Source organism: Podarcis melisellensis, assembly GCF_964234715.1.
Source record: "Podarcis melisellensis genome assembly, chromosome: 13".
Lineage (NCBI taxonomy): Eukaryota > Metazoa > Chordata > Lepidosauria > Squamata > Lacertidae > Podarcis > Podarcis melisellensis.
This window is the reverse complement of record NC_138545.1, coordinates 12,182-222,289: the sequence shown is the minus strand read 5'-3', so window position 1 is coordinate 222,289 and position 210,108 is coordinate 12,182. Positions and strand designations below refer to the sequence as shown.

General features: G+C 50.5%; 11 protein-coding genes and 1 long non-coding RNA gene across 21 annotated transcripts; 6 read left to right on the top strand and 6 right to left on the bottom strand.

Annotated features, from left to right (window-relative positions):
* Nucleotides 1–5,380: 5,380 nt before the first annotated feature.
* LOC309354634 (transmembrane protein 176B-like) lies at nt 5,381–14,557 on the top strand. 2 transcript variants are annotated; one of them, XM_081884886.1, is made up of 7 exons: nt 5,487–5,630; nt 7,147–7,427; nt 10,691–10,798; nt 11,755–11,808; nt 12,160–12,375; nt 12,528–12,638; nt 14,270–14,557. In XM_081884886.1, the coding sequence occupies exons 2-7, from the start codon at nt 7,188–7,190 to the stop codon at nt 14,354–14,356; spliced, it is 816 nt and encodes a 271-aa protein (XP_081741012.1). In that variant the 5' UTR covers nt 5,487–5,630; nt 7,147–7,187; the 3' UTR covers nt 14,357–14,557. The 2 variants fall into 2 exon arrangements, with proteins under 2 accessions (XP_081741013.1, XP_081741012.1); XM_081884887.1 differs by lacking the exon at nt 10,691–10,798 and having other exon boundaries at nt 5,381–5,630.
* A 3,006-nt stretch (nt 14,558–17,563) lies between these two features.
* LOC309355655 (ceramide-1-phosphate transfer protein-like) lies at nt 17,564–21,761 on the top strand. Of its 2 annotated transcripts, none has more exons than XM_081886625.1 (4): nt 17,564–17,838; nt 18,188–18,276; nt 19,518–19,708; nt 21,098–21,761. In XM_081886625.1, exons 1-4 carry the CDS (start codon nt 17,739–17,741, stop codon nt 21,627–21,629), a joined length of 912 nt encoding a protein of 303 aa, XP_081742751.1. In that variant the 5' UTR covers nt 17,564–17,738; the 3' UTR covers nt 21,630–21,761. The 2 variants fall into 2 exon arrangements, with proteins under 2 accessions (XP_081742751.1, XP_081742750.1); XM_081886624.1 differs by having other exon boundaries at nt 18,185–18,276.
* Nucleotides 21,762–40,802: 19,041 nt separating this feature from the next.
* On the bottom strand, nt 40,803–75,766 carry LOC309354614 (uncharacterized protein). 3 transcript variants are annotated; one of them, XM_081884847.1, is made up of 6 exons: nt 75,489–75,766; nt 72,829–73,253; nt 46,914–46,995; nt 46,633–46,709; nt 43,854–43,980; nt 40,803–43,150 (listed from the first exon to the last, which is right to left on the bottom strand). In XM_081884847.1, the coding sequence occupies exons 1-6, from the start codon at nt 75,679–75,681 to the stop codon at nt 41,820–41,822; spliced, it is 2,235 nt and encodes a 744-aa protein (XP_081740973.1). In that variant the 5' UTR covers nt 75,682–75,766; the 3' UTR covers nt 40,803–41,819. The 3 variants fall into 3 exon arrangements, with proteins under 3 accessions (XP_081740973.1, XP_081740974.1, XP_081740972.1); XM_081884848.1 differs by lacking the exons at nt 72,829–73,253; nt 75,489–75,766 and adding exons at nt 47,136–47,556; nt 49,167–49,312; XM_081884846.1 differs by lacking the exons at nt 40,803–43,150; nt 43,854–43,980; nt 46,633–46,709; ... (1 more) ...; nt 72,829–73,253; nt 75,489–75,766 and adding exons at nt 54,154–56,654; nt 58,860–58,986; nt 60,183–60,259; ... (1 more) ...; nt 60,700–61,124; nt 62,881–63,383.
* LOC309354626 (uncharacterized protein) lies at nt 66,218–72,453 on the bottom strand. The gene is made up of 3 exons (XM_081884866.1): nt 72,325–72,453; nt 70,309–70,435; nt 66,218–68,303 (listed from the first exon to the last, which is right to left on the bottom strand). Exons 1-3 carry the CDS (start codon nt 72,436–72,438, stop codon nt 66,898–66,900), a joined length of 1,647 nt encoding a protein of 548 aa, XP_081740992.1. The 5' UTR covers nt 72,439–72,453; the 3' UTR covers nt 66,218–66,897.
* Nucleotides 75,767–80,885: 5,119 nt separating the features above from the next.
* On the bottom strand, nt 80,886–88,529 carry LOC309354636 (uncharacterized protein). The gene is made up of 3 exons (XM_081884889.1): nt 88,105–88,529; nt 84,658–84,784; nt 80,886–82,914 (listed from the first exon to the last, which is right to left on the bottom strand). Exons 2-3 carry the CDS (start codon nt 84,689–84,691, stop codon nt 82,322–82,324), a joined length of 627 nt encoding a protein of 208 aa, XP_081741015.1. The 5' UTR covers nt 84,692–84,784; nt 88,105–88,529; the 3' UTR covers nt 80,886–82,321.
* A 7,052-nt stretch (nt 88,530–95,581) lies between these two features.
* Nucleotides 95,582–106,482, bottom strand: LOC309354612 (uncharacterized protein). 2 transcript variants are annotated; one of them, XM_081884844.1, is made up of 6 exons: nt 105,972–106,482; nt 101,697–102,209; nt 101,424–101,499; nt 101,089–101,171; nt 99,419–99,545; nt 95,582–97,991 (listed from the first exon to the last, which is right to left on the bottom strand). In XM_081884844.1, the coding sequence occupies exons 2-6, from the start codon at nt 102,168–102,170 to the stop codon at nt 95,824–95,826; spliced, it is 2,928 nt and encodes a 975-aa protein (XP_081740970.1). In that variant the 5' UTR covers nt 102,171–102,209; nt 105,972–106,482; the 3' UTR covers nt 95,582–95,823. The 2 variants fall into 2 exon arrangements, with proteins under 2 accessions (XP_081740970.1, XP_081740969.1); XM_081884843.1 differs by lacking the exon at nt 105,972–106,482 and adding an exon at nt 104,115–104,201.
* Nucleotides 106,483–107,951: 1,469 nt separating this feature from the next.
* Nucleotides 107,952–119,100, bottom strand: TRAPPC14 (trafficking protein particle complex subunit 14). Its single transcript, XM_081886112.1, has 11 exons — nt 118,476–119,100; nt 118,274–118,369; nt 118,032–118,161; nt 117,784–117,870; nt 116,830–116,950; nt 115,713–115,863; nt 113,737–113,819; nt 111,217–111,380; nt 110,476–110,630; nt 109,345–109,538; nt 107,952–109,019 (listed from the first exon to the last, which is right to left on the bottom strand). Exons 1-11 carry the CDS (start codon nt 118,890–118,892, stop codon nt 108,866–108,868), a joined length of 1,752 nt encoding a protein of 583 aa, XP_081742238.1. The 5' UTR covers nt 118,893–119,100; the 3' UTR covers nt 107,952–108,865.
* A 2,507-nt stretch (nt 119,101–121,607) lies between these two features.
* On the bottom strand, nt 121,608–130,523 carry GAL3ST4 (galactose-3-O-sulfotransferase 4). The gene is made up of 4 exons (XM_081885726.1): nt 130,268–130,523; nt 127,579–127,741; nt 127,066–127,387; nt 121,608–124,492 (listed from the first exon to the last, which is right to left on the bottom strand). Exons 2-4 carry the CDS (start codon nt 127,689–127,691, stop codon nt 123,674–123,676), a joined length of 1,254 nt encoding a protein of 417 aa, XP_081741852.1. The 5' UTR covers nt 127,692–127,741; nt 130,268–130,523; the 3' UTR covers nt 121,608–123,673.
* A 13,340-nt stretch (nt 130,524–143,863) lies between these two features.
* Nucleotides 143,864–156,642, top strand: LOC309355163 (glypican-6-like). 3 transcript variants are annotated; one of them, XM_081885723.1, is made up of 10 exons: nt 143,864–145,407; nt 147,511–147,669; nt 148,207–148,517; nt 149,787–149,867; nt 150,963–151,128; nt 151,601–151,731; nt 152,621–152,761; nt 153,282–153,418; nt 153,948–154,123; nt 156,057–156,642. In XM_081885723.1, exons 1-10 carry the CDS (start codon nt 145,191–145,193, stop codon nt 156,338–156,340), a joined length of 1,803 nt encoding a protein of 600 aa, XP_081741849.1. In that variant the 5' UTR covers nt 143,864–145,190; the 3' UTR covers nt 156,341–156,642. The 3 variants fall into 3 exon arrangements, with proteins under 3 accessions (XP_081741849.1, XP_081741850.1, XP_081741851.1); XM_081885724.1 differs by lacking the exon at nt 143,864–145,407 and adding an exon at nt 145,607–145,797 and having other exon boundaries at nt 156,057–156,641; XM_081885725.1 differs by lacking the exon at nt 143,864–145,407 and adding an exon at nt 146,230–146,481.
* Nucleotides 156,643–157,241: 599 nt separating this feature from the next.
* On the top strand, nt 157,242–182,821 carry LOC309354920 (NXPE family member 3-like). 3 transcript variants are annotated; one of them, XM_081885209.1, is made up of 6 exons: nt 157,242–157,383; nt 173,496–173,654; nt 177,097–177,824; nt 178,990–179,063; nt 179,298–179,510; nt 180,366–182,821. In XM_081885209.1, exons 2-6 carry the CDS (start codon nt 173,574–173,576, stop codon nt 180,893–180,895), a joined length of 1,626 nt encoding a protein of 541 aa, XP_081741335.1. In that variant the 5' UTR covers nt 157,242–157,383; nt 173,496–173,573; the 3' UTR covers nt 180,896–182,821. The 3 variants fall into 3 exon arrangements, with proteins under 3 accessions (XP_081741335.1, XP_081741334.1, XP_081741336.1); XM_081885208.1 differs by lacking the exon at nt 157,242–157,383 and adding an exon at nt 172,949–173,367; XM_081885210.1 differs by lacking the exons at nt 157,242–157,383; nt 178,990–179,063 and adding an exon at nt 172,949–173,367 and having other exon boundaries at nt 180,366–180,639.
* A 7,339-nt stretch (nt 182,822–190,160) lies between these two features.
* On the top strand, nt 190,161–197,793 carry LOC309355196 (uncharacterized protein). The gene is made up of 6 exons (XM_081885782.1): nt 190,161–190,240; nt 190,889–191,394; nt 191,592–191,673; nt 191,866–191,939; nt 194,849–194,975; nt 195,777–197,793. The coding sequence occupies exons 2-6, from the start codon at nt 190,924–190,926 to the stop codon at nt 196,847–196,849; spliced, it is 1,827 nt and encodes a 608-aa protein (XP_081741908.1). The 5' UTR covers nt 190,161–190,240; nt 190,889–190,923; the 3' UTR covers nt 196,850–197,793.
* A 6,158-nt stretch (nt 197,794–203,951) lies between these two features.
* Nucleotides 203,952–205,330, top strand: LOC309355399. Its single transcript, XR_014162532.1, has 2 exons — nt 203,952–204,075; nt 204,909–205,330. It is a non-coding gene; the product is annotated as an uncharacterized lncRNA (long non-coding RNA).
* The last annotated feature ends 4,778 nt before the right edge of the window (nt 205,331–210,108 follow it).

Here is a 210,108-nt window from a genome sequence, read left to right as displayed (position 1 = left end):
AGGGCCAGCCCATTTCCCCTAGGAGGAGAGGGCCTTTGGTGGCTGCTGGCCAGGACGGCTCTGCTCTGCCTCCCCAGGCAGAAGCTGCAGCGCTTCACAAGCAGCCACGGGAGGGGAGAGCGTTGCTCTTGTGCTCGGATCCTGCTTGCAGGCTTCCCATAAGGGGCCTCTGGTTGGCCACCGTGAGAACACGATGCTGGACTGATCCTGCAGAGCTCTTCTCATGTCCTGGCCGGGCCTCACCCAGCAGGCTGTTCTGATGTTCTTACGCTCCCACGTTCTCCTGTCCTCTCCCCTTTATAAAGATCTGAGGAATGAGCTCATCACCCCACTCTTACTTACCATCCCAGGCCGCCCATCTGCGGCCACATTCTTCTTTCTTTTATCAGATCAAAATGATCAGACAGCAGCAAAGGTTGCAGGGTTGATCGAGGGTGCAATGAGATTAAGGGCCACTATCTGAAGGATAATCTTGGTCATTTGACTGCCCTTTTCACCCATTGCTGCCTTTTTACTTGTATGTATTGCTTGTTTTATGTTGCCAGGGTCATTGGCTAATGCGAATAAAGTTTTATCTATCTTATGCTCTTCCCACTTTTCATCCAATCCTTGCAACAACAGCCCTGCAAGGGAGGGGAAGTTAATCGATTGCAACTGGTTGAGCGGAGATTTGTCCCAGCACGGTAGGCTACCCACCCTGGCTCTTAGCTGAGCTGGATTGGGACCATGCCACGAAAGAAGTGCCCTGAAATCGAACTCTTCACCCTGAAAGCTTTGTCTCACCTCCCAAACCAATGTATTCACCGTTACCCAGCATGGAGGTGAAGGGGGAAGACTTCGAAGGGCAGGATCCCTTGGCGAGAGAGACACAGCCACGCCCCTTCCAATGTTATGCAACCGTCTAAGATTACCCAGTAATCTTATAATTGCACAGAAATAATAGTCAGGGACGCGCTGCAATGTTCAGCACAGATCTCGGCTAGATCTGTTGTTTTCCGTGCACATAAAACAGGCAAACGATCCAAACGGAAACCCACAGCCCTCTATGTGTGTGTTATGTTCGGGTGCGTGTTATAGAGCGAAAAATACGGTAGTAAGTCTGATCTTTATCAAACTCTTGCAGGAGGGTGCTCACAGCCACACGCAGGAGGGACCCCAAACAATGGTGTGCAAGCTCTTATATAGACTTTTGAGATTGCCTCCCCTGTAGCTCAAGACCACCCCCCAAAACATCACCCATACATCCCAGAAAGAGGTGGTCCCCAGCAGAAATTGGAGCGTGTTGCTTCTCTCCTGTCTGCCAGGATACCTGATCAGGCCTTATCAATTGCCTTTTCTGGGTAGCCTGGCCACCTCAGCTGCTGAAATCCCCCAGCCCTTTATTTCCTCTGGGCTCCCTGAGTAAACCGCCTGCATCTTTCCCCTTATCAAGGGATAATCCCTTAGGCTGCCTGGCGGCATTTATTGGCTCACTTCCTCCCTCTTATCCCAGCCCAGTGGGGAAGGCCCTCGCTGGTCTCTTTCCGCCTTTATTCCGGATGAGGTGATGCCCGGGCAGAGGGACCGTGGGGAAAAGGAGGAGGCGGCTGCTGGCTGCAGCTGATAGGCCAGCCCACCTTCCACGAGAACAGAAGATGAGGCCAGTCTACTCCAACCTCCTGTTCTCACAGTGGCCAAGTAACCCTAAGAACCTAGGAGGATAGACTGCCTCAGGCCCTGGAGGTTCCATAAGAACAGAGGAAGAGCCTGGCTGCTGGATCAGACCAAAGTGGCTCATCTAGTCCGCCATCCTGTTCTCACAGTGGCCTCAAAGGGAAAGCAGCAAGCAGGATCTGAGCGCAGGAGGAACTCTCCACTCCTTGGTTTCTGGCAACTGGGATTCAGAAGCATTTCCTGCCTCCGACTGGGGAGGGCAGAACAGAGCCATCCTGGCTGGTAGCCATTGATACCCTCCTCCTCCTCCACGAATTTGTCTATTCCTTCTTAAAAAGCCAGGCAGGTCCTGTGGGAGGGAGTTCCACAGTTTAACTACAAAGCACTTTCTTTCATCTGTCCTGAATCTTCCAACCTTCAGCTTCATGGGCTGTTCATAAGTTCTGGTGTTATGAGAGAGTGAGGAAAACTTTTTGCTAACCACTTTCCCATATCTATCTATCTATCATCTATCTATCACTATCTATCATCTATCTGTTTTACAATTTACAATACTCATTTAAACATCCTTAAAATATATTTAAGAATAAAAAATCACACACACACACACACACACACACACACACACACATATGTATATGGGATGTGGGTGGCGCTGTGGTCTAAACCACAGAGCCTTGGGCTTACCGATCAGAAGAGAAGGTCGGCGGTTTGAATCCCCGCGACAGGGTGAGCTCCCGTTGTTCGGTCCCTGCTCCTGCCAACCTAGCAGTTCGAAAGCACGTCAAAGTGCAAGTAGATAAATAGGTACCATTGTGGCAGGAAGGTAAACAGCGTTTCTGTGCGCTGCTCTGGTTTTGCCAGAAGCAGCTTAATCTTGCTGGCCACATGACCCGGAAGCTGTCTGCGGACAAACACCGGATCCCTTGGCCAATAAAGCGAGATGATCACTGCAACCCCAGAGTCAACCGCGACTGGACTTAACAGTCAGGGGTCCCTTTACCTTTACCTTTAAAATATCAAAGTCTTCCCTTCCTCTCTTTCCATGGTTCATTTTGCATATCTTAAATCCCTGCATATTTTAGGTAAACTAAACCGTTCCGCATTCCATCATTACATCCATCAAAACTTCTTTACACTGATGAATTTATCTTAATGCTGCCAACGTTTTCAAGTGCACACAATTTCCCCCCATATATTCAATAAACATTTTCCAATCTTCTCTAAACATAGGTTCTTCTTGTTCTCTAATTCTATATGTCAAGTCCGCAGGCTGCGCATATTCGCCAACCACTTTCGTCCTGCCAGGCATCATGTCACACACTTCTATCCTGGCGCCTCTCACTCGCTTTCCCCAAACTCTGCGACTGTTCCTGACAGAAGTCGCTCCACCTCCTGGGTCATTTTGGTGGCCCTTTTCTGAACCTTTCCCAGCTATACAAGTGTCCTATACAAGTGAGGTGACCAGAGATGTCCACAGCACCCCAAGTACAGTCACACCACAGATTTGTATCCCGGCAGTTTGATTTCCCCAAGGATCCTTTATAATGGGAAGCGCCTTTCTCGCCCCCTCCCCCAAACCTTGGCTCCTCCCGTTCAGACACCAGGAGTCTGTATGCAAAACTTGCAGGTTTTTAAGGCGGCCTTTTTGCTTGTCTCATGTTCCCTCTCATTGTTTTCTCATAACGTGAAGCTCTCTGCGCTGGAGTCGTCTGCCTAACAGCCTCTTCCCGTCTCTTCCAGGGCTGGAGTCGCAGGGCAGGGCAGTCGCAATTCTTGCTGCAACCCAGCGTCTCTGCACTGCCTGCCCCCGGCGTCTGGGCCGGCTGGGTCCTGGGTCTTTTGTGAATCCTGCTTTGTGACTCCCCCGGCACCTATCCTGACCACGAAGAGGACGGCAACTGGGGATGGATGGAAACCCGAGACCCTGGACTTTAAAACACACACCTCCCAATGGCCTCCCCTTAGGCAGCCAGACAAAAGACTCATGCCCGCAAAAAGTCAAATTCATGGAGGAGAAAGCTGTGAGCGCTGCTCTGCACAGCTGGATCCCAGTTCCTGGAATCTGCAGGAAGGGAGAGCTGTTCTTGTGCTCAGTTGCAGCTTGCTGGTTTCCCATGCAGGGCATCTGGTTGGCCACTGCGAGGCCAGGAGGCGGGACTAGGTGGGCCACTGGCCTGGTCCATCAGGGTCTTCTTATGGAACCTCCCTGGGGCAAACCAGTCTACCTCTACTCCTGTGGAGTGCCCTACCATAAGACAGAGAGATAACTACAGTGGTACCTCGGGTTAAGTACAGTACTTACTTCGTTCCAGAGGTCCTTTCTCAAGCTGAAACTGATCTTAACCTGAAGCACCACTTTAGCTAATGGGGCCTCCTGCTGCTGCTGTGCCGCCGCTGCACGATTTCTGTTCTCATCCTGAAGCAAAGTTTTTAACCCGAGGTATTATTTCTGGGTTAGCAGAGTCTGTAACCTGAAGGGTATGTAACCTGAAGGGTATGTAACCCGAGGTACCACTGTATCTGACTTTAGGAAGACATCTGAAGGCAGCCCTGTACAGGGGAGTTTCTAATGGTTGATGATTATTGTGTTTTTAATATTTCGTTGGGAGGGGCTGGGGAAACCCAGTCAGGTGGGCCGCATATAAATAATAAAATCGTCATCATTATTAGGGTTGTTTGGCCCCTGTGGGAACAGGATGCTGGGCCAGGTGAGCCCTGGCCTGATCCTGCAGGTTCTCCTTAGGTCCTTAGTTGTGGAGCCACAGCCTCAGGTTTGTTTCCTACGCTGCTTTTGCCTTCTGCCTGCTTCCCCTTTTATTCCCAATCAAACTCCTTAATTTGACTGCTGAAGTGTGTTGGGTTGCCAGTCTCTGGGTTTTAGGGTCCACACATGCCCAGACACTTGGCATTTGGGCTCCTGGGAGTTTAGGATCAGAGGTGTAAGTGACCAGTACACCTTTCTGAGGTATTGGGGGTGGGAGAGGGGGGGTTCAGGTGGAGCTGAGCAGCGCTGGGGCTCAGGAGCTTTCAAAACAAAACATCCCCCTCAATGCCTCCTTGATCCCAGGGAAGCTCCCTGCTGGCCAATCGGATCCCCCTGGCGGGAACTTTCCAAGGCCTCTTTCTGGATAGCTGCTTTGCTCACAGGTAGAAAACCTCTGGACATGGAGGCTCAGCTCTGCTCTCCGGGATTCTGCTAGTGGACAGAGCTCTTCTCTGCCACATTTTCCAAACTCTGTCTGCTGCTGGAGAGCCCAAGGGTGGCAAGCCTACTGAGCAAGGAGACAAACTGGAAACGCAGTAAGTCAGAGGAACGACTCCATGATCCTGCGGAGGAAGCCCACCTGGTGCTCTGTGGACACCGCTGGACCGCGGCTCCTGCAGATACAGTGACCGGGGATGGTGGGAGCGGCAGCCCAACGAGGTCTTGAGGGACTGTTTAGGAACCATAAGAAGCTAATCAGAGCTCTGCAGCAGCTGGATCAAGCCAAACAGTCCAGCATCTTCTCCTTCTGGTGCCCCAATGGGAGAGAGCCCACAAGCAGGACCCAGGTGCAGGAGCACCGCCTCTCCCACCTGTGACCACCAGCAGCTGGTATACCGACTCTTGCCGTCACAAATGCCCTTCTCCATTTCAATGTCCAGAGTAGCAGCTTGTTGACATCCTCCCAGGGTTGCGAGGACAGATCTGGCTTGTTCTCTTGGCCAGCTGCATCGCGGGTTCAGCAGGAGGGCAAAATCTTTCCTCGCACGCTCGGCTCCAGCGCTTTCAAGGCTGGAAATCCCCTCTGAGGCAATTGTTACAGGAAGAGGCTTATTTATTGCTTTTGCTGGCTGCTTCCTGCCACAGCATCTGCGCAGAAGAGGAGCGCCTCGGAGCAGCGCAGCCTCAGCCGCTGGCATCGCCAACACCCAGGAGCCTCTCTGGGCCCCGCCAGCAGCCAGCCCAGCGCGTGTCCGCATTTCTGCCAAGGGTGAGTGTCCCCGGGGTTTGGTTCTCTGAGAATCCCACCAGAATGGCTGTGGATCCAAACAGGAAATCTGGCTCATCGTGCCTCAGGCATCACAACGGTGCCCACAGAATGCCATGGAGGCAGAGCCCTGCCTAAGGGCCAGATGGCTCTTGGGGTTCCTTGCAAGTCCACAATTCTTGGCTTCCACAATTATAATCCTCTTGATCCTACCTATAAGGCAGAGCCACCCCATACATATTGGGCTGATAAGAAGCGGCGGCTTCTTCAGGGCATTTTTTTAAAAGCTGAGGTTTTAGTTTGTGTTTGCCATTGTGAGCACTGAGCCAGCAAGCAAATCCCTCGTCTGCGATGGAGAGCAAGACCGTTTAGGCAGTGCCAGCCTGATGTATCTTGCAGGGAATCAATCATTCGGCTGAATTGGGGTGACTTCTCCTGAGCTCACTTCCCAGAGCCAGTGGGCTGCAGTGGTTAAAGCTTTGGTATAGGACCCAGGTGAGACTTTGGTTCGAATTCTCACTCAGCCGCGAAGCTCACTGGGTGTAATCCTAGGCCAGCTATTGCCCACCAGCCTAACATACCTCACCACAAGTTTCAAATGTTTGTGGAAACAGTCTTAAAATAGTGTTATGCGTTTGGGACAGAAGTAGGCTGTTTGTGAGCTCCTTCTAACCTTTGGATCCAGCAAGTGTTGAAATATAAGGCCCCTCCCTCAACTCAGAAGGTAGTAAGAAGGATCGATCAGGGTTGAAGGTGGAAGTGATGTGACCTAGAGGTGAAGCAGCAAGCAAGAATTGAGAGAAATGTTGGATTTCTGTTTGAATCCACAGCTGTGGCTTTGGAGGAAAAGACCTTTTTTAAAAGGGGGGATTCTATGAGCCCCTCCATCATAGGCTCAGGTTGTTTGTTGTTGACATCTGTCTGTCTCAAGAGACAACAGAGTGCACCTCTGGGGGCGAAATACAACCAGTGCATTAGCAGCCCTGAAGGGACCTCCCCGGGGCGCAAGTCTAGACCGTGTGTCTGGAGGTCCTGGGCTGCCCAGATGTCAAGACCCCCCTCTCAGCCTCACCGATGGGCTCCAAAGGAAAGCAGAGCAGTTTGTTTGGCACCAGCTGGGCTGCAGGAGTTGCCAGAAGGAGGCGTTCGAAGCGCTATCTTAGGGACTCCATCGGGATTTGTGGGGGATTTACTCCTTAGCCTTGTCTTCTCCCAGAGATATCCCTCAAGGCAGCAGAGGTTTAAGATCAGTTTTCCTTCTCCCAGATGGCACACCTAACCAGGTGGTTAAGCCCCATCTGCCCCTTCAGGTTGCATATATGTGTAAGTAAACCATATATCATAAAGACACCACAGTCTCTGCTGCGTGCGCCTCATTTCCAAAGGAATCATGAACCCTGGGTAAGCACCAGAACCCATGGAGTCTCACAGCACACGGAGATTGGAGTGGCGGGTGACCAGAGTTACCAATAAAAGTTGCAATATACAAAGTAACACTTTGCTCTGCATGTCCCTCCAGGTGCATCTTGCTGTCACCTGTACTCACTGGAAGAGGCCAAGATGTCGACTGGCTTTCTCACGCTGAACGAGCAAAAGGTCCCTGCGGAGATCTCAGACAAGAATGTCATCAACATCACCATCAACCAGGAGTCTTCTCTCTCTTACCTGTTCAAGGCTGTGGGGCAGTGCTGGGCAAGGCAGCAGGAGCCCACACAGAAGACCCAGCAGGCACCAGCCTCTGCCCCCACAACAGCCCGCCATTTCTCGCTCCATTGCAATGGGGAGCAGAAAGTTTTGGGGGTAAGTGTGTGTGTGTGTGTGTGTGTGTGTGTGTGTGTGCGTGCGCGCGCGTGCGTGCGCGTACTAACTGGCTGCATAATCTGATGGACACTCACTAGGGAGCAGGGCCATTAAATGAAGGGGCTCACTTCCAAGGAAACATGTGCAGGATTGGGTCACATGCCCTGAAGGCCAATCCCACAAGAATAGAATTCAGGACAAGCAATTGTGTTTGCAGAATGTAAAGGTTGGAGAAAGTTTAAAGGGTTTGCCTTAAGCGGAGTTCCCTGAAGGTGCGCCAATAGACACAGGCTTCAAGGGAAGAATTAGGCTTTTAAGGAACGTGGGTGGCGCTGTGGGTTAAACCACAGAGCCTAGGACTTGCCAATCAGAAGGTCGGCGGTTCGAATCCCTGCGACGGGGTGAGCTCCCGTTGTTCGGTCCCTGCTCCTGCCAACCTAGCAGTTCGAAAGTACATCACAGTGCAAGTAGATAAATAGGTACTGCTCTGGCAGGAAGGTAAGCGGCGTTTCGGTGTGCTGCTCTGGTTTGCCAGAAGCGACTTAGTCATGCTGACCACATGACCCGGAAGCTGTACGCCGGCTCCCTCGGCCAATAAAGCGAGATGAGCGCCGCAACCCCAGAGTCGGCCACGAATGGACCTAATGGTCAGAGGTCCCTTTCCCTTTACCTATGTAGGATAACCTTCCCAGAATATCAGAGAGGCTACCTTTGATGATGCCCGTCCAACTACACAGTCAATGAAGACCTGACCGGACAATTGCATCAATGTTTTCCCATCGCAGCTGCACAGTTACAACATGTTGTCATTCTTAAACCACTCAGAGACCCTTTGTTTCTTCTGACTGGCCCACCCCAACCTCCTCTTTGTAATAACATCTACAAATACACAGCCATCTTTGAGTGTCTTTCCTCATTGTCTTCTGAGCGATTGCTCCTCATATTAGTGGTCTGCCAATGTTTGCTTTCAGTTCTCTCTGTCGATACTTTTCTTCCCTTCTTGACCTGAGACTTGGTGCAGTCACAATGCTTGGCCGATTGCCTAGTGCTTCATTCTCCACCTCCACGTCTACTTGCATTTCATTCCTTTTCATTGCTCTAAGAGCTAAAAGAGAGCAAGGCTTGCACACACTTCTGCCTCTTCTATCCAGAAAGTGCATACACAGATTTCAGACTGCAAAGCTCTAACTGTGCAAAATGGATTCAGAGATGGAATGAAATGGGGAGATTCTCCTACATAAATGGGTTTGCAGGAGGAGGTGGGAGCGAAAAGATGCACCAATGATGTCTGAGCACTGCAGTTTCCCCCCTTTTCCTTCATCTCAGGTGTGCTGAGATAAGGATGGAGCCATGGGTCTGTGTGGTGGATTTCTTCCATCAACACGACATTGTGATGTTTGAGACAGCTTTACTTTTTCCAACAGCAGTAGTCGGTCGCTGAGGAACCCACAAAAGTGGAGTCCCCAGGCCTATAAAATTATACAGGCTCACGAAGAGCAAGAGGTGACATGACAGAAGTCTCTTCTTTCAGAACATGCAGAATATAGTTCAACTTTTTTGAGTCCACACCTCCCTTGAGCAAGTACATTCTTTCTGCCGCACCCCGGTGGGGCTCAGGGGTTGTGTCCCCCCTTGCCTTGCCTCTCACCCTTTTTTGAACACCCTGCCTTGTGGAGTGTTTCCTCAGCCTCCTCTCACGTCTCCTTGGGAGTCCTTCTGGCAGCCTCTGCTGCAGCAAACAGCTGTGCAAGCTTTTGGGAGGCAGAGACATCAGAGGAAAGGGAGGAGGCCAGAGGCCAGTGTTGCCCGCGGCACTCCGGACCATCCTTCAAGGCACCCCAGGGTGCCATGGCACACTGATTGAAAACCACTGAGTTAAACAATGGATCTCCTCTCTCTCTCTCTCTCTCTCTCTCTCTCTCTCTCTCTCTCTCTCTCTCACACACACACACACACACACGGAAAACCAAACTAAAGACTGGCAAATGCTCCTGGGGGGCATGGCAGACCCCCAGTACCTCCCAGCATCTCCTAGTGGGCTCGTCTCTGGAATGTCCCTTCACTCCCGAGTGCCCCTCTGCAACACTTCTCATACGAAAAGTGCGCACCAGTCTTCTGGCATCACGCAGCAAGAAGATAGAGACATCCGTAGCGCTAAACTACGTTTTATTCACCATATATACAGAGAATCCATAATCACGTCTGCCCTCCAAACTCTGGCAGAAAACAGAAAGTATACAGCAAAAGTGAAAGTATAGTCTAATAACACTCTCAGACTGAAGAGATAGAACAGTCTTCCGTTCCCACACTCTTCTCAGACATCTCATGTGATTTATACTAACCACACTAGCCACTCTGGGCGGCTTCCAACAAGGATTAAAAATACACCAAAATGTCAGACATTAAAAACTTCCCTAAACAGGGCTGCCTTCAAATGTCTTCTAAATGTCAGATAGTTGTTTATCTCTTTGATATCTGCTGGGAGGGTGTTCCACAGGGCAGGTGCCACCACCAAGAAGGCCCTCTGCCTGGTTCCCTGTAACTTGGCTTCTTGCAGGGAGGGAACCACCAGAAGGCCCTCGGAGCTGGACCTCAGTGGGGGTGGAGATGCTCCTTCAGGTATACAGGACCGAGACCGTTTAGGGCTTTCAAGGTCAACACCAACACTTTGAATTGTGCTCAGAAACTTACTGGGAGCCAATGCAGATCTCTCTGGACCGGTGTTATGTGGTCCCGGCAGCCAGTCCCAGTCCCCAGTCTAGCTGCTGCATTCTGGATTAATTGCAGTTTCCGGGTCACCTTCAAAGGTAGCCCCACATAGAGCGCATGGCAGTAGTCCAAGTCGACAGAGCCACTTACTGTGTCTTGTATGTGTCACTGAGAGATGACACGATGGCCATCTCCGGATATCTCAAGGGCTGTCACATGGAGGATGGAACAAGGTTGTTTTCTGCTGCTCGGGGGGCGGGGGGGGGGGGGGACTCAACCCAACGGCTTCAGGTTGCAAAAAAAGAGATTCTGACTAAACATCAGAAAGTCCTTTCTGACAGTAAGAGCTGGAGGATGTGAGCTCTCTTTCATTGGAGGTTTCTAAGCAGAGGTTAGGTGGCTATTTGTCATGGATGCTTGAGATTCCAGCATTGCAGGGGTGGACTAGATGACCCCTGGGAGTCCCTTCCAACTCTGCAATGCCGCAGTTCTATGAAACATGCATCTTGCTTCCTTTGTGAGAAAACCTTAACCTTGGTGGATTTGCCTTTCAGGGGGCCCAGATCCTGCTGGGAATTGTGGTCATCAGTCTTGGGGTGGTGAATGACTATGGACATTTATTCTACATACGGTCAGGAGCGCCTTACTGGATGGGAGGCCTGGTGAGTCCTGGGCAGCTGCCATGCTTGGAAGTGAATTTCAGTTTATGAAGCACTTCATACATGTTCAGGGGTACTTTGCACACTTGAGGGATTCATCAGGTCAGGATTCTTCTTCCTGTCCTGCAGCTGGGGCAACAAGGCTCCCTGAGGATTGTGGCTGATGAGAACCAACACCTTGCCATGAGCAAGCAGGGCAACAAACAGGCAGGTCCCTGCCCCAAGGAGATTACAGTCTAAAACATCCAATAGTGAAAACAGCAGTAAGGCGGGGGGGGGGGGTGAGAAAGAGAAATTGACAGGAAGGAGGGAGGGAGAAATGACCGCTCTGGGCACATGCAGTTATGCCTCCCATGACGACACGAGGTCGCCATCTACCGTGAAGCTCAGAAGAGCAAGGGCCATTATGATATGGCAGGTGGTGGGTGGGCAGGAGCAGAAATAGGCCTGGATTCTTGACCACTGGGCATGCTGGCTGCTGCGAGGAAGGAGTCCAGTGGCGCCTGCAGCAGCCCTAGACATCTCCCAGTCCTCCACTAGGCAGGCAGCTGGTCCTCCATGTGGCCTTTATTTCCTATCCCAGACCTACTTCCAGGTTTACAGAGACCCAAGAGACCGCTGGCTGGTTTCTGGTAGCAAGAGCTGTTAGACAGGACTCCCTTGGGAGGTGGTGGACTCTCCTTCCTTGGAGCTTCTTGAGCAGATGTGGGGTGGCTGTCCTTCAAGGATGCTTTAGCTGAGATTCCTGCATTGCAGGAGGTGGAGCTAGATGATCCTTGAGGTCCCTTCCAGCTCTACAGTTCTGTGATTCAGTGCCCTGGCCACTCAAGCAGCTGAGGAAGATCCACTCAGAAGTGGTGCAGGCCACTTCTGGTGGTTCCAGGAGCAGCAGGAGTTGGCATCTCCCTACCCTCTGCCCCACACAGCCTTCATTCACTCTGACCTTTTCTCCTTCACAGGTTATGCTCTCTGGTGCCTTGTCCATCATGGGTGAGAGACGTGCTGGCTTCTGGGTAAGTGTGGCAGGTTCCAGGAAAAACCTGTGTTGCCTGCTTTAGGTCTCACAGATCCCTGGGTCAGGTATTCTTTAGCTGCGTGATTCCTGCATTTCAGGGGGTTGGACTAGATGACCCTTGGAACCCCTTCCAACTCTACAGTTCTGTGATTGTATGAGGTTTCAGCTTACGTGTAAGGGAAAAAGGGAAGTGACTGGTAGACCTATGCTGAGAAATGGAGGCTCAGCCTCTCCCCCACCTCCAATCCCCCAAAAGCTGAAAGCCTGAGCAGCTTTGCCCCCTGCCCCAGCCCTACCCAAGGTTGTCTGCTGGACTCCAGGCAGCTCACCTGACATTTTCTGGAACCAGGTCCATGTGGCCACCATCTTCAATTTGGCCAGTGTTGTGGCCGGAATTGTGGCTCTGACAAAAGGCATCGCTTGGATCCCAAACCTTGACCAGAACTTCAACTGGAGAAAGGATGTGTGCCAGACCAGATGGGGACCTTCTCCAATCGGGCCCAGCCCAGACTATGACTATGACTGGAGACAGAGAAACTGCGAGCGAATCTTATGGGATCTCATGGTGAGCAGAGTCCCATTGTGGATCAGGCGCTTGCCCTGTTACAAGATTGGGGGGCCAGAGCAGCAGCCTCCCCCAAACCTGCTGCGCCCTCCCACAGTTTGGAGCATCAGCCTGAATGTGGTCTTCTCCTCTGCTTCTCCTTTCCTCCCCAGGGCGTCGCCTTTGCTGTGAGGGTCTTGCTGCTCATTTTCTCCGTTGCTGCCCTGGCGATTGCTCTCTGCTGCCTTGCATTCAGCCTCCGCATCCTCTGCTGCGCCCGGAAGGTAGCTGGAAGGGACTGGGGGGCTGGAGGTGTCCCCCACCCCGAGGGAGTCCATTCCCCTGTTGAACAGCTCTTACTGTTGTGGGAATGTTCAAGGATGCAGGAGAGGATATGTTGTCTGATTATAGCCTTTCCAACTATCTCATAAAAAGACAGTCCCTTTGTCCTCCAACCAAGAGAGCATCTTTGGCTAAGCAGATGTTGCTTCTTCGATGCATGTAGTCAAAAGAGAGATGGCTGCCCTGCCCTGTGCTTTTGTCATTACCTGCACAGGTGAGGCCACGCCCACCTCTAGTCACATGCAGAGGAAGTCTTCCCAGCCCAGAAGGAAACAGGAAGTTTACCTGCTGGCTGGACAAACATTCCTCCCCATGTGTAAACATGTTCACTCTAGGAATGTTGTACTTGACTGCTCTTGTGTTTCACATCCCACAACTGTCACAAAGTTCTTCCTGATGTTTAACTGGAATCTCCTTTCTTGTAATTTCAATCCACTGACTGAGGTCCAAACCTCTGGGAGCAGCCAAAAACAGTCTTGCTCCATCTTCCACGGAAGAGCCCTTCAGATATCTGAAGAAGACTCTCATGTCTCCTCCTTCGAGCAAACGAAGTCCCAGACCCTGAGTTCTGAATCCATCTCTCTCCCTACTCCATAACAAGGGCAAAAATGGGTGCTAGCAAAGACCAGATTTGATGCAGGAAAGGGGGCGGAATAGGAACAGAGGCTGGGAGATGCCAGTAGCATGGCTACCTTTTAAAAAGAAGCAGAACAGTTTGCACTCTCAGAAACCTAAATGAAATAGTCTTTAAAAAGCATCTCACACTTCCTTCCAGAATTTAGCATCACCTGTGATGTTCAGTCGAGCTAGAGAATAACCTTGCCTATTGTTGTTTTATAACCTTGGGGAATCGGGGGGGGGGGGTGAGAAGAGAGCTGAAATGGGCGGAGCAGCAGCAGGCCAAGCGCAGTCTCAGATTGCTTTGAGAAAGCCCTGGAGAGGAAGGAACGGGGGGGGGGGCTGTGGGGAGCTGGGAGCGTTCATTCTCAGCCACTGATTCTTGGGGCAAGACCCACCAGGGCCGAGCTGCTGCACCCATTAGGCATGCCGCTCAGCCAAGTCTCTGAAGATCATGGCTTTGCTAATGAAGAGTGAGCTCCAACTTTGACTGCTTGGTCGAAAGAGCCGTCGCGTGAGAGATGGGGCAGGCTTGTTTTCTGCCCAACAGATTCAAATGGCAAAGAAGGAGATTCTGCCAAAGCATCGGGAAGAACTTTCTGACGGGAAGAGCTGCTCAACACTTGAATGGATTCCCTCAGACTACATGACCCCTGGCGGTCCCTTCTGGGATTCTCTGGCCTGGGCCTGGGCCCACCTTTGATACCTGGGATGTGACTCATGGGCAAAGACGCCTCTGGGGATTTGGGCTCCTGGCACCTTCCAATGCCCCAGGAAAACGAAAGGAGAAGGGGGGGACAAACCCGTTAGGGGGGGCAGCCTTCCTGCTTGTGGTGCCTCACCTGTTGCTATGGAATGGAGGAGAGAGGTGGATTTGGAGAGTTGGGAGTTTCATTCTCTCCTCCCCCCAAACTGCCCCCTCACACTTCTTTCTCCTCTCCCCCTTGCTTTGCAGGCAAGCAGTGCAGACTCTGGTGCAGTCGGGGACCCGGATGTGGCCCCTCTGGATCAGGATGAGGCCATTCTTGAGAACATAGCCTGAGTGGGGTGGTGCTGGCCCTTCAGGGCAAAGGAGCTGTGCTGCAGCCTTCATGGGGAATGTCACACTATGCTTGCCTTCTGCTTCACCCAACTTAGCCCAGCGGATTGTGACCCAAGTGCTCGCCAAGACCTTTCTCCTGGGGGGGGGGCGGTCGGTCAAAAGCTCCTCCTGCATCTCAACCTATTAAAGCAGCTATGTTGTGATTCTGTTTGAGGGTGGTTGGTTTTCTCCATCGACATCCTGTTGGAATGTTCAGGGTGGCAGGAGAGGAAATCTTGTTTATTAATATGCTTCCTAACTTCCGCTAGCAAACTCTTAGCAGAGTTTTACATTCCCCTTTTAAATGCACAGCGGATAGCTGGTTGCAGGCTTGTTTAAGCCTCTCATTAGTAGGTTCCTGGTAAGTTCCCTTATATTCCTATTAAAAGAACAAACACACCACAATCTTGTATAAAGTGTATAAAAGTAGTTTACTCACTCATTCAGTTCACAGTTAGATCCCTGAAGGCAGACTTAGTTACAAAGTATATACCTGTAGATCTATCCCATATGGAGATAGTTCCAGTGTCCTCTGTTGGCTGAAAGTCTGCCATTTCTAGCTAAAAGCTGCTCCAATGGCGAAGGAAGCCAAAAGGGGGCGGGGCTTCATGCCCTGTCCCTTTTGTTGTCTGCACAGGTAAGGTCACGCCCACCTCTAGTCACATGCAAAAGGAAATATGCCCCAGCCAGGAGGAAGCAGGAAGTTTTTGAGTGGCCGAATCAAACCTTCCCTTGCATGTCCACTCTAGGAAAACAAGGAGTGTTGTACTTGACTGCTACTTATGTATCACATCCCACACTTCCTGGGGACATGGAAAACCTGGGTCCTCATGGTCACGGTGAGGAAGAGGCTTGGCCACCTTTCCCAATTGCTAACAGGATAAGGAAGTGCAATTTCAGTGCGGTGGGGAGGGAAGGGGAGAGGCTGCCCCCCCCCCACAGCACCCTCCCTACATGCCACAGTCTCCAACACAGCCAGGAAAGGCACAGACCACGTGGCCTCATAAGAAACAGAGTAAAAAAAAAGTGTGGAAATCCTCAAGCAAGGCATGGTCTCCTATACTGAGTGTCACCTGATGAAATAAAAGGACTTATAGGCCCACCAAATCAAGGGAAAGCATCTGGCCCAGATGCGATAGGTTCCAAAGAACTCAAATTAAACCCTCTCTGGTGGACCCTTTTGCTGGCTAATCAGCAAAGGGTTGGATAAGATGGGATCCATGCCAGATACATGGACAACAAGGGCAACTATAGTCCCAATAAATAATAATAATAATAATAATAATAATAATAATAATAATAATAATAATAATAATAATAATTTATTCCCCAGCCACTCTGGGCAGCTTCCAGCAAAATATTAAAATACAGTGGGCTGTTAAACATTAAAAGCTTCCCTGAACAGGGCTGCCTTCAGATGTCTTCTAAAAGTCTGGTAGTTGTTTTTCTCTTTGACATCTGATGGGAGGGCGTTCCACAGGGCAGGTGCTGCTACCGAGAAGGCCCCCTGCCTGGTTCCCTGTAACTTGGCTTCTCTCAGGGAGGAAACCACCAGATGGCCCTCAGAGCTGGACCTCAGTGTCCAAGCAGAACGATGGGGGTGGAGACGCTCCTTCAGGTCTACTGGGCCTTTGAGGCAATTTAGGGCTTTCAAGGTCAGCACCAACACTTTGAATTGTGCTCAGAAAGGTACTGGGAGCCAGTGTAGGTCTTTCAAGACCGGTCTTATGTGGTCTCGGCAGCCCCTCCCAGTCCCCAGTCTAGCTGCCGCATTCGGGATTAGTTGTAGTTTCCGGGTCACCTTCAAAGGTAGCCCCACATAGAGCGCATTGCAGTAGTCCAAGCGGAAGATAACCAGAGCATGCACCACTCTGGTGAGACAGTCTGCGGGCAGGAAGGGTCTCATCCTGCATACCAGATGGAGCTGGTAGACCGCTGTCCTGGACACAGAATTGACCTGCGCCTCCATGGAGAGCTGCAAGTCCAAAATGACTCCTGCACACCTGGTCCTTCAAGGGGGCACAGTTGCCCCATTCAGGGAGAGCATACTCGGTCCGGGACCTGTTTGCTTTCCGCTGGAGCAAAGGTCTCCCAGCACGTCAATCATTAACCCCAACCCCACAGGCTGCCTGTTTGCAAGGTAAAACCCCAAAGGGATCGAGGCGCACCTGTGTTTTGCTCCTCCAGGTTGGGGGTGGAGGGAGGGAGGCACACGGCAAATTGATTTCATGTCGCTTCATTTCCAATATTTATATGCCACCTAATGGCAAAGATTGTGTGGGTGTCTAACGAGTAAAAATCAAATACACGCGACGGGAAATGGAAAGCGAGAGCACAGAATGAAGCCAGCCGCTGGGAGTGACGTCAGGGACTGACACAAATCTTGCATCTTCTTCCACTAACCCTGAAAAAGGCAGAAGCTGGTGGCTATTGCTCAGTGTGGAAGGAAAAGCACTCCGGACATGCTCAGGAGCAGCAGCAGCAACAACAACAACAACAACAATAATACTTTATTATTTGTACTCTGCCCATTGACTGCGTTGCCCCAACCATTCTAAGCGGCTTCCAGCATATATAAAAACATAGCAAAATATTAAACCTTTCCAATTATTGCTGCCTGAATCCTTTTTTTCGGTGGTGGCGGCGCGTGTGCAAAGACTTCCTTTTGTAACCTATATAAAACAGAGAGAACAGAGAAAGCAACAGATCTAAAGGCGAGAAACGAAAACTTTGAAACAAGTCCCGCAGGATGAGCCCGGCTGCACGTGGGCGAAAAGTCCAAGAAAGGATATCAGCGGGATCTGATGACGATCGGGTCTCGTTCAAGGTTCGCCAGGCTGGCCCTGAAAACGATGCTTCTTCCGCTGTATTCAGGGACGCCGGATCGTACCCAAAGTGCCTGAAGGTTCTCGCCCCTTTCGCCCAACTCTCCACTGCTGCTCGGGTCTTTCCCGCCTGGCAAAAGCTGTCAACGTTTATTAAGGGAAATTCCCTTAGTTGACAGCTCTGCCTCCTGGCTCCATTCCGGGGGCGGCTGCCACGTGTCTCCCGAGACGGATCCGCGCCACATCCTGAGCTGGGCAGGTCCGGTCCCATCCCGGCGGAGATGTCAAAGCGCCCTTGCCAAAGCTCAGAGTCAGGCCCAAGCAGGGTGCTGCCGGGTGTCCCTGGAGACGGGGGCCGGGCAGAGGTCGCCGCCCGCTCCCCACCCGCGGCCTCCACCCTCCTCTCGTCCCGACTGATAAGGCAGTCTTATCTCCCCACCTGAGCAGACAGCCCCGGTCAGGGTGCAAAGGGAGGCGGGGAAGGACGCGGCCGCGGCAGGAGCGCCAGGGTGCCGGGCATGGGGGCCGCGGGGTGGACTCGCACCCGTCTCTGCCGCCTGGCCTGCCCCGTGGGGGTCTTCTTCCTCCTCCTCCTCTGCTTCTCCAGCCTCCGCCTCCGTAAGTCGAGGGTTGGGGTCGGGGGGCGGGCGTGCTTTGGCCTTTCGCTTCTCCTGGGATCTCCTTTTCCAATTCTCAGATTCATTTTGCAGCCATTTGCAATTGTTATTTAAGGGGGGGGCGCTACTAAAACTGGGGCTCTTCCAGGCTGCCAGGGGTGCGGGAGGTCAATATTGCAAACGGGCCTCTGGGGAGCCCCCCACCCCAACAGGGGTCTCATTTCCGACCTTCCGCTGTCCACCTGCAATTGCTTTGTTCTGGCTTTGAGTCTTCGCCTAACAATTCCGTGTGTTTTCTCTGCCTCCCTGCCCTTCTGGGTCTCCATTGCCTGCTCTCGGTGCCGCAGCAGAGCTGCCGAACTCCACCTGCGTTTGGGGGGTCCGTCCGTGCCGCTGGTTTGGGGGGACGCCGCCCAGCAAGGAGGATGCAGAGAGGAAGGTGAGAACCCGGGAGGCCCCCAACTCAGCTGCTCCCAGTTTTGGAATGGAGTTCAGTGGGAATTTGCTCATGTTTTAAAATCCAAAAATGCTGAGAGTTTTGCAGTCCTTGGATTTCCACTAGGTGTGCGATGTAAACTACTGGAGCAGCCAAGTACAAGATTACCTGTTGTGCTAGAGTGGACATGCAGGGGATGTTGGTCCAGCCAGTGGAACTTCCTGCCACTCCTGGCTGGAGCATCCTTCCTTTGCACGTGACTAGTAGGTGGGCGTGCTCTGGTCCATGGGGTCATGAAGAGTCGGACATGACTCAATAACTAAACAACAGCCAAGCAGGTGGGCCAGACCTTTCCAGACCTGGTAAAAGGTCAGCTCACTGAGCCACCTCCCCTCTTTTCCATCCTGCCTGCTTTCTGATTCACCTGGACTGCACTGCTGGCTCTCAGCCAGCAGTCCCTGGGTTATCTCCCATATGGGGTAAACCTATTTGTACATGTTTGTAACTTTAACCCTAAGGCCTGCCTTCAGGGATCACACTGTGCTCTCCCTGATTGTGAGCAAAACTACTTTTTGTTACTTATGAATAGGACTGTGTTGTCTTTATTCTTTTAGGAGGGATTCAAGAGGTCTTATCAGGAATAATAGAACATGTCTCAATCTGGGCAAGTCAGATTGAATTGCTTGTTGTCTTAAGAGATTCTATGGAGTCTGCAACCAGCTTCCTGCTGTGTGATAGGGGAATGCACTCTGCTAAGTGAAGAAACTTGCTAAGGCGAGTTCAGCAGGATAATATTAATCCATATATCCTCTGCTGTTACCCACAACATTCCCACACCAGGATCCCAGTTGGAGAGAATCCTAGAACTGTAGATGGCAGAGTTGTAATGCAGGGATCTTAACGGAAGCAATTAAGCCTCCCTGCCTGCTATCGGAGGTTTTTAAGCAAGCACTGGGTGGCCACCAGTGAGCGATGCTTTGGCTGCAATCCCTGCATTGCATGGGGTAGGACTAGATGGCCCCTGTGGGTCCCTTTCTAGATTCCAAGTTGCCAGAGGCTGAATTATGCAGCTGTGTCCCCCCCAAAAAGTGAACACTTCTTTGTTACATTTGGAGTGATGATTTGGGGGTGGGGTGGGGTGGGGGGAGCACGAGGGTCGGAGGGTTGCCTTTTCTGCCCCTAAGGCACCCCAGTCCCACCAGCCCACCCACCCCAGTGACTCTGCCCTTCTGCTCTGCTCACAGCCCCCTCCTTCCGCCTCGCCCCCTTCTGCCACCACCGGGGCCGCCCTCCTTCTGCACACCCCATCCGAGCCCCAGGACCTGGGTGAGGGCTTCCGAATCGTGCGTCTGCAGAGGGCCTTCGCTGCCAGCCTCACGCCCAGCGAGCAAATCCTCATCCGGGAATACCTCGGTGGCTGGAAAGAGCTGATCAAGTGAGTAAGAGCTGCGCTCCCCCCCAAAAAAAGCCAAGGGGGGCTCTGTAGAAGCAGGAGCCACATTTCCCAGGTGAGAGATTCTGGCCCAGATACTAAGTTCCTGGGACAGGCTTGGCAAAGGCAGCAAGGAGGTTTCCAGGTCCCACAGGAAACAGAAACCGATGAAGCAGCAGCGCAGAATCCTGGAGCTGGAAGGGAGTCAGGAATCGAGGAATCCAGATAGACTGGGCCTGGGCCTGGAGGTTCCATAAGAGAATCAGAAGAGCTTGGCTGCTGGATGAGGCCAAAAGGGGCCTGTCTAGCCCAGCATCCTCTTCTCCTAGGGGCCAGCCAGGTGTTTCAAATGGGAAACCCACAAGCAGGACTTGAACAAAAGAGCAGCCCTCTCCCCTCCTGTGGTTTCCATCAAATAATATTCAGAAGCACTGCTGTCTCCAACTGCACAGGGCAGAGCGCAGCCATTGTGGCTAGGAGCTACCTGTTTGTTACGTGCCTAGAAAGTATGGGTTGAAGTAGTTTCCCCCTTGCCCCGCTCCTTCCCAGGGAAAAACTGCTCTTTAGTGCTAAATCAGAACAAACAGCAATCCACAGGAAAAAAATTGCTGTTTGCACCTATTGAGTTTTCCCTCTCTCAGTGTGCAGAGCCCTCAGTAATAAACAGAGCATTTTCCCAGGAAAAGCAGCAGGACAAACACACAAGCCAACCCCTATTGGACCCCTGACTAGAAATCATGGGGGAAAGGGAAGCGTGAGGGAGTATTTCCTTGTTTTTTCTCTCTAAACTAAAAAGTCCCAAGCTTCATAGAGGAGTCGCTCCAACCCCTTGAGCATTTCAGTTGCTCTTTTCCGAACCTGTTTTATTCTCAGTCCCTTTCCTGTTTTCTTTTTTTGCCAATTTTTTAAAATTAGTTTTCCTTTTTAACCACTGAGTGGTTAAAACCCAGTTCCTTTCCTAAGGCCCCCTGGCACCCTAGATTGGTATGAAGGCCTTATGGCATTGGCAGGCAGGCGAACCCTCCACAAATCCGAAGCGGAGTCCCTGAGGCAGTTGGGTGGCGCCTCGTCCGCCTCCTTCCCGCAACTCCTGCAGCCCAGCTGGTGCCCAACATCTTACTCTGTTTTCCACTTGAGAGAGGCGGAGGAGAGGGCAGCCCGGGACCTCCAAACACTGCCCAGACTTGCGCCCCTGGGAGGTCACTTTGGTGCTGCAAATGCAGCAAGAACAATGCCAGAGGCAGCAGCATCTCCACAGCAGGCGCTGCGAGACCCCCCCCCCCCCCAGGCTCCGTCCTCCGCTGTCTCCCGAGACAAGCGGGTGGGTGGGAGCGCACAATTTCCGGCGCTTCTTTCCTGTTAGACTCCGGCCCGCTCTCTCCTTCCCCGCAGGCTCATGGACTCGCTGGGCGCCGCCTTCGGCCTGATCTCCGGCGAGACGCGCACCAAGATCGCCATCCTGCAGGAGAACCAGCGCGGCCCCCACGGCGCCCACTACCGCACCCTCCAGTCCATGGTGCGCTTCGAGCTGGCCCGGGGGCTGGTGGGCTTCCAGTCCCTGCCGGCCGGCCGGCCCCCCTCCGGCTGCCGGACCTTCCTGCGCCTCCACCGGGCCTTGAAGTGGCTGGAGCTCTTTCTGCGCAAGCTGGGGACCAGCCCGGAGGACGCGGACCCTTCCCGCATGTGCGCCGACGCCTACCAGGAAGCCCTGGCGCCCTACCACAGCTGGTGGGTGCGCCAGGCGGCCGCCCTGGCTTTCCTGGCCATGCCCTCCCGCCGCGAACTCTACCGCATCCTGAGCGCCGGAGGGGGCGAGGAGGGCAGGGGCCCCCGCAGGCTCCTGGACACCGTCCGCAGCATCGCCCGCGTGTACAACGCCACCCAGGAGCTGTATGCCGCGCACGGGATGCTGGCGCTGCCCTGAGGCCTCGGCTGACGGCGCCGCCAGAGGAGGGGTCCCAAGGGGGGGGGCAGCAGCGGGTCCCTTCCCTGGCAGCGCCTCTGCACCCAGTCCCAGGGGCACCAAGGCTGGTAGCGCCAGGCGAGGCGACGCGGCATTGCCAGGCTGACCCCGGGGATGCCTTCCGGCTCCAGGGTTCCTTGGGGGGCCACCTGCCAGGAATGCTTCAGCTGCGATGCCTGCATTGCAGGAGTGGGATTAGATGGCCCCTGGGGGTCCCTCCCGACTCTGCAGTGCCAGGATTATTCGGTGGACAGCTGGGGGAGGGGGTTTGGCGGGAAGCGCCAGCATCGCAGCCCCTGCTCAGTCCCCTAATGCAGCTCTTGACCAGGGAGCAGAATGAAGCCAAAATGTTTTTGGGAAGGGGGCGATCTTGGAGGGGGAATTAGGTGCTCGTGGCTCCCTCTGCTGGCTGCTCGGAGCCCTGCACCTGCAAGCTCCGCTTCCGCCGCCTAGAAGCCCAGGTTTTAGGGGCAAATACGGAAGACTGACAAAAAATAAAAGTATTCCTCACCTGTGGGCTCCATCGTTGCTGAATTTAAAGGTGCAAAAAAGGACCCCTGACAGTGAAGTCCAGTCGCAAAGACTCTGGGGTTGCAGCGCTCATCTCACTTTACTGGCCGAGGGAGCTGGCCTTTGTCCGCAGTTAGTTTTTCCAGATCATGTGGCCAGAATGACTGAGCCACTTCTGGTGAAACCAGAGCAGCGCACGGAAACACCGTTTACCTTTCCGCCAGAGCGGTACCTATTTATCTACTTGCACTTTGGCGTGCTTCGAACTGCTAGGTTGGCAGGAGCTGGGACTGAGCAACAGGAGCTCACCCCGTCGTGGGGATTCGAACCGCCGACCATCCGATCGGCAAGCCCTAGGCTTAGTAGTTTACACCACAGCACCACCCGCGTCCCTTCATAAAGGTGCTAAATAGGCTTAAATGAGCCAGACATACTCTGTGTGTGCACGTGCGCGCGCGCACACACACACACACACACAGTGAGACTGGTGGCACTGTGTGACTCTGCTTTGATATTTGCATAAGAAATAAAATCATGCTATATATATTGCTAGATAGATATATGTCATTCAAGCTCTGCCCTTTATATATATTTAATTTATGGGATATCTTTTCAAGAATTTCCCAAACCCTTGGATATCATAGAGTCGGATTGGACTCCCCCAGGGTCATCTAGTCCACCCCCTGCAATGCAGGAATCTTTTGCCCAACGTGAGGCTCAAACCCACAACCCTTAGATTAAGAGTCTCATGCAGTGCCAGATTTACTTATAAGCTAAACAAGCTATAGCTTAGGGCCCCACTCTCTTGGGGGGGGGGGGAATTAAAGGAAAAAAACCTGGATGTACATTTCCAAAATATAAGATAAACTTCTTCTTAATTGTATTTCAGTTCCACAATTACTTTGATAAAATACATATTATGTTATGTGCAAATGGCTTTAGATACCTACTAAGTCCATCAATTACATATACAGTAGCATATAGTCAACACAAAAAACAACAACAATTTGTTGTGGACAAAGGACAGCTGGACATATAAAGGGCCCCATGGCCTTCAGTAGCTTAGGGCCTCTTCAAACCTCAATCCAGCCCTGGTCTCATGCTGTACCAACTGAGTTACCAACAATCCAGATTGTTAAGATTAAGGGTCTTCTGGGATTTTGGACTCAGTATGGATTACTTTGGGAAGCCCTGCCCCATGAAGAGAAGAAGAGGAGGAGTAGTTTGGATTTGATATCCCGCTTTATCACTACCCGAAGGAGTCTCAAAGCGGCTAACATTCTCCTTTCCCTCCCCCACCCACAACAAACACTCTCATAGGCGCCGACTCCATGGGGCTTGAGGGGGCCCGAGCCCCCTCAAAAATTCGTTTGGGGGGGCTCCGCCCCCCCAATAATCTCCGGCGCCCCTCCAGCAGAGCGCCATCGCCGCCCCTCCCCCAGCCCAAAATGCACAGGGAGGGGCGGGCTGCATGCCTCCTGCCCTCCCTCCCGAGCAAAAGCTCCACCCAATTTCCTTTGGAGCTGATTAATAGGCGCAGCACGCTCTCCCCTATTCGCTCACGAGGAGGCGGCGCCACTTTATTTGCATATTCATGAGCTTATTTATTATTCATGAGCTTTCCCGGGCCCCCCCAATATTTTTTATAAGTCCGCGTCCCTGAACACTCTGTGAGGTGAGTGGGGCTGAGAGACTTCAGAGAAGTGTGACTAGCCCAAGGTCACCCAGCAGCTGCAGGTGGAGAGCCAAGAAAAGGAGCAAGTGTGGTGTAGTGGTTAAGAGCGGTAGTCACATAATCTGGGGAACCGGGTTCGCTTCCTTGCTCCTCCACCTGCAGCTGCTGGGTGACCTTGAGCTAGTCACACTTCCTTGAAGTCTCTCAGCCCCACTCACCTCGCAGAGTGTTTGTTGTGGGGGAGGAAGGGAAAGGAGAATGTGAGCCCCTTTGAGATTCCTTAAAGGGAGTGAAAGGCGGGATATCAAATCCAAACTCTTCTTCTTTTTCTTCTTCTTCTTCTTCTTCTTCTTCTTCTTCTTCTTCTTCTTCTTCTTCTTCTTCTTCTTCTTCTCTGGGAATGAACTGCTTTCCCCCAGCAGGTGCCCTCTGGGTATTTTGGTAGTGTACAAGACTCTTAATCTCAGGGTCCTGGGTTTGAGCCCCACATTGGACAAAGAGCTTCCTGCTTTGCAGGGGGTCAGGCTAGATGGTCCTTGTGGTCCCTCCCAAATCTACGGTTCTATGACTGCCAGCCTCACCAGCTCCAGCTAATATGGCCAGATGGTGCTTGGGGGGCTGGGAGGAGTTGTGGTCCAAAACATCTGGAAGGGTATGTTAAACCCCAAAAAGAGGAGAATGAGAGAAGAAAAGGCCATCTCCAAATATCTCAAGGGCTGCCACATGGAGGGTGGAGAAAGGTTGTTTTCTCCTGCTCCAGAGGGTAGGACTCGGACCAAGGTCTTCAAATGACAAGAAATGAGGTTCTGACTAAACATCAGGAAGAAGATTCTGAGAGTAGGAGTTGTTTGGCAAAGGAAATGGCTCCCATGAAAGGTTGTGGACTCTCCATCCTTGGGGGTTTTAAAGCAGAGGTTGGGCGGCCATCTATCATGGATGCTTGAGTTGAGAGCAATGCGTTGCAGGGGGTTGGCCTGACATTCCAACAGAAGTTGGCTATTGAACAAAACTGAAATGCATGTTAAAAAAGAGGGGCAGTTATTGGCTCAGGGATCTTCACGTGGTCAGCCTCTGTACTGCCAGTGATGATCCATTCTTGCTTCGTTTCAACTTGGGAGTCAGGAAGTTTGGCCTTTGAATTCATGTCCAGAAACAAGAGGCAGGGTGAAAAGAATCCCAGCATGCTTCACTGCTCAGGGCAACCCCCAAACAAGATAGGATCCAAATGAGAGGTTGCAGAGAGCTGCTGGGCTCATGGCAGGGGACAGGCACACACAGGCAAAGAAAGCAGTCCTTCTTTTTTACATACTTTGGCTCGGCAAAAAGTCACAATTGCAAGCGTTCTGCAAAAAAGTCCCGTAGGATTCAAAAGCCCCACAAGGGTGGGTGGGTGTGGAATATATTTATTTCCACTGAGTAAAATGCCACTTGATGGTAACAAAACATCTAAGCCGTTTACTAGAAATGTTAATATGGTCAATTAAAAACAGCAGCAAACCATTTAAAACATCACAATCAAGCAGCAAAATCAAAAATTAAACAGTAAAGAGATTGAAAGAATAACAGCATAAGATTAAAGCACATCAATATCTCTGCATCTGGAAAGGCTCACCTGAAAAAACGTATTTCAAGCAGGCACCAAAAAGAATGAAGCCAAGGGGCCTGTCTCAAGTCACGAGGCGGAGAGGGATATCGGTTCAGACATGGTCCTATCCTGACAAGAAGGGGAACTCTGGGATCAGGGCTCAGCCAGTGTCTCTGGAGACCTCATCCTTGGGAGGATGCTTGGGAGAGGTGGGGTGGCTGGACAGCTTCCCACCTTAATACACAGAACCTTCAATGGATTTTGCAATATGTTTTAATGTTAATATAGAGACATTTGTAGTCAGTAATAGCTGAGGGGAAGGGCTGCAGGATACACATAATCAAGTGTCACACGCTGGATGAAATGGTTTCCAAATCTTGAAAAGAAGAGCAAGACTTATTGAGGACGTGATACCTGACAACCTGCAGGGTGCAAGGCCTCGTGTGAAGAGGGTTGCAAGGCCTGGGCTGCAGACATGGGCACCCAGCGCGGTTTCAAAAATCCCTCATCCAGCAGAGTCTCACACTGGGGAGGAAGGAGAGCAGGGTCACCTGCTTGAGGAATATATGCGAGGCACTGACAAAAATGTCCCACTGGTCAAGATCTGTCCACCTGGTGTGGAAAAGAGTGTCAGATGCTGCCCTGGGGTGAGCTGTGTTGTTTGGAGTCTCAGCTCAATCTAAGCCTTCTTCCATGTTTTGGATGTCTGACAATGAGAACTGGAGTTGGCTGAAGCAGACAAACTGTGCTGGGTCAGGATCCCAACCAACTTTGAGGTAGGATGAGCAGAGAACCCTCGTCTTCCTCGTGGATACCGTTCTTTTTCTGGAATGTGCTTGTGATCGAGGGAGGAAAGAAGCCAGGGACTCCTCCGCGTCACCTTCTCCCAGAGGAAGGACAGAAACTTGTGGCTTTTCTGGCAGATGTCCAGTGTGCGCGCACTATCCTGAGAATGGCAGTAGCGTTCAGGAGCACCACAGATTTGCAGCTTCGATGCACTTGAAGTGGAAGTATGTGACAAGCTTGTCAACATCTTCAAAAGAAAGCTCAGCATTGATGGCAAGGTCCTCAGTGTTGCCCAAATCCGTGTTAACTCTCCCCAGATGTGAGGTGAGGAAGGTAATTCAACACCTTGGCCAATGACTTGCATCTCCAGATGTGGGCATGTGGTTTAAATAAATACTGGGCAATGAGGGTGCACTCCACGGATGTGAGAGAAAATGGTTATGGTTTCTCCCCTGTATGGATTTTTTGATGGGAAGTGAGATTGTCCTTTCGACTGAAGCTCTTTCCACACTCCAAACACTGATATGGTTTCTCCCCTGTATGAATTCTTTGATGGAAAGTGAGACTTGAGCTCCAACTGAATTTCTTTCCACATTCCAAACACTGCTATGGCTTCTCCCCTGTATGTATTCTTCGATGGGAAGTGAGATTTGACTTCCATCTGAAGCTCTTTCCACACTCTTGACAGTGAAATGGTTTCTCCAGTGTATGAATTCTCTGATGGGCAGTGAGACTTTCCTTCCGGGTGAAACACTTTCCACATTCCAAACACTGATATTACACTGATATTAGTTCACCTGTATTAAGCAAAATGCGAGGGAGATAGTGAAAGATACAGGAAATTGAATGCAGATTTCAAAAAAATAGCAAGGAGAGACAAGAAGGCCTTCTTAAAAGAGCAATGCAAAGAAATAGAGGAAAACAATAGAATGGGAAAAACCAGAGATTTGTTCAAGAAAATTGGAGGTATGAAGGGAACATTTCATACAAAGATTACCATAATAAAAGACAAAAGTGGAAAGGACCTAACAAAAGCAGAAGACATCAAGAGGAGGTGGCAAGAATACACAGAGGAATTATACCAGAAAGATATGGATGTCTCGTACACCCCAGGTAGTGTGGTTGCTGACCTTGAGCCAGACATCCTGGAGAGTGAAGTCAAATGGGCCTTAGAAAGCACTGCAAATAACAAGGCCAGTGGAAGTGATGGTATTCCAGCTGAGCTATTTAAAATTTTAAACGATGATGCTGTGAAGGTGCCACACTCAATATGCCAGCAAATTTGGAAAACTCAGCAGTGGCCAGAGGATTGGAGAAGACCAGTCTACACCCCAATCCCAAAGAAGGGCAGTGCCAAAGAATGCTCCAACTACCGCACAATTGCACTCATTTCACACGCTAGCAAGGTTATGCTTAAAATTCTACAAGGCAGGCTTAAGCAGTATGTGGACCAAGAACTCCCAGAAGTGCAAGCTGGATTTCGAAGGGACAGAGGAACCAGAGACCAAATTGCAAACATGCGCTGGATTATGGAGAAAGCTAGAGAGTTCCAGAAAGACATCTACTTCTGCTTCATTGACTATGCAAAAGCCTTTGACTGTGCCGACCACAGCAAACTATGGCAAGTTCTTAAAGAAATGGGAGTGCCTGATCACCTCATCTGTCTCCTGAGAAATCTCTATGTGGGACAAGAAGCTACAGTTAGAACTGGATATGGAACAACTGATTGGTTCAAAATTGGGAAAGGAGTACGGCAAGGCTGTATATTGTCTCCCTGCTTATTTAACTTATATGCAGAATTCATCATGCGAAAGGCTGGGCTGGATGAATCCCTAGCCGGAATTAAGATTGCCGGAAGAAATATCAACAACCTCAGATATGCAGATGACACAACCTTGATGGCAGAAAGTGAGGAGGAATTAAAGAAGCTTTTAATGAGGGTGAAAGAGGAGAGCGCAAAATATGGTCTGAAGCTCAACATCAAAAAAACGAAGATCATGGCCACTGGTCCCATCACCTCCTGGCAAATAGAAGGGGAAGAATTGGAGGCAGAGAGAGATTTTACTTTCTTGGGCTCCATGTTCACTGCAGATGGTGATAGCAGTCATGAAATTAAAAGACGCCTGCTCCTTGGGAGAAAGGCGATGGCAAACCAAGACAGCATATTAAAAACCAGAGACATCACTTTGCCAACAAAGGTCCGTATAGTTAAAGCCATGGTTTTCCCGGTAGTAATGTATGGAAGTGAGAGCTGGACCATAAAGAAGGCTGATCGCCGAAGAATTGATGCTTTTGAATTATGGTGCTGGAGGAGACTCTTGAGAGTCCCATGGACTGCAAGAAGATCAAACCTATCCATTCTTAAGGAAATCAGCCCTGAGTGGTCACTGGAAGGACAGATCGTGAAGCTGAGGCTCCAAGACTTTGGCCACCTCATGAGAAGAGAAGACTCCCTGGAAAAGACTGATGTTGGGAAAGATGGAGGGCACAAGGAGAAGGGGACGACAGAGGGCGAGATGGTTGGACAGTGTTCTTGAAGTGACAAACATGAGTCTGACCAAGCTGCAGGAGGCAGTGGAAGACAGGGGTGCCTGGCGTGCTCTGGTCCATGGGGTCACGAAGAGTCGGACACGACTAAATGACTAAACAACATTACACCATTGCCATAAACCCGTACGTTCAATAGATCACATACACGCTCAATATATGAACCCTGTGTTTTATGAATGGACTCTGTATTTTGTGAATTACCAAAGATCGACACGTGGGGAGCTCTGAAATTCACAGCTAGCCAATCGGGTACATTATTACCAAACAGCGGCCTCTATTGTGCGAAGTAAGTAAGTAGCAGGGAGCGCTGCAAACCCTTAAGCCCCGCAGACCAGCCTTTGCAGGATTGACTGAGCACCCCCTGCTTTGCAGACAATGGAGAAAGCTGGTCAAATGTATCCCTTCTGGTTCCGATTGCCAAAACTTCTTACATTGTTGTAAGAAAATGTCAAATTGTATCCCTTTGTATTTAACAGTGCTGACGGAGTACTCACCTTTGAAAAAACATATAAAATCAATGCATTAACCAATTCTCCCCAGTTCAATGACATTTTGCTCCAAAAGGTAAGGCGGACTTGCACAGCACCCCCCTCCATAATCCCTCTGATATGCAGTCACATACAAGGAACCCCTCCCTCACGGGGAACAATGGACATCTGTTGAAGGGTTTGATGAGGCCAGGTGAACACTCAGCCCCAGGAAGGCCAGAGGGCAAGGATATGCATAGACAGTTGGATTGTTCTTTAGGTGGTGGGTACTTAAGGTGTCTGGAACTTAATCTGATAAAATAAATTTTAAAAATTAAAAAAATGTCCAGTAGCACCTTAGAGACCAATTCAGTTTGTTCTGGGTACAAGGGGTACCTTGGGTTACAGACGCTTCAGGTTACAGACTCCACTAGCCCAGAAATATTATCTTGGGTTAAGAACTTTGCTTCAGGGTGAGAACAGAAATCGTGCTCCGGCGGCACAGGGGCAGCAGGAGGCCCCTTAGCTGAAGTGGTGTTTCAGGTTAAGAACAGTTTCAGGTTAAGAACGGGCCTCCAGAATGAATTAAGTACTTAACCCGAGGTACCACTGTATAAGCTTTCATGTGCATGCACACTTCTTCAGATACGAAAGCTTAAACCCAGAACAAAACTTAGTTGGTCTCTAAGGTGCTACCGGACAATTTTTTAATTTTTAAATTTATTTCGAGTCTGCCAGACCAATACGGCTACGTATCTGAATCTTTAATCTGATAAGCGGAGGAACTTGACAAACTTGGGTAACCTCATGACCCCCCCCTCTCTGTGACATGTGGATGATGTATCAGTAATGTATCCATAATGCTGCTGGAAATGTATTCTGGGTAGCGTGTAACCTATGTTCAGGGTTCTTACTCCTTGTGGGGAGCTCTTGCGCAACAATGAAGCTTGTGGTCTACTGATCACTGTTTTGCTCCATTCCTTGGCTGGAACTTCCTTCTTTTACTGACAGCAGAGACCTGCAGGGGACTTGCACCCCAACGACCTGGGCTGTTGAGTATCCTGACTATCCAATATGGAATCAAATAATTACCAAAATTCAACGGTTTATCCCATTTCCTTGGTTCCAATGGCAAATGACTCCTCTGGAAGAGGAGGATTCAGGGATCCCCCTGACTGCATAAGGCATCGAGTCACTTACACCTCCCACCTCCCAAGGGAAAAGATAACAATGGACCAGACAGATTTCCCTTGAGGTATTGACAAAGCCCATCTTCAGGAAAGCCCAGAGGGCAAGGATAGGTGTCAGGGTTTCAGGGAGAGAAGAGCAGATGGGGGAGGAGACAGAGAGCGAGGGGGAAGAATCCCAGAGAGATGAGGAGGAGGATGACGATGCCCAAAGGTCGTCCATGAGTCTGACCAGTGAGTCAGAGGACTCCCAAAAGGGGGCCCCCCTGGTCAGACCAAAGGGGGGACAAGGGGGAAGCAGTGAGGAGCAGGGGAGCGAAGGGAGAAGCCCCAGTGGGAGTTGGAGACAGGAGCCGGCTTCTCAGCCGGAACGGAGTGAAGGGGGTGGAGTTACCAGTGTGTCAGAGGGAGCAGAGCAAGAAAGAGACAGGGGAAGGAGATCGGAGCAGGGCGCTCAGCCGGAAGGGGTGGAGAGCAGCACCGGGAGCAGTGTAGCGGTCGAGAGAAAGGTCAGAAGCAACGTACGCGCGCCAAGTTCAAATGTAGAGGCGCGCGGAAGTGAGGAGAGCCCTGGGGAGGAGCCCGGCCCCAAAGCGAGAAGGAGGGGGGCAGAGGCGTCAGAGGATTCAGCCTCGGGCGAGTCCCGGTGAGGGGGAACCCAGGGGGGCAGAAAGACCCTGCGGAAAAGGAAGGAGAGGAAGAGGTGGTCCAGGACTAGCCTCTTAAATTGGTGCCTCGGCGGGACAGATTCAGAGGGGACTTCAGCGGTCTAACGTTACAGACGTAGAGTCACAAAGATGGAATGTAAACGCAACCATGATCTTCAATAAAGACTTTCTGTAAATAAACCGGATCGGAGTTGGGTCTCTTGTGAGCTGGGACCAAACGGGTGGCTCTGACAGTAAGTCCCCTCACAAGAACGCAAAAAAATTTTTTTTGCAAAGCTCACCAACGGGAGCAGCCATGAGCGCGGAGGAACAGCTGCTTACGCTGAGGAATCAAGTTACCGAACTCACAGCTGCAGTCATTGCATCGCAGAAGAAGAATGACGAACTGGACAAGGCTTGCCAGGACCTGCGAACAAGGTGGGAGCAGGCAGGCAGGGCAGGGGTCCCGGGTTCCAGATCGGAGGGCGTTGCACTTGGACGGCGGGGGGGGGGGCGCCCTAGTTACGCACTTTAATGGCAACCTGCAAGACTACCCTAACTTCAGGGCAGACGTCGTGTATGCACTGCATTTACTCCGTCATGATTTTAAAGATGAGGAGGAGAGAGTGGGGTTCATAATTTCGCATCTGCATGGGGAGGCCAGAGCTTGGCTGCGCAATTTGTGGCGCGAAGATGGCCCTGCCCGCCGCAATTCTGATGAATTTATTAAAGCGATGGATGCTTGTTTCCAGTCCTCTGTGGATGTGGATATTGCGCGTAGACAGATGCACGGACTGCGGCAAGGCAAAGCCACTGTACATCAATATCATTCCAAGTTCTTTGCATTACTAACTGCGTTGGGCTGGGAGAAGGATAGTAAACCAGTCAGAGATCTTTTCTGGGAAGGTCTTAGCCCCCCCGTCAAGGATGAGATCGCCAGGGGGGATAGACCCCAGACCCTAGAAGACGTAGTGCAACGGGCTTTGGCTATAGGAATCCGACATGAGGGACGCCCGTGGCACGAGGGGGAGGGACCCCAGGCGCGTGCACCAGCGAGAACCCCCCCTTTTGTCCCCAGGGACTTCAGCCAGACGCACCCCTCGCCCTTGGGGAGGCAAGGAGAAGAGCCGATGGAAATCGGTGGTGCTAGGGCTCAGACACCATCCAGAGCCCCTGTTTCCGGTGCAGTGAAGGCGAAGCCGCCTAGAGGGACCAGGAAATGTTACATCTGTGACAGTGCACACCATATGGCGAAAGAGTGCCCCCAGAGGCTCCAAAAACACACTGCAGCTCTAGCAACAGTGGCAGCGGAAGTGGTGCAAAGAGAGCAGCCTCAGGGAAACGACAGTGCCTGGCTGGAAGCGGAGCTACTGGGGCTCAGCCAGGCGGATCTGTAGAACAGTCCCCAGCACCCTTGCAACGCACAGACCCTTTACCACCCAAGCCAGCAGTGCAACTCACTGCAACCCTTCAGCTGCCAAATGGACAATCCCTGGAAGTTCCCATCACGATTGATTCAGGAAGCAATGCGGATTTTGTGGGAATACAATTTGTCAAGCAGCATAGCATAGCGCTCCTGCCTGCAACGACGCCTCTGAACGTGGTCACAGTGGACGGCAGGAAATTGCTGGGAGGGCAAGTTGTGCAGCAGACGCCTCCCATGGTGATGCAGATTGGAAATCATCGAGAACTCATTAGCTTCAATGTCACCCACCTGTCAGACACGCCCATTGTGTTAGGCATGAGTTGGCTGGAGAGGCATAGTCCCGCTGTAGCGTGGTACCAGCGGCAGATCACCTTCTGCTCATCGTATTGTGCTCAGCATTGCATCCAAACCAATCAGGAGGAAGGAGCTGAGCAGCAACTGCACCTGGGCATGGTGCAGGCAGTGCCTCACAAGTACGAGGGATTCTTGGAGGTTTTCTGCGAGAAAGAAGCTGACAAGTTGCCGCCTCACAGGCCTTACTACTGTGCGATCGACCTGGTGCCAGGGGCGCAGCTGCCAAGTGCAAAGCTGTATTCCATGTCTGAGGACGAGATGCAAGAGCTCAGAGAGTTCATAGAGCATAATCTGAAGCGCGGGTTCATCCGGGAATCCAAAGCAGTGGGAGGCAGTCCTGTTTTCTTTGTGAAGAAGAAAGACACGCCCCAAAAAAGACTCATTGTGGACTATAGATTCATAAACAGACTGACTAAGCCCAAGGCCTTTCCCATGCCCAAGATTGACGACCTCCTAGCGACCGTTAGGAAGGGTAAGATCTTCACCAAGTTGGATTTGCGTGGAGCGTACAACCTCATCCGCATCCGGAAGGGCGATGAGTGGAAGACTGCCATGTTCACGCCTCTAGGCACGTATGAATACAGAGTTATGCCGTTTGGTCTCCAAAATGGCAGCCACGTTTTCCAAGCATTTATGCATCACGTGCTGGCGGGACTCCTCTACAAGAAGTGTGTATGTTTTCTCGACGACATCCTGATTTTCTCGGAATCGCCGGAAGCTCACGAGAAGGATGTAAAGGAAGTCCTACAGAGGTTGAAGGAGCACAGGCTGTACGCCAAGTTGGAGAAGTGCCAGTTTGATGTGACGGAGGTGGATTTCCTTGGCTACAAGCTGTCCGACGAGGGGCTGGCCATGGACAGAGTCAAGGTCCAAGCGGTGTTGGACTGGAAGAGCCCACGCAATCGGAAGGAGGTCCAGAGATTCATCGGATTTGCCAATTTTTATCGCAAATTCATCAAAGGTTTTGCAAATGAGACGGCAGCAATCACGGACACCCTCAGTTCCAAGAAGAAGAAGTTCGCTTGGACGGAACAGGCAGAGCGCTCTTTTCGGAAGCTTAAAAGCCTCTTCGCCTCCGAGGAGCAGCTGCTGCACGTGAATCCCGGCAGGCCCATGCGGGTGGAAACCGACGCGTCAGACAGAGCGGTTGGAGCCGTCCTTCTGCAGGAGGATCCGCAAGGCAATTGGAGGCTGGGTGCCTTCTACTCCCGGAAGCTCAGCAAGACGGAGCGGAACTACACCATATGGGACAGGGAGCTGTTGGCCATTCATGCAGCTTTCAAAGCGTGGCGACACTTCCTCATAGGAGCCAAGCACACAGTGCAGGTCCGCACGGATCACAAGAACTTAGAGTATTGGCGAACGGCAAGGCTGCAGACCCAAAGACACATGCGCTGGGCAGAATTCTTTGCGGATTTCGACTTCAAAATAGAATACATCCCGGGAGACTCCAATGTTATAGCAGACGCGCTCTCCAGGAAACCGCAATACCTGGAGGAGACGACACCAATTGCAGCGAAGCACATTTTCGCACCACAGGCGTGGGCGTGCGCTGCCATCGCAGTCGACCTGGACGCGGTGCGACGCGCGTTGCAAGCGGATCAATTTGCACAGTCCAAGATGGAGGAGCTCCGCAGCGGGTCGCAAAGAGACGATGAGTTCCAGTTGCGGGACGGACTATTAACTCGCAAGGGTGCCCTCTACGTGCCTAACGACGAACTTCGCGCAAAGGTTCTGCAGCAATTGCACGACGCCCCCAGTGCGGGCCACTTCGGCAAGGAGAAGACAATAGAATTAGTGGCCAGGGACTTTTGGTGGCCCCAGATGCGGGGAGAGGTGGCGGATTACGTTGCCAGGTGTGACACCTGTCAGAGGTCCAAACCAGTACACCAGAAGCCGGCGGGATTGTTGGAACCGCTGGAAACGCCGCAGCAACCGTGGGAGAGGGTAGCACTGGACTTTGTTACTGACCTGCCCAGCTCCAGGGGCAAGACGGCGGTGCTGGTGGTTGTGGACTTGTTCACCAAGATGGCGCACTTCATTCCTTGTGCCAAGGTGGCGACGGCAGAACAGACCGCCAAACTCTTCATCGACCACGTGTTCAGAGTGCATGGACTACCGCAGTCCGTCCTGTCCGACAGGGGGCGCCAATTTGTTTCCAACTTCTGGCAGAAGCTTCTGGGTATCCTGCACGTCAAGATCGACCTAGCGTCGGCGAGACACCCACAGACCAACGGCCAAGCAGAGAGGGTCAACGCGATCATGCAGCAGTACCTGAGGTGTTACGCCAATCAGCGACCAGCAGCGTGGGTGGACTACCTGCCGATGGCTGAGTTTGCCTACAACAACACGAAGCACGCATCGACCGGGGTGACGCCGTTCTTCGCGAACAATGGCCGTCATCCCAGAACCTTTCCGAGACTTATAACGCCAGGAGAGGGGGTGCCTCAAGAGGCCGACCAGTTCGCAGCAGAGTTGCAAGAGGTGCACGAGGAGCTGCGGAGACATTTGGAGCTGGCCAAGCAGGCCTATAAGGTGCAGGCGGACAAGCACAGAAGGGCGGGAGAGGACATCCAGGTGGGGGACTGGGTATGGTTAGCGGCCCAAGCGATGCCAGCCAAGTCGTTAGCCAAGAAGAAGCTAGGACACAGGCAGCTAGGACCATACCAAGTTGAGGCTAGGATCAATCCGGTAGCATTTCGCCTGGCCCTTCCAGAAGGCTCCAGAGTGCACCCGGTCTTTCATAGGTCGGTGCTCACTCCCTACAAGGCCCCGCACAGGTTTCAAGAGTCAGAAACAGTACCAGACCCACGCAAAGGGGCACCCAAGAGGGGGGGGTCGCCTAGGGCCGAACCCCTTAACGAGGTCACAGAGATACTGGACTCGAGATGGGGGGAGGAGGGGGTTGAATACTTTCTCGCCAGGGAGGGCACCCCAGCCACTGCCAATAGTTGGGTGCCGGGCTACGCGTTAGACGAACCCCTTTTGAAAGAAGAGTTCCATGCACTTTTCCCACATAGACCCATGCCAGCTGAGTACTTTGATGACTGGCTTTTCACACCCACATTGTCAGATGCCACGTTCAGGGGTTTCTCTTCCCCCGAGGGAAGAACACCAGAATCAAGCCCGCCCAGGGGATCGTGCTCGGGGGTGGACACGGAAACCCCTTATTGGTGGGAGGAGCAACCAGAGGAGGAATGGCGTAAGAGGTGGATGATGGGTCCTTGGCGGGCAGCACCAGAGGAAGTAGCAATGGAAGAAGAGACTGAGAAGCCTTTGGGTGAAGAACCCGAGTTCGAACACACATACACAGAACTGCCAGCAGAGAACATTGACGTAGACGACCTGTATCCTGAGCCTACCCCCGAAGAGCCGCAGTTTCCACAACCGGCCCCCGCCGAGCGGGAGGGGGGAAGGGGGGGCTTCGAGGGGGGGATGGATGTCAGGGTTTCAGGGAGAGAAGAGCAGATGGGGGAGGAGACAGAGAGCGAGGGGGAAGAATCCCAGAGAGATGAGGAGGAGGATGACGATGCCCAAAGGTCGTCCATGAGTCTGACCAGTGAGTCAGAGGACTCCCAAAAGGGGGCCCCCCTGGTCAGACCAAAGGGGGGACAAGGGGGAAGCAGTGAGGAGCAGGGGAGCGAAGGGAGAAGCCCCAGTGGGAGTTGGAGACAGGAGCCGGCTTCTCAGCCGGAACGGAGTGAAGGGGGTGGAGTTACCAGTGTGTCAGAGGGAGCAGAGCAAGAAAGAGACAGGGGAAGGAGATCGGAGCAGGGCGCTCAGCCGGAAGGGGTGGAGAGCAGCACCGGGAGCAGTGTAGCGGTCGAGAGAAAGGTCAGAAGCAACGTACGCGCGCCAAGTTCAAATGTAGAGGCGCGCGGAAGTGAGGAGAGCCCTGGGGAGGAGCCCGGCCCCAAAGCGAGAAGGAGGGGGGCAGAGGCGTCAGAGGATTCAGCCTCGGGCGAGTCCCGGCGAGGGGGAACCCAGGGGGGCAGAAAGACCCTGCGGAAAAGGAAGGAGAGGAAGAGGTGGTCCAGGACTAGCCTCTTAAATTGGTGCCTCGGCGGGACAGATTCAGAGGGGACTTAAGCGGTCTAACGTTACAGACGTAGAGTCACAAAGATGGAATGTAAACGCAACCATGATCTTCAATAAAGACTTTCTGTAAATAAACCGGATCGGAGTTGGGTCTCTTGTGAGCTGGGACCAAACGGGTGGCTCTGACAATAGGTGTAAATAGTTTTATTGTTCTCTTGGTGGTGGGTACTTAGGTGTCTGGAACTGAATATTAAAAATTTCCTTCCAGTAGCTCCTTAGAGACCAACTCAGTTAGTTAATGGTATGAGCTTTGTGTGCATGCACACTTCTTCAGATACAAAAGCTCATACCAATAGCTAACTGAGTGGTCTCTAAGATGCTACCGGAAGGAATTTTTTAATTTTGTTTCGACGACGGCAGACCAACACGGCTACCTACCTGTAACTGGAACTGAATAAAACAGGGATGAATGATGGACTCATATTACTGTGCAAGTTCCCCTCCTTATTGGTGACCCATTGGTGATGTATCTGGAAATGTAGCATGGGGACGGGGTGTGTGTGTGTCTTTAAAGTCCATGTAACGCCATGCTCATGGTTCCTACTCCGTTTGTATTTGAACCTTGTTGCAACAATAAAGATCAGCTCTACTGACTGCTGATTTGCTTCTTTACTTGGCTGGAGATTCCTTTTTTTGCTGACCAGGAGAGACCCACAGGGAGTGGCAATCCAAGGAGCTGGGCAATGAAGTAAACCAGCACCCAGAATGCTTCTGTAACAGCTTCCCACAGGCATCTGTTCGGTCCCTGTGAGAAGACGATGCTGGACTAGATGGACCTTTGGCCAGATCCAGCAGCCAAGCTCTTGCATGAGTGGAAGAGAAGAGAATTAAAGCGAAGAGACATATATAAAATGACTGATGCATGAAATAGCTAAAGCAGAAGGTGATAGGAGAGAAGCAATGAATTTTATGGTCAAAACATAATCTTCTGTGAGCTGCAAGGAGATCTACTCTAGCAAGAGATCATTGTAGCAGCTCCACTCTGGCCAAGGAGGGTCTACAGAACTCATGGCCGTATCAGGCCAGACCCTTGACCTCTACCCTACGGGAGGGACCTGCTGCCACAGGGAGAGTTCCAACCTCCAGACTCCTGGGTCCTAAGGGAACTAGGACTGACTGACCGTCCACCTGCCCCCCGATATTCCCACAGACAGCCCACCCAGCACATCCACAATTTCACCTGGTGAGCCTCCCTCAGGTGGGCAGGTAGAAAGAAGGCAGATCCCCTAGCAGGACAGGTACTGGACCTCCTGCCTTTCCTGAAGGATGCCCTGGATCAAAGGCTCCCCTGCAACACCCTCCACACACCTGGGGCAGCCTTGGGCTCAGGTGAGCAGGAGTCCCTCTGGGTTCCCTCTGCCTGGTCCAACGCTTCTTCCAAGGAGGCAGCACAACTAAAACCACCCGCAGGGCACAGGTTTCCCTCCACACAGTACTGAAGGTGCCCACAGGTCCCCCCTTGGAGCCCCTGCAGAAGGTCCCCCTGAAGCCTCTGAGCTGGAAGGCTCTTTCATGGGTGACCATTAACCTGCAAGGAGTTGGGTATCATTCAGAGGGATCCTGTCATGCTGTGATGAGACCCCCCCTTCACCCTGAAGGCTAATTTCATCTTCCACAGGGCTCAGGAGGTGGTCCTTCCTCCTTTTCTCAAAGCCAAAGTCAGAGATGGAGGAAGAACGGCACTCTCTAGAGGGGTGCACACCCTCAGGATCAGAATTCAAGATGACCTTAACAGATCCGAGAACTGGACCCAAACTAACCAAACGAATTGCAGTAGGGACAAATGTGAGGTTCTGCACTTAGGCAGGAAGAACCAAATGCATCAGTATGAGATGGGGGACACCTTGCTTATTAGTAGCACATGTGAAAAGGATCTAGGGGTCTTTAGTAGACCAAAACCTTAATATTAGTCAACAGTGTGATGCAGCAGCAGCAGCAGCAGCAGCAGCAGCAAAAAAAGCAAGCTAATGCTATTCTAGGCTTAATCAACAAAGTGTAGGGTCCAGGTACACAGACGTGTAGTGTCTATTCTGCCTTCATCAGACCACACCTCAAGTTCTGTCTTCATTGATGGGCACCACAATTTAAGGACGATACTGAGAATCTGAAGGTTGTGCAGAGGAGGGCGACCAAAGGTCTTGAATTATTGTATTTTAATTATTGTATTATAATATTTTGTTGGAAGCCGCCCAGAGTGGCTGGGAAACCCAGCCAGATGGGATGTTTATCATGGAAAAGGAGACTAAGAGGAGATATGAGAGCCTTCTTCTTCTTTTTTAAAATCATTTTTATTTATTTTCCAATAGAAAACATCCAAATAAACATCTGATCATAATACTTCAATTAAAAACTAAAAAACTAAAATAAAGAAGATCAAATTATAGTCCAAATTGTATTTATTAATTTCTTGGGGCTCCCCATGGTCTGGATCTCTGGAGCAGATCTAGCAGATCTCTGCATCTTAGTCCTGCTTCTCCTTGTTGTTTCCATATTTCCCACATCTCAATATTAACGCTTGGTATTTTTTTGTTCCTGGGCCCAGGACTCTCATTCATGTCAAACACCATATACAGTGGTACCTCGGGTTAAGACCTTTGCTTCAGGATGAGAACAGAAATCGTGTTCGGGTGGCGCGGCAGCAGTGGGAGGCCGCATTAGCTAAAGTGGTGCTTCAGGTTAAGAACAGTTTCAGGTTAAGAACGGACCTCCGGAATGAATTAAGTACTTAACCCGAGGACCACTGTACTTTCATTGTCCAAATATAACTTTGTTAATATAAAATTTTTCCAGCTGCCTTTTTCTCAGCTCAGCTTCGTCTGATTCCGTTCCAATTCCAGGATGTTGTCCAAGTCTGTTATCTTTGATGGGGCAGCAACTCCTTAATTGTACAACCTTCCTTTTGAACTTTGTTAAACCAGTACCTTCCAAATTAAGTTATTAGGCAAAACTGTTTGCAATATTAAACTGTGTTCCATGGTATCAGTCATTTGGCGATCGATCGGCCTTTGGAAACCGAACTCTCTCCCCTCTGAGCCCGGGGGGGGGGGTGCTAGACATCCCTTAGCTTTTTCTTTCACTCATAGTGAATATAAAAAGCTTCTGCAAACAGCTGCACTGTATATTGTTCCAAGTTGTTTTCTTGATTCATCACAAAGTCAGTCAGCACACAGCTCCTCTTGTCTCAAAGAAAGGAAGAGGTATAAAATTTCATGCTGTGTCACTAGTAGAAACTAGTGGAAACCACCTCGTCTCTTCCTGCATCTCCGTCAGATCTCTCAAATCCGAAATGAAACCTAGCGGTTAAACACCTAATTATGAATAAAAGTCCATCTGTACTCTTTTTTTAAAAGTTTAAATTCTTAATGAGGCTTGACATAAAAGACCAATTATAATTGTTGAGTATAGAGAGAGAGAAAACATAGCGAACGTAATCCAAACACCATGATGAGACTCTCTTTAAAGTCCGAACTTAACCCCCAGGAACTGTACACTTCTGCAGGTTTTCCCTCACGCTCCTTCAATCCAGCCGTGTCTCTTTATCGTCCAAATCTATTAATATTCCCAAACAGATGCTCCTGGCTATGAGAATGACATCGAAGGAGTGCCAGTTATCCCGTGCTCGTTGACCCAGTGTCCTGCCGGCTGCACCTTAGTGCACGCCGGCAATCTCGGACAATCCGCGGGTCTTTGAGACAGTCCTCCCCTGCCCTGCGGAGGCTGCCAGGGCTAATTACCCCCCTATCAGCCCTGACTTATTGGAAGGGCTGGGGTCCAATCTTGTGGGAGTCCGCCATTTCCCACTGCCAGAAACAGGAAGCCTTGAAAGGCATCTTCTAATAACTAAAGGGCTGTGTCATGGAAGATGGAGCAAGATGGTTTTCTCCTGCCACAGAGGTTAGGACTGAGGCCATTGACTTCAAGTTACAGGAAAGGAGATTCCAGCTAAATAGCAGGCATAACATTCTAACAGAAAGAGTGATATCACTGTAGAACAGACTTCAGCAGAAGGTGCTGGACTGTTCTTGATTGGAGAGGCTGAATGATGATCTGTCACAGACAGTGCTATTTTTCTAGAAAAAGAGGTGCCAGAACACACCATGAACTTCTCCGTTGTTTTCCTAGAATGGCAATGGCACACACCTGAGAGGAGCCAGAGCAGAGCTCTGGTGAGCTCCAGCTGAAAAATATCAGCCCTGGTCATGGATACTTTAGCTGAGCTTCCTACAATGCATGGGGTTAGGTTAGATGACCCTCAGAGTCCCTTCCAACACTGTTTTGGTTGTTTAGTGGTGTCCACCTCTTTGTAACCCCATGGAACAGAGCACGCCAGGCACCCCTGTCTTCCACTGCCTCCCGCAGTTTGGTCAAACTCATGCTGGTAGCTTTGAGAACACTTTCCCACCATCTCGTCCTCTGTCGTCCCCTTCTCCTTGGGCCCTCCATCTTTCCCAACATCAGGGTCTTTTCCAGGGAGGCTTCTCTTCTCATGAGGTGGCCAAAGTCTTGGAGCCTCAGCTTCACGATCTGTCCTTCCAGGGAGCACTCAGGGCTGATTTCCTTAAGAATGGATACGTTTGATCTTCTTGCAGTCCATGGGACTCTCAAGAGTCTCCTCTAGCACCATAATTGAAAAGCATCCATTCTTCGGCGATCAGCCTTCTTTATGGTCCAGTTTTCACATCCATACTTCACTACTGGGAAAACCATAGCTTTAACTTTACGGACCTTTGTTGGCAAGGTGATGTCTCTGCTTTTTAAGATGCTGTCTCTGTCTTCCAACTCTATGATCCTACAATTCAACTATTCTCCCTGCTGAGAGTTCTTGGATGGAAAGTGAGGTTGGCCCTCTGAAGCTCTTTCCACATTCTAAGCGCTGTTATGGTTTCTCCCCATATGGATTCTTTGATGGGAAATGAGATTGTCCTTCCGACTGAAGCACTTTCCGCATTCCAGACACTTATAGGGTTTCTCCCCTGCATGGATTCTTTGATGGGAGGTGAGATTGGAGCTATGATTGAAGTTCTTTCCACATTCCAAACATTGGTATGGTTTCTCCCCTGTATGAATTCTTTGATGGGAATTGAGACTTTCCTTCCAACTGAAGCTCTTTCCACACTCTTGACATTGAAATGGTTTCTCCAGTGTATGAATTCTCTGATGGGCAGTGAGACTTTGCTTCTGGGTGAAGCTCTTTCCACATTCCAAGCACTGATATGATTTCTCCCCTGTATGAGTTATTTGATGGTTGGTGAGAGTGGAGCTCCGATCGAATCTTTTCCCACATTTTAAGCACAGATATGGCTTTTGCCCTGTATGAATTCTTTGATGTAAACTGAGAGAGCCACTGTGACTGAAGATCTTTCCACATTCCAGACACTGATAGGGTTTCTCCCCTGTATGGATTCTTTGATGGGAAGTGAGACTGACCTTATGAATGAAGCTCTTTCCACATTCAAAGCATTGATAGGGTTTCTCCCCTGTATGAATTCTTTGATGGATAGTCAGATGATTCTTTGTACCGAAGCTCTTTCCACATTCCAAGCACTCATATGGTTTCTGCCCTGAATGAATTCTTAGATGGACCGTGAGATGGATGCTTTTTCTGAAGCTATTTCCACATTCAAAGCATTGATAAGGTTTCTCCCCTGTATGAATTCTTTGATGGGAAGTGAGAATGGCCATGTGACTAAAGCTCTTTCCACATTCGAAGCACTGATAGGGTTTCTCCCCTGTATGAATTCTTTGATGGGAAGTGAGACTGGAGCTTTGACTGAAGCTCTTTCCACATTCCGAACACTGATAGGGTTTCTCCCCGGTATGAATTCTTTGATGGGAAGTGAGACCAGAGCTATGACTGAATCTCTTTCCACATTCCAAACATTGATAGGGTTTGTCCCCGGTATGAATTCTTTGGTGGGAAGTGAGATTGGAGCTCTGACTGAATCTCTTTCCACATTCCAAGCACTGATATGGTTTCTCCCCGGTATGAATTCTTTGGTGGGAAGTGAGATTGGAGCTCTGACTGAATTTCTTTCCACATTCCAAACACTGATATGGTTTTATCCCAATAGGATTTATTTGATAGGGAGTGGAAAGGGAGATGGAGTTCTTTCCACACTCCAAATATTCATATGGTTTCTCCACTGTGTGAATTTTGTCATGGTCTCCCTTGTTCTTCATTTCCAATTCAACACCACCTGCGATGAAGAGAGAAATGGATTAGAACCTCAGAAATAAATGCAGCCCCAAATGATTGGACAATGAAAATTAACTCTTGTGATAGTGGAAGAAGGGAGGAGGGTTAGGCATGAGGTCTTACTACAGGGTTCACTGCCTTTGCTGACTGGTATTCATGGACGGATTTGTGGGAACCTGAGATGTGCAAAGCCTGGCTCTTTTCTTGGATGGATTTTGTTTGGCCCAATCATGGAATTTTCTGCATCTCTATTGTCAGTCACCTGTTTGTTGCTCCATTTCCAAGGTCCATAGTCTTTTTGGTCAACCAAAAACAGACAGAAGCAAAAAGAAAAACTCACATCCTGACAGAATCTACTTTCACTTGCCTAAAAATTATGAAAACTACATTTATGAAGGCCTGGGCACTTCAGAGCAGGCTGATCAGGATTTTTTAAAGTCGTAACTGGAGGAGGAATTTTCACAGATGAAACAATCCATACCCCTCCAGTTATGGTGACCTGTGAAGTGTTACCAGGTGCTGTAGGTGGTGCTGTTGAGCTCCAAAAATAATCTGGCAGGTTTCTCATTTTGAGATAGATAGATTATAGATATAGATATAGATAAGATGATAGATAGATAGATATAAATAGATATCATAGATTGTATCATAGATTGATCTATGGAATTTCAAAGCACATATCATCATCCAACTGGGAGCCTTACCAAGGGAGGCCATGATCCCACGATTCTCCTCCATGACTTCCTTATGCAAAGCTTTCTGGTCAGGATCCAACAACGCCCACTCCTCCTCCGTGAAATGCACAGCTACATCTTCAAAGCACAGAGGACCCTGAAAGGAAAAAGACAAGGGTCTTCCTCTAAGGCAGTCTAAAGATTATCTACTACACTTTGCGGTGGTGTTTCCTGCCTGTTCATTGCTGTGTTGTGTTAATTGCAATGAGAAGACTCAAAAATGCTCAGCAAAGGTCCACTAGGCTGTACCACTTGGTCCCTGCAGGGATGGCGCTCTGAGGGTTGGACACCTCTAAGTGTTTTTGGACCATAAACTGGTAGACAAGTCTGAAATCTTGGACCAGCCAAAAAGGATCTGGGGTAGAATGCAAGGCTTGTGAATAGGTATTACTGACATGGCTTGCAGTTTTTGGGACAGAAAGTATCGGTCTAATATGCGGAGATCTTTCCTATTCTATTGATTCAAGAAGGTTCTGGAAACTTGTCTGGGTCTCACAAGCTACAAGCTGCTACAAGCTGCAAGCGTCTAGTCTCTAGATGATCAGCATTTTTCCCCATTCTGGCTGGAAATGAGCAGAAGGTTCCTGATGTTTGGGTTATTCCTTCAGAGAAGCTGAGTACAGCTGTTTGAAGCCGGCCCTGTTAATTTTCTATCCCAAAGCCATGCTGCCTATAAACAGAGGCCAGAATTCCTTTGTCGTGGATGTGAATCCAATTATGGCTTCCTTTGGAAGAGGATACTGTTTGGTACAAGGAAATGGCAGGTCTTTGCTGTATTTTAATTTGACTGCTGTGGCAGATTCAAGAGTTGCACAGGGTTAGATTCCAGCCCCCACAACCAAGGGGGTATCTCGTTCTTCAGGTCAAGGGGGAGGCCTCTAAACTCTCTTTCCTGCTTAGCCTCCTGCACTATCCCTTCAAACTTAAGCATTTAATAATTATGGGCTAATGCTTGCCTGGATCTGCCTGGGGTCTCCTTTGACTTCTCTCATCTAAGGTGTTGAACTCTGATTTGGCTATTGAAAATAACTTGCTAATGCTTTCCCCATCATAACCAATATGCGGGTGTCAGAGGCTCAGGAGGAGAGGCACAGGGGAGAGAGGGAATGGAGAGCGAAGGGGAAGAATCTGAGGGAAGGGTAGGGGAGTATGACAGTGACCCGAGAGATTCCATGAGTTTCTCCAGCGAATCAGAAGATTCCCAGAGGGGGGCGCCCATGGCCAGGGCAAGGGGAGTCCCAGGGGGACGCACCAGAAACAAGAGGCCAGCGGGGATTCCCAAAGCAGCAGCTGGAGATCAGGACCAGCTTCCCCACCAGAGCGTAGTGGGGGGGAAGGGTCCCATGGATCAGGGCCAGCGTCTCCCCCAGCAGGAAGAGAAGATGAGTCAGAGCTGGCCACGCCTCCATCGCAGAGTGAGGGAACGGAGGGGAAGTCAGGTTCAGCTAGCCTCCCCGAAGGGGGAAGCAGTGACAGGAGCAGGGTAACGGTCAGGAGGAAGGTTGCCGGCTGGGCGCGCGTGCCAAGTTCGAATGTGCAGGCGCGCGGCACAGCAGGAAACCCGGATTGGGAACCAGGTCCTAAAGCCCGCCGGAGGCAGGGGGAAGACTCAGGGGACTCAGCGTCAGAAGAGTCTAGAAAGGGCAAGACCCCAGCGGACAGGCGGAACCAGAGGAGGAAAGAGCAAAGGAAGAGGTGGAGCAAGGCTAGAGTCTTAAACTGGTGTCTGGGGGAGGAGATTCAGACGGAGCTTCAGCGGTCTAGAGTTTGAGACGTAGGGCTGCGCGCCACGGCTTTGAAATCGAAACTGAACTGCAATAAAGATCTCTGTAAATAGTAACGAACTGGCGTTGGTCCTTTGTGAGCTGGGACCTCGGGCAGCTCTGACAGCGGGTTTAGGGCATTCCTGATGTCAAACATGGATTTGTCCTTAAAGAACCCATTTACAACTCCCTTCATGTTGGGAAGTTTTCCAGGTAAATCCCTGCCTATGTTTTATGGCGGCTACCAGACGGACGTAGTATTCAGATGGATGTTCATCTGTGTAGCCCTTTAAGACGGTTTACGACATTACACTGTTTGCTGACTGGCAGGTTTGATGGCATCTAGGATGGTTTTCTTAAAAATCTTCAGGCACTAGGATCCATGATCAGTGTCATAGCCCCGGGTGGGCTTGTTGGCTATGGGGTTCCCCATTGACAAAATGGAGGTAAGTCAAGGTCTCTGTCTCCGAAATGGCACTGGGACCCTGTTTTGCCCTGGTTTAAAGGTGGGGAAAGGCTGGGGATGAGGATCCACTCTGTACTTTCCCCATGCTCTGTTTTGGGGTGGGGGAACCTCACAATGACCAAAAGTCAACTTCACGGGTCATATGGAGGCAAAAATGAAAGGACGTCCTCACTCTTCACCCCATGGTCTGTTTTTTGGGGGGGAGGTGGTGTTGGGGAATCTTGGTCACTGTTTCTATGATATGTCAACTGCTTAGAAGCCCATCGAAGCACTCGATCATAAATATATAAATAAAACTAAAAGTATTGATAAATAATACTAGCAACATGCAGAAGGCTAGTTAAGGTGGGGAAGCTGTTCCTGATTTTCAGCAGATAGACCTCCTTGAATGGCACTTTCAGCCTTTGTTTGGAACAGCTTTGACGAAACCAAAGAGGGAGAGAGGGATTTCTTCATTCCCAGAGGAACCCTGGCTGCCCCACTCCTGAGCCTCTTTCCCCACAAGGCTCCTTCCTCCTACCTGATCTGCTTCTACAGCTGCTGCTTCCTCTCCACCAGCAGGAAAAGACGGGTGAGGAGGTCTTGTTCTTCTTTCACCTGAGAGACAAAGGTTAGTTGGAAGCCAGGAGTGCATGCTTCTCTGAAATGTACATTTTGGTGGTCATACCAATTTCATAGCTTTGTTGTGCTCTTCTGGGCCCTTGGTCCCAAATGTCTCCCCCCCCCCAATTGAAAGAACTCAGAGATGACTTTCAAAAGCAACAGAAAGACCAAACAGAGAAGAAACTCCTTCCTCCTTACCTAGTGAACTCTCTCTGGTGTCCAACGGAGTCCTCTCTGCCTCTGAGTAATTGGAGCCCATTTCTGCAACCAGATCCTTTTCCTGAAAGAGCAACAAAAATGGTAGAGGCAAAATGCCTTGGATACTTCCTAAAAAAGGATGATCAATTCATACAGTATTTTAGGATCTTCTCCCTCCTGTTCAGAGCTCCTTGGGAGCATCCAGAGGAAAGTCTCTCTCACCTGCTTCCTCTCCTCTGCCTGACTCAGGAGGAAACCTTCGGCCAGGGCCACCACCTGGGAACTGGTCTCTGCTCCGCATTCCCTCACCCAGCTCTCCATCTCCGCTGGAAGGACAGCCAGGAACTGCTCCAAGATCACCAGGTCCAGCATCTCAGCTTTCGTGTGTCTTTCTGGCTTCAGCCACTGGTAGCAAAGGTGGTAGAGTCGGCTGCAAACCTCTCGGGGTCCTTTGGCCTCCTGGGAGCAGAACTGCCTCAACTGCTGGCTCTGCGCCTCTGAGCGAATGGTGTCCTCCTCTCCCAGGAGCTTCTGCACTGAGTTTTCCCATAATCTCCCACTGCTCCCAGTTTCCATGGCTTGGCCTCTTCCTCCTTCAGGGCCAGTTGAGTCTCTCTCTCATCCATCTGACCTCTCAGGAAGCCTGCAAGAGATCAGAAGGAAACTTTTTACAAAAGAAATCCAAAAATCCAAATTAACACCTAACATTCAAAAGCAATTAAAAATAAATCCTCCCCCAAATAAAACAGCACCCACCGGAGTTAAAACTCGATCACTGCTACAAAAATAACTGGAATTTCTAGGCACCTATTCATTGTATAAAGCAACGTATAAGTGGACTAAAACCATGTGCATTTACAAAATACACATTCAGGGGCCAAACAGTTCAGCCAGATGCCTGAATCAGGAGTAATCATAATCATAATAACAATAATATTATCATTTCCCATTACAAACATTTTCCCACCAGAGAAAAACGCACACTTTCTACATTCAGCTACCTTCCAAAATCCTGCTCCTGCGTCAGAAACTCGGCTATGATCTTTTCATCAGGTCAGTGCCTAGAATCCATCCAGTTAATCCATTTCGAGAAGCCCCCCCCATTAACCCAGCACTGCTGCTGCCAACGTCCAGGCCAAGCTGCGCTTGATTTAGGGAGCAGGTAGAGGAAAGAAAGTCGGCTCCGTGGAGGGAGGGGTTGCCCAGGTGGATCAGCTGAACACGGCGCCCTCCGGGGGGGGGCTCAGCTCCCCGGCTCTGGACCCGAGGGGATCCTTGCAATGCCCTCTCTGTGAAGAAGCCCTGGAAGAGGGGCTGGAAACGGGCCCACCACCCCGCGGCCATATTATGGGCTGGGATCCCCTCTTGAGTCATGGCATAGTTATACTCCCCTTTATTTCTCCAATGAGCTCAAGGGGGCATCCATGGGTCTGTAGCTGCACACCTCCTGGGAACGAGCCCCCGCCCTGGCTTTGCAGAGATGGAGGGGGAGGACCCTGGGCTCCCTGATTTGGGGGTGGGCAGGGAACCCCTCTTCTCCCCAACGCCCCCTCCGGGGTAGCAGAGAGGAGACTCACCAGAGCGCAGAAGGCGCCGCCGAGGCAGCATTTGCAAAGGAGACGACAGCCCCCTCCTCTTGCAGGAAGGGGGGAGGAAAGCGAGGACCTGCCCCCCGCCACACTTTTATATCCTGTCCTCTCTAGGAATCCAGCTCAACTCTTTTTAACCCTTGGCAAGCCGTGCGCACCCAGCTCACCCTTCTCTCCCTCTCTGCGTTTTCGCCTCCAGAGCAGGAGACCAGCAGAAGCCATGTGTGCTGCGCAGTCAGAGAAGGTTTTTTTTGGGGGGGCGGCGGTTCTAATCTGCTCCCTCCCTTGTGTTACGGAAATGAAAGCGGGGCGCATCTTACTGGACGATGAGTCCTGCCACCTTCCTTCATAGTCGCAGAAGCACTGCATTAACCAGGGCTGTAAACCAGCACGTTCAATCGATCAAATAGAAGCTCAATATTGTCGGAATGTTCAGGGAGGCAGGAGAGGATATATTGTTTAATAATATCCTTCCTAATTTGCCTAAGCAAGTTCAATGACTTAGCAGACTTTAAACACTCCCCCTTTAAACGCACAGCGGTTAACTTGTTGCCAGCTCGTTTGAGCTTCTAAGTATAGGATTTCTGGTAATTCCCTTTTGTCCCTCTTAGAAAGAATAGACACGACAATCTTATTTAAAGTCAGTAAAAACAAGTTTACTCACAGTATCATTAGTTCACAATTGCATCTCTGAAGGCAGACTTAGGTTACAAAATATATACAAGTGGCACTATCCCATACTGGGTGCTCTGTTGGCTGGAAGGAAACAGGGCATTTCTAGCTGAAGAGCTGTTGCTTCTTCCATAAAAGCAAGATAATAATATTATTATTTTTTTATTTATACCCCGCCCTCCCCAGCCAAGGCCGGGCTCAGAGTGGCTTACAAGCAATAATAAAAACAAGATGAATGATTACAACTTAAAAACAAAAATAAAATACAACATTAAAATAATGGAACATTAAAATATTAAAATGTAGCCTCATCGCAGGAGGAGAAGGAAAAGAAGGGGAAAAAAAGAGGGAGGGAGGGAATCAAATTGGCTCCAAGCCAAAGGCCAGGCGGAACAACTCTGTCTTACAGGCCCTGCGGAAAGAAATCAGATCCTGCAGGGCCCTGGTCTCATGAGGCAGAGCGTTCCACCAGGCCGGAGCCAGAGTTGAAAAGGCCCTGGCTCTGGTTGAAGCCAATCTAACTTCCTTAGGGCCCGGGACCACTAGGGTGTTGTTATTTATGGACCTTGAGGCTCTCCGTGGGGCATACCAGGAGAGGCGGTCCCGTAGGTACGAGGGTCCTAGGCCGTGAAGGGCTTTAAAGGTCAAAAGCAGCACCTTAAATCTGACCCTGTACTCCACCAGGAGCCAGTGCAGCTTGAAAAGCACTGGGTGAATATGCTCCCATGGCAGAGACCCCGTGAGGAGCCTCGCTGCAGCATTCTGCACCCGCTGGAGTTTCTGGGACAGCTTCAAGGGCAGCCCTGCATAGAGCGAATTACAGTAGTCAAGCCTGGAGATGACCGTTGCATGGATCACTGTGGCCAGGTCGGGACGGGAAAGGTAAGGTACCAACTGCTTGATGCGGCAAAGATGGAAAAATGTCGCCTTGGCTGTTGCTGTAACTTGCGCCTCCATGGAAAGGGAGGCATCAAGGATTACACCCAAACTCTTAACGGAAGGCAATGGCACTAATTGGGCCCCCGCAAGAGAAGGGAGTTGGTCCCTCATCCCCATGCCATCCCGACCTAGCCATAGGACCTCTGTCTTCGAAGGATTTAGTTTCAATCGGCTCCCACGAAACCATCCAGCCACAGCTTCCAAGCATCTGGTCAGTGTGTTCAGGGCCGAGTCGGTGTGGCCATCCATCAGCAGATAGAGCTGAGTGTCATCAGCATATTGGTGACAGCCCAGCCCAAAGCTCCGGATAATCTGGGCAATGGGGCGCATAAAGATGTTAAAAAGCATCGGGGAGAGAATTGCTCCCTGCGGCACTCCACACACCAAGGAGTGGCGCGATGACATTTCCCTCCCTAGTGCCACCCTCTGTCCCCGACCAGAGATAAAAGAGCACAACCAGTTACGGGCTATGCCCTGTATCCCCACGTCTGCGAGGCGGTGGTTCAGAAGATCATGATCGACCATGTCAAAGGCTGCTGACAAATCTAAAAGGATCAGCAGTCCTGACCCGCCTCGATCCAGTTGTCTACGGAGATCATCTGTTAGGGCAACCAGAGCCGTCTCCGTCTGTCAGAGCTGCCCCTCGGTCCCAGCTCACAGAGGACCAACGCCAGGCTGTGTTTATGTACAAAGGTCTTTATTGAAGTTCAGTTTCCATTTCAAAGCCGCAGCGCGCAGCTCTACGTCCTAAACCCCAGACCGGCGAAGTCCCGTCTGAGTCTCCTCCCCTCTGACACCAGTTTAATATCCTAGCCCTGCTCCACCTTTTCCGCTGCTCTCTCCTTCTCTGGGTCCTTCTGCCCGTTGGTGCATTCCCCTTTCTAGACTCCTCTGACGCTGAGTCGCTTAGCTCCTCCCCCTGCCTCCGGTGAGCTTTGGGACCCGGCTCCCAGTCCTCATCCTCTGCGGTCCCGCGCTCCTGTACATTTGAACTTGCTTCTCGCGCCAATCCAGTGACCTTCCTCCTGACCGTTACACTACTCCTGTCACTGCTTCCCTCTTCCGGAATACTGGCCGGATCTGACCTCCCCTCCGTTGTCCGACTCTCCGATGGAGGCGTGGTCAGCCCTGCCTTGTCTTCTCTCCCTGGTGGGGAATCCACTGGCCCTGATACTTGGGACTTTTCCCCCTCACTATGCTCTGGTGGGGAAGCTGGTCCTGATTTCCAACTGCTGCTCTGGGAGTCCCTGCTCCCCCCTTGCTCCTGGGGTGTTCCCCTTGGGAACCCTCTACCCCTGGCCACTGGCGCCCCCTTCTGCAAGTCTTCCGATTCGCTGGAGAGACTCATGGAATCCCTTGGGCCACTGTCATATCCTCCTATGCTCCCCTCGGATTCTTCCCCTTCGCTCTCCATCTCCTCTCTTCCCTGTGCCTCTCCTCCTGAGCCTCTGACACCGTCCCCAAACCAGGACGGAAACCGGACTGAAATGGATCTAATGCCGATGTTTCCTCCAGAAACCTACCAAGCTGTTCAGCAACCGCTCTTTCAATTACCTTACCCAGGTATGGAAGATTTGAAACTGGGCGGTAATTGGATAGGTCTAAGGGATCTAATGAAGTTTTTTTTAAGAGTGGACACACCACTGCTTCCTTCAATTCCCCTGGGAATGTCCCTGTGTCAAGGGACAAATTGATAATTTCAACCAGGGGGTCCGCACAACATCTGGACACTCCCTAATCAGCCAAGACGGGCACGGATCAAGGTGGTGGGCCTACCAACTTGGAGGAATCTTATCCACATCAGTAGGGAGTATCCGGTCGAAATGGTCCAACACTGGACCTAAAGTCAGTCGAGGGGCCTCCAGTTCAGTCACTGTATCTAAATTGGCAGGGAGGTCACGGCAGAGCAACAGGACTTTCTCTGCAAAAAAAACTTGCGAATGCCTCACAGCTGTGGGTCGAATTTGTGCTTAAATTTGGTTGGCCTCCTAAGGACGTTATTGACCTAATTATTTTTAAAAGTTGTGCCGGGTGAGAGCTAGCGGATGCAATGGAAGCTGCAAAGTAAGATTTCTTAGCAGCTTTCATAGCCATCTCATAGGCTTTCATAAGCGTCCTATAAGATGTTCTTGAGGCTCCGTCACGAGTCTGTTGCCATACTCACTCTAGCCGTCTGAGATCCCGCTTCATTTTCCGGAGCTCCTCAGTAAACCAAGGGGCCCGGTTTCAACGGGGTCGCAGAGGGCGCTTAGGCGCGATCTCATCAATGGCTGCCAAGAGCCGGTTATTCCAGTCCTCAACAAGGTCATCTAATGAGTCGCCAGGAGGAGCAGGGTTCCGCAAGGCTTGTCGGAATCTGTCAGGATCCATCAGTTTTCGCGGACGAGCCCAAATAGGTTCGCTACCCGAGCCGGGGAGGAGCGGGAAGTGTATCTTGGCTTTCAGAGCGTAGTGATCAGACCATGGCACTTCCACAGCATGGAGCATGATCACATCTATGCCAGCCCCTCCATAGATGGAGAAGACAGTCCAAGAGAGGAAGTGTGCTCCCTGCCTAGCCCTTTTGTTACCTGGGCAGGTAAGGCCACGCCCACCTCTAGTCACATGCAGAGGAAGTTTGTACAAAACATCCCCTTGCATGTCCACTCTAGGAATGTTGTGCATGACGGCTATGTCTTTCACATCCCAAAAATATATAACACTGAACTTATGTTACTGCTTGATGAATGAACCCTGTGTTTTATGAATGGAGTCTGTATTTTGAGAATTACCAAAGATCGACCAGCGGGGAGCTCTGAAATCCGACAACTAACCAATCGGGTATTACCAAACAGCGCCCCTATTGTGCGAAGTAGGTAACTACCAGGGAGCGGTGCAAAGCCTTCAGCCCGGCAGCTCAGCCTTTGCACGGTGGACTGAGCACCAGCTTCTGGGTAGATAATGGCGAAAGCTGGTAAATTGTATCTCTTCTGGTTTCGATTGCCGGAACCTCTTACACTGTTGCAAGAAAGCGTCAAATTGTATTCCTTTGCCTTTGACAGTGCTGATGGAGTACTAACCTTTGAAAAAGCATATAAAATCAATGCCTTAATCAATTCTTCCCATTTCAATGACATTTTGCTTCAAAAGGGAAGGCAGACTTGGACACCACCCTCCTCCATACTCCCTGAGACATGAAGTCATGTACACAGCACCCCTCCCTTGAGAGAAACAATGGACATCTGCTGATGGGTTTGCTCAGGCCAGGTGTTCCCAAAGCCCATCCTCCCATCTTTGAGAAGGCCAGAAGACAAGGATATGCATTGATAGATTTATTGTTCTTTAGGTGGCGGCTACTTAAGGTGTCAGTAGGGACGCATGTGGCGCTGTGGGTTAAACCACAGAGCCTAGGACTAGCCGATCAGAAGGTCAGCGGTTTGAATCCCTGCGACGGGGTGAGCTCCCATTGCTCGGTCCCAGCTCCTGCCAACCTAGCAGTTTGAAAGCAGTCAAAGTGCAAGTAGATGAATAGGTACCGCTCCGGCGGGGAGGTAAACAGCGTTTCCATGCGCTGCTCTGGTTCGCCAGAAGCAGCTTAGTCATGCTGGCCAAATGACCCGGGAGCTGGACGCCGACTCCCTCCGCCAATAAAGTGAGAAGAGTGCCGCAACCCCAGAGTCGGTCACAACTGGACCTAATGGTCAGGGGTCCCTTTACCTTTACTTAAGGTGTCTGGAACTTAATCTGATAAGCGGGGCAACTTGACGAACTTGGGTATCCTCACAACTCTCCTCCCTCCTTGTATACCAGTATACCCGAAGGATACCTGAAGGAGCCCAGTATACCTGAAGGAGCGTCTCCACCCCCATCGTTCAGACCGGACACTGAGGTCCAGCTCCAAGGGCCTTCTGGTGGTTCCCTCCCTGCGAGAAGTGAGGTTACAGAGAACCAGGCAGAGGGCCTTCTCGGTAGTGGCACCCGCCCTGTGGAACGCTCTCCCATCAGATGTTAAAGAAATAAACAACCATCTGACCTTTAGAAGACATATAGAGGCAGCCCTGTTTAGGGAAGTTTTTAATGATGATGTTTTAATGTATTTTTAACCTTTTGTTGGAAGCTGCCCAGAGTGGCTGGGGAAAACCAGCCAGATGGGTGGGGTATAAATAAATTATGATGATGATGATGATGATGTTGTATCAGTGATGTATGAATGATGCTTCTGGAAATGCATTCTGGGTAGTGTGTAACCTGTGTTCAGGGTTCTTACTCCTTGCAGGGACCTATTGCGCAACAATAAAGGTCGTGGTCTACGGACTGCTGTTTTGCTTTGTTACTTGGTTAGAACTTCCTTCTTCTACTGACCACAGAGACCTGCAGGAGACTTGCACCCCAACAAGCTGGTCTGCTGAGTATCCTCTCACCCCGGAATTTCCCCTAACATTTGAAAACAGAAACAGGAGGAGCAGCTTGTAGGAGAAATTGGAGCATGGAAAATGGAGCAAGCTGGTTTTCTCCTGCTGCAGAAGTTAGGACTGAGGCCATTGATTCAAGTAACAGGAAAGGAGATTCCAGCTAAACAGTAGGCATAACTTTCTATCAGTAAGAGCTAATTCACTACAGAACAGACTTCACCAGAAGTTGCTGGCCTGTTCTTGATTGGAGGTTTTTCAGCAGAGGCTGAATGGCCATCTGTCACAGACAGTGCTATTTTTCTAGAAAAATGGTGCCAGAACACACCACAAACTTCTCCCTTGTTCTTTGAGAATGGCAATGGCACCCACCTGAGAAGTGCCAGAGCAAAGCTCTGGTGAACTCCAGTTGAAAAAACCCAAACACCTTTAGTTGAGCTTCCTGCATTGCAGGGAGTTAATCTAGATGACCCTCAGAGTCCCTTCCAACACTATGATTCTGCAATTCAACTATTCTCCCTGCTGTGAGTTCTGGGATGGAAAGTGGGCTTGGTCCTCTGAAGCTCTTTCCACATTCCAAGCGCTGTTATGGTTTCTCCCCTGTATGAATTCTTTGATGGGAAGTGAGATGGTCCTTTCTGCTGAAGCTCTTTCCACAATCCAAGCACTGATACAATTTCTCCCCTGTATGGATTCTTTGATGGGAAGTGAGATTATCCTTTCTACTGTTCCACAATCCAAGCAGTGATATGGTTTTTCCCCTGTATGAATTCTTTTATGGGAAGTCAGATGGACACTTTTTCTGAAGTTCTTTCCACATTCAAAGCATTGATATGGTTTCTCCCCTGTATGAATTCTTTGATGGGAAGTGAGACTAGCCTTGTGAATGAAGCTCTTTCCACATTTGAAGCACTGAAAACGTTTCTCCCCTGTATGAATTCTTTGATGGGATGTGAGACCGGAGCTCTGATTGAAGCTGTTTCCACATTCCAAGCACTGATATGGTTTCTCCCCTGTATGAAGTCTTTGATGGGAAGTGAGATAGGATCTCCGACCGAATCGCTTTCCACATTCTAGGCACTGATACGGCTTGTGCCCTGTATGAATACTTTGATGGGAATTCAGACTTTGCTTGTGGGTGAAGCTCTTTCCACATTCCAAACATTGATAGGGTTTCTCACCTGTATGGATTCTTTGATGGAACATGAGATTGCCCCTTTGACTGAAGCTCTTTCCACATTCCAAACATTGATAGGGTTTCTCCCCTGTATGAATTATTAGATGGAAAATGAGACTTTCCTTGCGGGAGAAGTTCTTTCCACATTCCAAGCACTGATGTGGTTTCTCCCCTGTATGTATTCTTTGATGGGAAGTGAGATTTGTCTTCCAACTGAAGCTCTTTCCACACTCTTGACATTGAAATGGTTTCTCCAGTGTATGAATTCTCTGATGGGCAGTGAGACTTCCCTTCCGGTTGAAGCTCTTTTCACATTTCAAGCACTGATATGGTTTCTCTCCTGTATGGATTCTTTGATGGGAAGTGAGATGGCCCCTCTGAGTGAAGCTCTTTCCACATTTCAAGCACTGATGTGGTTTCTCCCCTGTATGAATTCTTTGATGGGCTCTAAGTGTATCCTTTTCACTAAACCTCCTTCCACATTCCAAACACTGATAAGGTTTCTCCCCTGTATGTATTCTTTGATGGGAAGTGAGACTTTCCTTCCAACTGAAACTCTTTCCACACTCTTGACATTGAAATGGTTTCTCCCCTGTGTGAATACTCTGATGGGTTGTGAGGCTTTCCTTCTGGGTGAACCTCTTTCCACATTCCAAGCACTGATATCGTTTCTCCCCGGTATGAATTCTTTGGTGGGAAGTGAGGCTATACTTCCTGTTGAAGCACTTTCCACATTCCAAGCATTGATAGGGTTTCTCTAATGTATGAATTCTCTGATGGACAGTGAGACTTTCCTTCCGGGTGAATCTCTTTCTACATTCTAAACACTGATATGGTTTCATCCCAGTAAGATTTATTTGATAGGAAGTGGAAAGGGAGATGGAGCTCTCTCCATACTCCAAATTTTTATATGATTTCTCCACTGTGTGGATTTTGTTGTGGTCTCCCCAGTTCTTCATTTCCAATTGATCACCACCTGCGATGAAGGGAGAAATGGGTTAGAACCTCTGAAATAAATGGAACCCCAAATGATTGGACAATGCTAATTTACTCTTGTGATAGTGGAAGAATGGGAGGGTGTTAGACATGAAGTGTTACTACAGGGTTCACTGCCTCTGTTGACTGGTATTCATGGACGTAGTTGTGGGAACCTGAGATGTGCAAAACGTGGCTCTTTTCTTGAATGGATTTCGTAGGGCCCAGTCATGGAATTTTCGTCAACCAAAAACAGACGGAAGCAAAAACAAAAACTCAAATCCTGGCAGAATCTACTTTCACTTCCCTAAAAATCATGAAAACTACAGTGGTACCTTGGATTAAGTACTTAATTCATTCCAGAGGTCCGTTCTTAACCTGAAACTGTTCTTAACCTGCAGCACCACTTTAGCTAATGGGGCCTCCCGCTGCTGCCGTGCTGCTGGAGAACGATTTCTGTTCTCATCCTGAAGGAAAGTTCTTAACCCGATATACTATTTCTGGGTTAGCGGAGTCTGTAACCTGAAGCGTATGTCACCTGAAGCATCTGTAACCCAAGGTACATTTATAATAGCCTGGGCAGTTGGTTTTAAAGCAGCATGATCATGTTTTTAAAAAGCATAACTGGAAGAGGAATTTTCACAGATGAAACAATCCATACCCTTCCATTTGAGGTGACCTGTGCTCTGCTAGGATAATAATAATAATAATAATAATAATAATAATAATAATAATAATAATAATTTATTATTTATACCCCGCCCATCTGGCTGGGCCTCCCCAGCCACTCTGGGCGGCTTCCATAAAAACCAAAAATACAGTAAAATCACACGTTAAAAACTTCCCTGAACAGGGCTGCCATAAGATGTCTTCTGAATGTCAGGTAGTTGTTTATCGCTTTGACATCTGCTGGAAGGGCGTTCCACAGGGTGGGCGCCACTACCGAGAAGGCCCTCTGCCTGGTTCCCTGTAGCTTTGCTTCTCGCAATGAGGGAACCGTCAGAAGGCCCTCGGCGCTGGACCTCAGCGTCCGGGCAGAATGATGGGGGTGGAGACGCTCCTTCAGGTATACTGGACCGAGGCCATTTAGGGCTTTAAAGGTCAGCACCAACACTTTGAATTGTGCTCGGAAACATACTGGGAGCCAATGTAGGTCTTTCAAGACCGGTGTTATATGGTCTCGGCGGCCGCTCCCAGTCACCAGTCTAGCTGCCGCATTCTGGATTAGTTGTAGTTTCCGAGTCACCTTCAAAGGTAGCCCCACGTAGAGTGCATTGCAGTAGTCCAAGCGGGAGATAACCAGAGCATGCACCACTCTGGCGAGACAGTCCGCAGGCAGATAAGGTCTCACCCTACGTACCAGATGGAGCTGGTAAACAGCTGCCCTGGACACAGATTTGACCTGTGCCTCCATGGACAGCTGTGAGTCCAAAATGACTCCCAGGCTGCGCACCTGGTCCTTCAGGGGCACAGTTACCCCATTCAGGACCAGGGAATCCTCCACACCTGCCCGCCTCCTGTCCCCCAGAAACAGTACTTCTGTCTTGTCAGGATTCAACCTCAATCTGTTAGCCGCCATCCATCCTCCAACCGCCTCCAGACACTCACACAGGACCTTCACTGCCCTCACTGGTTCTGATTTAAAAGAGAGGTAGAGCTGGGTATCATCTGCATACTGATGAACACCCAGCCCAAACCTCCTGATGATCTCTCCCAGCGGCTGCATGTAGATGTTGAAAAGCATGGGGGAGAGGACAGAACCCTGAGGCACCCCACAAGTGAGAGCCCAGGGGTCTGAACACTCATCCCCCACCACCACTTTCTGAACACGGCCCAGGAGGAAGGAGCGGAACCACTGTAGGACAGTGCCCCCAGCTCCCAGTCCCTCCAGACGGTCCAGAAGGATGTTATGGTCGATGGTATCAAACGCCGCTGAGAGATCCAGCAGAACTAGGAAACAGCTCTCACCTTTGTCCCTAGCCCGCCGGAGATCATCAACCAGTGCGACCAAGGCAGTTTCAGTCCCATGATGAGGCCTGAATCCTGACTGGAAGGGATCCAAATGGTCCACTTCTTCCAGGCGTGCCTGGAGTGCAGTAGGTGGTTCTGTTGAGCTTCATCCAAATCTGGCAGGCTTTTCAGTTTCCTATCTCTCTCTCTCTCTGGAATTTCAAAGCAGATATTATAATCCAACTGGGAGCCTTACCGAGGGAGGCCATGATCCCACGATTCTCCTCCATGACTTCCTTATGCAAAGCTCTCTGGTCAGGATCCAACAACGCCCACTCCTCCTCCGTGAAATGCACAGCTACATCTTCAAAGCACAGAAGACCCTGAAAGGAAAAAGACAAGGGTCCTCCTCTAAGGCAGTCTAAAGATTATCTACTACACTTTGCGGTGTGGTTTCCTGCCTGTTCATTGCTGTGTTGTGTTAATTGCAATGGGGATACTCAACAATGCTGAGCAAAGGTCCACTAGGCTGTACCACTTGGTCCCTGCAGGGATGGCGCTCTGAAGGTTGGACACCACTAAGTGTTTTTGGACCACAAACTGGTACAGAAGTCTGAAATCTTGGACCAGCCAAAAAGGATCTGGGGTAGAATGCAAGGCTTGTGGATAGGTAAGAGGGAGGTGGTATTACTGACATGGCTTGCAATTTTTGTTATAGAAAGTATTGCTCTAATATGCGGAGATCTTTCCTGTTCTATTGATTCAAGAAGGTTCTGGAAACTTGTCTGGGTCTCACAGCGTAGAAGCTACTACAAGCTGCAAGCGGCAAGTGACTAGCTGGTCAGCAATTTTTCCATTCTGCCTGGAAACAAGCAGAAGGTTCCTGATGTTTGGGTTAATCCTTCAGAGAAGCTGAGTACAGCTGGTTGAAGCCGGCCCTGTTATTTTTCTATCCCAAGGCCATGCTGCCTATAAACAGAGGCCATAATTCCTCCGTCATGGATGTGAGTTTTATATATATATATTGCAAGTGGATTGTTTAGTACTATGTAAATCCCAAAGAGGTGAATTCGTGAATAGTTATGCTCATTTTCCTTTAGTAAATAATACTGGATTAAGCTCCGACGCCTGGTCTATTCTTGCGGATCCTGCATTGTGTTTAATTTGCCAACAATTGGTTGAAGTCTGGTCTGGATCGGTATGGAAGGGTCACAAAGGGAAGGATCTCCTCGCTCCGCACCCCGTCTGCTTTTTTTTGGAGGGGGGTGCATTGGGGAATCTTGGGCACTGTTTTTATGATATGTAAATTGCTTAGAAGCCCATTGTTGCACTCAATTATAAATATATAAATAAAACTGCAAATACTGATAAATAATAAAGGCAACATTCAGAAGATTACTTAAGGTGAGGTGGCTGTTCTTTATTTTCAGCAGATAGACCTTCTTGAATGGCACTTTCAGCCTTTGTTTGGAACAGCTTTGACGAAAGCAAAGAGGGAGAGAGGGATTTCTTCATTCCCAGAGGAACCCTGGCTGCCCCACTGCTGAGCCTCTTTCCCCACAAGGCTCCTTCCTCCTACCTGATCTGCTTCTACAGCTGCTGCTTCCTCTCCACCAGCAGGAAAAGACGGGTGAGGAGGTCTTGTTCTTCTTTCACCTGAGAGACAAAGGTTAGTTGGAAGCCAGGAGTGCATGCTTCTCTGAAATGTACATTTTGGTGGTCATACCAATTTCATAGTTTTGTTGTGCTCTTCTGGGCCGTTGGTCCCAAATGTCTCCCCCCCCCCCCAATTGAAAGAACTCAGAGATGACTTTCAAAAGCAACAGAAAGACCAAACGGGGAAGAAACTCCTTCCTCCTTACCTAGTGAACTCTCTCTGGTGTCCAACGGAGTCCTCTCTGCCTCTGAGTAATTGGAGCCCATTTCCGCAACCAGATCCTTTTCCTGAAAGAGCAACAAAAATGGTAGAGGCAAATATTTTATGGGTCCTGCCTTGGATGCTTCCTAAAAAGGATGAGCAATTAGTACAGTATTTTAGGATCTTCTCCCTCCTCTTCAGAGCTCCTTGGGAGAATTAAGAGGAAAGTCTCTCTCACCTGCTTCTCCGCCTGCTTCCTCTCCTCTGCCTGACTCAGGAGGAAACCTTCGGCCAGGGCCACTGCCTGGGAAATGGTCTCTGCTCCGCATTCCCTCACCCAGCTCTCCATCTCCGCTGGAAGGACAGCCAGGAACTGCTCCAAGATCACCAGGTCCAACATCTTAGCTTTCGTGTGCCTTTCTGGCTTCAGCCACTGACGGTCAAGGTGGTAGAACCAGCTGCAAACCTCTCGGGGTCCTTTGGCCTCCTGGTAGCAGAACTGTCTCAAAAGCTGGCTCTGCACATCTGAGCGAAGAGTGTCCACCTCACCCAACTGCACTGAGTTTTCCCAGAATCCCCTATGGCTTCCACTTTCCATGGCATGGCCTCTTCCTGCTTCAGGGCCAGTTGAGTCTTGCTCATCCATCTTTGCTCTCAGGAGGCCTGCAAGAGATCAGAAGACAACTTCTACAGCTCAGGAGCAAGGGGTCTACTCATGAGTATGCAGTCCTTGAAACTCCTCTGATGACGACGACTAAGGCTAGTTTGTGGTCTGAGAGGCCATAATGTATGAGATTATATGGAAATAGCACAGCTTTCTGGCTCCATGTTCCTGATATTACTCCCCCCGTCTTGCTGTCTTGTACTTAGCGTGAACCCCCAGTGGAATTACGCTTGCATTATTTTCTGACCTTGCTTTCAGTCAAAGATGGGATCCAGATTGCCGGTGCTTGACCTGGTTGTGGAGTTTTGTTTTGTTTTTGGACTCTGCTGCAAAGGCAACTCTGCTTGCACAGGTGGGAAGCTGAGATGCCCCAAAATGCCCACGGAAGCAGGCGGAGGGCCTTCTTGGTAGTGGCACCCTGCCTGGGGAACTTCCTTCCCAGCAGATGTCAAGGAGATAAAGAACTACACAACTTTTAGAAGATATCTGAAGGCAGCCCTGTATCGGGAAGTTTTCAATGGCTGCTGTTTTATTGTGTTTATAATATTGTGTTGGGAGAAACCCAGACTGGTTGGGGCAACTCAGTCAGATGGGTGCGGTACAAATATTATAACCACCACAACCACATTGTTTTATTAATATACTGAGTGCATATGTGCATATATCCTGGGTTTCTGATGAAAATATATTTCCCCTTATTTAAGCATAATTAATAATGTAATTTAAAACAAAGTAACATTTATTTGTGGCATCTGATGTCTGGCAGACTATTTCTATATACGGAGGAGGGTCCATACCACACATTTGTGATCTCCTTGTTCCAATCTTTCACCAGTTTTTCTTTTTTTTATTCATTTCATTTAGAAATATTTCTATTCAAAACAAACAAAAAAAATTCCTTCCAGTAGCACCTTAAAGACCAACTAAGTTAGTTCTTGGTATGAGCTTTTGTGTGCATGCACACTTCTCCAGATACCAGTGTGCATGCACACGAAAGCTCATACCAAGAACTAACTTAGTTGGTCTTTAAGGTGCTACTGGAAGGAATTTTTTTATTTTGTTTTGACTATGGCAGACCAACACGGCTACCTATCTGTAACTGGAAATATTTCTATTGTTATTATTATTTATTATATCTGTATACCACCCTACACCTGTAGGTCTTAGGGCAGTTCACAACACACAGTTACAATATAAAAGGCACAAAATACAGATTAAAAATAATTTTAAAAAACTAATGTATACAAACTGGGGGGAAAATACACTCCCCAACAAAAGCCACAAATAGAAACGAAATCTAAGATTCCAAATTAACACCCAACATTCAAAAACAATTGAAAACAAACCCACCCCAAATAAAACAGATCCCTCCCAAGTTAAAACATTCATCACCGCTATAACAACAACTTGAATTTCTATACCTATATTCATTATGTAAAGCAACCAAGGAGTGGACTACAACCATGTGTAGTCACAAGCAACACACTCAGGGGCCAAACAGTTCAGCCAGATGCCTGGATCAGGAGTAGGAGTAGTTTGTTTAGTCGTTTAGTGGTGTCCGACTCTTCGTGACCCCCTGGACCAGAGCACGCCAGGCACCTCTGTCCTCCACTGCCTCCCGCAGTTTGGTCAAACTCATGCTGGGAACCTCGAAAACCTCGAAGGAGTAGTAGCAGCAGCAATAATAACATTTTCCTTTCTTATTACAAACATTTTCCCACAAGAGAAAAACGCACACTTTCTACATTCAGCTACCTTCCAAAATCCTGCTCCTGCGTCAGAAACTCGGCTATGATCTTTTCATCAGGTCAGTGCCTAGAATCCATCCAGTTAATCCATTTCGAGAAGCCCCCCCCCCATTAACCCAGCACTGCTGCTGCCAACGTCCAGGCCAAGCTGCGCTTGATTTAGGGAGCAGGTAGAGGAAAGAAAGTCGGCTCCGTGGAGGGAGGGGTTGCCCAGGTGGATCAGCTGAACACGGCGCCCTCCGGGGGGGGGCTCAGCTCCCCGGCTCTGGACCCGAGGGGATCCTTGCAATGCCCTCTCTGTGAAGAAGCCCTGGAAGAGGGGCTGGAAACGGGCCCACCACCCCGCGGCCATATTATGGGCTGGGATCCCCTCTTGAGTCATGGCATAGTTATACTCCCCTTTATTTCTCCAATGAGCTCAAGGGGGCATCCATGGGTCTGTAGCTGCACACCTCCTGGGAACGAGCCCCCGCCCTGGCTTTGCAGAGATGGAGGGAGAGGACCCTGGGCTCCCTGATTTGGGGGTGGGCAGGGAACCCCTCTTCTCCCCAACGCCCCCTCCGGGGTAGCAGAGAGGAGACTCACCAGAGCGCAGAAGGCGCCGCCGAGGCAGCATTTGCAAAGGAGACGACAGCCCCCTCCTCTTGCAGGAAGGGGGGAGGAAAGCGAGGACCTGCCCCCCCACACTTTTATATCCTGTCCTCTCTAGGAATCCAGCTCAACTCTTTTTAACCCTTGGCAAGCCGTGTGCACCCAGCTCACACTTCTCTTCAGAGCAGGAGCCCAGCAGGAGGCACGTGCGTTGCGCACAGTCAGAGTTGTTTTATTGGCGGGGGGGGGGCTCTTGGCTGACGTGCTAAGCTGCTCCCTCCCTTGTGTTACGGAAATGAAGGGGGGCACATCTTAGATATCAGTTTTCCGCCTCCCTTCCAAACCCCTGGACGATGAGCCCAGCCACCTTTGTCCATAGTCGCAGAAGCACTACATTACACCTTGGCCATAAACCCGTACGTTCAATCGATCAAATATACGCTCAATATATAATATTGAAATTATGTTACTGCTTTATGAATGAACCCTGTGTTATATGAATGAACTGCATATTTGTGAATTACCGAAGATCAATCAATCAGGAGCTCTAAAATATGAAAGCTAGCCAATCGGGTATTCCCAAACAGTCACCCCTAGGGTGGAAAGTAGGTCAGCAGCAGGGAACGCGGCAAAACCTTCAGCTAAACAGCTCGGCCTTTGCACGGTCTTCTTTGTAGATAATGGAGAAAGCTGGTAAATTGTATCTCTTCCGGTTTCGATTGCCAAAACCTCTTACATTGTTGCTAGAAAGTATCAAATTGTAACCCTTTGTATTTAACAGTGCTTTGAAAAAGCATATAAAATCCATGCCTTAACCAATTCTCCCCATTTCAATTACATTTTGCTCCAAAAGGGCAGGCGGACTTCGCCATCACCTTCCTCCACAATCCTCTAAGCGAGAGGTCACATACACAACTCAGTAATGCTGCTGGAAATGTCTTCTGGGTAGGGAGGAAAGGTCTTATAAGAGCGTGTAACCTATGTTCCGGGTTCTTACTCCTTGTGGGGACCTGTTGAGCAACAGTAAAGGCCGTGGTCTACTGATCGCTGTTTTGCTCCATTCCTTGGCTGGAACCTCCTTCTTCTACTGACCGCAGAGACCTGGGGGGGGGGGGACTTGCACCCCGACAAGCTGGGCTGCTGAGTATCCTCACACCCCGTTTGGAAACAGAAACAGGAGGAGCAGCTTGCAGGGGAAAAGGTGGCTCAGACCAGTGACTCAGACCCGCCAAAATTAATCCCATGATGATAATTTCACTATTTATACCCCGCACATCTAACTGGGTTGCCCCTGCCACTATGGGCTGCCTACAACATAATAAAATATTAAACATAAAAAACCACTTCCCTATGCCGTCTGATTGTGTGAGGGTGCTGATAAGCTAGAAAAGCAACACTCTGGGCTTCGCCCCATCTCTTCACAAGATTTATTGTTCAGCTTCAAAGCCGTTTACGAGAGATCAAACACATACATCCATACTCAGCTATCCAGATGAGTCATCTGACTTTCGTCTGTGACGCTGCCAACAAGCCCATTCCCGGAAATGACGCTTCCTTTTCGTTTTGCCCTGTGAATGGCTGGGTCCTGCTTTAGGCTGCCCCCTGCCAGTCTCCCCCTCTGACGAGGAAGAGACGCTGCTGAATGCCGGCTTGGGCTCTCTCTATATTTGTCTCCCTCCCTCGTGGTTCCCCCTGCAGCCTCCAATTCCCTGACAGATTGCCTTCACGTGGCTCGGGGGTAGGATAACTCCATACCCTCCAACATTTCTCCAATGAAAATAGGGACACCCTAAGGGAAAGCGGGATATTCCAGAATCAAATCAGAAACCACGATGGCTTCTCTAAATCAGGGACGTCCCTGGAAAAGAGGGGCACTTGGAGGGTCTGGTGACTTCCTTGCAAGCTTTGTGCAAACTAATCCAGAAAAATACTCTACACGCAATCCTCAGCCTCCTCAGTTGAAGGCAGTGATGCTTCTGAATACGAGTTTATGGAAGCTGTGGGAGAAGAGAGGACTCTTGCGCTTGGGTCCTCCTAGTGTTCTTCCCCATAGGCATGAGTGGAAGAGAAGAGAATGAAAGCAAAGAGACACATATATGAAACGATTAATGCATGAAATAGAAGGAGACAGGAGAAAAGCAATGAACTCTATGGGCGAAGCATAATCTGGGAACTGCAAGGAGATTCACTCTGGGGAGAGATCATTGTAGCAGCTCCACTCTGGCCAAGGAGGGTCTGCAGAACTCATGGCCCTATCTGGGGCAGACCCTCAACCTCTGCCCTACAGGAGGGACCTGTTGCCACAGGGAGAGTTCCAACCTCCAGACTCCTGGGTCCTAAGGGAATTAGGACTGACTGACCATCCACCTGCCCCCCGATATTCCCACAGACAGCCCACCCAGAGCACCCACAAATTCACCTGGTGAGCCTCCCTCAGGTGGGCAGGTAGAAAGAAGGCAGATCCCCTAGCAGGACAGGTACTGGACCTCCTGCCCTTCCTGAAGGATGCCCTGGATCAAAGGCTCCCCTGCAACACCCTCCACACACCTGGGGCAGCCTTGGGCTCAGGTGAGCAGGAGTCCCTCTGGATTCTCTCTGCCTGGTCCAATGCTTCTTGCAAGAAGGTAGTGCAGCTACAACCTGCCATTGAAATGCTAAACATTAGTGATCCAGAGTAGATTCCAATGTATAGGTAGCAGAGAAAAACTTAAATGTTGCAAAATTCAAAAAAAAATGACCAGAGGCAATTAATATTTCATTCAACAGAGCTTTACTGCTACTGAAGGCAAATGAGCATAATGGTCACAAATCCAATGCATTCAGAAATCCAGTTACAGCACACTTAACTTAAACTTCAATAAAACAAGAAGACTATACTTTAACACAACATACAGAACACCACACCAGAAGGGAGAGAAAGAGAAAGTGAAACTCAGGCTCCTTCTGGCCTTCCTTTTTTAGTCAGCATGACCTTGACAGAAAGAGATAAGAGAAATGGTTTAAACCAGCTGTACTCAGCTTCTCAGAAGGTATATCTCGAACATCATGAACCTTCTAGAAGCTTCCAGAACCCTCTAAAATTAAGTAGCATAGGAAAGAAAAGGAGAGATCTGTACACATCAGATCAATACTTTCTGCACTAAAAAATGCAAGCTGACACACCCACCCACAGGGCACAGGCTCCCCCCCCATACAGTACTGAAGGCACTCACAAGTCCCCCCCCCCCGGAGGGGGAAGGTCTGGCTGGATCGCTGTCAGTAGTGTCTGGGATTGGCATGTGTGTGTGTCCTTCTGCAACCACATACATGTGAATGTACCCTCTAAGTCCCTTCCAACACTATGATTCTACAATTCAACTATTCTCCCTGCTGTGAGTTCTTGGATGGAAAGTGAGCTTGCCCATCTGAAGCTCTTTCCACATTTGAAGCACGGTTATGGTTTCTCCCCTGTATGGATTCTTTGATGGGAAGTGAGATGGTCCTTTCTACTGAAGCTCTTTCCACAATCCATGCACTGATAGGATTTTTGCCCTGTATGAATTCTTTCATGGAAAATGAGATGGTCCTTTCTAATGAAGCTCTTTCCACATTCCAAGCATTGATATGGTTTCTCCGTTGTATGAATTTTTTGATGGCAAGTGAGATGGTCCTTTCTACTGAAGCTCTTTCCACATTCCAAGCACTGATATGGTTTCTGTCCTGTATGAATTCTTTGATGGAAAGTGAGATGAATGCTTTTTCTGAAGCTCTTTCCACATTCAAGACATTGATAGGGTTTCTCCCCTGTATGAATTCTTTGATGGGAAGTGAGATGGTTGCTGTGACTGAAGCTCTTTCCACATTCCAAGCACTGATACAATTTCTCCCCTGTATGGATTCTTCGATGGGAAGTGAGATTGTCCTTTCGACTGAAACTCTTTCCACATTCCAAGCACTGATATGGTTTCTCCGCTGCATGGATTCTTTGATGGGAAGTGAGTTGGGAGCTCTGACTGAAGCTCTTTCCACATTCCAAACATTGATATGGTTTCTCCCCTGTATGAATTCTTTGATGGGAAGCAAGATGGGAGCTATGACTGAAGTTCTTTCCGCATTCCAAACATTGATATGGTTTCTCCCCTGTATGAATTCTTTCATGGGCAGTGAGACTTGCCTTCCAACTGAAGTTCCTTCCACACTCTTTACATTGAAATGGTTTCTCCAGTGTATGAATTCTCTGGTGGGCAGTGAGACTTTCCTTCTGGGTGAAGCTCTTTCCACATTTCAAGCACTGATAGGGTTTCTCCCCTGTATGAGTTATTTGATGGTTGGCGAGTGTGGAGCTCCGACCGAATCTCTTTCCACATTTTAAGCACTGATATGGCTTCTGCCCTGTATGAATTCTTCGATGTAAATTGAGAGAGGCGCTGTGACTAAAGCTATTTCCACATTCCAAACACTGATAGGGTTTCTCCCCTGTATGTACTCTTAGATGGGAAATGAGAATTTTCTTGTGGGTAAAGCTCTTTCTACAATCCAAACACTGAAATGGTTTCTCCCCCATATGAATTCTTTGATGGGAAGTGAGATTTGACTTCCATCTGAAGCTCTTTCCACACTCTTGACAGTGAAATGGTTTCTCCAGTGTATGAATTCTCTGGTGGGCAGTGAGACTTTCCTTCCGGGTGAAACACTTTCCACATTCCAAACACTGATATGGTTTCATCCCAATAGGATTTATTTGATAGGAAGTGGAAAGGGAGATGGAGCTCTCTGCACACTCCAAATATTCATATGGTTTCTCTACTGTGTGGATTTTGTCATGGTCTCCCTTGTTCTTCATTGCCAATTCAACCTCACCTGCAATGGGGAGAGAAATGGATTAGAACCTCAGAAATAAATGGAGCCCCAAATGATTGGACAATGCAAATTAACTTTTGTGATAGTGGAAGAAGGGAGGAGGGTTAGGCATGAGGTCTTACTACAGGGTTCACTGCCTTTGCTGACTGGTATTCATGGACGGATTTGTGGGAACCTGAGATGTGCAAAGCCTGGCTCTTTTCTTGAATGGATTTTTTTGGCCCAATCATGGAATTATCTGCATCTCTATTGTCAGTCACCTGTTTGTTGCTCCATTTCCAAGGTCTATAGTCTCTTTGGTCAACCAAAACAGACAGAAGCAAAAACAAACATACAAATCCTGACAGAATCTACTTTCACCTCCCTAAGAACTCTGAAAACTACATTTATGAAGGCCTGGGCAATTCAGAGCAGCCTGATCATGGTTTTAAAAATAACTGGAGGAGGAATTTTCAATTCAAAACAAACAATCCATACCCCTCCAGTTATGGTGCCCTGTGTCCTGTTAGAATCCCAGGTGCTGTAGGTGGTTCTATTGAGCTCCATCCATGTATCATTTCCTTTTCAACTCTGGCTCTGGCCTGGTGGAACGCTCTGCCTCATGAGACCAGGGCCCTGCAGGATCTGATTTCTTTCCGCAGGGCCTGTAAGACAGAGTTGTTCCGCCTGGCCTTTGGCTTGGAGCCAATTTGATTCCCTCCTTCCCTCTCTTTCTTTTTTCTTTTCCTTCTCCTCTGCGATGAGGCTATATTTTAATGTTCCATTATTTTAATGTTGAATTTTATTTTTGTTTTTAAGTTGAAATCATTCATCTTGTTTTTATTATTGTTTGTAAGCCACTATGAGCCTGGCCTTGGCTGGGGAGGGTGGGGTATAAATAAAATTACCGTATTTTTCGCTCTATTACACGCATCTGACCATAACACGCATGTAGTTTTTAGAGGAGGAAAACAAGAAAAAAATATTCTGAACGAAACAGTGGGTGCATGATTTTTATGGTTCATGCTGTGGCCACAGACATGTGATCTGATGGTGAGTTTGGGGTAGCCCAATGCAAAAATCCTGAGGATCCATGTGGATCCTTGCTTTGTAACCACGTTTAAAGTGGGGAGGGAAGGAAAAGCACTCAAGGGAGCACGCGTGGAGAAGGAGCTTTTCGGTGAGCTGAGCGGGAGGAGGGAGGGAAAGAGCACTGTTGCTTTAAAGGTATACTTAAGGTACTTGCCCTGTGCCTGGGGTTTTTTCCATTTAACAGTTTGCAGCCTTTTCCTTCCACTCCTTGTTTTGAGGCACAATAGATTTGAGCAAGTGAGGAGGACTTGGATTGCAGGGGATTCACCATTAGCTGTGTAAAAGTGCTCCTCCTTGCAGCCTGAGTGATAAGCAGCCACCAGCAGCAACAGAATGGAGCACAAAAAAGTGGTAGGGGCACTAGGACCCAGACAATGCTCGAATCTATCCTGCCTGAAAAAAAGCTGCTCCCTCCCAGTTTTCCCCTCTCCCTCATCCCCAGCCTTTTTTCTTTAACTTCCTGGTTTTCACTGCGTGGCTCAGAGCTCGAGGTTGGTTTTATTTTGCTGCTGGTTGCTTAAATTTTATCTTTCCTGCTGTCCCTCTGCACCCTCATTGCTCTGTTTAGAGAGCTCACGGACCTTTGCTAGCGTCTGTCCCTCCTCCCGTGTAAGCGGCTGCTGCCCGCTTTGCTGCCATGGCTCTTCTTCCCTCCCTCCTCCCCGGCTCCAGGTCGCTTTAAAGCAAGCAAAGCGAGAGCCTCGTAGAGTGTGTAAGCAGCTCCCGCTTTGCTTGACTGACGGCAGCCATGGCTCCGATCCGTGCATTCGCTCCTTAACACGCACAGGCATTTCCCCTTACTTTCTAGGAGCAAAAAACTGCGTGTTATGGTCCGAAAAGTACGGTATTATTATTATTATTATTATTATTATTATTATTATTATTATTCTATGGAATTTCAAAGCAGATATTAGCATCCAACTTGCAGCCTTACCGAGGGAGGCCATGATCCCACAATTCTCCTCCATTACTTCCTTATGCAAAGCTCTCTGGTCAGGATCCAACAACGCCCACTCCTCCTCCGTGAAATGCACAGCTACATCTTCAAAGCACAGAGGACCCTGAAAGGAAAAAGACAAGGGTCCTCCTCTAAGGCAGTCTAAAGATTATCTACTACACTTTGCGGTGGTGTTTCCTGCCTGTTCATTGCTGTGTTGTGTTAATTGCAATGAGAAGACTCAACAATGCTGAGAAAAGGTCCACTAGGCTGTACCACTTGGTCCCTGCAGGGATAGCGCTCTGAGGGTTGGACACCTCTAAGTGTTTTTGGACCATAAACTGGTAGACAAGTCTGAAATCTTGGACCAGCCAAAAAGGATCTGGGGTAGAATTCAAGGCTTGTGGATAGGTAAGAGGGAGGTGGTATCACTGACACGGCTTGCAATTTTTGGTATAGAAAGTATTTGTCTAATATGCAAAGATCTTTCCTATTCTATTGATTCAAGAAGGTTCTGGAAACTTGTTTGGGTCTCATGAGCTAGAAGCTACTACACGCTGCAAGTGGCAAGTGACTAGCTGGTCAGCAATTTTTCCATTCTGCCTGGAAATGAGCAGAATGTTCTTGATGTTTGGGTTATTCCTTCAGAGAAGCTGAGTACAGCTGGTTGAAGCTGGCCCTGTTATTTTTCTATCCCAAGGCCATGCTGCCTATAAACAGAGGCCAGAGGAAACCTGGGCTTCATCTTTCTCTCTCTCTCTATTTCTGGTGGGGTGATCGGTACCTAGTATGTCTAATTGTTTAGTTCTTAGTCTTAAGTTTTTTGTTTTTTGTTTTTTTTTGCTGTAACTGGATTCTTAAGAACTATGCCAGTCCTGAAGAGTGTCTGGCTTCAGGAAATCGGCTTCCTCCCCCCTTTGGCAGTAGATAAGCAGAATACATGGAAAGGAGACTTCCTACCTGTTAGAACAAAGAATCCATTTCCTAGGAATGAAGGTGCTCCCAATTAAGGGCTCCGCCCACTTCCGCCCTAGTCACCCACGTCACTACCCCATCTTCTAACCTGATCTCCTAACAACTGTGCTCCCAGTGCTGCCACTTTATCTGCTCTTCTTGACCTTCGGCTGAGTAGATGAACACTTTCCAGTGACGGTGAGTCTGTTAACTCTCTCTCTCTCTCCAAGTCCTTCTTCTCCTAGCTGTTCCCCATCCAGTATTTCCCAATTTCTGCCTTCTGAACTATGTCCCTCTGCAAACCACTTTTCCAAATCTACCATACTTTTTGCTCTATGACTCACTTTTTGCCTCCTAAAAAGTAAGGGGAAATGTGTGTGCGTCTTATGGAGCAAATGCAGGCTGTGCAGCTATCCCAGAAGCCAGAACAGCAAGAGGGATTACTGCTTTCACTGCGCAGTGATCCCTCTTGCTGTTCTGGCTTCTGAGATTCAGAATATTTTTTTCGTTTTCCTCCTCCAAAAACTAGGTGCTTCTTGTGATTTGGTGCGTCTTATAGAGCAAAAAATACAGGTATGTTGTCCCACTGCTCCTGGGAAGATTCCTGATCAGGAGCAAGGAGAGGGGGAGGCTCCCACCATTCCTCCTCAGTGCAGCCCATCTCAGCACGGTCCCTGACAGAGAGTTGGATTCATGAACTGTTATGCTCATTGGCCTTCAGCAAATAATACTGGATGATATGCTGCGCCTGCTTCATTTTTTGGGATGCTGCATTGTATTAGGTCAACTGCTTAGAAGCCCAGCAGAGCACTCAATCATAAATTTATTAATATAACTGCAAATGCTGATAAATAACACTACGGACATACAGAAGGCTAGTAAAGGTGAGGAGGCTGTTCCTGGTTTTCAGCAGATAGACCTCCTTAAATGGCACTTTCAGCCTTTGTTTGGAACAGCTTTGACGAAAGCAAAGAGGAAGAGAGGGATTTCTTCATCCCCAGAGGAACCCTGGCTGCCCCACTCCTGAGCCTCTTTCCCCACAAGGCTCCTTCCTCCTACCTGATCTGCTTCTACAGCTGCTGCTTCCTCTCCACCACCAGGAAAAGACGGGTGAGGAGGTCTTGTTCTTCTTTCACCTGAGAGACAAAGGTTAGTTGGAAGCCAGGAGTGCATGCTTTTTCCAAAATGTACATTTTGGTGGTCATACCAATTTCATAGCTTTGTTGTGCTCTTCTGGGCCCTTGGTCCCAAATGTCTCCCCCCCCCCATTGAAAGAACTCAGAGATTACTTTCAAAAGCAACAGAAAGACCAAACGGGGAAGAAACTCCTTCCTCCTTACCTAGTGAACTCTCTCTGGTGTCCAACGGAGTCCTCTCTGCCTCTGAGTAATTGGAGCCCATTTCCGCAACCAGATCCTTTTCCTGAGAGAGCAACAAAAATGGTAGAGGCAAATATTTTATGGGTCCTGCCTTGGATGCTTCCTAAAAAGGATGAGCAATTAGTACAGTATTTTAGGATCTTCTCCCTCCTGTTGGGAGAATTAAGAGGAAAGTCTCTCTCACCTGCTTCTCCGCCTGCTTCCTCTCCTCCGCCTGACTCAGGAGGAAACCTTCGGTCAGGGCCACTGCCTGGGAACTGGTCTCTGCTCCGCATTCCCTCACCCAGCTCTCCATCTCCGCTGGAAGGACAGCCAGGAACTGCTCCAAGATCACCAGGTCCAACATCTTAGCTTTTGTGTGCCTTTCTGGCTTCAGCCACTGACGGTCAAGGTGGTAGAACCAGCTGCAAACCTCTCGGGGTCCTTTGGCCTCCTGGTAGCAAAACTGTCTCAACTGCTGGCTCTGCACATCTGAGCGAAGAGTGTCCACCTCACCCAACTTCACTGAGTTTTCCCAGAATCCCCCATGGCTTCCAGTTTCCATGGCCTGGCCTCTTCCTGCTTCAGGGCCAGTTGAGTCTTGCTCTTCCATCTGTGCTCTCAGGAATCCTGCAAGAGATCGGAAATAACCTTTTTTTCTGCCATTTTCTGTAGGTTTGAATTAGAGGTGCTAGCAAATCCTACAAAGCAAACACACTTTATTGCTATAAAATTGACACATTGTAAGGAGAAGCGAAATGTTCTCTGAGCAAGTGTGGATAAGTCTTGCTAGGAACCAGGGCTGGACTGTACCACAGCCCAAGCTGTCAGCACCACAATCTCCAGGTCCCAGAATGACAACATAGCCCTTGGCTTCAGGCTCCAGAGTCCTTCAGCAGATCAGGAGCAAAGGGTCTACTCATGAGTATGCAGTCCTTGAAACTCCTCTGATGACGACGACTAAGGCTAGTTTGTGGTCTGGGAGGCCATAATGTATGAGATTATATGGAAATAGCACAGCTTTCTGGCTCCATGTTCCTGATATTACTCCCCCCGTCTTGCTGTCTTGTACTTAGCGTGAACCCCCAGTGGAATTACGCTTGCATTATTTTCTGACCTTGCTTTCAGTCAGGATGGGATCCAGATTGCCGGTGCTTGACCTGGTTGTGGAGTTTTGTTTTGTTTTTGGACTCTGCTGCAAAGGCAACTCTGCTTGCACAGGTGGGAAGCTGAGATGCCCCAAAATGCCCACGGAAGCAGGCGGAGGGCCTTCTTGGTAGTGGAGATAAAGAACTACACAACTTTTAGAAGATATCTGAAGGCAGCCCTGTATCGGGAAGTTTTCAATTGCTGCTGTTTTATTGTGTTTATAATATTGTGTTGGGAGAAACCCAGACTGGTTGGGGCAACTCAGTCATATGGGTGCGGTACAAATATTATAACCACCACAACCACATTGTTTTATTAATATACTGAGTGCATATGTGCATATATCCTGGGTTTATGATGAAAATATATTTTCCCTTATTTAAGCATAATTTAATAATGCTTAAATAAGGGAAAATATATTTTCATTTTATGATGAAAATATATTTTCCCTTATTTAAGCATAATTTAATAATGTAATTTAAAACAAAGTAATTTAATAATGTAATTTAAAACAAAGTAACACTGTGGCATCTGATGTCTGGTAGACTATTTCTATATACGGAGGAGGGTCCATACCACACATTTGTGATCTCCTTGTTCCAATCTTTCACCAGTTTTTCTTTTTTCTTTTATTCATTTCATTTAGAAATATTTTTATTGTTATTATTATTTATTATATCTGTATACCACCCTACACTATGGTCACCAGATTTTTTCAATGAATCCAGGGACCTTTTTTTCCCCCTTTTTGAAGCAGAGTAGCAACAGGGAGTCAGTAGTGGGGATGGCAGGGCAAATGACCCTGGGCCTATAACAATAACTTGAATTTCTAGACCTCTATTCCTTATATAAAGCAACCTATGAGTGGACTAAAACCATGTGTATTTACAAGCAGCACATTCAGGGACCAAACAGTTCAGGAAAAACGCACACTTTCTACATTCAGCTACCTTCCAAAATTCTGTTCCTGCGTCAGAAACTCTGCTATGATCTTTTGATCAGGTCAGTGCCTAGAATCCATTCAGTGTGTTAGTCCATTTCGGGATGCCCCCCCCCCAATAAACCAGCACTGCTGCTGCCAACGTCCAGGCCAAGCTGCGTTTGATTTAAAGAGCAGGTGGAGGAAAGAAAGTCGGCTCCGTGGAGGGAGGGGGATGCCCAGATGGATCAGCTGAACACGGCGCCCTCCCGGGGGGGGGTGCTCAGCTCCCCGGCTCTGCTTCTCCACCGATGGGATCCTTGCAATGCCGTCTCTGTGGAGATGCCCTGGAAGACGGTCTGGAAACGGGCCCACAATCACGCGGCCCATTATGGGCTGGGATCCCTTTATGCCATAGTTATACTCCCCTTTATTTCTCCAATGAGCTCAAGGGGGCATCCATGGGTCTGTAGCTGCACACCTCCTGGGAACGAGCCCCCGCCCTGGCTTTGCAGAGATGGAGGGGGAGGACCCTGGGCTCCCTGATTTGGGGGTGGGCAGGGAACCCCTCTTCTCCCCAACGCCCCCTCCGGGGTAGCAGAGAGGAGACTCACCAGAGCGCAGAAGGCGCCGCCGAGGCAGCATTTGCAAAGGAGACGACAGCCCCCTCTCCCTCTTGCAGGAAGGGGGGAGGAAAGCGAGGACCTGCCCCCCCGCCACACTTTTATATCCTGTCCTCTCTAGGAATCCAGCTCAAGTCTTTTTAACCCTTGGCAAGCCGTGCGCACCCAGCTCACCCTTCTCTCCCTCTCTGCGTTTTCGCCTCCAGAGCAGGCGCCCAGCAGAAGCCGCGTGCGTTGCGCAGTCCGAGAAGTTATCTTGGGCGGCGGGTGGGGACCCTCTTGGCTGGCGCGCCAAGCTGCTCCTTCCATTGGAAACAGAAGGAGGAGCAGCTTGCAGGGGGAAAGGTTCATCAGACCAGTGACTCATACTCTCCAAAATTTCTCCGATAAATTTTACTATTTATAACCTATACATCTTACTGAGTTGTCCCAACTGCTCTGGGTTGCTTCCAACATATATTAATACATTAAACATTAAAAAATACTTCCTTGTGCCATCTGATTGCCTTCAGACGGCTCGGGCGTCGGATAACTCCATACCCAACAACATTTCTCCAATGAAAATAGGGACATTCTAAGGAAAAGCATGGACTGCAAGAAGTCCGTGACTCCCAACTTGGGGTGTGTGTGTGAGAGACAAGGAAATTCCGCACCCGGGTACCACATGGCCTTGCTACCCCTCTGAGTAAGGGAACTCCTAGCTATTTTAAATGAATTCAAATCTCCAGGCCTGAGGAGCTGCATCCAAGGGTAGTAAAGGAGCTTGCTTATGTAACTTCAGAGTTTCTGTCTATGATCTTTGAGAAATCTTGGAGAACAGGCGACGTCCTGCAGACCAGCGTTCTCAAGGGGGGGGGGGAATAAGACCCAGATATGTACCAACTGGTGAGCTTGACATTGATACCAGGGAAGGTCCTAGAACAGGCAATTCAACAGTCGGTCTGTGAGGAGTTAGAAAAGGATGCTGAGACTACTAACACCTAGCATGGGTTTCTGAAGAACAAGTCATGGCAGACGAATCTCATTTCATGGTCATTTGAGGCTCAGGTGGCCTCAGTGGCTAGGAGTGCCCATTTCCAGCTCAGGTAGTTTGCCAGTCAGTCTGTCAGGCTTCAGGGAATCAGACCCCCCTCCCTCACAGCAGGCTGCCAGTAATGGAAAAACAAGAAGCTCTTACCAAAGTCTTTTATTCAATGCTCACAGAGAGAGATGCAGGATGCCGTTTCTTGGATAATGGCGTTGCTCTGCGTAATCTCCTCCCTCCCCCACTTTCCTCTCAGTCGTCAGCAGCTCCACCCTTTCACAGTGGCTGCATAAGGCCCCTTGCCTATTCGCTTTCTGCTCTCCCACTTTCACTGCTCCCTGGGTCCTGGGGGAAGGGAGGTCTGGAATGCTTCCTAATGATGTCAGCCAGCTGCTCCGGCTCTGCTGCTCCCCCCCTTCTCCCATTATCTCCCAGCTTTGTCCCTCTTCTGTCTTAGAGTCATGACCTTCTGCAAACCACTGTTGTCCATCTATACTATCCTCCTCTTCTAGGAAAGGTTCAGGAGAAGGGGGAGGACAACCACCACTATTCCTCCTCTGATGTCCAGTCCCTGACACAGTCCACTTGGGACAGAGAGTACTTGACCATGGTATTCCATGCTCTGGATCGGATGGGATCATTGCAATGCCCTCTACATGGAGCTGCCCTTGAAGACAACTCAGAAACTGTCCCAAAATGCAGCAGCCAGATCATGGGTTGGGTTCCCTCTCTTGATTCACGGTATTTCTATCTCCCCCTTTTCTCCAAGGAGCTCCAGGTGGCATCCATGTGTCTCTCCCTCCTCACTGAATTCCCCAAACCCTTGAGAACATATCTAATTCCTGTCTTAAAACAGCTGCCACAGATGTCCATTCATTTCTGGGCCCAATTCAAGGGGCTCACAGGAGGGGTCCACTTAGGCCTCCCGATATCTGAACAACTGCCTCCTTCCCCACAGACCCTCTTGGGGGTCAAGGTTGGCAGAAGGGGCGCTCTTGGCAGTTTGGGGGTGGCCCTAGAGCGGCTATCCTGGGGCCAGTACTTCGGTTGGGGCATTCCCTCCCCACAGAGGGCCACCTGGCCCCTTCCCCTCTTGTCCAAGGCCTCCGACTCTTGCCTTTTCAGGACCGACCTTCCTATGGCTGTCCTTCGTTCTAGCTCCTTTTAATATGGAATGTTAAAGTGCTTGTAACCACATAAAATGCAAAACAAAAGCAAAACAAAGCAATAACCCCCCTTCCCACAGACACATCTAAAAGGCCATTTGCTGTGGATCAGGCAAACGTTGCCTGAAGATTTGTAAGAAAGGCGCCAGGTGGGCCTCCCTGGGGAGAGCATTCCATAAAGGGTATCAGTAATAAGAGTTACAGATAGGTAGCCGTGTTGGTCTGCCATAGTCAAAACAAAAAAAATCCTTCCAGTAGCACCTTAAAGACCAACTAAGTTAGTTCTTGGTATGAGCTTTCGTGTGCATGCACACTTATCTTATGGTATCTGAAGAAGTGTGCATGCACACGAAAGCTCATACCAAGAACTAACTTAGTTGGTCTTTAAGGTGCTACTGGAAGGAATTTTTTTTGTAGTAATAAGAGTACAGTAATAAGGATAACAACCAGAACAACAACAACATAAAGCCTCAAGCCTGAGGGTGGAAAATTAAGCCTCAAAATACACATGGAGCCTCAAGGAAGCCGAGCATCTTCACAGCAGGATCAGACCACTTTAAAGAGCCATGGCTTCCTCCAAAGAATCCAGGGAACTGGGAAAGCTTGACTTCTAACTGAAGGGCAGCAGAGGACTTGCATCTGGAGGAGCTCAGCATCAGAGCAGGAGAGGAGCCCTGCAGGATCAGGCCATTGGGCCCCTCTGGAGTATCCCCACCCCCGTTCCCACTGGGACCTGAATGGGAAGCCCCCCAGCCGGACTGGGGCGCAAGAGCCCCTCTCCCCCCCTGTGCTTCCTTCCAGCAACTGGGATTCAGCAGCATCGCTGGGGAGACAAGAGCTCAGCCCTCGAGGATGAAGCCAAGCGGAGCCCCTCCTCCTCCCTGCCCTGGTCCCAGCCTGGCCTCCTGGGGCAGGGAGTTCCGCAGGCTTGACTCTGCATCGCACCAAAAAGCGCTTTCTTTTCTCTGCCCTCCATCTTCCAATGGACTTTATTCACTAAATGTATAGGTCAGGTTTTCCTTTTTGCTTCTTGCGTTTATTTTAAGTCCAAATGTTTCTGTTGGGCTACAGCCCCTGTTAATAAATGGGACTTATTAATCTGAATTGAGTTTATTTGCATTACTGATGTATCTACTGAGAGAGAGAAACTTTGTATCAATGTAACATTTTTATATGCAACAGCGTCTTTTTGAAATGTGTATTTGTTTACATTGTTGTTGCTGCCATTTCCTGTGCACCGTTTATATTTATAATATATTAAGTGGTATAGAAAATTAATACTATACCAATACTGTACATAATCCCCCCTCTAAGCCAAAGACCCCTCCCCAAAGTGTCAAGCAGCGAATGGATCCAAGTGAAGTTGCAGATCTCCTGCGCAGGCAAAGGGCGGGGATTTCAGCTGCCTGACCTGGGGGTCCCTGCATGCACCTCGCCCCCCACCCCCGCGCATGCCGCCTTGGGACGCCCTGCCTTCTCCCCAATGCACCCTGCGCTATCGGAGAAAGGAGACTCACCGGATTCCAGGAGGCGCCACCAAGGCGGCTGGTGCAGCGAAGAGAGAAGAGAGACGAAAGCGCCCCCCCCCCTTCCCTTTGCAGGAAGGAGCTTCGGAGGAAGGACTCCCCCTCCCCTGGCATGCCTCTCTAGGAGTGCAGCTCGGTTCCCTTTCACCTTTGCAGGGCGCGCCCCCGGCTCAAGGTGCGTCTCCCTTGGCTTTCCTCTCAGCTAGAAGGAGGCAACCGCTGCAGCCTTTCTTCATAGGGAAGTCTACCCCCCGAGGCGAGGGGACCAGAACTGGACACCGGATTCCCGGTGTGGTCGCCCCCTAGATCCGTATATGGGCATTCTGGTACTGGAAATGTAATGTTACGGGCAAAGCGGAGAGGGGCGCATCCGCCTGACCGGCAGCGGGCAAACGCCGAGGCGAAGAGGCTGCCCAGCGCAGAACAAGACTTGCACAGGAACCACTTTGGGGAGCAGGAGGGAAAGACGCCTTTTCTTTATCTGACCGACCAGGAGCCGTCCTGTTGAACAGCTGACCAATCACAGCCTGCAGAACAGACCTTTGAACCTTAATCCCACTTGCGAATCAGCAGCCCCAGGCCCAAGCAAAGGCTGAATGCCTCTCTCAAAGTCTGCAAAGAGCCGCCAAGGATCCCCTCGCTCGCCCTCCAAGGGCAGGAGGTCCCCAAGGGAGCGCCAGCCTTTCTCCTCTATATTTTGAGTGGAAGAAACACAGAAACTCATTAGAAATAGCCGAATAAATGTTTTTCCTTGGTTCCAAGGCAGAGGGGGGCTGAGTCATGAGGTGAACTGGGCAGGTGGGCCCCAATCCTGGGAGCGTGGCCCCAGGATCACACCTTACCAAGGGCTAGACAGGAGCCCGGCAGACGAAAAAGTGCAGGAAAACCCACCTCAGGGCGGAGATTCACGAGGTGCAGCAAACCTGGGTGTGCCAAGCGATACAAAATAACGAAAGGAAGTGTAAATACTTTCTCTGCTAGGTGAAATATGTCTAATCCCTGCCTTGAGGGACAGGGGGGTGTCGGGGCTCCCGTTTGTCACCACACCTTACGGCTTTCATGATGCTTTTGCAGATGTAAGCTGGGAAACTCTGGGTATTTTTAAAAAAGGAGGTATCCTTTGATCTTGGTTCTTCTTTGCTTTGCTTAAAGTTAGAAACTTTGTGGCAACAAAATAAACGATTTGGCGTGGCTGCCGCTGCTTTTCTTGGCTGTGGTCCCTTGCCTGAACATGACTGATTTGGGACCCACAGAGCCAGACCTATTGAAGTTGGGAAACCCCTCTCGCTGGGGCTCACAAGTTTTGTTGCTTCTTTTCCCCTTTAACACAAACAATCCCTAACACTAACATAATACCTTAAAATGTATGTATTATGTCCTGATACCTAAGCACTTATATAGAAAACCCAAAAACTGATGTTGCAGCAATGGAGCATTTTTTTTTACGTCAACAACTTCAAAGTAAATTCAAGTATGGGGTGTGGGGGGAGGGGAAGAAAGGTGCTTTAAATGTATGGAGGACAAAGCCTCATTCCTCAGGACTTCCCCGGCCTCAGATTTCTTGAGCTAAAGAACTGGAATGCCCATCTCTAAGCAGGATAGGATTTCTGTGACCGGTTGTTTCATTGCGGTCTCGAAGCTGAGTGTCTTAGTTCAGGTTCAGGGACTCCTCTCTGGAAGCAGGAGAACCCGGCCCCCTCGCCTCTGTCTTTGGAGCAATGCTCCATCCTTGCAGGAACTTCTGAAACATTTCATTTTGATTTCATGTGGTTGTTTTGAAGACTGTGCTCTAGTTTGGGTCTTGCATTCAAATACAACCGTGGCCATTGCAAAAAGGTATCCTTGCGACTGTTAGTTTTGCGGCATAAACCATCATTTGTATTGATGCATTTATTTTAAAGATTTTGTGATTATGGGTCATATTAAGCAGAGAGGGAGCTGGGGGGGGGGAGAGTGTGTGACCACTCAGCCACAAAGCTCATGTGCGACCTTGGAGCAGAAAGTCCCTGTTTCTCAGTCTAAAGTACCTCACAGGATTGCTTGTTTGTATGTTAATATTTATGGACAGCTGCATCAGAATGCCAGTGGTTTACAGCAATATAAAAACATAAAACCAAACAAAAACATCATTAAAACTTAACAACAGGTTAAAAGCAAAAGGAAATATCTAAAACACAAGCATCAATAGACTCTTGTGAGGGATGTTCTCTTCATGGCCTGCAGGTGTTTAAAAGCCGGCACAGAAGGCGCCCCCTGAATCTCTAGTGGCAGGGGGTTCCACAGGACTGGTCCATGACACCCAAGGCTTGGGATCAACACTGGTAAAAGGAGACCCATGAATACCTCTTTGAGCAACTTTAAGGAGAAGTGGAATAGGTATAACTGCAATGCAGCTAAAGAACCATAAAAATATAAGAAATGTGTCTCCAGCCCACATCCCTGATTTTGAAGTGTGTGTGTGTGTGGCCAAGAATGGACTCATGAAAAGCCCTCCCTAAAAACCAAGCAAAAAAGAACCTGGACACACCCGGGATATTCAGGGCTACAGACTTGGGACCTGGGAGAGGTCTGCCTGCCCATTCTCCATGGCAACTCCCTTTCCTCTGCTCCAGACTTAGAGCAAAGTCACAGCCACCTTTCCAGCTCAAGGCAGCATACATAGCTCAATGCCCCTTCCAAAACACCCCCACTTTGAAATCACAATTTAAGAAAGCAATAATTATGAAACCCTAAAACTGGTTCAGCCAGTGCCGGCTGTGTGTGTGTCCAATACAGATGTCAATAAGCAACACAATTCAGAGTGGAATTTTTGTGTGCAACTTGCAGACAACAGAGTCTATGATTCGAACCCATCTCCACTCTCCATCCCTTCTCTCAACTTCCTGCAATACTGGAGAAATGCTGCTGGTCCACCTTATAGGGATACTGTGAGAATGTCTTTATGAATAGCTTTGAATGCTTCAGAATGCCCTATGCAGAGGTCCAGTTTGTCTCCCAATGTTCTCCACCACTGCCTTCTCTGAGAGGTGCTCTGGCACCACCTTCCCACTGTATTCAAGAGGCACAGAGAAAGAAAGGAAATTCAAAGATCAGGCAGAACTTTCTGGTGGTACGAGCTGTTCAGCCGTGGGATGGACTCCATCAGAAGATGGTGGGACTTTGCTTCACTGGAGGTTTTAAGCAGAGGTTGGATAGTCATCTGTCATGAATGCTTTAGCTAAGATTCCTGCACTGCACAGGGTTCAGCTAGATGCCCCTCAGTGCCCCTTTCAACTCTACAACTTTATGCTTCTATGGTTTCTCCCCTGTATGAATTCTTTGATGGGAAGTGAGATGGGCGCTCCATCTGAAGCTCTTTCCACATTCCAAGCACTGAAAGGGTTTTTCCCCTCTATGAATTCTTTGATGATATGTGAGACTTTTTTTCCAACTGAAGTTTTTTCCACATTCGAGGCACTGATATGGTTTATCCCCTGTATGAATTATTTGATGGGAAATGAGACTGGCCCTCTGACTGAAGTTCTTTCCACATTCCAAGCACTGATAGGGTTTCTCCCCTGTGTGAATTCTTTGGTGGGAAGTGAGGTTGGCACTGTGACGGAAGCTCTTCCCACATTCCAAGCACAGATATGGTTTCTCCCCTGTATGAATTCTTTGGTGGGAAGTGAGATGGATGCTCTGTCTAAAGCTCTTGCCACATTCCAGGCACTTATATGGTTTATCCTCTGTATGAATTCTTTGATGGGCCCTGAGATGGGCTCTCTCACTGAAGCTCTTGCCACATTCAAGGCACTGATATGGTTTATCCCCTGTATGAATTGATATGGCTTCTCCAATGTGTGGATTTTGTTGTGGTCTCCCTTGTTCTTCTAATTCATCACCACCTGAAACAAAGACAGAAGCAGATTAGCGCCTCAGGAAGAAATGGACCACCAATTATTGAACAATGCTAAAGACCACTTGTGATAGAGGATGAACTAAGGGGAGTTAAATGTGAGCACTTACTACCTTCACAGACATATTTGTGGGAACATGAGATCCAAAAAACCTGGCTCTTTTCTGGGATGAATATTGTTTGGGGCAATCATAGTACAGTGGTGCCTCGCAAGACGAAATTAATTCGTTCCGCAAGTCTCTTCGTCTTGCGAGTTTTTCGTCTTGCGATGCACGGTTTTCCATAGGAATGCATTGAAAATCAATTAATGCGTTCCTATGGAAACCGCCTTCCCCCGACCTCTTCTGGCGGGCGGCATTTTAAAATCGCCCGGGACAGCGGAGGACTTCTCCGCTGTCCGGGGCGATTTAAAAGCCCCTGGGAAGGCAGGCAGGGGGGACAAAGACTTTTGCCCCCCCCCCCGCCTGCCTTCAGAAAAGGTCCAGAACAGGCGCGGACCTCTCCGCAAGCAGCGCGCTCCTTGCGGAGAGTTGCAAGCGCGCCCAGGCTTTCCCACCCCGCCGCCGGGCTTCGGGACATGGTTCCGATGCCAGGCGGCGGGGGGAGGCTTTCTCGCCCCGCCGCCCGGCATCGGGACATGGTTCCGATGCCAGGCGGCGGGGGGAGGCTTTCCCGCCCCGCCGCCCGGCTTCGGGACATGGTTCCGATGCCAGGCGGCGGGGGGAGGCTTTCCCGCCCCGCCGCCCGGCTTCGGGACATGGTTCCGATGCCGGGCGGCGGGGGGAGGCTTTCCCGCCCCGCCGCCCGGCTTCGGGACATGGTTCCGATGCCGGGCGGCAGGGGGAGGCTTTCTCGCCCCGCCGCCCGGCATCGGGACGATGCCCCGAAGCCGGGCGGTGGGGGGAGGCGTTCCTGCCCCGCCGCCCGGCATCGGGACGATGCCCCGATGCCGGGCGGCGGGGGGAGGCTTCAAAAGCCGTCCGGGGGCTTTTAAATCGCCCCGGACTGTCCCGGGGCAATTTAAAAGCCCCCGGTTAGGCAGGCAGGGGGGCCCCGCCCGCCTTGGGAAGAGGTCCTGGACCTCTTCCCAAGGCGGGCGGGGGGGCAAAAGTCTTTGCCCCCCCCTGCCTGCCTTCAAAAGCCGTCCGGGATAGCGGGAAGCGCTTCCCTGCTATCCCGGACCGCTTTTAAAATGCTGGCGGTGGGGAGCAAAGCCTTTCGCCCCCGCCGGCCTTCCTGGACCTCTTCTGAAGTCCGGAGGGGGGGAAAAGGCTTTGCTCCCCACCGCCAGCATTTAAAAAAAGGTCCCCGAGATTTCCCTATGGGCTTTCGTCTTGCGATGCAAGCCCATAGGGAAAATCGTCTAGCGAAGCGTCGCAAAACCCGAAAAACCCTTTCGTCTTGCGGGTTTTTCGTCTTGCGAGGCATTCGTCTTGCGGGGCACCACTGTATCTGCTCCACCTTGGTCAGTCACCACCTTGGTCAACCAAAAACAGACAGAAGCAGAAACAAAAACACAAAACCTGACAGAATCTACATCCACTTCCCTAACAACTCTGAAGACTACATTTAAAAAGGCCTGGGAACCTCAAGGTGAGCTTTAGGGGTGTTAGAATCCTAGGTGCTCTAGGTGGCGCTGTTGAGCGCCATCCAAACCTGGGACATTTGTCACATAGAGATACAGTATTATGGAATTTCAATACGTATATTATGATCCCACAGGGAGCCTTACCGAGAGAGGCCACGATCCCATGATTCTCCTCCATGACGTCCTTATGCAGAGCTCTCTGGTCAGGATCCAGCAACACTCACTCCTCAGCCATGAAACGCACAGCTACAGCTTCAAAGCACACTTTACCCTGAAAGAAAATGGGAAAGGTCCTCTTAGATAATATTACTGAAAACACATTGTTCTTTTCTTTTCTACCTATTAATTGCTGTGTCCCTTTAATGGGTTGTTTTGCTGGACATTTTAATTATGGATGCTTAACATCTTAATGGAATTCTTTTACTGTGTATTTTAATGAAGCCTATTTTAGTCTTCAACAATAAACATAGAAATAAAAATGCAATGACTGATTTAAAGAATCATAGAATTGAAGAGTAGGAAGGGGCCCTGAGTGTCATCTGGCCCAAGTCTCATCTGCGGCAGATGGCCATCCAGCCTCTGCTTAAGAACCACCAATGAAGGAAGTCCACCACATTCTGAGGGAGTCCCTTCCACTGTCAATCAGCTCTTAGCATCAGAAGAATCTCCAAGGTTCAGACTCTCCCTTCTTGCAACCAAGAACTTGAAGCCATTAGTTCGGATCCTCTCACTGAAAGCAAGAGAAAACAAGCCTGCTTCGTCCTCCATGTGTAAGCGCTTCAGACAGAGGCTCTTGGCTACAGCTGGGTTCCTCCTCCTGGGTCTTCAAGAGCTGCTCTCCTGCCAACCCAACTTCAGGGCACGTTTGTCTCATTTTCAAGCACTTAGAATCTCCAGCGCTCTCAATCCATGCCCCTGAGGTGGGCCACTTTTTATTTGTTCTGAGGGCCAGATCCTGATCCCAACCCCCCTCCCCAGCTGTAGGGCCAAGTGGGAGGGGCCAAAGTTCATGTGGGTAGGCTCAAAAGACAGCTATCAAAAGTAAGTAGGATTGTTAGTTTTTAAAAGATGTTTTTAATGTTGTGTTTTTATGTCATCTGTCCTGGGAACTTAGGGTGAAGGCAGGTAAATAACAATAACAATAGCAATAATAATGTGACATTGTTTAACCCTCACACAGCCATATCTGCTTGCAGCTAGTCCTATGGGATTATTGCAATGCCCTCTATGTGGAGCTACCCTTGAATTTGACTTAGAAAGTGGGGCAAAATGCAACAGCCAGATTATGGGCTGGATTCCCTCTCTTTACTTATGGCATTTCTATCCCCCCCCCCCTTTTCTCCAGGAATCTCAAGGTGGCATCCGTGGGTCTACCCCTCCTCACTGAATCCCCACAACGACCCTTGAGAACAAATTTAATTCCTGTTTCAAAACAGCTGCATTGGTTGTCCCTTCATTTCCGGGCCCAGTTCAAGGAGGTCTTCACTTAGGTCCCCCAACAAAAGAACCTGAGGAAAGCTGGGGGGGGGGGCTGTTGAAGAAAAGAAGCCCCCAGAACACAAACACCAGCATTTGGCTCAGTCTGGGTGATCTAAATTTAAATTCACACATGAATTACTTTGTTCACTTTGAAGCTGACTCCCACGGTCATCAACAGACCAATACTTTATATGGTTTCATAGGTGACACAAGAGGAAAATTAACTATTGCACAACCACAAGGGCTGCTGACTTGGCTCTGCAGTGTTGGCTGTTCTCTGTTTACTCTGCTCTATCCTGCTCCCCCTTTTTCTCTTTAAACTAATTAATGAACCAAAAACCTACCGCATACACTGACCACTAAAAATGAACCACACAATGTAGATGTTCCTGAAAAATTGTTGTGATATTATTCTGATATACAAAGGACATGAGAAGACTCCATCTATTTCTTTGTATCATATACCACTCCTATGATCCTTGTTTATTGAATTCTGTAAAAATTTATTCTAAAAACAAACAAAAAAGGCAGCACATGCACCCAGGCCCTGTCCGCCCTGTCCAGAACATTTTAAAGAGCCACGGCTTCGTCCACGTGATAGTGGGAACAGTAGTTTGTTAAGGATTCTGAGATTTGCTAGGACACACACACACACACACAGAGAGAGAGAGAGAGAGAGAGAGAGAGAGTGTTTAACAATCCTCCCTTCTTGCCAGGGAACTAGGACAGGGGCATAGGCTGTGCGGAGAGCGTCTCCCAGCAACTCTAACCACTGGGGTGTGTGTGACTTTTTCACCCCCTCCCACAGCACAGATTTGCTTCCTTTTCACCAAGGCCTCTGCTGCCTCGGATGGGAAGACCTGCAGTGCTTTTCCTCAGGGCTTCCTCTTCAGTCTCCAAAGATCCTCTGAAGGCAGCGTAGGCAAACTAAGGCCAGGGCCCAAATCTGGCCCAATCACCTTCTAAATCTGGCCTGCAGACATTCCAGAAATCATTGCGCTTTTACATGAGTAGAATATGTCCTTTTATTTAAAATGCATCTCTGGGTTATTTGTGGGGCATAGGAATTCGTTCATTCCTCCCCCCCCAAAAAAAAATATAGTCTGGCCCCCCACAAGGTCTGAGGGACTGTGGACCGGCCCTCTGCTGAAAAGGTTTGCTGACCCCTGTCTGAAGGCTTGCATGCCTGAATTGGAGCAGGTTTATCAGCCAGGAGTCTGAATAGCAACCTTGTCCGATTCATATGGGGGGGGGGGAGCTTTACTTCCAAGTGAAAGACAACTGAGGAGTCTGTTGCATCTGGAGGAGCTCAGCAGCAGAGCAGGATAAGAGCCCTGCAGGATCAGGCCAGTGGGGCCTCCTCTGGAGTCTCTCCCCCCTCTCACAGGGGCATCAATGGGAAGCCCCCCAGCAGGACTGGAGCGCAAGAGCCCCTCTCTGCACCTGCACTTACCAGAAGATGGGAAACAAGTTAAATATGTATACAGCACCGTCCTTCATGGGAAGATGAAACCAGCACTTTGAATTGGGCCTGGAAGGTAATTGGCAGCCGGTGAAGTCAGGCCAGGATTGGTGTTAAATGCTTAAACCGTCTTACTCCTCCAACGTTCCAGGATCCACGCATCACCCTCTCCTCCTCTGTGCTTTGGCCTCATTCTCCCGTCTTCCTTGCCTTCTGCGGGAGGGAGTTCCGGAGTTTTCTCTCTGCACTGCAGGAAGAAGCACGTTCTTTTCTCTGCCCCCCTCTTTCAACGCACTCTGTGCATTTACTGCCTAAGCCAGGGTTTCGTTTTTATTTTAGGTCCAATTGCTTTGTACGGCTACAATCTCTGTTAATAAATGGGACTCGTTCCTCAGTCTGAATGGGGTTCATTGGCATTCCTCTTTTTTTTTCTCCCGAAAGGGAGAGTCCAAAAGAGGACACAATTGCAGACCACCCACGAACTACCACTTACGTGGCTTAGCAGAGAGGAAGGGGGCAGGTCCCTTTGCTCCCTCACTTGGGGGTCGCCCCCATGCACGAGCTGAGCAGGACCCCCCTGCATCCTCCCATGCAGCCCCGGGACCCCCCTTCTCCCCAGCGCGCCCTAAGACTGAAGAGACGAGACTCACCGCATCCCAGAATGCAGCCTCTCTCCTCTGGCAGGAAGGGGCGCAGGGGGGAGCTTTGGTTCTGGAGGACCTGATTCCCCCCCCCCCCGCTCTTTTATTGCCTGTCCTCTCTAGGAACCCAGCTCTGTTCCGTTTAACCCTTGGCAAGCCGATTGCACCCAACTCACGCCTCTCTCCCTTTCCAAACAGGAGCCCGGCAGGAGCCGTGTGCATTGCGCACCCCCAGAGAGGGTTTAATGGGGGGGGGCTCTTGGCAGACGTGCTGAGCTTCTCCCTCCCTTGGAAACAGAAACAGAAGGAGCAGCTGGGCGGGGGGGTTGAAGGCTCTGCAGAAAGCAGGAAAGCCCATCGCAGAATACGAGAATCCTCCGCGATTTGCGAGCATACCCAGAGCGCGCCTGCACCCGCGCCCATCCTCCTCTTAGTCCAGAGGATCGCGAGGAGAGGAGGAGGAAGGCAGGCAGGCAGGCAGCCCACCCCTCCCCCGCCTCCTTTCCCAGCCCCTCGCGCGCGCACCCGCCACTCACCCTCCCGACGAGCCCCGGCAATAGCCCCAGGCACGCGCTTTTGAGCACAATGGCTTAAGGTACTCTGGTATGGAAGTTATTCGACACTATTGCTGTATTGTACCGGGGAAGCATGGCCGGAGATTTCCGTGGAAGCCGAAGAGCAGCCCAACAGGTTAATCCGGAGTGGGACTGTATCACGGGACTCCGTTAAATGCAAACGAAGTATCCAGAGGCACCTACCTATTTACAGAGGATGCTTTCACTTAGCTCCGTTACCCCGATGAAAACACCTTCTTGGTGAAATATCACTTTAACCAGTAACACCTGCACGGAACAAGTCCTTTCCAAGTCCTTTGTATTCGTTTTGTAGCCCCCCCCCCATGAGTAACTGGTCCTCAAACAGGTCCTAGGAATCCTCTCAAGGCCCAACATAGTCCCTTTCACTCTGTCGTCATATTGTGGGGGTTTCCAGTGAAAATCCCATATATGACAGCACTCCCTAAAATTGATTTCATGCAATGGAAGCCCCAAAAAGCACAGGAAGTCCTCTGGGCTTTTAAAATATGGAATCTGTGGAAATAAAGCTTCCACCCTCCCACCCGTCTATTCTGTTTTCATTCACTCATCGCACATCTACACTTCTGGAATTTGTGGAGGTCAGTTTTTGCTGTGCTGCCAAATGTTTCGAAAACAGGGTTTGTGCTACAAAGCACCTCATAATAATTGCAAAAATTGCAAAACTGAAATTGAAACTGTAAAAGATAAAATTATTACTACAGTCAAACCCGATTGTTGGCAGCTCCATTCTGTCAGCTCCACGCCTGATCTCCAGCTTCAGAATCAGAATTTTATTATTACGGTCACAGACCAGTTACGGGGTCCAGTTTCAGACATTCTGATATATTGGAATACCATGAGGTTTAGCTGCTGATACATCACAATGCTGAAAACCAGCTATCACTCAGCCCAGTCTGTTTTTTAGTACAGTCACACCTCGGCTCCCGAACACCTTGGGAATCGTACATTTTGGCTCCCAAACAACCAAAAACTGGAAGTGAGTGTTCTGGTTTTCGAACGTTCTTTTGGAAGCTGAACGTCTGGTCCTCTCCAGGAATCCAGCTCATCTCCTTTTAAACCTTGGCAACCCTTGGCAAAATATGGTCTGAAGCTCAACATAAAAAAAAAATTAAAATAATGGCCACTGGTCCCATCACCTCCTGGCAAATAGAAGGGGAAGAAATGGAGGCAGTGACAGATTTTACCTTCTTGGGCTCCATGATCACGGCAGATGGTGACAGCAGTCACGAAATTAAAAGACTGCCCCAGACAGACCTCAATATCTCGCCCCCCCCCCCCAGGGAGTGGCGGCCAGGAGAGAGACAGGCAGGCGGAGCGGCACCCGCCCCAGGTTGCCACTGCCGAGTGCATGCGCGAAGCGGGAGCTGGCGCTCTCCAAAGAGGAGAGGCGAAGTGCAGGCACCCAGGGAGCCCCCGGGAGCAGGAGGCGGCGGCGACGGCGGGGGCAGGTTGTGGGCTTCTTCATCGCTCCAAGCCCCGCCACACAGTCCACGGGGGGCGTAGGGCCACGAGTGTCCTGAGCTAATATTCCCCAGGCTCTCCACAACGCGTGTGCTTCTGAGCGCACGCAGAGCGCACCTGCATCCACACACATCCTCCCCCCCTCCTCCCCGGGCCAGAAGATGGCAGGGAGGCAGCCGGCCCACCCAACCACGGCCCGACACTCAGCGCCCGAAGAGTTCTGGCAGAAACCTCAGGCACGTGCTGATAAGTAGAACTGCATTGAATGGGCGATGCCATTGTTAATAGAATATGGAAAAGGAGAGAAGCATTGTATCTGTGTTCTTATACTGTATCACTGTATTCCTGTATCTTTTATTACATTCCTGTATCTTTTACTTTATACTGTGTCCAAAGTGCTTATATCTTTACATTGTACCCATGTATCTGCAAGTATGTACTGTATCACTTTAACTACTATATTTTACCTGCTAGTGTATGCAGGCTCCCTCGGCCAGTAAAGTGAGATGAGCTCCGCAACCCCAGAGTCGTCCACGACTGGACCTTTACCTTTAAGCCACGTGTCCCCATCCTTTTTTGTGCATCTGGTTCTTCCTGCCTAAGTGCAGAAACTGACATTTTTCCTATTGAAATTCATTTTGTTAGCTTGCACCCAGTTCTCCAATCTGTTAAGGTCATCTTGAATCCTGATTCAGTCTTCTGTGGCATTTGCAGTCACCTGCAAATTTGATGAGCATCCCCTCAATTCCTTCATCCAAGTACTTTATAAAGTTATTGAGCAATGGGCCCAGAAGCGAACCCTGCAGCTCCCCACTTGTTACTTTCCCCCAGGATGACGAGGAACCATTGAGGAGTCCTCTCTGGGCTCGGTGAGGCAACCAGCTACAAATCCACCTGACGGTTACCTCATTCAAATCAAATTTACCAGCTTCCTTGCAAGAATATCATGAGGGGCTTGGTCAAAACTCTTACAGGAATCAAGATACACTGTGTCCACAGCATTCCCACTCCACCAAGCAAGTAATTCCTTCCAGAATAAGAAATGAGATCCTTCTGGCATGGCTTGTTTTTAAGAAACCCATGCAGGCTCTTATTCATCACAGCATCTTTTCCCGAGTGCTCACAGACTGACTGCCAAATTATCTGTTCTAGGAACAGTGCTTTTTTCCAGGGAAAAAGGTGCAGGAACCTTTTCCCCACAGTGGGGAGCTGTGTGCCTCAGCTGCTCCTCCATTTCACTGTATGGCACAGCAGCTCTCAGCACTTCGCCCCCTCCCTTTGCACGAGGCAAACCTCCTGATGCCAGGAAGGTGGCCACCCTGCGCCCCAAATGCCTTCAGAAGAGGGACAAAAAGTAAAAGGGTGCCTTGCACTGCACTTTGCCCCTTCCTTGACGTATCAGTTGCTGTGCCTTTTGGGTAGCACTGCCAAACATGGGGCTTTTGCTGCACTAAAGGACAAAAAAATGGGCACAGGTTGGGAGTGAATCAGACGACGCTGGGTTTCTGGGGGGGATACCTATGACCCCCAGTTTGAAGCTATTATCAGGTATCCCTGGTCCTGAACGGGGTAACAGTGCCCTTGAAGGACCAGGTGTGTGTGTGGCCTGGGAGTCATTTTGGACTCACAGCTGTCCCTCATTGCCAAACATGAGGTTACCGGGAACCAGAGGCCTTCTTGCTAGTCATGCCCATCCTGTGGAACACCCTCCTATCAGATGCCAAAGAGATTGTATACGCAAGGTTCAACAAATGAGCAAGAAATAGAGGAATTCATCAGAAAATATGGACTTTCAAAAATCTCAGAACAGAATAAGATGACCTTAAATGGGAGAATAACAGAACAAGAAATAGAGGGCGCCATTCAGAATATGAAATTGGGGAAATCTCCAGGACCGGACGGTTTAACCGCAGGATATTACAAAATGTTAAAAGAATGGTTGATTCAACCATTGAAAGAAGTATGCAACCAAATTTTGGAGGGGAAAAAGGCTCCCGAATCGTGGAAAGAGGCATTCATCTCACTTATACCAAAGACAGAGACTGGCAAAAGCCAAGTAAAAAACTATAGGCCTATATCACTGTTGAATGTGGATTACAAAATTTTTGCAGACATTTTGGCAAAAAGATTTAAAAGAGTGTTAGTAGGGGAGATTAATAAGGACCAAACAGGCTTTCTCCCAGGGAGATATATGTCAAGTAATGTAAGAAATATCTTAGATATCTTGGAACTGTTGGAAACAGACATTAACAGAAAGGCAGTTTTGATCTTTGTGGACGCGGAGAAAGCCTTTGACAATATAAATTGGAACTTTATGAAAAAGAATCTCCAGGGAATGGGGGTAGGCCAAAGATTTCAAAACGGTATAGGTGCGATATATGCAGAACAAAAAGCAAAATTAATCGTGAATGGTATGGTGATGGATGAAATATCAATAGAAAAGGGAACACGACAGGGATGCCCTATGTCTCCCCTCCTGTTTATATCTGTCCTGGAGGTTTTGTTAAATATGATTAGAATGGATCCGCTGGTTAAAGGTATTCAGGTCGGAGCGAAACACTATAAATTAAGGGCATTTGCAGACGACTTAGTTTTAACATTACAACAGCCAGAGGAGAGCATGAAAAGAGTGTTGGGCCTAATTGAAATATTTGGTCAAGTGGCAGGATTCAGATTGAACAGATAAAAAACTAAAGTGTTGGGGGAAAATTTGACATCAGAAGAAAAAGATAGATTTCAAAATGTCACGGGTTTGGAAATTGTTAAAAAAGTTAAATATCTGGGGGTAAACTTAACATCAAAAAATGTTAACTTATTTAAGGATAATTATGAGAAATGTTGGACAGAAGTGAAAAGAGATCTAGATATATGGTCTAGACTGAAACTTTCCTTGTTAGGCCGTATAGCTGTTATCAAAATGAATGTATTGCCGAGAGTGTTATTCCTGTTTCAGACTTTACAAATTCTGGACAAGATGGAGTGTTTCAAGAGGTGGCAAAAAGATATATCTAAATTTGTCTGGCAGGGCAAAAAGCCCAGAATTAAGTTTAAGATCTTAACAGATGTAAAAGATAGAGGGGGGTTTGCCCTGCCGGACTTGAGGCTTTATTATGAGGCAGCAGCTTTCTGCTGGCTAAAACAATGGCTACTGCTTGAGGACACAGACATCTTAGATCTAGAAGGTTATGATAATAACTTCGGCTGGCATGCGTATCTTTGGTATGACAAGGTGAAAGTGCATAAAAGTTTTAAAAACCATATAGTAAGGAAGGCTTTGTATAATGTTTGGATGAGGTACAAAGATTTAATGGAAAACAAAACCCCTAGATGGTTATCACCAATGGAAGCAAAAGCAGTCAAAAAACTTAACATGGACTCAAACTGGTTAAAATATGATGAAATTTTAGAAAATGATGGAGAAAAGTTTAAATTAAAGAGTTATGAAAAATTAAAACACAGAGTTAGGGATTGGTTACATTACCACCAAATAAATGAAGTGTTTAAGCTGGACAGGAAAGTAGGATTCCAGAGTGAAAAGTCTAAGCTAGAAACGGAACTGTTAGAATCCAATACAAAAAATTTATCTAGAATGTATAATCTGCTGCTGAAATGGAATGTACAGGATGAAACGGTAAAATCAGCAATGATCAAATGGGCACAAGATGTAGGTCATGACATTATGTTTGCTGACTGGGAACAGTTATGGACCACCGGTATGAAATTTACGGCATGTACTGCTTTGAAAGAAAACATTATGAAAATGATTTACAGGTGGTACATGACCCCAGTCAAGCTTGCTAAGATTTATCATTTGCCTGATAATAAGTGTTGGAAATGCAAGGAAGCTGAAGGAACTTTCTACCATCTTTGGTGGACCTGCCCAAAAATTAAGGCCTACTGGGAAATGATCTATAATGAAATTAAGAAAGTCCTTAAATGGACGTTTTTAAAGAAACCAGAGGCTTTTCTTTTGGGCATGGTGGGCCAACTGGTACCGAAGAAAGATAAGACATTCTTTATGTATGCAACTACGGCAGCAAGAATTCTTTTAGCAAAGTATTGGAAGATGCAAGAACTACCCACTCTGGAGGAATGGCAGACGAAGGTGATCGAATATATGGGACTGGCAGAGATGACCGGCAGAATCCGAGACCAGAGGAAGGAGGCGGTGGAGGAAGATTGGAGAAAATTTAAAGTATATCTTAAGAACTACTGTAAAATATTGGACGGTTAAGATGTTGAGAGGCTAGAAACAAAGAATTATAGCTGTAAATCGTAAATTAAAGGGGAAAACTTAATGAGAATATATAAAGAAATGGACTGAAGGGTTGCTGACACATTATAAAAGAACAATGCAGAGAAGGGGAGGTATGGGGAAGTCATGTTTTATGTATTCGTTTGTGATGTGTTTGTTTTTCCTTTTTCCTTTACCCTTGTTCCCTGTTTTTTCTGTTTTGTAAAAATAATAAAAAAATCATTATAAAAAAAAAAGAGATAAATAATTGCTGTATACCATCTTTTGTAGACATCTGAAGGCAATCCTGTATCGGGACACTTTTCATGTGTGATGTTCTGTTCTGTTGTTGTGTTTGTATATATTATGTTGGAAGCTGCCCAGAGTAACTAGGGTAACCCAGTCATATGGGTAGGGTACAAAACAGTAAGTATAATTAACTAATTAATTAACCAATCAATTAAAATGTTTACATTAAATATAATTATTATATCTGTTGCCTGGAATCACAGGTGGCGGGGGGAGTGTTGTTGCTCTCAGGTGTTTCTGGGCTTCCTCAATGGGCATCTGGATCCAAAGACAGGGTGACGTTCTAGGTGGGCCTTTGGCCTGATCCAGCTGCAGAACTCTTCTCATGTTCTAAACAACAATGGGGCATTTTTCCATGGGGGGGGGGGAGATTCCCCCTGGGAGGTTCAAGTAGAGAAGCTCACACCAGATTCTCCATCAGCCAGACTTTATTGAAAAATGTGAGAGCATTTCCACTGGGGCTTTTAATGTTTAATAGGTTATTGTATTTTAGTGTTCTGTTGGAAGCCGCCCAGAGTGGCTGGGGAAACCCAGCCAGATGGGCGAGGTATAAATATATTATTATTATTATTATTATTATTATTATTATTATTATTATTATTATTATTATTATTATTATCATCAAATGGATGTCTTATTAGCTATTCATCCTCCACCCAAGCACCTTCTGGCAAAACAACCCTTCCCCAGCCCTTATTTAACCACAGTCCATGATAAACAGCTTATGCTGTATGTCTCAGAACCCTCCTTAGTGCTTTTCACTGGGCAATTCACCACGAGGTTCCTCTTCAACTGGTTCTTGCCAGTCTTGTGGTCAGGTTTTATTCTTGCATATGTGACAATTGGCTTCACTAAGAATGGTTCTAACATTAATTCCACCTCACAATGAATGGAGAATAGTGGCCAGAGACCACTGTTTATTTGTTTGTTTGCAGCTGCAACAGGTAGAACTCAAACCAGTGGCTACAAGTTTTAAGAAACAAGATTTTGGGAGATTTTGACAAAACGCCAGGAATAACTTTCTGATGATAAGAGTTGTTTGAAAGCAGCATGAACTGATAAAGACATTTAAAGCAGAGGTTGGATGGCCATCTGTCATAGGTCCATTCCAACACTATGATTCCGTGACTATGGTTTCTCCCCACTGTCAGTGCTTTGATGGGAATTGAAATGGGAACTCTGTCTGAAGTCCTTTCCAAATTCCAAGCACAGATATGGTTTCTCTCTTGTGTGAATTCTTTGATGGGAAGTGAGACTTCCCTTTTGACTGAAGTTCTTTCCACATTCCAAGCACCGATATGGTTTCTCCCCTTTATGAATTCTTTGATGGGAAGTGAGAGATCCATTCTGACTGAAGCTCTTTCCACATTCCAAGCACTGATATGGTTTCTCCCCTGTATGAATTCTTTGATGAGTAGTAAGATTACTCTTCTTACTGAAGTTCTTTCCACATTCAAAGCACTGAAATGCTTTTTCTCCTGTATGAATTGTTTGATGAGAGATGAGAATGGCACTCTCGTTAAAGCTCTTTCCACATTCCAAGCACGGATATGGTTTCTCCCCTGTATGAATTCTGTGATGGGAAGTGAGAGCGCGACTGTCCCTAAAGCTCTTCCCACATTCCGTACACTGATATGGTTTCTCCCCTGTATGAATTCTTTGATGGAAAGTGAGATGGCCCCTCTGAGTGAAGCTCTTCCCACATTCCGTACACTGATATGGTTTCTCCCCTGTATGAATTCTGTGATGTGACGTGAGAGTGGCACTGTGACTGAAGCTCTTCCCACATTCTAAGCATTGGTAGGGTTTTTCTCCTGTATGAACTCTTTGATGGGAAGTGAGACTGTTCCTCTGACTGAAGCTCTTCCCACATTTCAAGCACTGATAGAGTTTTCCGCCTCCATGAATTCTTTGATGATAAATAAGACTGTTCCTCTGACTGAAACTCTTCCCACATTCTAAACACTGATATGGTTTCTCCCCTGTATGAATTATTTCATGGAAGGTAAGATTGACCTTCTGTGTGAAGCTTTTCCCACATTCCAGGCACTGATATGGTTTCTCCCCTGTATGAATTATTTGATGGGAAATGAGATTTTCCTTCCGAATGAAGCTCTTCCCACATTCCAAGCATTGGTGGAGTTTCTCTCCTGTATGAATTCTTTGATGGAAAGTGAGATTTCCTTTCTGACTGAAGCTCTTTCCACATTCCAAGCACTGATAGGGTTTCTCCCCTGTATGACTTCTTTGATGGGAATCAAGAAGGCCACTCTGACTGAAACTCTTTCCACATTCCGTACACTGATACGGTTTCTCCCCTGTATGGATTCTTTGATGGAAAGTGAGATTTCCTTTCTGACTGAAGCTCTTTCCACATTCCAAGCATTGATAGGGCTTCTCCCCTGTATGAATTCTTTGATGGGAAGTCAGAAGACCACTCTGACTAAAGCTCTTTCCACATTCCGTACACTGATACGGTTTCTCCCCTGTATGAATTCTATGATGGGAAGTGAGATTGACTTTTTGACTGAATCTCTTTCCACATTCTAAGCATTTATAAGGTTTCTCCCCAGTATGAACCCTTCGATGAGAAGTCAGAAGACCACTCTGACTGAATCTCTTTCCACATTCTGTACACTGATATGGTTTCTCCCCTGTATGAATTCTTTGATGGAAAGTGAGTGTTTCCTTCCGAATGAAGCTCTTTCCACATTCCAAGCACTGATGTATTTTCTCGCCTGTATGAGTTTTTTGATGGAGATTGAGACTGCCCTTTTGACTGAAGCTCTTCCCACATTCCAAGCACTGATATGGTTTCTCCCTTGTATGAATTCTTTGATGGGTAGTGAGATTAACCCTGTGCCTGAAGCTCTTCCCACATTCCAAGCATTGATAGGGTTTCTCCCCTGTATGAATTCTTTGATGGGAAATGAGATCAGTTCTCTGACGGAAGCTGTTTCCACATTCCAAGCATTGATAGGGTTTATCCCCTGTATGGATTCTTTGATGGGATGTGAGATTGCCTTTTTGATTGAAGCTCTTTCCACATTCTAAGCATTGATAGGGTTTCTCCATTGCATGAATTCTCTGATGGGAAGTGAGATTGCCCTTTTGATTGAAGCTCTTCCCACATTCCAAGCACTGATAAGGTTTCTTCTTTGTGAGAATTCCTTGATAAGAAGTGAGATTGCTGCTCTGATTGAAGCTCTCACCACACTCCAAATATTTCTGTGGTTTCTCCACTCTGTGGATTTTGTTGTGGTCTCCCTTGTTCTTCATTTCCAATTCACCACCACCTGCAATGAAAAGAGAAACAGATTAGAGCATCGGGAAGAAATGTAGCTCCAAATTATTGAACAATGTTGATTAATGCTTGTGACAGAGGAAAAACTAAAAGATCTTATATGGGAGATCCTACTACAGGATTCATATCCTTTGTTTATGTGCATTCATGGATGTATTTATGGGAACCTGAGATTTGAAGAGCCTGGCTTTCCTCTGGAATGGATTTTGTTTTGCCCAGTCATGGAATCCCCTCCATCTCCAAGGTCAGTAGTCTCTTTGGTCGACGAAAAATTGACTACAGCAGAAGGACAAGCACAATGCCTGACAGAAGCTCCCTCAACTTCCCTAACCACTCTGAAGTCAACATTTAAAAGGGCCAGGGCAGTTCAGGACAGCCAGATCATTCTTAAGAAAGGCATAACTGGACAAAGAATCTTCATAGACAAAACAGTCAATAATCCTTCCATTCAAGGTGGCTTGTGGGGGTATAAGACTTTAGATGCTATAGGTGGTGCAGTTAATCAAAATCTTGGGAGTTCATTACATATGGAATTTCAAAACAGGATGGATGGCAGCTAACAGATTGAGGTTGAATTCTGACAAGACAGAAGTACTGTTTCTGGGGGACAGAAGGCAGGTGGGTATAGAGGACTCCCTGGTCCTGAATGGGGTAAATGTGCCCCTGAAGGTGCATAGCCTGGGAGTCATTCTGGACTCACAGCTGTCCATGGTGGTGCAGGTCAATTCTGTATCCAGGGCAGCTGTTTATCAGCTCCATCTGGTACACAGGCTGAGACCCTCCCTGCCCACGGACTGTCTCACCAGAGTGGTGCATGCTCTAGTTATCTCTCGCTTGGACTACTGCAATGTGCTCTATGTGGGGCTACCTTTGAAGGTGACCCAGAAACTACAACTAATCCAGAATGTGGCAGCTAGACTGGTGACTGGGAGTGGCCGCCGAGACCATATAACACCGGTCTTGAAAGACCTACATTGGCTCCCAGCCGATTTCCGAGCACAGTTCAAAGTGTTGGTGTTGATCTTTAAAGCCCTAAATGGCCTCGGCCCAGTACACCTGAAGGAGCGTCTCCACCCCTTTCATTCTACCCAGACACGGAGGTCCAGTGCTGAGGGCCTTGTAGTGGTTCCCTTGCTGTGAGAAGCCAAGTTACAGGGAACCAGGCAGAGGGCCTTCTCAGTAGTGGCATCCGCCCTGTGGAACACCCTCCCACCAGATGTCAAAGAGAAAAATAGCTACCAAACTTTTAGAAGACATCTGAAGGCAGCCCTGTTTAGGGAAGCTTTTAATGTTGGAATAGGTTATTGTATTTTAGTGTTTTGTTGGAAGCCGCCCAGAGTGGCTGGGGAAACCCAGCCAGATGGGCAGGGTATAAATAATAAATTATTATTATTATTATGATCCAACAGGGAACCTTACCGAGAGAGGCCACGATCCCACGATTCTCCTCCATGACTTCCTGATGCAGAGCTCTCTGGTCAGGGTCTAGCAATGCCCATTCCTCGTCTGTGAAATGAATAGCGACATCTTCAAAGCACAATGAACCCTGAAAGGAAAAGGTCCTCCTTTTAGACAGTATAAAATGAAGTACTACACCTTGTGCTGTTGTTTTCTGCCTGTTAATTGCCCTGTTGTTTTCATGGGATTGTTTGCATTTTAATTATGGATACTTATCTTAACATCTTAATGGAATTCTTTTTTTGTGTATTTTAATGCTAGCTATCAATCTTTGTGCAAATGGATGGAACTCCAATATTGTCTGCTCCAGCTTTCCATTTGCCAGATGGAAGAGTCCATTCCCTTCTCTCTCTGTCTGCTATTGGGGATGAGGTTAGGGGAGACTTTCAGGGGGTAGAAACAGTGGGAGAAAGCCCCATTGTGCAGCTGATGGGGCTGGTTAGGTTAATCCTGATCACTGAAGAAATGACTGATAAAATAAGAGAATTCTTGAACTGGAAGAATTGGAAGAGACCCTGAGAGTCAGATAATCCAAATCTTGCAATGCAGGAATCTCAACTAAAGTATCCCTGACAAAGGACCATCCAACCTCTGCTTAAAGAGCTGCAATGAAGGAGAGTTCACAACCTTCCAAGGGGGTCAGTTCAACCGTCAAACATCTTACTGTCAGAAACTTCCTCCTGATGTTCAGTTGGAATCTCCTTTGTAGAATCCATTTTTACTATGTTATCTCCTCTCAGTCTCCTCTTCTTGAGGCTAAACATACCCAGTTCCTTCAACCATTCCTCATAAGGCATGGTTTCCAGGCCCCTGATCACCTTGGTTGCCGTCCTCTGTACACATTCCAGCTTGTCAACATCTCTCTTAAACTTTGGTGCCCCAAACTGCACACAGTATTCCAGGTGTGGTCTGACCAAGGCAGAATAGAGTGGGACTATTACTTCTCATGATCAGGACACTAAACTTTTGTTAACACAGCCTAGAATAGCATTAGCTGATTTTGCTGCAGTTCTGCCTTTTGTCTGTCATCCAAAAGCATTTCTCTGTATTCTCTATGCATGGGAACTACTATTTTCTTTTTCTTCCCCTTGCTTCAAACATAGCCAAATAAAACTTTTAAAAATTATTTTGAACCTCTCTTGCAAACCTGAGCTTCATTCTGAGCTTTGGCCCACCAGACCTTCTCCCCCCAACTGTTGCCTCCTCTAGTCTACTCCTCTTTTGTGCCCTTCTTACTTTTCAGCTCACCTGTAAGCTCCTTATGTAACCACACCAATTTATCTAGATGCCTCCCCCCTTTTTTTGTTGGACTCGTCTGTATTTGTGCCTTCAACACCTCTCCTTTAAGAAACTCCCAGCAACCTGGGAAACACTTTTCTTTGACTATTTGTGACCATGGGATCTCACCCAGAAGCTCCTGAAGCTTTTTGAAATTGGCCAGAGTGCATGTCTGAATATTCTCCATTTTCAGTTGCCTCTGAATCATGAAATCCAGAAGGACATGATCACTTCCTCCCTCATTTCCCAGTAAGACAACTTTGTTGACACAAGCCTAGAGGAGAGAGACTTGTTTGGAACCAGAGACACCCTGGCTCCTCACTACAGAGACACCCTGGCCCCCTTCCCCCTACCTGATCTGCTTCCACAGCCACTGGTTCCCCTCCACCATCATGAAAGGATGGATGAGGAGGTCTTGCCAGCATCATTTTGTCACCTGCAAGAGGCAAAGTTAAGTCAGAATCCATGAGTGCACGATGCTCTCAGGGGTGAAGCAGTGCTTATCTAGCTACAGATAAGCCTTAGAGAAATTATCCCCTGCTGATGTTTGTACCCATCTCATATTTTCATTGGGCAAAGAAACATCTGACCTCCAAGTGTCTTCCCCCAAAATATGAAAAGAATTTACAGATTAGTTTCTAAATCCACAGCATGTGACCAAATGGAGAAGAAACTCCTTCCTCCTTACCCAGCAGCCTCTCTCTGGGGTCCAACGGAGTCATCTCTGCCAAATCAGGGCCCATTTCTGCAAACAGGTCCTTTCCCTGAAAGAAAAACAGGGATTCCAAACAGAGAATGGGGAGAAAGATCAGAAAGCGAATGGCAGAGATAAAATCTGGGGGTATCATATATTCTTCCTTGGATGCTTCCAAAAAAGGATGGGCCATTAGTAGAGCATTTGGGGATCTTCTCCCTCCTGTTTGGAGCCCCTTGGGAGCATCCAGAGGAAAGCCTCTCTCACCTGCTTCTTCTCCACCTGCTTCCTCTCCTCTGCCTGACTCAGGAGGAAACCTTCGGCCAGGGCCACTGCCTGGGAACTGGTCTCCGCTCCGCATTCCCTCACCCAGCTCTCCATCTCCGCTGGAAGGACAGCCAGGAACTGCTCCAAGATCACCAGGTCCAGCATCTCAGCTTTCGTGTGCCTTTCTGGCTTCAGCCACTGACGGTCAAGGTGGTAGAACCAGCTGCAAACCTCTCGTGGTCCTTCAGTCTCCTGGTAGCAGAACTGCCTGAACTGCTGGCTCTGCACATCTGAGCGGAGGGTGTCCTCTTCTCCCAGGACCTGCTGCACAGAGTTTTCCCAGAATCCCCCACTTCTCCCAGTGCCAATGGCATGGGCTCCTCCTGCTTCAGGACCAGCTGAATTTTGCTTATCCAGCTCTGCTCCCAGGAAGTCCTCCAGAGATCTCAAGGAATCTGTTTTTCCTTTCGTCATGTTCTGTCTGACAGTCTGAATTAGAGCTGCCAGCAACTTCTAAAAAGCAAATATATTGTTCCATTATAAAATTGTCACACAGTTCGGAGAAGAGAAAGGTTTCCTGAGCAAGTGTGGATGAGTTTTGCGAGGAACCAGGACTGGATCGCACCACAGTCCAGGCTCTGAGCTTTCTTTAATAAAGAAAGAAAGGAAAAGTAATCCTCTAGCCCTCCCGTATGGAAAATGACCATAAAAAATGTGCAGGCAATAGAAGGGATTTCTGTGAGTTGAAACAGCCTGATTGCTTCTACCTTGCAATGTTTTCAGTCAAGGAAGGAAGTCAGAACTATGAGTGATGAGTTAGTCATTTGTGGGGGTGCTAACCAAGAGATTTTCAAGAGTTGCTCTTCCTTCCACTCTGACTTCAGGGCATGTTTTTTTCTGCTTGCGTCTCATTTTTTAGCACTTGGAACCTCCAACCTTCTCAAGAAAGACTCCTGGGATGGGGTTCCCCTTTCTTTATTCTGAGGGCCAGATCCTGATCTGCCCAACTCCTTGAGGGCCAAGTGGGTGAAGCCAAAGCACAGCATTTAAAAGCAAGCAGAGCAGGACTCACCTTCTTTCTGTGATTGTTAAGCTTTTTAAAAGCTGTTTTAATGTTGTGTTTTAATGTTGTTACCTGCCCTGGGAACTTAGAGTGGAAGGCAGGCTAACAACAACAACAACAACAACCGACCTTAACCCCCCCCAAGCCATATATGCTTGGGATACTCCTATGCTAAGGGATCATTGCAATGCCCTCTGGGTGCAGCTGCCCTTGAAGACAACTTGGGAAATGGTTCAAAAAGCAGCAGCCAGATAATGGACTTGCTTCGCTTTCTATTCATAGCATTGCCATACCTGCTTTTTCTTCAAGACAGGAGCAAAACTAGGTTTTATTTCAGCCAGGTCAAACAGCCAGTTTGCCACACACCCCAGAGACAGGCTGGGAGCCTTCATGGCTTCCCTCTGGGGCTCCACTTGGGGCCAAGAGGGCATCCGAATGCCAGTTCCTTGGTTGGGGCAGGCCTGGTTCCCCCCCCTCCAGATTCTGCGCCTGGACCATGGCCCCTCCACTATGCCACTGCTTTCCACACCACCCCGTGGGCTTCCTTTCCAGCAGGGCCTCTCCTGCCTTTCATGGTGATGTTAAGCCTAACTGATTTAATTCACACTGAAATGGGGATGTCTGTATACTGCCTTCTCTGTGGTGGCTCCCAACTGTGGAATGCTCTCCCCAGAGAGGCTTGTCTGGCACCCTCATTACATATCTCCAGGTGCCAGGCAAAAACATTCCTCTTTGCCCAGACCTTTGGCTGTTAATTAATCTATGGCCTGTCACAGTATGGGGGAGAGAACTCTTACGATGACGACTATTTTATTATTAGGCCATTTGTCAGTATGCTTTTTACTAAGTTCTTATTATGTTTTTATCATTGATGTTCTGTCATGATTATTTAATGTTGTACAGCACCCTGAGATCTTTTGATAAAAGGTGGTATATAAATTGAAGAAGTAATAATAATAATAATAATAATAATAATAATAATAATAATAATAATATATTGGTGAAGGGGTTTAACTGGAAGATTCCATTGACTTCAGACAAGCAAGAAGAGCAGTCTCTTGAGCTTTATCTAGTTGATAATTAACTGGTTGTTGTTCTCTAGCAGCCGGGGAGTGACCTTAGATCCCACAGGAGGCTATTGAAGAGCAAATTCCCCTTCTTGGCAGGGTGGTGACTGAGTCTTTTGTTTTCTCTGACTCTCCTGAAGGGAGAGAAAACGGCTCCAGAGAAAATGGAGGCTGTGGGAAGAGACAGACCTTTGCTTATGTCTGTTTGGAATGTGCTTTGTTCTCTCCCAAAACCTGATGGAAGGAGGATGTAAAGGAAGCGCATGGGTGGTCCTCCCCCCCATTCACCTCCACGGTGCCTCTGAGCATGTGCAGAGTGTCTGCTCTCCTATCCCCATATCCGAATATCCCAGTGGGCATGGAAGCGGCTAAAAAACAGCTACTGCAGAATGGCAAGAAAAAAGGGAGCAGAAACGTAGGTGGACCTCTCAGCAGCCCTCGGGGTTTTTTATAGAGCACCGCCCCCCCCCCGCCTTGGCCTCTCCCTCCTTTCAGCCACCCAGGCAGGCAGGCAGGCGGGCGGCCCAGCCTTCCTCCTGCAGGAGGCAGTTCCCCACCCAGCTCAACCAAGGACAGAGGGAAGGTCACTCTTTCTTTATTCCTCAGGTCAGGCTTTTGTTTTTATCTTCGGCGTATATTTGTGTCCGGCTTCAGCCTCTGTTGAGTCTCAGTTTCAAGGGGCTTTTTAGATCTGCTCTTTTCCTCTCCCCCAAAGGATACAGCTGCTGCAGACTCCTGCCAGCCGGGCCCTCCGAGGCTTTGCAGAGAGGGGGGGGCAGGAGTGCCGAATTTACCCAGTAGAGTTGGAAGGGACCCTGAGGATCACGGAGTTCAGCCCCCTGCAATGCAGGGATAGGCAGCTGCTCCATATGGGAATCCACCTTGCGAGCTTGGCATTGTCAGCAGCACACTCTAGCCAACTGAGCTAGGCAGAGTAGGCCCCGCTCTAGGGGCCCCGCGCCTTTTAGGGCCCCACAACAATGGATCAAAAGAGCATTGATTTGATCTGGAAAGAAAACGACCATCAACGCGAGGCAGAAACTTCAGAATAATCTGCGAATAATGGGCCCTGGAGATTTCGACTACCGAGGCCTCCGCCTCCAGGTTTAATCCGGCACTGGATTTGAGGCCCCCCCCCCCCGCAGCCTTGTGACCCCTCCCTGCTCCCCCGGAGAAGAGAAGGGAGACTCACCACCAGATCCCGGAAGATGCCGAGCCGAGCCGAGAGCCCCCTCCACTTGCACGAAAAGACTGGGGGGGAGGGAGGGGCTTTTTCTATGGAGGACCTGACACCCCCCCTTTTAATACCTGTCCCCTCTAGGAAGGCAGCACCCATTTCTTTTAACCCTTGGCTAGCCGAGCACACCCAATTCACCCTTCTCTCCACCATTTCCCCGTGATTGTAGCTGCTTTGAACTGTTCTTTAATATTGTGCTTCTCTGTTGTCATCTGCCCTGTGAACTTTAGGTGGGCAATTGAAAATAACAACAAGAATTCTTTATTCTATGCAATAATATGATGATTCTATGATGACTGGGGAGCTGGTCCAAAATGCAGTGGGCAGGCGAGAGTTGGTCAGCGTCAGGTGGGGGGAGGCTGGTGTGGGACGAGGGCAGAGGGCAGGGGCTTCTGCAGCCGGAGGGCCCCTTTCCCTTCTGGGCAGACAAGGGCACGAAGGAGCCTCGGCAGACTTCTGTCTCCTGCATGAATTGGCCTCATCCCCTTTTGAAAGCCATCTCGCTTGGTGACCATCCCTGCCTCCTGTGGGAAGGAGTTCCATAGTTTCCACAGTGCACCGCATGCAGAAGCCCCCCCCCCCCCCCGCCCTCCATCTTCCAACAGTCTTTCTGGATTTACTGCAGAGGTCAGATTGTCGTTTTTATGTATATTTTATGTCCAAATATTTCTGCCTGGCTCTGTTAATAAATGTGACATCTAAATGGGGGTTTGTTTGCATGCCCTCTTCCTTCCCAACCAAAGACCCCTCCATAAAGTGGCAAGCAGTACATGGATCCAAAGGAACAGCAGACAGAGAGGAACCTCTGCTCCCTGATTTGGGGGTTGTAGGGGGTCCCTCCAGGGATTAGCTGAACAGGTCCCCTGCACCTTCCCCTTCAGCACTGGGTCAGAAGAAGACAGACTCACCAGCTCCCTGGAGGCATCGCTGATACAGCACTTGAACAGGGGGAGGAAGGGCCTCGAACGAGGGACTTTTGCTCTGGAGGACCTTGTTCCACCCCACTGCCTTCATTTCCTATCCTCTCTAGGCATGCAGCTGTCTTCTTTTCACAAAAAGCTCACCCTCTCTTCCCACTCTGCATCTTCTCTCCAAAGCAGGAGTCAAGGAGGAACCTCAGTCACTCTGCACACACTCAGAGGTGCTTTATTTGGGGGTACTCTCTTGGCCATGGATAGGCAACCAAGGCCCGTGGGCCGGATCCGGCCCAGTCGCCTTCTAAATCTGGCCCATGGACATTCTGGGAATCAGTGTGTTTTTACATGAGTAGAATGTGTGCTTTTATTTAAAATGCCTCTCTGGGTTATTTGTGGGGCATAGGAATTTGTTCATCCCCTCCCCCCCAAAAAATATAGTCCGGCCCCCACAAGGTCTGAGGGACAGTGGACCGGCCCCCTGCTGGAAAAGTTTGCTGACCCCTGCTCTCGGCAGTGTGATGCAGCAGCATTAAAAAAGCTACTGCTCTTTCAGGCTGCATCATCCGAAGTCTAGTGTCCAGATCAAGCTCAAGGATGTGGACAAGCTGACACATGTGCAGAGCAGGGCAGCCCAGATGATCAAGGTCTGGAAGCCAGGCCTGATGAGGAACGGTTGAAGGAGCCGGGGATGTTTAGCCTGGGAGGAGAGATGAGAGCCATCTTCAAGTATCCCAAGGGCTCCGGAGGGCAGGAACCAAACCAATGGATTCAGGTTAGACTAGATGAGCCTTGGGCTTCCTTCCAACACTAGGATGGTGTGACAGGAGAGTCATCTGGAAGAACTTTCTCTCTCTTGGAAATGCTTTTCCATCTGCGCCAGGCAGGCACCAGCCGTGTCTTCAGTCCGGCTTGGAGGTCCAGAGTGGAAGCCTCTGGGCTTCAACATCTTCGCGGCGCTTTGTGGGACGGCAGGATGGGGCGGCCCCTCTGCCTCTCGCCTCCCCCCTCCGCCCCCGCCCCCTCCCTCGGCCTTGGCTCCCGTCCTCTTCGGCCTCCCCTCAGCTCCTCCATTCGGAGCCCCCGTCCGCCTTCGCCGCGCTCCCTCGGCTGCACAGAAAGGGATCTCGTTCCTCCTCGTCGGGCCCAAGAGGCCGCTTCTCTCTCTCTCTCCCTTCCCTTCCCGCCCCCTCAAGGGAAAAGGCGAGAGGCCGGCAAGGCGCGCTTTGCGCAGGCGCGCTTCGGAGCCCCGCCCCCGGCCCGGCCCAGCGTCGCCCGCGCGCCTCCCCCCAACCCGCCGCCCTTCGCCATAGAGACGCTTCGGAGGACTAGAGTGGCACTCCCCCCCTCTAGTCCGCTAGGGGGACCGAGAACGACTGCCGGTCGCTTCCGTCGGAAGCAGCGTCTTGGCGATGCGTTTGGGCGGAAGAGGCTTTGCTGGGGGAAGCGGCCGCCCGGGGGGAGACTCCCTTCCCCGGGTTCGGAGGGGGAGCTCGCCCCCAACCCCCGCTCGCCCTCCCGAGGGGGCAGGAGGCCTTTCTAGGGCCCCCCTCGAGGTGCCCGCTTTCTCGCTCAGGCCGAGGGAAGGGCAGCGCGGCTCAGTGGGCGGAGCAGCTGCATGGCAGGCCGGCCGGCCGGAGCTCGCAGCTTCCAGCTCGGCGCCCAGGAGGCCTCTCCCGTCCCGTGGTCTCCAGCAAGTGCCCTTCCGAAGCCGCCTTCTCTCCAACTGTGGAGGCTCTCTCCTCCTCCCCCCCCCAATTTGTTTCCTCCTCTTTTAAAGCTATCCAAGTTGGAGGTCACCATGGCCTCCTGCAGGAGGGAGTTCCGCAGTTTAACTCCACGGTGCGAAGAAGGGCTTTTTCTCATCTGTCCTGGATCATCCAGCGTCCAGCTTCATCGGGCGTCCGCTAGACGTCCTTCCTTGGAGGAATGTCTCTCCCCACTCCTGCAACACCCCCAAAAACACACCAACGCTTTCCCCCAGCCAGCGCAGTTTATTTGCAAAACACACAACGTGGAGTCGGAGATGCTTTGGAGGCAAATAATAATAAAAAATATATAAATAACATAAAAATTAAATAAAGTGCAATGGAATGGGCCCTTTGGCCTGAGATGGCAGGAGGGGCTGGGGTGGAGGCCTGCCCACCCCTCTCTCGTGGATGTAGCAGCTGCCAGTGTGAAATGGGGTGGGGTATAAGAGAAATCTGCCCCCTTCCCAGTCGTCAGAAGTGGCACAATCCAGTGTGATCCAGAAGATCCGCAGCAGCAAAGGTACCCCTCCACCAGCAGGGGGCAGCACAGATCCGTCCCATAACCATAGAGCTGTCGCGTTGGGAGGGACCCCGAGGGTCATCTAGTCCAACCCTCTGCAATGCAGCTGTCCCGTGGGTGTACCGTCAAGCTCCAGGGTTTAGCAGCAGCAGCTGATTCCTGATCCTCAGCATGGGGCAATTGGGGGAGCTGCCCCCCCAGATGCTTGGCCTCATTTGCACACACCGTGGAGGACGAAGTCAATGAGGTTGGGGGTATGTGTCCCCCATTTTGAAGGAGCAAATGTGGGGAGGGGGAGCAGCCAAAACCCCAGAAGGAGAGTGGGAGATGGCACAGTGAGGGGGTTGTCTCATTGGGGGGGCTGCAGCTCTGAGCCCCCGCAAGGGAAAGGGAACAGCAGAGAGAAGTGGAAGGTCCCCCCACATTTATTGGGTGTGCTGAGATTTTTCCTGGGGGGGGGTCACATGCGCGGCTTTTATTCCATGGGGGGGCAGCACTGGGGCGTTTGCAGGTTTGGGGGCGGGGGAGGCAGGAGGTTTGTTCCCTTGCAAGGCAGGAGGCAGCGTCTCCCTTTTGGAGGAGAGCAGGGAAAGCGGGTGGGGTCTCTGCCCCCCACCTCACGTGACGGGGGCCACCACCAGCACCTTGCACTCCCGCTTGGCAATCTTGTCCAGGGAAAGGGCAGCCTTGTCGGGCGGCAGGTAGAGGGGGCGCCCCACAGGGGAGCCCACGGGGGGAGTGATTGCTCTGCGCTCCATGACACTGCCGGACCTGTGGGGGGGGAGAGAAAGAGAGGCCTCAGTGGGGGGCAGGGGGGGCCTTGGCCGACCCCCAGGAGAACCCAGGAGCCCTGCCTCTCTTGTCTCCCCCTTCAGCCCACCCTCCTCCATTACCCTTCCTCCCGGGTCCCCAAAGAGGAGGACCCAGAACTGGAGTGTTGCTCCCAGTGGTCATCTAGCCCAACCCCCGGAGTCCTGCCCCTTCAGTCAGCCTCCTTCATTACCCTCTGTTCCTGTTCCCTGAAAGAGTGAGAATCATGGATTGTAGAATTGGAAGGGACCCCACAGGGCCATCTAGCCGAACCCCCTGCACCCACCTCATGAGGTGGCCCCTGGCCGGCTGCTGGTGGGAGAAGCTCTGCGAGCGGCCCAGGCTGGCCTGGTGACGCTCCACCAGCTCCCGGACAGCCGGGCTGCCTGGGCTGCTCTTGCGGGAGACAGGCCGGGCCTCGGGAGGTGGGTTCAAGACGCTGGCGGTGAACTGCAGCTTCAGCTTCATGTGCTGGGAGAGCTTCCGGGGAGCAAAGAACGAGAGAAAGAGAAAGAGGTCCATTCCTTCTGCAGCTGGACAGTGTCAAACAGAGCAGGAGCCCAGGAGGGCAGCAGCTGCTGCGGCTTCCCAATAGCAGTGGACTGTAGAGTTGGGAGGGAGCTCTGAGGGTCATCCCGTCCATCTCCCTGCATCTCAGCAGGTCCAGAAGGAAGGGCTCGGCTGCCCATCAGCACCACCCTGCGCACAGAGACCAGCAAGGTCCTCTTCAGAGCCCCACAATCCCATCTCCACTCTGCCAGAAGGACATCAGAAGGGCCTGCTGGGCCAAAGGGGCCCATCCAGTCACAGACCCTTGGAACCATCGTGTTCTAGGGCTGAAAGGGACCCTGAGGGTCCTCTAGTCCAACCCCCTGCAATGCAGGAATCTCAGCTCAAGCAGCCATGAGAGATGACCAGGCAGCGTCTTCTCTCAGTGGCCACCCTGATGCCCATTGTGAGATTCCCGCAAGCAAAATTCAAGCGCAATAACCACTCTCTCCCTGCCTGTGGTTTCCAGCAACTGGGGCCACCTTGCAAGAGTCGAACTCTGGAACTCACTGCCACGGGAAGCAGCACTGGCCATCCACTTGGATGGCTTTAAAAGAGGGTTGGGCAGATTCAGGGAGGGGGCTGTGACAGCTACCAGCCCCTGGGAAGATTTGGGACAGATGAAGGAAAGTCCATCTTCCTGCAGGGTCCTATCCTCTCTTAATGCCATCCCTCTTGTGGAAGGGAGTTCCACAGGTTAACTGTGCTGTGCGGAGAAGGTCTTTCTTTTACCTTTCCCAAATCTGCCTGCATTCAACCACAGCATTGTCAAGAATCCCCCAAGGGCCATGCAGCCCAGCCCCCCCCCTGCAGAAAGAAGCCCCAGAGCCCGGATGGAAGCATGTGCTGGCGCACAGGGGCTTCTTACCTCGTACAACCCAGCACGCAGTGCCTGGAAGGTGACGCAGAAAGTCCGGGCGCTGCCCTTCCGGGAGAACCCCAGGTTGTTGAGCGGCGTGTGGCAGACGATGGCATCCTGGGCGTCCTGGATGGCGCGCTGTTCCTCGCAGGACAGCTTCTTGCCTGGGGGGTGTCAGGAAAAGGAAAGGGCAGCAGCCTTGTCCCACCTGAGGTGCCTCAGAGAAGCCCACCAGCGACAACCACCAGCTCCCGCTTTTGTGGGGAGACTGTCCCTGAGCTTGGAGGCTCTGTTCCCTGTGAGCATGGCCCAGGAGCTCTTTGTCATCCACTTCCTCATGCTCCAGCCCCCCTCCCCCCAGGACCAAGAGCACCAAGGAACCGTAGAGTTGGAAGGGATCCCCAATGGTCATCTAGTCCAATGCTAAAGAATCCCTGAGAAATGGCTCCCCAGCATCTCCCTAAAGACCTTCCAAGAAAGTATTTCCAGGCAGGACTCATAGAATCATGGAAACTCAGGATCATCTAGGGATCGCAGAGAAGCCCTGCCTCTCTCACCCGCCACTGCCCTCCTTCCCTGCTCCCCAAAACAGGAGGGAAGAATCATGGAATCATAGACCCCAAGGGTCACAAAAGAATGCCTGACAGAGGGCGATCCTCCAAGGAAGGAGAGACCGCCATAGAATTATGGAATGGTTGGGCTGGGTGGGGGCCACCAAAGGTCATCCAGCCCAGCCCACCATGCTCTCACCAGCAGCCGCACTCTCTGGAGTCCACACCAGACGCACAGCCAGGAAGTCCTGCAGGTTGTTGATGAGGGTGTAGGTGACGGTGAAGCGGCGGTGAAGGGCGACCGGAGACTCGCACTCGGCTGTCATGACGAATCGGGGGCGGGCCAGGCGGATGCTGGGGAGCCTAAGAAGAAGAAGAAGAAGAAGAGGAAGAGGAAGAGGAAGAAGAAGAAGAAGAAGAAGAAGAAGAAGAAGAAGAGGAAGAGGAAGAAGAAGAAGAAGAAGAAGAAGAAGAAGAAGAAGAAGAAGAAGAAGAAGAAGAAGAAGAAGAAGAAGAAGACGGCACCCATCTGGCTGGGCTTCCAGAACATATAAAAACATAAGAAAGAATCACACATTCAAAGCATTTAGCAGCTTAAGGGAGGAAGGGAAGCTGTGCTGAGTGTCAGGGCAGGGAGGGGCAGTCAGAGGCAGGGTCCTGCCCCACCCCACCCCACCTGGGGGGCCAGGTCCCCTTCGTCCCTGGGAACGTGAGCAGCAAGATGGGCAGCCAGCAGCGGGGAGGCAGCGCCCATCGTCCTCATGGAGTTGAGAGGAACCCCAAGGGCCATCTAGCCCACCCACCCCTGGCAGGGCAGGAATCGCAGCTCAAGATTTCTGCATGACTGAGAGAAACACCTTGTGGACGAAGTGGGTGGAGGTCCAGCCAATTGCGGGTGGGCCTGGCCCCCCTTTGCTGCTGTCACTCTGTGACGTGACCAAGTCCAGTAGCCCTGTATCTCCCTCTCTTCTTACAGGACTATGCCTGATCCTCTTTTTTTAACCATCATATGGAGGTTTTGTACAGACTTCCCAACCTTCCCTTCCATGGCATTCTTAATAAACCTAGTTTTGGCTGCATATTGATTTGTAACTCCACCCTAGTTTTCTCCTTGTAGTCCTTCATTATATTTGTTGTTTATACACCCCCTATTTGTAGATTGATTTTAGCATCATATTTTTTTAAATATTTCCCAAAGCTCTCCCATCCCTTTGTTTCCCCCCATCATGGTTTTTTATTTTGGCTGTGAGATTTGCGAGTTCTGCAAATTCTATTAGTTTCTGCAGCCATTGTTCTTTAGCTGGAATTTCTTTTCCTTTCCAACTTTTGGCATATTCTAGCTAGTCTGGCTGCAGCCGTCACATAGAGGAATAGGTTATGAACCTTTGTAGGGATCTCATCTCCAATCATCGCTAGTAGAAAAGCTTCTGGGTTTTTTTGGAAACGTGATCTGGAGAATTTTTATAAGCTGGTCATAGACTATCCCCCAGACCTTTGGCGCAAGTTTACACTGCCCTCACATATGGATAAAGGATTCCTCAACCTCTGAGTATTCCCAGCAGAGGTTAGACTCTCATCTGTAAAACTAGCAAGATTATTGGGGGTCAGGTACCACCTGTACAGCATATTTTCTTTTATCAGGTAGCAAGCCGAAATATTAATAGTTTTGTTCCATAGCTTCTCCCAGGCTGAAATTTCAATGTTTCAATGCTGTGTCCAGTATCAATAGCCCAGTGTATCATTACTTCCTTGACCATCTCGTCTTTGATCTCCCATTCCAGTAAAATTTGATAAAGTCTAGATATTAGTTTTTTATTATTTCCCAATACTGCTTTCCTGAATTCTTTCCCTTCCAAAAAAACCTTTGTCTTTATCTTTCCTAAAGTCCTAGTGCATTTGAAAGTACTGGAACCAGTCTGGAATCCAGCTTTGCTCCTCTTTTGTTTTTTAAAGTCCTATAGAGTCCTCTTTGATTTCAAGGAGGTCCCTGTATGTACCCCAATTCTTACTCAGCTTTAACTGCAACTGTCTCCATAGGGGAGATCCACCAGGGGGCCTTCCTTTCTAGGAGCTCTTTATATCTCACCCACACTTTATATAGATTATTCTTTATCACGTGATTATGAACTCTCTTGTGAACTTTGGCTTTGTCATAGCACAGGCAAGTGTGCCATCCATACATCAGGTCGAATCCTTCCAGGTCCAGAACGTTTGTGTTTTTCAACTCTACCCACTCTTTCATCCAACATAAACAAGCCTCTTCATAATACATTTTCAAGTCTGGGAGCCCAAATCAACCCCCCCTATTCTTTATGTCAATTAAAATTTCATATTTAGTCCAGGGCTTTCCCCCCTGCCAGATTAAATTAGCTACGTCCTTTTTCCATTGCTTTAAGCAGTGAGTGCCACTAAATACTGGAAGGCCTGAAACAGAAAAAGCATCTTGGAGAGAAAGTTCATTTTGATTGCAGATATTCTCCCTAGAAATGAAAGCTTCATTCGGTTCCATTTCTCAAGGTCTTTTTATTAATTTATTATTATTTAATAAATCAGGGAGGGGTGAGGAAAACTTTTCGAGGTCTTTTTAAAATTTCAACCCAAGTCTCTACATACTTAACTTGAAATAGGTTCAGGTTTCTGGGTCGAACCACACTCCCAAATATTTGACTTTCTTTTCTGCTTTGATATCATGTCTGATCCTCTTTTCAAGGTCCCTTACCTGTAGTGGGTGTAGATGCTGGCGGTGAAAGGCAGCTTTGGGGTTGACCACTGGACCACAGCGATGAGAGGGACTTCCAGGCCCTGCAATTAAACCAGAGAGCCATAGGATGGTCAAGTTGGAAGGGACCCCAAGGGTCATCCAGTCCAACCCTCTGCAAGGCAGGAATCACAACCAATCAGGAGGGCCTGCTGCATTTTGCAACTTCCAAAAATGAAGGGCGCTAAAAAGTTGTGTCAGGACTTAGGAATTCAAGAGATATTTTGCTTAAATTAAAGCAATTTAGTTCTGCTTGGTTAGTAAAACATGTAAAATGCCCTAGAGATAATTAAAAACGAGTGTCAAGTACTTGCAGTTATATTATATACTAAAATTATTACTTTTATTTATATAGTATGCATTGCATATTTTATATTACCTGTTGCCTACCTTTCAGAAGTCAAAATTAAAATTATTTGGTTTTCTGAGAACAGTTTATGTGCTTCTTAATCAAATATAGACTTACCAAGCTAACTGTCGTCCAATCTCCCTAAAATAATAGCAGATATGGATTCCTCGCACCCAAATATATTTTTAAGACCCCTCGCTGCAAAAATTAAGTTTCACCCCTTAAAATTATTGGCAGGCAGGAAATGATTGGCAGACATGCTGGTCCCACCCACCCCATGCAGCACATCCCGCCTCTCCCCCCATGGCCCCTCCCTCATAGAATCCCAGAAGGAAGGGATTCCCAAGGGACATCTAGTCCAATGGCTCTCAGACTTCTTTCTCTGGGTCAGATGTTCAGAACAAAAATGTTCTTGCACTGCACTGAATTTTTTATGGATAAGAAATACAAAAAGAAGCAGCTCCAGGCAACTACTTTGTAGTGTGTTGACGGGACACCTAGAAGGCATAAAGCAATGGAGCTAGAGAAAATACATGCATCCTTCCCAAAATATATTTATAAATGAGTCTATTCCATCTGTACCTTCAGGAGGTATACAAAGTCAGTGAGAGGCGTGAGCCTGCCTTTGCTGGGCAATCTCATTTATATTAGGCCTAATTTGAGACAAAGAAGCCCTCCTCTCCTCCCTGACACAAAGACGCCTTTCTCTTCTCTGATCTTTCATATTTGTCAGAGTTGAAGAACAGCCAGTGCTCTCGAAGAGAGGCTGGGATACTGTTTCTGGTCGGATATCCCACAAGAGCCCAGAGGCATGCTCCCGTGTTGCAGTTCTCATGTTTTGGCAACAGAGAAGCTGTCCACGTTTCTCATTTATATGAGGTCTAATTTAAGGTGGACAAACTTTCATCTCATCAACACAAAAGCCTTACTCTTGTTTTGAAAATATACGTATCTATATTCTGCAAATAAATAAATAAATGTTTTCCAATTTAGCTCTTGCCTTGTTATCATTAGGCTCAAATTTAAACAATAACTGTCAAAGCAGAAATTGATATATTTTTTAAATCAGCAGTGCAATTAACACTAGCCTGAAACTGGCAACAATTTATGGAATTCCCCCTTGAAGTCTGGCTAAATAATATTTGGAATGGGGCTGCATCAGAATGCCTCACTCATCCCACAAGGGGAACGAAACGCGCTGCAGGGAGACCTGCTTTCGGTGAACTTTGCTTCCTTTCTTTTCCTTTATAAATGAGACATAAGATACTTTTATTCCACCCCCAACACCAGAACTTGTGGAGAGGATTGCTGAATAGATAAGGCATCAGTAAACATATTGCTTGTGTAATGCATTCAAAACTTAATAAGAATGGACCACTGGACCAAAGAACCCCTTATTTTCTTCATACAAGACTATCCTATCCTGCCCTGAAATGTGAGATGCTTCTTGGAGAAGCCCTGCTCTAGCCCCACCCCAGTGTCTGCCTTGAGGAGGTGGCAGCAATCCTGGCAGCAAGGCAGACCCCCCTGATCCCCCCTCCACCGGGTGCCAGTGGGGTGGGTCCCAGCCGCATGGGCAGAGCCTCACCTCCTTGGCGCTGTCTGGCGGGGGCTGCTCGGGGGCCTGCAGCTGGAAGAGGAAGTTCTGCTCCTCCAGGGCCCGCAGGGAGCAGGGGCAGGAGGCTGTGGCCGAGGGCACCCGGGAGAAGGAGGCCATGGACACCTCACCCGACTGGTGGCTGGAGAGAAAGGGGGAGAAAGAGGGGTAAACAGGGGAGGAAAGAGGCCCCCACCTTCCAAGACTCCTGCCTCCATCCCTCCAACTGCCCCGTCCCTGTAGAATTGTAGACTGAAGAATTTGGAGGGGTCCCCAAGGGTCATCCAGCCCAACCCTCTGCAATCCTGAGTAAGCTGCGTCAGCAGCACTGAAGTGACCTCCCCAAGGCTGTGTGTCTGGAGGTCCTGGGCTTCCCAGACGACAACACCCCCTTCTTGGCCTGGCTGATGGGCTCCAAAGGAAAGCAGAGCAAGGTGTTTGCCACCAGCTGGGCTGCAGGAGTTGCCAGAAGGAGTGGTCCTGGGGGTGTGGAACACTGCCCACAGGGGCATGGCGTGCGCGCCCAGGAACGTGCTGTGCTGCCTGCGGGGGCGTGGCGCCAGCACCCCCTTTCCTCTGCCAGTGCAAGGCGCCATCCAAGCATCTTAGGGACTCTGCTCTGGATTTGCATAGGATTTACTCCTTAGCCATTTCTTCCCCCTCAAATATCCTGCAAGGCAGCAGAGGTTTAGGATCAGAGTTTTCCTTCCCTTAGAGGGGTTCCCTTCCCAGACGGATGAGCCCCACCTGCCCCTCACCTTCTTCATCCACAGCAGGAGCAGAAACTGTCTTCTTGACTGTTGAACCCCTTCTTGATCCCATCTGCTCAATCCACCAGAGCCTGGCCGCACACAGGGGAAGCCCCTAACTCTCTGGGGGTTTGAGACCCATTAGCCAACCTCACCTGTCTGAGCTGGCCAGTCAAAGACACTCCCAGAGTGTGGCTGCTGTCACCTGCTGACAGCTTCTAGGAGCCACAGGTGAGACCTGAGTGCAGGGTGGGGACCAAAGGTCCAAAGCCCCTGAATGGAGGCCTTTCCAGGCCACAATGGCAGATTGGGGGGTCACCAGCTCCAGCTGACTGCCCTCCCACGAACTGTTCCCTTACCAGACATCATCAACCAGCAAGACGGACCCATCTGGCATCATAGGAAGGTAACTGGTGTTGAAATTGGGCAGGATCCGCACATCCCACACAGAGAGCTCCTCCTGCGAGGCTGCGTTCAAAACTGGAGGTGGGGGGAAAGAGGGTGGGTGTGCAAAAGATTAAAGGCAGGGGATCCTGGGATCCTGGGATCCAAAGAGACAGGTGCTGTTGCAAAGGATGGTGTGCATCATTAATCTATGGAACTCCCTCCCACAGGAGGCAGCAATGGCTGCCCACCTGGATGGCAAGGACTGGACACATTCATGGAGGAGGAGAGGGCTACTGGTGGCTTCTAGTCAGGAGTTCAACTCCTCCAAGGGAGTCCCTGGCAGCCCCATCATCACAGCAGGAATGTTGGGGATGGAGAGAGAGAGAGACTGATCAGCTGGACTTTCCAGGACACCTGTGTGCTTGATCAAGCAGCTTCTTCTGATGATCCAAGGGAACCTCCAGGTCCAGAGACAGTCTATCTGGATTTCCTGGTTCCAAGGGGCATTTGGCCACTGTGAGGACAGGGTGTTGCCTAGGTGAGCCCCCCTGGACCTGATTCAGCATGGGTCTCTGTGATCTTGTGAGGAGGAACCTAGAATGGGGCCCTCCGTTCACTCTTTCCCATATTAGACGCTTGGCTGGTCCAGTGTGAGAAGAGAAGGCTGGACTCCAGGTGGGGTCTGAGCCTTGGGCCTGAGCCTGCAGGTGCTCAGCTCTCCAGAGGTTCTCTGCACCCAGGAGAGGATGTGGGTCCTCCAGCCCTGCTTACACATATGGGGGGGGGCACCATCCACAGGAAAGGGCAGAGCCTGGCCATTGGCAGGTCCCTGGAAGATGGAGAGGCCCCCTGCCCCCATCATGCCCCTGCCCCAGCTGCTCCCCACATTTCCCCCCAATGCCCCCCTGCTCCCTCCATCCACGCACCTTTTAGTACCGTCAGGTGTTTCCCCGACACATTCAGGGGTTGGCACTTGAGCTCCGGAGGGGGCAGGACGGTCAGCATGGTGCTCACTGCAGGGAGGGGGTCAAAGGTCAGAGGGTGATACCGCCCCATGCACCTAAGAGGAATTTTTTGGAAGGCAGGTGGAGAGAGGGGGTGTTTGGAGGAGACCCCCACGCTCCTCTCAATTCAGAGATGGGGGGAGAGAGAGTTTTGGGTCTTGAGCGCTCACCTTGCGCCTTGAAAGCCCCCTGCTCTTCCCGGAATGTCTGCGAGGGGGCCCGATCCTGCAGGATGCTGAGGTAGCCGCGCTCCCGCACCTCCGCCTTCTCCTGGTCCCGCTTCCAAACCGTCACCACGATCTGGGGGCGCAAGAACGATCCGTGGGTGTTTAGTGGGGTGGGAGTGGGGTGTCCAGCCAGGTGCGCCTCCTCCTCTCCTTTCCCCGCCCCACCGTACCCGCCCGGGTCTCACCTTGGCCTTGACGGTGGTGGGGGGCAGCTTGTCCAGGCAGATGGTCAGGGGGAAGATGACCTCGTCCGTGGACACGATGGGCTCTTCCATGGGCACCTGCGCGGGCCGGGAGGGAAGCGTCAGCGGGCCGGATCCAGATTCCTCCCTCCCGCAAGGCACTCCGCCTCACCGCCCCGCCACCCGCGTCCGCTCCGGGCCTTACTCCTGCGGCGGGTCTCCCGGGGGTCCCCTGGCCGTGGGTCAGCAGCGCCCGGCAGTCGCGGAAGAGGCTCCCGGGGGCCGTGTCCTCGTCGTCTTCGCGGGTCGGCTCGGGCTCTCCGCCCAGCGTCGCCTCGCCGCCCAGGCTGGCCCCGGGGCTAACGCTGGCCAGGGCAGAGAGGGACCCGGCCAGCTCCCCCCAGGGCGCCCTCCCGCCACCCTCCCCACCGGCGCCCCCCGGCCGGCAGCGAAGCACCAGCAGGAAGCGGACCGTCTCGCCCAGGTAAAGGTGGTTGCGCCGCGGCAGCGCCCGGTAGCGCCCGGGCTCGCCCAGCAGCACCTCCCGCGCCGGGAAGGGCACGGCCGGGAAATACATGAAGTAGTCGCACTGGGACTCCATAGCAGGTGCGGGGGTCCACATCCGAGGGGGGCGGAGGAGAGGGAGCCCCACAGATGCGGGGAGGGAGGGCGGATTCCCGGCGGGGGGGGGGGGACAGATCAGCAAGGAAGAGGGAGGGGGAGGGAGAGAAGGAAGGGAGGGGGTTACGCTCGGAGGGGCAGGGGGATCCGCCTCCGAGGGAGGTGGAAGAGATGCGGAGCAGAGATGGGGAAAGGGGGGCAGATTCTCGGCGGCGTGGGGGGAGGCAAAGATCAAGAAGGAAGAGCGAGAGAGGGAGGGAGGGAGGCGCCGGTGCGGCGTGGGGGGGCGGGGGGAGGCCGGGCTGTGCGGCGCGGCGCGGCGGGGCGGAGCGAGCCAGGAAAGAAGGAAGGAGGAAGGGAGAGAATGAAAGAAAGAGGAAGGAGGAGGAGGGAGGGGGAGAGGGGATGCGCTCCCCTCCTCCTCCTCCTCGTTGGCTCTGTCGGCCCCTCCCCCACGGCAATGCTGCTCCCTCCGGGGACCCTCGGCCTCGGGGCTGGAGTCTCTGAGCAGGTGCCAGGGACTCCCCGGAGGCGGGCAGGCGAGCGCGGCCCCGGGTGGGACTGGCTTCCCGGGTGTCTCTGCAACATCCCCCCTTTTGCGACCGTAGCTCATTCCTGTCTTCTTCTGGTGCATTTTAATGGAGAGACGCATTTGGCCTCATCGTTGCATCCACGCAGGTATTAATAATTGCGTTCCTCTGCGGGTGATATGATCGTGAAGGTCAAAACAACGGCAATAAAGGAGATCTGGCATTCGCGATGGATTCCTAGCGGGCGGTTCCGCTTCCTACAGGCTCCTGGACCCCTTCTGCCCCCTGGAGGGTCATCTGCGGGGTGGCGGATGGGGCAGAATGCCAGAATATTTGCCGCACAAAAACTCCAGGATCTGATCGGGGAGTTGCAGGGGTCCCAGAGCGGCAACTTTCAGAGGCAGAGATCCTGGGGGTGCAATAGTGAACCTAGAGGCTCTACCTGCCTGGAGCAGCTTTCGCACTCATGGCCTGCTGGTTGGCTTCCCTCTGCCTGGTCACAGGATTCCTGATTCAAAGCATCCTGGTGGTCGCATCCAGGTGTTGTAGGGCTCTTCTCCTATTGCCCTAGTCCAATGGGGCTTCCTCAGGTGCCCTTATCCAGCCCTCACTCATGTGGGGTTGGCATTCTGGGGGTGACCCCCACCCAAATTGTGGGATGCTCTTCCCAGGGTGCTCCACCGGGCACCTTTCCAGGATCCACCGAAGACCTTTTGGATAGTCCCAGATCTTTGCAGGGAAACTGCATCTCTCCTACATTCAAGCACTGCTGCTCTCATGACCTGAGCTGTTCTGCATCTTAACGCTCTGCACCTTTCTAGGGTTGCTTACAGATTCATAGATGCACATTCACTTGTGAGGGAACGAAAATATATGAGTGTGCGGAGCAGCCACAAAAAGTCCAAGGAATGGACACTTTGTCACCCTCAATGAGAGGTCAAAGGGCTTCTGTGGATGTCTTCTAAAATCAGAATAAACTTATCCCTTATGATGAGGATAAAATATTTATGCCCCACCTTTTTATGTGCGTGTCTGTACCACACACACTTTTATTAACAACATACAATCTCAATGAGAACTGCATAGCACCAGCTGTTTCATTAAAAGCAGCCATTTATCCAAAGCCTGTTGGAACAAGGTCTTCACCTGCCAGCAGAAGGACAAGGAGGGAGCCAGTCTGGCTTCTCTAGGGAGGGAGTTCCAAAGTTGTCTGGCAGCAGCCGCCATGACAAAGCCACCTGCCAAGTCCCCACCAAGGGTGCCTTGAGGGTGGCAGGAGCAGGAAAAGGGTCTTCCTGGAAGATCTCAAAACCAGGGCAGGTTCCCATGGGGAATAGGGCCTTTGAGACAGCCTGCTCCTCAGCTGTGTAGGGCTATTTAGGTCAAAAGCAGCACTTTGACTTGTGCCTGGAAAAACTGTAGACCGGTGGCCATTGGGACTGTGGCAACCCACTAACCAGCCCTGGTCAGCAGTCTGGCTGCAGCAACTTGGGCCGGCTGACGTGTCTGAGGCAACTAAGGCAAGTGCAGCTGTGGCCCAGTCGGGCATCTCAAGGACCCGGCGCAGGTGCGCTCCTGATGCAATATATACAGTGCATGAGCTGCTGGGACAAAGCAATGGGAGCTCACCCCGTCATGTGGATTCGAACTGCAGACTTTCTGGACCTTCTGATTGGCAAGCCCAAGAGACGCAGTGGTTTAGACCAGTGCCAGCCTCGTTCCTCGGCCTGAAGTGAGATGAGCACCGCACCCCATAGTCCCATTTGTCTGGATTTAACTTTTGGAGCTTCTGCTGCTTTTACCACACACCTGTGTTTGCCCTGACATTTTGCCAATTCAGCAAAATTCCCCCCTGACACCATTTTTGCACCCAGAAACCAGGACCTGTCAGGAATGGGCAAGCCTAGCCATGATGCTCCCTGGGTGTCCTTGCCTTTCGGCCTCCCTCAAAGGGGGGTTGTACACCCCTTGGGCTCCTTGGAGTGGCCACCTGTCAGGGATGCCAGAGATGAGATTCCTGCATTGCAAAGGGTGGGGCTAGATGACCCTTGGGGTCCCTTCCAACTCTGATTCTAGGAATACAGATGGAGTAAGTAATAATCAACAAACAAACTCCAGGTCACTGCTGAGCAACTCCAGAAATGCAGGCAGGAAGGATGGAAAGAAGATGAAACGTGGAGCACACCAAGCGGCCAATAGCATTTCAATCTATTGAAAAAAGAACAAAAAGAAACAAAAAAGGATTTTCTCCCTTTAAAAAAAATGGTTAAGAGTAACATCCTTGAAAAAGAAAACAACAAACACCAAGCCCTAAACTGCCTTGTGGTGGGATCTGTGGATCCAGCCGTGTCATAAGTGCTGGGAGGAAGAGCCCAACAGCGCCCACTGCTGGTGGGAAGAAGCTCCACAGTCCCCAATCGAAACTGATCAATGGTGGCTTGGGTGGGGGAGGGGAGGTGGGGTTAGGGGTCTTCCTCTCCCTCCAGCCCAGCTAGCAGCTCTTTGTATGTGGCCTCCTTGGCTATAGAGAGAAGGGAGCAGCCTTGGCCAGCCTGGTGCCTTCCAGACATTTTGAACTATAGTTCCCATCATGGGAGCTGTAGTCCAACGTGTCTTGAGGTCACTGCCTGGATGAAGGCTGGGGCTGATGGCAGCTGGAGCCTAAAAGGCCAAAGGAATACCTGCTGATGTGCAGCCTCTCGCCTCCAAAGGATGTCTTGGGACTCCCTGAGGCCTGGGTGCCCAAGCACCCACAAAATCCCCCACAAAGGGGCTGGGCACCCACCAATTTTGGTGCCAGGGCCCTGCATGCTGCATGGCACCCATGGCCCTGGGAACCCATGATCATAGGGCCAAGTTGGCACTCCTGCCTTGGCTTATAGGACCAGGTGGGCATCTGACACCAGCCCCTTGGGGCATGCTGGGGCCCATGAACACTTTGGCTCCCAGGAACACACGCCCTCCCCCCACCCCACCTGCAGGACCAGCCTCAGCCCCCAGCCAAAGAGCACCCCCTCATGGCCAGAGCATGCCTGGCTCTGTCCTCTAACCAGCACCAATTTAAGCTGCTTCCCTCCACACACCCCACAAGTGTTTAAAGCCCTTCACGTGAGTTGCTTCAGTGCTCCCCACAACAGCAGCCCTACAAGGTGGGTGGGGCAGTACCATTAGTCTTCCATTGCAGGTTATGGATGGGGAGGGGGGAGAGAGAGAGCCCATCTCCTTCCCCATCATGAGTCTGCGGCCAAAGCAACAAAATGAACCTGGGACTTTGCGGCTCCCGTGTCAGCAGGCTGCCCCTGCAAAGAGTCACTCAGGCCCACTGTGGCTGAGTCCCAGGTCAAGAGGTGTGGGGCTCCCCCCCCCGATGCAGGACCCCACTTCCTTGTGCAAAGTCAGGCCTGGCTGAGGATGCCGAGCTGAGTCACACGGCAGGATCCAGCGGCTGCTCTTGAGTTGTGCCTGGAAAGACATTGTGGGTCCACTTTTCATTCCATCCTCACTGACAGGAAGGCCTCTTGAAGCTGATGACCCAGCAGGGGCCACATTTAACTATGGGCTGTAGTGGCATAGCATGTGGGGGTGCTACCGGGGCAACTGCCCCAGGTGCAAAATACTTGCCTTGCCCTGGGCGCTGGCAACCCATGCTATGCCACTGATGTAGTTACAGGTAGGGAGCTGTGTTGGTCTGCCGTAGTCGAAACAAAACAAAACAAAATAAATAAACAAAATAAAAAAACAATTCCTTCCAGTAGCACCTTAGAGACCAACTAAGTTAGTTATTGGTATGAGCTTTCGTATCTGAAGAAGTGTGCATGCACACGAAAGCTCATACCAATAACTAACTTAGTTGGTCTCTAAGGTACTACTGGAAGGAATTATTTTATTTTATTTCATTTATTTTATTTTTTGCCATTGATGGGCTGCATAAAGTCCCTCCTCTCCTTTGGTGGTTTCTGCGTAGAGGTCGGATGGGCATCTGCCACGGATGCTTTAGTGGTGATTCCTGTATTGCCAGGGTTGGACTGGATGACCCTTAGGGTCCCTTCCAACACTATAGTTCTACAAAGAAGCCCTTCCTTCCACCTGAATCTCCCAACATCCAGAGGGAGCTTCTTCTGGGAATCCCAGAAATGTGGGCAGAATGAGATTTTTCGTGGCAGCTCAGGTCCTCTGTGCCTTCAGCGCCCAGCCCATGCCAAGCCTGTTGGGCGCCAGTTGGCCTTTTTGCACCCCCTTCCGCTTGCCACTGCTACCTCACCCCGCCGGCTTGAGAGCCGTTGCCCTGGGGGGGCGGAGGAAACTGTTTGGCATCCAGAATGTCTTTGTACTGGAGCTCAGGAGTCACCATGCGCTGGCACAGCGCCTGCCATTCGGGGTCCAGGCTGGGCCTCAGGACATAGCCCAGGATGGGGGCCTGCCCAAACTGGAAGGGACGGATGCGCTCGTCCGCAATCTGCCCCGCCTCCAGAGGGCCCCCTCCCCGCAGGCACTGCTGCATCCGCTCTGCTCGCCGCTGCCGCAGGGCATCCACCTCCCGGGCCAGGCGTGCACGGCCAAAGCGCTCTGCACGCTCCCAGAAGCTGCGGTTGAAGTGAGTGTAGAGGTGCCAGTCCAGGTTGTTCCAGGCCTGGAGTCGGGCAGCCTCCACGGGCGCCAGTGGGCGGACGGACTCAGGGCTGCGGAAGTTGTGGCGGAAGGCCAGGATGTCCTCCTCTCCCCAGCAGAGGGCATCGCGCAGGAGCACCAGCGACTCGTCCATGTGCTCTGTCAGCAGGACCAGGTGGAAGGTGTGCTCCAGCGTGGCCAGGGCAGCCTGGATTGGGGCCAGGCCCGGGGCTGCTGGTGGGTCCAGGCCAAAGTCGAACCACAGCAGGTTGCGGGCGTAGTGGTTGCCCCTCTCGCTGGGGCGGTAGAAGCGCTGTGGCGAGGCCAGGAACTGGGGCAAGGTGCCAGCGCGGCGGAAGGCAGGGACAACGCTCCGGTAGTAAGAGAAGGCCGACTCGGCCAGGGAGACGGGGTGCCTCACGATGGAGAAGTAGAAGCTGTCCGGGGGCATGACTTTCTGGACCTGAGGAAGGAGAAGGAGACATGTTGGAGGGAGTATGTGGGGCAGCGTCTGGTCCTCCAAATCCCCCAGCCTCATGTGTGTCTGAGGCCCAATTTGCCCTTTTGGCAACAGACAGGCTCTCCGCACTTGCTCAGAGACACATGTCTGCAGTTCTATGAGTCTTTGAAATGTCCAGTTTTGCACTTGGGTAGAAAACCAAGCTGCATTTGCCAATACAGTATAGTGGTACCTCGGTTTACGAACTTAATCCGTTCCAGAAGTCCATTCTTAAACCAAAACAATTCTTAAACCGAGGTGTGCTTTCTCTAATGGGGCCTCCCGCCACCGGTGCCCTTCCACCATCCAGATTCCATTCTTAGACAGAGGTAAAGTTCTCAAACCAATACACTATTTCCAGTTTTGCAGAGTTTGTAAACCAAATTATTCTTAAACTGGACTGTTCTTAAACTGAGGTACCACTACAGTTGTACCTTGGTGTCGGAATCTCCACTCGACCGAGCTGATAAAGCTCGTCTTCTGGCTGAGTCCTTCAGAATCGCCCTCCGACGAATAATTAACGACCTGAGCCTTTGATGAGGCTTCCAGGCACATTCCGATTCAGCAGAGAATCAAAGCAGCACGCGGAAGTGATGAGATTTATGGCTACATCGTTATGCTTTATTTCTTACTACGCAGACAGGAAATAAATATACATCCTCTCTCTATGAGAGCAACTCTCTCTCTATGAGAGCAACTGAAACAAAGGAACAAAGGAACAGGAAACCAGTAATGTCACATCTGTCTCCCGTGAGACTTCCAACAGTCTGGAAGGTCTCTGGAATGTAAACAGAGTCCTGTGACTCTAAGCAGCTGCTCAGTGGCAAACAGAAACTAACACATGGATCCCGAACGCCTTGTAAGTTGAACGTTTTTGCTCATGAATGCTGCAAACCTGGAAGTGAGTGTTCTGGTTAGCAAACATTCTTTGGAACCTGAATGCCTGATGGGGCAGCTTCCTGCAGCCCTTCGGAAGCTGCACTTGGTTTCTGAATGTTTTGGAAGTAGAACAGACTTCTGGAAAGGATTCTGTTCGTACTTCCGAGGTATGACTGTGTATGTGAAAAGGATCTAGAAAAGAAATAAACCAAAGCTGTACCAGCAGAAGTCTGATCAAGGGAAGTCATAGTACTCCTGTATTCTGCCTTGGTGAGACCATGCCTGGAATACTGTGTCCAATTCTGGGCACCGCAATTTAAGAAGGATGTTGACAAGCTGGAAGGTGTGCAGAGGAGGGTGACCAAGATGACGAAGAGTCTGGGAACCAAGCCCTATGAGGAATGGTAGAGGGAGCTGAACAGGAAGAGCCATTCAACAGTGCAATGGACTCCCTTGGACGCTCGATTTCTGGTGAGGCAGCCTAGAAATGCCTTTATTTCTTTTGCTGCTGCATCACAGGGTCTGAAAGACTTTTAAAACTGCCATTGGAACAGCCCACTTCTAGGTGGATGTCAAGCCATTCCTCATTCAGTCCCCCAAATCTGAAACCCAAGTTTTCACTCTTGCACGGGGCTAAGGCTGGGAACCCTCTTCACCTGCACCTACTCATGGATAGCCACCAGTTTTCTGGGGAATCCTGCCTTGCAGGGGCTGGACTATCTGGCCCTGGGGGATCCAGCTGGATCAGAGCAATGGAAGCCCATCTAGTCCAGCCTCCTTTTCTTGCAGTGGCCAACCAGATGCCCATTATGGGAAAGCTGCAAGCCAGGTCTGAGCAGAAGAGTGGGATTCAGAAGCATGACTGCGTCTGACTGACTGTTGTTGTTTAGTCGTTTAGTCGTGTCCGACTCTTCGTGACCCCCTGGACCAGAGCACGCCAGGCCCTCCTGTCTTCCACTGCCTCCCGCATTTTGGTCAAACTCATGCTGGTAGCTTCGAGAACACTGTCACACCATCTTGTCCTCTGTCACCCCCTTCTCCTTGTGCCCTCCATCTTTCCTAACATCAGGGTCTTTTCCAGGGAGTCTTCTCTTCTCATGAGGTGGCCAAAGTATTGGAGCCTCAACTTCGACTGACTTGTAGCCATCAATAGCCCTTCTCCTCCTTTAAAGCTGCCCAAATTGGTGGCCACTGCTGCCTCCTGTGGGAGGGAGTTCCACAGTTTAACAAAGAAGGACTTGCCTTTCATCTGCCCCGAATCTCCCAACATTCACTCTCCTTAGATGCCCACAAGTTTGAGAGGGTGCATTACAGAGGCACAGAGGGTGCATTACAGACACCAGCCTCCACATCATCATCATCAAATGTTATTTGTATCTGCCCTCCCTGGCCAAAGCTGGGCTCAGAGCAGCTAACAATAAGTAAAAATAGCACAGTGTACATAAAACCACACAGTCAATTAATTAAAATACATTCCAAAATCAATTCAGAATCAAATTAATGTTAACCATTGGGCTAGAACTCTATGAGGATTACAGAAGGAGAGAAGGGATCAGGCCCTGTGGAAAGATGTCAAGTCCCGCAGGGCCCTAGCCTCTTGTGACAGAGTGTTCCACATGCCCCCACATGCCCCACTCTTTGAGCCCCACCAGTCTCACCTCTGGCAAGTTGAAGCGCATGTGGTGGCAGAGGATGTCGAAGGGGCGCCCTCCAGGATGCCACCCTTTGACCCGCCGTGCCTGGAAGAGGTTAGGGTAGCTGAACTGGTAGCGGGCGGGGAGGGCAAAGCGCAGACCCCGGGCGTCCCCAAAGCGGTGCAGGAGGTTGATGATGGTGCTGCTGCCCGTCTTGTGGCTCTTCAGGAAGACCAGGTGGCGTCTCGGCTGGCAGCGGTGTCCTGGCCGCCCCTCCGCCTCCTCCTGCTCCGCTTTGGGCAGAGGGGGAGCCCAGGGGGTCGGAGGCAGCTGGGACAAGGAAGCCCTGGAGGAGGAAGAGGAGATCAGAGAAGCCCTCACTGGCCAGCCTCAGGGTCACAGGGGTTGGGCTGGATGACCTCTGGGTCTCTCGTCTGACTTTCCAATTCTAGGATTCTATGGCATTGCCTTGAGTGGCCACCGGGGGCACTGCTGAGCATTGGGTGGTCCTGAAGGCAAGGAAGGTGGAACAGTTACCTCTTCTGAAAGGAGACCCCGAAGAGCTGGATGGTGAAGCCGATGGTCATGGAGACAGCCAGGGCGGCCCACAGCACCTGGAAGCGACAGCAGTGCCCATAGAGGACCCTCATGGTCCTCTGGGGGGCAGGGCGAGAGAGGGGCAGGCCAGGACGCCACAACCCTGCAGGGGAGGAGGAGGTTTGTAAATGGAAGAAAACAGACCCTCAAATCATGCCCCTCATTTGTCTCACGTTCATAGAACCGGAGAGCTGAAAGGGACCCCTGGGGGTCATCCAGCCCAGCCCTCTGCAATGCAGGAATCTCAGCTCAAGCAGGTGGTCTCTGCTTTAAAACAAAACCCAAGGAAGGAGAGTCCACCACCTTCTGAGGGAGCTTGTTCCTCTGCCAGTGCAGAAAGTTGGACTAGATGACCCTCGGGATCCCTTCCAACTCTATCATGCTACAAATCCATTGGTTCAGAGCAGTGGAAAAGAAGCTTGCTCCATCCCTCCCAGGCATGGGCAAGAACCTCTGCTCAGCCTCACCCACAGGGAGAGCTCGCCTGAGGACCATCCAGGGCTGCTGAAACTCCAGAGGGAAGCAAGAGGCAGATTCTGCGCTCAGTTCCTGGAGGTGCCTGGCCTGTGGGGGGCAGTCAGAGGATGGTCATGGGGCTCCTCCCCAGAGCTGCTTCTGGCCTTCCTCACCCCACACCCGTGTCACACTCCCCACAGTTGCATCCTGGAGCCCAGCACAGAAGAGGCAGCCACTTCTGGGGTGTGCAGGAGCAACACCTGGTCAGTGCCAACACTGGTCCTGGCCCTCCCCGCCCCACACCTGGCCTTCCCTCCCACTCTGCACACATCTCGGCCCAACCCAGCTGCTGCTGCGGTGTCTGGAAGGACGAGGAAGCAGCCAGGCTGTGCTTGCAGCAGGAAGGAAGCCCCCTCCCTCAACAGAACAAACGTCCCAGCCCCAGACAAACCAGGTAGCTGGGTAGGCTGGCATTCCACTGGGCAGGAGAGGCTCCACTGGGTCAGGGGCTCCGTGTCCCTGGGGAAGGACGCCTGGGAGAGCCTCCCAGCCCCTCAGCCACCCCATTACTGCTGCCGCCTCCTCTTTGGCGCTTGCCCTTTGCCTTCCGCCTGCCACTCCTCATTAAGGACTAGGAGGATTAGAAGGCCTGGAGCAGCCTGGCAGATGGCAGCAGCCCTGCGGAGGAGGCTTAGGCGGCACCAGGGGAGGAAGGGGCCTCTGTGGGTCGGGACTGGGACAGCCCAATGGGCCCTGCTGCTGCAAGGAAAGTGGGAGGGGATCACATCCTCCACCCTCCCCTCCCAAGGCTGCTCCTTGGTCCTTGTGGCACCCCAGAGAGGCAGGTCCAGGAGTGTCTTTGAGGGCCCTGGCATGGAAAGAATGGGCAGAGAAGCAGTTTCCTCCCTGGTGGGCAGCCAGCGAAGCCCCATGTGGGAAGATTCAGGGCAGACAAGAGAAAACCCTTCTTAGTTAAACTGGGGAACACCCTCCTGCAGGAGGAAACAATAGCCACCACCTGCCTGGCTTTGCAAGAGAGGGCTAGGGAGGGCTAGTAGCCAGGATGGTTTGGCCCAGATCCTGCTTGCAGGTTTCCTGAAAGGCTCTTCTGAGGTTCTTCTGAATGTCTTCCGTCCTTCCAGGGCCCCCCAAACCAGCCCTGTCTGGAGCAATTGTTTGCCCCCTGCCCCGGTCTCCAGTGGGGTAAAGGAGGGTCTGCTTGTGGGGAGACTGATAAAATGTCCAGGAGATCTAGAAACCAAGCAGAGTGAGGAAGGCTTGAGGGAGTTGGGGATGTTTAGCCTGGAGAAGAGGAGACTGAGAGGAGATACCAGATAGCCATCTTCAAATATCCCAAGGGCTGCCCCATGGAAGAGGCAGCAAGCTTGTTTTTCTCCTGCTCCGGAGGAGAGGACACAAACCAACGGATTCAAACGACAAGAAAGGAGATTCCGACTCAACATCCGACGGTAAGATCCCTCGGGAGGTTGCGGAATCGCCTTCTCGGGTCGTTTTTGAGCAGACGTCGATTGGCCCGCGTTCAGGGATGCCTTAGCGGTGACTCCTGTGCTGCCGGAGGTTAAGCTAGAAGACCCCTGGGGGTCCCGCCCAGGGCCACAGTTGTGTGACTCTGCGCTGTCGCCCCCTCGCCGTGCGCCTGCCCTCTCCCCCCGCAACCCCTCTCGGAGCGCCCCGGGGGCGAGGGCCGGCTTTCCCCACGTGGCTCCCTTGGCACCCGCAGCGGAGCAGCTGCCGGCCAGCTGTCCCGGGGACACACGCCCTGCCCGGGGGCCTGGCGCCCCGCCCTCCCGCTTCCACCAGTAACTCCGAGCGGCTTCTGGGCACGTGCAGAGCGCCTTCTCCCTCTCTGCGCTTTAAACTGCCCCCGCCCCTGGGTCTGGACCCAGCTGCGGAAGTCGGCTCTGCTCACCAGCCCCCCAGCCCCCCCCGCAGCTCCGGCTTCGCTTCTGCTGCCTCGGACTTTTCTTTCCGGTGGGGGGATCATCTGTCCATGCAGACTAGCTGAAAATGCATGAGAGGGCAACCATCCGGGAGGGGAGTTCTAACCACCGGAGATGCGGGGGGGGGGCTCCCTCCTTCCTCCGCCTTGCCCTCCCCTGCAATGAATCAGACCCATCTACCCCCTCCCGAGGCGCAGCTTCTCCCTCCTCACCTGGGAAGGGCAGTGTGTGTTTGGGGGTGTCGCTCAAAGCCGCCCCCCGCGGTTGCCCGGGCGCCTCAATTCCATCCTGGGGGGCTGGGGAGAAGAGAGCCCGATCCGAGCCTCTTCGGGGGAACCCCTCGTTCCGAGGGTGGGGGGCAGACTGGCGTAGCGGAGCTCCGCCACCTCTCTCCTTCCCTCCCTGCGTTGTCCTTCTCCTCTTTCTCCTCCCGAACTTTTTCCTTCCCTCCTTCTCTCCGCCCCCTTCTGCCTTCCCAACTTTTCTCTCCCCTCCCCCGCCGCCGCCCGCCGGCCGTCTTTTGTCTGCGCCGCCCCAGCCCCTCTCCGGCCCCTCTCCCCGGCCGGCGGCCGAATGGCGGGGGGAGACGGAGCTGTGCACGATTCTCCCCCGCCGCTTCGCAAAGAGCAGCGAAACGCCGCCGCCGTCCCGCGTCCCCTCCCCTTCCTTGGGCACGCTGCTCCCAGAGCCAGTCTCCTGCGGGTCCTCAGGGGGCAGGAAGCGCACTCTGCACATGCTCTGGAGTCTCTCTCTCTTTTGCTGGATTTCGGGGCGTGGGTGCTGCGGTGCGTGGGTTCGCTTTCTTCCCGGCTCAGTGCCTCCTCCTCCACCTTCAGCAACCCAGACGCCCCCTCCCTGACCCCCCACCCGGATATTTTAGGATTTTTAATCTCATGGTCATGGGTTCCAGCCCCACGCGGGGCCAAAAGATTCCTGGATTGCAGGGGGATGGGCAGGTGACCCTCGGGGTCCCTTCTATGGTTCTATCAGCTGCTCTTTGGGCCCTAAATGTTTGGAGGCTCCATGGCCTGCAGGGTGAGGGGTTCCTGCTGGGGCAAAAGTGTCCCCGCCCCAGAGGCAGAAGATTCCTGCATGGCGGAGGGGTCAGACTTGGGTACCCCTTCCAACACTACGATCCTGCAACTGTCTTTCTTTCCCCTCTATAGGGCCTGCTCTGGGGAGGGACACACAGAGGGGACCCACACCGAGGGAAGAGGCTGAGCTTCCGCCTTGCAACAGGAGGCCTCAAGCCCAACGCCCCCCCCCCCAGCATCTCATGTCAGGGTTAACACAGCAAGTCAGAAGAGCCTGCCGCTGCATCATGGCCGTGGCCCCTTGAGTCCAGCTGCCACCCAGGTGCCTCAGTGGGGGGTCCACAGGCAGGACCTGGGTGCAAGAGCAGCACCCTCCCCGTGGCCTCATAAACCCCGAGGAGCTGCTGTTGTCAGTCAGGGCAAGTGGGATGGACCCCAGGGGTCTGACTCCATCTCAGACTGGGGGGGGACCCTCTTGGCCTCCCCCCTCAGGCAGCTGGGCCTGAGCTCAGAGGCAAGGTCACCCCCACCCACTGCCTGCCCCAGGCCTCTCTTTTACCCCACCCCCTCTCGACCCCCCCTCTCTTGCACAAACAAACATCACCCCCAAAACAACCACCTGGCAAGCAAAGGCTGGCTATCAGCTGTGGAGATGGCCTGCTTGCCTCAACACCCCCCCACCACTCACTCACCCCCCCACCAATGTGCAGGGCTCATCTGTCTCCCCCCCCCCCAGCACCTCCAGAGGTGGGACTCTGGCTCCCTGCCCTTGCAGGCTCTTTCGCAACCTCTCTGGCTCCTTCCTAGGAGCTGGCTGCCTCCATCCCCACTCTCTCTCACACAGGCACACCCAACAGTTTGGCCTAGGAAGGAGGGGAGGGGAGCCAGCCCCCCCACTCCCACCCCTAGGGATGGTCTGTCATGGCGCAAAGCAGATGTGGCCAGTGGGGAGGGGCAGCTGCTCTCCAGAGCCCTTTCGCAGAAATGATAAAGGTAAGAAGAGCCCTCCTGAATCAGCCCAGGGTCATCTGGCCAGAGCCCAGGAGTGGTGGGAGGCACCAGCTGGGGAGCCCCCAGGGGAAGAAAGCACAGAACTAGAGGACTGGTGGTGGGACAACGATGAGAGGTCAGAGGGAGAAGAGGGGGCAGCCTGGGAGGAAGAGGTGTCAACTGCTGGAGAGGCAACAGGGTTCAGCGAGCAGGAAGAGGCTGGAGCAGAGAGCAGCTCAGATTCTGAGGCCGAAGCAGAGGCTGGAGGGGAGGGAGGCTGCTGAAGAAGGCAGAGTGTCTCCTCCTGCTGCTGCAACCACCCCCCTCCCCTGCTGGTCTCCCAGAGCCAGAAGAGCTATGAAGAGGGTGGAGCAGAGACAGACAGGGTGAAAAAGTTTCCAATTGCTTGGGAAGGACTCGGGGAGGAGGAGACCACCTCATTGGGGGGAAGAGTTGCTGTGCTCACTAGGCCTGGCCTCCTCTTGGAATAAAAAGGGTTAACCTTGCTGACACTGTGAGTTATTGCTGACCTGCTCCTGACCCCCGCCCTGACCCCCAGCATCCTGACCTCACAGTGGTTGAATAGTTGCCTGCTGTGGGAAACCAGCAAGCGGAGTCCGAGCAGAAGAAGAACTCGCCCCTCCTGGGGTGTCCAGCAACTGGGGTTCAGAAAGATGGCTGCCTCCCAGCATGGCCAGAGCCGTATTTCCTCCCCATAAATTTGTAGAATCATCTTTTAGAGTCATCCAAGTTGGTGGCCATCACTGCCTCCTATGGGAGGGAGTGCCGTATGTGCTGCATGAAAAAGCATCTCCTTTTAGGTGTCCTGAATCTTCCAAAATTCAGGTTCATTGGATGTCCAAGAGGATCATAGAATTGTAGAAGTGGAAGGAACCATGGCGGTCATCTAGTCCAACCCCCTGCAATGCAGGAATTTTGCCCGACTTGAGGATTGAACCTGTGACCTTGGAATTAAGAGTCTCCTGCTCTACCAAGTGAGCTATCCAGGATGCAACCAAAAGGCTCAGGGGGTGGAGCAATTCCCCTATGAAGAAAGGTGGGCTGTTAGAATCATAGAATGTAATGCAGGAATCCAGAGAGTTTAGAGAAAAGGCTGGTAAGAAGCAACACAATAGAAGAAGTTGTGCATGGCTTGAGGAATGTGGGTGGGGAGACATTTTTCTCCCCCTGCTCCTAATCACAGTGGGCTCACCCAATGAGTATGTACATCTAAAACTCTGGTCTGTTGCCTTGGGATGCAGCCACGACCGCTGCCAACTTGGGGGGCTCCATCATGTGGGGATGAGGGGCATGGTGTCCTCCGTGTGTATCTGCTCCTCCCTCTGAACCAGGGGAGGCTGTGCAGGCCTTGAGTCAATGCCCAGAGGCCATGACGGGCTGGAGTGGAGTCTGGAGCCAGGAGGTGGTTCTCGTGTCCAAGGGATGGCCTGTTGTGGGAGAGGCTGTGCCCCTGCTGCAAAGGAACAAGTCCCTGATTGAAATTTGTGGCTGGAGGTTCATGGAAGTGTAGCCTTGGAAGGGACCCCAGGGGTCATCTAGCACAACCACCTGCCATGCCAAATCTCAACTGACAGATGGCCATGACAGAGGGTTGAGTGCTGATGCCCAGGTATGAGACTGGCACACTACTCATGGTCTTTCCTGGGTGCAGACAGTTTGGCCCTGCCCACCCCATGCCTTAATGCAGCAGTTCCCAAAGTGGGTGGCAGAGCCCCCTGGGGGATTCCCTAGTGAGGTGGGAGTGTATAGGACCATCAGGCTTTGCCAAAGGTGATATCCCTCAACCAAGTTCACCCATTTGGCCGACTTATGGTAATTAAACTAGCTTTAACTGGGTTTTGAAGAAATGTGCAATTAATCATTTCTGTTCCAAATTTGACTGTGTTGTTATCTTCCTGAGCAGCTTGTGCAAACCGCACTTCTGAATAATACTTTTTATAGGGTAGGGAGGCAGCACAGAGGGTGAGTTTATGGAACTAAGCCGGGAGCAGCCCAAGGAAGTCTGGGGCCTGCTGCTGTAATGTCCTCCTGCTGAGACCACGGCAACACGCTCTTCGTGAATCCGACGCCTGGTTGGCTGCTGTGAGAACAGGACCCTGGAGCAGACGGGTCATTGGCCTGATCCAGCCTCAGGCTGTTCTCATGTTCTGATGAAGTTGCCCTGGAAGCTGCAGCTGTTGCAAAACCCCCAAGCGCTGTGAGGTGCTGGTGAGGCATGTGCAAATCCCTGAATGGCCAGGGAACCCTCAGTGCTTTAAAGAGGACATCTCCCGGCCTCCACCACGGGTGGGGGTGGGGTGTGGGAGAGAGAGACAAGACCCACGTTCTCCTTCTTGGAGGCTCCATGATGACGGATTCTTCGCATTGCAGGGGGTTGGACTACATGACGCTTGGGGGTCCCTCCTTGGTGATGCGTGTTGTCACCATCGTTTGGGCATGAAAGAAAGGAGATTTTGACTAAACATCTGGAAGAACCTTCTGATAGCATGAGCTGTTCAACAATGGAAAGGTCTCCCTCAGAAGGCGGTGGACTCTCCTTCCTTGGAGGTTTTTAAGCAGAGACTGGATGGCCCTCTGCCTTGGATACTGTAGTGAAGATCCTTGAATTGCAGGGGTTGGACTAGATGACTCTTGGGGGTCCCTTCCAACTCTACAATTCGATGACTCTATAGAAGCATTCCTGTTCACCCAGGTCTGTATTCTGAGGTGAGGACAGAAGAATTGCTGCACAGAAAATGTGTTTCCTTTTCCTTTTTTGTATTTTTCAAATTATGTTGTAAGGCTGCTCTGCATTCTTTTGGGAGGAGGAGCAGGTTGGGTATTGTAGAATCACAGAATTGTAAACTTGGAAGTTTACAATCAATGTGCAGAGCAGCTGTAGCCTGACACCTCCCAGATGCAATCCTGGCTGGAAAAGGATCTGGGGCCATCATCTGTTGATGATGGGAGCGAGGAGACACGGGTGTCTCACCTGCTGAGTCACGGTTCCTCCTGACCCCAAAGGACCTTTCCTGGCAGGCACCCACTCTGGACGCCAGGTGTCCTGGACGGAGCCCAGTCTGTACCTTTCCATTCCCTGAGCAGGGAGCCTGGCGCCAAAGGGACAGAGGGACCTTCCAGGCCAAGTCCCCACAAAAAAGCGCCAGCCCCCATTTTCCACGGCAGCCCAGAGAGAGAGGGGCTTCCACCTCCCCCAGCCAGTTTAAAAGAAAAAGGGAAGGGTTGTATCTCAGTGGCGGAGCACTTCTTTTGCAAAATGGTCCCAGCTCAAACCAGGTAAGCTCTGGGGTTGGGGCAGGCGGGGGGCAAGGAGGAGCCCCTGCAGACCTAAGGATGCTAGTGGTGTTGTCATGAAGTGGGTGCCTACAGAGGAATGGTGGGAGGAACCAGGTGGGGAGTCCCCAAGGGAAGAAGCCGCAGAGCCTGGAAAGGGGTGGTGAGACAACGATGCGGGTCAGAGGGAGAAGAGGGAAAGGACGGGGGTGAGGAGGTATCAGAAGCTGAAGGAGTAACAGGGTTTAGTGAGCAGGAAGAGTCTGTGGCAGAAAGAAGTCCAGAATGAGAGGCAGAAACAGAAGCAGGAGAGGAGGAAGACAAAGGCCAAGAGGCAGAGATGAGTGGGGCTGGTGAAGACTCACAGGTGCCTCCCCCTCCTGTGTGGGGCAGTTCCTGTCCAGTTGCTTTCCCTGAACCAGAAGAGGCATTAAGAGGGTAGAGCCAAGACAAGCGAGACCGAGGAGCCTCAGATTGCTTGGGAAGGACCACGGGGGGAGGAGACTGAGGCAACGGGGGAAAGACCTTCAGTCCTTGCAACTGCCTCATGGGGCAAGAGCTACCAGGAAGAGTTGACATGCTCCCTAGCCTGGCCTTCTGAGATGTTCTCTTTCTTTGACTAAAGAGAGTTAACTGCACTGACTGACCTGCTCCTGACACTTGCCCTGACTGCCGCTGTCGTGCAAGGGCGGGGGGGTTGGTGCAGTTGGGGGCCAGGGCAACTTGCCACCCTCCCTCACGTCTCACCCGATGGCCAGCTGTGGCCTCACATGCCCTGTGGTCCAAGCACAGTGGGCAGCAAAAGAGGACAGGGATGTGACTGGATGACCACCCCATCTTCAGTTCTCCTCCCTCTCTCCCAACACTGAAAGCTGAATGCTGGAAAATTCAGGAAAGGTAAAAGGACGGCCTTCCTTATGCAGTGCAAACTGTGGAACTTCCTCCCACAGGAGGCAGCCATGGCCACCAACCTGGATGACTTTAATGGTGGAAGAGAGGGCCCTCAGTGGCTCTGCTGGGCGGGCTCTGATCGGCAGCCGTGCTTCTGAATCCCAGTTGCCAGTGACCCCAGGAGGGGGGAGCTGCTCTCGTGCTCAATCCTGTTTGGGGGGCATCTGGTTGGCCGCTGTGAGAAGAGGATGCTGGGCTAGATGGGCCCCCTGTGGCCTGATCCAGCGGGCTCTTCTTACAGGGCTCATGGTCAGCTGTGATTCCTGCGTTGCAGAGGGTTCGACTGGATGACCTTTGGGGGACCCTACCAACTTTATGTTTCTATGATTGTTAGAATCACTGAATCGTAAAGTTGGAAGGGATCCACAAGGGTCATCTAGTCCAACCCGCTTCAATGCAGGAATCTCGGCGAAAGCACCCATGACAGATGGGCATCCAACCTCTGCTTACAAACCTGCAAGGAAGGAGAGTCCACAACCTCTCATGTGAGCCCATTCCACTCTCAAACAGCTCTTATTGTCAGAAAGTTCTTCCTGACACTGAATCTGAATCTCCTTTCTTGAAGCCTTGGGTTCGAGCCCTGCCCTCCAGAGCAGGAGAAAGCAACCTTGTTCCCTCTTCCATGAGATAGCCCTTGAGACATTTGAAGATGGCTATCCTATTGCCTCTCATACTCCGCTCCTTCCACCGTTCCTCAACAGGCTTGGTTTCTTCTGCTCTCCAGGGTAAGGGGAGAGTCCCAGCGCCTGGCTTGTCTGCCTCAGGTGCCCAGCGGTGTTTGGTTGACCCGGAGGGGTCAAGACTTGGCTGCGTGGGGGAAGGGGGAAGCAGGTGGCTGCCCCAGGGCGAGTGGGGGCCTGTCGAAGCCGCCCAGACCCCCGCCCGCCACCCCAGTCAGCAATTTTGCAGGCAGCTGACGAGGCATCCGAGAGAGAGAGACAGAGACGCAGAGGGAGAAACAGGCCCCGGCAGGTTCACCGTCTGGCCCCGGCGGGAGGCAAGAGGGGCGGGAGGGGCACCGGTTGCTTGCCTGCCCCTCTCTGGGGGTGGGCGCCGCTCCTCCCCTTGCAGCTCCTCTTCTCCCCTGCCCCATCCCAGGCTCAGGGCCGCCTCCCGCTCCGCTGGCACCGAGACACAGGCTCCTTTGTCCGCCTTTGTCCTGGGAACGGGATCCGGGCGGGAGGGAGGCCGTGCCGCTCATTCATCCGCTCTCTCTGTGTGTGTGTGTGTGGTTCCGCTCCATATAGAGTTGGAAGGGGACCCCAAGGGTCATCTAGCCCGAGCCCCTGCAAGGCAGGAATAGCAGCCAAAGTCTCCCTGGCAGGGGCAAGCTCCAGTGACGGAGAGCGCCAGCCTTCGAAGGAGTCCCGGGAAGGGCCTCCTCCTCCTGCCCGCCTTGGGCTCAGCCTCCCGAGACTTGATTTAATCCTTTTCCCGGCAGGGCGTCGGATGGCGAGTCTCTTTCCGATTGTCCTCTTCTAATCCCTCAAAGGGATTATAGCGCCGAGGGGTTTGTCTGCTGTGGGGCGGGGCGGGGGAGCAGGAGAGGAAGATCAGGGCACAGATGGCTCCAGACAGGCCTTCTAAGAACATAAGGACATTAGAAGAGCCTGGCCGCTGGATCCGGCCAAAGACCCATTTGCCCAGCATCCTCTTCCTTCCACTCCTGCGGCTTCCAGGAACTGGAATCTGGAAGCAGAGCCGAGCCATGGCCTAGCAGCCCTCCTGAGGCCCTTCCTTCTGCATGGATGTGTCCAGTCCTCCTGAGGGAGGGAGTTCCACAGTCTAACTCTGTGCTTCATGAAGAAGTCCTGCCTCTTTCAACCTTCAGCTTCACTGGATGCCCACAAGGAAAACTTCGCCCTCTTTCTCTGTGCCAGGCATCATTTCACTACCTTCTATTGTGTTGCCTCTTATTCTTTTCTCTAAACTAAAAAGTCCCAGACGCTGCCACCTTCCTTTTCAGGGAAGTCCCGTCATTCCCCACGACCCTTTCAGTGGCCCTTTCCTGAAACTTTCCCGGCTCCAAAATATCATTCTTGTGGCCAGGGGACCAGAACTGCACACTGCATTCCGTTGTAGAACAGCCTCGTGATCTCGGCAGCTTGATTTTCAGTTCTTTTCCTACGAGCTCAGTCTCCTCTGCTCTCCGGGGTTTGGGGTGGAGCCTTTTCCCACCGGGAAATGCCAGCGGTGGTTGAACTGGGGCTTTCCTCCCGGAAAGTGGGTGCTCTGCCACAGTGGGTGGTGAGGTCCTTCCCCAAATGGAAGAGGAGCCTCCGCAAGGAAGACCTCACAGTCCTTTCCTCGGTGCTGCATGTGGGGGACCAGCCTCTCCGCAGGGGGTGTATCTGCTGACTTGCTTCACAAAATGGCGCTGGTGAACACAACTAATAAAAGAGCTCCAAGTTGAAGCACAGCAGCATTTCTAAACATTTGTCTAACAAGAATGTTTTTAGCAGGCGCTGGAAAATATTAATATTAATATTAATAATAATAATATCATACAGTGGTTCCGCTCCTTCCTCCTGGGCCGTGATCAGAAAGTGGTGGTGGCTCTCACTTGTGGGGTGCCTCAGGGTTCTGTCCTCTCCCCCATGCTTTTCAACATTTACATGCAGCCACTGGGAGAGATCATCAGGGGGTTTGGGCTGGGTGTTCATCAGTATGCAGATGATACCCAGCTCTACCTCTCTTTTAAATCAGAACCAGTGAAGGCGGTGAAGGTCCTGTGTGAGTGTCTGGAAGCGGTTGGAGGATGGATGGCGGCTAACAGATTGAGGTTGAATCCTGACAAGACAGAAGTACTGTTTTGGGGGGGACAGGAGGCAGGCAGGTGTGGAGGATTCCCTGGTCCTGAATGGGGTAACAGTGCCCCTGAAGGACCAGGTGCGCAGCCTGGGAGTCATTTTGGACTCACAGCTGTCCATGGAGGCACAGGTCAAATCTATATCCAGGGCAGCTGTTTACCAGCTCCATCTGGTACGTAGGCTGAGACCCTATCTGCCTGCGGACTGTCTTGCCAGAGTGGTGCATGCTCTGGTTATCTCCCGCTTGGACTACTGCAATGCGCTCTACGTGGGGCTACCTTTGAAGGTGACCCGGAAACTACAACTAATCCAGAATGCAGCAGCTAGACTGGTGACTGGGAGCGGCTGCCGAGACCATATAACACCGGTCTTGAAAGACCTACATTGGTTCCCAGTACGTTTCCGAGCACAATTCAAAGTGTTGGTGCTGACCTTTAAAGCCCTAAACGGCCTCAGTCCAGTATATCTGAAGGAGCGTCTCCTCCCCCATCGTTCTGCCCAGACACTGAGGTCCAGTTCCCAGGGCCTTCTGGCGGTTCCCCCACTGCGAGAGGCCAAGTTACAGGGAACCAGGCAAAGGGCCTTCTCGGTAGTGGCGCCCGCCTTGTGGAACGCCCTCCCATCAGATGTCAAAGCGATAAACATCTACCTGACATTCAGAAGACATCTGAAGGCAGCCCTGTTCAGGGAAGTTTTTAATATGTGACATTTTAGTGTATCTTTCATCTTTGTTGGAAGCCGCCCAGAGTGGGGGTTACAAATAATAAATTATTATTATTATTATTATTATTATTATTATTATTATTATTATTATTACTATTATTATTATTATTATTATTATTATTATTATTATTATTATCCCAGCTGGTTGGGTTTCCCCAGCCACTCTGGGTGGCTCCTAACAGAATATCAAACAGAATAAAACTTCAAACATAAAAAAAACTTCCCTAAACAGGGCTGCCTTCAGATGTCTTCTAAAAGCCAGGTAGTTGTTTATTTCCTTGACATCTGGTGGGAGGGAGTTCCACAGGGCAGGTGTCACCACCAAGAAGGCCCTCTGCCAGAGCAAAGGCGCCTGCTCTCTCTCAATTGGCAGGGAGTTCCAAAGTGCAGGTGCTGCCACACTAAACAATCCAATGCTTTCAACTGTGGAGTGGGGATTGTTGTGTGGCACCAGCAAGAGTAGGTAGGGCTGGACGCAGTGCGTCTCCCAGCTGCTCTGTGCAGAGTTTGCTCCTCTTCTCCCTGGCTGGGTCTTCCTGCCCTCAAATCCACCGGATGGAGAGCTCACCCCACCTTCTCTCCCCCCTCCCAGAATACTCTAATTTTGATGCTTCAGCTCATGGCCACCAGGAATAGCAGTGGCTGGCCTGGGAAGGCCACAGGAAACCAGCGGGAGGAAATTCTGCTTTGAGCAGCATTTGTCCCAGGCAGAAGCACCCAGCTGGGCTCAGCCTTTGGAAACAGTTTGCCGCAAAGCCATCGCTAAGGAGACTGTGGCTTGGAGTGCTCTGAATAGCCATAAAGAAAACAAAACACGTAGCGAAGACTTCCAAGCAGAGCCCAATGTGGATGTCCCCCCACCCCACTTGGAAATGTCCTGGCAATGCTTCGCAGGGATGCCTCAGACTCCTGGCCACTTCGAAGCTGCAAATTGCTTTGAATAAAATAAGGAAGGGACATTTTCTTTGAAATCGTGGGTCAGTTTCTGTCTGAGTAGGAGTGTGCAAGTTTTCAAGAGCCCACACAGCTTAAGATGAAGAGCTCTGTATAGGTCTTTAAGAGTATGGTTTCTGATTTGATTTCATTTTGATGTAAGCTAGGACCCATCACTCCACATTGTTGTGAGTTCTTGGGGGGTGGAGATGGGGGTGTCAGTCTGCATGGCGTTCTGATTCCTGTGGTTCTTGAAAAGAGGAGACTGAGAGGAGAGATTATAGCCCTCTTCAGATATCTCAAGGCCTGTTGCATGAAGGAGGGAGCAAGCTTCTTTTTTCCTGCTCTGGAGGGTAGGAGCCAAACCAATGGATTTGGGTTACAAGAAAGGAGATGATTCTCGGATCCAGCAAGGGTTAATATGTCATGGAGGATTCGATTGCTGGGCTAGTCAGTTAAGCCTCCTAAGCCCAGTTTGCCCCCTAAGCATTCCCTTTGTCTAGACAAGGCTGTTGGCCAGGGAGTTAAGCACCATGATCAGCCTCCCAAAGGAAGGAGCTGGGTTGCCAGGCAGGGCTGCAGTTAACTGGTGGTGGGCTAATGGGTGGGCTCACCTGCTCACCTGGCCAGGATACTGTGAGCAAAGCAGGCAGGCAGAGACATGCTTGATTCCTGCTTGATGCAAAGGCTGTCTATGGGAGAAGATATACCTTTTGGGGGTCTCTATGCTGTGAGCCCCTCCATCCTATGCTTAGGTTGTATATTTTGTTGTTTGTTAGTCGTGTTCGACTCTCCGTGACCCCATGAACCAGAACATGCCTTGGAAACTCTCGCTCAGAGCTTCTCCTTTTTTTATGTCCATGGAGTTTTCTTTTTCTCCCCCCCCCCCAATTTTTTTTATTGGTTTTCACAGAATTATAAACAAGCAAACACATAAAACAAACAGACATAAATCAAAACCTTATTAAAATTACACTTATTAACATTGTTAAGTGACTTCCTCGCTTCCCCTTGGTTGAATTTCAATGCATATCCTTTTAATGGTTTTCCAAATCACAGTTCTTATAAGGTTTAACTTGAACATTAACATCCTTAGATCTTTTCGTTTTGAAATTAAACATATTAATTCATCACTTAACTTATATAAAATCCTAAGCCAATTGAGTAACTGCAAGCTGTTTCCAGTTAATTTAACTTGACATATTTAACTAAGTAATCATTAAATTTAGTCCATTCTTCCTGGTACTCCTCCTTCTGGTTGCGGACTCTTCTGGTTAGGTCAGCTAGCTCTGAAAAATCCACCATCTTCATCTGCCATTCTTCCACCGTTGGTAATTCTTGTGTTTTCCACATTTTAGCTAGTAAAATTGGAGCAGCAGTTATGGCATACAAAAATAATTTAACATCTTTCTTGGGCAATTCCAAACCTGTTATTCCAAGAAGAAAGGCCTCTGGTTTCTTTATAAATGTATATTTCAATATTTTTTTCAATTCATTATAAATCTTTTCCCAGAAGTCTTTCACCTTGGGACAGGTCCACCACATATGATCTTTGGGTGATCAGACAGCAAGACTCTGTTGCACAGTGCACTGCATTCGAATCCCAAGAAATCTACACACACACCCCCCATCCAGGCTGGGAAGAGGCAGTCACCTGCCAAGGCTCTTTCCCTGGACAGCTGGTGCACAGCAGGGCTGGATCAGGAGGGGCTGGGCAGAGAGGCCTGGGAGGCTGCATGTGGGGCCTGGAGGGAGGCGTCTCTCTCCCCCACAACCCCGCTCACACAAGTGCTGGAAAGGAACCTCTCCCTAGCACGCCCTGGGGCAAAGTCCTTCCCGGATGCAGGAGAAGCCAGGCGGTGATGAGTGGCATGTGCACCTCAGAATGGGACCTGGACGGCTTCCAGGGATGGCATTTGCTCTGCACAGTCACTGCTGCAGGGCCTGTGACTCTCTTTCCTCATGAAAACAACCCCCAAAGTATCCAGCTTGACTTGGTTGTTCAGTCAGAATCTCCTTTTTTGCTGTTTGAATCCATTTGTTCAGCTCCTATGTATATACAGTGGTACCTTGGTTTACGAACTTAATCTGTTTTGGAAGTCCGTTCTTAAACCAAAACTGTTCTTAACCCGAGGCTCGCTTTCCCGAATGAGGCCTCCCGCTGTCAGTGCCCTTCCATCATTCGGATTCTGTTCTTAGACCAAGGTAAAGTTCTCAAACAGGAACATTACTTCAGGTTTTGCGGAGTTTGTAAACCAAATCGTTTGTAAACAGGACTGTTCCTAAACCGAGGTACCATTGTACAGAAGAATGTAAGAAGAGCCTGCTGGATCAGGCCAGGGGCCCATCCAGTCCAGCATCTCCTTCTCACAGTGGCCAAAGAGTTGTTCACAAGCAGGATTTGAGCTCAAGAGCAACTCTCTCCTGCCTCGGTTTGAGCAACTGGGATTCAGAACACAAGATCCCGACCACCGACGGTGGAGGCAGAGCAGAGCAATTGCGGATAGAAGCCATTGATAGCCATCTGCTCCATAAATTGGTCTAATCTTTTATGACCACCACTGCTTCCTCCTAGGGGAGGGACTTTCACATTTTAATGGTGTGCTGGGTTAATGGTTAATGCTTTGCGTGTCTGGTGGTGCTGGAGTGTGTGTACTGGGAGAAGAGACCCCCCCCCAGTGAGCTCACCTGCTCCTTCCATGTCTGTGGCCCCCACGTGGGCACCTCGCTCCCTGGCACAGTCACAACATACTTCCCAGAGCATTGGATACTGAGGGTGCTGCAATATATGGGCACTGCCCCACACTTCCATGTATGAAAGAGTTAAGCGCATAGAAGACCTCAGGCTGCAAGGGTTTAGTCGGCTCTCAGCAGCCTCTGCGCCCTGCTTCTCAGGGAGATTTTAAAGCCTGCATCTTTGCTAACCCTAATATTGCATGATCTTTTTCGTAAGGAAACAAAGTACTACTCTTTTTAAGTCGTTTGGAGCCTCTCTTTTTTGTTCTTTGTTTTACTGCCAGCGAATAGAGACATGTTTGCTGTAACTTCTGGCAACTCTGTGAGTAAAATAATGCCTTATTTGCAAAGTTAAGTGTGTGATTTATTGTAGCCTAAGCGTTTGTTTAAAGGCAGGTGACGAAATCTAACCAAGTTTAAATGTGCCTGGAACAATCGCCATTGCGCTGAACTTTGCTGCTGGAGAATAGGCATACCTTTTCCAACTCTCACTTTCCAACAGGGGGCGCCTCCCACTTGCATAATATTTGTGGGAGGGAGATTTCCCAAGCAGTATATCCCCCTCCCCATCTCAAGGCTGAGCTGCCATGGGGTGGAGAAGAGCCAAGCTGCTGCAGGGGCGACATCTCTTCCTGCCCCCGTTCCCCTCGCCCCTGCATTTTAATCGGCTGTAGGATCGCTCAGCGCCTTACTTCAAACTGTAGGGAAGGAGGACGGGGCCGTTAATCCACTGAAAGCAAGGCAGTCAACCCCCCAGGCAGACTCTCGAAGGAACAGCGGGAGCTTTTGCTCCGCGTGGAATATGGCTCGGCTCAACACTTCTCTCGTTACCCGGAGGTTGTCCTCCTGGGCTGCCCGGGCAAAGGCAGAAGAGGGTTCTCCTCTCTCTGGAGGCTTTTCAAGAGAAGTCGCGAGGCCACCCGTCAGCCGTGATTCCTTTGTTGCTGGGGGCTGGGCTAGATGGTCCTTGGGGATCCCTTCCAACCTTAGGATTCTATGATTCTGTGATTCACTGCAAGGTTTTAAAAACAGAGGTCAGGAATTCGTTAGCTGTGATTCCTGCATTAATGAAGGTGGCTGGACAAGATGGCCCTTGGGGGTCCCTTCCCACTCTGCCACTCTGTGATTCCAATACTGTACGTCTCTCCTACGGGGGAAGCGCACTTTCCGGCGCTGGGTCCTCCCTGTCGCAGCAGCGCCCCTTGCCGCTTGTGCGGGGAAGCGCAACCGCAGACTCCTCCGGGCCCCCTCCGCTCCCCTGGGATCCAGAGCCGGGCGCTCGCTCGCTCGGGGCTGGAAGAGGCACGTGAGGTCACGCACAGGACAGCTCCCTGCGGGACAGGAAGGATGCGACCCCCACAGACCCCCGACAGGCCTTGCTCCAGCCGCTCCTTAAGCACTTCCAGCAAAGGCAGCGCCTGCTCCGCTGTGGAAGCGGCTCCGGCCCCAGGAAGCATCGCAATGCGCTTATAGCAGAAATCTCGGGCGCGACGGCAAGTGCAATAATGCTGGGTCCAGTTCTGTTCGCCTCGCCTCAAGAAGGATGTTGCAGAGTTGGAGGGGTTCAGGAAAGGCAACCCAAATGACGCCCCTGTGAAGAAAGGCTGCTTTATAGTTTATAAAAGGCGAATAAGACGATAGAAGTGTATAAACTAGTGTATGGCATGGGAACGTGGAGACAGCGGAGAACTTTCCTCTCTCCTTCTCCAGGAACAAGAACTCGTGGGCATCCATTGAAGCTGAAGGCTGGAGGATTCGTGACAGATGAAAGGAAGTCCTTCTTCACGCAGGCAAACAGGGGAGGCAGCGAGGGCCGCCCGCCTGGATGTGACCTATCCCGCTGTGTCTTCTGCGTGACTGACAACCCTCCAGGGACATCGGGTGAGCCCTCTCCCGTCTCCCACCCTGGCCGACTCTTCTGGACATGCTCCAGCTTCTCAGTGGCTGGGGGTTGGACTAGATGACCCTCGGAGGCCCTTTCAACTCTACGAGTCTATAATTCGTCGCCCAGGTGTGGAGAGTGAGAGACTGCGGAGGTGAATGTTTTAGGTGGGTCTGGCCAGCGTCGGCGGCTCATTGGCCAGAGCAGCAGCACAATGGAGCCTCCACGATCAGAGGCAGCAGGAGGCATCTGCGTGCCAAGCCCTAGCAGAAGACAGGCAGACAGGCAGGGAGGGAGGGGGGCTGCCCCCGCTGGACTCCCAGAAGCAGTTGGCTGGACGGAAATGGACGGAGAGGACTCCGTGGACGGATCTCCTTGGGTCTCCCCAGGTAGAAGCATAGAATCGCAGACTTGTAGAGTGGGAAGGGGTCCCGCGGGTCATCTAGTCCAGCCCCCAGCACAGAAGCCACCCAGTCGCTCCGATGCAGCTTCGACGCGCCTTGGCGAGGGGCCTTCCAGACAAGTGGCATCCAACCGCTTCGGCGTCCGCTTGTCACTCACGGACCGGGAGGGGGGAAGCAGCTGGGTCCCTCCGTCCCTCGCCCCCGCTCCCTCCCCCGCAGGATCGCAGTCTCTCCCCGCCCCCGCCGTCTTGCATCCGCCCCTCTGGCCCGGCAGGAGAGGCGGGGGGCGCTAGGACCCCTCCCTCCCTCCGAGCCCCCCGCGCGGCCCCCATTGTCTCTCGCCCGACGGGCCGGGCGGCGCTAGGGCCGGGCGGCGGCGGCGGGCGCGGATGGCCCTTGCCATTGTCTCCGGCCGTTTGCTGCGCCGCGCTCCTTTGCGCGCTTCTCGGCGGCGGCGGCGGCGGCGCGCTCCTTCCCCGGCCGGCCTCGCCCGCAGGGGCGCTTCTCCCTCCATGGCGCCGCTGCGCCTGCTCCTCCTGCCGCTCCTTTGTGCCGCCGCCGCCGCTGGCGGAGAGACGCGCGGGGCGGCGCGGAGCTGCGCGGAGAGCCGGCAGGCGCTGGCCGGGCGCGGCTTCGCCCTCGTCTCGCTGCCGCCCAGCCTCATCTCCGGTAAGCGGGCGCCCCGTCCTGGCACCGCTGGGGGCACGGGCAGCAAACTTTCCTGGCCGTCTCCAGGACGTGGATCAGGGAGAGGGGCGTCTCGCGTGGGTCCCCACCGCCCCTCTTCTCCGGGTCTCGGAAGGAAGTTGCGGGGAAGGCTCCCCCCACGCCCCCCTCGCCCGGACGAGGCGGCCGCAGAGCGAGCAGCAGGACTCGTGCCACCCCTCCCCCCTCGCGCCCGTGGGGACTGTCCTCTGCCCCGCCATTGCCCCCTTTCTCTGGGTCTTTCGGGCAGAGGTTGCGGGGAAGCTCCCCATTTTCCCAAGTCCGACGGGACGTTTTCTCCGTCAGCCCATTCAAGCCTCGTGGAGGGACGCTTCCCCGACCGAGGGACCCCTCACAGGCAGCCAACGCCCCCCGCGCCCCTTCGCTGCCTCTTCTCTGCCTCCTCGGCGCTTCAGAAGCCCCTCTCCACCTCTCCTACCCTTGGAAGGGCTCTCCGTGTTCTGTGGAGTTGGGGGGCATCCCCTGTGCTAGCAAGGAGGAGCACCCCCAGCCCCCTCCATTTCTCCTAGCTTCTTTATTGTACCTCCAGACCACCTCTTTTTCTCCAGGCAAGTTCATGGCGATGCCCCTAGTTCTCTTTCTCCTCTCCGTTTTCTCCTCGCAACAACCCTGTGAGGTCCGCTAGGCTGAGAGAAGGCAGTGACTGGCTCTGGAGGTTGCTGCGTGGGGGAATTTGAACCCTGGTCTCTCCCAGGTCCTAGATGGACACGCTAACCACTAGGCCACCACTCTCTTGTGTTTATGTGGAAACTGCTCCTGGCTGCAATTTTGCCACACACTCCCAAAACCCCCACTCTCTGAGACTCCTGTGTTGCAGGGGTTGGACTCGATGACCCTCAGGATCCCCTCCGACTCTGCAATGCTGGGCTGCGCAGGCTGCCACCGCCTTTGTCCCGCCATGAGGGGTGGGGAGCACTTCCCTCCAGCTGTGGGGCCAGGCAGGCTAACAGCAATCCTCTCCCCCCCTCCCAGGAGAGCACCTGCGCATCTGCCCCCAGGAGTACACCTGCTGCGCCAGCGAGACAGAGGAGCGTCTGAGTGAGCAAAGCCGGGGGGACCTCCAGGGCCTGGTGGGAGAGGCAGCCGGCTTCCTGCTCAGCACCCTAGGCTCCCGCCAGCGCCGCTTCCAAGGTGAGGTGGAGGGAGGGTTCCAGACCTCCCTGTTCACTTTGGGAAACCCCAGAGGCTGTGGGACCCCCAACCCACTGGAGGTCCTGAAGGGCTGGATGAAAGTTATCCCCCACTCTATGCCAGAATCTGCTCCGGATCCTTAAGAAAGGGGGGGGGGATACCTCTTGGCCAAGGGAGCTCCTGGGGTGAGGTGGGGGGGGGGCTTTTGCCCTGAGCAGCAGAGGAAGCTGGTCTGCCACCCCAACTTGGCTTGTTGCCTCCCCACTCTCCTAGTTTCCAATTTCCACCCAACTGCACACCCGCTTTGCACCCCTAAGTTGTGCAATGGGGCGCTGCAGCTTGCAGCTGCCTGGAGGCCTTTGTCCTGCACCCCAAAGGGGGGCAGTAGTGAGGGAAGCGCAATGTGCACATGCTCAGGAGAAGGCTCCTTTTCGGAGGCAGAGTTTTGGCTCAAGCTACCTTCTTCCTCCTCCTCCTCCTCCTTTTCTTCTTCCTTTCCTTCTTCCTCTTCCTCCCCACATCTCCCTGCCCCCACAGACTTCTTCCGGGAGCTCCTGGCAGGGGCAGAGCAGTCCCTCCAAGCCATGTTCACCCGCTCCTATGGGCGCCTCTATGCCCAGCATGCCCGCCTCTTCCAGGGGCTCTTTGTGGAGCTGCGGCGCCACCTGCAGGGAGCACGACCTGGGCTGGATGAGGCCCTGAGCGACTTCTGGGCCCGCCTGCTGGAGCGGATGCTGCCCCTGCTCAACCCCCAGTACAGCTTCCCCGAAGGCTACCTGGAGTGTGTGGGGCACCAGGCAGAGGGGCTGCGGGCCTTTGGGGACAGCCCCCGCCAGCTCCGCGTGCAGGTGAGTCCACCCCCTGGCCCTCCTCTCCTCACCAACCCCCCTCCCACAACACCCTCTTGCTTCTTCATGTGACCCATAGTGAACCCATGGAACTCCCTCCCACATGAGGCAGGGATGTCCACTAACTTGGAGGGCTTCCAAAGAGCATTCGACAGATGCACAGAGGAGGAGAGAGCTCTCAGGGCCACTGGCCAGACTGACCCTGCTCTGTCTCCACATTTAGAGGCAGCAGGAGGGGAGAAAGGCTATTGTGCTTGGATCCTGCTGGCAGACTTCTTACGAGTATCTAGCTGGGCCCCTGGCCTGATCCAGCAGCTCTCTCCTCATGCACTTGCAAGGGATGGGCTCAGGCCACAGGGACCCCCTCTTCTCTGCGGCTCATGTCAGCCCTCAGCTGTGGGGCAAAAGGCAATTTCGGGCTGGAAGGAGTCCAGAAATGTTGACTGAGGCGTCCCTGACTTTGTGTGCAGGATCAAGAGCATAAACAGTTGGCTTCCAGCTGTGCCTGAGTTCTCCACCAACTCTGGGCGCAGATGAATTACCCATAGATCCAGCTCCCAGCCATTCCTGCATGGGTGGGGCTGCCATATCTTGAAGAGCAAAAAAGAGGACAGCCTGAGTTGCTTGGGCTGGCCGTGGGGAGCAGAGCAGCCCGCACCTGAGCCAAAAACAAACAAACAAACACAACCGCACAACCCAGAAATAAATAAATAAATATCCCCCCAACCCTGAACCTTTGTTTTAAAATGTAAAAATTCCCCCGGATGGGCTTGTTGGCCCCCCAAAAGAGGACATATCTGGGATTTCATGGGCGTATGGCAACCTTAGCCCTGCATGACTGTGGGACAGGTGGGTGGGAGGGTCGGGTGTGGGTGGGTGGTGCAGGGTTGGCCCCCAACATGTTGGCACCTGAGGCAAAACGCAAAATTGCCTCTCATCTCTTGCCCAGAGAAGGCAGGTGAGCGAAGATCTACAGCTGGAACGAGCTGGGGGTGAAGATCTACCTCGGGAACAAGGCAGGGGGAGAGACCAGCAGCACCTCCAACTGGCCAGGAGGCCACTGCAGCATTGGGTGGAGGGCAGAACCTGCCTCCAGGGAGTGCACCACATTCGTGGCAGCAGTGGGCCATGCATTCCTTGGAGTCCGGGTCTGATGCCCCTGTGGGTCCTGCCTCACCTTGCCTCAGGCCATCCTGGGCTGTGTGCATGCATGCATGTGTCCAGCTGCTCAGCTGCCCTTCCTGGCTGCTCTGTCCTGCTCCCCTGCAGGTGACTCGTGCCTTCATTGCTGCTCGAGCCTTTGTCCAGGGCCTGGCGACCGGACGAGACGTGGTGGTCCAGGCGGTCAAGGTGAGAAGCCTGACATGGGTGAGCTGCCCCCTGCCTGGGAAGAAGGTTACACTTCTGCAAGCATCTTGCTAGAGGGAAGGAGCCTAGATGGGCAGGATATTATTATTATTATTATTATTATTATTATTATTATTATTACCTGCCCCCACCCAGCCGTGCTCCGTAGCAGTCAGCTTTGCTCCACTGCCCCCACCTTCCCTCTCCCCACACCCCACATTGCTGCCAAAGTCCTCTCCAAAGGAGCAGCAATGTTGGGAGGATATCAGATCAGTCGCTTCTGGCTTGCAAATATCTCCAGGGAAAAGGAAGGACTACTTCACACAGAACCGTTAACTTTGAGCGGGAAGGAATCCCCAAGGGCAGTGCAGGAATCCTACTCTGGCTCCACAATTGGAGGCAGTGGTGCTTCTCAATAATGCCACTTGCTGGAAACTGCAAGGGGGGAGAGTGGCTCTTGCGTCCGAATCCTGATTCTGGGTTTCCTGCAGGCATCTGCTTGGCCACCATGAGAACGGGAAGCTGGACCAGAAGTCCCTCTTTGGCCTGATGCAGAAGGATCTTATGATGTTCTTCTGAGGGTTTCATCTGAAGACATGAGAAGAGAGAGACGGGTGGGGGTGCAATGGGCAATGCAGAGAGCACTTTTCCTTTGCTGCCATCAGAAAGAGTTTCTCTGAGCACATGCAGAGAGGTTCCATTGCAGGTCTCCCTTGGGGGACTCTGGCTGGCCAACTGAGAGAGCAGGAGGCTGGACTGGAGGCACCACTGGCCTGATCCACAAGGCTCCTGCAAACCTTGCAATTGCCCTAAAGCAGGCAACGGAAGTGCCTGGGAGAGCGCTCCTGACACGGGTGGTGCTTCTGGCACCTCGGCCCTCTTTCCCTGGGAACCTGCACTAGACAGTGGGCAAAACATCGGAGCTCTGATGGCAGGGAGGGTCAAATGCCAGGTTTCCCTAATGGAGAATGCAGTGAAGGTCAATAGGCAGGGAGTTCCAAAGGGTGACCTCTCTGCGCCTCCTCTGTGCCTGCGGCCATCCTGGGAGAATCCTCGGGCTGCCAAATGCTCAATCTGCCCCCCCATTTCTCCCCCCAGCTCTCTCCCAGCGGAGAGTGCCGCCGTGCCCACATGCGCCTCTCCTACTGTCCACTTTGCCGTGGGACTCCGGCCCTCAAGCCCTGCAACGGATTCTGCCTCAACGTCATGAAGGGCTGCTTTGCCAGCGCAGCGGAGCTGGACCCCGAGTGGGAGCGCTTTCTCGGTGAGCACACCCCTGGGGGAGGAGGGGGGCTGGGGGAAAGGCTGGCAGTGGGAAATGGCAGGAGGCAGGGTTGGACGAGGGGAGAGCTTGCCCTCAAGTGGCATTTTAGTCAACTGCGAGGCAGAGTGGTGCAATGGGCATAGCCGAGTCTTGGGCTTCAGCTGGAGAAATCTCGGATCAGCCAGGGAGCTCCCTGGAGGCCTTGATGGTCAGCTTGCCATATATCTAGAGGGGACTTCTTAGATTGGTAGAGCTGGAAGGGGCACCAAGGGGCATCTAGTCCAACCCCTGCCATGCGGGAACCAAAATGAATGCCAGCCTGGGTTTATTGGTAGAAAGGCAAGATGAAAGTCTGAGTCTGGCTGGCTGTTCCGCTCAGTGCAAGTAGACAGGGTCTTTGGTCGGGGGGGGGCGCTCTTTCCCCTTGCCCCAACCTAGCCCCCTTGGCCCACTCCCTCTTTCTCCCTCCCAGATGCTTTGACCCAATTGGCCGAGCGCCTCGGGGGGCCCTTTAACTTCGAACTGGCGGCTGACTCCATCGGAGTGAAGATTTCGGAGGCGATCATGTTCCTGCAGGAGCACAGTGTCCAAATCTCAGCCAAGGTGTGTATGGGGGGACAGGGAGAATCTGACTCCTCTGCTCCTTATTATGCCAGCCCACCTGCAAGCAGGCTCAGGAGCACACCTGACACAGATCCAGAGTGGAGCCCCCAAGATGCTTGGATGGCGCTTCGTACGCCTCATTCCAGCATCTCCTGCAGCCAAGCTGGTACCAAACATCTTGCTCTGCTTTCCTTTGGAGCCCATCAGCAAGGCTGAGAGGGGGGTCTCTTTGTCAGGGCAGGCCAGGACCTCCAGGCACACGGCCCTGGCTTGCGCCCTGGGGAGGTCACTTCAGCACTAGCAGAGTGGTTTGACTTCACCCCTGGAGATGCACTCCATTATCTCTTGAGACAGACAGATGCCAACAACCTGCAGACAGACCAGCAGAGGTTGGGCAGGCATCTGTCAGGGATGCTTAGCTGTGATCGCTGCCTTGCAGGGGGTTGGGATAGATGATCCTGGGGGTTCTCTTCCAACCCTACAATCCTAGGATTCCCTGTCAGATGCCCATCCAACCTCTGCTTAAAACCCTCTGAAGAAGGAGAGTCCACCCACCACCTCCCCAAGTAGTCCCTTTTAATGCCCCGCAGCTCTTCCCCTTAGAAAGTCCTTCCTGAGGTTAAGTTATAGAACCATAGACCTACAGAGTTGGAAGGTACCCCAAGGGACCATCTAGTCCACCCCCTGCAATGCAGAAATCTCCACTGAAGCATCCAGGACAGAGTCTGCTTCCCCTTCCTTGCCGTCTGAATCTCCTATCTGAGCTTTGGTCTCCTACCAGCTCTGGCAGCAGAATGCCTTTGGCCTTCATGCGGACTTGAGAGAGCAGCTCAGGGTGGGTGTTTCTGGGGTGCTTGTGGGGGTCACCTGTGCCTTCTTCCCCCCACAGGTGTTCCAGAGCTGCGGCAGCCCTCGCCCAGCCCCCGCCCGCTCTCGCCGCTCCCCCCGGGAGGAGGCCAAGCGCCGCTTCCGCACTTACTTGCCCGAGGAGAAGCCCACAACCGCGGCAGGAACCAACCTGGACAGGCTGGTAGGTATTGTGGGGAACCCCCCCCCCCCGCTCCACCTGCATGGTACGTCCCAGAGCTCAGCCTTGAACTCGCGCCTCTTCTGCCTTGTCTGCCTTAGCCTTTTGCATTCCAGGAGATGCTGCCCTTTGGGGGGGGGGGCGTACTGTTCACCCTGGGACAACTCAGCACCACAACCCTGCATCTTGTGGTGTGTATAAGAACAAGCAGACAGCTTGTTGCAACACTTGGGGCTTCTTAGTTTAGAGAAAGGGCAAAGAAGCCGCAGAGATAGGAGTTTATAAAATTATACAAGTCATGGAGAAAATGGATGGAGAAAAGCTTTTTCTCCCTTGCCCCTAATGCCAGAGCTTGTGGGCATCCATTGAAGTGGAATGTCAGAAGATTTGGGGCAGAGGAAAGGAAGTCCTTCTGCACTAATCTCTGGAATGCCTTCTCCCAAGAGGCTGTGATGGACGGCAACCTGGATTGCTTTAAAGGTGGACTGGACGAATTAATTCCACCCCCTTCTCCCCCCCCCAGGTGTTGGATGTGAAGGAGAAGCTGCGTCTAATGCGGCGCTTCTGGGTGATGCTTCCCCACGCCCTCTGCAGCGACGAGAAGGTGGCCGCTGATGTCACCAACGAGGACAGCTGCTGGAACGGGCAGGCGAGGGGCAGGTGGGGTGGGGTTGGACCCCGCTAAGGGTGCAGGCAGGGAGAAAAGGACAAGGTTGGACTCAAGGGGAGATGGGGAGCAGGGTGGCTGGATTCCTCTCCTCCGCCTTGAGGCTGGAGGGGACAGGGGGCACTTGACCCCTGAGGCTTTTGGGGATACATTTGCACCCAAGCCCCTGAGCATGCCTGCGAACCTGGTCAGTGGGTGGGGCAGGACTTTCCCCATGCAGAGCTCAGGGCATCTTTTCAGCCACCATGAGAACAGAAGGCTGGACTAGATAAGCCTTTGACATGACCCAGCGGCAAGGCCTTTCTTAAATTCTTACAGATCCTCCAGGTCCAACAGCAGTCTCTCTTGATTCCTGGGTTCTTAGAAGTACTAGGCCACTGTGAGGACAGGATTGTGAACCAGATGGGCCTCTTTGGCCTGATCCAGCCACAGGCTCTCCTTAGGTTCTTTTGGGGCTGGGTGCTCGGTGCATTGTCCGCCTAAAGGCTCTCCCCCCGCACCTTTCCCTTTCCCCCCTCCCAGGTACCTCCCAGATGTGACGGGTGATGGGCTGGTGAACCAGATCAACAACCCCGAGGTGGAGGTGGACATTTCGCGCCCTGACATGCCCACGCGGCAGCACGTCCTGGCCCTGCGCAGTGCCACCTCCCGCCTGGTGGGCGCCTGCAATGGGCAGGACCTCGACTTCCAGGATGCAGGTGAGGCCTACAAGCCCCTTCCGGGCACCCACTCCCCCCTCTCCTTGGTGGGAATCGGAGGAGAGACCCACACAGCAGGAGTTGCCCCCAGTTCCAGTCACCACACTGGCAGCCTAAGGTCCAGAAGATAAGGCTTCAGTAACACAGTGCATGGTGCTCATAGATATGCATTCAGCTTGGAGGCTTTGCAGATACAAATACAGATAAATGAAAGCGCAGAGTAGCTGCAGCTTCAAACGTAACATGAACTTGGACTCACTGGCTGACCAATGAGCTGATGTGCCTTGATCATTGAGGTAGACCCAGGTTTCCAAACTTGGGTCTCCAACTGGTTTTGGACTACAGTTGTTATAATCCCTGGTCACTGATCCTGCTAACTAGGGATGATGGGAGTTGTAGTCCAAAAACTGCTGGAGACCCAAGTTTTGGAAGCACTGGTGTAGACCAGTGTTTCCCAGCCGTTTTCTGACCATAGTCCCCTTCCAACCTTGTTTCCTTCCTATGCCCCCCATAGACGTAGCCAAGGGGAGACTGGGGGGGGCAGCTGCCTCCCAATAAGAAAAAATCAACACAAACAAAAGCCTGCCCCCCCATCAAAAATCCTGGCTATGGCCATGCCTGCCCCCGTCCTACCAGTAGAAAGGTAGCTATTTAAATGTTTTGTTTGTAAATAGAACATGTTTTATTTATGATGTTTATAATTTATACAAAATAGAATTACATAAAATGATAGGAACATAATAAAATATTGCTGGAGCAGAAAAACAGAATCATGGAGCTGGAAGGGACCCCCAAGGGTCATCTAGTCCAACCCCCTGCAATGCAGGAAACTCAGCTCAAGCATCCAGGACAGACGGCCATCCAAGCTCCGCTTAGAAACCTCCAAGGAAGGAGAGTCCATACCTCCTGAGACAGATCCATCTTCCATGTATTATAAAAAGTAAACACTTATTTGGCCTCAGTTATTTGACACAAAGGAGGAAACCCCCAGATACAGTCCAAAAGGCGCACAGGGAGTTCTATATATATGGGAGAATGTTTAAAAGCAAGTGGTCCTCACTGACCTGGTGCAAAAAGATATTGACACCTGGAGGAGCCCTGGCTGCCTAGATAAAACACTCCAGCCTCCCACATCCTTCCCTGTGGCTTTCCTCTGAGTAGACACTTCCTTATTTACCAGCTGCAAGTCAGCAGCACCAGACAAGCCCCCTTGGTTAGGTGCTGGGTGGATTTCACTGCCGACTGGCCCTGCAGCCCTTGGCAACATCTGAAGGCCCTGATCCATCAGGCACTGGGGTGGATTGCACCCTGCGCCTTGCAGAGTCAGGCCCAGGCAGCCAGCGGGCCCAGCACTGGCGGCAGCAACAAGCAGCTCTGGAGCTCCCGAGGATGGGGTGACAAAGACTTTTAAAACTTTCCCACCACATCCCAGAATACAGTTCGAAGGGGAGGGGTTAACCTTGGCAAACATGTCCAGACAAGTCCTTGGTACAAGATTAGCATAAGCAGATATGGCGGGGCAAGACTCAGGTATAAGATAAGCATAGACAAATATGTCCTAAGTACCACCACCCAAAAGTACAATAGTAGTTCCTTTGCATGTCTGGAGCCTGAGGCGAGTCAGGTGATGAGATTTGGCTTCCTTCGGCTAACAATGAGCCCAGCAGTTGTCACCTCTGAGAACTTCCTGGAGTCCTTTTGCAAGGGGAAAATAGCTTTGGAATGGGGGGAACTGGGAAAGGAGATGATTTTATATTATTTTTAATGCTAGGTGACCTCCCTGAGCTGTCAAGTTGGAAGGATATATTCAGGCATAATATTTGTAATATTTAACTTTAAAGATGTCCCCCCCCCCCGTAATTTCCGTAACACCTGCAGATTGGCGCTTGAGAGAGCGAGACCTTTCCACCCTCCCCTCTGTTTTCTGTTCCAGATGAGGACGGCGGGAGCGGCTCAGGTGCTGGGAACAGCGAGGACCGGCGGCCGGCCTTGGGGGCTGGAGCAGGGGGGGCTGGGGGTTCCCCCTCGGGATCCCGCCCTTCTTCCGATGCCCGCCCACCTCGCAGGGAGCGGCCTGGGAAGGGCTCCTCCTCCTCCCGACAGAACCAGAGTGGGGGGCGGCCAAGCAGTGGGGCTGGGCTGCCCCCCACAGGGGCCACTTTGCAAGCCAAGGTCTTTTTCCCCCTCTTCCTGCTCCTCCTGCTGGGGGGCTGGTGACCCCCACAGTGGTTTGGCATCTCAAATGGCTGACTTCCTCTGGCATCACCCCCTCCCCCAACACCACCAGGAAGGGGGGAACCTCCCTCCGCATCCAGTCAAAGGGGGGCTGGGTTGGGGCTCTCATTCTCCCCCATGCATAACCCCCCACTCACTTGTAAGGTGGGGGTTTAATTTTATGGGAATGACAAAGAGAGGCGGGGGGGGGGATTGGGAGTCAAGTCTTGTAGGGTGGTTTTTTTTATTACCGGGGGAGGGAAACCAGGGGTTTTTTAAAGTGGGGGCAGGAGAGGCCTAGCAATGAACTTTCGCTTCTTTTCTATAGGGAAGGGAAGGGGGAGAGGGGGGCAGACAGCTGCCTCCTATTTTCTCCCTCTCAGAGGAGGGGGGCTAGCAGCTTGTAGGTGAAGAGGCAGCCCCCTCCAACTAGGGCAGGGACCAGACTTACATTTCTGCCCCCACCCCATAGGCTGTCGATCCTTCTGTGGACCTTCCAGGGCATTGGGGAGGGGGTTCCCAAAGCACTGAGAAGCCCCCTTTTTTAAGCACAAAGGAATTTGTCTTATTTTCTGGATCTGTTTTTTCTTAAATTATGGAATAATAAAATATTTAATTTATTGATGTCCTGCTTCTGCCTTGTCTCCTGGGGTTCTGGCAGCGGCCTCCTTGCCCCCCCCCCCGACTTCATGGCTTCCAGGAAGGGTCTGAGGGGAGTGTGGGAGCTTGTGCTCTGCAATTCTGCCCTTCCCCTTCCTGCCCCCAACCCAAACACAGGATGGAGGGCGAGGGCTGGGTCAGATTCTGCCCCACCTTCTGGTTGTGGGAAGAGGAAGTGAGATGACGGGGAAATAGTGGGCAGCAACATGTGCCTCAGTCTCCCTTTCGCTTTAGGCTGGTACAGATGCTGCGTGAGGCAGCGCGGCGAGGAGCCTCTGCCTGCCTCATCCAGGACAGGAAGGCGTGTGGACAGACCCCCCCCTGCCCTGCCCAGGGCTGTGAGGACTGTTGTGCATGGCCCTGATTCTGCCAAGCATGAGACCAAGGTGGGCAAAGGGGCTTTGGGTGGGTCTGCGGGACTGGAAGGGGAGGGAGGCCGGCATAGAGTGTGTGCTGATAACGCCAAGGTTGCAGGTCCAATCTCTGTATGGGGCAGTTGCAGAATCTGGCATTGCAGGGGGTTGGACTAGATGGTCCTCTGGGTCCCTTCCAGCTTATGCTTCTGTGAGGCTGAGCAGCTCCAGGGTGTGGCTGGAAGGGGCTTCCCCCTATGAGAATGTCAGGAGAGCCTGCTGGATCAGACCAAAGAGGGGCCCCTAGCTCAGCATCTTGTTACCCCAGAGGCCAAATCCCCCTAGGAATCAGGGTAGACTGCTTCTGGATGTGGAGGTTCTGTGAGAACCAAAAAGAGCTCTACTGGATCAGGCCACAGTGGCCCAGGAATCGAGTTAGAATCATAGAATTGTGGAGGAACCCCCAAAGGTTTGGGGGGCCTCCAGGCAGTTGCATTTCCTGTGTTGTGGGGCGTTGGACTGGATGACCCTTGGGGATCCCTTGGATGACCGCCTGCCATGGATGCTTGAATTCCCTTCCAACTCTACGGTTCTAGGATTCTATAGCTTTGCCATCTCCATATAGCAAAAAGCCTGGACTCTGGGGAGAAGTGGGCTTGTTTGGCAAGCGGCTCAGATGGGCTTGATTGCGCACCCGGAATTTGCTGGCATGTGGTTGAATTTGCTCCTGAAACTAATGGCAGAATTTGAGAATCTGTGACGGATTCTTTAGCTGTGATTGCAGGGGGTTGGGCTAGATGACCCTTGGGGTCCCTTCCAACTTTACAAGTCTAGGGTTGTAACTGGCATGAGCTGTGATATTATTTGGAGCTGCCAAATATTCCACATTGCAGTTTGTTGAGGAGGGCAGTGAGGAGCGGGAGTGAAAAGGCAGGAAGGCCATCTTTGAAACACTGGTTTCAGGAGGAGAGCATCCAGGACAGAGCTGCCTCTTGCCCCCAAGTGGATGCCAAACTCTTTACCTTCCTCCAGGAGTGCCAGCTTGGCACCGAAACTTGTAGGTGCTGGGCCCCTTCAGGGGAATTTTGTGGGTGCTTGGGTCCGAGGGCCCCAGAGAGTTGGCGCCTATGCCTTCCTCCCTGGCCTGTTCTGGAAAAGGCAAGACAGCACAAGGTGAATAATGAGGCTGGAGGCAAAGTGAAACCAAAACAAACTTAGCTTTTACTAAAGGTTTTTGCAAGGCCTTCTGCCTTGGTCAGATCACACCTGGAATGCCATACCCTCCAACATTTCACTGATGAAAATAGGGACATCACGTTCCATAATGATATATTTACTATTTATACCCCAGACATCATACTGGGTTGCCCCAGCCACTCTGGGCAGCTTCCAACATATATAAAAACATAATAAAACGTTTAATACTAAAAAAGCCCCTTCCCTATACAGGATTGCCTTCAGACAGCTTGGGGGGGGGGTCAGATAACTCCATACCCTCCAACTTTTCTCCAATGAAATTAGGGACATTTAAGGGAAAGTGGGACATTCCGGGATTAAATCAGAAACTGGGAAGGGTTAAATCAGGGATGTCCCTGGAAAATAGGGACACTTGGAGAGTCTGGAATACTGTGTCCGGTTCTGGGCACCCCAATTTAAGAAGGATGTTGACAAGCTGGGATGTGTGCGGAGGAGGGCAGCCAAGCTGATCAAGGGTCTGGAAGCAGCCTGATGAGGAATGGTTGAAGGAGCTGGGTATGTTTAGCCTGGAAAAGAGGAGACTGAGGGGAGATATAAGAACTACTTTCAAATATCTCAAAGGCTACCACATGGAAGATGGAGCAAGCTTCCTTTCTGCTGCTTTGGAGGGTAAGACTCGAGGCAATGGCTTCAAGTTACAAGAAAGGGGATTTGGACTAAACCTCAGGAAAAACTTTCTGACATTAAGAGCTGTTTGACAGTGAAACTGACTCCCTTGGGAGGTTGTGGATTCTCCTTCCTTGCAGGTTTTTAAGCAGAGGTTGGATAACCATCTGTCATGGATGCTTTAGCTGAGATTATTGCATTGCAGGAAGTTGGACTAGATGACTCTCACAGTCCTTACCTACTCTACAGTTCAAAGATTCTGTTGTGGTTATTGTGAAGCTGAATTTATTTTGGGTTGGGCAGGGTGTGTGTCTACTTTTAAGGCAGTTTGAGAGTTTAACCCGAAAAGCAGACAAACACATCATAGGAAAATGTGTCAGCCTGAACTCGGCGCTGCCTGTTTCCTTCACTCAGCTCCAAGGTGGCTTCTTCTGGCGAGGGGCGAACGAAGGCTGCATGACACCTGGGGTGGCAAACCACTATGTACAGCGCATGTGCGGCATTGTTACATACAGCACATGTGTGCGACGCTGCACATGTGCTGTACATAGCGGTTTGCCGCCGGCACCGGGATCCTCTGCTCACAGCTGCAGCTACAAACGGAGGATCCTCTACATGCGGCTGTGGCAGCGCAATGGCTGCTCGCATGCAGTGAGCCCCCGCAGGGTGTCTTCTTGTCACCCCCCCAGACATGGCACCCAGGGCGCCCCACGCCCCCGCCCCCATTGTGACACCACTGCTTGTGGCCCAACCACAGATCAGCTGTCCCCTGCATCGCCTCCTGTCTTCTGATCTCTTTTTTAAAAAATATTTTTTTATTAACCGACCAATCACATCAAACCAAACCAAATTACATAAATTCCAAATTACACAGCCGAATTTTAAATTTTTGTTGGGGGTACCCATATTTCAAGTTCCGAAGAGGATCCAGTCAACTTCTTGCTTCTTACTGCTGTTTTAATGTTCACAAATCTAACCTTATGATGTTCACAGTACTATCCAGTCCTTTCTTATTGTTTTTCCACATCTCTTGTTGTTATTTTCATATATTTTTCCTTTCTCTTTGTGACCTCTGATAGTCTCCACAAGCTGGTTAGAACATTTTGTAATCCTGCATGGAGATATATATATATCTACGAAAATCTACGAAAGCATATATATATATATATATATATATATATATATATATATATATATATATATATAATCCAGTAGCCATATCCAGACGTTTTCCATGTAACATCACTTCCATACATCAAAACAGTCTTAGCGTCATTAATCTTCACCAATCTGCCTCCTTTCTCAAAACCTCTGAGGAGATTAACCAGGAATGCAGTCTGAAAACAAGTCCGTTCTTCCTCCCGGCTATAAATCCTTTGGCAAGATGGTGACTCCGAATTAATTGCTGCGCCATTCCAAAAGCTCTTATTGCTTCTCGATCTCCATAAAGCATACTTTTGGTTAAAGTTTATCTTCACACAGACCTTAATCATCCTGCTTGGGTCAGTTCAACCGACGATTCTAATGAGGAGGGCTTCTTGTAAATCACATAGAAGGAAAGTAAAAGAGGTTGTCCCCCCATTCAGCCCCGTTGTCAACATACCCCGCCTTTGGTGTATCTTCATCGTAAAATATTCCTGTTTCTCCAGCCCGTCGTCTTCTTTCGCAGAGGCCACTTAAATTAGCAGACTTCACTCCCCTTCTTCACTTGAAATATGTGCATCTGCTTCTTTTGTAATTAATTATTCCAAATTGCTGCAACTAGTGCGCGATCAGAGACAGCGTCCAGGAGAGCCGAGGTCCACACGGGGGCATTCTGCCTAGGGCCCTCACCCCCTTCTTTCGAATTAGGGGGTGATTTATGGGCACAGCAGGCAAGGGCAGTGTTCCCCATTTCCTTGGGGCAACAAGGGAGGCTGCCTACTCCCATAACAGCCTCTTAATTACCCCGTGTGGGTCGGAGAGATGGTATTGTCGGCCATCTTCCAATGCGCCCCTAGTGGCCCCCCTGCCTTCTGATCTCAGCTTGCTCTTCTTCCTCCACCATTATGCAATTTTTCTGATTTTTAAAAATATTTTTAATTACTTTTCAAATTACTGATTCTGCAGAATACAGTGCTATCGAACAGAATCTGATGGTCATACATGTTTTTCATTGTTAGAGAAAAATTCCCTGGCTCACTTGGATTGTCAAACAAAGACTCCAGCCAAAATTATAGGAGCAAAACAGCAGCCAGTAGGCCTGATCTTTATTGTTGTTGTGACAAGACTTCAAACTACCACATGGAAGAAGCTGGAAAAAGTCCCAAACAAAGGATAACTCCCCCTTTAATTTGATTGGCCATGAGCAAGCGGGCTTTAGGAACAATTATTCAACCACTGACCACATGGTAATTATGTATCATCTTGCCAGAAAATATTCTGCCCCGAGTCGGGGGCGCCTATGTGTCGCTTTCATAGACTTAAAGGCCGCCTTCGACAGTATCCCAAGAAACTGTCTATGGAAGAAATTAGAGAGATGGGGCATAGATAGAAGGCTGTTATGGCTTATAACCCAATTACACCACGGGTCGTCGGCTAGAGTGAGACTCACACCGGCGGGAAACCTATCCAATGAGGTCCCAATAAATAGAGGAGTGCGCCAAGGCTGCATTTTGGCCCCACTCCTCTTCAACTTGTTTATTAGCGACATGAAGCTCTTTCTGAGTGAGTCTCAAGCCAACATTCATGCCCCCCGCCTAGCTGATTTTCGCTGCCCTCTGCTTCTATATGCTGACGATGCAGCGATCCTTTCCTACTCTAGAGTCGGTTTATGCAGAGCCCTAAAGATTTTTGCGGCTTATTGCAAACTCAACCATCTGATAATTAATCATGGAAAATCTAAAGTACTGGTCTTTAGCAGGTCTCGGAAAACTTACAGCTGGAAGTTAGATGGAGTCCAATTAGAACAGGTTTTCAAATTTAAATACCTGGGAGTCTTTTTTCACTACAACCTAAGCTGGAAGCCACAGATACAGTATTTACTAAACAAAGGGAAAACAATACTTTACACTCTACTCCAATTTTTTGCGGTCGACGGAGCCTCCCACATCCCTTCTGCACTGAAGGTGTACCACGCAAAAGTGGTTTCCACCCTCTGTTATGCTGCCCCGCTCTGGGCTCCAGGGTCCAATTTAACATCACTGGGGACACTGCAGAATCAGTTTCTCCGTCGCCTCCTGAAACTCCCCATGTGTGTGAGCAATGCAGCCATACATCTGGAGTTAAAGATTGCATCATTGGAGACTGTCATCTGGAAGCGAGTCTTTGGCTATTGGCTGTCCAGCTGGCATAGGCTTCCCCACCATTACCTCTTTCAGTGCCTCTGGCGGGATGACTTTGTTAATCCGTGGGTAAGAAAAATCCATGCCAAACTTCTGAGCATCGGAATTTCCCCAGCGGACTCCTTAAAGACGAACCTACGCTCAGCCAAAAGCCTCATCGAGCAAAGATTAGCAGACATTGACAATCAACACAACCTCTCCAGGGGTGGGGGTGTCTGCTCTCCCAGGTATCACGGAATAACCCCACCACTTGGCCTTCCATCATACATGTCATCTCTTTCATCAGTACCACACCGACTTGCATTTATTCGTGCAAGGTTCAATGTTTTTCCATCGAACCTGCTGAACCACAGATTTTCCAAGGGTTTGGTGTCTCCGCTATGCGAGTGTGACGGGAAAACAGTTGAATCTCTTCCACACATAATGTTCAACTGTCCCTTACATAGCATAGCCAGGACTAAATTCCTGGGTCCTGCTTTACTGCGCTTGGTTGGCAGGCCTGTTGAGTCACATGCCGCACTGCTCTTGCAGGATACAGATCCTTCTGTAACTCTGCAGGTGGCGAGATTCCTGAATGCGGTTATCTCACACACAAAAACCACCAAAAAACAACAACAACAAAAACTAATCGGACAGTTATGATGAGAGTGCATGACGGATCTCGTCTCCAGTTCTCCTGGAACCGTCCTTCGGATCTTTCCAGGCCCCAAGCTGTTATTTGTCACTGCTCAATGTCCCACTCTTGCATCGTGGTGTTCCTCTTATGTCGTTCGATGTATTGGTTTTTATGCTTCTGTGCTTTTATGTTTGTACATATTTTATGGGCTAATAGCCGCAAATAAATATAAGTAAGTAAGTAACTCCCCCTTTTTATAAGTTTCCTAAATTACCCATAAAACCCTTAGGAAAACATAGTTATAAGAATTTTAAGGTCTTATATATAAAAAATAGATGTTCATAAATGTAGCAAGCAAACACATGTTGTTGTTTAATCGTTTAGTCGTGTCCAACTCCTCGTGACCCCATGGACCAGAGCACGCCAGGCACTCCTGTCTTCCACTGCCTCCCGCAGTTTGGTCAGACTCATGTTTCTGGCTTCGAGCAAACACATACAAATATGTTGATATGAAGGGGGGGGCATGTCTTCTTCACCCCTTCTGACGGTTACCAGAGGGTCCGAGGCAATGACCTCTAGGGCACCCAGCCCCATATGGACCCCTCAGCCCCCACACTGTTACACAAGCACCACACTTAACCCCGAACCCCATAAATAAAGCGCCTTTCTCCCTTCCCTACGTCCATTCGCCAAAACCCAGATAATGCAATCAGGTAAATGGCAGACAGGAAATAAACAACACACTCAGGATTCTGTTTTAGGCCGCCCCCTGTGATGTATGTATGATGTATTGGGGGAGGTGGCCCTGGGCTACACCCCTTCTGTGATGTATGTATGATGTTTCTGGGGGTGGTCTGAAGTTTGAGGGTGGGCAATTTAAGAAGTCTATATAAGGGCAGGCACAACTTTGTTCTGGGTCCCTCCTCCCTCCTGCGTGTGGGGGGAGCACCCTGTTGCAACAGCTTTAACAAAGATCAGGCTTACTAGCTGCTTTGCTTCTCAATATTCTCTGGTTGGTCTCTGTTATTTTCTCCTACCAATAGAGAACCTACAAAACGACTCTGTATGGGCTCTTGGGTACCCTATAAGGGAAAAGGAGCAGTTTTTTCTCATAACACCACCATACATTTGTCATAACTGTGTCATAAATTGGGAGTGTCTTCTGGCAGAAGCCTGAGCACAAGGCTTGCCCTGTCCCTCACATGACCTCTACCTCCACCTGTTACGGAAAAATTCTGGGGGCAGGTTTGCTCTACTGCCCAGCTCTCCTTGTCAGCAAAAGAAGGAATCTCCAGCCAAGTAAAGAAGCAACTCAGCGGTCAGTAGCCCAACAAGGTTCAAACACACAGAGAGTAGGAACCCCAAGCATGGGGTTGCATGAACCTTTAAGACCTTCCCTCACTTCCCATAACACATTTCCAGATACATCATCAATACATCACCAATGTGTCACCAAGAAGGAGGGAATCTTGCATGGTAACAGGAGTCCATTATTCAATAAAACTATTTAGACCTATCCTTTCCTGAAGATGGGCTTTGTGAACACCTGGCTTCTGCAAACTTCATCAAGGGATATCTGTCTGGTCCATTGTTATCTTTTCCCTTGTGAGGTGGGAGGTCTAAGTGACTCTATGCCTCAGGGATTTCGGAGCCTGAGAAGCCCTGGATTCCCCACTTCCAGAGGAGTCATTAGCCATTGGAACCAAGGAAATGGGGCAAACTGTTGAATTTTGGTGATTATTTGATTCTATATTGGGTAGTCAGGGGAAACACTACAATACATGGTACCCACTTATTGCTACAGTTTTATACACTACTTTTTAGAGGCTGTGGTGGGGACTCGGGATTTTGGGGAAGTCATTTTAACACACCCTTTAGGTAAAACAAAGGTAAGTATTTACATGTTCCTTTTTCCCAGTCCAATCCATTGAGGTTGGATGTGCTGTTGGTCTTGGAATGAATACCTGTCTGGCACTCAGGTACCAGGATGTCAGCAATTATCACCCAGGGAGTGGTCTGCTGAGTATGTGGTCTCACACTTCAGGAATTATGGCTGCCCCATGCCATATCCCAAGCTTCTCCTCTGGTAGCCATTTTCTCTCTGATTAGAACAATGTTGGAATGGTGTAAATCCATAATTATAGTGGTTTTATATGAATTTTATATGAATTTCAAGTTTTCCCGTTGAGCCAGTACATAGATACATTTATCAGCGAATTGTTACATTTGGTAATGTGCAGCGGTGGCTCTTTGTCTTTGCCTCGTAGTGCGGAGAGGCAAAGCTGGGGGGGGGGGGAGGTCTCATGGAATAAAACCAAAATAAATAAACTAAAGGCATGTGAATGTGCAGAAGGGAGGGGGTGTAATTATTTACTGAAGAATGCAAAGTTACCTTCCCTGTAGCAAGGGAAGGTAAATGAAAGTATTCAAATGCCCAAAGTCACTGTATCAGCCAGATTCACTTGTGGGTCTTCGAATATATTCCTCTTTGCTTAAAAAATGAATTAAGTCAGACCAAACAGGTACGAAATAGTCCTTTTTCCTTTGACCCTGAGGACTCTCAGTTTATCAGTTAGTTTTCCCAGAGGGGCAATCTCCCACACTTCAGTGTACCAAGTAGTAAAATTGGCCCCATCTAGTTTTCCCCAAAACTCTAGCGGTGGTCCTAACCGCTCTAAGCAGGTGCCCTTTCAAGTCTTTACAAGGCAGATTTTGGTTACCCTCATCAGATGTAAGTAAAAGTGCTAAAACTGAGAAGCTGGGATAATGTGGCAGTTTAAGATCTTAGTGATATTTTTGAACAACTGCTCCCTCTTTTCTAGCTCAGCTGATGCACAGCTGCCAGACAGGTCCCTGTCCCAAAGTCCCTGTTGCAGGAAGGGAGCCTGAGGAGCTGAGGCAGATGGTGTTGGCAAAGGACTGGGTCCTAGACTTGATGGACAAAATAGAAACCGATGAATCCCTGTGCCTGGATGGCATCCACTCCAAAGAACTCAGATGCAAAATTGCTGCTTTTTAAAAATAAAAATAAAATGTACGACTGGCCCCTCAGATCAGCCTCCATCACTGAGGACTGGGAAGTGGCCAGTGTAACACCATATTTCAAAAGGGATCCATGGGTGGGGCTTTTGGAAATTACAGGCTTGTTAGCTTAATGACTGTCCAGAGGAAATTGATGGAAAGCATTATTATAGAAGAACAAGCCTTGCTGAAGCAGAGCCAGCATGGCTTCTGCCTGGAAAGTCCTGTCCTGCAAACCTTTTGAAGTTCTTTGATGTGTCAACAAATATACTGGCAGAGGTGGTCTTTAGCAGGGCTTTCTTTCACCCAGAACTCAGCTCCAGCACCTCTCAAGTGGGCGCCATTGCCATTATAAGATAATAAGGGACGCATTCAGAGTGAGTTCCAGCACCTCTTTTTCTAGAAAAATAGCAATGGTCTTTAGGCTTTCAAAAAGTTTTTCATGGGAAGCAGAGAGCAGGAATAAATGGACTGTCCTCCCAATGAATAGCTCCAAACCCGGTTGTCAGGGGTTCAGGAGTGGAGGCACAGGAGAAGGAGGAAAGTTGCCGGCTGGGTGCGCGCGCCAAGTTCAAATGCACAGGCGCGCGGGACAGCCGGGAGCGCGGATTGGGAGCCAGGTCCTAAAGCACGCCGGAGGCAGGGGGAAGAATCCGGGGACTCTTCAGCATCAGAAGAGTCCAGAAAGGGCAACACCCCCGCGGGCAGAAGGACCCAGAGGAGAAAGGAGCAAAGGAGGAGGTGGAGCAAGGCTAGGGTCTTGAACTGGTGTCTGGGGGGAGGAGATTCAGACGGAGCTTCAGCGGTCTAGGGTTGAGACGTAGAGCTGCGCGCCGCGGCTTTGGAATCGAAACTGAACCTTAATAAAGACTTTTGTATATAACAAGAACTGCCGTTGGTCCTCTGTGAGCTGGGACCTTGGGCAGCTCTGACACCGGTGAATTGGGAATAAAATGGCAAATGCAGACCGTGCAGTGCATGCACACCGGAGCAAAAAATCTGAACCTCATATAGATGTGAACAGGGTCTGAATTGGCGATGACCAACCAGGAACAAGAATTTGGGGTCCTAGCAGAGAGCATGATGCAAGACACTCAGGTTGGAAGTTGCTCCCCTCCCCACCACACTGACACGAAGGAGCTTCAGCTGTTGAATTTCTGCCAAGCCGGCTGCTGTTAGAGGCCCAGGAGGAAATGTTACACCTCCTGACATCAGTCCAATGTGCACTTTCTTGGGAGCAAGTCCTGCTGCATCTGGCAGGGCTTGCCTTCAAGCCAGCACACACAGGATTGCGCAGCGCGGAGGGTGCTTAGCACCTGCCACAAGGCGGGCTCTTTGGGCTCATCACCACCAGCTAAGAAGAGCTGGATTTGTCATTCAGGGTTAATGCTCAAAAGCCTGCAAGTCCCTGATTAAATCGCAACAATACAGAGATGCCGCTTGATAAAGGAGGCAGTTGGTGTTTGATTTCATTATCCACAATTAAATGAGTGACTTTGGAAGGGCCACCTAGAATCATAGAGTTGGAAGAGACCACAAGGGCCATCGAGTCCAAGCCCCTGCCAAGCAGGAAACACCATCAGAGCACTCCTTACATATGGTTGTCAAGCCTCTGCTTAAAGACCTCCAAAGAAGGAGACTCCACCACACTCCTTGGCAGCAAATTCCACTGTCAAACAGCTCTTCCTGTCAGGAAGTTCTTCCTAATGTTTAGGTGGAATCTTCTTTCTTGTAGTTTGGATCCATTGCTCCGTGTCCACTTCTCTGGAGCAGCAGAAAACAACCTTTCTCCCTCCTCTATGTGACATCCTTTTATATATTTGAACATGGCTATCATATCGCCCCTTAACCTCCTCTTCTCCAGGCTAAACATGCCCAGCTCCCTTAGCCGTTCCTCATAAGGCATCGTTTCCAGGCCTTTGACCATTTTGGTTGCCCTCCTCTGGACACGTTCCAGTTTGTCAGTGTCCTTCTTGAACTGTGGTGCCCAGAACTGGACACAGTACTCCAGGTGAGGTCTGACCAGAGCAGAATACAGTGGCACTATTACTTCCCTTGATCTAGATGCTATACTCCTATTGATGCAGCCCAGAATTGCATTGGCTTTTTTAGCTGCCGCGTCACACTGTTGGCTCATGTCAAGTTTGTGGTCAACCAAGACTCCTAGATCCTTTTCACATGTACTGCTCTCAAGCCAGATGTCACCCATCTTGTATTTGTGCCTCTCATTTTTTTTGCCCAAGTGCAATATTTTACATTTCTCCCTGTTAAAATTCATCTTGTTTGTTTTGGCCCAGTTCTCTAATCTGTCAAGGTCGTTTTGAAGTGTGATCCTGCCCTCTGGGGTGTTAGCCACCCCTCCCAGTTTGGTGTCATCTGCAAATTTGATCAGGATGCCCTTGAGTCCATCATTCAAGTCGTTGATAAAGATGTTGAATAAGACCGGGCCCAAGACAGAACCCTGTGGCACCCCACTAGTCACTCTTCTCCAGGATGAAGAGGAACCATTGATGAGCATCCTTTGGGTTCGGTCAGTCAGCCAGTTACAAATCCACTGAGTGGTAGCATAGTCAAGACCGCATTTTACCAGCTTCTTTACAAGAATATCATGGGGCACCTTGTCAAATGCCTTGCTGAGATCAAGGTAGGCTACATCCACTGCGTTCCCTTCATCTACCAGGCTTGTAATTCTGTCAAAAAATGAAATCAGGTTAGTCTGACATGACTTATTTTTCAGAAATCCATGCTGACTATTGGTGATCACAACATTCCTTTCTAGGTGCTCACAGACTGTTTGCTTAATGATCTGCTCCAGAATCTTCCCTGGTATTGATGTCAGACTGACTGGGCGGTAATTATTTGGGTCCTCTCTTTTCCCCTTTTTGAAAATAGGGACAACATTTGCCCTCCTCCAGTCTGCCGGGACTTCGCCTGTTCTCCAGGAATTCTCAAAGATGACTGCCAGTGGTTCTGAGATCACATCTGCCAGTTCTTTTAATACTCTTGGATGCAGTTCATCTGGCCCTGGAGACTTGAATACATCTAAACTAGCCAAGTATTCTTGTACTATCTCCTTAGTTATTCTGGGCTGTGTTTCCTCTGCTGAATCATTTGCTCCAAATTCTTCAGGTCGGGCATTGTTTTATTTCTCGGAGAAGACTGAGGCAAAGAAGGCATTGAGGAGTTCAGCCCTTTCTGTGTCCCCTGTTTGCATTTCACCATCTTCTCCTCTGAGTGACCCCACTGTTTCTTTTGCTACGAACATACCCATAAAAGCCTTTTTTGTTGCTTTTAACCTCTCTAGCAAGTCTGAGTTCATTCTGTGCTTTAGCTTTTCTGACTTTGTGTCTACACATGCTGGCTATTTGTTTGAATTCCTCTTTGGTGGTTTCCCCCCTTTTCCATTTTTTGTACACATCCTTTTTTAATCCTAATTCAGTTAAAAGTTCTTTAGATAGCCACCCTGGCTTCTTTAGGCACCATCCATGTTTCCGTCTCATTGGTATTGCCTGAAGTTGTGCTTTTACTATCTCCCTCTTAACAAACTCCTAGCCATCATGAACTCCCTTTCCTTTTCGTATTACTGTCCATGGGATCTCACCCAGCACTTCCCTAAGTTTTATGAAGTCGGCTTTCTTAAAGTCAAGAAATTGAGTCCTAGTATGCTTGGCTGCTCCTTTCCACTGTATAGTAAACTTCAGAAGAGCATGATCACTCGCGCCTAATGATCCTTCCACTTCTACCCCACTAACCAGGTCATCAACATTGGTTAGGACCAGATCTAAAATGGCTGTTCCTCTTGTTGCTTCTCCCACTTTCTGGACAACGAAGTTGTCTGCAGTGAGGAATCTGTTTGACCTTATGCTCTTGGCTGAGTTTGACATCCAACAAATATCCGGGTAATTGAAGTCCCTCATTACTACTATCTCCCTTCCTTTTGAATGCTTGGCCATCTGTTCCAGGAAGGCATCATCTATGTCCTCCGTTTGGCTTGGGGATCTATAGTAAACTCCCACAATGAGGTCACTGTTATTCTTCTCTCCCTTAATTTTGACCCAAATGCTCTCACTTTGGCTTTGAGGTTCTAAATCTTGGATCTCTTCACAGGTATACACATCCCTGACATATAACGCCACTCCTCCTCCTTTCTTGCCTGGTCTGTTTCTCTGAAATAGATTGTATCCCTCCATTATTACATTCCAATCGTGGGACTTATCCCACCAGGTTTCAGTGATGCCTATTATGTCATATTTAGCTTGCTGTACCAAGAGCTCAAGCTCATCTTGTTTATTTCCCATGCTTTGCGCATTAGTGTACAGACATCGAAGTCCATTAATCATTCCCCCGTGTCTCTTATTTAAGGATTTTTTCCTCCCACCACTAGGTCTGCGTGCTGTTTGCTCCATTTGGTCTATGACATTTGGATGATCATTTTCATCAATTGATAGACTCCTACCTTCAGGAGCACTGTCTCCCTCCTGATGAGGTTTCTGAGATTTTTGGCAAAAACATTCCTCCCAACCGTTGTGAGGTGCAGCCCATTGCTTGCCAGAAGTCCATCTTCAAGAAACTGCAGTCCGTGATCTAAGAATCCAAACCGTTCCTGTTTACACCATTTGCGAAGCCAACTGTTCACTTCCACTATTTTTCCCTCTCTCCCTGGGCCACGTCGTTCAACTGGGAGGATAGATGAGATGACAATTTGTGCATTTAATTGCTTCAATTTCCTGCCCAGAGCCTCGTAGTCTATTTTGATCTTCTGGAGGCTATTGCTTGCAGTGTCATTGGTTCCCACATGAACCAAGAGGAAGGGGTATTTGTCAGTGGGTTTTATGATTCCTTGCAGTCGTTCAGTTACATCTTGGATCTTAGCCCCGGGGAGACAGCACACTTCCCGAGACATCTTGTCAGGCCCACAGATCACTGCTTCTGTTCCCCTCAGTAGGGAATCCCCTATCACCACTACACACCTCCTATTAGGTTTGGTCGGGGTTCTTCCGTGAGCTGTCCGTTCCAAGGTTGCCTGCACATTCCCTGAGGACTGACTTTGCTGCTCGTCTTCATATACCTGATCAACTGTAATGAGGGAGAGATCCTCAAATGGAGTCTGCTCTTCATTTTCCATGCTAGGGGAGAGGACCTCAAAGCGATTGTGTATTTCTAAACAATCAGAGCGAACCCTGGGCCTCCTACTTCTTTGAGTCACGTTTCTCCATATATCTGGCTCCTGTGTTGGTGAACTAGCCTCCTTCTCAGGGGAGTCTCCTGTCTCCTCCTTGGTGGAGACGGTGTGCTCTGTTGCTTCCAAGAAGAGCTCCAGCTCTCTAATTCTTTGGAGCGTAGCTACACATTCCTCCAGTTGCTGGACTTTGTATTCTAAGAAGGCAATCAACATGCAATTGCTGCAGGTAAAGCTGCCTGCAACCTTTGGCAAGATGGCAAACATTGCGCAGGAACCGCAGGCGACTGCAGCTGTTCCCTCACCCTCCATCTTGAGAATGTGTCGTAGGGGGTGGCTACAGCGGTCCTCCATCATAAAAAGTGTGAACACAAGACAAATAACTCCCCCCCCAAAAAACCTAGGTCTCCCCCAACAAACACTTGAGACTAGCTCCCCTAAATCTAAAAGATGGATCAAACTGCGCGTGCCGCTACCCTGCAAGCTCTGATAAGCTCCTCCCACAGCTAATCACCTGCCTCAACAGAAACAGAAGAGCTGTTTTACGATCCAGACTGAATTTGTGTGATCTGATCTTTTAAAGATTTGCTTTCAAACTGCTATGTTGTGTTTACTTCTATTATATATTTTGTTATGCGATATTTCCACTGTACACTGCAATCCACTTAATGGATTCTTAAATACAGGTAGCATAAAACTGATCCCCCCTCAAACAACTCATTTCTTCCTCTTGGAAGATCTCCTGTTGGAGGTGAAGCTGTAGGCATGAGCTGCCTTGTGCTGAGACAGGCGATCTTGAATCCTGCATTGCAGGGGGGTGGACTAGATGGCCTTCCACCTCCCAATTCCATGCTTCTATCTAGCTCAGTATCAGCAGCAGCTCTCTAGAGGGCTTTCTGTAGACACACCAGGGACTGAACCCGAGACCTCTTGCATGCAAGACATCTGCTCTGCCAGCCTGTCCCTTTTATTACCTACATTAAAAAACCTGCCTTGATCCTGGTATTTTGGGCCAGGGCCACTATCCAGGCATTGCCAGGACAAATGCGCTTTGAGGATGCCCCAGAATGCCAGACCAAGTCCACAGGCCCCCCCCCTTTTATGTGGGATATGCTGGTTTTAAAAACAGCTGGTTTTAATGGGTCCTAGAATCATAGAATCATAGATTTGGATGGGTCCCCCAAGGGTCATCTAGTCCAACCCCTGCAATGCAGGAATCTCAACTCAAGCATCCAGATGGGCCATCCAGCCTCTGCTTAAAATTCCTGGAAGGAGAGCCCACAATTTCCTGAAGGAGTCTGTTCTATTGTTGAATAGCTCTTCCTGTCAGAAAATTATTTCTGAGGTTTCTTGCTTTCATTTGAATTTCTGCCAAGCCTAACTCCTAACTGCATCTGCTGGCCACTCTCCCCCCCCCCCCCCGCCCACAGCAAGAGGGGGGATTGCCACGCAGCTCAGGGTTCAAATCCTCACATGAAGCCAGTCTCTACCTCTCAGCCCAACCTGCCTCTCAGGGATTAATATATTAATAATAATAATAATAATAATAATAATAATAATAATAATAATAATACCACCTTTGAGGTCCACAGGAGGTGAGCCCTGGCTACTTATGTACAACATTGACTCATGTGGCTGCCTGCCCAGCCAGAGGAGTGGCTTTCCAGCAGCTGCCCTGCCTCTCCCTGGTGGTTCCCGTTCCCTGGAAAATGGAGCTTTGCTCCTCAGGTGCTCCTTTTGAGAAGGCAGTCCAGGAGGAGACACCCTCTCCTCCTCCGCCCCTTCTGCAACTGTTCAGAGTTGCTTGCCCTGCAGACAATATTGGGGCCTTCCTCCTCTTCTTCCTCCTCCTCCATGGGCTCTGCCTCAGTTGCTGTGATGGCACCAGAGATGGGGCTGGGAAGGGGCCTCTGAGGAGGCCCTGGAGGAGGAGATCTGCTTGCAGAAGTCCCTTCCCTGGCAGGCGGCCATTGAGGTGGAGATCCAGTGCAGGAAGGGAGAGTCCTCCTCTCAAGGTCCGTAGCCTGGCTGTCAGAGTCCCACTGCAAGGTCCAGAGCGGGAGACAGGTGTGTCCCTGGACCCAGGGCTTCACTGCTCCACTCCCTTCCTCCCTTCACCTGGGCTGCTCTCTGCCCCTCTCAGGTTGCGCTTGGCCTCTTTGAGGGTGAGTCACTCCCACCTTCGTGCCTTGTCAGCACAGACCGTCCTGCAGAGGAAGCAATGAGGCACCTGGCCAAGAAGACTTCTGGGGGCTGCCGACCAGCTGCTTTTTTCTGCTTTGGACTAACCCTCCTGCTGGTGGTGAGTCAAGGGGGCAGGTTGACTGGGGGAGTAACATGCTCTCTAAAAATACCAGGCCTGGGTGGGGGTAAAAGCTGAATGGAGCCCTTTGGGAGGATGCAGTCTTTTGAGGGGCTGGTGGGTGTTTTTTGGGGGGTGGGAACATTGTGGTGGTTTGTGCATCTCCTGGGGCTGCTGGTGGTCACTGGGCTAAGCCATGCTGCCCCCAACTAAAAAGCCCCTGCAGGGAGTGGGGAGGGCTCAGTGGGGTTGACTTTGGGGTGTGCATGTGATTGAAAAGGAATGGTGATGTGGGTCAAGAGTGGACATCTTGCCTCTGTGGGGCCTGTTCCTGGTCTGTCCTTGCTCAGCCCCACTACTTGCATTCGCCATCAAGCCAGACAGTGTCAGACAGACGTGCAACCTGAGCGGAGTGGGGTGGGGTCCCATCCTGAAGTTCCCACAAGAACTTACAAAAGACCCATTCGGGGGGGGGGTGTGTCTCTCCTTCCTTTGAGGTTTTTAAGCAGAGGTGTGTGGCTATCTGTCTTGGATGCTGTAGTTGAGATTCCTGCATTGCAGGGGGTTGGACTATGTGAGATATAAAACACCGGCCCCAAGACTCTGGGTCCTGGGACCTTTAAATAAAAATTTGAGCAAAATTGGTGAAGCAGCAAAAAGTTAGTTTATTGATTACATATACGTGTCTTTCAAGATTTGGGTGTCCCAAAAGCAGGCACACCCCAGTTTAGTAAAACACAAGTTTATATCACCTGTTCCCATTGGGTGGAGGCACACAGGGGTTACAGTCTTATCAGGACCGCCTAATTAAAATATTAAACTCTCTGCCCCTATTGACATCTCCCATCCCTCTAAATCCAGGGACCATCACTCTTAATTACTTTTACCCAAATAAGGAAGTGTGTTCTCATGCATTTACCCAAACGATGATGAGGCCACATCCTGACCACCCCTTAGGCGCACATGATTTCTATCCAGTTCTACCCTGCTGAAGTGTCTAAACCACATTCCAGCAGTAAGCCACCCTGTTTTCTGGCATTCTAACCCCAAGCCAGTAAAGATAAGTCCCCAAGCAAGTCTATGGTTTCGGAGTTGTTGCAAATTTCTGCTCAGAAGCTGCAACTATTGGAGGCCTTTTGACCTTTCATGCTTTTATGAAAAAGAGACATTTTTATTCCTCACAGACCAGATGACCCTCGGGGTCCCTTCCAGTTCCACGATTCTCTGATTCTATGAGCTGCCTCTTGGTTTGCCTGGAGTGCTCACGTTTTGCTCAGTAATGTTTCAGGGGCAAGTGAGCTGGTGCCAAAGGGAATGAGATGTGGAAGAGCCCATCTCTCGGGGAAAGGGGTTGGGCTGGGTGGTCTTCTGAGTTCTGAGGGGGGACCTTGGGCTTTGCTGGCCACTTGGGTGGCAGGGGGGAAATGCAAAAAGCTTGACTGACTGGTGGAGATGAGAGGGAAGTGCTGCTTAATCTCCCCCTCCAGCCCTTCTCAGCCAGGCTTCTGGATGTGCACATTTAAGGGACACAGCTTCCCCCCAAGGATCCTGGGAGCCATAGTTCACCCCCAACTGGACCGGATTTCCCCTCACCCAAACAAAATCCAGGAATCTTTGAGGGGAGTCGTGTGGTGCCTCTATCTAAGTTGGCAGAAGTTACTTAAACCTCTTCCTTTGGGGTCAAACGCACTCTGCAGCGGTTTGCCCTCAGAATCCCTGCTGGATTTGGAGCTTGGAGGAGGGGATTTGTCCCCCTGCTTTCCCTCTCCCTCTGTAGGAAGAGGACTTGCAGAATTGATGGGTGTTGCTGTGTGTTTGGTGTGTGTGAGGAGCAAAGTAAGAACAGTCCAAATTGGGAGTTAAGATTAAAAAGGGAAAAGGTAGTTTTGCTTTAAAAATAAAATCAAAAACTTCCTTACAGTAGCTTCTTGTGCAGGGTCAATTTTTTGAGAGAAAATGTCTCTTGCTCCCTCCCCCAAAGGAAACAGGGAAGAGTGTGTGTGTGTGTGTGTGTGTGTGTGTGTGTGTGTGTTAGCAGGGGCTCTGCCTCCGGGCACTCCCCTCCCCTCCTTCCCTTTGGCTCTTCCCAGATCCTTCTTGGAAGACACTGTTCCTGCTGGGTTGCAGCAAATATAATAAGCGGTTGTTGGGAGTATGATGGATGCTCCTTCCACTTCCGAGCCGCACCTCAGCCTCAGATGTTTGGATTGCACCTCCCTGCCTTCCATAGTTCACTCAGCCCCACAAGGGCACCAGCGGAGCTTAACCAGGAGATGCCCTGCCCCCCTCTGCCCTGCCCCTCCTTCCTGCAGGGCTTGGGGTCCCAGTGGGCTGGGGAAGGGTCCCATCCTCAGGGTTGGGGGGGTCTGCTGAACCTTGAAGGAGCTCAGCTTTCCTCCCTTCTTGCTTCTCTCTTGACTCATGGCTTCCCGGGGCTAAGGAGAAACAGGGTCAGCCTGGAATAATATTGAGTTGGATAATGGCTGGTGGGAAAGGGGTTAGGCAGGGACCCTCTCCTCTACGCTCTGCTGCCCCCCTCCCGCCCTTCAGACTGCTCAGGCCAGGTAGAAACCTTCTTCTACTAAGTAAGACGTAGGAAATGCCACTAAAGCAATTTTACTTTAGCCCAAAGCTGTGGAAACTTTAAAGATATTGTACACTTTATCCAAAAAACTGTGTTTTTCTTGACTGAAAGTTACTCTGGCTGCTACTTTGTTCTGCAGCTCTAGCAGCACTTCTTGCAAAGAAACAGCAACGTCTTTTTCTTGTTTATTTCTCTAGGTCACTTCTGTTTTCTTCACTTCTCACTTCTCTCTCTGGCCCCCCAGTCTCGTGCCTACCCGCCCCATTTACACGATTTTCATCAGTGGCCCCCTTGGAATATCCTGGGGGGAGGGCCCAGGGAGCCATATGGCCCCCAGTTGAGAAACACTGCGCTAAAAGATGGCCAGAATGCAGAAGCCTAATACAAAAAAGTCATAAAAATCCAAATCTGCCAGGAGCACCCATCCATCTGCCCTTCAGCCTCACTGGAGGCACCTGGCGCACAGAGGGAATAGACACCCCCCTGCGCAAAGCCCGGGTCTGGGGTCTCTCCTCGGTAGCCAGCGGGCATCGTGGGGAGCGCGGAAAGACCCGGTGCAGGATGTGAATGGCCATGTTTATGCTGTGAACCGCCCTGAGATCTATGGATGAAGGGCGGTATACAAATTTAATTCCCCACCACCATCATCTTCGAGGGTGGGGGCTGGGAAAAGAGGGGGGTTCTCCCTTTCTAGACCTCTTTAAAATAGGCTCCTGGCCACAAAGGCTAAGCGTGGCACTCTACAGAGGCAGCTATGCTTCTGGGTGCCTGCCCTGCGCTTGGAGCCTGCTCGCGAGTTTTCCTTCGAGGCACCCTAGAGCCAGCAGCCACAGGCTCTTCTCTCTTCGGTCTCCGCAGGTGCTGTACTACACCATCGCCACCGAGGAGCCCCGGGCCCAGTCGGCGCCCCCGCCCGCGCGCGACCCGCGCCCGGCCTCGACGCCCTCCCCCGACGCCCGCGAGATGCAGGCGCTGCTCCAGCTGATCGCGTGGCCGGCTCCCGCCGAGGCCGCCGACGTGGCGTTCGCCAGCTCCACCAGCCCGGAGAAGAGCGGCTACGCGCTCCTGCACGCCCCGCGCAACTACACGGTGGGCGACACGCTGCTGGTGCGCCTTGAGGCGCGCGACCACGCCGGGCGGCGCAAGCGCTACGGGGGCGACTTGGTGCGCGCCAAGGTGCACTCGCCGGAGCTGAAGGCGGCCGCGCCCGGGACGGTGCAGGACCACGGCAACGGCTCCTACACGCTGGTCTTCCCGCTGCCGTGGGCGGGCGCCGTGCGCGTGGCGGTGCGCCTCACCCACTCCAGCGAGGCCGTGGCGCTCTTGCGCCGCATCCGCCGCTCGCAGCCCTCCACGGTCGCCTTCTCCGGCTACTTCGCGCAGTCAGACCAGCCGGGCAAGGAAGAGGTGACCGAGTGCAACGTCCACCCGCCGCCCGGGCCGGCCTGCCAGTACGTGGACCCGGGCACCGGCGAGCGCTGGTTCTGCGTGCGGCCCCAGGCGCACCCTTGCGCGGCCCTTGTGCGCCACTCGTCGGGGCGCTACAAAAGCGTTCTGGCGTCCAGGAAGAAGGCTTTCTTTGCGAGGTGAGGGGGGCGGCGGGGAGGGTGCCAAGTCGCCCAGGAGGCTTGTTAGACAGGTCTTTCGAAGAGAGAGGTGGGGGTTTTGTTTCTGCTTTTAATAAGGTTTTGTTAAAGCATTTTCATAACAGAGTAAGAGAAAATAAACTAGATGAAAACAAACAGCGAGAGAAAGAGAAGAGAAAACACCAAAGGAAAACAAAAAGAGAAAAGGAAAGGAAAGGGGGAAATGAAAAGAGGAAAACAGAGGGAAAGTAAAAAAGACTTCTTATTTTTTGGCTGTCACTTACATAAAAGAAAGTATTCAAAATATTCACTCTAGAATGACCTACAACTGGCAATATTTTCCGAAACTTCCAACACAAATGTCACAGATTAATTCATTTTCCTTTTTACACAAGGAAGGTGTTCTCTAATTATTGTTATTAATAAACGTTAGCAATCGTTTTTCTCTAATCAAACATATCAGCTTTGTTTCCAGCAACTTCAACAACCTCCATATTAAACAATAATAAATACTTCCATCTTTGTCCACACAAGAGTCTCTCTGCTGTAATCATATATTTTAAAAAATTCCACAGTTCTTTTCTAATGTTTTGAATAATTTTTATATGCAGTCGACAGACAAAGAATCAGAAGTTCTCCTTTTTTCTTTCTTCTTTTCTTTCCCTCCTATTTTTCTTTTTCATTTTTTGTTTGTGCTTTTATTTAGATCTGTTTCTTTTATCTTTGATATTCTCAAAAGATATTTGATATTAATTTTTGTATATCCCCATCCCCAACAGAATCTTTTGAAGAAAAACAACAAAGAGCAGGGTGGGGAGGGGAGGGGAGGGGAGGGGAGGCGCCCCTCCATCTCCCAGGGGCCACTTGGGTGGTTTCTGCAGAGTGTCTCTCTGGGCCCTGACTCCAAAGCCATCCTGTGACCCTTTCGTGTAAAAGCACCAGGTAGGTATGGCTGAGATGAGGCAGGTGAAGGTGCCTGAGGGAGATGCACCAGCACGGTCAGTCAGTAGCTGGAACCAGCCACTGGAGGGGCTCTGGGGGCCCTTGATGCCCTTTGTTCTTCCCTAGAGCCAGGAGTTTCCCAGGAGAAGCGCAGCCCAGGCAGCAGCACCTGCAGGACCCCCTCTTCCCCTTCCCCACTTCTCATTTCTCTCTATCCACACAGGGCTGTGACAGACCAACCCATCCCAGGGAGTGTGCCTGTTATCCAGGTGCTGTCCAAGCCCCAGCAGGCCATCGGTGAGTTGCCAGGGGGGGTCAGTTGCCCCCTGCTGGTTCCTGGTCCCTTTATTACCTGGTCACAAATTTCTCTAACATATTTCAAGTCTGTCAATCAAGTTGGCTGGAAATACTTGATAATGGATGTCAGAGACATCCTTTTGAAATGATGAATTCCTGTCTCTTTGGACAGAGTGGCACTTTTCGGGCCTGGTGGGAGCTGACCATCTCTCTCCTTTGGCCACTTTCCTGCAGTGACACCACCCCCTCAGCCGTGCCGCCCTGGCCTTGCCCCCACCAACCCAGCGGGCTTCTACTACCAGGACACCTGGGTTTCCTTGCTGTGTTCCAGTCGGCCCTTCACTACTCCAGACTCGGCCCTCAGCTGCCTGAAAGGAAAGATCGTCCACATGGTTGGAGACTCCACCCTGCGCCAGTGGTGGGAGTTCCTGGTGGGATTCATCCCTTGTGAGTGACTGCTCCCCTGGGGTAGTGGCAGGGGGGACACTTTGGGCATTCAGGTGGAACTGGAGGCAGGTTGAGCTGGGCTGAGCTGAGGAGACCAGGCAAAAAGAAATGGAGGGAAGAGGACAATGAGCAGGGGGTACGGGGAGGGTCCCATTTGATCATGCCGGGTGGAAAGAGGAGGAATGGATGGCTGGGGCTAGGAGAAGCATGGAAGGGGCCAAAGAACTATATTTTACCCAACATGAGTCTCGAACCCATGACCCCGAGTGAAAGATTCTTGTGCTCTACCAACTGAGCTATCCAGCAACACTTCAAACCCTGGTCTCTCCAAGGTCTGAGTCCAACACTCTAACCGAGCGGGTTCTCAAAGGCTGTGGCGCACCATAGTGGGGTAGCAGGAGAGGATAGCAAGTGTGGCAGAAGATTCACGGGCAATTCGAGAAATGCTTAAATTATAGTATAGTACAGCATCAAAATCATTTTTTGCATTTGCAGAATATGGATAGATATTATTTTCCAAATGAGAGCAAGAGCCTCAAGAAATGCTGAGGACAATCCAACTTGGGTTTTCCAACACATTTCTTATTAATGAAAAAGTTTGGTGTGGCGGGAGTAGACTTTTATTCCAAAAGTGCAGCCCAGAGAATAAAGTTTCAGAACTTTACTCCTGAGTTGCAGAAGGTTGGAGTAGATGACCCTTGGGGATCCCTTCCTACTCTGTGATCCTAACCCCTACTCTAGCCGCTACACCCACTGTCCCTGTGAGGGTGGGCAGGACTCAGAGCAGGAGAACCCGGGGCTGTTTGGGGTCTGAATCTCTCTCTGTTCCCCCTCTCTCCCTGCCCCTCTTGCCAGCACTCCAGCAGATCGACCTCCACGTCACTTACCAGTCGGGGCCTCTCCTGGCTGTGGAGGCCACCCGGGGCCTGGTGCTGGGCTGGCGTGCCCACGGTCTCCCTCTGCGCACTGGCAAGACCATGATGGCTGACTTGCACTACCTGGCCAACGAGCTGGATGCGCTGGGCGGTGGCCCTGACACCGTGGTGGCCTTCACACTCTGGGCGCACTTCACCACCTTCCCCCTGGAGGTCTACGTCCGCCGGCTGCGCCGGGTGCGGCAAGCTGTGGCCCAGCTCTTGGCCCGCAGCCCCCTCACCACCGTGGTCATCAAGACGGCCAACACCGGCTACAAGTCTGTCTACGGCAGCGACTGGCTCTCCCTGCAGCTGGACCACCTGCTGCGCGCCATGTTCGCCGGCCTGCGTGTGGCCATTGTGGATGCCTGGGCCATGACCTCCTGCCACTACCTGCCTGACAACATCCACCCTGGCAAAGTCGTGGTGAGGAATGAAGTTGCCTCCTTCCTCTCCTATGTCTGCCCGTGAGACTGAGCCAGGAGGGAGAGGGAAGGAGCCCCAGGCGGGGGTCGCCAGATGCCAGATGCCTTGCCACACTCTGCACAGCGGGTTGAAGATCCCCTACAGTGGGGAAAGGGGCCTCCAGAAAAGTGGGGGGCACCCTTTCCCCCCAGCCACAAATGTTATGGGGAAAATGGGGGGACTTTGGGTCCCTGGAGGTCTGCTGTGGTCAGAGATACAAATGGAAGGAAGCAAGGCAAGCTGCTGATCTCTCTTGGTCTGTTGCAATAGACCAGGGGTCGGCAACCTAAGGCCCATGGGCCACAAGTGGCCCACAGGGGTCATTTAACCGTCCCATGAGCCCCCCCAAACTGAGCCACCCGCTCAGCAAGTCCCCACACGCTGCGGTAAACTGGTGTAGCGCAGCACGGGGACTCGCTTTCCCAATGCTGGAAATTGCATCTGTGCAGACGCAGATGCCGGAAATCACAGGCACACGCAATCCAGCCCACGGAGGGATCTCTGCTGGAGTAAACCGGCCCAGGCGAGGTAAACCTTGCCAACCCCTGCAATAGACTCATCCCCACCTGCCCCCCTTGCAAGGAGGTGAGGGAGCCCTGAACAAAAGCATGTGACAATTTTTAAACCCTCAGAGAGTGACTGCCCTGTCACAGAAAGAACACCCCAAAACACATCACCGGTACATCACAAAATTGGCTGCACATGGAAATCAGATCATGCTCAGAGTCCACATTTCTCCAACGTATTTCAAGTCTGTCAATCAAGTTGCCTGGAAATACTTAATGGATGTTGGAGACATCCTTTTGAAATGGTGAATACCTGGACTCCAGAATCCATTGCCAAGGACAGATACCTGCTCCTTTAACAGGTCTGCTTGGCCATTCAATAGATCCTTGTCAAATCTGTTCACAGAGGGGCAGCCTATTAGGAATTCCCTGCTCTGTGTCTTGAGGGAGTCTCTGAGGTTGGCTAGGAGCTAAGCATGGCTGCTGTACATTTTCAGACATGAGGTTTATGCAGTTACGTGGGTGCATTCACCTTGTGCACTTAGGAATGTGCCTTTTATTTATGACACTTTAGAATTCACAAACACAGTCTGGAGCTCTGGGGGACCAAAAGTGTCCTCTGTTATGAGCAGGGTGGGAGGAAGACTGTTACACTTGTGGCTTTGGGGCTTGATGATCCCTTCAACCCCAGAAGGGCCAGCTCGGTCTCCCCTGAGAGGCACTGGCGCCTCCCTCACACCACCCCAGTCACACTGCTGTCCTCTTTGGCTGCCCACTGTGCTTGGACCTCAGAGCATGTGCAGTTAGGCTGTGCTGTATGATGCCTGTGTCGTAATTCCTGGATCCAATAAGGGTCAACATCTAACTGAGGATCCCTTTGTTGAATTAGTCAGGTAAGGACCATAATGACCCCTAAATATGGGTCACTAGTATAAGAATGGAATGGCTTTGTGTCAGAGGGCAGACAGGTAGATCCCCTCCCTTACCTGGCTGGTGGTGAGAAGGACAATGGCCAGAGCTGGGTGTGTATGAGCTGGGCTGGAAGCAGGCCAGAGGCCAGAGAAGGAGAGACATGCTGGATCTTTGCTGGAATCCAATGCTGGGAGAAGCAAGACCTTCTTGGGTGTCAGTGCTGGGAGCCCCAGCACCCTACGCTCGGGTTGTAGATATGTGTAAATAAGCCACACATCCTAAAGCCACCATGGTCTCTGCTGGCTTTCATTCCAACCAAACTGAACCCTGGGTATGTGCTTGGAATCCCTGGGGACTCTCAGCGCTTGGAGATTGGGGTGGTGTGCAACAGATTAGTAAATGAAATGAAACAGAATGATAAATGATATAAACCTTATGCAGGAGTGGCATAGAAAATTGAATTGAAAGGAATTAAGGCAAGATGAAATATTTAAGAATAGAGTTATTTTCACATGATTATATTAAATGCAACTTAATTTGCACTAATAAGTAGCAAGCACAGAGCTATCAGTTACAGCAAATAATGCAACTCCTGACTCCCTCCAGCCCCTCTGGTTGTGAAACTAATCAAGGTTTAGATCAGTAGCAATCCATGGCTGCCAGCCTCATAACAGCATGTGAAGCAAAGCAGGCACCAAGGCAGAAAAGGAAAAACAGCCAGGGAAACCTACCCCCACCAATGTTCCATGGAGGGAACTTTGAAGCCCCTTCAGTGCCGCTTTGCCAAAGTGCCTGACACCTTTGTCTTGGATCCTGGCTGCTGTTCCTGCTGCCCAGTTGTAAGGCCAATGTCTCCATGAACCTTATCTAAAACAGCCAATATGTGCACATGGCTCCAAGCAGTTTGTTAGACACAAAGGAGGTCTGGTGTCCTTCATCTTGATATATCATGGCTTCTCTGCTTTGTGCATGACGGAGACGTGGGCCTAGCAGGGCCCAGATTAGCAGTCTTCCTGCTTGCATTCATCTGTCCCTGGTTATCTCCCATGTAGATTACTGCAATGCTCTCTACGTGGGGCTACCTTAGAAGGTGACCCGGAAACTACAACAACTCCAGAATGTGGCAGCTAGACTGGTGACTGGGAGTGGCCACCGAGACCATATAATACTGGTCCTGAAAGAGCTACATTGGTTCCCAGTATGTTTCTGAGCACAATTAAAAGTGTTGGCGCTGACTTTTAAAGCCCTAAACAGCCTCAGCGCAGTATACTTGATGGAGCATCTCGACTCCCATCCTTCTGCCCAGACACTGAGGTCCAGCTCTGAGGGCCTTCTCGGTAGTGGCGCCTGCCCTGAGGAATGTGCTGTAAGCCACTCAGAGTGTCTGGGAAAACCGAGCCAGATGGGAGGGGTAATAATAATAATAATAATAATAATAATAATAATAATCTGTTGTGGTTACATCAAGCCCTTCAATGTCACCCAGGGGTCAATGAGTCCATGAAGAAAGGCATCTGCATATGTTCCAGAAAATATTTAACATCTACACACCATTCAAGTGTCCTGAAGCCATCCTGGTTTCTGATGTGATCCCAGAACCACTGGCAGAGGAGCGGGGTGAGTGCAGAGCCCCCAGCACCATTGGGGAGGGAGGTACCACCGCGGCCACCCCCGAACACACACCCCCCCTCTGCGCCATGTGCTACGCCCCCGGGGCGTGTGCCATGCCCCCACGGGCAACGCACCACGCCCCTCAGGACACGTGCCAGCCATGCCACCGCCTGTTATCCGTCCCAGGTGCTGGACCATGCAGCTTCGCCACTGCCCAGAACATCCCTATTTCCCCTGGCAGCTTGGGCAGCTCCTCTCAGTTGCTGGAGAGCAGGGGAGGAGGGGGAGAGGCTGCCGCTGCCCAGTCCTGCATGACATACTGGCTCTGAGCAGCAGGCAGAGGGAAGGGCCACCCTGGGTGGGACTAAAGGGAGAAAGAGCGGAGTACAAGGAATCTTGACTTTTTTAAAAAAAAAGCTTTGTGCATCTGTGTCTAATCTTGCCCCTTTCTAAAATTTTGTTATTGCTGAGTGTTTCTCTTCTTGTAAATTTACCAATCAAATCAAATCAGAATTAAGGGGTTTTCGCAGGATGGTGGAGGGTGTCTGTGCTGGGTCCTGTTGGTGCGGTGCTGGTGGCACTCACCCTTCTTCTGATAGGAAATGCTCTACAGGGGAAGGAACAAAAAACTGGCATCGAGGAGGGTCAGTTGGGAGAAAGAAATGTCCCATTTTCATCCTCTGAGGATTAGTGGAGGGCCTGCATCTAAACATCTGCATCAAAATATAAACAGCCTGAAAGTTTTCAAGTTAACACTTGAAAAAGATAAATATGAGCAAAAATTGGGTTATGTATGAAAAATTAATACACGAGGAAGGAAATAAATGGAAAATGAAGCCCTATGAGGAGGTAAAAGAATATGTTTTGACGTTTGTGTCAATTCAACAGTAAACTGTGGGTTTTCCCTGGGAAAGTGGTGAGACCGAAGAAGAACATCTTGGACCTGTGACTCGAAATCACGGCTCAAGCCAAGTGTGGATGAGCCCTTAGATGAAACATTTGGCATCTCAGTGTGACTATTCACACTGTCGAAACAAAATTTAAAAATTCTTTCAAACTTAGTTGGTCTCTAGGGTGCTACTGGAAGGAATTTTTTTATTTTGTTTTGACTACGGCAGACCAGCATGGCTACCAATCTGTAACTATTCACACTGTGTGAGAAGTTTTAATCCTTTCCGTCTCTTTCCCCAAGAGGGACCATATACTGAATACCTTCTCCTTTCAGAATAATTTAATTGCTTTGTCAATACATAAAGGGCTTTTCAAAACAAAGACTTCATATTAGGAAATGAAACATCCTCCTCCTCCTCCTCCTATTTATTTAAGAACCTAAGGAGAGCCTGGCTGCTGAATCAAGCCAGTGGCCCATCTAGTCCAGCCTTCTGTTCTCACGGGGGCCAACCAGGTGCCCCCAGAGGGAAACCTACAAGCAGGATGGGAGAACAAAAGCCACTCTCCCTCTGGCGGCTTCCAGCAACTGATGTTCAGAAGCATTGCTGCCCCTAACTAGGGAGGTAGAACAACTCAATGACCTGCATATTGAGCATTCAAACTGACTGGTTTGCGGACAAATCTCTGGTCTGAGCAGCAGGGCTCTTCTTGTGCTCTGGTCTGGAAGGGACCATGGCTCCCAGACAATCACCCAGCCAGCCCTGATCACGCCAGACCTGCTCCGCTTCAGCCAGGACAGCAACTTGATCTCAAACTTCCGCTCACACTTGCTGGCAGCAGCAGAGCGTGCGTTCCTGGCACCCGGGGGTGCGTGTGCCAGGTGAGGGGGTGTGAGAGCATCAGGGGCACAGAGGGTGGAGGAGCCTGTGGTGGCACCCTTGCCCTCATTGCCAGAGTGACCGTTTGCCCTGGAGCCAAGCAGGGCCGACCTGCGCTGCCCCCCCCCCAGCATACACAGCACTTGGTGGGCATGGAGCAAGGGGTCCCATGCAGGCATGTTGCCTGCATGGAGGGGGCTCCTGCTTCATGGCCTCTCAAAAAACTGTGCCTGGGACCATGGCCCCTCTGACACCCCAGGCTACACCCCTGCCTGCTGGTGTCTGCTTTGACCCCTTTCAAGGCCAGTAACGCTCCCAAACTAGGACAGACGGAGATGCCTGTTTTATTCACAGAGATCCTGAGCTGCAACAGCTGGACAGAGATGCAAGGATACATGGAAAAGATTTGCCTGCTACTTTCCATCCAAAGTCCTCCAAGAAGCTTATGGCAGGAGGGGCACCCAAGCTCCTCTCCTCATGGGCTGTTTGAAAATGGCTGAGGGATTTAGCAGACCACTTTTGTTCAGCTTATTGCAGCCTTTGCCATGTTCTTTGTTAGATGCTGTGTGATCTTTCCTTGCATTTTTATTGCTTGTTTTATATCTTACACATTGTATTTTACCATATGCTACACAATTCAAACTGTAATACAATAAAGTACAAAGAATAAGAGAAGGAACTAAAATGCAATTAAAAACCAATAGGAATATTTACTGGGATAGATCTACCTGAGGGATAGAACCTTATCTATTAAGAGGCTTAATATCAGAGTTGTAGGTTTGAGCCCCGCGTTGCACAAGATTCCTGCATTTCAGGGGCTTTCTGGTTTCTGCCTGCTCCCCAGGGCAAAAAAACACACACTGTGATACACTGGGGGAGGTTTCCTGCATTTATAAGTGAGTTAAAAGAATTTTGCCTTTAGCCACCCATTTATTACATTTCAAATTGGGGACCCACAATATTAAATAATATCAGACAGTTCTGTGAAAGAAGGTGCTTCCTTGGAAAAGTCAGATTTCTGATCTGTAATTAGTTAATTTATGGTAAATAAAATCCAGGGCAGGCTTGGGCAGGCTTTGGATGTTAGAGGGAGAAACACTGGGAGAAAAAAAGGAAGAGGTTGAGAGAAGAAGCTGGGAATAGAGTGTAGATATAGGATAAAACAACCATAACAGGGCATATTTTATACAACTTAATTGCTTTTTGAAGTTTTCTAGAGAATTATATTTACTAATCTTGACACTATTTTCTATGCGGAAATTTGGCAAGGATCAAACTTTGAACCCTGATTTTTACATAAATTCGCAAAGGTAAGCTAAAGGTAAAGGACCCCTGGACAGTTAAGTCCAGTCAAAGGCGACTATGGGGTGCAATGTTCATCTCTGCTTTCAGGCCGAGGGAGACAATGGGACGAGTGCCAAAGCACATGGAAAACCATTTACCTTCCTGCCACAGTGGTGCCTATTTATCTGCTTGCACTGGCATGCTTTTGAACAGCTAGGTTGGTAGGAGCTGCGAAAGGGCAAGGGGAGCTCACCCCGACACACAGATTTGAACTGCTGTCCTTACAATTGGCAAGCCCAAGAGACTCAGTGGTTTAGGCCACAGTGCCACCCACATCCCTATAAAATTAACAAAAGAAGCAGACAAAAGCGACCACATACAAATAGCAGATAAACAAAACAATAGATCAGCCTGTCCAAGACTTAGTGATGGAACCATTTAAGCAACCACTACCATTCCAGACACATACTTCAATCCTTCAATCCACTGGTACTCAAGGATTCTTCCCTGAATCCATTGCTGTGAATTTTCGTCTGTGATGCTGCTTTAAGCATTGTTCCACAGCAATGGATTGATAAATGGGAAACTCATACAAACCAAAGGATGCTTCCCTGAAATTTATTTCATTGCAGTGGAACTATTTTAGAGGTGTCCTGGGTGAACGAGGTTCAGAAACGCAATGCCAGGAACAGAGTCTCTTAGATAATGTCACACCAAACACAGTTTATCGAACTCCAGTAAGCAGGTTCATTGCTTTGGAACTGGGGAAAAGGTACCAGGGCAGCCATCACACTTAGGAAAGGATTGTGTAGGGCATCCTTTGTGTGGTGTCTCTGGTGACAATGCCAGGGAACCAGGCCTCAAAGCAAGTCTAAGCAGATTTCCACCAACACAACAGGCTCATACCCTTACTGATAAAATTGACTCACAGAATTCCACTGACAAAACAAAAAAACTTCCTTCCAGTAGCACCTTAAAGACCAACTAAGTTAGTTCTTGGTATGAGCTTTCGTGTGCATGCACACTTCTCCAGATACCAGTGTGCATGCACACGAAAGCTCATACCAAGAACTAACTTAGTTGGTCTTTAAGGTGCTACTGGAAGGAATTTTTTTTGTTTTGACTATGGCAGACCAACACGGCTACCTATCTGTAACTAGAATTCCACTGAGCCCCCTTGCTTTTGACCTCACCTCACAACACTTGGCTGGGCAACTGGACTCACCTTCCTTCCTGACCTGATCAGCAAGATTTTCAGAGACCATCACTCTCATTGGGCATTCATACAAACAAAACAAATAAGGACAACACAAAATTCCCCTGTATATTTTTTTGGTTGCAACCACCCAGCATATCTGGCAATACCAATATAACTAGCAACAACAAAACCTTATTTCAATAAAACCAGCAAACCACCTCAAAAATAAGCCTGCAATAAATAGCATAGGGGTTAAAACTCATACATCCACACAAGCCTGAAAGACGCCAGTGCTGAATGTTGAGTGCAGGACAGGCAAAGGAGGATATTTTTAAATTTTGGTTATTTTTGAGGCACCTCTGCCAGTGACAGTCTCCCCACTTCAATCCAGTTCCTGAGACTCTGTGATGTATCAGTCAATCCCACTTTTAACATGAAATGGAGAAATTTAAAAGTGGTTCCTAGACTGGAGGTATCCACCCAGAAACCCAACAGAAAAGGATGCAAGCTCCAAGTGAAAAGACAGGCTTTTATTGAAATACAAATGAGCCTAGGGACAGCCTCAAAAATAAGAAGGCTGCAAAGAACAGCATCCAAAGCAATGTTTTTAATTTAAAAAAATCCTTCCAGTAGGACCTTAAAGACCAACTAAGTTTGTTATTGTTGTGAACTTCTGTGTGCATGCACACTTCTTCAGATCCACACTTCAATACACTTCCATGTTACAAATTAATTCTATTTAACAATCAAAGGATCACAGCAACCTGAATAGTCGCAACCTGGTGCCGCCACCGCGAATCAATCAAAATCACCTAGTTCAAACCAGCCCCCATCTCAGTGTCCTTCCCTGTTTAGACTTTGACTAATTTTCCTATTCATTAAATGTCTCTCAATATCCTTTTTCATCTGTCTACAAAACAATTCAATATCAATCACAACTGCCATGCCTAGCTGATTCTCGTTTCATGCATACAATGGCCATCATAGAGTCTAACAGTTTATTCTTTTCAGTGATCTGGAACGAACATTCACTGTGTACAGTACCTAAAATCAACTAGTTCTGTGCTGTAAAAAAAACAGGTCCAGGCCTCTTCATTTTAGCTAGGCCATAGACTCAAAAGAAAACGAAACCATCAAATATACAGTTCTCTGAAATTATTATTTTCTCCATCATTGGACTAGATGACCCTTGTGGTCCCTTCCAACTCTACAATTCTATGCTTCTATGATTCTGCCGTCTCCCATCTTCAATCACAGAAAAGGCAGGAACAAAGTGTCATCCTACTCAACACTCAGTTGATATCTGGTTGAATGTGAGTAATGATGGCCACCTTCCTATATCTCAAGGGCTTTCCCATGGAAGATGGGGCAAGATAGCATTCTCCTGCTCTGGAGGGGAGGACCCAAGGCAATGACTTCAAGTGAGAGGAAAAGAGATTGCAAGTAAACACCAGGAAAGCTGTTTGATGGGAAGAAGGTGATGGGATCTCCTTCCTTGGAGGTTCTTAAGCAGAGTTTGGATGGCCCTCTATCCTGGGTGCTTTAGCCGAGATTCCTGCATTGCAGGGGGACTAGATGACCCTCAGGACCTGTCCAATCCTCCAGTCCTATGATTCCAGGATGGAGTTTCCTGCTTCTCGCAAAGCCTTTCCCCCTGCATGCTGCTCTGCCTGTTTCTGTTTCCAAGGAAGGAGCAGCACAGCACGTCAGCCAAGAGGATCCCCCAAAATAAAACATCTCTCGGTGTGCGCAACACATATGGCTCCTCCTGGGTACGAGAGAGAGAGAGAGAGAGAGAGAGAGAGAGAGAGAGAGAGAGAGAGAGAGAGAGAGAGAGAGAGAGAGAGAGAGAGAGAGAGAGAGAGAGAGAGAGAGAGAGAGAGAGAAGCAATTCTTTATATGCTTGGCTTTGAAAGGGTTAAAAGGAACTGAACTGGATTCCTAGACAGGACAGGAAATAAGGGCGGGGGCGGATCCTCCAGAGCCAAAGCCTTCTCACGTCCCTTCCTGCAAGGAGGGGGGCTGCGGAGGGGCAGCTGTGGTCTCTCTGCTCTGCACTTTCTGGGATCTGGTGAGTCTCTTCTCTCTTCCGCTATAGGGTGCATGGGGGGGGGGGGGAGATGGGGGTCCCAAGGCTACAGGGAAGGATGAAGGTGAGTGTTCAGCTCATTCATGGTGGGACCTCCCCCAACCCCACCCAGAGCACAAAAATTGGACCCGCAAAGGAACTGACAACCAATGCAACTGTTCTCAAGGGTAGTTGTGGGGATTCAGTGAGGTGGGGTAGATCCATGGATGCCACTTTGAGCACCTTGGAGAAAAAAGTGGTGAGATAGAACTGCCATTAATAAAGAGAGGAAACCCAGCCCATAATAGGGCTTCTGCATTTTGGACCAGCCTTCTAGGAGGGCAAGAGGCTTACTTCACCCTCTTGCCTTTTTTTTCTTAAAGAAAGCTGAGAGTGTGGGCTCTGGTGCTGTCCAGCTCTGGTTCCTAGCAAGACTCATCCAGGGAAACTCTATTTTCTCCTGACACTGTGTCCATTTTATAATACACAGGGCTTTTTTGTGGCCAGAACTCGCTAGAACTCCATTCTGGCACCTCTCAGGTGGGTGCCATTGTCATTCTAAGAGAAGGAGGGAGGTGTTCACAGTGAGTTCCAGCACCTCTTTTTCTAGAAAAATAGCACTGATAACAGAACAATGTGTTTGCTTTGTAGCATTTGCCAGCACCTCTAATTTGGACACACAGAACATGGCAGAAGAAAAATGGAATTCCTTTTGCTCTCCAGAAGGCTTCCTGAAAGCACGGACGGATGAGCAATACTTAGCAGGCCCTGAAGCAGGAAGAGGCCATGCCATGGAAACTCGGAGCAGTGGGGGATTCTGGAAAAACTCCATGCAGAAGATTCTGAGTGAGGAGGACACCCTTCGCTCAGAGGTGCAGAGGCAGCAGTTCAGGCAGTTCTGCTACCAAGAGGCCAAAGGACCTCGAGAGGTTTGCAACCGACTCTACCACCTCTGTTGTCAGTGGCTGAAGCCAGAAAGGCACACGAAAGCTGAGATGCTGGACCTGGTGATCCTGGAGCAGTTCCTGGCTGTCCTTCCATCAGAGATAGAAAGCTGGGTGAGGGAATGCGGAGCAGAGAGCAGTTCCCAGGCAGTGGCCCTGGCCGAAGGTTTCCTCCTGAGTCAGGCGGAGGAGAGGAAGCAGGCGGAGAAGCAGGTGAGAGAAACTTTCCTCTGGATACCCCAAAGAGCTGTGAACAGGAGGAAGAGTATCCCAAAATGCTCTAGTAACTATGCACCCCTTTTTGGAAACCATCCAAGGAAGTATATCAGATAACCTTACATTTTAACTCTGCGATTCCTTTTTTTATCCTTCTCCCCATTCTCTGTTTTGAATCCTTTTTGCTGTTTTAGGGAAGGATTATCTTTGCAGAAAGTGGCCTGGATTCCTCTGAAGCAGAGCGGACTTTGTTGGACATCAGAAAGAGGCCGCTGGGTAAGGAGGAAGGAGTTCATTCTCCGTTTGATCACATTCTATTGATTCTGAAACTATCTGTGGGTTCTTTGAATCTTTTGGGGAAAGCACTTGGGGCCAACTAATATGAAATGGGTACAAACATCAAAACACACTCAGCTGGGGAGAAGCACCATGCCCTCCTGGCTTCCCACTTCCCTTTGTCTCTCACAGGTAAAAGAAGGATGCTGACAAGATCATCTTTTCATGGTGGCAGAAGGGAAGCAGTGGCTGTGGAAACAGATCAGGTAGGGCAGTGTTTTCCAACCTTTTTTGGGCCAAGGCACACTTTTTTCATGAAAAAAATCTCGAGGCACACCACCATTAGAAAATGTTTAAAAAATTAACTCTGTGCCTATATTGACTATATATAAAGTAACTCTCTTTAATAGGAATCAAATAAACACAAAGAAAGTATTTTATAATTACATTATTATGAAATAGTAAGTAAACAGAAATATGAAAAATTATAAAATACTTTATTCAGTGCGCAACCTGGGCCTGTTTGGCTGAACACAAAGCTGATATTCTGGCTGGAATCAAAGAAAGACACACACGTAGCTCTTCGTCAACAGCTCTCAGTCTCTCTCTGTATTTAGTTTTTATAGCAATCATGCTTGAAAAGCTCAACTCACAGAGATATGTACTGGAAAATGGGAGCAATGGCAAAATAGCTTTGTTTGCCAGAAGGGGGAACTCCTTGGCAGTTTCCAACCAAAAACTGTCCAAAGGTAGATCAGCAAATCTCATCTTGAAACCACGATTTTGGTTAGGTGCTTGTAAAACTAGCTTGTAAAAAAGGCTTAGGTGCTTGTAAAACTAAATTCCTCCAAACTTTTGACAGCACCGAATCTCAAACTTGGAAAAGGCAAGAACAGCAGAGCCAATCAGAGAGCAGTTGGCAAGGCTGTCATGAGAGAGAGAGAGAGAGAAACCCTCTTAAGTACTTGACTTCAGAGGAACTCTTGTACTGTCTTCCAGAGTAGAACTGCCGGATTCACTTCTTGGTGCACAAAACACGCACGCAGCAGGAATGCTATTTCTACTTCTACAACCTCCTTGCCACCTTTTGATTTAAAAGAGCAGCAACACTTGGCTGAGAGAAGACAACTTTCAGCTTTGATTTCTGCTTGCTCACTCACTTCCTCCTGCCCCCCCCCCGCTCCAAATGCTGTCTGCCAAAAGTCACTCGCCACCCAAATCTCTCCATGCTCCTGAATGCACTCAGCCCTTCATTTCTAGGGAGGAAAAAAACTAAATAATAATAATTTATTATTTGTACCCCACCCATCTGGCTCGGTTTCCCCGGCCACTCTGGGCGGCTTGCAACAAAACACTAAAATACAATAATCTATTAAACATGAAAAGCTTCCCTAAGCAGGGCTGCCTTCAGATGTCTTCTGAAAGTTTGGTAGTTATTTTTCTCTTTGACATCTGGTGGGAAGGCCGCCTGCGAGGTCTTGCCCTTGCACCCTGCACAAGACCCACCTCGCCACCTATGAACAACCACGAAAAACCCCCGACTAAGTGCAAGGTGCATTTATTTTCCTTGGTGCCGCCAAGACATTCCCGGAGAGAAACTGGCGCCGTAACCACAGCAGCCCCTTTTTGCTCCCACCTCTTGGGAAAATCTAAATTTGACTCCTGCCGCCCCCAAACAACCGAGAAGCGGCATGGGCTCGAGTTCGCGTGAGAAGAAACACTCTGCACGTGCCCAGAGGCACTCCGCTTTTCTTTCTGAGCCCGCCGCGATGCACTCTGTACATGCTCGCGGGCGCGCCTGCCTGTCTTTCCAGCCCCCGCAGGGCCCCCCCGGCTCACCTGAGGCCCCGCCGCGCTTCTGCTGCCTGCGGTGGTCGCTCTCGTAGAAGCCGAGCGTCTCGGCGGTGCGCTGCTGCTGCTGCTTCCCGGGGCCGGGCGACGGCGGGCTGGAGGCGGGCGGCGCGGAGCGAGCCGGGGACGGCTGAGGGGAGCGGCACTCGCCGCCCGTGAAGCTGCTCCGCCGCTGCTGCCCGGAGCCCGGCAGGAGCAGGGAGAGCTCCGGGGGGCCGCCGCCGCCGCCCCCCCACCGCCCGCCTTCCCCGCTCCCGGCGGAGGCGGCATCGGCGACGCCCGCCATCTTCACGTGAGCGGCAGCCACAAACTCCGCTCCGCGCGGCGGAGGCGGCGGCTGCTGCTGCTGCTGAGGGAAGCCTCCGCTGGCCCGCCGGAGCACGTCATTGCCGCGCGACAAGGAGCGCACCAGACGGGCCCACCTCTCCAGCGCGCGCGAGCGGCGAGCGGTCCTGGCGGCCATCTTGACGGAGGCAGGAGGGGCGTTGCCATAGCAACCGCCCCCGCGCGGCCTGCTGCTGCTTCTCCTCCTCCTGTCGCCCAGCCCGAAGCCTCACAGCGACGACGCGGAGGGCGGGCGGGAGCGAAGGGAAGCGGGCCCAGCCTCCTCTGGCAGAGTTTCAGCCCGAATAACACCACCGCCGCCCCGCCTCTCGCCGCCCGACTCGCCCGCCTCCCTCCCACGGCACACTAGGCAACCTCTCGCGGCACACTAGTGTGCCGCGGAACACCGGTTGGGAAACACTGAGGTAGGGGGAAGGAGCCTTGTGGGGAAAGAGGAGGAGGGGTGGGGCAGCCAGGGTGGTTCTGCCCCTGAATGAATCTCTCTTATCCTCTTGCCTTCTGTCAAAGCTTCCCTTAACAAAGGCTGAATATACCACTGGAGATGGTTTATGTGCTGAGAAAAACAAACAGCTATTTCGTCCTAACTCCTTCTGAATGTCACTAGCATATCTATCAGTCTTTGCAGCCTTCTTTCCATGTTTATCAGTGAATGCTAAAATAGGCTTCTAAGAAAATAACGTACCATAAAAAACAGTGGCCTGGATTCACCTAGCCAGCCTCGTCAGTTGCTCCATGGCATTTCCCCCTGTCTCTTACCTCTTCCCCTGCCCACTGTCCCCCTTGAACTTGGATTTAGGGCATCTGCAGGGTCCCCTCCCAATATACACAATAAAATACACAATAAAATAATTCCATTAAGACATTAAAAGATGCATCCACACTTAAATTGTGCAGCAACAAAATCCAATTGAAAGAACAGAACAATGTGTAGCAACTAGTCTTTGTGCTGTCTGAGAGGAGGACATTTTTTTTCTTTCAGGGTTCACTGTACTTTGAAGATGTCGCTGTTCATTTCACAGACGAGGAGTGGGCGTTGCTAGACCCTGACCAGAGAGCACTACATCAGGAAGTCATGGAGGAGAATCGTGGGATCGTGGCCTCTCTCGGTAAAGCTCCCTGTTAGATCATAATATCTGTTCTGAAATTCAATCCATATCTCTATGTGACAAACCTCCCATGTTTTGATAGAGCTCAACGTTGCAACCTACAGCACCTGAGATTCTGACATCCCCACAGGAAACCTTGAATGGAGGGCATTTGACTGTTTTGTCTGTGAATATTCTTCCTCCAGTTATGCCTTTTTAACTATAGGCTGTGCTGCCCGAACTGACCAAGCCTTTTAAAATGTAGGCTTCACAATAGTTAGGGAAGTTGAAACGGTTTCTGTCAGGTTTTTTGTCTTCGCTTCTGCTTGTGTCCATTTTTGATTGACCAAAGAGACGTCTGACAATGAAGATGGAGCAGATTCCATGGTTGGACCAAATAAAATCCACCTCAGAAAAGAGCCAGGTTTTTTGAATCTCAAAGGCAGAGAACCCTGTAGGAAGGTGTCACATCTAACTCCCTTCACTTCACCCTCTATCACAAGCGTTAATGAGCATTATTCAGTACAGTGGTACCTTGGGTTACATACGCTTCAGGTTACACACGCTTCAGGTTACAGTCTCCACTAACCCAGAAATAGTACCTTGGGTTAAGAACTTTGCTTCAGGATGATAACAGAAATCGTGTTCCGGTGGCGCGGCAGCAGCGGAAAGCCCCATTAGCTAAAGTAGTGCTTCAGGTTAAGAACAGTTTCACGTTAAGAACGGACCTCCGGAACAAATTAAATACTTAACCTGAGGTACCACTGTATTTGGAGCTCCATTTCTTCCTTAGGCTCTAATCCATTTCTGTCTTTGTTACAGGTGGTGATGAATTGGAAAAGAAGAACAAGGGAGATCATGACAACATCCGCACAGTGGAGAAACCACATAAATATTTGGAGTGTGGAGAGAGCTTCAATCAGAGCAGGCATCTCACTTCTTATCAAAGAATTCATACCAGGAAGAAACCTTATCAGTGCTTGGAATGTAGGAAGAGCTTCAGTAAGAAGGAAAGTCTCACTTCCCATAACAGAATTCATATGGGGGAGAAACCACACCAATGTGTGGAATGTGGAAAGAGTTTCAGTCGGAACGCCCATCTCATTTCTCATCAAAGAATTCATACAGGGGAGAAACCTTATCAGTGCGTGGAATGTGGAAAGCGCTTCACCCAGAAGGAAAGCCTCAATTCCCATCAAAGAATTCATACAGGGAAGAAACCACATCAGTGCTTTGAATGTGGGAAGAGCTTTTATACAAGCACAAACTTTCATCGCCATCAGAGAATCCACACTGGAGAGAAACCCAATCAGTGCTTGGAATGTGGAAAGAGCTTCAGTCAGAGGTCCCATCTCACTGCCCATCAAAGAATTCATACAGGGGAGAAACCTTTTCAATGCCAAGAGTGTGAAAAGAGCTTCAGTAAGAGGGCCCATCTCACTGCCCATCAAAGAATTCATACAGGGGAGAAACCTTTTCAATGCCAAGAGTGTGGAAAGAGCTTCCGTCGGAAGGAAAGTCTCACTTCACATGAAAGAATTCACAGAGGTGAGGAACAATATAAATGTTTGGAATGTGGGAAGAGCTTTAATACAAGCACAAACTTTCGTCGACATCAGAGAATTCACAGTGGGGAAAAACCTTTTAAATGCCAAACGTGTGGAAAAAGCTTCAGTCAGAAGGAAAGTCTCACTTCCCATCAAAGAATTCATACAGGGGAGAAACCATATAAGTGTGTGGAATGTGGAAAGAGCTTCAGTCACAGCTCCACTCTCACTTCCCATCAAAGAAATCATACAGGAGAGAAATATCAGGGTGTGAGGGTGGGTGTCAGGAGCAGGTCATCAATAACTCACACGGTGTCAGTGAAGTTAACTCTCTATTCAAAGAAATAAAGCAGCTCAGGAAGCCAAACCTAGTGAGCACAGCAACTCTTTCCATTAGTTCTTGACCCAATGAAGCAGTTGTGAGGACCTAAGGTCCCCACCTTCCCACAATTCCTTAAGTCTCCTCCTGCCCCGGTTCCTTCCCAAACAATCTGAGATTTCTTTGCCTTGTCTGTCTCTGCTCCTCCCTCATCACTACTTTTCTGGTCCTAGAAGATCAGCGGTAGAGTAGCTTGTTGCTGCAGGAGGGGGAGACTCCCTGTTTTTTCCACCAGCCTGCCTCATCTCTTCCTCTTGGTTTCGCTCCTCTCCTGCTTTAGTTTCTGCCTCTGGTTCTGGACTGCTCTCTGCCACAGAGTCTTCCTGCTCACTAAACCCTGTTAGCACTTCAGCTTCTGACACCTCCTTCCCCAAGTCTGCTCTCGCTTCTCTCTCTGGCTGCTCATCATCGTCCCACCGCCAGTCCCCAGGGTCTGAGCTGTCTTCCCTTGGGGGTTCCCCAGCTGATGCCTCCCACCACTCCTCTATGACACAGTGTTTGGAATGTAGAAAGGGCTTTAATACAAGCACAAACTTCCATAGTAATCAAAGTATTCACCGTGGGAAGAAATCATTTCCATGTGAGTGTTAAAAGAGGTTCTGGTTACATATCCTGTTGGTATACTAAGGTGTAAGCTGTCAAGCCCTCCTCAGGGCTCCCAAGGATCTTCAGAAAAACATGAATTCTCCAGAGACTCCTGGTGAGCCCGGCTCTCAGAGAAAGTTGGAGTTATTCTCAATGCAGCATCACGTCTGAATTGAAATCTCTCTCTGCCTCTTGATGTTACACAGGCACCGTGGCTCTATGCTTTGTTCAGGCAATCCTTTCTAGATGCATAGAAGTTGATGTGCTTTAATCTTAAGCTATTAGTTTTAATGTATTTATGATTTTAATTTTAATATTGCTGTTTAAATGTTTTTTATTGATAATTTTAACTTTTCTAGTTAAACTGGTTAAATGTTTTGTTACCAGTTACCATCAAGTGGTATTTTATTCAATAGAAATATTTATTCCAATAGAAGTAAATCAAGGGTGCCCAAACTTTTTTCAAAGAGGGCCAGATTTGATGAAGTGAACATGCGTGAGGGCCGGCCAAAGTTGCTGAGCTTATTTGGGGATTTTACCCCAGGACATACCTGAAATAAATCCCACCTCCATGGGTGGGTGTGTTAGAAACCTGTTTTTTTTTTGGGGGGGGGGAATGCTTGCAACTGGGACTTCTTGCCCAGCCAGAGTATGGAAGAAATAAGGACTGCTTTCTTTGTGTGCCTGTTCCCTGACATAAGCAGAGCAGCTCTCTGCAACCTCTCATTTGGATCAATAGACTTGGGAGTTGGCCTAAGCAATGAAGCATGCTGGATCAGCCTTTCTCTTTGATCTGGCTCTTGTTTCTGGACATGAAATTAAAGAGAAGAGTTCCTGACTCTCCAGAATTGAGAAAGAGACTGACCAGGTAAAGATCCCTTAACCAATATATTTCCTTCTTTTTAATATTTATTTTTGCTTTGTTTAATATACGACATCTGTTGGAGTTTCAGGCGGATGAGATCCTAGTTGCAGAGCTTTCCTGGCAACTGGTGTGACTGAATTTGGCTGAGGTTGTAGATGTTGCAGATGTATTCTTAGGACATCAAGTATCATATCTGAAGCCGGGGAAACTCCAAGTCCCAGGAAAGGAGAGGCAGTGAAAGAGGCTCAAGCTCAGTGCTCTCAAGAGAATCTTCATGGCAGTTCATGAAAATGTGACATTTGAAGCTATATTAACTTTTCCCATAAAGGAAAAGGTATTTGCAGAATTAAGTTTGTGTGGTTTATCTGTGCACCTTATCAAAGAAACTGCAGCTCTTTCTATTGAAAATCTTTCCCTGAGTATACAGTACAATGAAACATGAGAAGCATTTTGGGTCCCAGTTAATACTAGTGTTAAAAGCCCTGCATTAATTGGGACCCATGTACTTTACAGTATGCTTTCATGCATGCATGCATGCATGCATGCATGTATTAGAATTGTAGAGTTGGAGGGAACCCTGAGGGTCATCTGGTCCCTGCAATGTATGACAGATGGCCATCAAACCTCTGTTTGAAAACGTCCAAGCAAGGAAAGTCTGCTACCTTCTAAGGGAGTCTATATATACCTATATAATATTGTGGGGATTACACAAGATACACTCTTTTTAAAGTTTAAATAACAAATACCGTAACTTTTACTCAGTGTACTTGCACGTGTTAGATTAAATGTACAAGGCAGGGAGGTGTTACTTACGTTGCTAAAACATTTTACATACATTTGTATCTAAGGCAAAAACTGTTACAGATGGACAAACTCTGAGGCAGAACAGAAGACATCTACAGTGGTGCCTCGCAAGACGAAAATAATCCGTTCCGCGAGTCTCTTCGTCTAGCGGTTTTTTCGTCTTGCGAAGCAACCCTATTAGTGGATTAGCGCTATTAGCGGCTTAGCAGCTAAAAGGCTATTAGCGGCTTAGCGGCTTAGAAAAAGGGGGGGAGCGAAAAAAATCGCAAGACTCGCAAGACATTTTCGTCTTGTGAAGCAAGCCCATAGGGAAATTCGTCTTGCATCGAAAAACGGAATACCCTTTCGTCTAGCGGGTTTTCGTCTTGCGAGGCATTCGTCTTGCGGGGCACCACTGTACTTCTCATTACTGCCATAGCTGCCCCAAGTGTTATCACTGCCTCTGGCAGAAGGCATATGACATCACAGAATGCTTTCTTGAAAAGCTATAGCATTAACCCTTTGCTAAGCATTTTGGATGCTTTCATCCCACATTCGAATCTATCTATACCTATATAGCTACACACACACAGAAAATACAGAATAGAAACATATCAAAATATATTCTGTACAAAATAAATTAATTAACAATAAGAACCCAACACTGCATGGCAGCTGCTGAAACTATTGCTGATCAATTTAAAGCCTGATTTGTTGTGTTTTGTTGTATTATTGTGTGCAGTTTGCTGTTGCGTTGTGTTTTTAGTGTATAAAATGCATTGTAAATTGGTTTTGAAAATAAATATATCTGTGAACCATATAAACAAAGGAAGCAACATCCTATTCCTGTTTTAACTATAGGAGCAACTTCACATTATTAAAGAAATTGACCGTAACAGATTGGAGGACAACAGATTGGAGTCAATATAATTTGAAGAATTGTATCTGAGGAAGTGTGCATGCACACGAAAGCTTATACCCAGAACAAACTTAGTTGGTCTCTAAGGTGCTACTGGACAATTTATTTATTTATTTCGAATGAGTCAATAGTGTCATGCATCAGCAAAAAAAGCTACTGCTATTCTAGGGTGCATCAACAGAAGTCTAGTGTCCAGATCAAGGGAAATAATAGGGTCTAATAAGTGTTGGAAATGTAAAGAAACAGAGGGTATGTGTCAGGGGCTCAGGAGCAGAGGCACAGGAGAGGGAGGCAATGGAGAGCGAGGGGGAGGAATCCGAGGGGAGCGTAGGCGAGGACAGTGATCCGAGGAATTCCCTGAGTCTCTCCAGTGAATCGGAAGATTCGCAGAAGGGGGCGCCCATGGCCAGGGCAAGGGGGGTGCCAAGGGGGACACCCCAGAAGGAAGGGGCCAGCGGGAGCTCAGAGAGCAGCAGTTGGAAATCAGGACCAGCTTCCCCACCAGAGCGCAGTGGGGGGGAGGAGTCCCAGGTATCGGGACCAGGGTGTTCACCACCAGCGAGAGGAGATGAGTCAGGATGGACCACGCCTCCATCGGAGAGCGCGGAAACAGTCAAGAGGAATGTTGGCGGCTGGGCGCCCGCGCCAAGTTCAAATGTACAGGCGAGCGGCACAGCAGGTAGCCCGGATAGGGAACCAGGTCCTAAAGCCCACCGAAAGGAGGGACAAGAGTCAGGGGGGGTCAGCGTCAGAAGAGTCCAGAAAGGAGGAGACCCCGGGGGGCAGAAGGACCCAGAGGAGGAAAGAGCAACGGAAGAGGTGGAGTAAGGCTAGAGTCTTAAACTGGTGTACAGGGGGCGGAGACTCAGACGGAGCTTCGCCGGTCTAGGTTCTAAGACGTAGAACTGCACGCTGCGGCTTGTAAATGGAAACTGGACTTCAATAAAGACTTTTGTACATTACCACCGGCTAGCGTTGGTCCTCTGTGAGCTGGGACCTGGAGGCAGCTCTGACAGTATGTGTCAGAGCTGCCCAAGGTCCCAGCTCACAGAGGACCAACGCCAGTTCTTGTTATATACAAAAGTCTTTATTAAGGTTCAGTTTCCATTCCAAAGCCGCGGCGCGCAGCTCTACGTCTCAACGCTAGACCGCTGAAGCTCCGTCTGAATCTCCTCCCCCCAGACACCAGTTCAAGACCCTGGCCTTGCTCCACCTCTTCCTTTGCTCCTTTCTCCTCTGGGTCCGTCTACCCGCCGGGGTGTTGCCCTTTCTGGACTCTTCTGATGCTGAAGAGTCCCCGGATTCTTCCCCCTGCCTCCGGCGTGCTTTAGGACCTGGCTCCCAATCCTCGCTCCTGGCTGTCCCGCGCCCCTGTGCATTTGAACTTGGCGCGCGCGCCCAGCCGGCAACTTTCCTCCTGACCGTTACGCTGCTTCTGTCACTGCTTCCCCCTTTGGGGGGGGGGTTAGCTGGCTCTGACTTCCCCTCTGTTCCCTCACTCAGCGATAGGGGCGTGGTCAGTCCTGACTCATCTTCTCTTTCCCCTGAAGGGGAAACCGGCCCTGACATGTGGGACCCTTCCCCCCCACTACGCTCCGGTGGGGAAGCTGGTCCCGATCTCCAGCTGCTGCTTTGGGAGTCACCGCTGGTCCCTTGCTTCTGGTGCGTCCCCCCCGGGACCCCCCTTGCTCTGGCTATAGGCGCCCCCTTCTGGGAATCTTCCGAATCACTGGACAGACTCATGGAATGTCTTGCTCCACTGTCATCCTCACCTACACTGCCTTCGGATTGTTTCCCTTCGCTCTCCACTTCCTCCTTCCCCTGTGCCTCTGCTCCTGAACCCCTGACAGTATGTTTTGTATGTTTTATCATATGTGGTGGGAATGCAGGAAGGTACGGTAATTTTTTTGGGGGGGGGGAATGGTTTATAATGAAATGAAAAAAATGTTCAGAGTAACCTTTGTTAAAAAAACCAGAAGCCTTTTTATTAGGTATTGTAGGTGTGGAGATTCCAAAAGACCAGTAAAAAATGTTTATGTATGCTATGACGGCCGCCTGGATACAGTTAGCCCAAATATGGAAAGAAGAAGCAGTTCCGACCAAAGAAGATTGGCAAACCAAGTTAATGGACTAGGATGAAATGGCAAAACTAACCGGATAGCTCAGAAATCAAGATGATAAGATTTTTTTTAAAGAATGGGAAATGTTTATTGCGTATTTGCAAAATAATTGTAAACAGGTGTCAGGGGCTCAGGAGCAGAGGCACAGGAGAGGGAGGAAATGGAGAGCGATGGGGAGGAATACGAAGGGAGCGTAAGCGATGACAGTGGTCCGAGGTCCCTGAGTCTTTCCAGCGAATCGGAAGATTCACAGAAGGGGGCGCCCATGGTCAGAGCAAGGGGGGTGCCTAGGGGGACACCCCAGGAAGAAGGGGCCAGAGGGGACTCAGAGAGCAGCAGTTGGAAATCAGGACCAGCTTCCCCACCAGAGCGCAGTGGGGGGGAGGAGTCCCAGGTATCGGGATCAGGCTGCTCACCACCAGCGGGAGGAGATGAGTCAGGATTGACCACGCCTCCATCGGAGAGCGCGGAAACGGTCAAGAGGAAAGTTGGAGGCTGGGCGCGCGCGCCAAGTTCAAATGTACAGGCGAGCGGCACAGCAGGTAGCCCGGGTAGGGAGCCAGGTCCTAAAGCCCGCCGAAAGGAGGGACAAGAGTCAGGGGGGTCAGCGTCAGAAGAGTCCAGAAAGGAGGAGACCCCGGGGGCAGAAGGACCCAGAGGAGGAAAGAGCAACGGAAGAGGTGGAGTAAGGCTAGAGTCTTAAACTGGTGTACAGGGGGTGGAGACTCAGACGGAGCTTCGCCGATCTAGGTTCTAAGACGTAGAGCTGCACACTGCGGCTTGGAAATGGAAACTGGACTTCAATAAAGACTTTTGTACATTATTACTGACTAGCGTTGGTCCTCTGTGAGCTGGGACCTAGAGGCAGCTCTGACAACAGGTTAATAGAATCATAGAATCATAGACTCATAGAGTTCTAAGTCGTTCCATCATCCAAGTCGTTGATAAAGATGTTGAATAAGACCGGGCCCAATACAGAACCTTGTGGCACCCCACTAGTCACTCTTCTCCAAGATGAAGTGGAACCATTGATGAGCACCCTTTGGGTTCGGTCAGTCAGCCGCTGAGTGGTAGCATAGTCAAGACCGCATTTTACCAGCTTCTTTACAAGAATATAATGGGGCACCTTGTCAAATGCCTTGCTGAAATCAAGGTAGGCTACATCCACTGCGTTCCCTTCCAGAATTACCAGGCTTGTAATTCTGTCAAAAAACGAGATCAGGTTAGTCTGACATGACTTATTTTTCAGAAATCCATGCTGACTATTGGTGATCACAGCATTCCTTTCTAGGTGCTCACAGGCTGTTTGCTTAATGATCTGCTCCATAATCTTCCCTGGTATTGATGTCAGACTGACTGGGCGGTAATTATTTGGGTCCTCTCTTTTCCCCTTTTTGAAAATAGGGACAACATTTGCCCTCTTCAAGTCTGCCGGGACTTCGCCTGTTCTCCAGGAATTCTCAAAGATGACTGCCAGTGGTTCTGAGATCACATCTGCCAGTTCTTTTAATACTCTTGGATGCAGTTCATCTGGCCCTGGAGACTTGAATACATCTAGACTAGCCAAGTATTCTTGTACTATCTCCTTGGTTATTCTGGGCTGTGTTTCCTCTGCTGAATCATTTGCCCCAAATTCTTCAGGTCGGGCATTGTTTTCTTTCTCGGAGAAGACTGAGGCAAAGAAGGCATTGAGGAGTTCAGCCCTTTCTGTGTCCCCTGTTTGCATTTCACCATCTTCTCCTCTGAGTGACCCCACTGTTTCTTTGTTCTTCCTTTTGCTACGAACATACCCATAATACATTGGTAGGATTTTAAGAATACTTGTAATTTTTAGAATATAGGAAATTTGAGGTAGAAAAAATAATTTGGAGTAGAAATGACATGTAATTGAAAAGGCAATTTAAGGAAGCAGAGAGGAGTGAAGTCACAGTGTCAGGGGCTCAGGAGGAGAGGCACAGGGAAGAGAGGAGATGGAGAGCGAAGAGGAAGAATCTGAGGGGAGCGTAGGAGAATATGACAGTGGCCCAAGGGATTCCATGAGTCTCTCCAGCGAATCGGAAGAATCGGAAGATTCGCAGAAGGGGGCGCCAGTGGCCAGGGGTAGAGGGTTCCCAAGGGGAACGCCCCAAGAGCAAGGGGGGAGCAGGGACTCCCAGAGCAGCAGTTGGAAATCAGGACCAGCTTCCCCACCAGAGCATAGTGAGGGGGGAAAGTCCCAAGTATCAGGGCCAGTGGATTCCCCACCAGGGAGAGAAGACGAGGCAGGGCTGACCACGCCTCCATCGGAGAGTCGGACAACGGAGGGGAGGTCAGATCCGGCCAGTATTCCGGAAGAGGGAAGCAGTGACAGGAGTAGTGTAACTGTCAGGAGGAAGGTCACTGGATTGGCGCGAGAAGCAAGTTCAAATGTACAGGAGCGCGGGACCGCAGAGGATGAGGACTGGGAGCCGGGTCCCAAAGCTCGCCGGAGGCAGGGGAGGAGCTAAGCGACTCAGCGTCAGAGGAGTCTAGAAAGGGGAATGCACCAACGGGCAGAAGGACCCAGAGAAGGAGAGAGCAGCGGAAAAGGTGGAGCAGGGCTAGGATATTAAACTGGTGTCAGAGGGGAGGAGACTCAGACGGGACTTCGCCGGTCTGGGGTTTAGGACGTAGAGCTGCGCGCTGCGGCTTTGAAATGGAAACTGAACTTCAATAAAGACCTTTGTACATAAACACAGCCTGGCGTTGGTCCTCTGTGAGCTGGGACCGAGGGGCAGCTCTGACACACAGGATTAGGAGAATCTGGATTTGATGTTGTGTATAATTTTGTTTGTTTGTTGTGTTTGTTGTGTGTGTATGAATGAACATTTCTCTTCAATCAGGCATTGGGTTGATTAACATCCTATATATCCTTTAAAATGTATTTGCATGGGGGTGGGGTGGGGGTGTTGTTGTTTTGTTTTTGTTTCCATTATGTATTTTGTTTTTTTATCTTGTCTTTTTTTTATGTGAACTGCCCTGAGATCTTCAGATGAAGGACAGTATACAAATGTAATAAATAATTATAACAATTCTCTTATATTCCACACCGACATAGTGCTTTTCATAATATGCTTTCCCCATTCTCACACATTTTCTTTCTGAGTTTCTAAATTGTCACCATTTGTATGCAGTTATGCCAATAAATATCTCACATTCATTTTACTTGTAATCTGGACTCTTCTTGCTTCTGGCCCTGGAAGTAGAATAGGGCAATGACATGCATATTGAGCATTCAGCCACATTAGTTTGCACCAGGTCTGCAGGGAGGTCTCTGGTCTGATTCAGCAGGGCTCTTCTTGTCTTCTGGTCTTGAAGGGACTGGGGTTCCCAGACAGTCGCCCACCAGGCCCTGATCACACCCAGACCTGCTTCACTTCAGCCAGGAGGACACCTTCTGCTTTGACCCCCTTTAGGGCCAGCAACCCCCCTCCATCTGGGGTGGGAGAAGAGGCCATTTGACTCACACGGATCCTGGCCCACATCTGGAGAATACATGGAGGTTTGCATGCCTCTTTCCAGCCACAGTCCTCGAAGCAGCATATGGCGGGGTCTCCAAACGCCCCTCCCCCAGGGAATTTAGCAGACCACTGAACTGTTTTGTTCAGCTTGTAGCCTTTGCCATGTTCTGCACTAGGTGCTGCATGATTGTATTGCTTCTTTAATTGATTACAAATTGTGTTTTATCATACTCCATAGGATATAAACTTCTAATACAATATAGAGCAGGAACTAAAATGCCATTAAAAATCACTAGGAATATTTCCTGGGATGGATCTACCGTCTCCTCTCTTCAGTCACAGAAAAGGCAGGAACCGTGTGCCTCCTCACTCATCCCTCAGCTGAGATCTGGCTGAATGAGAGAGATAGGAGAGCCATCTTCCCATATCTCAAGGGCTCTGCCTTGGAAGATGGAGCAAGCTTGTTTTCTCCTGCTCCGGAGGGGAGGAACCGAACCAACGGATCCAAGGATTCCATGAAGCTGTTCCTCTTGTTTCTGGACAAGGAGGAGCAGCTCAGAACCCAGTCGAGAGAGTCTCCCGAAAGAGCTTCTCTGGGTGGGCGCGATGCTTTGGAGAGGGGGGGAAGCAAGAGCTGGGCGCGTTCGGCTGGGCAAGGGTTAAACCGTTAAAGGGAACTGAGCTGGATTCCTAGAGAGGGCAGGAAAATAAAGGCAGGGGCAGGTCCTCCAGAGCAAAAGGCCCTCCCTCCTCAGTCCTTTCCTGTAGTCAAACCAAAAAAATTTCCTTCCAGTAGCACCTTAAAGACCAACTAAGTTAGTTCTTGGTATGAGCTTTGACTATGGCAGACCAACACGGCTACCTATCTGTAACTATCCTGTAGTGTAAGAGGAGCAAGGCTGTTAACTCTCTGCTGGCTGCAGGACACCTTCTGGGATCTGGAGAGTCTCCTCTCTCTGATGGCATGGTGTGTGGGGGAGAAGGGGGCAGGGCTGCAGAGAAGGAGGCAGCGGTGGGAGGGGCAGTTAAGCGCGTGCGTGGAAGGAACCCCCAAGTCATGGGGCAGCGGGTCCTGCCCCCTTCCACGGAGGAGGGGCAAGGTCGGAGGAGGTCTGCAATTGTATGATGAATTCAGGTCCTTACACTGCTTGCCACTTTGGGTTAGGATGTGGATTGATAGATTAGTTAATTCCTGTACCATTTAATATATTAGAAATGTCTATTAGTAGTGTACAGAAAATGAAAGCATCAACAGACAAATATATTACAAAAATGCCCAGTTGCATATAAAATGTTACAGTGGTACAAAGTCACTAGTATATATAAATCAATAATGCAACTAAAGCCAATTCAGATTGATGAATACCGGTAAACCTCATTTATTAACAGAGTTTGTAGACAGACTCTTATGTACTGAGCTGAATCCTAGAACAATAGGATCCAGAATGCAGCAGTCTGATTGGTCCACCACTCTTCCTCAACCAACCAGTCCCTGACATCCCTGGGAGCAGAACCGCCTGAACTGCACTTCGGAGCTCAAAGTGTCCTCCTCATCCAAGAAAAAGGTTAAGTCTCATTTTTAGCACTTGGTATCTCCAAGTTCTCAGGCAGTGGCCTTTGCCGAAGGTTTCCTCCTAAGTCATGCAGAGGAGAGAAAGCAGGCAGAGCAGCAGGTAAGAAAGACTTTCCTCTGGATACTCCCAAGGGACTCCGAACATGAGGGAGAGGATCCCAAAAGCTCATCCTTTTTTGGAAAACATCCAATGAAGGATATCAGACACCCTTAAAGTTTTGCTTCTGCTATTCCTTTTCTGATTCTTCTTCCTATTCTCTGTTTTGAATCTTTGTTGCAGTTTTAGGGAAAGGATCTGTTTGCAGAAATGGATCGTGATTCGTCTGAGGCAGAGAGGACTCTGCTGGACACCAGACAGAGGCCACTGGGTAAGGCGTGTGTCAGAGCTGCCCAAGGTCCCAGCTCACAGAGGACCAACGCCAGTTCTTGTTATATACAAAAGTCTTTATTAAGGTTCAGTTTCGATTCCAAAGCCGCGGCGCGCAGCTCTACGTCTCAACCCTAGACCGCTGAAGCTCCGTCTGAATCTCCTCCCCCCAGACACCAGTTCAAGACCCTAGCCTTGCTCCACCTCCTCCTTTGCTCCTTTCTCCTCTGGGTCCGTCTGCCCTCTGGGGTGTTGCCCTTTCTGGACTCTTCTGATGCTGAAGAGTCCCCGGATTCTTCCCCCTGCCTCCGGCGTGCTTTAGGACCTGGCTCCCAATCCTCGCTCCTGGCTGTCCCGCGCGCCTGTGCATTTGAACTTGGCGCGCGCGCCCAGCCGGCAACTTTCCTCCTGACCGTTACGCTGCTTCTGTCACTGCTTCCCCCTTTGGGGGGGCTCGCTGGATCTGACTTCCCCTCTGTTCCCTCACTCAGCGATAGGGGCGTGGTCAGCCCTGACTCATCTTCTCTTTCCCCTGGAGGGGAAGCCGGTCCTGACACATGGGACTCTTCCCCCCCGCTACGCTCTGGTGGGGAAACTGGTCCCGATCTCCAGCTGCTGCTTTGGGAGTCACCGCTGGTCCCTTGCTTCTGGTGCATCCCTCCCGGGACCCCCCTTGCTCTGGCTATCGGTGCTCCCTTCTGGGAATCTTCCGAATCACTGGACAGACTCATGGACTCTCTTCCCCCACTGTCATCCTCACCTATGCTGCCCTCGGATTGTTCTCCTTCGCTCTCCGCTTCCTCTTTCCCCTGTGCCTCTGCTCCTGAACCCCTGACAGCGTGTAATAGGAAAATTCCTGGGCTTACTTGGATTGCCAAAGACACCAGCAAAGGAAATAGGAGCAAAACAGATGCCGGTAGGCCTGGTCTTTATTCAAAGACTGTTGCAACAGATTTCCATCCACCACATGGGAGAAGCAGAATGAAGCCATGAACAAAGGGGTGCTCCCTCTTTTACAAGTTTTCCCTTTTCCCCATGAACACCTCTGGTGAAGCATCATGCATACATCATAGATACATCATACATATGTGTCAGAGCTGCCCAAGGTCTCAGCTCACAGAGGACCAACGCCAGTTCTTGTTATATACAAAAGTCTTTATTAAGGTTCAGTTTCGATTCCAAAGCCGCGGCGCGCAGCTCTACGTCTCAACCCTAGACCGCTGAATCTCCGTCTGAATCTCCTCCCCCCAGACACCAGTTCAAGACCCTAGCCTTGCTCCACCTCCTCCTTTGCTCCTTTCTCCTCTGGGTCCTTCTGCCCGCCGGGGTGTTGCCCTTTCTGGACTCTTCTGATGCTGAGTCCGCGGATTCTTCCCCCTCCCTCCGGCGTGCTTTAGGACCTGGCTCCCAGTCTGCGCTCCCGGCTGTCCCGCGCGCCTGTGCATTTGAACTTGGCGCGCGCGCCCAGCCAGTAACCTTCCTGCTGACCGTTAGGCTGCTCCTTTCACTGCTTCCCCCTTCAGGGGGGTTAGCTGGCTCTGACTTCCCCTCTGTTCCCTCACTCAGCGATAGGGGCGTGGTCAGTCCTGACTCATCTTCTCTTTCCCCTGAAGGGGAAACCGGCCCTGACACGTGGGACCCTTCCCCCCCACTACGCTCCGGTGGGGAAGCTGGTCCCGATCTCCAGCTGCTGCTTTGGGAGTCACCGCTGGTCCCTTGCTTCTGGTGCGTCCCCCCCGGGACCCCCCTTGCTCTGGCTATAGGCGCCCCCTTCTGGGAATCTTCCGAATCACTGGACAGACTCATGGAATGTCTTGCCCCACTGTCATCCTCACCTACACTGCCTTCGGATTATTCCCCTTCGCTCTCCACTTCCTCCTTCCCCTGTGCCTCTGCTCCTGAACCCCTGACAATATGTCACAAACAAGGAGGGGTTTTCTGGTAGAAACCAATTCGTTAGTGTCAGAGCTGCTCAAGGTCCCAGCTCACAGAGGACCAAGGCCAGTTCTTGTTATATACAAAAGTCTTTATTAAGGTTCAGTTTTGATTCCAAAGCCGCGGCGCGCAGCTCTACGTCTCAACCCTAGACCGCTGAAGCTCCGTCTGAATCTCCTCCCCCCAGACACCAGTTCAAGACCCTAGCCTTGCTCCACCTCCTCCTTTGCTCCTTTCTCCTCTGGGTCCTTCTGCCCTCTGGGGTGTTGCCCTTTCTGGACTCTTCTGATGCTGATGCTGACGAGTCCCCGGATTCTTCCCCCTGCCTCCGGCGTGCTTTAGGACCTGGCTCCCAGTCTGCGCTCCCGGCTGTCCCGCGCGCCTGTGCATTTGAACTTGGCGCGCGCGCCCAGCCGGTAACCTTCCTCCTGACCGTTACACTGCTCCTTTCACTGCTCCCTCCTTCGGGGGGGCTAACTGGATCTGACTTCCCCTCTATTCCCTCACTCAGCGACAGGGGCGTGGTCAGCCCTGACTCATCTTCTCTTTCCCCTGGAGTGGAAACCGGTCCTGACACCTGGGACTCTTCCCCCCCGCTACGC

Excerpts from the sequence above, each read along its gene's own strand:
- LOC309354634 (XM_081884886.1), top strand. The coding sequence starts at position 7,188 with ATGTCGACTGGCTTTCTCACGCTGAACGAGCAAAAGGTCCCTGCGGAG. Across the intron at positions 7,428-10,690 it reads GGGAGCAGAAAGTTTTGGGG|GGGGCCCAGATCCTGCTGGG; the intron begins GTAAGTGTGTGT and ends TTTGCCTTTCAG. Across the intron at positions 10,799-11,754 it reads CTTACTGGATGGGAGGCCTG|GTTATGCTCTCTGGTGCCTT; the intron begins GTGAGTCCTGGG and ends TCTCCTTCACAG.
- LOC309355655 (XM_081886624.1), top strand. The coding sequence starts at position 17,739 with ATGGGGGCCGCGGGGTGGACTCGCACCCGTCTCTGCCGCCTGGCCTGC. Across the intron at positions 17,839-18,184 it reads CTTCTCCAGCCTCCGCCTCC|CAGAGCTGCCGAACTCCACC; the intron begins GTAAGTCGAGGG and ends TCGGTGCCGCAG. Across the intron at positions 19,709-21,097 it reads GGCTGGAAAGAGCTGATCAA|GCTCATGGACTCGCTGGGCG; the intron begins GTGAGTAAGAGC and ends CCTTCCCCGCAG.
- LOC309354614 (XM_081884846.1), bottom strand. The coding sequence starts at position 61,107 with ATGGATGAGCAAGACTCAACTGGCCCTGAAGCAGGAAGAGGCCATGCC. Across the intron at positions 60,548-60,699 it reads GGAAGCAGGCGGAGAAGCAG|GAAAAGGATCTGGTTGCGGA; the intron begins GTGAGAGAGACT and ends TTGCTCTTTCAG. Across the intron at positions 56,655-58,859 it reads TGGGATCATGGCCTCCCTCG|GTGGTGATCAATTGGAAATG; the intron begins GTAAGGCTCCCA and ends CCTTCATCGCAG.
- LOC309354626 (XM_081884866.1), bottom strand. The coding sequence starts at position 72,438 with ATGCACTCCTGGCTTCCAACTAACCTTTGTCTCTCAGGTGAAAGAAGA. Across the intron at positions 70,436-72,324 it reads CAGCTGTAGAAGCAGATCAG|GGTCCTCTGTGCTTTGAAGA; the intron begins GTAGGAGGAAGG and ends TTTTCCTTTCAG. Across the intron at positions 68,304-70,308 it reads TGGGATCATGGCCTCCCTCG|GTGAGGTTGAATTGGCAATG; the intron begins GTAAGGCTGCAA and ends TCCCCATTGCAG.
- LOC309354636 (XM_081884889.1), bottom strand. The coding sequence starts at position 84,691 with ATGGAGGAGAATCATGGGATCGTGGCCTCTCTCG. Across the intron at positions 82,915-84,657 it reads TGGGATCGTGGCCTCTCTCG|GTGGTGATGAATTAGAAGAA; the intron begins GTAAGGCTCCCT and ends TCTTTGTTTCAG.
- LOC309354612 (XM_081884843.1), bottom strand. The coding sequence starts at position 104,186 with ATGCCCACTGGGATATTCGGATATGGGGATAGGAGAGCAGACACTCTG. Across the intron at positions 102,210-104,114 it reads TGCTCAGAGGCACCGTGGAG|AAGTTGCTGGCAGCTCTAAT; the intron begins GTGAATGGGGGG and ends TTTGCTTTTTAG. Across the intron at positions 101,172-101,423 it reads CCCCAGAGAGAGGCTGCTGG|GTGACAAAATGATGCTGGCA; the intron begins GTAAGGAGGAAG and ends TGCCTCTTGCAG.
- TRAPPC14 (XM_081886112.1), bottom strand. The coding sequence starts at position 118,892 with ATGTGGACCCCCGCACCTGCTATGGAGTCCCAGTGCGACTACTTCATG. Across the intron at positions 118,370-118,475 it reads CCGGGAGACCCGCCGCAGGA|GTGCCCATGGAAGAGCCCAT; the intron begins GTAAGGCCCGGA and ends CGGCCCGCGCAG. Across the intron at positions 111,381-113,736 it reads AGCATCTACACCCACTACAG|GCTCCCCAGCATCCGCCTGG; the intron begins GTAAGGGACCTT and ends TCTTCTTCTTAG.
- GAL3ST4 (XM_081885726.1), bottom strand. The coding sequence starts at position 127,691 with ATGAGGGTCCTCTATGGGCACTGCTGTCGCTTCCAGGTGCTGTGGGCC. Across the intron at positions 127,388-127,578 it reads GGGGTCTCCTTTCAGAAGAG|GGCTTCCTTGTCCCAGCTGC; the intron begins GTAACTGTTCCA and ends TTCCTCCTCCAG. Across the intron at positions 124,493-127,065 it reads TGCGCTTCAACTTGCCAGAG|GTCCAGAAAGTCATGCCCCC; the intron begins GTGAGACTGGTG and ends CTCCTTCCTCAG.
- LOC309355163 (XM_081885723.1), top strand. The coding sequence starts at position 145,191 with ATGGGAACGTGGAGACAGCGGAGAACTTTCCTCTCTCCTTCTCCAGGA. Across the intron at positions 145,408-147,510 it reads CAACCCTCCAGGGACATCGG|GAGAGCACCTGCGCATCTGC; the intron begins GTGAGCCCTCTC and ends CCCCCCTCCCAG. Across the intron at positions 147,670-148,206 it reads CCGCCAGCGCCGCTTCCAAG|ACTTCTTCCGGGAGCTCCTG; the intron begins GTGAGGTGGAGG and ends CTGCCCCCACAG.
- LOC309354920 (XM_081885208.1), top strand. The coding sequence starts at position 173,062 with ATGGAGCTTTGCTCCTCAGGTGCTCCTTTTGAGAAGGCAGTCCAGGAG. Across the intron at positions 177,825-178,989 it reads AAGAAGGCTTTCTTTGCGAG|GGCTGTGACAGACCAACCCA; the intron begins GTGAGGGGGGCG and ends CTATCCACACAG. Across the intron at positions 179,064-179,297 it reads CAAGCCCCAGCAGGCCATCG|TGACACCACCCCCTCAGCCG; the intron begins GTGAGTTGCCAG and ends ACTTTCCTGCAG.
- LOC309355196 (XM_081885782.1), top strand. The coding sequence starts at position 190,924 with ATGGCAGAAGAAAAATGGAATTCCTTTTGCTCTCCAGAAGGCTTCCTG. Across the intron at positions 191,395-191,591 it reads GGAAGCAGGCGGAGAAGCAG|GGAAGGATTATCTTTGCAGA; the intron begins GTGAGAGAAACT and ends TTGCTGTTTTAG. Across the intron at positions 191,940-194,848 it reads TGGCTGTGGAAACAGATCAG|GGTTCACTGTACTTTGAAGA; the intron begins GTAGGGCAGTGT and ends TTTTTCTTTCAG.